General features: G+C 47.0%; 10 protein-coding genes and 1 pseudogene across 20 annotated transcripts; 7 read left to right on the top strand and 4 right to left on the bottom strand.

Moving 5' to 3' along the window:
* The first annotated feature begins 18,816 nt into the window (after nt 1-18,816).
* Nucleotides 18,817-19,253, top strand: LOC137771981 (large ribosomal subunit protein uL24-like; annotated as a pseudogene).
* A 7,866-nt stretch (nt 19,254-27,119) lies between these two features.
* Nucleotides 27,120-32,244, top strand: THY1 (Thy-1 cell surface antigen). Its single transcript, XM_068555718.1, has 4 exons — nt 27,120-27,224; nt 29,297-29,357; nt 29,854-30,189; nt 30,733-32,244. The coding sequence occupies exons 2-4, from the start codon at nt 29,321-29,323 to the stop codon at nt 30,843-30,845; spliced, it is 486 nt and encodes a 161-aa protein (XP_068411819.1). The 5' UTR covers nt 27,120-27,224; nt 29,297-29,320; the 3' UTR covers nt 30,846-32,244.
* Nucleotides 32,245-53,225: 20,981 nt separating this feature from the next.
* Nucleotides 53,226-79,127, top strand: USP2 (ubiquitin specific peptidase 2). Of its 2 annotated transcripts, XM_068555639.1 has the most exons (13): nt 53,226-53,338; nt 61,497-62,305; nt 74,323-74,373; nt 74,868-74,991; nt 75,188-75,299; nt 75,398-75,508; nt 75,667-75,731; nt 75,917-76,020; nt 76,109-76,189; nt 76,324-76,402; nt 76,628-76,735; nt 76,920-77,040; nt 77,260-79,127. In XM_068555639.1, the coding sequence occupies exons 2-13, from the start codon at nt 61,538-61,540 to the stop codon at nt 77,345-77,347; spliced, it is 1,812 nt and encodes a 603-aa protein (XP_068411740.1). In that variant the 5' UTR covers nt 53,226-53,338; nt 61,497-61,537; the 3' UTR covers nt 77,348-79,127. The 2 variants fall into 2 exon arrangements, with proteins under 2 accessions (XP_068411740.1, XP_068411741.1); XM_068555640.1 differs by lacking the exons at nt 53,226-53,338; nt 61,497-62,305 and adding an exon at nt 70,793-71,002.
* A 7,087-nt stretch (nt 79,128-86,214) lies between these two features.
* On the top strand, nt 86,215-90,932 carry MFRP (membrane frizzled-related protein). Its single transcript, XM_068556200.1, has 13 exons — nt 86,215-86,268; nt 86,393-86,495; nt 86,610-86,723; nt 86,812-86,973; nt 87,107-87,320; nt 87,739-87,869; nt 87,997-88,122; nt 88,351-88,427; nt 88,800-88,948; nt 89,477-89,607; nt 89,752-89,883; nt 90,490-90,617; nt 90,708-90,932. The coding sequence occupies exons 1-13, from the start codon at nt 86,215-86,217 to the stop codon at nt 90,930-90,932; spliced, it is 1,746 nt and encodes a 581-aa protein (XP_068412301.1).
* A 732-nt stretch (nt 90,933-91,664) lies between these two features.
* On the top strand, nt 91,665-93,666 carry C1QTNF5 (C1q and TNF related 5). Of its 4 annotated transcripts, none has more exons than XM_068555001.1 (3): nt 91,665-91,746; nt 92,135-92,425; nt 92,731-93,666. In XM_068555001.1, the coding sequence occupies exons 2-3, from the start codon at nt 92,185-92,187 to the stop codon at nt 93,246-93,248; spliced, it is 759 nt and encodes a 252-aa protein (XP_068411102.1). In that variant the 5' UTR covers nt 91,665-91,746; nt 92,135-92,184; the 3' UTR covers nt 93,249-93,666. The 4 variants fall into 4 exon arrangements, with proteins under 4 accessions (XP_068411102.1, XP_068411100.1, XP_068411103.1 ...); XM_068554999.1 differs by having other exon boundaries at nt 91,679-91,839; XM_068555002.1 differs by having other exon boundaries at nt 91,679-91,839; nt 92,135-92,398.
* Nucleotides 93,667-95,284: 1,618 nt separating this feature from the next.
* On the bottom strand, nt 95,285-98,063 carry RNF26 (ring finger protein 26). The gene has a single exon (XM_068556306.1). It carries the CDS (start codon nt 97,495-97,497, stop codon nt 96,196-96,198), a length of 1,302 nt encoding a protein of 433 aa, XP_068412407.1. The 5' UTR covers nt 97,498-98,063; the 3' UTR covers nt 95,285-96,195.
* A 19,116-nt stretch (nt 98,064-117,179) lies between these two features.
* Nucleotides 117,180-125,107, top strand: MCAM (melanoma cell adhesion molecule). Of its 2 annotated transcripts, XM_068556296.1 has the most exons (16): nt 117,180-117,270; nt 119,090-119,214; nt 119,312-119,519; nt 119,605-119,675; nt 119,771-119,858; nt 120,939-121,118; nt 121,207-121,328; nt 121,413-121,575; nt 121,671-121,789; nt 121,876-122,017; nt 122,184-122,305; nt 122,414-122,555; nt 122,652-122,723; nt 122,915-123,062; nt 123,387-123,504; nt 123,987-125,107. In XM_068556296.1, the coding sequence occupies exons 1-16, from the start codon at nt 117,204-117,206 to the stop codon at nt 124,014-124,016; spliced, it is 1,917 nt and encodes a 638-aa protein (XP_068412397.1). In that variant the 5' UTR covers nt 117,180-117,203; the 3' UTR covers nt 124,017-125,107. The 2 variants fall into 2 exon arrangements, with proteins under 2 accessions (XP_068412397.1, XP_068412396.1); XM_068556295.1 differs by lacking the exon at nt 123,387-123,504 and having other exon boundaries at nt 117,191-117,270.
* Nucleotides 125,108-125,654: 547 nt separating this feature from the next.
* Nucleotides 125,655-213,843, bottom strand: CBL (Cbl proto-oncogene). Its single transcript, XM_068554545.1, has 16 exons — nt 213,543-213,843; nt 193,338-193,585; nt 160,495-160,641; nt 158,515-158,671; nt 157,567-157,688; nt 157,092-157,229; nt 155,698-155,785; nt 154,741-154,872; nt 154,325-154,528; nt 148,473-148,604; nt 148,006-148,386; nt 146,191-146,285; nt 136,271-136,411; nt 135,792-135,892; nt 134,891-135,073; nt 125,655-133,907 (listed from the first exon to the last, which is right to left on the bottom strand). Exons 1-16 carry the CDS (start codon nt 213,735-213,737, stop codon nt 133,639-133,641), a joined length of 2,733 nt encoding a protein of 910 aa, XP_068410646.1. The 5' UTR covers nt 213,738-213,843; the 3' UTR covers nt 125,655-133,638.
* Nucleotides 213,844-218,656: 4,813 nt separating this feature from the next.
* DRC12 (dynein regulatory complex subunit 12 homolog) lies at nt 218,657-223,162 on the top strand. The gene is given in 5 exon segments (XM_068556345.1): nt 218,657-218,700; nt 219,001-219,102; nt 219,495-219,565; nt 222,570-222,700; nt 222,966-223,162. Coding segments are annotated over 4 exon segments (363 nt in total). The 5' UTR covers nt 218,657-218,700; nt 219,001-219,070; the 3' UTR covers nt 223,095-223,162.
* A 772-nt stretch (nt 223,163-223,934) lies between these two features.
* On the bottom strand, nt 223,935-228,455 carry NHERF4 (NHERF family PDZ scaffold protein 4). Its single transcript, XM_068556344.1, has 11 exons — nt 228,440-228,455; nt 228,045-228,072; nt 227,822-227,895; nt 227,277-227,488; nt 226,818-227,007; nt 226,591-226,727; nt 226,122-226,326; nt 225,701-225,897; nt 225,382-225,600; nt 225,040-225,240; nt 223,935-224,785 (listed from the first exon to the last, which is right to left on the bottom strand). Exons 1-11 carry the CDS (start codon nt 228,453-228,455, stop codon nt 224,756-224,758), a joined length of 1,509 nt encoding a protein of 502 aa, XP_068412445.1. The 3' UTR covers nt 223,935-224,755.
* Nucleotides 228,456-228,949: 494 nt separating this feature from the next.
* Nucleotides 228,950-242,910, bottom strand: NLRX1 (NLR family member X1). 6 transcript variants are annotated; one of them, XM_068554881.1, is made up of 10 exons: nt 242,553-242,740; nt 240,868-240,995; nt 240,233-240,302; nt 239,674-239,762; nt 238,507-239,126; nt 236,929-237,744; nt 231,511-232,106; nt 231,182-231,268; nt 230,138-230,389; nt 228,950-229,825 (listed from the first exon to the last, which is right to left on the bottom strand). In XM_068554881.1, the coding sequence occupies exons 2-10, from the start codon at nt 240,935-240,937 to the stop codon at nt 229,504-229,506; spliced, it is 2,922 nt and encodes a 973-aa protein (XP_068410982.1). In that variant the 5' UTR covers nt 240,938-240,995; nt 242,553-242,740; the 3' UTR covers nt 228,950-229,503. The 6 variants fall into 6 exon arrangements, with proteins under 6 accessions (XP_068410982.1, XP_068410983.1, XP_068410984.1 ...); XM_068554882.1 differs by having other exon boundaries at nt 242,649-242,738; XM_068554883.1 differs by lacking the exons at nt 240,233-240,302; nt 240,868-240,995 and having other exon boundaries at nt 242,649-242,856.
* Between the last annotated feature and the right edge of the window lie 883 nt (nt 242,911-243,793).

The raw sequence follows: 243,793 nt of genomic DNA on the forward strand, positions 1-243,793 counted from the left end.
TTAAAATAAACAATATTGTACTATAATTATGTAATGTGATAAATATCACTACAACAGCAACCATATTACAATATATAATATATCAAAGTAACAGTTGTACACCTTACGTTTATACAATGCTCTATGTCAAATTTATTCAATTTTTTTTAAAAGTCACAATCAGCAACAACAGCTCTTTCATAATGCAATAGCTCATCTCCATCTGCCTGATACCCTGTCACCCTGTCTTCATATTCATTGTTCCAGGATTTAGGCAAGGAAGAGGGGTGCTATTTAGAGGGTCTCCTTGCACACCCAGCATCTCCCACAAGTGAATCTTAGCCCTTCCCAATGCACATCCCCATCCTGGCTTCTTGCTGTCTCTTTCTACCCCTCTCACCAGTGTTTTGCTTCTCAAAAACCCAGGAACCAAGTTGGCAAAGACAGCCATCTCCACAACGGGCAGATGCGGGAGAAGATCCTCCAAAAAAGACACACGTCTTTAGTGAGCAGAGGGGCAAAGAGGCTGTAACACTCACATCCACAGGGTGATCCACAGATCCAACCCTCATCTCGTTCTTAAAGCCCAGATCCAATCACCTTACCCCCACTTATAACCTTCCGATGTCTCGTAACAAAACCTCTTCCCTCCACTGGGAGAGCTAGTCCTCTTCTCCTTTAAGGCAATCCCGAGTCCCCTCTTCTATAATACTTTCTCTGACTCTTATTGCTGCCAAAATATTGGCTCCCTGTACACCCATGCCGAAATGAGATACGGAGACAGTTTTGGAGGAGAAAGAAAGGGTGGCTTTATTCTTTGCCAGGCAAAGAGGGGAACACAGCAGGCTAGCACCTCAAGAACTGTGCCCCCCTCCCTGGGGAATAGGGAGAGGTCTTGTAGTCAGGGCTGGTGTTCAGGGGTATGTCATAAGGATCAAGGCAGTAACAGTCCTTCATTCTTCTTTCTTCTGCAGAGTTTCAAAAGGGTGGTGTTGCTGACAAGATTAGGGTGTGTGTAGGGTCTCTGGTGGTCTCCTAATCTTGATGAGCTTCTCTGGTCCCTTTAATCCCGCCTCAGGTGGTTTCCTGGCTGCTCCTCCCTTGATTTGCAACTGTTCGAATCTGCCCTTTGGAACTCAGGGAAGGTCATGGAGGCCGGAGTCTTGCCTACAAGAACTGGAGGACAAAAAGGCCTCCATGCCTGGGAACCCCATAGGGCCCTGCTCGGTTTCACCCTGGGCAGAGGGATGTGAGCTCAGGAAGCATATTTAACTAGTTTCTGTCACAATGGTTTAATGCAAGTATTGGCTAATGTGCTTTGATTTTTAAGATTCAATGAAATTGGCTAGAATCCCATTCCCACCTCCATCCCCCGTCCCTCTGGAATTCTAAAGGGCATATACAGCTAATGGAGTCTCTAGTCACCACTGCTTCAGCCGTACTTTGCCTAATTTGTTCAATAAACAGGTGCATTGTCCTCTCGTAATGCTGCCCCCATTCTGCACTAAAATGATCCAGATGTGAAATTCACACACACACAGAGGCCTTTATATATTTAGTAGATTTGACTAAAGGTTTGTGGGAATTACATTACAGAACCCAAATGATTTAAAATGAAATACTAGGCATCCTGTTCGAAGAATTCTATCAAGACACTTTCCACCTCTCCACCTATTACTTGGCCCTCTCTTTTGCCCTCTGTGATGTCCAATTCCTATAGATTTCTTACACAGATTCGTTTGGGTATCACTCTCCTTTCTCAGAATCCAACCAATCCTCACTCCCAGCTCCTTCCCTTCCACCTCCACATGGCTCATCGGAAAACTTTTCTAAATGGACGTAGTTTCCCCCAAAGAGCAATTGCAGTGCAGGTTGTAATTGTAATAATTTTCACTCCACTGTATATGGTCATGTTTGTTATAATTGTGTAACAGGGAAGAGCCAAATCTGACTACATGTTGGATCTGTTTCTTTTACTTTAACCTTTGCTTCCTGTTGCTTTTGTTCACTAAAAGGATACTGTCTATACATAATGGCCTGCCCCGGGAAACCCTGCCCCTCTGCCTGAATGTTAAACCAAAGTGCCTTTTTTCAGGGAAACATCCAGACCCTGTCCGCCTGTGGATGGCTGCAAGAAAGAAGAAATTAACACAACCCCTCCCCCAGGCTGGCCATTCCAGGGGACAATTGCAAAACTTATGGCCTTTTTACTTTATTTCCTCATCTCCTCCCCCTCTCTGTTCTTTAAAAGAAACTGGCATCCAAACCCCAATAAGATGTTTTTTTGGAGACATTAGTCTGCCATCTTCTCAGTCTGCTGACTTCCCAAATAAAGTCGTATTCCTTGCCTCAATACCTCGTCTCCGATTTATTGGCCTGTCATGCGGCCAGCAGAGCGAGCTCGGACTCTCGGTAACAACTGCATGTTTTTAAATATTGTTCTCTAGAAACGGAGAGCATCTGGGAGCAGCTAGAGGGCAGGATCTGCACAGGTCTTCCTGTTCTTCGTGTGGCAGGTAATCTTGAAGATATTTATGATTTCCTCCTTGCCATTTCCGTTTTCCCTTTCCTCTCTCCAATCGACAATTCCTGTTCTTCCTCGCTTCTGGGAGGGCAAAGACTGCTGGTTGTTATTCTTGTTCTTGTAGTATCTGAAGCCCCACATTTTAGCTGTGCTCATAGACATCCAGAGTAAAGACATTTGCCAACTTCCCTCATAATTAGATGTGGCCATGTGACCAAATTCAGTCCATCACGTATGAGCAGAAGTGATGTGCACTTAAAGGGAAGGGGCACTTCCTTGCCTCTCCCTTCTTCCTCTTTCTGCTGGCCAGATGTGGGCCCAGGGACATGATGGGGAGCTCTCGGGGACCGTGAAGATAAGAGCAACATCCCAGAGTGTGACAGAGCAGGAGGTCAGAAGTGTGAATCCCCAGCCCCATGTCAGCCCGGATGCCCACGTTCACACTGGTTCATGAGATAAAAATTAAGTCCCATCATGTTTAAGCCATTCTGGGTTTAACCCATGTTTAACCCATTCTGGGTTCCTTTGTTACAGCAACCAAACACGAATCCTAACTATATTAGTTTCTTAGGGCTGCCATAACAAAATGCCACAGACGGAGTGGCTTAGACAACAGAAATTTACTTTCTCACAGTTCTGGAGGCTGGAAGTCTGAGGTCAAGGTTTCAGCAGGGCTGGTTTCCTCTAAGGCCTCTCTCCTTGGCTTGTAGATGGCCGCCTTCTTCTGGTGTTTTCACATGGTCTCCCTGCTGTGCTTGTCTGTGTCCAAATCTCTTCTCATGAGGACACCAGTCATTTTGGGTTAAGGCTCAACCCGAAGATTTCATTTTTAACATAATTACCTCTTTGAAGCCCTTATCTCCAAATGCTGTTACATTCTGAGACACCAGGAGTTAGGACTTCAACACAGGAATTTTGCGGGGACACAATTAAGCCCATAACACTAATGAATACACTTCTCTTCCTGGCTTCTGTTTTCCCGAGTGGATAGGCTAGATGTCCCTGAGGGAGAAGAGAAATGCTTGGAAGCATAGAAAGAGGGAGTCTCCTGGACTAAAAAGAGATTCCCCTGAGCCAGAGAGGCAAAGAGGAGGTAATGCCAGCAGTGGGGACCACATCCTGCTCCCCGGTAGCTCCCTAGGGGATGACCAGGCACAGGATTCCTGTACCTCAAGCCTGAGCCCCAGGAAGAAGGGGGGCAGTAGAGCAGGCCTGACGGAGCCTCAGCAGCATGGAAAGCAAATACGGCTGCCAACAGGCCGGCCTCCTGGTGCCTGGGCTCCACGTGTGACCTGGAATCTTTGCACTGCCTTGGCTCCCAAGGCACCAAGATGACAAAGTTGCATTTCCCACCAACCCAGCAGAAACGGGGCTTGGAGTCTAATTGAGGTTGTTTTACAGAAAATAAAGAAATGCATTATCTCTTGCGTATCTGATTAATTAACTAAAATCAGTGTGTTGTATCTGCCGGGACCTAACCAAGAATCAGATACAGAATAGCATGCTTGAGGATCCATGGGGGAGGGGAAATGGGAACAAAAGCAGATACACATGCCAGCACCTCTTCCATCTTTATCCAGCTCAGTTTTCCCACCTGGATGTGTTTCCCTCTTCTGAGCTCCAGCAGGCATTTATCTTATCACAAGTACATTGATTTCCTTGGCGTGCTTGTGCTTTTGCCTTAAAATCCCTACACCAGGGGACTTCCCTGGTGGCACAGTGGTTGGAACTCTGCGCTCCCAATGCAGGGGTCCCGGGTTCAATCCCTGGTCAGGGAACTCGATCCCACATGCATGCTGCAACTAAGAGTTTGCATGCAACAACAAAGGAGCCCACGTGCCGTAACTAAGGAGCCCGCCTGCCGCAACTAAGACCCGGCGCAACCAAATAAATAAAAAATTTTTAAACATAAAAAAAATCCTGGGACTTCCCTGGTGGCTCAGTGGTTAAGAATCTGCCTGCCAATGCAGGGGACACGGGTTCAAGCCCTGGTCCGGGAAGATCCCACATGCCACGGAGCAACTAAGCCTGTGCGCCATAACTACTGAGCCTGCACTCTAGAGCCCATGCTCTGCAACAAGAGAAGCCACCACAATGAGAAGCCCACACACCATAACGAGGAGTAGCCCTCGCTCCCCGCAACTAGAGAAAGCCTGCACACAGCAATGAAGACCCAACGCAGCCAAAAATAAATTTATTTATTTATTTATTTATTTATTTATTTATTTATTTATTTAAAAACAAAAAAATCCCTATACCATCCTGCACCCCAGGCAGGGATTCAGCTCATGTTTTTCTTTTTTCTTTTTTTCTTTTTGTTTTTGTTTTTCCTCTTTTTTTCTTCTTTTTTATTTTTGATATTTTTCTAATTGAATGAAATGGGCACTGGGTCAAGACACAAAAACAAGAGGAAACATGGAGTCACTTAGGGTGGAATCACCTGGGGGAAGTTTCCTGAAGGCAGACACTGGGCTGGCTCCACGGAGAGGAGAAGGATGTGGTTTGGAACTGTGGCAGGAGGGATGGGGAAGGCCCGGGAGCCAGGCAGTGCCGCCAGCCCTCTCAGGAGCCTGACACAGGGCTGTCCTCCTCCTGGTCATAATTTATTCAACAGCAGCTGTGACTGAAAATATCCTAGGCAGCTGGTTTACTCTCTGAGGACCCAGCATGTGGGAGAACCCTGAGTGTAGCGCTTAGATACAGACCTGAGCTACACAGGATGCTCAGATGGACAATTACAGGGCACTGGGCAGGGGAAATAGGATTAGAGGATCAAGCCCCTTCTGACACATCTTCTGACACAGATGGGAGCAGCCTGGGCTTTTGGAGTCTTGGGAACTTCACTTTTCCCTTGCGCCATGCCACATAGGCCTTCCCATCCTAATCCATGGCTCCCACCTCATTTTGGTCAGCTTTCTGGCTGACGATTGGACCTCTACAGGAGGTAATTTCGTTTGGGAGAATGAGACCCCTAACCAGGCCATTCTGGCCTGACAATAACTGCTTATCTAATCCAGCCAGGCCAGGCTGCTTATATGAAAGCAGCCTCTTTCCTATAATCCACAAAATACGTGATGAGAGGGGTTACACCTGGAGCTTCAGAAGGCGTTATTTGAGTGTATATGATATGTACACTGTATTTGAGTGTACACAGTATATTTGAGTGTATACAGTGCAGAGTCAGACTGCCTGGGTTCAAACGAGGGTCAGCCATCGTTCATTTCACAGAGGACCACACTGAGGCCAGAGAGATGACAGACTTTGCCCAGGGTCACCCAGGGCCAAGAGTTGCTGGAGGAGAAAATAGAGAGACGAGACTGCCCAAGAGGAAAGATGGCATTTGTCCTCAGTCTGAGTGAGACATATGTGTTGCTATGGTTTAAGCCCCCACCTCCACCCCCTGAGGGCATGCCAAGTGCTGGGTAAGGAAATCCAGGCCTGGCTAGAAGGAAGCAGCTGGATGGAATAGAAGAAAGTCATGTAAGAGCCAAACCTCTGAGGTTCTGTCCTCACCTCTGGCACACTCCAGAGCCAGGAAGCAAAGCTTGACCGTCTGTGCCTCCATGCCCCCATCTCTTAAAGCAGGGCAATAATAGCTCAGCTGTGTTTTTGCTACACAGTCAACATGGTCCGGGGGTTAGAAGAGGTCAGAAGACCTAGGTTCGAATCCCTGCCTCACCCCACGTGACTTAGGCAAGGCTGTGGAACTCTTGGAGGCTCAGTTTCCTCATCTGTAAAATGGGGACACCTTATCGACTTAAAGAGCTGCTGAAAGGAACAAATGTGACGTTGCCTAGGAAATGGAGATGGACACAGATGTGAGCAGCCTGGGCTTTTGGAGTTTTGGGAACTTCACTTTTGCCTTGCGCCATGCCACATAGGCCTTCCCATCCTAATCCATGGCTCCCACACCACTTTGGTCAGCTCAGGCTGCTATAACAAACTATTACAGATTGGGGCGGGGGGTGCTTCAAAAATAGACACTTATTTCTCACAGTTCTAGAGGCTAGAAGTCCAAGATCAAGGCACCGGTAAATCCCATGTCTGGTGAGAGCCTCTCCCTGGTTCACAGACAGCTGTCTTCTCATTGTATCATCACATGGCAGAGAGAGCAAAGAGAGGAAGCAAGCTCTCACGTCTCTTCTTAAAAAGCACTATGAAAAGAAGGCTCCACCACACACCTATGGTCAATTAATCTTCAACAAAGGAGGCAAGAATATACAATGGAAAAATGACAGTCTCTTCAGCAAGTGGTGTTGGGAGAGCTGGACAGTCACATGTAAATCAATGAAGTTAGAACCCTCCTCACACCATATACAAAAATAAACTCAAAATGGCTTAAAGACTTAAATACAAGACATGACACCATATAACTCCTAGAAGAGAACATAGGTAAAACATTCTCTGACATAAATCATACCAATGTTTTCTTAGGTCAGTCTCCCAAGGCAATAGAAACAAAAGCAAAAAATAAGCAAATGGGAGCTAATCAAACTTACAAGCTTTTGTACCGCAAAGGAAACAATAAACAAAACAAAAAGAAAACCTACAGACTGGGAGAAAATGCAAATGATGCAACCAACAAGGGCTTAATTCCCAAAATATACAAACAGCTCATACAATTCAAAAACAAAAAACCAAACAACTCAATCCAAAAATGGGCAGAAGACCTAAATAGACATTTCTCCAAAGAAGACATACAGATGGCCAATAGGCACCTGAAAAGATGCTCAACATCGCTAATTATTAGAGAAGTGCAAATCAAAACTACAATGAGGTACCACCTCACACCGGTCAGAATAGCCATCATTAAAAAGTCTACAAATAACAAATGCTGGAAAGGGTGTGGAGCAAAGGGAACCCTCCGACATTGTTGGTGGGAATGTAAATTGGTGCAGCCACTGTGGAAAACAGTATAGATGTTCCTCAAAAAACTATGATCCAACAATCCCACTCCTGGGCACATAACCAGACAAAACTATAATTCAAAAAGATACATGCACCCCTATGTTCATAGCAGCACTATTCACATTAGCCAAGACATGGAAACAACCTAAATGTCCATCGACAGATGAATGGATAAGATGTGGTACATATATACAACGGAATAATACTCAGCCATAAAAAAAGAATGAAATAATGCCACTTGCAGCAACATGGATGGACCCAGAGATTATCATACTAAGTGAAGTAAGTCAGAAGGAGAGAGACAGGGATTTCCCTGGTGGCGCAGCAGTTAAGAATCTGCCTGGCAATACAGGGGACACGGGTTCGATCCCTGGTCTGGAAAGATCCCACATGCCTGGGAGTGACTAAGCCTGTGCACCACAACTACTGAGCCTGCGCTCTAGAGCCCGCGAGCCACAACTACTGAGTCAGTGCACCACAACCACTGAGCCTGCGCACCACAACTACTGAGCCCACGTGCCACAACTACTGAAGACCATGTGCCTAGGGCCCGTGCTCCGCAACAAGAGAAGCCACCGCACCGCGCACTGCAACGAAGAGTAGCTCCCGCTCACCACAACTAGAGAAAGCCCGCATGCAGAAATGAAGACCCAAAGCAGCCAAAATAAATAAATAAATTTATTTTAAAAATATATATATATATGTATACCAAGAGGACTAGGAGAATCACTACAAGACAAAAAAAAAAAAAGTAAGAGACAAATATATGATATCACTTATATGTGGAACCTAAAATATGACACAAATGAACTTATCTACGAAACAGAAACAGACTCACAGACATAGAGAATAGACCTGTGGTTGCCAAGGGGGTGTGGTGGAATGGATTGGGAGTTTGGGATTATCAGATGCAAACTATTATATATAGAATGGATAAACAACAAGGTTCTACTGTATGGCACAGGGAACTATATTCAATATCCTATGGTAAACCATAATGGAAAAGAATATGAAAAAGAATATAAATGTATGTATAACTGAATCACTTTGCTGTACAGCAGAAATTAACACCACATTGTAAATCAACTATATTTCAGTAAAATAAATAAAACATAAAAAATAAAAATTTTAAAAAGAAAAATTGATAATTTTGCAGTGGAGACACGCAGCAGACTCTACCCTAACCAAGTGATCAAAATTCACTTCACCAATAATGGCACAACCTGACATGAAGTGCCTCCTGAAATGAGGGGCTGAGAGGGACACATCAGTTCTGTAGTATTACTGCCTGAAGTGCATAAACCAAATCTAATTACGAGGAAACACCAGAAAACCCCAAATTGAATGACAGTCTACAAACTAATAGCCCTGTACTCTTAAAAAAAATGAATTGAATAATAGCAGTAGGGATGAAGAGAAAGTAAGCTAATTCATGAAATAATTAGAAAATAAATCTAATGAAGTATTCTCCTGTATGTAGCATTTGCTACGAACTCTGTGGGGGGGGAGAAAGGTACACAATTAGAGACCTGTTTATGCCTAAAATTTCTCTCCATAAATGCTCGAGAAACTGGTAACATTGGTTATCTCTGGAGAAGGGAGGTGGAGAATTGGATTTGGAGACAGCACTGCTTTTCACTATAACCTTTTCATCCTACTTGAATTTTTAAAATCATTTAAGTATATTATTTGTTTAAAGTCTTATATTTTTAAGTTAATCTTAAAAGATCGCTCCCAAACATAATATTAAATGAAGAAAACAAACACAAATGAGTACATATTATATGATTCCATCTATACAGGTTATAAAACTAGGCAAAATTAATCCATGTAATAAAAGTCAGGCTAGGAGACTCACATTTCCCAATTTCAAATCGTACACAAAGCAACAGTAATCAAAACAGAGTGGTAGGGCTTCCCTGGTGGCACAGTGGTTGAGAGTCTGCCTGCCAATGCAGGGGACACGGGTTCGAGCCCTGGTCTGGGAAGATCCCACATGCCGCGGAGCAACCAGGCCCGTGAGCCACAGCTACTGAGACTGCGCGTCTGGAGCCTGTGCTCCGCCACAAAAGAGGCCGCGACAGTGAGAGGCCCGCACACTGCGATGAAGAGTGGCCCCCGCTCACCGCAACTAAAGGAAGCCCTCGCATATAAAACGAAGACCCAACACAGCCAAAAATAAATAAACAAATAAATTAAAAAAAAAAAACAGAGTGGTACTGGCATAAGGACAGACATATAGACCAACAGGATAGAATTGAGAGTCCAGAAATAAACCCATATATCTATGGCTAATTGGGTTTTTTTAAATTTTTATTGGAGTATAGTTCATTTACAATGTTGTGTTAGTTTCAGGTGTACAGCAAAGTGAATCAGTTATATATATTTAAATGTATCCACTCTTTTTTAGATTCTTTTCCCATAGAAGCCATTACAGAGTATTGAGTAGAGTTGCCTGTGCTTGGCCAGTTGGTTTTTAACAAGGGTGCCCAGACTATTCAAGAGGGAAAAAATATTCTCTTCAATATACGGTGGGACAACTAGATATACATGCAGAAGAATGAAGTTGAACCCACATGTCACGCCATATTCAAAAATTAACTCAAAATGAATCAACAACATACATGTAAGGGTTAAAACTATAAAACTTTTAGAAGAAAAGGTAAATCTTCATGAACCTTGGATTTAGCAATGGATTCTTAGGTATGATACCAAAAGTACATGCAACCAAAGGAAAATTAGGTAAATTGGAATTCATCAAAATTTAAAACTTTTGTGCATCAAATGACATCATGCAGAAAGCAAAAAGACAACCTAAAGAATGGGAGAAAGCATTTGCAAATCATGTATCTTTAAAATGTCTAGTATCCAGAATATATAGAGAACTCTTAGAACTCAACAACAGAAAGACTATCCAATTTTAAAATGAGCAAAGGATTTGAATAGACAGTTCTCAAAAGAAAATATACAATCAGTAAACACATAAAAGATATTCAACATCATTAGTTATTAGTGAAATGCAAATCAAAACCATGATAACATACCACTTCACACCCACTGTGATGGCTGTAATTTTTTTTTAAAGGTAAATGGTAGCGAAGACGTGGAGAAACTGGACCTCTTGTGCATCATGGGTAGGAATGTAAAATGATGCAGCCACTGAGGAAAACAGTGTGATGTTCCTTCAAAAAGTGAAACATATAATCATCATATGACCCAGCAATTCTACTTCTAGGTATATATCCAAAAGAATTGAAAACAAGTATTCAAACAAATATTTATTAAAACAAATAGTGTGCACAGAAATGTTCACACTATTCGAAGCACTATTCACAGCAGCCAAAAGGTGGGAACAACTCAGATGTCTATCAATGGATGAGTGAATAAGTGAAATGTGGTCTATCCATACAATGGAATATTATTCACCCACAAAGTGAAATGAAGAAGAGATACCTGCTAAACAGGGATAAACCTTGAAAACATTACATTAAGTGAAAGAAGCCAGAAACAAAAGGTCATGTATTATATGAGTCCTTTTATACAAAATATCCAGAATAGGTAAATCCCTAAAGATAGAAAGCAAATTGGTGGTTGCCGGGGAGAGTGGGGAGGGGGAATCAGAAATGACTGCCTAATGAAGACAGAGCTTTCCTTTGGGGAGACGAAAATGTTTTAGAACTTGATAGAGGTGGTGGTCTCACAGCACTGTGAGTATATAAAATGCCACTGAATTATACACTTTAAAATGGTTAATTGTATGTTGTGTGAATTTCAACTCAAATTTCTTTTGAGGGGGGAAAAATGTCAGGCTAGGGGTTAACCTCATCCTGAGCTACTGTCTGGAAGGGGCACAAGGGTGGCTTCTGGGGGGCTAGTCGGTTTGCTTTCTTGGGCTGGGTTCTGGCTGCACTTGTGTGTGAATTTGTGAAAATTTTCAGCAAGCTCTGTACAGGTGATGTGTGCTGTGTCTTCTATGTATTTTATACTCCAACAAAGGAAGTTTGTTTTGTACTTTTTTATTGTTTTTTGTTTGTTTGTGTGGCCGCAACTTGTGGCTTGCGGGATCTTAGTTCCCTGACCAGGGATTGAACCTGGGTCCCGGCAGTGAAAGCACAGAGCCCTAACCTGGAACTCTGGAACACCGGAACACCAGAGAATTCTCTGTTTTGTACTTTTTTAAAAAGGAAATTCTTCTTGCTACATTTAAGATCCTGACAACAGCCCTTCTCTTGTGACAGGGCCAGGATAAGGGCGATGCAAGCAATGTGAATCGTGCAAGTGTTGACTCAGATCCAGTCTTTGTTTCAAAGGCTGCTATTTTGTTCATCATGGCTTTTTTTGCATTTGTTTTGGTTTTTGAAATATTGCCAATAAAATATTGTTTATCTCTGTCACTGAGGTTTTGGGCATCCTCTGAAATGTTGCACCCCAGACAGTGTCTTACTCACCTCACCCTAGTCCCCTCCCTAAATTTCAACCCAGCACCATTGAGAACTGAAGGAAATGCAGTCTGAATAGTAGGGGGGAGCTCGCCCCAATCTGCCTCTTCCTGTGAGAATAAGGGGCTTCCTGAAGTGCATCCCTCAGCCTCAGGTGGCACAAACAAGACCCCCGCCCTTCTTCCTGACACTCCCCCAAGCCTCCTGACCCCCACAGGTTCCAGGCCCCCAGAGTGAGGCCACATTGCTCAGGAGGCAGGGGCGTGAGGCCCCACGCTACCCAGTAAGGAGCTGGATAAAAGGTAGCTGCCAGAGTTTGTACTGGGGAAACCTCAGGGGGATCCTAATAAATGGGCATGCCCCATTCCCGTAATCCTTAGCAACATTCATTTCTGGAAATGTTGCTTTCCCTTCTGTTTTCTGAGTGGGCAAAAGTAAGTGCAGGCATCTTGAGCGTGTATTTAAGGAGATGAGTTGGAGGGCGTGGCCTGGCTTGTCCAGTTCGCTCTCTTTCTTACACTCCTGGGGGATTTGCTTATGAAATCAGATCCTCCCATCATGAAGAAAAAGTTTAACTGTGTCACTTTCCCTTGAATGAAATAGGAACTTTTTAAATAGATGTCTACAAAGCAGTATGTATTTTTTAAATGCAGCAAAGTAGAGATTTCTCAAAAAAATGTGGTGATCTTTAAATATTTAACAATTTAGAATATCCTCTCTAGTTAATAAAGGTACATTCTATAAAGAGAAAAAAATATATTTTAAATACATATTATAAAAGACAACCTATACCACTTATAGATCTACATCTATACGAACATATATGTGATATATATACTTTATTTTTAAATGGGATCAAATGCTAGAACAATGCAGCCCAACAGACATTTCTGCAATGATGGCAATGTTTTACATCTGCACTGTCCAACATGGTAGCCACTAGCCACAGTTGCTACTGAGCACTTGAAATGGAGCTGGTGTGACTGAGGATCAGAATTTCTAATTTTATTTTATTTTAGATAGTTTAAATTTAAATGTATTTAAATAGCCACATGTGTTACTGTACTGTATTAAGCAGCACAGAGCTGTATAGTATTTTGCAAACATTTAATTCACTTAAAATTGATTGGCAAGGTCTTTCCAGTTCAATAAATATGCTTCTCAAACATCAGTACCTATGTACATGATAACACTAATAAGTTAAAAAGCATAATGTAAAACTAGATCCCAATCATAGCAGCACCAAAAATATATATATTAGGATAATTTTTTTTCAAGACCATACATGGCCCAAATAAAGAAACCTAGAAAATCTCATTAAGGTATTTTTTAAAAGGAAGAGGAAGAAGATTAGAAACAGTGGAAGACGAGGTGGGACAGGACTGAAATATCCAGGGACCAAAAGACAGACTGTCAAGGGTGATGTTGGTGAAGAAGCTGATGCTAGGTAAGGCAAAGAGAAATGCAGAGCCTACACATGCAGTCCCGTATAGGAATTTGAGTTTTGTTCTGAAAGAAAAGAGAAAATATTGAGTCATTGAAGAGTTTTATTTATTTATTTATTTTTAGCAAATGTGGGGGTTTTTTCTAATATTTATTTTTTTAACATCTTTATTGGAGTACAATTGCTTTACAATGGTGTGTTAGTTTCTGCTTTATGACAAAGTGAATCAGCTATACATATACATATATCCCCATCTCTTCCCTTTAATATTTATTTATTTATTTGTTTGTTTGTTTATTTGTTTATCTATTTATTTGGTTGCACCAGGTCTTAGTTGCGGCAGGCGAGCGCCTTAGTTTCGGCTCGCAGCCCCCTTAGTTGTGGCATGTGAATGCTTAGCTGCAGCATGCATGTGGGATCTAGTTCCCTGACCAGGGGTTGAGCCCAGGCCCCCTGCATTGGGAGCACAGAGTCCTATCCACTGCGCCGCCAGGGAAGTCCCCACTGAAGAGTTTTAAAGAGGAGCAGGACATGATCTGCTCCATGTCTAAAAAGAGCACTGATTTGGAAAATGGCCTGTAAGGGGCACAAGGAGGATTAGTTAGGAAATTTAAGGAACAGTTGAAAATAGTATTCAAGAGCTCAGCCTCTTACCTGTTGATGAACTTCTCTGTACCTCAGTTCCTCATTTGTAAAATGGGGTTAAAAATGGTATACCTACCTTGAGGGTTACTTTGAGATTAAAAGGAACTAGTGTTTGTAATACACTTAGACAGTGCCCGGCACATAGCAAGTGCTTTATAAGCCATTTACTCTTATTATGACTGCATTAGTCCAGAGGAAAGATGATGTAAGCTTTGAGTGGTAGCGGTGAAATTATTTTGGCGGAAGACTGCAGCTGTAGGAGGCTGTGGAGTTAAAAGGTTTACTGAAGATGCAAAAGCTTGGAGAGAAGTGGGGAAAAGAGCGCTAAATGGGAGGTAGATGGGAGACATGAGTGGGCGGTATGGGAAATGAAGTAATCATAGATGACTTCAGAGTTTTTGGCTTAAGCAATTGTGCTGATGGGGGCCCCATTTATGCAAAGGAAAAGACTGGAGGTCAATTTAGGACACATCAGATTTGAGATCTCCACGTGGCTATACTAAGTAATAGTTGATCAATGGGTTAGAGCTCAGGGAAGAGTTTGGACTGAAGTTATAAACATGTTCTTCATTTTTGCGAGAGGGCAAATATTTAATAATATAATTTGAATTGGACATTTCGTAATAATATTTAAAGGCACTCAAATCCTAAGAAATTTGATAGATCAAACACATGTAAAATTATATTTGTATAAATCATTCATTGAAGCATTGTTTGTAATAGTATAGTTTGTAAGTCACCTAAATAGCCACTGATAGGGGACTGGTTAAATAGCCTGTAATATGATCATAAATGGAATATTATACCACTGATAAGAGAATTAGTCAAATTCATATGTCCTGATACATCAATTAAATGACGCTCAAGAGACATTGTTCAGTGAAAAAATAAGATGCACAGCGAAATGTATAAAAGACTACATTTGTGTGTGCTCCATACCTCTCCTCTAAAAAACAGATTTGCAATGTTATATTCATGGATTATTTCAGGAAGGATACACAATTGCTAACAACTGTAGCAATGGCTAGAGGACAGGAGTTGATCAAGATTTACTTTTTACTCCATGTTCTTTGGTATCATTGAATTTAGAACCACATACATGCATTACAAACATTTTAAGTATGTAAAAAAAATTTTAAACATGGTTTCGGGGAAAAAAATCACTCTGGCAGCAATGTGGAACAATGTGCAACAGACTGGCAACAGGAGACCAATTAGCAGGCTACTGCAATACTCCAAGTGAGAGAAGATGAGTACTAGGGCTAGGGCTGTGTCAATGAGGGTGGAAAGAAGAGCTGGCTCCAAGAAGCATGTTACAGGTAGAATTCAAACTCAGATGAAAGGCTGGTTATGGGGGTGAAAGCAAGAGAGGATGACTCCCAGGATTTGGGCTAAGAAAGATTTTGTACTCGGAGTCACTCCCCCCAGGTCTACCCATTCCTCCAATAGCTCCTGGAAGGCTGGATGGGCAGAGATCTTCCTGGGAAAGCTGAAGAGAGGGGCTGGGGGGAGTGTCTAGGTGAACAGAGAGCTCCAGCCACCACCACTGCCCCCCACTCCCACACAAACACACAGCATCACATGGACTCCTGGACTGCACCTCATGCTCTCACCAGAGAAGCTGAAACACATGCTTTCCTAATCAGTGCATTTGGAAAAAAGAATACCCATAGACATTCTCCTCCTTTCCTTCCTGCCAGTGAGCAGCAGAAATGCCTCCAACATAAAGAAAAGATTTCTAATTTTTTTCATTTTGCCCGTCTAAGAGTTGAATTTCCCCTCTTAGAGGAAATTCCTCCTACTTTGGATTAGCCTGACCCAGAGTAGCTGCAGGATGCTTCATTTGCATGCCACAATTCTATTGGCTGAAGCCAGCTGGCAAGGGGTGTGGAGTAATTGTCAGCCTCTTCAGAAGGAGTTAACATGTTATGAGCTTGCAAGTCAGGAGGTAACAGCTTGCTTACAAGGCAGCTTTGCCCAAGATGTGTCCTGGCTCTGGAAGGTTAAGGTGGAGGTGGCTTCAGACAGCTGTGGGACCTCTGCCCATATTTTTTTGTTTTCCCCAAAAGCCAGTGAAAAAAAAAAAAGCTAACTCTGCTGACATTCCACAAGGATGAGTCTTGTTTATCCCTAGGCACAGCGGTACCCGCCAAAAAACTGCTAATCCGTTTTCCCTTTACTGGAGAGACTGAGTCAGGACTCAGGGGGGCTATTCTCACCTCTCAGACAGCCCTTTCTGGCCCTCCTCTGACTTTGTGCAGACTGAGAAGAGCTGAGCTCAGCCAAGCCAAAACCCTGAGGTTGAGCCTGAAAAAACCCAGGCAGCCCCACAGCCCATGCTCTCGAGCATCTTTGCCAGGCGCTGCTGCCCAGGAGATAGGCACGAGCAGGATCTCACCAGCGGGCAGGTCCTGACCTTCATGGGAGACTCCAGTCCTTTGCTTTGGACACCAGCAACCCCCCTCACCACCTCTAGCCACCCTCGAGAGAAGAGGAAACCACCAGCAGCCCCTCACATACAAGGTTCACATCCTCAGTCTTTTCCGACTCACTGCCCAACCCACGACTATATTAACCAGGTAGCTTATTTTCTGTATTCTGATGCTTTGACATCTGGGGTGACCGCCCCTCCCAGGGGCGGCCAATTCCTGGAAGTAGTAAACCACTCACCCACCAGTGCACCTTTCAAATGCAAACCAACCAATTCAATCAACCAAACTAATTAACCAATCTAATTCCATTAACCAATCGGATTTGAGGGTGCCCACACCCTCAACCATCTCCTTTATCAGGCGCTCACATTCCGGATCACTAGCCACCTGCCCTAATCATCCCACGGCCAGGTACCAGCCAACTGGAGACACCCTTGTGCCCCAGAGACCACTGAGATTATTCAAACTAGCCAATCCTAAACCTGTTTAACCTGCCTCATCTGTCCCTTCCCACAGAAACCACAATAATGGCTCTTGCCCACAATCTCCCCTTTGCCTCCGCCTCCAACACTAGTGCTTCCCAGTGCGGCCCATCCCCCCGCCACCCCCCATACAGTGGTGTGCATCCCTCTTGAGATCTATGAATATAACCAACTACCTTTTCAGTGGTAGTCATCTCCTCATCCGCTGGCCCTGCCATACCTAAATAATAATAAAACCTATATTTTTAAACAATGACCTCAGACCTCAGCTCCCACCAGCTTCTGAAACTGTCCTCCCCCGGTGACCACCTTGCTGCTAAATCTAATGAATGCGTTTTAGTCTTTACTTGACACCACTGACCACTTGCCCATTTCTGGGGTGTGGCTCTCTCCTGGCTCTCCTATCCCTCTGGCTCTCCTATCCCTCTGGCACTCTTTCTCACACTCCTTTGTGGCTTAAACACCAGTGCTCCTTCAGGTCCTGTCCTGGGTTTCGTTTTCTTCTAGGACTACAATGCCCCCTGGGCGGCTCATTACCACCTATTTGCCGACACCTACTAGATATCTGCCTTCCACTCAGACCTTGCTCCCAGCCCCAACCTGGACCTCTGCACTGCGTGTCCCACAGGACCTCAAACTCAACATGGTTGACATTGAACTCATGATCTTTTGCCCCAAAGCTGCCCCATCTCTTCTCTTCTTTCAGAGCAACCACACCAAAAGCCTGGGAATTCCTGCAAGACCTCACCAAACACACCTATGACGTGCCCATGTGCTGTGAATTCTCCCATGTGGGTCTCTCTCATCTGTCCCACCTCTTCCATCTCCACTGCTCCTGCCCCATTTCAGGCCCTCACCCAGCCACATCTCAGGCACCATCCTTCCCCTCCCCCTGCCCACTCCATGTGTGAACCACACAGAACTTCAGAATGTGCTGTTCCCCAGACACAGTTCACACTTCCATGCCTTTGTTTCTGAGACTCTCTCTGTTGGAAACGCCTTTCTTCTTCTTTCCAGAAAAACAACCACTACTTTCTCCCAAACTCTCCTTGGAATTTTCTCCCTTTTTTGCCTGACAAACAGCACCGACGATACTTGATTGCTCTTATTTCTTTATGTGTTCATTCAAAAATATTTATTAAGAATCTACTTTGTGCTAGGACCTGGAGGCCCTAGAGATACAACAGTAAATAAGGCAGACACAGACCCTGACCTCAAGGAAGTGTCTATCACACTGCCCTGTTCCCCCAGAAGCTGCCTTCTGCCTCTCTACCTCTGCTCTGAACCCACTACAAGACGAAAGGACCAGCTGAGCAGGAGACGCTCCATGTGGCCCTCTGTTAATCCCCTACACTGCCCCAGAGTAATCTTTCGAAGGAATGCATCTCTCTGGCCATTCCGCACCCTTCCGATAAAACTTTGATGACCTCACGTTACCCACATTCCTCAACTGGGTCTTCCCCGTTTTGCCAGTGACCCCTCTCAACATTCATTGCCACAGGCAACCCCAAACCACCTGTATGTTCCCACATCCGCTTTGCTTTGCTTTGTCTCTATGCCTTTGTTCATGCCCTCTCCTTCACCTTAAATGCCCTTCCTTCTCTTCACCTGGTTTATTTGTTATCTACTGCTGTGTAACAAACCACTTGGGCTAGTAACTAAAGGCAACAACCATTCTGTGAGTCAGCAGTTTGGTCAGGGGTCAGCTGGGACGGCTCATCAGTACTCCATATGGACTTACAGGGCTCACCTATGCATTTGTGGTCAGTTGACAGGTGGACGGGGGCTGGACGATCCTAGAACGTCTCACTCAATACCTGGCAATTCGGTGGGGCTGTTAACTGGAGCATTTCAGTTCAGGTCTCTGCATGCGGCTAGCTTGGGCTTCCTCACGTGGCAGCTGGGTTCTAAGAAGCAAGCCCTCTTCCCTTTTACGGCCATCGCTGAAGTGCCAGCGGCCAAAATGAAGTTCAATCCCTTTGTGACTTCTGACTGATGGAAAACCGGAAAAGGAATTTCAGTGCACCTTCCCACATTCACAGGAAGATTATGTCTTCCCCTCTTTCTAAAGAGCTGAGACAGAAGTACAATGTTCGACCCATGCCCATCCGAAAGGACGATGAAGTTCAGGTTGTACGAGGGCACTACAAAGGGCAGCAAATTGGCAAAGTAGTCCAGGTTTACAGGAAGAAATATGTCATCTGCAATGAACAAGTGCAGTGGGAGAAGGCTAATGGCACGACTGTCCGTGTGGGCATTCACTCCAGCAAGATGGCTATCACCAGACTAAAACTGGACAAAGACCGCAAAAAGATCCTCGAATGTAAAGCCAAATTTTGCCAAGCAGGAAAGGAAAAGGGCAAATATAAGGAAGAAACAATTGAGAAGATGCAGGAATAAAGTAATCTTGCATACGACTTTCATTAAAAACTGTTAAAATGAAAACAACAAAAAAGAAGAAGCAAGCCATAACGCACAAGCATTTATGAAGTTTCTGCCTGATCACATTTGCTCAAATCCCATTGGCCAAAGTATGTCATATAGCTGAGCCCAGAATCAATATGGAAGAGGTGTGACTCCCTGGGGAGCCATTAAGGTAACAATCTACCACAGTCTGCCCTCTACCCCTAATGATGCACAGCCTTCCCACATGTGAAATATACACCCCCTACCAAAACACCCAAAGTAGTATCCAATCATGACACCAGGCTCAAAGTCCTTGATCTCATAACATGCAGCAGGTCTGGATGTGGCTGAATCTCCTGGGGTACAACTCCTCGGGTGTGGCTCCTTTTGATCCAGAAGCCTGTGAGCTAACAAGACAAGAAATCTGCCCCCCACATGCCCAGCATACAATGGTATCACGTACAGGATAACCTCAATAGATGCTCCCCTTAAAAGGGGGAGAAACAGGAGGCACGTAGCAATCATGGAATTCAAAGCCATTCTGGAATCCAGCCAGGCACTATTATCAGGACCCCTACTCCAGAGGCAGGGAATGTTACTTGAATAGAGCTCAGTTCCCCTTGGCTTCTAGTTATATCCTCTGGGCTCTTGGTTCTGCCCTCCGAGAGGATTTTCTTTTCCGTAAGAAAAGGCCTGTGTGAATACTGGCCAGCTTACTGCCCATAGACAGTTGGGGGACCCAAGGCGTCTTTTCATTTTTAACTGTGTCATTCCCTTTGAGTCCAAACTGATAGAGTTGTTTGTTTGTTTGTTTGCTTGTTTAATTTTAATCGAGTCCAATTTATTTATTTATTTTTATTATTTTTTTTTTTTTTGGATAGAGTTTTTGCCAATACAATACTCTTTAAAACTTTATGGGTTTTCTGTGAGTATTATTGGGTTCACTTTGTGCACCAAAAGCCACATGCATAATTCGTTTCAAGAAGACTCTATTTCTGCTGTGGGACAGCATCCTTAACTTTCTCAGAAACCCTTTTGTTTAACTGAGGTCTACTAAGCACCATCTCAAATCTTCCTGGGGTCTGAACAACGAACGTTTCGACAATCATATGCTTGATTTAACCTTTACCCTTAGGCTAGTTCTCACTTTGAGAACCTATTGCCTGCTGGAGAGACTGGAAATGAGACCAGTTTTCTTTTCCGTCTCAGCAAACTGGACAGATCCTCATTTAGCTCATCTCTCTTATAATACCTTATCATGCCAGCTAGAAGCACCCAAATGACACTTTCAGCATTCTGTCTCTAGATCCCTTTAGCTAAATCCACAAATTCAGTAGGTGCATTTTCTGTTACCAAAAGCAATGTTTTTGCCAATTGTTTCTCCACCGTGTAACATGAGTCACCCGTGGTCCAGCCTCCAAGCAGTTTCCTTACTGCTTTCCCAGCCTCTCCCACCAGTTCATTCACAGCCCCTCCAGCCTGCACCACAGCCTCCTTGCTGCTTATCATGCAAACCTTTGCCCACCACCCAGTTCCAAAGCCACTGCCCCATGTTTAGGTTTTTTTTTTTTTTTTTTTTAATAATCATTCTAGGAGCACAGGAGGTACTGAGCACTTCTTTTTTTTTTTTTTTTTTAATTTATTTATGAATTTATTTATTTTTGGCTGTGTTGGGTCTTCGTTTCTGTGCGAGGGCTTTCTCTAGTTGCGGCAAGCGGAGGCCACTCTTCATCGCGGTGCGCGGGCCTCTCACTATCGCGGCCTCTCTTGTTGCGGAGCACAGGCTCCAGACGCGCAGGCTCAGTAGTTGTGGCTCACGGGCCTAGTTGCTCCGCGGCATGTGGGATCTTCCCAGACCAGGGCGCGAACCCGTGTCCCCTGCATTAGCAGGCGGATTCTCAACCACTGCGCCACCAGGGAAGCCCCCATGTTTAGGTTTTTAGAGCATGTTTAGGTACCACACTTCTAGGTACCAATTTATGTATCAGGTACCTATCGCTACATAACAAATCAGGTAAAACAACAGCTTCAAACAACCACCGTTTTATTAAGTTCATGGATTCTGTGGGTTAGGAATACAGACTTGTCTCTGTCCCCCAATATCTGGGGCCTCAGCTTGAAAACTCGAACAGTTAGGCGGACAACTCAAACAGCTTGGGGCTGGATTGTCTGGAAGCTTCTTTATCTACATGACTGGAGCCTGGGCTGAAAAGGCTCTGAAAGCTTGGTTCACCTGGGTCTAGAGTGTTTACATGATGCCTCTCCACAGGACGGGGGCTTCAACAGCACAGCCTCAGGGTCGTCAGACATCGCATATGGCGGTTCCAAGAGCAAGTGTCCCAGAAAACAAAGTAAAAGCTATATGGCCTTTCTAAGAGCTAAATTCAAAAGTCTTTTAGCATCACTTCTGCCATATTCTATCAGTGGGAGCAGTCACAAATCCATTAAGACTCAGGTGGGACACAGACTTCACTTCTTGAGAAAGGAAGATCAAAGAATTTCTATCCAGGTTTTAAAACCACCCTTAGTAGGCTTATTGGGGATGGTTCATTTCTGTTCTTGGTGGCATCAGTTAGGATTACACATGTGTTTGTGATCACGTGGCAGGTTAACTGGGGGCTAGCTGATCCCAAATGGTGGTTGATACAACCTGAGGCACCTCAGCTCTCTACGTGGTTGCTCAAACTTTCTCACGTGGCAACTGAATTCCAAGAAGGCAAGTCCCAACGTACAAACACTTATCAAGCTTCTGCTTGCATCTCATTTGCTGACAGCGCATTGGCCAAAGCAAGGCACATGGCCAAGTCCAGAGTCAATGAAGACGGAGATCACATGAGGGCATGGATATCAGGATACATGATTCATTGGAGGTCAGTACTATAACAATCTACTACACCTGGGTAACTCCCATTTTTCTTTAAAGACCCAGTTCATGCCTCCCCTCTTCCAACAAGGCCTCTCTTGACAGACTGGGTCATTAGTTGTCCCTTCTTTGAGCTGCCACAATACTTTACACACATCTCTACCTCTGCACTTACCCTATTGGTTTCTAACTATCTATTTACCATTTTCATCTCCCCCACTGGACAAGCCTTCGAAGGCAGACTGTGCTCTATTGATCTTTGTATTCCCAGGGTCTAGCCCCGTGTCTAGAACATTGTGCCTAACAATAATGTCTTTCAGGACTTCCCTGATGGCACAGTGGTTAAGAATCCGCCTGCCGGGGCTTCCCTGGTGGCGCAGTGGTTGAGAATCCGCCTGCCAATGCAGGGGACACGGGTTCAAGCCCTGGTCCGGGAAGATCCCACATGCCGCGGAGCAACTAAGCCCGTGCGCCACAACTCCTGAGACTGTGCTCTGGAGCCCACGAGCCACAACTACTGAGCCCGCGTGCCACAACTACTGAAGCTCGTGTGCCTAGAGCCCGTGCTCCACAACGAGAGAAGCCACCGCAATGAGAAGCCCGCGCACCGCAACGAAGAGTAGCCCCCTCTCGCCACAACTAGAAAAAGCCCGCGCGCAGCAACGGAGACCCAGTACAGCCAAAAATATATAAATAAAATAAAAAAAAAAAGAATCCGCCTGCCAATGCAGGGGACACGGGTTCGAGCCCTGGTCCGGGAAGATCCCACATGCTGTGGAGCAACTAAGCCCGTGTGCCACAACTACTGAGCCTGCGTGCCACAACTACTGAAGCCCACGCACCTAGAGCCTGTGCTCCACAACGAGAGAAGCCACTGCAATGAGAAGCCCACGCACTGCAACGAAGAGTAGCCCCTGCTCACCACAACTAGAGAAAGCCCACACGCAGCAACGAAGACCCAAAAATAAATAAATAAATAAAGTTTTAAAAATAAAAAATAATGTCTTTTAAACATTTGATTAGTTAAACATTCATGAATAAACCTTCTTAAATAAATGTTGGAAGTGTTATCTCCATTGGTGCTTTGACCTCTCGCCCTCTGCCCTGCATTCTAAAGAGAAACTTCTCTTTTTTGTCATACTCTCCAACCAAACATGCAGTTCTTCGGGGAGTGACCTCACTCAAGGAGTTGACCTCAACTAGAGATTAGGGGAGGCAGCAGAGGGTCAAGCAGTGGTTCCAAGATTTTTCAATTTCATAGACTACTCATATTTCCAAAGAAGTCTGAGGAGCAACAGAAAGTTACCACTTTTCTTTTTGTGCCTAGAAGGGACATTAAAAACACACCATCTACCACCATCAGTTCAAAAAAGTGGAAAGGTATAACCTTAGAATGAAAAAATAGACCATTGCAAGGAAGGGCCGGTGTGTGGCCTCAATTCGCCCAAAATTAGGGCTCAACAGCTGTCTTAACATGTGATCCAATTGGGAGGGTCTCAAGTGGCCTAACCACAAATTCTCCTTCCCAATTATCAGTTTCTGCTGGTAAGTTCTTCTGGTCAATTAACCCTCCTTTTCACAGGGACCAGGCATAATCCCTGCTTATCCCTGAGAATCAGGCTTCCGTTCCCTGCCAGCCCACAGAATTATTCAGACAAGCCAATCATATCCTCCTGCGGGAAATGAGCATTCCACCCTTTGGATACGGCAAAGCCTGCCTCTCACAGCTCCTGCTTTTTCACTGCTCCTGAGTGCAGCTCCTGAGTGGCAGTGCCTGGCATGTGGTGTCTTCCTCCGGGCTGTAAGTACAGGTGACTAATAAACTGCTGTCAATCACATCTGTCCAGTGTCAGGTGTCAGGTGTTCAACCATCTCCAAAACCCTAGGGTGGGAATCTGGGAATCCTCCCTTATCAACAGAGTGAATAGGAGGTGATCAGAACAAAGCAGCAACCTGACAGCTATGTTCAGAGTACCCCACGTTGTCCTTGTTTTTCTCATTTCACCATGCACCAGTGAAGTCAGTCTAGCAGAAGTCTGAAGACCCACCCTGGGAGCAGTGGAGAGCACTGTACATAGAGTCAGGAGATCTGGGATCTAGCTAGTCTTGCCTGTGCTCCAAAATATTTGTCTGACCTCTGACAAATCATTATCCTTTGTGGGCCTCATTTTCCAGCTGTAAAATGATGAGATGGCTTCTGCCACCTCTGTGATTAAAAAGACAATCTGATGAAATAGGGAAATAAAAAGAGTGAATGGCTGGTAGTCCCTTGGTCATCCTAAAGGAATGTGCATTTTTGGTTGTTTTTTATATTTATGTATTTATTTGGTTGTGCCGGGTCTTAGTTGTGGCAGGTGGGCTCCTTAGTTGTGGCACACGAACTCTTAGTTGCGGCATGCATGTGGGATCTAGTTCCCTGACCAGGGATCGGACCCGGGCCCCCTGCACTGGGAGCACAGAGTCTTAACCACTGCGCCACCAGGGAAGTCCCAGAATGTGCATTTTTAGAGGAGTATTTACTCCATGTGTCTCTAGATGGGGCAACTGGAGATGATGGGAGAGGAAAGATCTAAGGGACCAACAGGGCAGCCACAGCCTGCCAGTAAATCTTGCCTTGGGTGGATTCCTCTAAACCCTTCCTGCTTTCAGCGCTCCTATCCTGTGCCATTAGCAAATGGGAGTTTTAAATCTCCTCCCCATCACCACCCTGTGTTCCATCCCAGCCCCTAAATGTCTCATTTGAGCCATTAACTCCATCCAGCCAGAGACCTTGCTCTAGCTGACACACAATTGCCACACCCTCTAGAGTCCACACTCCCCACCCCTTCCTGAAGTGAAGTGCTTGGGGACCCAGAAAATAGGCCAGGTCCTCATAAACTTATCAAAATAGCACAGCTAGGCCTTCCAACCAGCAACACTCAGAGACTGGGCCATAGAGTGGAAAACAGAGCATCCAGGGTCTTGTCCAGACAGAGCCCAGATATCTCCGGTAGTTAAGGGGCCTCTGGGTATCCTCATGTCTTGCCAAAAAAAGTAACCATCTCCAGCCCCATCTGTGTGTGTGTGTGTGTGTGTTCCAGTGGCGGGGGGGGGGGGGGGGGAGGGGGGCGGGGGGGGGGGGAGGGGGGCGGGGGGGCGGGGAACAGTTAGGCTGAAGCTAAAGCAACTAAAGCAACTGTGCTCTGATAGGAAAGATCCCTGGACTGAGAACCAGAAAGCTGTTAAGCAGGAAAGAAGACACTGCGTGGAGTGCCAAGGAGGAGGCTAGCACGTCTGGAATGCAGCAGGAAGATGAAAGGGAAAGATGAGGTGGTGGTAGAGGTCGGCCGCCAGGGGCCAGGACATCCAGGGCCTTAAAAATTACCCTCCAGACAATGAGAAGCCAGGTCACCTGATCTTTGAAGAGGGATGGTCCCAGGCCTGGGAGCTTGTGAAAAGTGCAGACTCAGGCAGCTCTACTGGACTAGGGAGATCCCAGGGGGACAGGGGCAGCTGCATTTCTCATAAAGTGCCCCAGGAGCTTCTGTTTTTTTACCAGAGCCAAGGGCCCCTGGACTGGACCATCTGCAAGGCTTGTTCCAGTTAGAAAATTCCATCACTCTAAGCGTCGGGAGGCCACCTAACCTCCAAGGGAGGGAGAGGGAAGTAAATCTCCCACTTGCAAGCCCAGGGATGGCTTCCAACAGTGCCATTACACTAATGGAAACTGCAGTGAAGGAGCCAGGACCAATGTCTATGAAAAAATAGGAGAATGGGTAGTCAGGGGGGCAGGGCCAGCCCACAGGATGTCCCCACCAGAATTCACAAAGAGGCCACAAGGATGCAAATCAATCAAATAAAACTTTGTTCAAAAAAATTCACCTCACCCGTGGCTGGGAGAGACAAGTCATCAGCACTGGCTGTTAAAAAAAAAAAAAAAAAAAAAAATCCAAGGGCTTCTGATGACTTCAAATTAATGGGGCAAGGACAGGTGCCCCAGGGGATTAAAAGCCGCGGTATTCCTTTCTAGTTGGTCCCGTCTCCTCCCCTTTCCCACAGTTCCACAATTTCCCCTCCCACTGGTCTGGGATGCAGCCATGGAGTGGCTCAGCACTGAGGACTTGGGGCTCCACACCCCAAGTCGACCGGCCAGCTCTCCCACTTACTAATCATGAAGTGGGATGGAGAGTGGGCTGAGATGAACCCAGCAGATTGTGGCCATGGATGTAATGTGCCCAGCAGAACGCTTGATAGAGGGTGGCACCCTTTCCCTTGTCTGAAGACCAAGCAGACAGTACTCAAGGACTTGGGTGGGAGTGGGGGCAGGAGGAGTACATGAAATTGAGAAGAACCTTCTAGCTGTCTGCACCAGGAAGTGCCAGCCCAGGAGCTGAGGGAGACTTAGTGCCCAGGAGCAGAAAGCCTCTGAAGGGCTGGGTGCTCTAGGTTGGGTGAGGGGGTGGAGCAGGGCTGGGGACCAGGAAAGACCAGGTGCTGCCTTGCTTCTGAAGGGCTGCTCCAATGTGGAAAAACATCCTACCATCTTCCTTTGGAGAAAACCTGGAATATTCCAATACCAAAAACCTCTCACTGGCGGCTCCTGTGGAGATGGGCTCCAGCTGAAAAGGAAACGAGGAGGCATGGGCGCTGCCTAAGGGGGGCCCGGTTGCTGGCCTCCATCATCCATCCCTTACCCCTTGGTTTCCCCACAGGCTTGTGAAGCCTAGGTCAGAAGAAAGGATTAAAGCCTTAAAAGGGAAGCGGAAAAAAAAAGGAAACAAAAGGGAAGCGATCTTGGCGGGGCTCTGGGAGGCGGCGAGCGGCCCCACCCTGATCTCCAGGGTTCTGAACCCCTCCATCCCTGGTCAGGTCCGCCAGCCACAGTATGAGGGCCCCCTTTTGCCGCGGACGGCCACTCTCCCACACCAATATCGGACCGCCTCCTCCTCCCTCTGCCACCCTTTTTCCGCTGCCCACTCAGCCTCTGATTGGCCGAGCCCCCGGGCCCTCCCCGCTCCTCCTCTCCCACCCCTGGTGAAAACTGCGGGCGCCGAGCAGGGTGTAGCAACTGGAGGCGGCAGCGCATCTAGAGGAGGCTGCTGAGGCCGAGAACCGGAGCCCAGGTAGGAGCCAGAGGCAGGGCGGGACCCGGGGCGCAGGGATAGCAGGCCTCCTGGCGCCCAGGCAAGCCCTCCCGATCCGAGGCTTCGGAAAACGGTCGGAGGGCGCCCTGGGAAGGAGCCGCTCAGTGCTTGAGGAGGGGCCTGCTTGCCAGGCAGGGGCAGGAGCCGGACGCAACTGCTGCAGGCCGGGGGCCGCGGCGAAACTTTCGCCCGCTGGGGAACGTTCGCCTGGGGCTGGGGTGCTGGAGGAGAACCGGGAGGAAGGGCGCCAAGGAAAGCCTTGTGTTCTGCTCTCCAGCCAGACGTCCCCAAAGCCAGCCCGCGAAGGCGGGACCGGGGGTGGGGGACGGTGAAACTGGGGGAACGGAGGCACCGCAAACTGAAGGGTATCTCTGCCCTGCGACCTCGCTGCGGGCTGGGTGCGGGGCATCCAAGGAACGGGAAACCGCAGTGCCGCGGGCGGGGGCTGGGGCGGGGACTGGGAGGAAGGCAGGCAGACGGGGGAGGCGAGAACTGGAAAAGGATGAGAGAGGGGGAAGGAGGACCTAAACTGGGAAAGGAGAGGATTGGAATAGGGACACGGAATAAGGGTGGGGTTAGTCGAACGCGGGCTGCAGAGGAGGGAGCGCAAAGCTTCTCCGGGTTCTGAGCTGCGGGGACGCAAGGCCGAGGACAGGCAGACAGACTGCACCTCCCCTCCAGCTGTCTACCCCTCCCTTTGGCTCTACATCCCCTTGAGTCCCAGCCCCATTTCTTCCTTTCTAGTTCTAGCCGCTGCTTCCCCCGCTTCCTCTCCTAGATCCCAAGCTCGCCACCCCCTCTGTAACTCAGCGTCTGCTAATCTAAAGCAGATGTCGGCCCCCCTTTCTTCCCCAACGGCACCTCCGGGTCCCTCTGAGCAGGGGTCTATGAGAGGGAACCGACTGCAGCCGCAGGCACCCGGGAGCCCCAGTCTCGCCCCCTTCCCCCTCCCTCACCCCACTGGGCTGAGCGCCGGGGACCCTAGACGCGGCTAGCGGCGCGCCCTGCGCACCAGGGCGCACGCACCAGGGCATGGCCCCGCGCACTCGCAGGCACACGCCCCTGCTGTGGCCTCTCCCTGGCGAGCACTGCTGCAGACGGGCTAGGCTACCCGCTCTGTGTCGCCTTGCCAGGATATAGATTCAGCCTAGGCTGCAAAAAAAAAAGACAGGGCAGAGAGCCTAGGCAGGGAGGCTACCGAAGCTGGACTGGAAAGCCGCAGGCCAAGGAATCCTGCCCAGAGAGCTGGACGGTTGGAAACATGTTGGTTCTGATGCAGAGAACCTATGCAATAGGATGGCACTGTCGCCTTCCCCACACACAGTCGGGAACACCCTTAGCGGTGTGCCAAGTATGGTCCTACCAGGGGCCCCGCACATTCCTGACCACGCTCGTCTAAGAGGCCAAAGACTAACGCTGTGGATCACTTACTCTTCAACAGTGCCAGATGTTTGTCATTTTTCTTAATCCCCATCACAACCCTGTGGGTATCTAAAGCCCAGGTTCATTCAGTATCTTTCGGGCATCTGTTGTATGCCAGGAACTGTTTGGGCACTGGGGATTTTCTTCTGAACGAGAAATAGGTAGGCCCTGAATGAGGAGTTTTTGTTTCATGGGTAGAGAGTTCTGAGTTTGCAAGATGAAAAGGGTTCTGGAGATTGGAGACTGTACACTTAAAAATGGTTAAGATAATAAATTGTGTGTTCTGCAAATTTTACAATTAAAAAATTAGGAAGTCCCTGACTTCCTGAAGGAAGAGGAAACGGTCATGTTAAAGACACTTACTCAAAGCCACCCAGCTAGTAAGTGCTCAGCACGCATACACACCACCGAAGGGTGTGTTCTCCAACCCCACTGCTTTCCCAGATGGGGAAGAGCTGAGTGGCAGTGTCACATTCACTGAGCGGTGGGAGGGGAGAGGGCTGTAGAGAGGGGCTTGGATGCCCACCGTGGCCATTATGGCGTGTCTCCCAGGGGCCCCCAGCCCTGGCAGTAAGTGCGGACACACCTGCCCCACCTCTTGGCTGATTCCCATCCTGTTGCACCCCCAGATCCAGGACTGAGCTCTCGGCACCATGAACCCTACCATCGGCATCACTCTCTTGCTGACAGGTACCGGGCAAGGGGCAGGGCTGGGATTCCAAGCACCCTGGCTGCCTTCCTTTCAGAGAAGCTAGCTTCTTCCTCATGACCTCAGCAAGTAGAGGTGACTGAGGGAGAGAGAGGGCTCCTTTTATCCCTAAGTCAGCTGAGCAACCAAGTTGATCTTCTGACTACCTGGGATGGTTTTTGGAAACACAATTCACTGAGCCTGCCCCGTACTGAGCTGGAAGCTCCAAGTGTGAACCAGGATGTTGCATCAACTGCCCCAAGGTCTCCTGCCCCTGGAACATACTGGTGGGACCCGCGACTAGCGTACGGGGAGGCAGGCTGGGGCCTGCAGTAGGGAAGGTAGACTGGCCCTCAGGGACCTCTGGGCGGGGAGAGGTGCTCAGAGAGCAGATCCTGTGCCCTTCCCTGGCCAGGCCTTTCTCTACTGTTAATGTGGATGGGAGGCCCCCTGCTCTACAGGTCCTCACCAACTTGGAGGGGGCACTGCTGGTGCCAGTCTTACAGGTGGCCCGCGGGCAGAAGGTGACCAGCCTGACAGCCTGCCTGGTGGACCAGAGCCTTCGTCTAGACTGCCGCCATGAGAATACCACCAACCTGCCCATTCAGTACGAGTTCAGCCTGACCCGTGAGACAAAGAAGCACGTGCTCTTTGGCACCATTGGGGTCCCTGAGCATGCATACCGCTCCCGAACCAACTTCTTCAGCAAGTACAATCTCAAGGTCCTCTACCTGTCCGACTTCACCACCAAGGATGAGGGAACCTACACATGCGCACTCCACCTCTCTGGCCAGACTCCCATCGTCTCCAACAGGAATGTCTCTGTGCTCAGAGGTGAGGCAAACCCCCAACAAGACCAAGGAAGCTGGGAGAGGCAGGCTGGGGAGGAACGGGCTGGCTGGGCCACAATAGGGAGTGGCCCCAAAACTTCTCTCCCCTTCCCCCTACTGCTGCCTGTGCCCGGGGGGGGGGGGGGGGGGGGCGGGGGGGGGGGGCGGGAATCGCTACCTTCAGCATGAATGGGGGAAGGGCTAAGGGGACAGTCAGACAGGCAGAGTGGTGTGGCAGACGCTTCCCCCATGACTGCGGGCAAATCACTCGGCCTCCCCAAACCTCCTTCTCCCCACCTGGAAAACAGGATGGGCACTAGCCTCCTCACCCACAGTTTTCTTGTGATGAGATTTGTCCAAGGGCTCAGGAACCGGCAAATGGGAAAGATGGTTGGTTCTGTCAGACCAGGTTGGCCCTGGTTCCAGCCAAGACATCATGGCGCCAGCCTCCCCAAGGGAAAGCAGCCTGGCTCTGGGCCTGGGCCCGCCCGAATCCTGGTCGCTCTCCATTCCCGCCCTGCCTCTCTACCCCGTCCTCTCTCCACAGATAAACTGGTCAAGTGTGGCGGCACAAGCCTGCTGACCCAGAACACCTCGTGGCTGCTGCCGCTCCTGTTCTCCCTGCCGCTCCTGCAGGCCACGGATTTCATCTCCCTGTGACCGGCTGGGCCCACGGAGAACACGGGAAGCCACAAGGCCCAGTCCAGAGACCCTACTTCTCTGAGTCAGTTGACCCCCCTCCCCGCAACCTCTCACACACCTTGGGGAGAAGTGGGGACCCCACCGCCCCTAAGGAATCCCAGTGCTGCATGCCATCATCTCCCATCCCCCACGGCCACCCCCTACCCTCTCCGCACGCCACTGCCTATTTGTATTCTTTGTTCCAGAGCTGCTTCTGTCTGGTTTATTTAGGGCTTATCCTGCCTTTTCTTTGGCAGTTTGCGAAAAGGGAAGCCAGGGTTGGGGACCTGATGGAGAGCGAGGGGAAGGGAGGGGTAGAAGGAGGGGAGGGGTATCAGTCCCTGGGGCCGGTCAGCCTTGCCCACCGGGACTAGAGGCCTGGGAGAGACCTGGGAGAGGAGGGGGAGGGGTGTGTTTGGCCCTAGCACATCCCTCAGCAGTAGGGATGGCGCCTGAAGACCCCGGATGTGAGGGCACTGCCAAGCGTTTGTGGCCCATCCTGTGAGGAGAGAACCGAGCGTCTCCACGAGCACTTTCTGTCACAGAAAAAAGCCGCCTTCTTACCCTGCAGAGGTCCCCAAGGGGCCTTGGGCCCGGGGTCTGGTCCAGTGAAAATGCAGATTCTGCCCGGGAAGCAGTGCTGATGGGTTGGCGAGGCAGGTGGAAGGCAGGGTCCATCATCCCTCCCCCCACCAAGGAAGCTAAAAATGGGAGAATAGTGTCTCTCACTGGCTCGGCCGGCAGTTGGCAGGTGGCAGAGGAGGACAAGCCCCCTCCCAGGCTATCCCAAGCTCCTAGGAGCTTCCAGAACTCAGACCTGGAGGCAGTAAATCAGGCCTGGTGGAGCCCCTGGTTGAGCCACACAGAGTTCGGCCCACACGTTCCCCCAGGAGGCTCTTCCGTCTTCCCCCAGCAGTGCCCGAGCCTTCAGATAGACCCCCGTCCCAGAGGCCTGCCTTCTCAGGGACCTCTCGGGGGCCTGGGACTGGCCGTGGGGTGATACCCATAAGTGGACATGCCTCGAGGGGTGGCTTTTCCCAGCACCCAGCTCTCCGCCTGGCGGCTCTTCCCCGTCCTGTGACCGTGTGTAGTGCCACCACAGCTTATGGCATCTCACTGAGGAAAAAGAATACTGTACAATAAAACCAAGCCTCTGGAATCTGTCCTCCTGTCTGTCTCTGCTTTGCTCCTCTCTCCCCAGGCCCGCCCCCCTCCCTTAGCCTTGAGGGCCAACCCGCCACCTCCTCCTCTCCCCCATCTCTGCCTTCTGCAGCCCTTCTTCTCCCCCCTGCCCCCCAGGGGTGGACCACTGCATGCCCAGCTTTTCAGAACCACTCTAACACGGCACGTTTGCCCAAATAAACAAATGTTCCCTCTCTGTGGACTCACCTGCCCCATGTGTGGGCCAAGCCACATGGCGCTGGTTCCAGAACATGCTAACAGGCACTAAGGCACGGAGTCTGCCTTCTCAGATCTGGATGTTCTCAGAAATGCCCCGTCAGCTTACATCAGCTATAGAGAGGGGCACAGAGAGGAGGCTCGGGAAGCGAGGCGGTCCGTGGGAGCTGCCTTCATCATCAAGGTGTAAGGACAAGCATCTCTTCTTAAATCCAACATGGCCACATAAAGCACTGGGGGTGGGGAGAGAACACTGAGGCCTGTCCCCGGCTCCCTCCCCTAAAAGTCACTGAGTAGAAAGCGCCCCCTGGTAGTAGGGACTAGAACAGCATCACAGGGTGGTTCTGGGTCTCGGTTGCTGCCAGAGTGAGGCAGCCCCCAGACGACCTTCCCTGCTTTGCCAGGGAATCTGGGGGAGGAGAGTAGTGGACTCCCCAGAAGCTGACTCATTTGATATTTAGCGCCGGTGTGGATGGTTTTTCTGAGCATTTACTTAAAGGCCCAGGATCTAAACTCATGCCACTGACTCCCACTCTTGCGACACCTCCCATTGATACCTGAGCTTTGCCAGTGACCCCCGTAGTGGCCAGGCCGGAAGAGGGCAAGGGAAGCCCTCAAGGAAGAGAGGGAGCTGCCCGTGTCACCGACCACGGGGACCCACCCATCCCCACGTGGGCTGTTGGCCACTCAGGACAGTGCAGCCAGCCTGGACACAGGGCCCTTTTGCTCCGCCCTGCTTGCAGCCCAAAAATGAAAAGAGCCTTTGTAGGGGAAGGGAGTTCAAATGCCACCCTCGGGGTAGTAAGAGCTAAAGCTGGAAGCTCTTTCTGGAAGGAACTGGGAAGCCAGGCGTGCAGCCTCAACTGTGAGAAGCCATGAGACCCCGGCACCTGTGTGAGCCTCCTGTGTGGTCTTTGTCACCCTCGCACTGTTTCCTTGAAGAGTTTAGCGGCCCCTCAACAAGGGTCCCTTTGCAGCCATGCCTGTGGGAGGAGAGCCCAAGGCCACGGCGAGTGGGCTTAGCTTCAGAAGACACAGAGGCCTCTGAGGCCCAGGGGCTATAGGAAGGCAGGGACGGAGAAGAAAGGAACAGGCCTGGGGCTGGGAAGGGGCTCGAGGACTTAAAGGCAGGGCCGTCGGGCCTCACAGCACAAGCCAACCCAGAAAGACTGCGGGCCGGGGCTGCGGTGGGCTCCCGGGGCCAGTCCACGACGGCAGCCAGTTCCTCCCCGGTCACGTCAGGAGAGCTGAAAGGGGCTGCGGCACGTCTGCAGGGACTTGGCCAGCTACAAAGAGGGCTGGGGCCGGCCCTGGTTCCTGCACACATGCCCAGAGCCCACCCCACCCAGCCCCTTCCCATTCCTCCTCACCCCTCTCCCACATCCCCCTCGGCCATCTTGGTCCTTACCTTAGGGCGTGGAATCCTTGCTCCGTAGAAAGAGAAAGAAGCCCCTCTCCACACATCCGTCCACTGAGACAGAGGAACATCTGCACACGGCGCAGCGTGAGGGTCTTCCCAACACCTAGGGGCTCCCTCGGGAAGGACAAGGGGGGTCACCGTGGGGAGACGCAGGGACTTTCTCTGGCCAACCAATAAATGTACCCAGCGTCCAGGGGACCCGTGACACACATCCTCCAGCCCCTGCCCCCACCCCCAGCATGATGTCCCTGTCCTCACTGTGTCTGCAGCTCCCGTGGTGTGATGGGCAGGTTTGTCTTTACATGCGAAAGAAGCAAGTCCCAGGTTAGGAGTAAACCACTTCCTCGTCTACCGCTGAGGAATCAGTGGGCCTGGAGTCCTTCAGAGTTCTGGCAAAGCGTGAGGGTCGTCAGCTGCCTCCTGCTAACCCTGAAGCAGGGCTTCAGGACAAAGGTGGGATTGCCTCCTGCCCAGGGCTCTCAGGCCCCGAATGTCTCCCACCCTTCGGGAGTATCATGTCATGTGAAGACTCCCGGGAGGCATCTTTGCCGGGCAAAGGGAAGACCTGGGGGCAGGGAAGCTATGGAAGTGGGCACATGCTGTAGAGGGCAGCGTAGGACCAACGGGAGAGTTCTGCGGAGGCCAAGTGTGGCTCTACAGCGGAAGGGGCCTTTGATGGCTGGAGCTGCCCAGCTGCACAGGCAGGAGTATCTGGCAGTGGGCTTGGTCAGTGGAGGCCACCTGCCCAGCCTGCAGGAAAGCAACTTCCTGAATTCAGTGGGAACCTGGGCTAGATGACCCTAGTCACTTCACCCTTCAGTGCCTCATTTTTCTGATTTCTAAAATAAGATGGGGGAGAGGGGGCGCATCTGGTGCTGCAGTGGTTAAGAACCCGCCTGCCAATGCAGGGGACACGTGTTCAATCCCTGGTCTGGGAAGATCCCACATGCTGCGGAGCAACTAAGCCCGTGCGCCACAGCTACTGAGCCTGCACTCTAGAGCTTGTGCTCCGCAACAATAGACGGCACCGCAACGAGAAGCCCGCGCACCGCAACGAAGAGTAGCCCCCGCTCGCCACAACTAAAGAAAGCCCACATGCAACAACAAAGACCCAACGCAGCCAAAAATAAAATAAATAAATAAAAATAAGATGGGGGAATTCCCTGGCGGTCCAGTGGTTAGGACTCCACACCCCCACTGCAAGGAACTAAGATCCCGAAAGCCGTGCGGTGCAGACAAAAATAAAAATAAAAAATAAAATAAGATAGTAGCGCTGGAATGATTTATTTGTACAACAAACGTTAAGTACCTGGCTGTGCTAAGAGGTAAAAGATATAGTCCCTGGCTGAAGGAATCTACAGCCCAGTAAGAAGTGAGGAATTGATTTCAGTGCAGTGATTGGTGCTAGGAGGCAGAGAAGCTGTGGCAGACACTGCTTGAGGGTTTTCCAACATGTATTCTCTCTTTCTTTCTCAGCAATAGGACCCACAAATTAGAACTAGATTATATGGTCCAGAATAAAGACTACATTTCCCAGCTCCCTTGCAGCAAGATGTGCACATGTGGCTAAATTCTGTCCAACGGAACAGTAGCACAAAATAATGTGTACAATTTTTATGAAGTGCTCTTAAAGGGAGAATGTGTGCTTTTCAACCCCTTTCACCTTCATGCTGGCTGGAATGTGGAGTCAATGGCTGGAACTGGAGCAGCCATCTTGGACTATGAGATAGAAGTTGTATGTTACACATCACAAAGTACAACAGCCTGGATTCCTAGTGATGTTAGAACTGTCAGAGCAGCCATGGAATACCATGTTAGAGCTACTCTTATTTGGAGTTTCTGCACTCACAGCTGAACCTAAATGTACCTTAAAAAGAAGCTGTTATTTAACACAACTAAACCGTACACTTAAAAATGGTTAAGACAGTAAATGTATTTTTTACCACACACAGACACACAGACACACACACACACACAAAGCCAAAAGTCAAATTTAGAGAGACAGAAAGTAGAATGGTGGTTGCCAGGGGCTATGAGGAGGGGACATAGGGAGTTATTATTTAGTGGGTACAGAGTTTCAGTTTTGCAAGATGAAAAGAGTTCTGGAGATGGCTGGTGGTGGTAGTGGCACAACAATGTGAGTGTATTTAATGCCACCAAATGGTTATATGTATTTTACCACAATTTTTTTTTTTTTAAAAAGGAAACAGCCAAGGCACAAGGGAACTTTTTGGTGTGCTTACGCGAGCACTTGTCAAAACTCATCAAACTGTACTCTTAAAATGGGTGAATTTCCTCAAATGTAAATTTTACCTCAGTAAAGTGCTATGAAAATACATATGTAGGGCCCCTAGCCAGGCTAGAGGGCTTCCCAGAGGAGGGGTCATGGTAGGAGTTAGCACAAAAATCAGGCTCTACTATTTCATAAGCTGATTACAAAGAAAGAAATGTTATTTTATTTCTTCTATATCCTGAAAGACTTGGGGAGGGGGAGTAGAAGCCATTGTGGGTTTAGTCCGAGGATAGGCCTCAGCCCCTCTCTCAGGCAACACAACTGCTGGCCGATACAACAGCCCTCAGAGCACGTGGGCCCTTCATCAAGGTCCCTGCCCCAGTCATATCCATTCAAACATTTACTAAGTGTGCACCCCGTGCCAGGGAGTGTAAGTATCTGTGCAGGGTAATGAGAACAGACCTGTGAATGGTACAGACAAGTTCCTTCCCCATAAAACTTATACTGTGGTACAGGAGATGGACCTGAAGCAAGTAAACCAATAAGTAAGTCATTGTATAGACTGGGATTGTTTACACATGGGAGGCAATAAGAGAATGACGGGCTCACTTTAATTGGGATGATCAGGGAGAGCCTAAGGAGGGGGCGTTGAGCTAAGACAGGAAGGGTGAGAAAAGGCCAGACATTTGAAGGGCTGCAGAAGCACAACCAGATGGAGGGAACACGAAGGGTTCAAGGTGTCCAGGCAAGGAGGGGTACAAGATGTCACTGAAGGGGAATTCTCTGGAGATCCAGTGGTTAGGACTTGGCGCTCTCACTGCGGGAGCCCTGGGTTCGATGGTCAGGGAACTAAGTTCCCACAAGCCACGCAGAGCAGCCAAAAAAAAAAAAAAGTCACTGAAGAGGTAGGCACAAGCCAGGTCCCACAGGGCCTTGGAGGTCATGGTGAAGAGTTCGAATTTTATTCTAAGAGCAACAGGGACCCAGACCAGGGCTCGAACCCATGTCCCCTGCATTGGCAGGTGGATTCTTAACCACTGCACCACCAGGGAAGCCCATCAATAATTTTTTTTTTACACTTAAAACCAAATCTTACTGAAGTATAGTTGATTTACAATGTTGTGTTAGTTTCAGGTGTACAGCGAAGTGATTCAGTTATACGTATATATACATACATACACTCTTTTTTAGATTCTTTTCCCATATAGGTCATTAGAGAGTATTGAGTAGAGTTCCCTGTGCTAGACAGTAGGTCCTTATTAGTTATCGATTTTCTACATAGTAGTGTGTATATGTCAATCAAGTTAATAAATTGTTTAAAGCCGCTAAATGTTGGAGCGGTTTGTGATGCAGCAATAGTCACTTTAACAAGAGCAGTTCAGTGGAGCACGGGTAACAGAGGCCAGTTTGGAGGGGGTGAGCGAGTGAATGGGAGGGTGTAGACTTCTCTTCCAGGAAGCTGAGCTGTGACTGGTGTGGGAAGCAGAGTCAAGGGGAGTTGTTTATCTTTAAGACGGGAGAGATTAGAGCATGGTGTACATTGATGGCGATTACTTATGAAGACAGGGAAAGACTGATGAACAAGAGGGAGAAGAAAATGAGGAAGCAGAGTCCTTGGGGAGGTGAGAAAGGAGGGATCTAGGTGAGAAATAAAGGCAAAGGAGATGGGTGTGGAAGAGGGGAGGTTTGTGAACTTGAGGGTAGAAGTTCAGGGGTTTCCACATGAGTAGCAAGGCCATCAGCTAAATAAGAGGGTGAGGAGATGAAGGGAAGATGCAACAGGTTTGAAAAAAGTAGATAATAGAAAATCGGCATATCAAAAAGTAGGAGTGGTTCGATATTTTGTAATAACCTATAATGGAAAAGAATCTGAAAAAGAATAGATACAGACATAGATACATGTGTAACTGAATCACTTTGCTGTACATCTGAAACTAACACAACATTGTGAATCAACTATACGTCAATAAAAAATTTTTTAATTAAAAAAACCCATATGAAAAGATGTAGACATAGAGAATGGACTTGAGGACACGGGGTGGGAGGGGGAAGCTGGGGCGAAGTGAGAGTGGCATCGACATATATACACTACCGAATGTAAAATAGTTGGCTAGCGGGAAGCAGCAGCATAGCACAGGGAGATCAGCTCGGTACTTTGCGATGACCTAGAGGGGTGGGATAGGGAGGGTGGGAGGGAGGCTCAAGAGGGAGGGGATATAGGGACACACGTATGCACATGGCTGATTCGCTTTGTTGTACAACAGAAACTAACACGGTATTGTGAAGCAATTATACTCTAATAAAGATCTATTAAAAAAAAAAAAAGACTAGGGCTTCCCTGGTGGCGCAGTGGTTGAGAATCTGCCTGCCAGCGCAGGGGACACGGGTTCGAGCCCTGGTCTGGAAGATCCCACATGCCGCGGAGCAACTAGGCCCGTGAGCCACAACTACTGAGCCTGCGCGTCTGGAGCCTGTGCTCCGAAACAAGAGAGGTCGCGATAGTGAGAGGCCCGCGCACTGCGATGAAGAGTGGCCCCCGCTCGCCGCAACTAGAGAAAGCCCTCGCACAGAAACAAAGACCCAATACAGCTAAAAATAAATAAATAAATAAATAAATAAATTTTTAAAAAGACTATAAGGGACCTGCAAAGACCAAAATATTTACTAACCATCTCTTTATAGAAAGAGTTCGCCAACCCCATTTTTAGTGGATTCTTTTTATTTCTTTTTATTTTTTATTTATTTATTTTATTTATTATCATTTAGTTTTGGCTGCATTGGGTCTTCGTTGCCGTGCACGGGCTTTCTCTAGTTGCAGCGAGTGGGGGCTACTCTTAGTTGTGGTGCACAGGCTTCTCATTGCGGTGGCTTCTCTTGTTGTGGAGCACGGGCTCTAGGCACGCCGTTTCAGTAGTCGCGGCACACGGGCTCAGCAGTTGTAGCTCGTGGGATCTAGAGCGCAGGCTCAGTAGTTGTGGCACACGGGCTTAGTTGCTCCGCGGCATGTGGGATCTTCCCGGACCAGGGCTCAAACCCGTGTCTCTTGCATTGGCAGGCGGATTCTTAGTCACCGGCACCACCAGGGAAGCCCCAGTGGATTCTTTTTAAAATGCAATATGCACATTTAACCTATCAAATTCTTAAATTAATCAAAACCTTTATCCTCTTTATGGATAAATCAAGGCCCTTAGGATATTATAACTCTACTTACCCCTTCCCACATACATGTTACTGTAGTCAGAAATTTTAATTTTATTTTTTTTAAAACTTTATTTTGAAAGCTACCATATGATCCAGCAATCCCACTCCCAGGCATATATCCAGAGAAAAACATGGTTTGAAAGGATACATGCACCCCAGTGTTCATTGCAGCGCTCTTTACTATAGCCAAGACATGGAAGCAACCTAAATGTCCATCAACAAAGGAATGGATAAAGACGCGGGGTACATGTATACAATGGAATATTACTCAGCCATTAAAAAGAATGAAATAATGCCATTTGCAGCAACATGGATGGACCTGGAGATTATCGTACTAAGTGAAGTAAGTCAGACAGAGAAAGACAAATATCATACGATATCACTTCTATGTGGAATCTAAAAAAAATACTGATACAAATGAACTTATTTACAAAACGGAAACAGACTCACAGACTTAGAGAATGAACTTGTGGTTACCGGGCGGGGAAGGGTTGGGGGAGGGATAGATGGGGAGTTTGGGATTGACATGTACACACTGCTATATTTAAAATAGATAACCAACAAGGAAAAATAATAATAATGTATTATGAATAACTTTATGACAATAAATTTGACCTTAAAAGAAAAAAAAAAAAAAACCCATATGAGATTCAGACTGAAAAAAAAAAAGGTGGGAGTGTAAGCAGAACTCTAAAAATAGCCTCCCAAGATTCGATACCCCTAATCCCTGGAATCTGTGACTGAGATGAGACGTCACCCCCATGACGGTGTTATGTTAAATGGCACAGTTGATCTTAAAAGAGGAATATTGTCCAGGTAGGCCTATGAAATCACGTGAGTCCTTAAAAGCAGAGAACTTTCTCTGGCTAGTGGCAGAAGAGGAAGACAGAGATTTGAAGCACAAGGGTGACTCAACGTGCCATCACTGGCCACGTGAGAAGGACTGTGGGCAGCCTCTAGGAGCAGAAAGCAGAGCCCCACCAGCAGCCAGCAAGGAAACAGGGACCTCACACCCGTAGCCATAAGGAACTGGACTCTGGCAACAACCTAAATGAGCCTGGAAGTGGAATCTTGCCCCGAGCCTCCGCATAACAGCCAGCCTAGCCAGCACCTTGATTTTGGCCTTGTAAGACCCTGACCAGAGAACCAGCTGAGCCCACCAGAACTTCTGGCCTACAGACTGTGAGATAATACATGGCTGTCTTAAGCCATTAGGTTTCTGGTAATGCGTTACACAGCAGTAGAAAACTAATATGGTGGGAAAATAAACATACCATGGAGACATAATAGAAGTGCAGGGCAGTGCCGAGTGTGACCCATCTGAGGTGTGTGGCCATGAATATAAAGGGGACTTAACTGGGTGAACTTCTCCAGGATCATTCACCTGCATGGGTGCAGGCATACCAAGGAAGGGAAGATGGCCTCAGGGAGGGTCCAGGTTTTTCCAGGCACGAGCAGCAGAGGGAAGGAGGGGCAAAGGAACAGAGGAAGTTAGCAAAGGAGTGATTAAAATGATCCATTTTAGGGACTTCCCTGATGGTCCAGTGGTTAAGACTCCTTGCTTCTAATGCAGGGGGCGTGGCTTCAATCCCTGGTTGGGGAACCAAGGTCCCACAAGATGCACGGGGCAGCCAAAAAATAAAAAAGAGTCTTAACTGGGTCAGGATGTGAAGAGGTCAGAGGCTGGGCAGATCACACATAGAGAGAGGAGGTAAAGGGGCCAAAAGCTGACAGGCCAGAGGGCTGCAAGGAGCATCCACATGGCTGTTGAAATCATGGAGGATGATGAAGGAGAAGGGGTAGAAAGGAAGACAGTGAGCCAGGAGACAAGTGACCTGCAGCCAGCATGTGACAGCAGTGAAGAAGGGTGGCAGTAGGGTGGCCAGATGCCTGGAGATCCAGCAGGGTGCTTGAAGGAGAGAGCAAGGGAGGAAGGACACTTACCCGACCTGTTGTGGGTTGAATTGTGGCCCACCCCCCAAAACAAAGATACGTTCAAGTCCCAATCCCCGGTACCTAAGAATGTGACCTTATCTGGAAATAGGGTCTCTGCAGATGTAATCAAGCTAAAATGGAGTCATAGGACTAGAGTGGACCCTAAACCAAAGACTGGCGTCCTCATGAGACAAGGGAAATTTGAACACAGAGAAACAGGAGACACAGAGAGAAGACAGCCACGTGAAGACAGAGGGAAAATTCGAGCGATGCTGCCACCAGCCAAGGATCACCTGGGGCCACCAGAAGCTGGAAGAAGCCAGGAAGGATCCTCCCCTAGAGGCTTCAGAGGGAGCCTGGCCCCAGCAACACCTCGATTTTGGATTTCTGGCCAAAAGTGTACGTGTAAGAAAACAAATTTCTGTTGCTTGAAGCCACCCAGTCATGGCAGCCCTAGGAAACCCAAACCCCACTTCCTGACCCTGAGGTGTGTGAGGGTCAGAGTAAAGGCAGACTCCACTGAAGGAGGCTTCAGGGGAAATGGTGTCCTCAGGGAACAGTGAGTTTCATTTAAGGCCGGAGCTCAAGAGAACCTCTGAAGAAGAGGCTGAGGATGAAGCAGAGCTTGCCCACCCCAGAGCAGTGTCTGGGCACAAGGGGGTTTAGGGGGTGGGGCGGGACCTGGCCCAGGCGAGGAGATGCTACAGGAGAGGTGTGCTGATAATGGATGCGCTGGACTCTCTGGACCTCTGGGGACTGAGCCAGACAGGTAGGACTGGCCTGACGCAGTCACTGGGGGACGGTAGGCAAACAGCTTAACTATGGCCTGATGCCCGGTCCCACCGTCCTGGGCTCCCGGTGTGTCAGCAGCAGGAGGGGCCCACTCTCGGGCAGCCTGAGCCCTGGCACATTCAGTACACTGCCCCCTCCTGCTGCGGGGCCTTCTGGGGCAGCTCCACCCCTCACACAGGGTGACACAGCCTCTTGGAGCCTCCGTGTCCTCTGATGACAACAGCCAGCGTCACAGCTCTGGGCTCAGGCTTCAGGCTTTACAGCTTCATGGTTTCCTGCCATCTAGACCCGAGCTGTCCAATATGGTAGCCACTAGCCACATGTGAGTATTTAGACTTAAACAAATTGCATTGAAGTAAACTAAAATTTCAGTTCCTCAGCCACGCCAGCCACATTTCAAGTGCTCAGTAGCACATGTGGCTGGTGGCGCTCCGTCCCCACAGAAAGTTCTATTGGACAGAGCTAGACCAGACCATGGGCGGGAACCATGGCTGTTCGAACCGCTGAGCTCTCCCACCTCAGGCAAACCCATGAAGGGGAGGCAGGGCAAGGACAGGAGGGTCCTGAAAGGGACACTTCTCAGCCTCACTCCCTGAGGCAAGGGTCAGCTCCAGGAACGCTCTGAGCACTCCAACACCTCAGAGCCCAGAACACAGCGTCGGGAGGCCTGGAGAGGGGAAAGCCTCTCGCCGCGAGTCTAAGGCCCACCACCCCCCGTTCTTTACTTCCTGTCTCAGCACAACTGACAGTGGAAAGTCCACTTCCTTCAGAGGCACAGGCTGGGGTATGCCTCTAACCCTAACAGCCACTCACCCAGACTCACAGCACACGCCAACTCATTTCATTCCCAAATGTCCATGTTAGCCAGCCGTGTGCGCCATGAGTAGGCCTGTAGGACGTCCGCCATCCACCCCACTCCCTCTCACCTTCCATCACCTGCAGCCCTCCGTGCCCCTGTCTCACACCTCAGCCCCTGTACACACCCGCTGGGCCCAGACCCAGCAAGAGCACTCGAAACTCAGAGCCAAGAAACGCTTTCTCCCCACTGCCTTCTAAAAAGCAAGAAGGGCAGAAGACAATTCCCATCCATCAGATCTAACATTCCTCTCAGCTCAGTGCTGGATACTTGCTCTACATCTAGGAAACTAAAAGCCCTTTGTGGTGATTTTCCCAAAGTAAAGAGTCAGCCACAAGGTGAAGTCTCTCCCTCACTAGAAACTGAAAACTTGCAACTTTTAAAGGATGGTTTTGGGCTTCCCTGGTGGCGCAGTGGTTAAGAATCCGCCTGCCAATGCAGGCGACACGGGTTCGAGCCCTGGTCCAGGAAGATCCCACATGCCGCAGAGCAACTAAGCCCGTGTGCCACAACTACTGAGCCCATGCACCACAACTACTGAGGCTGCACTCTAGAGCCCGCAAGCCACAACTACTGAGCCCGCGTGCCACAACTACTGAGCCCGTGCGCCTACAGCCTGTGCTCTGCAACAAGAGAAGCCACTGCAATGAGAAGTCCGTGTAACGCAACGAAGAGTAGCCCTCGCTCGCCGCAACTAGAGAACGCCTGCGCACAGCAACAAAGAAAGCCTGCGCAGTGCAGCCAAAAATAAATAAGTAAAATAAATAAATTAAAAAGAAAAAATTACTACAGGATGGTTTTTCCTGCTCTCCTTACCAAGCTGTCAAAAATCATACGATCCAATCTCAGATAGGCACCCTTTATAGAGGGTTCCCCCAATTGGCTCGAAGACCATGATGGGACCAGTGGGGGCCATAGCATCTGGAAATCCCAAAGCTCAGAAGGCATCACTTGCCTGCAGAAGGTACCTGGTGTGAGAAGAACTAACTACACATCACCTGCATCAAAACAAACTAGATTTACCACTCTCTTGTTGAAACTGCAGGGAAATCCTAAAAAGATGAAATCACCCAGGGATGATAAGTAGAAATTACAATATACATATTACTGCTAACTTCAGATCTGTAAAATGTTACTGATATTTCCTTTACTACGCGTGCTAAATATTAGTGTTGATTTTAGTCAGGATAAAATATTTACTGGGGGGCTTCCCTGGTGGCGCAGTGGTTGGGAGTCTGCCTGCCAATGCAGGGGACACGGGTTCGAGCCCTGGTCCGGGAGGATCCCACATGCCGCGGAGCGGCTAGGCCCGTGAGCCACAATTACTGAGCCTGCGCGTCTGGAGCCTGTGCTCCTCAACAAGAGAGGCCACGACAGTGAGAGGCCCGCGCACCGCGATGAAGAGTGGCCCCCGCTTGCCGCAACTAGAGAAAGCCCTCGCGCAGAAACGAAGACCCAACACAGCCAAAAATAAATAAATGAATAAACCCAAAGTTTAAAAAAATAAAAAAAAATTAAAAAAAAAATATTTACTGGGCATTAAATAAGTCACTCAGTCTTCCTAATCTTATTTTTTATCAGAGGTCTTCAACCGTAAAAACCTCCTACTGTTCCAGCAACTTGACCCTCGGGGTTGGGGAGAAAATTTTGCCAAACCAGGAGATTTATAAGAATGAAACTCTGAACTAAGACAGAAGCAATGGAGAGAGGAGAACCTTAGGGGAACAAAAGAAAGAAAATCAGAAAGCTATGATCCCCGGGGACTTCCCTGGTGGTCCAGTGGTAAAGAATCCGCCTTCCAATGCAGGGTACGCAGGTTCCCACATGCCACGGGGCAACTAAGCCCACGCGCCACAACAACTGAGCTCGCACGCCTCAACTAGAGAAGCTGTGTGCCACAACGAGGAGTCCACGCGCCCTGGAGCCGCGTGCCACAACTAGAGAGAAGCCCACACACCACAACGAAGAGCCCGAAGGTCCCATGTGTGGCAACCAATACCCGACGCAGCCAAGATAAATAAATAAATAAATAAATATTTTTTTTTTTAATAAAAGATATGATCCCCATGAGATGCAGTGAATACGGTGATATTTTTAAATATTATTTTTGTTGGCTTCCCTTTACCCCCGTAGCCCCACTTTAACCAGCCAAGCTTTTGTGTATATGCTTCAGTGGAAGGATGTGACAGCAAAAACCAGGGGAAAAAATGGGAAGCCACTTCTGGCTTTTACATCTCATTTGCCTAGACCCTTAATAAGACAGAAAGGAGCCACAGCCTGGACAGAAGATGTGGAGAAAATATCTTGGGTAGAGCCAGGCCTCCCATTGGCATGCCTACCAGCAGACACCAGCCAGAGGGAAAGCACAGAAACAGCAAAAAACCCAGAGAGGGTTTTGAGATCTGACCACTGTGGGTCCCCACCGCCCCATCCTGGGTAGGTCCTCAGATAGGGGACAGGTCCCCAGAAAGAGGAAATGACTGCAGAGTGCAGCCTATTTTGGACACAGCTGGAACCCTGGACAGCATCACATTTTCTCATGCTACTCTGGGGCCTGGAAGCCGCAGAATAATTCTCAAGTGTCCCAGAATGACCCAGAGGTAGCAGAGACACATCAACCCTAAAGAGGCCACACAAGCAGCTTCCAGGAAGCAGACATCCCAGTGGACACTTGGATGGCCACTTAATAACAAGGGCCACTTCCTCCAGGGCTTTAGCAAATACGTATGGGACACCCCCTGGAGTTCAGGCAATCCCTGGAGAAAGGAGGGGCAATTCCACCAAGTGACTGAAACTCAGTGTCCACCACTGCAGTAGAATAGGGGCTGGCTCCAAATAGAAATGTAGTTATATTACAGAAAAACAATGTTATGTTTCCTGAGTTGGTAGACTAAGAGAATACCTCTGTTTGAGAATTATGGGAGGGGAGAAGCTGGAAACTAGCAAATTTCTGGTAGCAAACTGGATAGATGATGCCGCCATTCATAGACGTGGGGATTAAAGGAAGAGGAACAAATGGTTGGAAAATGATAAGTTTAAGGTTTGGACATGCTGAAATTGAGACACTGATGTGATGTCCAAGGGTATGTCAGGAGGCATTTGGATAATTATGACTGGTACTCAGGAGTGAGGTCCACCTGAAAGTACAGATTTGGGCATCGTCAGCAGCCCATACAAGTAGTAGCTGACGGATGAGTAGCAGATCAGAGCGATCTTAGGCACTCACTACACGCCAGGCACTACTGAGAGCTTTTCATGTATATGAACCCATTTTTTTTTTTTTTGGCCGCTCCACACAGCTTCCAGGATCTTAATTCCTCAACCAGGGATTGAACCCGCGCCCTCGCAGTGAAAGCACAGAGTCCTAACCAATGTGGACCGCCAGGGAATTAGCGAGATTTCCATGCTTTTAAGGGGAAGAATTGGGAGACTTATATGTCAAAGGGAAAGCTGGCAGAAAATGAAAGTTTTAAAGACAGGACTCTACCCAGGGACAGTGGCTGAATGTGACGGGAAAGAACACTGAATGGAGACACTTCCAATCCACGATTTCTAACCTCGGATGGGCCCTTGATGCTGCCTGACAATCCCACTGTATGTCCACAATTCATTCGTTCACTCTCCCGCTCACTGGCGTGCGCGAGCTAGCTCTCAAAGGGCCGACCCCAGGCCATCAGCCTCAGCATCACCCAGAAACGTGCTAGGAATGCACATTCTCAGGCCCACCTCAGACCTCCAGGATCAGAAACTCTGGACGGGGCTTTAACAGACTCTCTAGGTGATTCCGATACACACTCAAAGTTAAGTGCCCCGAGATGACCAGTTTATTAGCGAGCCCCGCCCACACCTCTCTAAATTTCCAGCCCTTCCTCCATCCTCACTCTCAGCTGACCTTGCTTCCTAATTCACTAAGTGAAAAGAGGCCATCCAAGAGAATGTCCACTAGCTCCCACCACATCCATCCACCTCCCTACATCAGTGCCCAAACACTGTGCCTTCTCTCTTCTTACTCTGGACGCATGCTTTGTGCCCTGGCCAAAGCCAAGCCCTCACTTCTGTACTAGATCCCATCCACTCTCACCTCATCAAGGACGTTGCTCCACTGATCTCTCTCCCGCATCGTCTAGTCTGACTCCACTGGCTTTTTCTCATCAACATACAAACGTATAATCTCATCAACTTACAAAATTTTCTTTGTAGCTGAGCAGGACCCTATGGGGCCCTCCCAGGACAGACCTTCCCATGTCCTCTGCCTGCCTCTTGTTCGTAGAAAAACTTTCGCCTCCTAGGGCTTCCCTGAGTTCCAAAGAACAAATTTAATCAGAGAAGTGAGAAAATGCAGAAACAAAGGAAAACAGTCAAACAAGACAAAATAGTAAGAGTTTAGCCATTAAACCAAGTCAAGTACCTTTAGTTCCTCCTCAAGGGCTACAGATAATATTCTGAGCCATGTCCTCTGAGCTGTTTTGCAGATACTGAAACCCCCACCAGGTGGAAGAAGTTAGCTGCATGCTGACCACAAACACTTAGACTCCAGACAGTTGGAACCAGAAGGTTGATGATAGTAACTCCTGATTATCTCACCACCAACCAATCAGAAGAATGTTTACCAGCTGATCACACACCCCCGCAACCCTCTCCCTCACCCCATCTTTAAATCCTTTTCCTGAAAGTCATCAGGAAGTTTGAGTTTTTTTGAGCATTAGCTGCCTATGCCCCTTGTTTGGCGTCTGCAATAAACATTGCACTTTCCTTCACTACAGCCCAGTGTCAGTAGATTGGCTTTACTGTGCGCAGGAGAGCAGACCCCAGGTTGTTCGGGTAACATCTTACCCTCACTTCTCCTTTTAGCTCCCACCCAATCTCTCTCCTTCCTTTACCACAAAATTCCTCCAAAGAGTTGTCTAGGGGACTTCCCTGGTGGTCCAGTGGTTAAGACTCTGCGCTCCCAGTGCAGGGGGCCCAGGTTAGATCCCTGGTCAGGGAACTAGATCCTGCATGCTGCAACGAAGATCCCACACGTGGCAACAAAGATCCCATGTGCAGCAACTAAGACCCGGTGCAGCCAAATAAATGAATAAATATTTTTTAAAAAGAGTTGTCTATACCTTGTCCCTCCCTCTCCTCCCACTCTTTCTTGAACCACCCACAATCCAACTTTCACTCCACCACTACCAAACCATTCTTGTCAAGGTCACCAACAACCTCGTCTCACTTAACCCACATGCAGCATGTGACACAATTGATCTTTCCTCCTTGATAGGTTTTCTTCTCTTGGCTTTCAGCATACCATCACCTCCTGCGGTTTTTTCCCCTACTTCACTGGCCATTCCTTTCATGTCCTTTGATGGTTCCTACTCACTTCTAAAACCATTTAATGTCGGAGAGCTCCAGGATTCAGTCCTTGCACATCTTTTCTTTTCTATTTATATTTGCTCCCTTGGTGATCTCTTCTAATCTCATGGCTTTAAATAACATCCATATGCTGATGACTCTCAGTTTTATATCTCCAACACAGACTTTGCCAAACGTGTATATCCAGCCTCTTTCTTGGCATCTTGACATGCCTAATAGACATCTCAAACTTAATATGTGTTAAATCAAGTTCCTGACCTCCCCGCCACTCCCAAATCTGCTCCTTCCACAGCCTATACATCCTCAGTTAATGTTCAGACCAAAAAATCCTTTTTTCTCACACCACCTAATCCATCAGGAAACTCTGTTGGCTCTACATTCAAAATACATCCAGAATCCAACCACTTCTCACACTTCCTCTCCTGCTACCACATTAACCTGAGCCACCATCACCTCTTACCAGATGATTGCAGTGACCTCCTAAACAGTCTCCTCCTTCTAGTCTGGCTCTCTTCAGGTCTGTCCTCCGTACAGTAGCTAAAGGGACTCTGTTAAAGCAAAAATGACATCCATGTCCCTCTTCTGCTCAAAATCCTCCAATGGCTCCTATCTCAGAGTAAAAGTTAAAGTCATTGAAATGGCCTAGGGCCCTGCAAGGCGAGGTCCCTCCCTTATCTCTTTGACTTCATCTTCCACTCTCTGCACTCCAGCCACACTGACCTTCTTGCTCTTCCTCGAAGGTGGCAAGCGCATGCCTATCTCAGCACATTTGCGTTTACTGTTCCCTCTACTTAGAACATTCTTTGCCCAGATTTCTAGATGGCTCACTCCTTCACCTCTTTCAGGTCATTCAAATGTCACCTTCTCATTGAGACCTCTGATGACACGTTATACACTCTGTATCATCCCCCCTGCTTTATTTGCCTCCATAGCTCTTACTGCCATCCAATACTATATATCTTACTTATTTCCTTATTTGGTTACTGTCTTCTACTTCTACTAGAATGTAAGTCCCTTAACTTACTTTGCCTGTTTTATTCACTGTTATATCCTCAGTTCCTAGAAGACTACCTGGCGTGTCCAGTAGCTGTCCGTAAAATGCAATGGAATGAGGGTCCGAAGGTAAGCAGATGGGGTAGAAGGTCCCTGGAGAAAGAGAACTAGGCACGGCTTTCTTCTTTTTTTTTTTTTTTTTTTTTTAATTTTATTTATTTATTTATTTATTTATTCATGGCTGTGTTGGGTGTTCGTTTCTGTGCGAGGGCTTTCTCTAGTTACGGCGAGCGGGGGCCACTCTTCATCGCGGTGCGCGGGCCTCTCACTATCGCGGCCTCTCTTGTTGCGGTGCACAGGCTCCAGACGCGCAGGCTCAGCAATTGTGGCTCACGGGTCTAGTTGCTCCGCGGCATGTGGGATCTTCCCAGACCAGGGCTCGAACCCGTGTCCCCTGCATTGGCAGGCAGATTCTCAACCACTGCGCCACCAGGGAAGCCCCCAGGCATGGCTTTCTTGACGGAAGAGAAGTCATTTTTGGCCTAAGCTATTTTGTGATCTAAGCCTGGCCACGATGCCAGCCTTTGAACAAGTCCCAGTAATTAATGAGATTAAGGGAAGGGAAGGAATGCAGAAACAAAGGAAAAGCAGTCAAGAAACAATAGTTCAAACAACGAAAAATCAAAAAGAGAAATTAAGGAAACACTCCCATTTACCACTGCAACAAAAAGAATAAAATACCTAGAAATAAACCTACCTAAGGAGGCAAAAGACCTATATGCAGAAAACTATAAGACACTGATGAAAGAAATCAAAGATGACAGAAACAGATGGAGAGATATACCATGTTCTTGGATTGGAAGACTCAACATTGTGAAAATGACTATACTACACAAAGCAATCTACAGATTCAATGCAATCCCTATCAAATTACCAATGGCATTTTTCACAGAACTAGAACAAGAAATTTTACAATTTGTATGGAAACACAAAAGACCCCGAATAGCTAAAGCAACCTTGAGAGAGAAAAACGGAGCTGGAGGAATCAGGCTCCCTGACTTCAGACTATACTACAAAGCTACAGTAATCAAGACAGTATGGTACTGGCACAAAAACAGAAATATAGATCAATGGAACAAGACAGAAAGCCCAGAGATAAACCCACACACATGGTCACCTTATCTTTGACAAAGGAGGCAAGAATATACAGTGGAGAAAAGACAGCCTCTTCAATAAGTGGTGCTGGGAAAACTGGACAGCTACATGTAAATGAATGAAATTAGAACACTCCCTAACACCATACACAAAAATAAACTTAAAATGGATTAAAGACCTAAATGTAAGGCCAGACACTATAAAACTCTTAGAGGAAAACACAGGCAGAACACTCTGTGACATAAATCACAGCAAGATCCTTTTTGACCCACCTCCTAGAGAAATGGAAATAAAAACAAAAATAAACAAATGGGACCTAATGAAACTTCAAAGCTTTTGCACAGCAAAGGAAACCATAAACAAGACGAAAAGACAACCCTCAGAACGGGAGAAAATATTTGCAAACGAAGCAACTGACAAAGGATTAATCTCCGAAATATACGAGCAGCTCATGTAGCTCAATATCAAAAAAACAAACAACCCAATCCAAAAATGGGCGGAAGACCTAAAAGACATTTCTCCGAAGAAGACATACAGATTGCCAACAACACATGAAAAGATGCTTAACATCACTAACCATTAGAGAAATGCAAATCAAAACCACAATGAGGTATCACCTCACACCGGTCAGAATGGCCATCAACAAAAAATCTAGAAACAATAAATGCTGGAGAGGGTGTGGAGAAAAGGGAACCCTCCTGCACTGTTGGTGGGAATGTAAATTGATACAGCCACTATGGAGACCAGTATGGAGGTTCCTTAAAAAACTAAAAGTAGAACTACCATATGACCCAGCAATCCCACTACTGGGCATATACCCTGAGAAAACCATAATTCAAAAAGATACATGTACCACAATGTTCATTGCAGCACTATTTACAATAGCCAGGACATGGAAGCAACCTAAATGATCATCGACAGATGAATGGATAAAGACGTGGCACATATATACAATGGAATGTTGCTCAGCCATAAAAAGGAACGAAACTGAGTTATTTGTTGTGAGGTGGATGGACCTAGAGTCTGTCATACAGAGTGAAGTAAGTCAGAAAGAGAAAAACAAATACCGTATGTTAACGCATATATATGGAATCTAAAAAAAAAATGGTACTGATGAACCTAGTGGCAGGACAGGAATAAAGTCGCAGACATAGAGAAGGACTTGAGGACATGGCGGAAAAAAAGAAACAATAGTCCAGTAAGCAATAGTGAACAATAGTTTAATAAAACAGAGTCCTAGTTCCTCCTCAAGGGATATACATAACAATCTGATGCAAGTCTTTGAGTTGGGCTGGAACTAAGGCCCCCAACCAGGTGGAAGATGGTAACTATCTGCTGAGACCCTAGACTGGTATGAACCTAAGGAATGATGTTGACCTTTTCTGACACTCTAATTTCAATCAGCTAAAGCTCTCTGTTAAACTTTGACCCAATTATATTTTTATTTTTTTTTTAATTTTATTTATTTATTTTTGGCTGCGTTGGGTCTTTGTTGCTGCTTGCAGGCTTTCTCTAGTTGCAGCGAGCGGGCGCTACTCTTTGTTGCGGTGCGCAGCCTTCTCATTGTGGTGGCTTCTCTTGTTGTGGAGCATGGGCTCTAGGCACGCGGGTTTCAGTAGCTGCGGCACGCGGGCTCAGCAGTTGTGGCTCGCGGGCTCTAGAGCTCAGGTTCAGTAGCTGTGGCGCACGGGCTTAGTTGCTCCGCAGCATGTGGGATCTTCCCGGACCAGGGCTCGAACCCGTGTCCCCTGCATTGGCAGGCGGATTCTCAACCACTGCGCCACCAGGGAAGCCCAACTTTGACCCAATTCTATGCTGAATTCCGCTCAAGCCCCGTCACGAATACACAAGCACTCTTAGCTTAAAACTTCCCCAGTTTTGCTGTTCAGGGAGACACTGCTTTAGGAAAGATCCCTTGCATTCTCCGTACTTGCTGCAAGTAAAACATTCTTCCTTCTCCTGATCTTTGGCCTGGTTGTGTCTTTTGGCTCAACACCTACCAAGAGGCGAACCCAGTTTTTGGGTAACATTAAGGAAACAAAAGAGTTGAGATCCAGAAGGGATTTGCCTTGGACAAGAAAGTGGGACACCTCTTTCACTGCCTCTGGAGCAGAGGTAAGAATGGATTCAGCTATGTTTGTACACAGAACTTTAAGTGTTTCCCTCCTGATTGCCTCTAGTTTCTCTAGGAAATAGAAGACTTGAGGGACTTGAGGAGGGTGGTGACGGACAGAAATACCAGCCAAAGAGAAGAGAAGGAGCTAAGGACACTTGGAAGGACTGACGGTCCAGGTGAAATTGAAAACCTGGACTTGCCTTGGCACCAATCTACCTGGCTGTGTGGTTTTCTTCACCACTGTGGAGGATGGGGTAAAGGTTATACACAAAGAATGGGAACCGCAAAAATTTAAGTTTCCTTTCAGCTTTTTCTTGAAAGACAAAAGAGAATCTCTTCCACTGACTCAGTGCCACCGTTTACCCACTCAAGGAGGCACCATCAGTCACTGGTCTCGTGCGAGTAAAACGAGCAGAGAGTAGAGAAAGAGGAGCGAAAAAGAGAAGAGGCAGAAGAACTGGCCCTCTCCCAGCCCGGTGGGAAGGAGCGGGAACATTTAGCCTTCCCTAAAAGCTGAAAGCTGATACATACGCCCTGGGATTCAACTTCTGAGCCTTCTCCCCATGACCCTTCCTCTTTCCCAATACCTTGCAGCTGTCCCGTCGTGTCATATTCAGGTCCACTTCAGGTGCTCCACCCCCTCCAAACTCGCGTGCCTTTCCTCCACGTGGTTCTCTGCATATATCGGTCGCCTGAGAGATCCTGGCCGGGCGGGGCTCTAATGACGCCACAATAGGAACAGGCCAATAGCAGTGACGCGTCTCAGTGACGCGAGACGCGGGCTGTCGCTTTGCCCGCCCCGGCGCAATGAGGCGGCTGCCCGCTGGGTGGCGCCGATTTCCCAGGGAGGTCCTCCCTGGGCCCCCTGCGGAGGTGCGGGAGAGGCGGGCAGGAGCCGAGGCCAGGGAGCCCCCTGCGTCAGCTGCCTCTCACTGCGCTGCTCCGGTACCAGCCGGGACTCACCCGCAGCTCCATGCTTGTGCCCGGCTCGACTCGTCCGTCTTCGGCGAAGAGGCAGGTACGTGCCACCTGTCTGAGACTGAGGAGGGGGGATGCGGAGGGCAGTGTCCTTCGAGGCTCAGAAAGTGAGGTGTCAACGACAGCCTGGGCAGAATGGGCACTAGAAATGTAGGGCGAGCGCCAGCTGCGCTGAGGATATCCAGCAGTGGGTACCAGTTGTATGGGGGCGGGGCCTGCCAGCTGACAGCCTAGGGTGCCGGGAAGAGCCATCTGTGTGCTGATCCGTGTGTTCTAAGGAAACGGTGCTGGGGCAGGACCGGGTCTCTGAGCCCTGTGTGGGATGTGGCTGAGAGTGACGCCTGGACCCTGACAACCCCCTCCCCACGTGTGGGTGGCAGCTCATTTACTCCCTCCTCTCAAAGCTCCTGGGGGCTGTCTCTGGTCAGTTTGCCAAAGAGGGTGGGGTGGGGGGAGGGTAGCAGTCAAGTGGAAGAGGAGATTTTCCACCAATCCCAAACCAGAAAGAGGCATCTTTGAAATTCTCACCAATCCCAAACCAGCAGCAGGCACGCGCTGCTCCAAGGCAAGTAACTTATACTTAACAGTCTAAGGAAGCTCTGGCCAACCCACTCTAGCTAAGGTGTGAACATCTACCTCCTGATCTGGCTGCGCTTCGAATGGGCCTGAGCTGGATCCTGCTGATGCTCACCTCCCCAGGCACAGGCATGAGAAGGTCCCCAAGTCGGAGACGCATAAAGTGGAGGAAAGGAGAGCTGGTTGGGCTGGGGTTGGAGCAGCCACCACTCCTCTGATGCTGTAAATGACGCCAAACTGGAGTCGGAATAAGGACTAGAATGAGGGCCGGGTATGAGGGCGTCCTCTGAAGTGTATCATCATGACCTGAGCTGAGTCAGTAGCCTCTGCTGAGACAGGGTGGAGGCACCATCCCGGGTACTCCCAGTCCTCAGGGAGAGCCATCGAGCAACAGACTGGGAGCAGACAAGAGCACCAAGGCCCAAGAGGTTAAGAATCCAGCACCTTCCTCCTGTGACCCTGCCCAGCCAGCCCCGCTCCGTAGGCTCGGGATCCTGAGCACTCCTACAGGTAGAGTGGACACACCAGAGCAGCCAGCCTTGCTCCTGGTAGCCTGGGGGAATCTGCACTTGCTATATTTTTCTGGGTGGAGGAGGAAGGAGCCCAAGTGGGCCTGGCCCTTCTCTGATGGGTCGACTGGACGTCTGGGAATAGGGCAAGCCTCGTTTGCCTTGCCAGTTATGGGACATGGACCAGCTCAGAAAACCATGGCACTGTTCTCTGGCATTAGAACAGAGCACTCCCACAGGGTGGCCTGGAGGCCCTTTTCTCCCTAGCAAGCTTCACCCGGGAGGTACTACTACTACAAATACTACCACTAATTATAATAGTAAGTAATAATAGTAATAATTATCATTTACTGAACCCTTACTATGTGCCAGGAAATTTACAAATATTATTTAACCCTCACACCTGTGAGGTATAGCATTATTATTGCTCTTGCTTTACAGACTAAATAAGGTCCAGACAGCTTAAGTGACTTGCCCACTGTCTCAGAGCCAATAAAAGGGAAAGACCCAGAATACGAGCCCAGGCCTAGAAGTCCATTATAAAAGAGTTTGGACTGGAAACTGAGAGGGGTCCCTCCTGCCTCTCCCTACCTGTGTGCCCTTGAGCGAGCTGCTGTCTGCCTCTAGGTCTCCTCCATTTCAAAACTAAAGGAGGTGGACTGAGGCTTCCTCCTCTTCTCCAGTTCAGTGACTGACACCTCCTTCTCCATATTTTTGCCTAATCCCACCCCCCTCCCTCTACCCTCTTTCCAGTTGTTTCCCCTTGAATCCTCCTTCTGTTCCATTTCAAAATGCCTCCTTTCAAACAGTCTCGTAGGATCTCCTTGCCTGGCACCGGGCCACGTGGAGGGGAGGGCCTGCCACTGCCCCTTTAATTCTCCCCGGGCTTGGAATGCCAGCGAGTGGAGCTAGCCATCTCCATGAGGTCAGATAAGATACTATATATATCGGAGTCGGTAACCTGAGCTCCGGATTACCCGGCCCGAGTCAGAGTCCTGCCTCTGGGCTGGCCACTGCACTCCCTGCCCTGCTGGGGAAGGAGAAGCCCCCAGATCCTGTCCAGTGTCCCCAGACACAGGTCAGTAACTGCCCCTTTGGTGTCCGAACTTCACAGGGCCGTTGTCCGGAGGGCCCCAGACTGTCTGTTTGGGGGAGCCCTGTCTGTCTGGGGGAGCATGTGAGACGCCGCCCCACTGGGCCTGGTAGGTGCTACGGACAAGACCAAGGGCTCAGAGGCCAGGAGGAAGAACGATGAAGCCCTAGAGGAGAGGGAGGGAGCCTGGGGCTCTCCCCTGGGGTGGGTACCAGGAGAGTGCCTGGAAGGGAGGTGGTTGGAAAAGAGAATCTAAGGGTTCCGATACTGCCCAGGGGGCCCATATCTTTGCCTTTTCTTGGAAGTGTAGAGATGCCCACCCCCTCCCAACCCCAAATCAAGAAGCGCCAGATAGAGACACTGCCCTAAGCCCACCCACCTCTTCTCCTCCAGGCAGGATTCTGGCTCTAATCTCCAGTCTCTTTATCTTACCTCTTCACCCCCTCCCAGCCCTTGGGTAACTACTGGGATCTAGAGAGACTGAGGGGGACCCACTGCCCCTTGGATGACCCCCTGCCAAGGCATATTAGGCACTAAACTGGTGGGTCAGTGGGGTGGGTGCCAGCCCCTGGGAGGCAGAGCCGCTAGTGGCAGGCTGGAGGGAAGTGGGCCTGAGAGGAGTAAACAGAACTCCTGGACTATGAGAGCACAAATATCCCTCACCCTGACCTTCCACTGCACCTGCATCCTCTACTTCGGCCGGGACATTCCTCGCCCTAGGAACTGACGCTTGTGTGTAGGCAGTGCCCCAGCAGCTGGGCGTGCGGCTTGGAAAGCGTAGATGACAGGGCCCCTCTCTCAGCCCACTTTACCCTTCAAGGTCAGCTGTCTCACTGCCTCATTCCAATGTTGTTAGCAAGCGGCTTTGGGAAGCTCTGAGGTCACCACTGTGGAGGTTTCCAAGCACCTAGTGGAACTGGCTGGGATTCCCCACTCACCTGTCCCGGACACCTGAGTAGGAGGGAAGGGACTGAATCCGGCTGAGGCGCACCTCTGAAGCCCAGCTAGGGGCTCTCTATCCAGGCAGTGGCGAGGCCACAGAAGCTGGCACTCCTTCACCCCAGAAAGGAGAGCAGATCTGGGCAGAGAGGGGCCGTGAAGGCTGCTGGGATGTTGGGCATCACCCATCCCCCGAGTGCCTGGGATTCCTGGGGAGCAAGTCCCTCCGCTGGCTGGGCAGGTTAGGGAGCCCTTCACGTGAGCAACAGGAAATGACAGTGGCTGACGTAAAGGGCTGGTGGCCCCAAGAAGATAGGGTTCATTTAACCCCTAACTCACCTAGTCTGGGTACCTCGGGGGGTGGGCTGAGCTGCAGCAAGGGTAGGAGACTGCGGGGCATGTCCATAACCCGGCCTTGGGCCAAGGGCCCTGGCTGGGGCCATATGCTGGTGCCAGGGGACATGCAGGAGCTTGGCATCATGGGTGAAATGGAGGCCTCCTGGACCATGTCTCGGCCGATCAGCATTGTACTGGGGCTCAGGTTGCACCTGGCTTCGCTTTCATTCGCCTGCAGTGGAAACTCGAAGGGCAGCTCCTGTGGGAGTCTGAACCTGCCATGCTGTTGCCTAGACAGTGGATGCCTGGATCCCCCTCAACCCCATGCTGCAGGCCCCCCACCCTGTGCCAGCTCAGGGAGAGGCCAGGGAAGTGAGAAGGGAGGTGGGGGGTTGGCTTCAGGGTCGCTGTCAGCGGACAGAGCCCAGGTAGGTCCCAGTCCCGCTCCGCCACTGCTCCCAGTGTGACCTTGGGGAAATCCACATCACTTCCCCGAACCCTAGTTTCCTCATCTGCAAATAGGCATAATAATAGCACCTGTCGCTTAGGACAGTCGTGAGGATTGAGTTAAGACGCAGAAGTCTTAGTGCAGTTTTAAGCTTTAATAACTTCAGAAATATGAATGCTAAACGCTTCATTTGAATGTTTCATTATTTAAACTTCTTGTCTGTTTTTTTAAATTTTTGAATGAAAATATTTTGAATTTCAACTTAACGTAAAAAAATTAAACCTTCAAATGATGTTGGTAAGCCAGGGGCGCAGGGAAGGCTGTATGAGTGTTGGACTTCGGGCTGCTGAGAAATGAGAGGCTGCCCGAGAAGCACTCAGGGTGATGCCTGGTCCAGGGGTGCTCGGTACCTGCTGGCGGGGCAGTGGCCAGCTAGCTCACTCATCCTTTCAGGAAGAGGGATGCCACCACACCTCCCAAGAGGGGGAAACTGAGCAAAGCGAGAGGGAAGCCTGGCAGAGCAGGGAAAAGCTGAGGGCCCCGGTGGGATGGCACGGAGGAGGAGGCTGGCAGCGGGGCTGCCCCTGCTGTCTGAGGTGGCGGGCACCTGGGGAGGCACTGCCTGGAACCACATGCCTGTACTTGCCAGCTCTGGGTAAACAGTGAAAGGAGTCGGGCAGCAGGGGCCCCATGCTGGGCAGGGAGGGGGACGGGGGATCACAGCCAATCGGCTGGCCTCCCACTGCCCCATGAAAGGGCCATTCAGTTCAGGCCGTTCCTTTGGCAACAAGGAGACTCGTGGCCATGTGAGTGCCCGTCCTGTCCCTGTCTTGCGCAGCAAGGCTATAGCCAGGGCCCCGGCCCACTCTCCCGCCCGGGGTGCGTTCTGCAGCCTCCAGGGACAGCCGTGCCAGGTAATGCAAGGGGCGCCAACCCAAGCTGTCTGCTCACCTGAAAGATGCTGGCACTGTCCTCAAGAGTGAAACTGGGGGTTGGGGGAGGGGATAGGCATGCTCAAGGCCTCAGCCCCTATAGGGACCCTCTCCCCAGACAGGGGAACTGTAAAGCAGCTGCCAGCGCTGAGAGGCACCTTCCAGGGGGCTGTTAGTGATGGCATGACCACCTGAGACTGCAGGGAGGGAGAGGCCTGTCAGTTGCCTGCCAGATTGAAGTAGACAGGAGAGAGGGACTTAGGAGCCCTCCTGCGATTCTGGGGACCGGAAGGTATGGCTCCACCTCCAGACCCCAGCCCTTCCCAGTGTTACTTGTGGGCCATCCCAGGGCCATCTGTCCCCGTCTGCTGCACCCTGTTTGGCCCCAGCACTTCTGCGTCAGCAGGGCCAGGAGAGGTCGCAAGTTTGGGGCACTGCCTGCAGAATACCAATTCCCTGGGAACCTCAGTGTGGGGAGGCTTAGAGAGGCCCGAGGGGAGGAGGTACGAGCTCCTGCCCTGGTGGGGGTGGGGTGGGGTGGGGTCATATCTGATTGGCTGCCAGGTGTCCCAGAGCCCAGCTCCTGAGACCTGGAGTCTCTTTGACTTTGAATTATTGATGGCGCTCTCCAAAGTGAAATCGAGCAGGACTGGTCCCACGCCCCCGCCCCCCCGTGCCTCTTTCTGTCTCTCCCCTTGGCCTCTCTCGGCCTTCATTCTCTTCCTTCTCTGGACCCCAGAAAGCTAAGCAGATGGGAGGGAAGCTTGTGGTTTCCCCTAGCCCTCCTCCAGTTCTCTTTTCCTAGAAAGGGGTGAAAGTCATGCAGGAGGTGGGAACACAGTGGGGAGGGAGAGTACATGAAGGGTAGGGGGCCTGCGGGCCAGGCGGGAAAAGGCTGAACGATAACTTATAAGCCAGGCCTTTCTGATGCCGGCCTAGACTGAAAACGGCTGGAGGTCTCTGGCAGGGCCTAGAAGTTCTCTTCTGGGGCCTACATGGAAGGTGCCACCTGCTCACCTCCCAGCCCTGCACCTATCTCACGCCTTACAGGGACTGAGTTTCTAGAGCTCTCTGCCTGGCCCTCAGCACTTGAGGCTTGGCACCACCTCCTCTCTGCCCTAATGGGCTGGGCTGCGGCCTAGGGCAGGCCGTGGGCTGCCCGAGCCACTGGCTGCCGAACAGCTAGATTCTGCCCACTGCCCGCTCATCTCCCTGGGGGCTGCTGGGAGAAGCCTGGTGCCCGGGGCTGCGGTCAGAGGCCCGACGGGCAGGAGACAGCCAGCCCTGACATTATTACAGGCCTACAAAGGGAGGAGCCGGGCTGCCTGGCGGGGGCTGCGGGGGGGAGATAATAACCACTGTCATTGTTGAGAGCTTTCATGTTATTATCTCATTTATTCCTCGCAACAACCCTGTGAGGTAGGAATCATAATGGTGATTATTATACTGATTTTGCAGGTGAGGAAGTTGGGGCTTGGGAGGTTAAATGACTAGGGCAAAACTGCCCAGCTAGTCAGCCACAGGGCGCGTCAAAACCGGCCCCTAAGCGCGCTCCTCTGAGAGTCCTGGGTGACTCTGCACCCTCACCGCCCCAGGAGCCCCCCCAAGAGCCCCTGCCGACCCTCAAGGAAAGAGGCCCGATCCTACCTGCTCCTCCCTCCAAGCACCTTTGCCCTCCGGCTCCATTATAGATAAAGCCTGCATGTTCACGGTGATGGAGGGACTCTGGGGGCCCCCACATGAGCCTAAATGTGATGGGGGTGCTGAGTCGAGGTGAAGTGGGAAGAGCACAGGGCTGGAAATCTGAGAGACATGGACGCCAGCCCTGGGCCTGCTAGTGCGTGACCTTGGGCAAGTCAGCGGCGCTTTTCCCATTTGTACAACAGAGAACTTAAGATGGATGACCCCTTCATCGAGTGGACACTCTCAGATGCCCAGGAAGGGGTTGATGGTCCTAACCAGTCTTAACTGGCTGGAGCATGCACTGGACACAGCTGACTCCAAGTTCCTGAAAAACAACTTGGGCAAACATCTTACGGTTTAGTCTGAGTAAGATCTGGAGGATGTGCAAGTCTTTTGTAGCAACAACTAAAGCGACCTTAACAGTGAGGGTAGGTAATAGGTGCAGTGCAACTAACTGATAATCACCCTTGTTTCAGTAGTGGGGAAATCTGGGATGGATTCCCAAATCTGATGTCTCTGCGGTGAGACTTGGTTCAGGCTGTTTCGCCTCTGTCTGCTTCAGTGTCCTCTATGTAAAGTGTGGTCATGGCTGCCCACTCCCAGGGACCTTGGGAAGATTCAATTGTATGATGGATGTGGAATTGTCTTCTTTTACTTGTGGTAAAATATATATGACATGAAACTTAAAAAAAAAGATGGATGACCCGTTAGGGATCTCAAAACTCCTCAATTCAGAGGTTCTGTGTTCCTTCAACGGGACCCACCCCTGCTGCAAGGACTGGGGGTAGGGACAGGAGTGCTGCCTGCAGTGCAGGATTTTAGCCTCTAGGGGGCCCCCTTTGCACAAGTCATTATCACCATGAGCAGTCTGTGATGGGTGCTGGTAGGGGAGAACCCCTGGGAGGCCACAGGGCCCTGACTCCACTTGAAACAGAAGTCTTAGATCAGTGAAGACGGTGGGCTCTACCACACGAGGATCCCCCACCGCAGCAGGTGACCATGTCCAGGGAAGAACTCTGGGATTGGGTCGGGAGACCAAGGTCAGGCTCCTGCTCAGCCACTCGTCGCCGCCTCCCCCAAACCGCATGGGCCTCCTTTTCCTCATCAAGGATCTGGCCAAGTGATCCTCTCAGGTCATGCCAGCTCAGACAGTGTAAGATTCGCAGAAGACTCCCGCTCGTCCCATAGGTCAGAAAGCAGGGGAGCAGTCTTAACTCTGGGAACGTCCAGCGTTTCCAATCCAGGGGGTGAGGGCGGTGGCATCCCCCCATCTTGGGAGTATCTGCAGAAGCTGAGGAGAGGAAGCAGATGGGACCTGGGTTGGAATACTATTTGTTGCTTGAAGGGCTGCAGAGGTAGGGCAGTCCCTGCCTCACCCTGGGGTCTTTGAGGGGAGCAATTGGAGTGGCCAGGACGTGCTGAGACTGATCGCCCCGTGTGGTGTATGAAAGCCAGCTCAGCTCTCATGCTTTCCCTGAGGTGTGAATGCATGGTGCGTGGAGACCTGCATGCCTGTGGGCGCACGCACATGCAGAGGTGTGTCTCAGCGGTGGGCCAGCCTCTCGTGGAATTAGACTGTGTGGTCCCTGGTTGAGGTCTGGCCAGCTGGGGATGGAGAGCAGGTACAGTGGGAGCCTGACCCCCCGCGGGGCCCTCTGACAACTGCTTTCCTTGTCTTTCAGCCCATGAGGCTCCCAGTTCCCACTGAGTGCCGCCCTGAAGGATGTCCCAGCTCTCCTCCACCCTGAAGCGCTACACAGAATCGGCCCGCTACACAGATGCCCCTTATGCCAAATCAGGCTATGGCACCTACACTCCCTCCTCCTACGGGGCCAACCTGGCTGCCTCCTTCCTGGAGAAGGAGAAGCTTGGTTTCAAGGCCGGCCCCCCCACCAGCTTCCTCACCCGTCCCCATACGTACGGCTCCCCCTCCATCCTGGACTATGACGGAGGCCGCCCCCTGCTGAGACCCGATGTCGTCGGGGGTGCTAAGCGTGCGGAGAGCCAGACTCGGGGCACCGAGCGGCCTTCAGGGAGTGGACTCAGCGGGGGCAGTGGATTCCCTTATGGAGTGACCACCAGCTCCCTCAGCTACCTGCCCATCAATGCCCGCGACCAGGGGGTAACCCTGACCCAGAAGAAGTTGAACAGTCAATCAGACCTGGCCCGGGATTTCTCCAGCCTCCGGACCTCAGATAGCTACCGGCTAGACCTGGGCCGCAGCCCCATGCTGGCCCGCACGCGCAAGGAGCTGTGTGCCCTGCAGGGGCTCTACCAAGCAGCCAGCCACTCCGAGTACCTGGCCGACTACCTGGAGAACTACGGTCGCAAGGGCAGCACACCGCAGGTGCCCACCCAGGCCCCTCATTCACGAGTCCCTGAAGTCCTCAGCCCCACCTACCGACCGAGTGGCCGTTACACTCTGTGGGAGAAGGGCAAGGGCCAGGCCCCTGTGTCCGGCTGCTCCAGCTCCCCAGGGCGAAACACCATGGTGAGTTTGCCCAAGGGACCCGGTGATGGGCTGGGGAGGCAGCCACTGATGAGGAAAGGACTCCCAACTTGACCGATGATCGAAGGCAGAGGTTTTCCTTCCCAGGCCTCACAGTGGCTTCTCCTGCAGCCCAGGTGGGGAGGAGCCAGGGAAGTTACCTCAGCAAGTCCGGTGCCCTCATGGTTTGATGCCTTGCCCAGGGACTTGCCCACTCTCCCCAGGAAACCCACTTCATGACCTGTGCACTCAACGATGGCCCAGCAGTGATCTTGGAAATGCTCAGCTACCCTCACGTACACTGGGATTCTTATCCTCTACTTTCCCACCCAACATGCCAGGGTCCCCTGCAGGCCCTGCCCCATCCTGGACTGACTGCTGAGGCCCCCAGACCACCAGTGTGCCCCGTGGTAAGAGAGGCCCCCTGGCCCTGATTGCATCTCTCCTCCTGCTCAGGCTTTTACCTCCCAGTCCAGAGACGTGGCTTAACATTGGGACATAAGACATCAGGAGAAGAGGGTCTCTCCTCTGATGGACCCTGCCTGGCTCAGGACAGGGTGTCTGGACAGGAGTTGTTCTCACGTGTCTTTGGAGAAAATGGTGCAGAACATTTTGTCTAGGGCTTTAGACGATCCAATCCCTCTCTACTCCAATAGTGCCTGGGCTTGAATAAGGGAAGAGGCTCTGCTGGAGACGCAGTAAGGGCTGGCATGGCCCCACCCACATCTAATCCCTGAACACACCTCTCTTGGGGCACTGACTACAATTCTGCCTTTTCTGTAGTCATTAGTTTACCCATTAGATGGTGAGCTCTCATAGGATGAGAAAGAAATCAGATCTCTAGATTCCTCACCATGTGCCTAGCTCAGTGTAGAACTCAGCTGACGTGCTTATCATGTGGATGGAGGAATGGATGGATGGATTGGTGAGTGGGTGGGTGGATGGACGGGTGGGTGGATGGATGGATGGTTGGGTGGATGAGTAGGTGCATAGAAGGACAGGCAAGCATATGGGCAGGAGAACTGGGTGTTGTGTTGCCTTCATTGCTCTATGTACCCTCCTCCTACCCTTAGGACACGTGTCTTTTGGAAACAGTAGCTATGCCATAGCAAGAAATGCTGCATAGGGGGCTTGTCCAGAAAAATGGAGCAGGGGTGCAAGATAGGGGTGGAGCTTTGGGGCACGGATCTTGAAGCTTGTCATAACCAAAGGTCTTGAGAGGACAACTTTGATACCATTACTTAGAGAGTCTTGGCCTTGCTGGGCCGTCTGTGAGGTGCCATGGGAGATGCAAAGGCTGGTGCCTCCCAGAGCATTCAGGCCCTGAAAGGGCAGGGCTGGCTATGTCGGAGGGACGAGGAGTGGCACACGACAGAGCTGGCCCGGGAGAGAAAGACATGCTCTCAGGGCACGTGCGCTTGTGGTGGAGCGTGATTTACTTGAACAGGGCTGGTGTTGCTCATCTCAGGGACAGTCAGAAAGCAGCTCTCAGTGGAGGGGCTTGGGTGCTAGAGGCCTCTGAGGGGCGCCCTCCCTTTGCTCAAAAGAGAAGGGCTCTTTTTTTTTTTTTTTTTTTTTTTTTATTTTTGGCTGTGTTGGGTCTTTGTTGCTGTGCGCGGGCTTTCTTTAGTTGCGGTGAGTGGGGGCTACTCTTTGTTGCGGTGCGCAGGCTTCTCATTGTCGTGGCTTCTCTTGTTGTGGAGCACGGGCTCTAGGCATGCAGGCTTCAGTAGTTGTGGCACGTGGGCTCAGTAGTTGTGGCTTGTGGGCTCTAGAGCTCAGGCTCAGTAGTTGTGGCGCACAGGCTTAGTTGCTCCGCGGCATGTGGGATCTTCCCAGGCCAGGGCTCGAACCCGTGTCCCTTGCATTGGCAGGCGGATTCTTAACCACTGCGCCACCAGGGAAGCCCGAGAAGGGCTCTTTACGGGGCTCAGTGTTCCTCAAAGTGGGGTCTGCAGACTGCCTACCTCAGGATCACCTGCACAGCTTAACAATTCAGGGGTCCGGGCCCTAACCAGACCCCCCGAATCAAATTCTCTAGTGAGAGTGCCTGGAAATCTGCCCTTTTCACAAGACTTTCAGGTAATCTTCAAGCACACTGAGGTCCGAAAACCTCCCCTCCACAGACTAAACTGCAGAGCCACTCTCAGGCCCAATCCCAGGAGAGCAGGGCTTCCTCCTTCCCACACAGGCATATTCCAAACCTCCCTGGAGCCTGCTGCCCTCCACCCCTTCCACAGGGACACCCCAGCCCCACCCCCACCCCCAGGGCCAGGGTGAGGGGAATTCTGAGAGAGGACCTCAGAGGAGTGGCAGATTGACCCGGAGCAAACTCAGTCACCCTAACATCCCTCCTCCCGTCCAGAAGCAACCCACAACACAGGGAAATAGCCAGCAGCCCGACAACTGAGCTAGCGTTTCACTGTGAGCTCTCGCTCGAGAAGATGCTATCAACTGGGAAAGGCCCCTCGTGGGCTCAGTGGTGTAAGACCTTGATTTAACCTCACCTTCTCTCTCCTCACCACCCTCACCACGCCTCTGGAGCTGACTACATCTTGCTGGCGTGAGATCATCCCTGTTCGTGGGGCCTGGACCACTTCTTCCTTGAACCAGGTCCAGTTTCTTTTCTGATCTCCATCTGGGGATCTTACCGTCTCATTCATTCATTTACGGTGCTTGGCTTACTAGCAGCATAACCTCAGTTCCTGAACCTAAGGAACCTAAGTTCCTGAACTTCTGAACCTGTTTCCTCTGTAAAACGAGAGCAATCATAGTTCCCACTTCATAGATTGTCGTGAGGAATCAAAGGTTGCGTGTGAAAGGGCCTGGCACGTAGTAGGTGCTCCATACATGTCAGTCCTCCTTACCCCCTTCCAGGTGCTCCAGGAGGCAGGAGAGGTGTGAGCCATGGCCCCTGCCCTCGGGCATATGCACAACTAACTTGGGGAGATAAGTCCCAAAAACAGTTGCAGTAGGAGGCCTCCCTAGGTGTTTTGCAGTGTCATAGGTGATGGGGAAGGGAGAGGTCATCCGAGGCTGGGATGGGCTGCTCTGACCGCTGGAAGAACAGTTTGCCTCTTTAACCTTGGACACCTCTCATCTGAGCTGTTTCCTCACCCATGAAAGGGAATGGTCATGCCTGCCCTGCCCACCTCCCAGCGATGTCATGAGGTTCAAAGCACATAATGGATGTGGAGGAATCTGAAACCAGTAACATGTGATGGGAGAGTCGGTTTAAACTTAAGGGGGGAAAGGAGATGATGGAAAAGAAGGGGCATTTGGCAGCTGACTAGAGTGGGAGAGGGGACCACCACTGGGAGGAACAAAGGTGAGAAGAAAGTGCATCCTGGGGCGGAGCCAGCACGATCTGACTCCTCTGGGGCAGCCGTGGCCCCAGGGCTCTCAGGGTAGCTGACCTGAACTACAGTGGAAGTACAGTAAAGGGAGGTCACAAGCAGGGCCGCCCACCAGGGACTAGAACAGTTCTAACCAGACTCAGTCCCCTTGTTAATAGTAACAGCCCACATGAACTTGGACTGTCACAGACTCAGCTGAGCACGGGTGAAGAACTGGTGTAGGGGGACAAGAGTTCTGAATACCCCCCACCCCACCCCCAGCTTGCTTAAGTACCAACAAAATGCCACTCCACGGAGGGTGCAGCTCAGCCTAGGACAGTGAGGGCTGCCCCAGGTTCCACCTTATGACAGACTGGAAGGGAGGGAGGTGTGTTGGTTCAGAACTGATTAAAAAAAACAAAACAAAACAAAAAACCTTTCACTACCCTCAGTGGGGACTCCAAGCCAGGAAGCCAGGCCAGGTGAGTTGGCCCTGCAGAGAGCCAGGGGCCCAAGCACCCAGCCTGGTCACATCCCCCCTCTGCCCCACCTCTCCTGTTCCCTTGGGCCTATGGAAGGACAAGCTGTTCCCACTGAGCCCTTCCAGGGCTGCGCTTTAACCCCTACAATCCATCCTAATCCTCCTCCGCTCCCCGCCCCCTCCAGCTGCTCCCTCCCCAGCCCTGGCATTCTGCCTGCTGGCCTCAGCCCTGCGCTCACCCTGCCCAGCCCTGCCGAGGCCACCCTCTTCTTTCCCCAAGAAGAGCCGGGGTTGGCCTGGGGCCCTCCAGAGCACAAGCCACGGGCCGGGCACCTGCTGCTCAGATGCAGGGCCTGAGCCGGCCTCTTCCACACCCGTGCCCTCTGTTCTGGGACCTGTTGCTAGGAGCAAACGGCCTGGGCACCTGGAGTACCTGGGTCCTATTTGCCACTGGGGCTGCTGACTCATCGCGCAAAGCCTCGGGTTCCAGCTGTTCAGTGACAGGGAGATTATATAAGCCGAGGTCATGTGATTTTTCTCTCGGGTGGGACTTTGGACTTGACTGCTGCCAAGCAGTGGGGGGAAGGGAGGAGTTTTACTCCAAAGAGAACCACTTGAGGACAGCAGGGGCTGCCCTAGGGCTCCTGGGTGAGAGGTGTCACCTTCCTCTCTGTCCCCTGCCTCCTCACTGTTCACTCAGCCACGCTGAACTGCATGCCTGCCGTCTTATTTGTCCAGCTTGGCAGCCTGAGACCCTGGGGCTTGTCCTCACCCACTCGGCCACCCAGAGGAGGGTGAACTTCCTCGGGGCCTGAATCTGTGCTGACAGCATATGAAGGTCACACAGAGGAGCCGTTAAGCCAGAGGGGTCCCACGGCCAGGACTAGTACTAGCTGCTGAGAAAGAAAGGGCAGTCGGTCTGTAGTCTGTGGTTAGAATGAGCCAGACACTGATGTCTCCAGCCCTTGAAGACCGGCTGTGGGCTATGACCTGGCTGGTGGCCTTGGTGCTGCCTTACCCAGGCTCGTTTTCTCAATCAGTGCCCCGCACTGTGCTCCCTGCCTCCCCCTCCACCCCGCCTCGGGGATGTCTCCATGAGTTAATGTGGCGCAGGGGTGGGCTCAGCAAGGCCGAAGTTAATCCAAGCCTGGCAAAATGTTCCCTGCCCCTGGGAGAGCCGCTCCACTGACCATCGGCTACAGAAATGAACAGCATGTTCAGGGCCCAGAGCTGCACACGTGGCCCCCTGCACCCTCTCACCTCAATGGGTACGTAAAAACTGGTGCCCCACACAGAGGTATAAATGAGAGAGGGAAGTGTGTGGGCCTCTGGAATCCAGCTGGTTCAGGCCAGACTGCCCAGGGGCTCAAAGGAGTACAGAGCTCTTGGCCTCCTGGAGTCTGAGTGATGCAGGGAGGCGGAGCTTCCTACAGACCTAGGTACCGCTGGCTGGCCCTCCCTCCGCAAGGGCAATCGTGGGCTGAAAGCCAAACCTCCTAACAAGGACTCTGAGCCCCTACCCGTTCAGTCAATCAGGCCACCAGTCTGTCCCGTTTGCGGTGGTAACGGCAGGTGCGCGCAGGAGCAGGGCCTAAGCAGTGTTTCCAAATCCAGGACCAAGCTGCCCACTAAGATCTGAGGGAGCAAGGTATTCGCTGTCTTGCCTTCGTAGAGCTAACCCTGACTTTAATTTATTTAAACACCCCATCCGTGCCAGGAAGGATCTGAGGTGAGAAAATACCTACGGGGGAGGCAGGCCAAGCACAGGGTCTGAGAAATGGCCGTCTCGGGCTCCAGGAATGAGCCCTGCAGAGATCAGCTCAGTGTGTCTGAGGCAGAAAGTCACGGAGCCAGAGCCAGATTCAGATCCCAGAAGACTATATGCTTTACCCATCCCACTTCACGAAATGGCACTGAGGAGAAAGGGTCTCACCGGGGCTTGGCTAGTTGAGAAATGACCACGATTCTTCCTCGGCTGTGTCCTGCAGCCGTCAGACCTGCCTGACAAGACTGGACCCTGTGTGAATTCTTTCCGCCCCGGCTTCTCAAAGGGCTCCCATGCAGGAGCTTTCCCCAGCTGGGCCTCCCCTCTCCCAGCAATGCCCCTAACCTCCCGCATCCCAGGAAAGATGGAGAGAGCTGGCAGAAGGTCATGATGTCCCGGGGTGGCTGGCCTACGTCATGGGGAGACAGGCCAAATGCTCCAGGGGGTGAGCACCTGATAGCGCTTCCTGCATCTCACTTACTCAACATGCAAACCCAGACTCGCCCCACCCTCTGAGGCTCCATGGGACTTCCAGGATGCCCAGCGGAGCCTGCTCTGGCCCCCTTTCATGATGAGCTCAACACCTTTATTAAGCACCCACTAAGAGAACCCACAACGCTGCCCTTCAGGAGGTATCAGTGTGATGGTACAATCAACACACAAGCTCAGACCACTTACAGAAGTCTTAGAGACACTTATAACACAAAGATAAACATATTAAGACAAATTCATACAGTAGAAACTGAATGCTAGTAGACTGAGGGTATACAGGGATGGTGTTTAGAGCTAGGTGGAGTTCACTGGAGAAGGCTTTGTGGAAAACATGAGTTTTGAGCAGAATTTACAGGTTGGTAACTGGCAGAGAACAGGAAGGGCATTCCAGAATCTCCTGGTAATTGTTACTAGCATGGGTTTTGCTGTAGGATGGGTCTGGGTTCAAAGCCCCACACTGCCATTTACCAGCTATGTGGTCCTGGAAAGTCATTTGACCTCTCAGGGCTTAAGGTCCTTCATCTAGAAAATAGAGGTGATAGTTGCTATGTCACTGTGTTATTATGCAAGTTAGCTGGGATAATATATATAAAGCACTTAGCAGTGCCTGGCATTTAGTAAGTACTTCATCGGTGGCAGTTTTGTTTTTTAAGCGAGAGAAGGCAAGTGCTTAAGCAGGTTGGTTGGCAGCGGGGATCAGAGAAGAGTGAGGGTGGTGACGGTGGTGTCGTCCGGCCTATGGATGACAGTCTCACAGACAGGGCTACCTGAGGTTTCCAGACTGGATAGAAGAGTCGAGTGTTTCAGGGCAGGGGAGTGATGTGATGAAACGCAAGCCTTGCTGCAGACAGTGTGGGACTGGCTCAAAAGGGTGTGGTTAGGAAGAAGGAAGCATGGAGGAAACGGCTGTTGCATTTTGTCCAGGGTCCAGGTTTGGTCACCCGGCAAGGAGAGTGACGGTGGAGATACCCCTCCTAACATCAAGCCTCACTTATCACGCAGGAGAACGCCCTGCAGCTCCTGCCACCTGCGCAGTCCTCCCACCACCGCTGCTGGAACACACGGGGCAACCGTCTGTGCTCCCCTCTCAATAGCACAAAATTGCTGTTCTGTGGGAGGCCTGGGGTACAAGCCATACATGCGTCCTGGACACACTCCCCATGTGGCTGTGGTCGTGTGTGCCGTGTGCGTGTACATGTGGGGATGACAGGCCAAGGGAAACAGAAGGAGGCCACAGATGAGTAACAGCACACACTGCTGCCTCCCAGAGTATTTTTAAATGCTAAAAATACTGGCTAAAAATAGCCATCAAGCTCCAAACAAGATACTTTCTCCAGGCAGATTCTGTGTGGGTCCCTGATAGGTGAGTGGGGTGGAGCCTCAGAAATCTTCAAGCACTGCTGCCCTTAGGGTCACAGGAGTACACTCACCCCACACCAGCTGAGCACCTATTTCTCCACCGTGGTGGTACTTTCTCCCCATCTCCCAAAAACAAATCAAAATTTGAGATTCTAGGAGAGATGGAGTTGGGTAACTGGGTAGAAGAGGCCAGAAACGGCTCCTTCCTGGGGCCAAAAGTTACGGTGACATACTGTACCATATAAAAATATGGGCATTGCCTCTCTTGGCAGTGGGCCAAAGTAGGGCTGGAGGGAGGAGGGGTGCTCAATGCCGAAGCCGTGGAAATCTACCTTCCTAACCTGGGCCCTGTGACCCTCACGGTCTGTGTCGATGTTGGGCTCCAAGAAAGCCCTGAATGCTGAATCCCCCCTGAATGCTGTGCAAAAGTTTGTGCGTGGGTGCATTTTTCCCTGAAAAAAATGAGTACAGAGCTTTCATCGGGTTCTCAAAATGATCTGCAGCCCCCAAAAAGTTAGGAATCGTTTGCCGCCTTGGGGGAAGCTCACCCGGCTGACACTCGTCCTTGGAGACGTGTCCTCTGCGGGCCTCAAAGACAGTTTCTCGAGTCCCAACCCCGAGGTGGGTCCCGGACTCCGCGCTCCGGTCCTGCCGGCCCCCGGGGGCTGCCAGGTCTCTGCGGCCCGCGGGCTCGGTCGGCGCCAGGGGGCCGGGGGCAGCCAGGCGGTGGGCGGGAAGCGCGGGGTCTGGCGGGGGCTCAGCCTCGCTCGGGTCCGCGTGCTGGTGCCCGGGGGCGGGGCCCAGCAGGGGCGGAGCTGGAGCCCTGGTCCCGCCCCGGTGCTGACGTCACGCGGCCAGCGGCGCCGGTGGGGCCGCCAGTCGGCCGGAGAGAGAGAGAGAGAGAGAGCCGGTGCAGGGGCGGTTGGTGGCGTGCGCCGCGGAGGTCGAGGCGGAGGAGCGCGCGGTCTGCCTGCCGTAGCGGTTGCCGCCGGGCGCCGCGGACGGTGTCCTGTGGCGGCCTCGCCGACCTGGGCGTCCGGGCCGTGGCATCGCGCGGTACTACCCCGCGCCCCCTTGGCCAACGTTAGGCGAGGGGTCGAGCCCGCCGCCCGCCCGTCAGCATGCGCACCTCGTACACCGTGACCCTGCCCGAGGAGCCCCCCGCAGCCCCCTTTCCCGCCCTCGCCAAGGAGCTGCGGCCGCGCTCCCCTCTCTCCCCTTCCCTGCTGCTCTCCACCTTCGTGGGGCTCCTGCTCAACAAAGCCAAGGTACGCGGGGCCCTTTTCCGGGACCCCCAACGCCGAGGGCTGGGGTTCCGCCTCCTCCCCGGGATGCCCTCCCTCCCGCCCCCTGCTGCCGCGCGCCGGGCCCGGGCACGGAGGGTCCCCAGCCCCCACCCCTCCTTTCCCAGGGTCTCCCGGCAAGGAACGCCCCTCCCCGGGTGATCTCACGCTTACTCCGCGGCCCCCTCCCCTTGTTAAGGTCCCAGCCCCTGAGTCCTCCGAACCCCCCTTCCCCCTCCCTCTCGTCGACCCCGGCACCAGGTGGCTCTTGGACTCTTAATTCCTGGCACCTATCAGGACAGGTGCAGGAAAGCGTAACCTTGACTAGTTCTCGGTGTGTGAGGGAACGGGCAGCTCGCTGGACTCCGCGGGCGTGACTCCTCCAAGGCCAAACCCAGCAAGAAAGGCTAGTGGGAAAGGGGCCGCCTCCCCGACACTCAGTCCCAAAAGGCCCTTTCCCAGAGGGTCGGTAACAGGGGTGCTTTGACCCCGTGAAGGGCGGAGGAGTTGCAGACGGGGAAAGAGGTCAACGTCCCTTCCCTTCCCAGCCCTCCCCAGTTCAGCTTAGTGGGCACTGGATCCCTCAAATGACGTAGCCGCCCCAGAGTGATGCTGGGGCTAAAAGCTGGGCCCTGCCTCCTCGGGGAAGAGAGAAGGGGGCAGAGCTTGGCAGGTCTTATGCAGCAGCACCAGCTCCCGTGTTGGCAGTGTGTGCACTGCCCCGTGCCAGGGCCACACCAGGCTCCTCGGCTGCAGCCAGGACTCATGGCTGACCCTCATGGCACAGGTGAAGTAAGCCGGAAAGCCCTTTCCTGGGGTCTCGGGCGTGAAGACACAAACCTCCATCAGCCTTTCTTCTGTGGCCGGTGTTCCCAGATGTTTCCCCCGCGTTAACATAGAGCAGGCTCTTACGAGCCCCCTGCTCCTTCCCTGGGAGGGGAATGCTGTCTGTTTACTGGCCATGCAGGTGGCATCTACCTTCTAGAACAGTGGTTGCTACTGAGTCAAATTAGGTTTGCTGGTGGCTAATTTTAAGGAAGTTCTTGACCCGAACTTTCTCCGCTCTTTGCACTTGAGTTCCAGCATCCCAACTGGAGTCGTTTCCCTGTCTCCTGGTGAGAGGCTGGCTGTGCAGGGTCTCTCCCAACTTCTCCAGTTTTGGCCTCTCCCTGTCGGCCCTGAGGTAGGATTGTTTTTTCCGTAAGAAAGGTCACTCCTGGGACATTTTGTTTCTCTCTGGAATGGAAACTGCTGACTTTCCCTGCAGCTCCTGATTTCCTATTCATGGCAGAAGAATATCTGGCCGGGCAAAGAACAGCCCTGCTCTCCCCTCCACTCCCACCCCCTGACTTCTGTCACCCAGCCGCCTTCTACACAGAGTGCTTAGAAATTGGCAAGTAGTGTTGAGCTCAGGAAATTTTAGACAAAGGCACAACCCAGAACTAAGAGGGCCCCAGCGATGCCTTGAAGGAGCCTCCCCCATCTCTCCACCCGCCAGGCCATAAGCAGGGGTAGATCCTCAAGAATAGTAACCGTAGATCGTGACCTGTTCTTCTTGACCTTCCCTCTGTTGGGTCACAGTTAAAAGTGTCAACACCACAGGAATGCTTCATTAGAGAGATGCCTCCAGTCTCCCACTGCCCCACCCCCACTAGTGCTGCATGACTGCTGCCTCAGCCAAGGGCCCGCTTTGGTAGACAGTGACAGTCACCAGCGGTAGAATGCTTTGCTCCTGTGGCCTGTTTAGACAGATGTTGTCTGAGGCACAGGGGGTAAGAACTAATAAAGCACTGCCGGAAATAGGTGTTAGAGTGGGTGTTCTGGGGAAGAAAGAGCAGGTATTTGGTCGTGGGCAGACTTGAACGTTTAGTTCCGAATGGGCAACACGGAGACGTCAGTATTTTTTTGGGCCCCATGTCTACTTCAAAATGCTGATAAGGTCTTTGTCCAGGGAATCATCTCTGTTGTGGCCCTCTGGAGCGTCAGGGTTTAGATTGTCGTGAAGGTAAGATTTAAATTCTGTGTTTGGGGCCACACACTGCTGTTCTTCAGCGGGTGCTTATATCCCACCTGCTGCCAATAGGCTTTTCTTTCTAGCTGCAGGTGGACAGCAGGTCTCTCTGCTGGTTTAGGTGTTTCCTTCCCTACCTATTAGTGTTAGACCTAATAATTGGCAAGGAGGGATCTTCCCACTTGTGGGATCAGCAAGGCAATACCTGAGAAAAGCCCTCCTTCAGCCTGCCTCTCCCCAGCCCACCCCCTTATGCTGACAGCCTCATGGGCTTTGAGCTGCTGACAGCACACGGCATGAGTAATTTTAGCTGAGTTATTTCAGGCTCCTGTTCTGATCAGGCTTGAGCTGGCCCCACGCATGCCCCAGCCAGTGTTGCTCCAGAGCTGCCTACTCCCAGGTCCCCTCCCTGAGAGAGAGGGTGGAAGGCTCATCTGTAGGCCGATGCTTTAACCCTTTGAGCCTGAAGGTTTTCTCACTCCTTGGAGGTTGGGCCAGGATCAGCCAAGAGACCTGGACAGACAATGCGCAGAGTCCTCAACGGAGCACCTGTTCTCTCTCCCACCCCCTCACCAGCCTCCACAATAGGGACAAGAGCAAGAGTAGCGCCTTCAGCCAGGTGCTTACCTCTGCTTGGCCGCAACCTGCCATCAGAAGGATTCCCAGCCAGTGGCCAGTCAGAGTGTTGAAACCTGAACCAGGCGAGGAGGATTCTCCCAGGCTTTAATCAGCCCTCAGGAGCTGAGCTCAGCTGGAAGGAATTCCACCTGTCTCTGGCGATTCAGAATGGCAGGCCAACTAGAGTTTTTCCCCAGCTGAAGATCTAAACTCAGTTGAGATGTTTTGTCATTGAACTTTTCAAGACCTCCTTGAAGTGCTCATTATGACAGCTGGTTTAGATATCAGACATCTCAGGATACTAATGTAGGTCACTTGAGAGAGTGCCTGGATTTGGGACCTGGAATTTCTTGGAGCCAGGTATATGAACTCCTGGTCTCTGGCTCTAATCTCCAGTCTCCAATCTGGCAGAGAATGAAAAGTAACATAAAGATGGGGGAAAACACGTAGTCGATAAAAGAAAGCAAAGCCTTGAAGAATATTTTTGTTGTGTGTTGAAAATGACAGGCATTCCACACCCCTCTTTCCTACAACGTACGTAGACTGAAGTTGAAGAGAGAATAATGTGTGCGGCTTGATGCCAGTGGCTACAACTGGCAGAAGGTTGCAGAGAAAACCTAACATAGGCCGGGCGTCTTCCTTCAGCCTGAATATGCTGCGTGTTCTTTGCTTACAGAATTCTAAGAGCACCCAGGGTCTGGCTGGTCTTCGAAACCTTGGGAACACGGTGAGTTCTTCCTAGCCCACTTCTTTCCTGAGGCCACTCCCTACCATCCCAACTGGGACCGTCTAACCAGAGTCCCCTCCTGGCTCCAGCTGACTCCCTACCCTCTAGGCCAGCTGGTACCTGCCCTTCCTGGCTGGTGTTTTACGAAGTTGCCGGGCTCTTCCTCGCCCCCGCCCCCAGCAGGAAGCCCTGCTAAAGAGGAGTCGCCCTTTGAACTGGCAGCTTAGCTACTTTCCTGGATCCTTCTCCTCGAGGACAGCCATCACTTCCCACCCACTTCTGTCCAGCTCCCCCACTCCCTTTTGTACACCTCTGTAGTAAATAACCAGTTACATCACCTGTGCCAGCAGTGGGAACTTGCCTCACTTCACCGCTTTACTTACGAAAAGAGGCACTTGAGGCTGTGGGAGGATACATTTCTGGGCCAGATGGACCAGAGGGCTCTAGGTGGGAAGTCTTTGTTCCGCGGCTGACGTGCAGGTGGTCTCTCGCAGTGCTTCATGAACTCCATTCTGCAGTGCCTGAGCAACACCCGGGAGCTGAGGGACTACTGCCTCCAGAGGCTCTACATGCGGGACCTCGGCCACAGCAGCAGTGCACACACAGCGCTCATGGAAGGTGAGGGGCGCGGCCCTGCTCCCCCTCAGGACGCTTTTCCCACTCTGCTGTCGCTGCACTAGTAGTTGTGTGTCATGTGTTCCTCTCCTATTTCTCTTTCTTTGGCTTCTTTTAGTTGGGACTCTAGTTTAAGAATTTCTCAGAGAAAATGGCTCAGCTGTCCTCCACGCCCCTCTCTACCCTCTCCTTCCAATAGAGTTTGCAAAACTAATCCAGACCATATGGACCTCATCCCCCAATGATGTGGTGAGCCCCTCTGAGTTCAAGACCCAGATCCAGAGATACGCACCGCGCTTCGTCGGCTATAAGTAAGGGCCTTGGGGACATGACCTCCCCGGGGTGGGTGGCGGCAGCAGCAGGTTCTAGGGGCCAGAGGTGTCGCTCACTCCCTTTTCTTCGGATTCAGTCAGCAGGACGCTCAGGAGTTTCTTCGCTTCCTTCTGGACGGGCTCCACAATGAGGTGAACCGGGTCACAGCGAGGCCCAAGTCCAACCCCGAAAACCTCGACCATCTTCCGTAAGTAGGAGGAGAGTGCTGGGGGCAGAACTACACGAACTTCTTTGGGGGTAATGATTTGGGGAGAATTTTGGATATTAAGGATTTAGATCCCTAGGCCTTTAAACTTATCATGGTTTGAGCTCTGACCCAATTATCTTCCTCTCTCTGGGTTCTAGTGATGATGAGAAAGGGCGCCAGATGTGGAGGAAATATCTAGAACGGGAAGACAGTCGGATCGGGGGTAAGTGCGGGCACGGGGGGAAATGCCTGCCTTCCCTGCTAAGTGCTTTGCCTGAGCAGAGCATGAGAAGCCCATTCTCCCGGGGACCCCTCCTGCTACCCAGTGCCCAGCACCCAAAGGTCTGAGGCAGGAGCGGTGAGAAAGGAGACACAGTGTTTAAGCATCGCATGTCCGTCTCTCCCCAGATCTCTTTGTCGGGCAGCTGAAGAGCTCCCTGACGTGTACGGATTGTGGTTACTGTTCTACAGTCTTCGATCCCTTCTGGGACCTGTCTCTGCCCATTGCTAAGGTACGCACCCCTGTCCCCCTGCTTCGGAAACTCCCGCTCTTACCCTTTCGTGTCAGCGACCTCTGACCTTCCTTTTTCTCTCTCCCAGCGAGGTTATCCTGAGGTGACGTTAATGGACTGCATGAGGCTCTTCACCAAAGAGGACGTGCTTGATGGCGATGAAAAGCCAGTAAGTCACCCTCCGTGGCAGCGAGAGTGCATCTCCCTGAGCCCTCTCGGGGGCGGACCAGCCTAGGAGTCGCTGGATTCGCCTGTTGGCCTCTCTCGTGAGTCCTTCCCAGCTCTGTCTATCCTGTCTTTCAGACGTGCTGTCGCTGCCGAGCCAGAAAGCGGTGTATCAAGAAGTTCTCCATCCAGAGGTTCCCAAAGATCTTGGTGCTCCGTATCCTTCAGCTCGTCAGGGCAGGGACTTGACATTAGAGAGTGACTGATGACAAGGGCCCAGGTGAGGGCCAACAGAGTAGGAACCTCAGAAAGTCAGGCGGCTTTTCTTCTCCCGCGTGCCCTTCTGCTTCCTGAGAAGCGCAGTCGCCCTCAGGGGCTCTGTCTCCTGTTCTCTGACTCTGTTCTTGCCACCCTGTCTGTCCTTGACTCACACCAATACCAGATCTGAAGCGGTTCTCAGAATCCAGGGTACGAACCAGCAAGCTCACAACATTTGTGAATTTCCCACTAAGAGACCTGGACTTGAGAGAATTTGCCTCAGAAAACACCAGTAAGTATTTTTCGGCTGGAGGCGCAGAACCAAGGCACAAGTGTCTAAGGTGCAGCGGGGAGGCCAAGAGGTGGAGGGACGCTGCTAAGCAGTGAGACGTGGAAACTGGGAGTAGCGGCAGGAGTGGGGGGCCCGGGGGGCAAGGTATGCCTCGGGGGCTTGACGCCTTGTGCTTCCTCCTCAGACCACGCTGTTTACAACCTGTATGCTGTGTCCAATCACTCCGGAACCACCATGGGCGGCCATTACACAGCCTACTGCCGGAGCCCGGTGACAGGCGAATGGCACGCGTTCAATGACTCCAGGTGAGACAGGCCTCGGGCGCGGCTCCCGGCTGCCAGGCACCTGTACCTCACCGGAAAAGGTCAGGGCCGAAAGGGGTGTAGCTGTGCATTTGAAGACCCTCCAGAAGAGGGTGGCCTCGGGTGTCCAGTAGATCAGAGACAGGCCCTCATGCTCCCCCGGCCGCTCTGCCGCGTCATGGGGCCCCGTGGCCGCCAGGCTGACCTGTCTTCTCTCCACAGCGTCTCCCCCATGTCCTCCGGCCAAGTGCGCACCAGCGACGCCTACTTGCTCTTCTACGAGTTGGCCAGTCCGCCCTCCCGCATGTAGCAACGAGGAGCTACATCTCATCCTTCCCCGTGGTGGCCCTACACCCTAAGTTTTTTTAAAAAGGCAAAAAAAACCCCACCTGACTAATAAGCGAAAAATAAAGGAAAGTGAAGCTGCCGAGCAGGAGTTGCTGCAGCCTGGCCGGGGTCTGGAGTGGGGAGCCTGGTGTCCCCGAGCCCCGCCTGGCAGGGAAGATCGGCAGGACACAGACCGAGCCAGCACAGTGTCCCTCGGCTTCTCATGTTTGCATTTGTAAGCTTGTGGTTTCTTCCTGTGTGTGATAAACAACAGCCGTCTGTGGGGAGAAAAGATCCTCATCCACTGGCCCACTGGCCGAGGCTCCAGCCCTGGCCTCCCGGAAAGACAGCGCCCTCTGGAGCCTGCTGGGGAGGATCGCCGCCCGTCTTCACCTGGACCCTGTTCACCGGTCCGGGAGCAAGAAAAACACCCATGAGCCAAGAGCCCTCTTAACGCTGCTAACTCCAGGGGGACAGATGAGGGGACGTCTTTGAAAAAAGCTGTTTTTGGTTTTTAAAAGCCCACCTTTTTTTTTTTTAATTTACCCTAACTAAAGTTTTCAGACTGGAGATGCTCTCTTTCACACCTCTTCACAGCTGGGACGTTGTGCTGGTCATTTTTCTTTTTTTTCCTTAATTCTTCAAAATACAGCTTTTCTCATGCCAGCCCCCAGTGGTGCTAGGTGGGAGTTGGCCAGGCCCCAAGCACAGCCGCAGTAGACTGGGCTCTGACAGGTTTTTTGTTTGTTTTTTTAACGTTTTGGATGGAATCTAGTTGCCTCCAAGAATTGTGCCTTATAGCATTTGGGGACCAGGGGGTAACTGCCCCTCCCTGAAATATCCCTCAGCCTCTTCCCTTTTCCCCAGTGCCATGTTCAGAACCGCGGGGGAGCCTCAGGGTCGTGCCCGTAGCCCCTGGCTTGTTTTGCATTGCAGTGAGGTGAAGAGGAGAGCAGGTAAAAGGAGATTTCTTCTGATAGTGTTATCAAGTTCTTCCCGCCCTCTTCCTCTAACCCAGCCCCGGGCTACTCCCCAGCTGTTGGAAGGATAGCACGAGCCCCTTACCCTCGAGCTTCTCTCACCTTTAATTTATTCCTCCTTAACTTGCTTTTTCTCTCCGACCTTCCTGCCCCACCTCCCCTTCTCAGAGCCTCCTGACGTAGGCCCTTTGGACCGAGTTTCTCAGGGATGCCCATGCCGCCCCCAGCTCCTCTTGGCATCGGTCTACAGTCCACCCTGGGAGCTGGAGCCTGGGTGTTTGGGGACATCTTGCCTCGGTTGTATGGTTCTTTCCCATGGGCTTGATTCTGCCCTAAGTAGTTGGGCAAAACTCTGTGCTGTCCCCTAGAAAGAAGCTGTTCAGCACCAAGGCACGGAGGTCTGTGCTTGGAGCTCTCTGCGCACCCACACAGCTGGGCCCCACTTGTGCCCCTCGGAGCCCAGAACTTTCCAGTGTTCCCAGGAGGCATCAGAAAAAGACACCCTGAGTCTAACTGGCCTGACACCCTTCTCCAGGGAAGACCTGTGAACCTGAGCCAAAGGGCTGGTGTACACTTGTTTACTGTGTAAGCAAGAGTAGAAGAATGTGTGATGTACAGTGGAACCTTGTACAGAATAAATAATAGCTTTGAGAAATAAGTTGGTAAGTGATGGAATCTTGATTTGGGAGAGGTCTGAACCCAGGAAGCGCTCCTAGCCTATCTGTGGAGATATTTTACTGCTTCAATCAGATTGTAGATTCCAAGTTCTGGAAAAAGTTAACTACCCACTTTTTAGCTTAAACTTTTCAATTCTGTAATAAAAAAAAAAAGCTGGACTAGTACACATTTTGAACACTCTATTCCTTATCTGGATTCACTGATATATTAACATTTTGCCACATTTGTTTACGTATACTTTATTCTTTGGGGCAAAACATTTAGGGGCAAGGTGTCCTGTCACCACTTCTAAATACCTCAGTGTGCGTCTCCCACGTAACCACAACCCTGGCTTCACACCTAAGGAAATCAGCATGTCTAACGGACATCACTTTAAATGGACTGTCTGCTTTTTAACTGCTAGTATGGGCACTCTGGTGGTTCTCTGTTGACACACTTGGGTGCCTGTATAGACCTGTGACGAGGTGAGACAGGTCTCTCCAGCAGAGACTGAATACAGCAACGTTTGCTCTTAGAGCAGAGTGGCTATGCCTGGGTGTGGAGTGATCAAGGCTTGGTCCTCAATAAATTAAATGAAAGATCTCAACTTGCCCCACTAATACCTGGAAACAGCAGCCTTTACATTAAAGGTGTTGTTCTCTAAAATGGTGTTTTCAAGACATCACCAGATTTAACTCCTTGAAGGGAGGGCCTCGTTGGGGTCCCCAGGGCCTTGGGTTTTCTCTCTTCTCAGAATTGTTCAGATTTTCCATTTCTTCCACCAATCCCAGAACTTGGGAAACTTAAGTCACCACCAGTTGAGCTTAAAGTGTTTTATGGGGAATTTTCCTAACTGCCATCCGTGCTCCACACACTGAGAAATCAAGGCCTATCTTTCCTTCCCTTGCTTGTCACTCTTCCTCCCAGTGGCACCTGCTGTCACACTCACCTCCTGGGCTGAGACTGGTGGCGGCAATTTGGGGGGGGGGGGCGCATTTCCCAGAAAGGATTGAAAATAACAGTGGCTGAAGCCTGGGGTTTCTCCCCGGCCTGCCCTGGAAGGGGCCTGATGCAAGAAAAATAATTTCCCCCAAACCACAAGTGAACAGGATCACTTTCAAGATGGAAACATTAGGCTTAGAGCAAAATGGATGGCTGAGCCCCAAATCAATGTAAGGTGCTGTACCTCTCTTGTGACTAGTTTTTCAGTGGAGGTAGAAGCCACCTGTGTGCTTTTGTTGTCTTCCACTAGGGAACAGACAGACTATAGCTAACATCGAGGGCAGGGGCTCAGCCCCCTCCACCCTTGCTCCCAGCCCTCCTTTCTGTACTTAACTTGTCGTGCTTTCTCATCCCCATGGCAACAAGTCCTAGTGCTGCACAGATCCCCAAACACAACCTGTCCCCGTGTTTCCTTACCCATCAGCTTTGCCTCCTAGCAACTGGGATTTCTTCCCCCATTCTCTGCTGGCATGCCAGCAGGCCTCTCCCTAGGGGTGGAGCTCTCCCTGCACCTGTTCTTGTGTGACCTTGAGCAAGAACCTCCCTCCCTCCGGGCCTTAGTGTCTCATCTGTGAATTCAGGAGATTGGACTGGAGGATCTTGAAGGTCTCAGCTCAAGTGTTATTCCAAGTCACTTTTTCCCTAAGTACAAGTCCTACGTTAGAGGACTTGCACACCTCTGGTTCCCTGATTCCACTTTAGAGAGTTTATACGTTTTAAAGTGATCAGTGCTCAGAAAATGCATACTACTTTCCATAGGGGTCACCTTGTCCACGTTCTTATCTTGCCAGTGAGGACACGAGCTCTAAAGAAGCCTCGAGGGCTTCCCTGGTGGCGCAGTGGTTGAGAATCTGCCTGCCAATGCAGGGGACACGGGTTCGAGCCCTGGTCTGGGAAGATCCCACATGCCGCGGAGCAACTGGGCCCGTGAGCCACGACTACTGAGCCTGAGCGTCTGGAGCCTCTGCTCCGCAACAAGAGAGGCCACGATAGTGAGAGGCCTGCGCACCGCGATGAAGAGTGGCCCCCACTCGCCGCAACTGGAGAAAGCCCTCACACAGAAACGAAGACCCAACACAGCCAAAAATAAACATAATAAATAAATAATAAATAAAAATTTAAAAAAAAAAAAAAAAAAAAGAAGCCCCGAGTCCATCAGCTCGTCGGTGGCAGGGGCAGGACGGAAACCAGGGATCTTGACTCCCCACCAGATCTCTTTCCATCTGAATACTCTTCCTTTTGGTCGAATAATTGACAGCATTTTGCAGGACATTCTGCAGCAAATTTCCCAATCCCGTGTCTATTAGCAACTGAGCTGAACAGCAATGTAACCAGGGAACTCCCTGATTCTACACATTCACACACCCAAGGGCAAAACCAGCACTATCTGTCACATACCTGGGCCCACACACCTCTGAGGGTCCCATCCTTCACTGTTCTAGGGGCACAAACAAGCACCTGTGTAGGAGGCAGGAGACAGCGGAGTCCAAGCATTCCTAGTCCAAGCAAATTACTTAATCTCTCTGAGCCTGTTTCCGCCTCTGTAACCTGAGCATAACAAGAGCTACTCAGAGTTGTGAGTGTTCGGCACATAGTAGGTACTCAGCGAATGTCTATTTCCCCCACCTCACCTCTATTTCCAGTACTGCACCATCAATGCTCCACTAAGATTCTCTTAGTTGGGTGATCCTCAGCAAATGCTGAGTTCCCCTGGCCTCTCAGGGTGCCTATGACTTTTCAGGAATGCAAAGTAAGTACAGCATCGCCCAAACCACACAGAGTTAGTGAGGCAGAGCCACTGGTTGGGCATTCCAAAGCCAAGGGCTGAGCTTTTCTGATTTCCTGATACTCGGTGTGACCTGCCTCTTGGAGATGGCAGTGGGTTGGCTGGGATGGAGCTGCAGTCATCCGGGCTCCTAGAGACTAAAGATCCAGGAACCAGAGGGTGAGAGTCAAGGCTAGGGGTGGCAATGAACAAGGAGAGGAGAGAGTATTTGACGGATCTGGGGAGGGTGGCGGGGAGTCAAGTCCTAATGCACATCTATAACGCTGGCCCTAGGAGCCAGCAAAAGGAAAGCGTTCAGATCAGAGGACAGGCCTGGACAAAGACAGGTAGGGTGGGTACAGTGTGCCAGGGACAAGGAAGAGGCTGGTCCGGCTGGAGTGGAGGGTTGGAGCTGGAGGGCCAGCAGGAGGGAGAGCTAGTGAGCCAGAGTCTAGAAGGTGATAGCTAACCTCAAGCTGGCCTTGCCGCTCCTGGTTATAAAGGGGCCACAGAGGGCTTCCCTGGTGGCACAATGGTTAAGAACCCGCCTGCCAATGCAGGGGACACAGGTTCGATCCCTGGTCCGGGAAGATCCCACATGCCGCGGAGCAGCTAAGCCTGTGCACCACAACTACTGAGCCTGCGCTCTAGAGCCCACGAGCCACAACTACTGAAGCCCACGTGCCACAACTACTGAAGCCCGCATGCCTACAGCCTGTGTTCTACAAGAGAAGCCGCCACAGTGAGAAGCCCGCGCACTGCAATGAAGATCTAATGCAGCCAAAAATAAATAAATAAAACAAATTTTCTTTAAAAAAGGGGGGGAGCCACAGAGAGCCAGCCAGGCCGAGTTGCAGGGATCCAAGCTTGCAGGAACAAAAGCAAAAGCCCAGTGGAGATTCCGGGGGTCTAGAAATCACTTGAGCAAGAAAAGAGGTAACTTACCTTTGCTTGTTAGTTTTATCCGTAGCCGTCAGCAGGAAAGTCCATGCAAACGTCCCCACGGCAGCAAGAAAAGGGAGGGCTGGAGACACAGTGTCCCTGCAGGCAGTGGGGGAGATGGGGAGACCCCCGGAGAAGGAAGAGGCAAGAAGGCCAAGGCCCCGGGGCCTGCAAAGGAAGAAGAGGAAGCCCAAGAGGCAGCCAAGAATGAAGCAAGCAACCTGGAGCTCAATGGCCGCAGGCCTGAAACCTCCCAGGGCTTCACAGCCCAGGTGTCCTCTGAACACCTAGCCTGCAGGAGTCCTTGCCCACAGGCCCTCTCGCCCCCACTATTCTACATGGTTTATAGAAAGAACATGGAAAATGTAAAAGAAAGGAAAGAAAAAAAAAAGGGAGGGCTTCCCTGGTGGCGCAGTGGTTAAGAATCCACCTGCCAATGCAGGGGACACGGGTTCGAGCCCTGGTCCGGGAAGATCCCACACGCCACGGAGCAAGTAAGCCCGTGCACCACAACTACTGAGCCTGCGCTCTAGAGCCCGCGAGCCACAACTACTGAGCCCGTGTGCCACAACTACTGAAGCCCACACACCTAGAGCCCGTGCTCCACAGCAAGAGAAGCCACCACAATGAGAAGCCCACGCACCGCAACGAAGAGTAGCCCCCGCTCATCACAACCAGAGAAAAGCCTGCATGCAGCAACAAAGACCCAACACAGCCAAAAATAAAATAAATAAAATGAAAGAAAGAAAGAAAGAAAAAGAAAGAAAAAGACCAAAAGCTGAGAATCAGGAATCCAACAGACCCAGCTCTGAAACCTAGCCTGGTAACTGGTGCCTCAGTTACATCTGGAAAATGGGAACAAACACACCTCCCTGACCTTGGCTCCCAGGGCTGTTATGAGGGTCAAATGAGCTGATGAGCTGAGGGGTGTCTGTTCTATTTCTCTCATTGTCCCTTTACTGGTGCCATTCTCCCACCCTGACCTGGCCCCTGGCCTGGCTGACCTCCCCTAGGAACACGTCCATGAAGCAGCCAGTCGCAAGGGCGCCTATGCCGGCAGAGCCAGGGGTGTCGTGGAGGATGGCCATGGGCAACGGCAAAGCCAGAGAGAAGCTTCTGGCCCTCCCAGCCTCCCCCTTGCCTCCTTTCCACCACCTACCCACAAACAGGGGCTGTTCTAAGACCCGGGTCTGACTAAGCCACTCCCTGCTTAAAATGGGTTACAACCCAGCCTCCTTAGGCCCATAGTACTAAGTACCCCCTCCTTTCTGGAATCCCTACCCAACCCCCAAGTTCTACCTATTAAAATCTTTTTCAACTCTCTAACTTTAGACTAAATGCCCACCTCTTCCAAGAAGTCCCCCTGCCTGTTATAGCTATTAACATTTACCGTGTTAAAATCAGAATGGAAAGGAATTAAAATATTTTCTTATTAATTTTTTTTTTAATTATTCGGCCACACCACACAGCATGTGGAATCTTAGTTCCCCGACCAGGGATTAAACCCACACCCCCTGCACTGGGAGCACAGAATCTTAACCACTGGACCGCCAGGGAAGTCCCTTTTCTTAATAATTTTTAAATAAATTTTAAAATAACAGCAAACCTTCTTCATGCTAATATAAATAACATTTTTTTTAATTTTTTTTTTTTTTTTAGGCCGTGCCGCATGGCTTGGCTTGCGAGACCTTAGTTCCCCGACCAGGGATTGAACCAGTGCTCTCTGCAGTGGAAGCGTGGAGTCTTAACCACTGGACCACCAGGGAAGTCTTATTTTTTTTTTAAACTACATTTTCCAAAACAAAAAGAACTTAGTAAGAAGGATAACTTTGTTTTACGTTCTTGCAAATCTCATTAACGCCTGGCTGGATTCTCACCTCCTTCACATCATGCAGCCTCTGGAAACCATGCTGTTCACTCAAGAACAAGGAAAGAAAGCGAGAAGGACAAATAACACCTATGTGTTATTATAGAAATACTTTTGACCTCTCAAAGCCTCTAAAAGCAGTCCACATCTTAGGACCAAGGAAAGGCTTGTCCCCTAGACAAAAGCAGCCCCGGGCCCTCTAGGGGATGAAAGGAGAGGATCTGGGTGTTGAGGGGGACCTCCTGAGTGTGAAGAGAGCTGCCTCGGGGGGGATCGCAGAATCTGTCTCCTTTGTTTCTTCTCTCCCCACTGGGTTCTTCACTTAGTTCCCCTCTGTCACCAGCCTGCCTTAGGCCGGTGTAGAGTGAAAGACGTGTGTCAGAAAAAACGTGCGCTTTGGATTTACCCAGTCCTGGGTTCAACTCTTGTCTCTGTATCTTGGGGAAGCTGATGTGACCTTGGGAAAGTTACTTAACCTCTTGGAGCCTTAGGCCATCATTTGTAAAATGGCTACGCTCCCTCACAGAGTGATTCAAGGAGAGAAACTAAGCGTAGGACCTCTGGCCCAGGGCCTAATACGTAACAGACGTTCTACAAACAGTAGCCAGAAATATTATGCTGCCTCCCCACCTCCTGCCCTGCCCGACTCAGCGTGAGCACGGCTAACACAAAACAGATTAACAATCCCTTTCCCTTCTCCCTGAGGACAGCTGCGCCAGGCTGGGATTTTCCAAGAGAACTTCGCTCGTGGAGAGAGAGAGTCATGGAGTGATGTAGTTTGCAGAGGGCAGGTTTTCTACCCTGCAACAGCAGACGGCACCACCTGCCGGATTCCACAGCCCGTCTGAAGGGCCAGCCCTGACCAACCCGTCCAAGGCCTTGGGCACCTTCACCTCCTCCACTGCCCTTTCTCCTACGGGCTGAGGAAGCCAACCCCTCAAGCTCCCCGACTCACATCAGCACAGACACAAGCAGCCCAGAAAGACTTATCTCCTTGTCCCGGGCACCCAGGTGTTTTAGGGGGACTTCCAAAGACCCGGCTTGGCTAATGCCTCAGTCGCCCTGATGGCAAGGAGCGGTGGGCTGCTGGTCTGTCCAGGACCTTTAGGACTCACAGGCCTTGAAGCTGCCAAACCGTCACACCCGGCTTCGAAGGCTCCCTCGTGCCTGCAAAACTGCCCCGCTGTCTCCCTTCCTCCCCAGCACCCCTCAGCCACTCACTCAGCACCTCAGTGAGGTTAGGAGAGGGGGTGGCCAGCTCCCAGGTCACACCCCCGACAGAGCGCCTAGCTTCCTCCACGGGGTGTTCTCAGCCTGCGCCTTTAAGGACTGCCGTTCTGTGCCAGGGTCTCGACCTCGGCATCCTCAGCTGAGTTGGATTAAGGGACCATTTCATGCCACTGCGAATTCCTTCTGGCTGCTGTCCCTTCCCCCACGCAGAGACAGAATAGCCAGTAGCTGGAACCAGCCTGGAGCCAGTCTGCCCAGGGCAGCAGGAGAGCTGGTCTAGCCTGGCAGCCCTTGTCCTCAGGGAGCAGAGGCTGCCCCTTTGAGAGGGGGCCTGGGGGCAGGGAGCGGGCCCTCTGGGGTCTTGGGCTGTCGCAGGGACTCGAGAAAGCCATGCAGAGCCTAGAGCCATGAAGGACTGCTCAGACATCATCCTCTGCGTGGAGGCGACAGAGCTGAGCAAGGTAAGGGTCATACAGGACCACTCCCGCAAGACCCAGATGCCCACCTAGGGCTGGCAGTGCCCAGTGAACACACCTGCCAGGCAGTGCTGCCACCGGCCCTCAGCCCTCAAGTCTCTCCCTTCAGACTGAATTCTGCAATCCTGCTTTTGAGCCTGAATCAGGGCCACCTTGCCCCCTACCCAGCCTCCAGGAGGACGCCAGCTGCAGCACCCGAGCTCCCTGGCATGGTAACCATCTCAGGGGGTGAGCTGGGGGTAGGACAGAAAGGCCCAGCGGCTAAGGGCTGTGTGAGAGATGCCCAAGGGAAAGGGCTCGCAAAATCCCACCCCACCTTCCCGCAGGTCGGCGTCCCCGAGGGCTGCAGCCTGACTGCCACTTCTCCTGGCTGTGTGTCCTCCTGCTGGCCAGCCTGCTGCTGCTGCTGCTTGGGCTGCTGGTGGCCATCATCCTGGCCCGTAAGTTCCCAAGGCCTCCATGAGTCTCCCATGCCCTGCAAGAGATCCAGCACCTCTGAATCCCACTCCCTCGTCTTCCCGCCTCCAGAATTGCAGGCTACACCTGCGTCCGGGGCCTCCCATCATCCACTGCCTTCCCAAGGCCTCACCACCATTGGCTCCAGCCCCACTCCCATCCCCACCACCTCTCAGGCAACTGGGACCCCTAAAGGGCAACCGGAGGCAGGCATGAGCCCCGCACCCCAGTCGGGTGAGTACTAAGGGGCAGATCTTCCTGGAGAAGGGCCCAAGACGGCAGGGGGGAAGGGAGGCCGGGAAGAGGCATCTTGTAAAAACAAGTCTCTCTCCTTTTGACCTCTGAACTCTAACCTCCGTCCCTGCAGCCTGTGGGGGCCTCCTTCCTGGCCCAAGGGGCTTCTTCAGCAGCCCCGACTACCCAGACTCTTACCCACCCAACGCCCACTGCGTGTGGCATATCCAAGTGGCCACAGACCATGCAATACAGCTCAAGATCGAAGCTCTCAGCGTGGAGAGTGTGGCCTCCTGTCTTTTTGATCGCTTGGAAATCTCCCCCGAGCCTGAAGGCCCCCTCCTCAGGTGGGTCCCTCTGCCCCCAGGAGATCCCACCCCTCTCCTGAACCACTGTCTGGAGGGCAGAACCAGGGAACTGCAGTGGGAAATTCTTGACTGGGAGGAAACGGAGAGACCTGGCCTCTGGGCCCAGCTCTGCCACCATCTTGCTATATGACCTTGGGAAGGTCACTTCCCCTCTCTGACCTTGGTTTCCAAATCTGGAAATTGGAGCTCCCGCACATCTTTCCCATGGATAAATGCCTCAAGGATGGACGTACAGGAGTCAGGGTGGTCAGAGCTCTGCTGAAAATGAAGGGAACCTTTTGGACACATCGTCCCCAGGACGGGGCTTGAGGAAAGAGGACCGCAGGGCCCAGGCAGGCTCCACTCTGGCTGGCCCTGAGCTCTGAGCCTCCGTCACCCCCAATCTGGCTTCTTGCAGAGTGTGTGGGAGGGTGCCTCCCCCCACACTCAACACCAATGCCAGCCACCTCCGTGTGGCCTTCGTCTCTGACAGCAGCGTGGAAGGATCTGGCTTCCATGCCTGGTACCAGGCCGTGGCCCCCGGTCATGGTGAGTGCTTTCCCGCCAGGTCCCCAGCTACCTGTCAACTGTCCGCTTCCCCCCTCTCCAGCCACTCCCAGCCCTGCAAAAGGGGTAGAGATTCTAGGGGTTTCTGAATCCAGATGCCCGCCCCCAGGGAGCTGTGCCCACGATGAGTTCCCCTGCGACCAGCTCGTCTGCCTGCTACCTGACTCGGTGTGCGACGGCTTTGCCAGTTGCGCTGATGGCAGTGACGAGGCCAACTGCAGCGCCAAGTTCTCGGGTATGGGCCCGGCCAGCCTCAGGGCGGGTACTGTCCTCAGGCATCTGATCCAGGTTCAGGCTGGCCTCCCCAGGCCTGGCCCAGCTCCAAACCTGCCTGGTCATTCTTCTGGCCCAGAACTTGTCTCCCCACGGGCACGGCCAAAACTCTTCTCTGCCATCCCTGCTGGCCCTACCGGGCGAAGGCACAGATCCTGGCAAACTCATGAGCCCCTCCTCCTCTCTACAGGGTGTGGGGGGGACCTGACTGGGCTCCAGGGCACTTTCTCTGCTCCCAGCTACCCGCAGCAGTACCCTCACCAACAGGTAAGCCGGCGCTCCATAGGGAGGGTGGTGCAGCCCACGTGGGCACACCTGAGCATCCGGGTTAGTGTGATTGAGAACAGCATGGCAGATACTGCCTTGTACCTGGGAAGGTCAGCGATCAAGCAGGCAGGAAGGGAACATTATTAAGTGCTTACTAGGTATCCATGTTCCCGTGCTGGGTAAACTTACCTCTGAGACCAGATAAGTTAAAGGCCCTTCCGCCACCACCGATGATGAGAGCAGTGTGGGCAGGGCCCACCCACTCCCTACCCCGCTTGCAGCAGGGGGAAGCCCATCTGGAGCTCAGCCTGGAGGCCCCGATTGGGACAGAAGAAGAAACCCATAAATTACTCCACCTGTGCCCTCCCCCAGCTTTGCACCTGGCACATCTCGGTGCCCGCTGGGCATGGCATTGAACTGCTGTTCCACAACTTCAGCCTGGAAGCTCAGGACGAGTGCAAGTTTGACTACGTGGAAGTGTATGAGACCCGCAACTCAGGGGCCCTCAGCCTCCTGGGCAGGTATTGGCAGAGCCAGTGGGAGGAGCTGAGGATAAACCCCACCCTCCAGAGTCCGACGTCAAGGCTTTCTACAAATCGGCCCACGCACGCACTAGCTTCATTGTCTTCTCCTGCGCCAGGCTGGAGGTCTCCTCACTGTCACCCTAAAAAAGGCTTGTCCTTCCTCACCTTCGTACCTGTCCCTCTCACCTTTGCTCCTTACATCACCTCCTCCAGGAGGCTCTCCCCGTCCCAGTTCTCCTACCTGCCCGGTCTATTTATAGCTTCCCCCAGAACCCTCACTGATTTTACCCAGGTTGAAGGGGCTCAAGTGCAAGCAGTTTGTTTCGTTTGTTTAGTACTTTGTCTCCTGAACGTGTGTGTCTTCCTCACCAGTCCCATGAGTCAGTGACTATGCCTCCCATTCCCTCTGGCATCGCCCAGAGCACCCAGCTCTGTGCTGCATCTGCGGGAGGCCTCGTGCACGCTCGATCAGCCGGGGGTGGGGGGGGGGTGGCCCATGCCAGGACTGCTGTCTGCTTTGGGCAGGTTCTGTGGAGCAGAGCCGCCCCCGCGCCTCATCTCCTCACACCACCAGCTGGCTGTGCTCTTTAGGACAGACCATGGCATCAGCATCGGGGGCTTCTCGGCCACCTACCGGGCCCTCAATGCCACAGAGAGTAGGTAGCCTGGGCGAGTGGGTGTGGGCAGTAGAGGCGCCTCCAGGAGAACAGGGAAGGGCTCTGGACCCTGGTCAGGGCACTGTGAAGGCAGTGGGGGTACAGGCATGTCCCAGGGCACTGCCATGCCCCCTGTGCCTGCAGACCCCTGTGGGCCCGGAGAGTTCTCCTGCCGGGATGGAGGGTGTACGAATCTGCAGTGGATGTGTGGCATGTGGAGAGACTGCGCAGAGAGCAGCGATGACAACTGCAGCAGCCCCTTGCTCCCACCCCCCGGTGAGGAGCCTGCCCCAGGGCACCGCAGGCGGGGCTGGCAGGCCTGAGCGGGCTGGGTGCCCATCCCTAGAAACCCACTGGCACGCGTCGTAACAGCTCTCCCTATCTTCCCTGATGGGGTGGGGGGCCCACTAGCCTGACTCTGGACCACTCCACCAAATACTGGAGGGATTCTCCCCCAGGGGTGGCAAGGGTACTTAGTGTCACCCCCGAGGGAAATGGGAATCTGGGAGTTGATGGTTGAGGCTTCAAGAGCCCATCCGGCCTTGTCACACAGAGAGACCCTCTCCAGGGCCCACCTCGGAGATGAGGGGAGAGCGGGGGAGCTCCTTCCAGATGCCCTGGTCCTGCCAATGTTGGTGCCCCTAGCTCCCTGAGATCATAGAGGTGCCTGCATGATGCCCAGGGCTGGCGAATGATCCTTGGAGTAGGCTCTCAAGGAAAACAGGAATCCTCGACATGGATAAAGCATCTCTCTGTGTTATCTCCTTCGATTCTCCCCGTCTGACCCATAGGGTCTGACCCATAGAGCGCTTAGGTGACTTGTCCAGGGTCACACAGCCAGTGAGTATTCCCCAGAGTGACCCTCCCCTCCCACCCCTGCAGAGCTGGCCTGTGAGCCTGTCCGGGTGGAGATGTGCATCGGTCTGAGCTACAACACCACGGCCTTCCCTAACATCTGGGTGGGCATGGCCACCCAGGAGGAGGTGGTGGAGGTCCTCAGAGGTTACAAGGTGCTCCAGGGAGAGATAAGGAGGAACCCCCAGGAAGGGGAGGGAACTGGGGGAGCAGGGTGCCTGAGGGCTGGTCTCCTCCTTCCACAGAGCCTGACAAGCCTGCCCTGCTACCAGAATTTCCGGAGGCTCCTTTGCGGGCTACTTGTGCCCCACTGCACCCCGCTAGGCAGTGTCCTTCCCCCTTGCCGCTCTGTCTGCCAGGAGGCAGAGCGCCAGTGCCAGTCTGGCCTGGCACTACTGGGCACCCCCTGGCCCTTTAACTGCAACAGGCTGCCTGAGGCAGCTGGCCTGGAGGCTTGTGCCCAGCCCTGACCCTGAGGCGGGCCCCTGCCCTCTGCTGCCCATCCTCCTTTGCCTATCAGGGTGGGCAGGCAGGGGAGCAAAGGAAAGGGGCCAGCATGGGACTCTGCCCATCCCCTCTGGGTCCTCCCAGGGAGGGGAAGAGGAGTCCTCAGCGGGGCTAACGGGACCCTCCCACCCTGCCAGATCCTTCCCTATCCTTTCATTTGCCCCAGCTGCTGCAAACAGCAGGCCTGACTCCACACTGTACCAGTGATAATCTAGATTGCTTCCCACCCAAGCCTCTGACCCCAATTTCCTACCTTCTACCTTCCTCATCTCCATCTGCTTTTTCAGGCTCTCTACGACCCGCTTTCTGACTTTTTCATTTATTCAAAAAAAAAGGTATCCAGTGCCTAGTCATGTGGCAGGCCCTATTCTGAGCCCTGGGGATCCAGTTGTCTACTGCTTCTAGAACCTTCCACCCTCGGTTCTCAGCTTCTATTTCTTCTGGACTAGAGTGTTGTCTTTGATCTCCGTCGTGGCACCATCTCTCCTTCCAGCTCCTTGGAGCTGTAGATGCCCTGAGCGTCTGTTTCTCATGGTTCTGCCTCTCTGTGCCCGCCTCAAATCTCTCCCTCCTTTCTCCACCAAACTTTGGCCGGCCGCCGGGCGACACCACGAGTTATTTCCCTGCTATTTCCCGGCCCGGGCTCTTGGCCCCCGAACAACTGGTTTCCTCTTGAAGTCTGGGAGGAGCAGAGCAGAGCCGGCAAGGAACGAACCGGGACCAGGGAGACGCCGAGGGCAGGGGGCGCCTGGCTAGAGAGAAGCGCAGGGAAGGAAGGTAGCAAGCAGGGGTCAACTGGAGGGTCCGGAGTAGCGAGAACCCCGAAGGAGGCCGCAGAGAGAGCGAGCAGCCCCGGGAGCCGGGAGGGGGGTGAGTCTGGTCGCGAGGGGGTGGGGGGGGGGCGGGGAAATGGGGATCGGGGAGGGGACTGTGGGAAAGTCTGGGCGCCGGCCCCGGGTGGTGGTGGGGGGAGGGCCGGCCTCTCCTTCCCCCTGCGCGGTGCTCTCGGGGTTCTTGGGTCTAGGGACGCCCCCTTCTTCGTCCCCTCGCGGCCACTCAGCCTCACTCAGGGACATGGCAGTGGGGTGGGGACCGAGCCGGCTGCGCCGGGGCGGGGACCGAGGCAGGTCCCAGGATTCTGGGTCCCGACTCCTGTCCTGCCCAGCCCACAGACGACGAGAGGCCCGCGGCGCCCGGACTCCGCGTGCCAGCGCCATGAGGCCGCTCCTCGCTCTGCTGCTCCTGGGCTTGGCGGCCGGCTCGCCCCCGCTGGACGACAACAAGATCCCCAGCCTGTGCCCGGGGCACCCCGGCCTTCCCGGCACGCCGGGCCACCATGGCAGCCAGGGCCTGCCCGGCCGCGACGGCCGCGACGGCCGCGACGGCGCGCCCGGGGCTCCGGGAGAGAAAGGCGAGGGCGGGAGGCCGGGTAAGAAGCGCCTCCGCTGGGAGGCGGGTAAGAGTGCGGCCCCGCTCCTGCTCCCGGGGGCCCGGGGCTCGGGGTTGCCGCTAGGGGGTGCCGCTCCCGTCCCCGTCCGACCCGGCCGGAGCCGGGAGAGGAGAGAGTGACTCAGCTGCGGGAGCCAGAACCCCTGGGACCCTCAGATCTGCCCCAAGCCCTGCAGGAAGCGTGGAGGGGGTCCTGGGGCGCAGGGCGGCCCCGGCCGGGAAGGGGCGGCTGGGAGGCTGAGGGAGGATGCTGGAGGCCCGCGGCGGGCGCGCCCTAACTGCTCCGCTTTCCCCCCACCCCCACCCCCGCAGGCCTCCCGGGGCCGCGTGGGGAGCCCGGGCCGCGAGGAGAAGCAGGCCCCGTGGGGGCGGCCGGGCCAGCAGGCGAGTGCTCGGTGCCTCCGCGCTCCGCCTTCAGCGCCAAGCGCTCAGAGAGCCGGGTGCCCCCGCCGTCGGACGCGCCCCTACCCTTCGACCGCGTGCTGGTGAATGAGCAGGGACATTACGACGCCGTCACCGGCAAGTTCACCTGCCAGGTGCCCGGGGTCTACTACTTCGCCGTCCACGCCACCGTCTACCGGGCTAGCCTGCAGTTCGATCTGGTCAAGAATGGAGAGTCCATCGCCTCTTTCTTCCAGTTCTTCGGGGGGTGGCCCAAGCCAGCCTCGCTCTCCGGGGGCGCCATGGTGAGGCTGGAGCCCAAAGACCAGGTGTGGGTACAGGTAGGCGTGGGTGATTATATTGGCATCTACGCCAGCATCAAGACAGACAGCACCTTCTCTGGATTTCTAGTGTATTCTGACTGGCACAACTCCCCTGTCTTCGCTTGATGCCCACTGGAAAGTGAGCGCATGCTCACTCGAAGGGCGGGAGGGCGTGACACTGACAGCCGCGTCATCCAGGAGGGCGGGCCCCCCTGGAATGTTGTGAATGACCGCGGAGGTGGGGTGGGGGCCTCTCCATCCTGCTGCCGGCAGGGGATGGGGACAGAGGCTGAGATCAGGGCTGGCAGCACGGGGCAGTGGCTGGATCTCTGCCCTAGACCAAAGGAGTGCTGGCAGGCAGCGTGCTGGCGGTGTGCTGGCAGGTGTGAGTCCCCGCAGTTGCTCTGGTCCAGGACCCCAAGGTGGGGTGCTCCCTTCCTTGTCCTCTGTTCCTCTGGGCCCTCCCTCATCCCCTGGGCCCTTTTCTCAGAGATCATTCAATAAATCTTACAACAACAACAATAAAAAAAACCCTCTTACTGGCTTCAGCCTTTCTTCTTTACTGGTGGGGATGCCCTGATTCTGAGAATGGGGAGAAGAGGGAGGAGGGTGTTGGGGAGGGTGCTCAGGCAGAAGGCAGGGCTCTTAGGCTGGATGGAGCTATGGGCCAGGAGATACAGGAAGCAGGCCCAGGTGAAGGAGAGGCCGCTCCACAGACCTGCTGCGTAAGCAGTGGAGGTTGTGAACAGGAGCCCCCTGCTGAGGAGGGTGCCCTGGTGTCAGACTTTGGCCACCCACAAGGAGGAGCCCTTTTTCTAACTCAAAGATGTCATATGAACTGGGTGGAACTTCACCACACACATCCCTGCCCTGACCAACAGAAGGGAAGCCAGGATTTTCATTCACGGCTGCTCTGGCTACTTGCCTGGTCTCTAGATGACTGGAAAGCTATTTCTCTGTCCCCCATGCCAGGGGAGTGGAGTGTTCCTGGGTGTCTAGAGATGTCATTTTGGAGATGGCCACGAGGGGGCACCCCAGTTCCAGAATGCAGCAATGACCCCAGGTAGCTGAGCTCCTGACTGCTAGGGTGGCCAGGGGGAGGAAGGGTATTGAGCTCTGCCAGTGGGATTCCAGATGGGGGTAGAGGAAAAGGGGGTCATTGGCTCCCAGCTCAGGAAGTTTATCTTCTCTAATAAAATGTTTATCCTCACATTAAACAGAGACTGGAAGGAACCAAGCCTCCCCTCGCCCAGCTCCCTCTCCAGGATTGGGGGAAGGGGAAAAAAGAGCACTTCCTCAGGCCTCCCGACTCCAAGGTGGATGTGCGCAACACTCAGTCACTGAGCCGGGCCATACCACTCAGTCTGAGGCTAGCCGCAAAACCCCTCCGAGGCGCCTCTCCTTGCCCCACCCCCGACCCGACCCGATGACTAGCAAACCGGGCCTGGCCCGCCCACATCAGCTCAGGCTGTCAACCCAAGAGAAAGTGGAGGGGCCTCTCCTCGGAGTTTCTTCCCATCTACCGCTTTCCCCTCCCCCGCCCCCTTCCAGAAGGCTGTCCCTGGCATCATGCTCCTAGATTTAACATACAATTATGGGGTAGTGTCCCCCCCTCTCTTGCAGGTCATGTGAGGATGGATATGACCAATGGGGACTGGACCCAGTGAGCTAGAGACAGGCCTCCCAGCTGGCCACCACGAGGCCCCACAGCCATACTCCAGCCCATCACAGCGCCACTCTATGCCAAGAGACACAACGACAAGCACCAACTCCTCCAGGGATCTGAGGGTAGGTTGGACTCCAGGCAGCAGGAACCCCAAGTTCCCTCCTGGGAAGAGTGGCACCAGAGGAAAAGCTGGGAGGGCTGACCCAAAGGGGGAGCAAGTTCACACTCCTCTCTCCTAGGGCTAATTCTGCAAAGACAGAAAGGATAAGGAGAGCTTTACCAAAAGCTGTGCACGTGAGAGGGCACAAATCAGACAGGGTGAAAGCCAAGCCAGCCACACCTGGCAGGGGCTCTCCCCAAGGCACCCTATCTTATCTCTCTGCCAGGTCCCCCACCAACCACACTTGTGACTCCGGCAGGACTGAAGGACCCTGCTGCAGCATCCGTCACCCTAACCGACGGCTCGCCCTTGCAAGGATGCACACAGAGGCCGTCAGAGCTGTAACAGAACTTCATTCATTGGATCCTGGGCCAGACAGACCCCTCAGGGAGATGCATGACTCTCGGCCCTGGCCCCTTCTGTATTTGGACCCTAGTGAAATGTGCACAGTCTGCCCTCCCCGATGCCAGGGAGAGACGAACAGAAGGGGAACGCCATTTCACTCTGCGATGTGGGGAGTGAAAGGGATAGGAGTAGAAATCTGGCTATCCCCCCTGCGGTTCCCAGTGGTGCTGGGGTGTCAGAGGGCACATGGTCCCAAAGCCAGGTGCAAACACACACACACCTGGGGGTTAATTCTTATCCCAGCTGTTGGCTCAGGTCAGAAGGGAGCCTCATAAGATCATGACTGGTAGAAGTAGCTCTAAGGGCACCTGAGAGATACTACCCCCAAAGCCTGCCAGAGCACAGGGGCTCCAGCTGAAAGCAAATGTTCAAGATCATTCCAAGGCCCTTGAGTTGCCAAAACACCCAAATGACACTGATGTGTGTGGCTGCAGAAGCGGGGGAGGCAGTGGGAAGGGAGCAGGGAGAGAACCTGCAAATCCCCAACAGAACAACCAGAAGCGGAGAGGGGGAGCCCCAGGCGCGGGCACCTGGGTGGGCCGGGGCAAGCTGGAGGGGAGTCCACAGAGAAGTCTCAGGGCCTCGCAGAGTGACACACTCACTACCCTCGGCATCACAGGCACCCACTGGGTAAGGATAAGCTGTTACCCTGCCCCCAGCCAAGCCACAGTCTTCCAGAGTTTCCCATCTCCATGTCCTGGACGCATGGCTTCGAGGCTCGGCAGGATGGCCACAGGGGCAGGAGGGGCTTCAGGCTGGGACCCAGAGATCAGGTGTGAATGCTGTCCTAGCGCAGGTGGCTGCGTTGAGCGTGGAGGGGTGGGCAGGCGGGGAGGGAGTCTTCAGAGGTAGACGTTGAGGGTCTGCAGGATGCCCCGGCGGCACAGCGGGCAGTTGCGGTGGTGGACGGGGTGGCGCATCAGGATCTCAGTGCAGGCCTGGCAGAGGCACAGGTGCCGACAGGGCAGAAGCAGCACTGTCTTGCTCTGGTCCTGGCAGATGACGCACTTCTTCCGCTCCTCTTGCTCCTTCAGCAATTTCCATGGGTCTTGCCCAGCTACAGACTCCTCCACATTGAGCCTCTCCCGGCCCCGGGCAGCTGTCACTCTGGCCATCCTGACCTCCTCTTCTTCTGCCTCTGATCTGGGCCCAGCTTCAGGAAGAGCGTCCTGTCGCCAGGTCCTGGCTGAGGGCACCCTCCTAGGGTCACCCTGGGGGGCCCCGGGGGCCCCTCCCCGGTTAGGCCAGCTCGCCAGCTGCAGGCTACGGCTCCAGACTCGGCGCCAGGCCTCCAAGCCCAGTGCTAGGCGAGAGAGCCGCACAACATCCTCTCTGAGCCGGTGGTAGGATGGCCGGGCATGGAGCTGACTGAGCGCCCGGGTGGCCAGCCTCAGGGTGAGGTCCGGGTGCAACAGAGTCACTGTCACTGCCAGCACGCAAGCCAGCAGCACCAGGCCAGTGAGATTGACAAGCACAAAGCTGGCCAGGAGGCGGGCAGCGGAGGCCAAGAGCTCCAGTACCAGTTGGCAGGGGGTCCAGAGGAGGATGGACATGGCCACAGCACTGCTGGAAATGTGGGCTAGGAAAGCAGCCACTACATCCGTCATCCTCCACAGCGGTCCCATCACTGCATCCCACAGGGCCAGCACCAGGGAGAAGAGGTTCTGGGTGCCAATGAGGCAGATGTTGACCAGGCTATTGATCACATAGGCCACCAGGCTCATGGTGATGGCACAGATGTCACAGACCTGGCGCAGCAAAGCATGGCCATTGGAGACCATATTGAGGACACCCCGGTGCAGGATTTCCCGACTCCTAAGCGCCCCGTGGGAGGCCAGGTGCCCCAGGAGCTTTAAGCTCTCCAAGCCAGAACAGCAGCTGTATAGTACGGTACACAAGGCCTGAAAGCCCCCAAAGGTGAAGGGAACCACGGCTTCGATGAAAGCCAGCAGTGACAGCAAGACTCCACGGCCCAAGTGCAGAAGACTAGTCAGTACCGTATGTGGCAGGTTGTAGATGAAGGCCAGGAGCCAGGCCAGGGAAGCCAGGAGGGAGGACACCAGCAGGAAGTTGAGGTCCAACACCAAGGTCAGCACATCCAGCAACAGGCCCACCCCATTCACTACCAGGTACACAGCCTCCATGATAGGGCTATGGGGGTTCTGGCTCCCAGTTGAGGCGGGTGTCAGGGCTGTCAATATTTGGGGGAAGGAGGAGGTCGGGGATTAATTTGGAAGGGAAGTGAGCAGTCTCCAATACAGGGAGAATCTAAGGAAGAAGTGGGTTAGAAGGAAGTGGAGTCTCAGGGGAGGGAAAGGGGGCCAGATGCCGGTCCAGGAGTCCCGGTTTTGAAGGCGGGCTCTTTGGGAGGAAAGAGCCCAAACATCTCTAAAGTGGAGGTGATCCCGGGCTGGAGGAGGAACCTCAGCTTTGGAGGCCTGGTGGTGGCATACCACGGCCGGGCAATGGGTCAGACCGAGAGGAGACCGGGAACGGAAGGGATCGGGCCAGGCCGGGGCCGGGTGGGGGCGGCGCAGGCTGGGCGCGGGCTCGCGGTCCAGCTACGCAGGTGCCTCTGTCCCCGCCCGGCCCCCGTCCTCTGGGCTCGCGGCGCTTTGCGCCCAAGGGAGGAGCGGGGAAGGGAACGAGCCTCAGCAAACCCCTGGCGCGGCCTCTACTCCGCTGGGCGCCGCCATCTTGTGTGCTACAGGGTGAGGCAAAAGGCGTGACAAGGAGGGAGGGACGACGAACTCTGACCAATCGGTGAGGCCCAACCGCAGGAAACATCGAGCACTCATTGGTCCGTTTGAACGGCGCCCAAACATATTTAGTACTTTAAGGGGGGGGGGGGGGAAACAGATTGAAATCCCCGCCCCCTTGAGGCGGGGATTGGTCAATTGAAGGGCAGAGGTGAACTTGCCCCCTAGACCCGCCCCCTAAAGGAGCAGGACTTTGGACTGGGATAATGTGGGCGCTGTTCTTTCACTTGGCCTCCAGCCTTGATTTTTTTAGGTGCGGGTTGGCGGTCACTGCCTCTGAGCTGGGCTCTAGGATTGCACCGCCTCCGCAGCCTCAGACTCGGTCGTTCGTCCTCCTCCATTCATCCATTTATTCTATAGTTTATTGAGCCTGCTACAAATGCAAATGAGGATTTGTATTTGTACAAATGAGGATACAAAAAAATGTTTAAGACGTGCCTGCTCACAAGTAGTTCAAGGGGAAACAGATTGTGATAGGGGATTCCCAAGGTGCTATTTCCAAACTGTTTCCTCAAGCTCTATCACGTTTTCTCATCATCCTCAGGAGATTACCTCATTGTCAGTGAGAAAAGGAGGTCACATGCCGGAAATAGCTCACCCTCCTAGCCCAGGCCCTATTAATTTGTTTACTTGAACGCTCTAGTTAGGTATCTGCCTGGGCACCCTTAGTAGGCTCCTCAAAATTTTACCCTTTTCTTTAATACTCAAATAATATTCAAAATATCTAAGATCCTATCCCAAGTATATTGAGAAGCCTGGTGTTCTCTACTAAGGCCAAGGATACTTGGAGGTCTTATCCTTCCCCTGGCCTCCATTGCTTTAATTTCCTGCTTGCATTTGTCGACTGAAAAAAAAAAAAAAAAGCAAAACATGAGAGTCGTGAGTTAAGATTTATTTGGAGTGAAATGAGGACTATAGCCCAGGAGAGAGCCTCTCAGATAGTTCTGAGGAACTACTCTGAAGAGGTAAGGGGGGAGGTGAATATATGTGTAATTTTGGTAAGGGGGGCATACGTGCAATTCAGCACACATTTTGGCAGAAGGTTGCTGCTGGTCACAAGGAGCAGATGTCTCCGTTAATGATTTAAGTGCTTTTCTAGATATGAGAAGATGCAAGAATTTGGGCTCGTAGAATCTTCTCCTGAAAATAACTATCTGAAGGCCTGTTCTGCCAGTTTTTCCCAGAGCACAGAGTGCCTCATTCCTGATCTCTGCCCTGAACTCCTTTCAGGGGATGCTGAAGGTCAGTGTCTATGGTGGCTAGTGACAGTTTTTAGTTAGCACATTGAATTCTTCATCTCCACTCTGGCCTGGACTGCTGAAAGTGTCTGTCTCTGTCACCCTACCCTGAATACTGCCTGAATCCTTTCTTCCCCAAAGCACCACTGATGCATACGAAGGTGAGGGATGCAGCACACCTTTACTGAAATATGGGGCTCCCAGTAGGGGTTACACCATAGTGCAGGGCAAGGACTGCAATTTCTAAAACTCCACTGGTTTTTCCCCAGCCTCTCTCTCACATCTGTCAGGCCCCAACTTAATGTTTTCTCTGAGACATATTTTCCCTTTGTCTTCCTCTTCCTTTTGAGATTTCCCCTCCCTTTCTCTAGCCATCAGACTCCAACTTCCCATTGTTATTTTACATTACAGAACAGTCTATTTCTATCCCCAACCCCATCTATGCTTTAGCCACAAAATGCTAATTTCTCTAAACAAAGGAGAATAATATAAAGGTTTGTTTAACCTCCTGCCCAGATCACAGTCTGTTGTGGTTATTGTTGCTGGGGTTTTTATTTTGCATTTTTCCCCTAATTTCAAATCTTGGAGAAAATGCCCACCTCCTCTTCAAGATACTTGAACCCACCACGCATAACTTGTCCTCTTCAGAAACCTTACCTGTCCAGTGAACACTATTATGTTCTTAACTTACCGTCCTGCAGCACTTGACATCAGTGACCACTTCCTCCACCCTTGGCCTCTGGACCTTACCCTCTCCTGTATTCTTTCTGTCTCCATCATGGCCCCCTCTCCTCTCTACACGATGATTCCCAAATCTGTGTCTTCAGCCTGAATCTCTCTTGTAAAGTTCAGGTTCCACCTGCTTCCTGGACAGCTGCTGGATATCCCACTGGTGCTTCAAACTCAATGTGTCCAAAATCAAACTCAGCAAATTTGCTGTGCCTGCACTGTGTGTAATTAACCAGCCAGCTTTCCAGGCCGAGAAAGACCTTGAAGTTGGCAGGATCCTCTAAGACAGTATTTCCATTAGTCTGGGACCAAGGCCTCCCCTTTGAGTGATCTGAGACACACTTAGCCAAAACCAGCTTAGTTTAGCTTAAACAAGCCACAACCTTTGACTCTGCGGGCTTTCTAGTTGTGGGCAGGCAGAGGTTACCTGTGGCCAAAATTCTTGTGACAAATGAATTACTGCAAGATGCTATCCATTCTTAAGCTAGAAATATAAGAAAGTACCATGTTACCACAAGGCAAAAGAAGTGCTCGGATGACCCCCGCCTTAGAGAAGCCAAGGCGCTTCCCAGTGCTGAGAGGTTGCTAACACTCCCCTTGAGGTGATCATTGTGGTTGGGTTTGGTTTGGACTCAAGCAGGATCTCTACTGACTTGATAATGTTTCTTTCTCCTCTAGGACTGTGTTTCAGATAACAGCTGTTTCAAACCGACTGCTGCCAAAGCAGGGGTCATCCTCTATTTGGAGGCTGGAAGACTGGAGAGTGTTGGTCGAAAGAACTAACACCAACTGATTTTAGGGAGGAAGTTCAAATTGTTTACTAGTGTGAGTTGCAGTGGTTGAGAAGAAAATACGCCAGATCTGGAGAAAACTTAATGCCTGGAGGCGCTATCCCTGCAGAATTGTGTCACAGAAGATGATAGTGGTATGACCTAAAACTCTCAGGCATCTGGCCCAGGGGCCTCCCGGAAAAACAGCTGGTTTCTGCTGTTGTGCTAAGTGCAGGGCTTTTGTGTTGCTAGGTGAGAGATGCTAGCTGGGACAACAGAGGGGGTTTTTGGAGGTTGTTCAGGCTCGAGGATTAAGAGATGGGGTAAAACCGGAAAGAATGTCTAATTCAGGAGTTTTGTTTTGTGGTATTGTGTGTACTATAACCCTCACCTTCATCTCCCCATCAAGCATTCAGTAAAATCCATATTACTGCCATGGTCTTAGAGTTGGATTTTTTCCTTTTTGATTTAATTTGGCTTTTTAATCATGCAAATCATTTACGGGGTCCCAAAGTCAACACTATATAAAAAGGTACATTCCTAAAAGGTTTCCTTTTGGGCTTCCCTGGTGGCGCAGTGGTTAAGAATCCGCCTGCCAATGCAGGGGACACGGGTTCAAGCCCTGGTCCGGGAAGATCCCACGTGCTGCGGAGCAACTAAGCCCGTGCGCCACAACTACGGAGCCTGAGCTCTGGAGCCTGCGATCCACAACTACTGAAGCCCGCGCACCTAGAGCCCATGCTCCGCACCAAGAGAAGCCACCGCAGTGAGAAGCCCGCCCACCGCAATGAAGAGTAGCCCCCGCTCGCCGCAACTAGAGAAAGCCCGCACGCAGCAACGATGACACAACGCAGCCAAAAAAAAAAAAACTAAAAAGTTTGCTTTTATCCTGCCCCCTCCACCCTGTTCCCTCCCAGTACACCCCTAGCCCCACAAATCACAAACATACCAAAAAATATTTTCCTCTTTCAATCAGGATCCGAGGCTTGGCACCGGTACAGGAGAACCCATAACCCAAAACATCAGCTCTGGTAATAACGCTGTTCTGGTCCAGAGAATCACTTCATGTCTCATGATCTGTGTCCTGGAAACATGAGGTGACTGTCCAAAATGCCACAAAGACCTGTGGTTTGTACCAGGGAGGATTTGAGCCATTGAAGCACTTAGGGAAGAAAAGAAATACATTAATTAACTAGTCAAATCCTCTTGCTTTTCTTCCTGTTCCAGTTTGTGGTTCCAGAAGTACTCAGAAATTAATGCGGTATTTGCCATAGTGGCTGAGGAACATTTGTAATATTAATTCATATTTTTAAAAATTTGTCTATATGTGAGTCTGGATGAAACACGTGTGCGTATTTAATTGGTTTTAGCCCTGTTCTGACTTGAGGGAAGGACTGGAAAAAAGCAACTTACAATTTTAGGCATTGATTTAAAAGGATGTTGAGAGCAAGTTCATGATAACGGGACTGACATGGTTTAGTAAAAATAAAGGTGAACAAGGTCATTTTTTTAACGAAAACTCCAGAAGCATTTTTTGCGCCATATGCCCTGTATGGCACATAGCTGAACTTGTTACTAGACCTTACCTTGACTGTGATCATGATGGCTTTCTTTGGAATGTTAAAAAGATTATATACAATACTTTCTGGATCTACCCAAAGTTGAAACATCTTAGGAAGATACATATCACATTTGACCTTCCAACCGTTCTTGGAAGCATGATGAGAATTCTGGCTACATGCTGTTAAAACAAGTAGATATAATTAACACATAATGCTAAAAGAACTTGAAGAGTTAAGCAAAACAACAGAAGATTCTCAAATAAAGAGTAAATCATGGTCACAAGTAGAAAATGAAATTATTCTTGCATATGCACTACCCACAGATATTTGAGATGGACTGTTGCTTACTATTAATAATATTGGCAAAAGTTTAACAAATCTAAATCTAAGCTTGACTATTTTAGTTTCTTTGTTTTTTTTACAATTGATGAGCCAATATTGATACATTATTACTACTAACTGAAGTCCATAGTTTAAATTAGGGTGCACTTTTGGTGTTGTACATCCTATGGGTTTTGACAGATGTATAATGCCGTGTATCTACCATTACAGTATCATACAGAATATTTTCATTGCCCTAAAAATCCCCCGTGCTCCACCTATTCATCCCTTTTCTCCTTCACCCCCAGCCCCAACTCCTGGCCATCACTGATCTTTTTACTATCTCCATCGGTTTGCCTTTTCCAGAATGTCATATCATTGGAATCATGCAGTACATAGCCTTTTCAAATTAGCTTCTTTCACTTAGCAATATGTATTTAGGGTTCCTCCATGTCTTTTTGTGACTTGACAGCTCTTTTTTTTTTTTTTTTTTGCATATGGTCTTTTTTTTTTCCCCCCCATTTAACATCTTTATTGGAGTATAATTGCTTTACAGTGGTGTGTTCGTTTCTGCTATATAACAAAATGAATCAGTTATAAATATACATATATCCCCATATCTCCTCCCTCTTGCATCTCCCTCCCTCCCACCTCCCCCATCCCACCCCTCTAGATGTCACAAAGCACCGAGCTGATCTCCCTGTGCTATGCGGCTGCTTCCCACTAGCTATCTATTTTACATTTGGTAGTGTATATATGTCCATGCCACTCTCTCACTTTGTCCCAACTTACCCTTCCGCCTCCCCATATCCTCAAGTCCATTCTCTAGTAGGTCTGTGTCTTTATTCCCGCCTTGCCCCTAGGTTCTTCATGACCATTTTTTTTTTTCTTAGATTCCAATATATGTGTTAGCATATGGTATTTGTTTTTCTCTTTCTGACTTACTTCACTCTGTATGACAGACTCTAGGTCCATCCACCTCACTACAAATAACTCAATTTCTTTTCTTTTTATGGCTAGATAGCTCACTTTTTTCTAATCCCTGAATAATATTCCATTGTATGGATTACCTTCCAGTTTGTTTATCCATTCCCCTATTAAAGGACATGACGCGGTTGCCTCCAAGTTTTGACAGTTAAGAATAAATCTGCTATAAACATCCGTGTGCAGGTTTTTATGTAGACCTAAGTTTTCAACTCACTTGGGTAAATACCAAGGAGCATGATTACTGGATCGTATGATAAGGGTATGTTTCACTTTATAAGAAATTTCCAAACTATTTTCCAAAGTGGCTGTACCATTTTGCACTCCCACCAGTAATGAATGAGAGTTCCTGTTGCTCCACATCCTCTCCAGCACTTGGTGTTGTCAGTGTTTTTGGACTTTAGCTATTCTAATAGGTGTGCCGTAGCATCTCCTTGTTGTTGGTGGGTTTTTAAAAATATTTATTTATTTATTTGGTTGTGCCAGGTCTTAGTTGTGGCCGGCAGGCTCCTTACTTGTGGCAGGTGTGCTCCTTAGTTGCAGCTTGCTGGCTCCTTAGTTGCGGCACGTGGGCTCCTTAGTTGTGGCATGCAAACTCTTAGTTGCAGCATGCATGTGGGATCTAGTTCCCTGACTTGGGATCAAACCCAGGCCCCCTGCATTGGGAGCCTGGAGTCTTAACCACTGTGCCACCAGGGAAGTCCCTCTCCTTGTTTTAATTTGCAATTCCCCAATGACAAATGACGCTGACATCTTTGGATATTTGCCATCTCTACATCTTCTTTGGTGAGGTGTCTGTTGAGGTCTCTAGCCCATTTTTTTAATTGGGTTTTTTTGTTTTCTTATTGTTGAGTTTTAAGAGCCCTATATAAATATATTTGGGGATTACCAGTTATTTATCAGATATGTGTTTTACAAATATTTTCTCCCAGTCTGTGGCTTGTCTTTTCAGTCTCAACAATGTCTTTCACAGAACTTAAGTTTTTAATTTTAATGAAGCCCAATTTAACAATTTTTTCTTTCACAGAGTATGCCAAAAATTCACTGCCAAACCCAAGATCACTTAGATTTTATCCTGTTATCTAGAAGTTTTATAGTCTTGCATTGAACTTTTAGGTCTATGAGACTGTTAATTTTTGCGAAACATGTAAGATCTGTGACTTTTGCATGTCCAGTAGTTGTTTTATTTTCAAAAGGATTAAATACTTTCTTTTAAATTTCAAAATATTATCTAAAGCTAAAGAGGCTGCATTCTAATAAACTATAAGGAAATGAAGCTTGACAGTACACTCTGTTGGCAAGGCTCTGGAGAAACAGGCACTCTCATACATTGCTGGTAGGAAAGTAAAATGTTCACGCCGGTGGAGAGGAGTTTGGCAATATCTACACAAACATTATTACAAACCTGCCGTAATCAATACAGTGTGGTACTGGCATAAAGACAGACATTCATGGACTTCCCTGGTGGTCCAGTGGTTAAGACTCCACGCTTCCACTGCAGGGGGCGTGGGTTCAATCCCTGGCCCGGGAACTAAGATCCTGCAGGCCTCGTGGCACAAGAACGACAACAAACAACAATAAAAAATAGACATTCATATAGACCAATGAATGGAATAGAGAGCCAGAAATAAACTCTCACATATATAGTCAAATGATCTTCAACAAAGGTGCCAAGACCCCTCAATGGGGAAAGGACAGTCTCTTCAACAAATGGTGTTGGGAAAACTGGATAGCTACATGCAAAAGCATGAATTTAGACACTTAGCTTACACTATATAAACAAGGGAACTCTACTCAATACTCTGTAATGGGCTATATGGAAAAGAACCTAAAGAAGAGTGGATACATCTATATGTACAACTGATTCACTTTGCTGTACCCCTGAAACTAACACAACATTGTAAATCAACTATACTCCAATAAAAATTTTTTTTAAATGAAACAAAGACCTAAACATAAAACCCTCAAACTTTAAAATTCCCAGAAGAAAACATAGAGGGAAACCTTCATGACATTGGACTTGGCAATGATTTCTTGGATATTACACCAAAACGATAAGCACCAAAAGAAAAAATAGACAAATGGGACTACACCAAACTTGGAGGCTTTTGTGCATCAAGGAACACAATCAACAGAGTAGGGAGGACAACCTACAGAGCTGGCGAAAGTATTTGCGGGTCGTGTATCTAATGAAGGTTGGTGTCTGGAATGTGGAAAGAGCTCCTACCACTCTACAACAGGAAATCAAATAGCTTGATTGGGGATGGGCAGAAGATCTGAATGGACATTTCTCCAAGGACGATGTGCATTTGGCCAGCAGGCATATGAGGGGATGCTGGGCACTTCTGGTTCTGACAGAGGTGCTGGTAAAGGATGCCACCTTGTGCCCAATGGGATGGCTGCTATCAAGGAAACAGAAAATAGCAGGTGTCCCCAAGGACATAGAGAGGATAAGCCCTTGTGCACTGTTGGTGGGATTGTGGAGTGGGACAGCTGCTATATAAAACGGTATGGAGGGTCCTCAAAAAACTAAAAATAGAACTACCATATGAGTTAGCAATCCCACTTCTGGGTATATATCCAAGAGAATTGAAAGCAGGGTCTTAAAAAGATATTTCCACACCCATGTTCATAGCAGCACTATCCACAATAGCCAAGAGGTGGAAGCAAGCCAAGTGTCCACTGACAGATAAATGAATAAACAAAATGTGGTCTATTCATACAATGGAATATCATTCACCCGTAAAAGTGGTTGAAATTCCGACACATGCCACAACATGGATGAAACGTGAAAACATCATGCTAAGTGAGAAAAGCCAGTCACAAAAAGATGAATACTATACAATTCCACTTATATGAGGTATCTAAAGTAGTCAGATTCATAGAAACAGAAAGTAGAATGGTGGTTTCTGGGGGTCGGGGGGAAGGGGAAAAGAGGAGTTTTTATTTAATGGGCATAGAGCTTCAGTTTTGCAAGACAGAAAGCTTCTGGACATCTGTTTCACGATAATGTGAATATACTTACCACTGCTGCACTGTATGCTTAAAAAGGGTGGAAAAGTTAAATTTTACTTTATGCGTTTTTTACCACAATTAATGTAACAAAAAAACCTACATATGCATTTACCTTTTGACCCAGATATCCACTTCTAGGACTTTACTGTTAAGACACTTTCAACAAAATGAGAATCTATTGTAGCATTATTTATAATTGCAAAATATTGAAAATTATCTAAAAGTCTGAACAGGAGATTGGTTGACAAAACTCTGGTAGGTAAGTCCAGTGGAGCACAATGCAGTTGGTAAAAAAAAAAAAAAAAAAGGAATAAGGAAGAACTATTTAATATAGGGTAATTTCCAGTTTACACTTTTTTTGTTGTGGTTATAAATTTATTTATTTTATTTATTTATTTTTGGCTGCGTTGGGTCTTTGTTGCTGTGCGAGGGCTTTCTCTAGTTGCAGTGAACAGGGGCTACTCTTTGTTGCGATGCGCGGGCTTCTCTTTGCAGTGGCTTCTCTTGTTGCAGAGCACGGGCTCTAGGCGCATGGGCTTCAGTAGTTGTGGCACGCGGGCACAGTAGTTGTGGCACATGGGCTCTAGAGCACAGGCTCAGTAGTTGTGGCGCATGGGGTTAGTTGCTCTGCAGCATGTGGGATCTTCCCGGACCAGGGCTCGAACCCCTGTTCCCTGCATTGGCAGGTGGGTGCTTAACCACTGCGCCACCAGGGAAGCCCCAGTTTACACTTTTAAGTGAAAAAAGCAAAGTGCAAAATATTATATATCGTATGGTACCTTCTGTGTAAGAGAGACGGCGAAATAAGAAAACATAGGGGGTTCCCTGGTGCTCAGTGGTTAAGAATCCGCCTGCCAATGCAGGGGACACGCGTTTGAGCCCTGGTCTGGGAAGATCCCACATGCCGCGGAGCAACTAAGCCCGTGCACCACAACTACTGAGCCTGCGCTCTAGAGCCCGCGAGCCACAACTACTGAGCCCGTGCGCCTAGAGCCCGTGCTCCGCAACAAGAGAAGCCACCGCAATGAGAAGCCCGCGTACCACAACGAAGAGTAGCCCCCGCTCGCCGCAACTAGAGAAAGCCCACACACAGCAATGAAGACCCAACGCAGCCAAAAATAAAAAAAAATTTAAATAAAATTTTAAAAATAAAATAAAATAAAACCATCATAGTAAAAACTGGTTCAGGCCAGAACCATTAAGGGATGCTAACGTATATATTACTTATGTAGTATTCCAGCCTGGGGTGCATAACCCTAATTTAAGCACAAGATTACACCAGACAAATCCAAATTAACAAATATGAAGCAAAGTCTGAGGAACTGTTGCAGATTAAAGAAAAGTAATGAGACCTGAGGACTAAAGGCAATAGAGAATTCTGTACCAGAGGGGAAAGACAAATGCCACAGTGGACGTTATTGGGACTCTTGTCAAACTGGAATATGGATTATAGACTAGGAATGTTTTGTATCAGTTTAAATCTTCTAAATTTGGTAACTGTTTCATGGTTGTATGGGACAATATCCTTCTTCTCAGGAAATACTGTAGTTTTAAGGGACCTAGGAGCATGACGTACACAACCTACTTTCATGACTCATAAACACAAATTATACATATGTACACACATATCAAATAAAAATTTTTAGTTAAAATTTTTATTAAAAATTTTAATTTAGAGAGGATAAAAAAGCAAAATCTGGGGAATTCCCTGGCGGTCCAGTGGTTAGGACTCCTCGCTTTCACTGCCAAGGGCGTGGGTTCAATCCCTGGTCGGGGAACTAAGATCCCGCAAGCTGCAGGGCACAGCCAAAAAAAGCAAAATCTGTGGCAAAATGTTAATCATCTTTGACACTAGGTAAAGGGTATATACAAAGACTCTATACTATGTTTGCAACTTTTCTGAATGTTTGAAATTATTTCAAAATAGAGTTAAATACGTATACACAGAAACTAAAACAAGGAAATAAAAATGTTTGCATGGGCATAAAGGAAAAGAATCATATGCAAGTAATCCCCAAACTAATTTCTAGAGAGACTAACTTCTGGTCAAGTTCAAATTACAGTTTCAATTGCAGAGAGATTTGAAGAAATGTAGCAAAATACTACTCTTTGGGGTTTTTTTAAATAATAGGTTAGCACTGAATAATTTGAAAAAAGTAAAACTTAAACACCAAATGGAGCTAGATATTGCTTTAAAATATGTTGAAAATTATAATGATAAAGCTTTATAAGATGAAAAATATTTTAATATTTATAATCTGTGACTCCTTTATAATGTTTGAATACGACACATAAAATTTATGATTCAATTCTGATCTAAGTATTGCTTTAAAAATATTAGTAACAATTTCAGTTTGGAGCAAAGTTTCTCTTTATTGAAATTAATTTTTTAAACATCTAAGAACAACAACTCAAGAAAAGTAAGTTAATTTGGCATTACTGGCAACAGAATATGCATTAGGGATTTTAGCAAAATGAAGGCAAGAAAATTTTATTTAATGGAATATTATATAATAACTATGAGTTGCATATGACTTTATTCTCCATCCAAACATTGCTGGCCCATCATGAGGACACCCAGGCATGTGCAATGATAATTAAATTAAATTATCTTGGATATTTTGCTGACTTTGTCATACAAAAACTACAGCTTCACATATTTTTTAATTTTGTCATTAGAAAGGCTATTTGTCAAGGTAAGAGGACAGAGCATATTTAACAGAGTTGGTTAGCCTTCAAATAATTCAAATATTTCAACCTTCATTTGTATCTGACCTGGCCACACAAACATTGGTGGTTTGGGTCCTTTCATTGTTTCTATTTGAAAGTATAAATGTAGATGTAGATCATATAAAATATTCATCCATTCTTACACAAAAGGTAGCATTCCACATGTAGCATTCTATATCAAGCTTTTTAACTTAAAACTATATTCTACATCAACTGTACCTCAATAAAAAATGTCAATGACCCCCAAATAAATAAATAAGTAAAATTACATTCTAGCGATCACTCCATATCAGCGTATAGGGAGTGTCCGTATCCTTTTAACAGCTGCATATACTCCACTGAGTGGAGTTTATTCAAGGATTGTTTATAGGGGACTCAAAAGTGTTGTGTCCCACCTCAAGTTAGATGTGGTAAGGAGAAAAGGCTACCAAGAGGCTGTCAGTCATGGTGGGTGACATAAAGGACAAGGTCCCTCCCATGCTTATCTTTCACTCTAGTGTGGAGCGCTTATGATCAGAGGGATGGATTGGCTTGTTGAAATAAGGCCATAACCCAGGTGTAGCAGCAGCCTCCCCAGAAGCAGCTGGAAGTTTCCAACCTCAGTCACCCAAGGGAGAGGATGAACCTGGGAGGGGAAATGGGACCTTAGAAAGTGGGACCTTTGGTTCTGTCCCTCTGGGGCTGAACTCAGATGGATCTAAACCGATTGGCAGGTGTTCCCCTGCTCAAAACCATTTATACACACCCTGCTGTGCTAGATCATTTACCAGGGTTTACAAATCCTCTGTAATCTGGCCTCATCCCTCACTAAATTCATTCCTCCCTTGCAGGATACTAACCAACCGCTAGTCGTCTCCTGCACAGAGCATGCTGTCACACTCCATTTACCCAGGTACCTACCATTATCCCTTAAGATGAAGCTAGGTGTCAACTCTTCCAGGAAGCCTTCCCTGGTCACCTCAGGCTGAGGTAAGTAACTGTTTCATGTGCATCTTTGCACCCTAGTACTTTGGCACGTTGTATTCTAATTGTTTACTTGTCTGTCCCCCTCACTAGAGTACAGACCTCTCAAGCACATGGACCTTGTCTTAGTTATCATCCCATCCCCCGCCCCCAACTTAGTACCCTACACACGATATCCTAGTTCAGTTACAAGACAGAGAAGGGAGCCACCACAATGCCCTTTTCCTTCAAAGCAAACCCTATCTGTCCACATGTCACCTCTATTTGTACTGCAGTGCTGTCATCGCTCAGGACGAATTGAAATGAGGCCTAAGAGTTTGGTTTCTGCAACTCATCAATCCAGCTTTTCAGTACCCCCATCCTCCCACCTACTCCGTAAGATGAGAGAACAATTCAAACTAGGGGCGCCAGGGGGCGCTCTCAGGCAGAGAAGAAATAAAGAAACCATCATAAATCTGAATTTCAATTTCACCACATCATCTTGCCATTGCTCAAGAACCTGCAGTGGCTCCCCATTGCCTACTCTATCTCAAGATCCAAGTTCCTCTCCCATGACCTAACTTCACCTCATCTGCCCAAGCTCTCACATAGATGCACCCTCTACCCTGTTGAATTTCTATTTAGCCATGTAACAGTTTATTTAGTACCAGCTGTCTGCATAAGGGTGGTACCAACAGGTGGTAGCAGTGGCTGAAGCTCTCCTTAAGACACTCCAAGTAAATATATAATGAAAGTGAAAGCAGTGGGCTTGCTATGCAAATAGCAAGCAAGGTCTCCCAGCCTCCCCCATCAGCCTGATCTTCTTAGCCAGTTGCCTATGCTGAAACTCTTCTTATACAGAAGAAGCAGTTTTCACTGTGCATGCCCCTTTCTTTCTTTCCCACCCCCTCTCATTGCTTGTGCCACTTGCCCTGCCTGGAATGATCTATCCTCACTCTTCCCCTATCTAAACTTGACTTTTCACTGAAGCCGCCACACTTCCAGAAAGGCTTTCCTGGCTAGTGCAGGCAGAGTCCACATGGATTCTCCCTCTTCTGAACCCCTGTTGCATTTCCTGTTTATACCACATAATGCGGTGGCATTCCAATCCGCTGCTTTCATTTCCATGATATGTTTACTTAATTTGGCTATAAATTACGACAGGTATGGGGCCCGGGTTTTGGAGTTAGATCAACCTTGGTTCAAATTTTAGTTCCTTGGAGTGATCAAAAAGTTCTGGAACTAGACAGTGGTGATGGTTGCATAACATTGTGAGTGTACTTAACGCCACTGAATTGTACACTTAAAATGGTTAAAAGGGTAAGTTTTATGTTATGGGTATTCTACCACAGTGAAGAAAATGTAGCTCCATTACTCACAGGCTGCCTGACTTTAGGTCATGTAACTCTTTTCACTTCAGTTTCGTCATTTTTTGTTGCAAAGATCAAGATAAACATTAGTGGTGAAAATGACCCTTAAGTGATGGGCTGAGTTGTAAAGCACTGTGAAAATATTAGCTATGAGTAGCTTCTTCTCTCATTCTGAGCACTGCCATGTCCCCTCTGAACAGTCACTGGTTTGGCCACTTGCCCAAGATTAGCTAATTAAATGGCAGGGTTGTCTCAAAGCCACCAATTCCTTCATGGAGTTTACAGCCGGGTGTTGGAGACCAAAGTTGAACCAGCGCTTTCCAGTGTGATTGGGACACAAAGGGAAGGTGCCAGGGAGAGCACAGCCCCTGGGGCTTTTCTCTGACTCAGAATCCTTCCACTTTTCAAGTCCCCTTGAAGCCCTGGGCCCTGGGGTATGGGTCAGGGAGGCAGGGTTCAGGTCCCCAACTTGCCACCCCTCTTCCCTCCCACCTCTCTCCCCACCTCCAAGATCAGCTGTGGCAACTACAGAGGGGATCGCAGGCCCCTGCAGGGGTGCAGTGGAACAAGGCTCCCCTCCTCCACGGCTCCTCCTGGGTTGTTCAAAGCTCTGTGTGGAAGGGAAAACGCAATGCAGAAGTGGCCTTCAGGGAGGAGACACAGCAGAACCCGGGATCCCTAGGCTTCCTGTAGGCTCCTCTCTGGTAGACTACCTGGGCTTTCCTCAGGGACAACTCAAAGTCAAATTTAAACAGCTCTCTGGGGACATTGCTCCTCCTGGGTGGTGGTATTTTGGGGAGCGGATGTGAACTTCCCTGAGGAGAGGTGTAGGCTCCCAGCATCCTGCCCTGTGCCCTCCCCCTGCCCCCAACTTGCTCCATTCTCCAAATTTAGGATGGCAGGAGGAAGTGGGAAGACGTTTAGGTCCTCCGAGGCCAGAGAGCAGAGACCCAGCACTGGGAGCGAGAGGCTCCATTCTTACAGCTGACAGGAGTGGATCCAGCGGGGCTAGAGGGCGACCCAGAAGCCCGCACCCCTGCCCTGATGCTGAAATCCTCGCTGCGCGGTCCTACTCTCTCCTCGATCAGAGGTCACTGCACCCCCGGGAGGCCGTCCGCAGGGACTCCCCATGCAGCCTGGTTCTCTCCCCAACACCCCAGCCCACCCCTACCCGCAACTCTGCCCCCGCCCCCCTCACTTCCCAAAGCGGAGGCTGAATCACCACTACCAGCCCGCGCTGAGAAAGGCCTGGAGACCGGATTCGGGGCTTCCGGAGAGCCCCAGGGTCCCCTGCCCGAGCCCCTCCCCGGCCCGCCACGGCCTGAGCATTTATGGTAATGTTTGGATTGGTGCGAGAGCGGCCGGATGCCCCGCCTCTCCGCGGCCTCCGCCGGTCAAGACCTGGGGAGCAGGGGCTCCTGGGATCCCCTGGGCTGAGGCCCTGGGTGCTGGAGGGCTGCCCAAGCGGAGAGGCCCCTGGGGTCTGAGAGGACTCGAGGGACAATCCCGGTCTGAAGGATGGCTCAACAGGGCGGGGGCTAGGATGGCAAGGATGTGATCCCCCTCAGTATACCCCACCCACTGCTAACCCCTCCCTCTGGTTTATGGGTCCCTAGTCCCCAGGAAGAGTCCCCATGCACCCACATCCTCTTTCTCTTTCTCTCCCGCACTCCCTGGCAGAGAAGGGGCTGAGAGGAGAGGCCAGTAGCTCCCAGGGGAGTCGCTGGAATGCTGGGAGCCTGGGAACAGACCCCGCAGTCAGTCCCTGGGAAAGCCAGGCTGTGGGAATCCCACCCGCAGACCCCTCCCCAGGAGGCGACACCGGATGCCAGTGACAGACCCCACCTCCCCAAGAGGGGGGCTTTGTGAGAGTGGGAAACCCCCTGTCCAAGCCCCAGCCTGGCTCGAGCCCGGAGTTCAGTAGGCCAGCTGTGACGGAGACGCCCCTCCCCCGCCCTCCTCTCCCCGGCCTGCTCCAGCATAATCCCCGCCATTGTGCCACCACCTCCCTTCCCCCTCCCCTTCTCTGGACCCCTGTACAATGGGGCCTTTGCCTCCTCCAGCACTCAGGGTGGAGATGAACGCACTCACGGTTTTTCCAAGTTTAAAAATAGCCCCTCCCATCCCCCCCCCCCAAGTCCCCCTCCTCCTCTTCCATGGTGTTTCTGGGGCACACCTCAATCCAGGCCACACCTCCTTCTTCCTGCCCCCGGGTCAGGTGCGAAGGACGTGGGTGAGACTGCATCTGGCCAGGATGGGGGCTGCTTCCCCCCATTCAACCTCTTCCCCAGCATCTCCCACCCAGCCCCGCAGTATCCGGTTTCCTGGCCCGCTGATGTCCTCAGCAGCAGCTGCCCCCCAACCCTCCTCCTACCCAGTTTTTCACTCCCTCAGCGCAGTCTTCTCCCAGCTCAGATCCCCACTCTGGAAAAATTCTCCGTCCTCCCCTCCAAAGACTCAGACCGAACCCTGCTTTCCAGCCAGGCCGGGGCGGGGGACGCCCAGCCTTGGTCATGGCCGACCCGCCCCTCCACCCACAGCTCCTTCTCACTGCAGCTGTAAGCTTGTCTTTCTAAGCTTCCTTCCTCCGCCCAACCCGCCCTTCTCATATCCTCCTGGTTAAGGTCCCTCCACCAGAGGGGTGAGTGGGAGACCACTGTACCCACTATGAGAGAGCGAGAGAGGGCTCCTGGGTTTAATCTCACCCCAGCAAGCCCCCAGGGGCAGGCCCAGCCTTGTCTTTTGACCTCCAACTCCACCGGGGTGGGGGGCACAATGAAATGAAAGCCCCCGCTCACCCTGGAGACGGGAGCTGAGGGACCCAGACCGCGGCCACCACCCCACCCAGCCTCAGTTTCTCTACCTGTGGTCAGACCCATGCCCATGAGACACACCGAGGGCATTCTGCACCGCGAATCCCCTCGTGTCTGAGTAGCCTGGGTCTACCATGGGGGTGGAGGAAGGCAGCCTTCCTACCCTTTCCTTCCGGAGAGAAATGAGGCAGGGCATTAGGACTCTGGCCTGGGGCTCTTCTGATCTTGGCCTGCATCTGGGCGAGGCTGCCTCTACCCCAGTCCAGGCGCAAGAGTATCTGCCGACGGAAGGCCCGCCGCGGCCTCCTTGATCTCCCCTTCTGCTGGACCTCCATCCTCTCTCACTGGAAGTTCTTCCCCTGCCACCTTCTCTCTTTCCTGCGATTGCTGAAGCTCTGTCTTCTGGCCTCTTGGAGGAGTTGAAGGGTTGATCCCCTCCACCTCCTTCACCCTGTGCTGCCCGCCGTCACTCCCCTTTCTTCTGTTTCCAGTCCCCTCTGAGTCCTCTCCAAAGTCCTGACCTCTTTCTGGTTTGGAATCCTAGTGTGCCCCCCTGGTGAAGCCGTCCTGGAGTTGTCTGCCCACTGAACTCTGGCAGCCCAGATCGCCCCAAGCTACTGGCTTACTTAAAGGACAGTCTTTGTGCTTCTTTGGTGGGGACGTGCAGGGCACGGATGTCACCCTGGGCTCTAACCTCATTTCCCCTTCACTGCAGAGGCAGCTTCTCCAGCCCCACCTAGATTCACTCGCCTCAGGACGGAAGAAGAATTAAGAACTGACCGTCCTTGGTGGTTAGCTGGCTTTGTTTTCAGGCCAGGGAGAGGAGAATGATTAGTTAATGGTGTTAAGTGAAGGGAAGGGGGTGGGGGCAGGGAAGCAGAGCAGCATGCCCAGCTCTGAGCTCGCCAGGGCAAACAGCATCCTTCAGCCATTCCCACTCCTGCCCCTGCAGACAAACAAACGCATCCATTCCATTCTGGGCCCTGGGCCAGTCCATACCTTCACTCTGGGGGATGGGGAAGCACCATTCTCCTCTTGTTTCTCCCCCCCACCCCACCCCCTCCCCCTCCCCCGCCTCCCCCAGGCTCCAGGCCTCTGGCCTGGCCGGCCTGGCATGGCCTCTGGCTGCAAACTAATGGAGGTGAGGAGGGGGTCAGCAAGGTTCTGAAAGAAGAGGCTGATGTGGTTTGAGAGTCATTTCCGCGTCATCAAAACGCCATCCCAGAGCATCCTCCCAAGTCACCTGCCCATCTCTGGCATTTGCTGCCTCACCCTGCTCCTCCCCCAACCAGCATCAAGGCTGCCCTGCCTGGTGACAGGACTCTACCCCAAATCCAGGCCCCCTTTTGACCCTCCCTGTTGAAGGAGTCCCCGCTGATGTGGACCCCTTTCCCAGGGCCAGGGTGCTTGGGGTCTCTATGAGGCAAGTCCGTCTCACTTGCCAGGGCCTTAGTTCAAGAGGCCAGAAGACCCAGGGTTTGGGAATAAGAGGAGCTGCAGGGTCCCCCTCGCCTCACTGTGTGGCAGATCCCCCTCAAGCAGGGCAGCCTGAAGTCAGTTCTGATTCCTCCTCCAAACCCCTACCCCCAGCTGCTGAGCCCTAAGCCATAGGTGAGCTTAGGGGGCTTGGTGGAGGGGGGCGGAGCCCTGCTGCAGGGGGTCCTTTCAACCCTCAGGAACAGCAACGGGTGCTGGGGGTCAAGCTGGAGACCTTGCACCCGTTAACTCTTTCTTCCCCCTCTTTTCTTCATTCAGGCAAGAGGAAAGTGAGTCCAAGCCGGGCTCAATGAGTGAAGAAGGCAGAAGCAGAATTCTCAAGATCTGGGCTTGGACAAGTGTGACAACCTTGGGCCTATGAATTCAGCCCCTCCCTCCTTCCTCTAGTCCAAGACGGACTTGCAGGAGCTGGGGTTGAAGGGGCAGTCCTTAGAACACCATCTCCACTCCCCAGTACAGGTACCTCTGGGTCTGTGGGCCCCGGCTCAGTGTTCTTCCCTCAAAGCTGCCAGGACCGCCAGGCTTGGGGGCAGTGCCAGGCCGGCGGCAGCTGCAGTGGTGCAATCGTTCTGGGAAGCCTGATTTTCTCTGTGGCAGGGGTCCGAAGGGGTGGAGGAGGAGGCGGGGAGAAGAGCCTAAATGGGAGGGAGGCCCCCATCAGGGACGCCAAGAACCTGCTCGGCGGCTGCCCCGCCGGGAGGTCCCCCAGGGCTACACGGGCTGGCTGGGGCTGAGCAGGAGTGAGCGCGGTGGGGGTCTGACCCGGCGGGACTCCGGGCATCCAGGCCAGCTTCTCCTCGCTGCCGCCTCGGCCAGGCAGTCCGGCCCGGAGACACCTGTCACCGCCCCCTCTCCGCTCCCCAGCTGGGGGCTGGGAGGAAGGCTCCGGCCTACCCCCCCCCCCCCCGCGCCGCGCGGCTCCGCGGCGCAGCTCCGGGCATCTCGGCGCCGGGCCCGCCCCCTAGGGCTGCGGCGCGCGGGGCGGGGGGGTGGGGGGGGTGGGCTGCGCGGGGCGTGGCGGGCCGGCCTCGGCGCTCTGGCCCCCTCCCCCGCCCCCCTGACGTCAGCCCCCGGCAGCTGCGAGCTCCTTCACTTGGCTCTCGCTCTCCGGCCGGGAAGCATGGGACGGTCCGGGCTCATCTGCGCCTTCCTGATCGCCGCCTGCTGCTGCTGTCGCCGCGCCGCGGGTGAGTGAGCTCGCTGCGGGGGTGGGCCCGCGCCCCCAACGGCGCGGCCCGGCAGTCTTCGGCGGAGCGTGCCCGGGAGGAGAGCTGGCATAGCGGCGGGGGCTGGGGCTTTGCGCTGCGTCGTGCGCTCCTCTTCTCCGGGTCCCAGGCACCCGGCGCGTTGCGCGCGTGCAACTCTTCTTTGCAGCCAGTTTGCAGCCTCTATTCCAGACCAGCCCGGGGGCAGAACTGGGGAGGCGGGGAGGGGGCTGCTGCCTGGAGCGGGAAGGGGTGGAGCCGAGTCCCTTGGGCCGCTGGTGAGAGCTTTTCCTCAGGTGCTTTCTCTGAGGGGCCCGTGATTGGAGCCTTGGCGGGAGGCGCCTCTACAGCGCATCCCCAAATCCTGAATCCCGCGCCCGCCTGTTGCTGGGAAAGGGAGCTTTCTTAGCTGGAGGGGTGCGCCGACCCCTCCCTCTCCCGCCTGGGCTTCGAGCCAGGCTGGAGGTGAGCGAGATGGGGAGGAACGGCGGCTCCCGCCCCGGCAGGGCGTTGGCAAAGACTGGAGGGCGGTGTGGGTCGCCTCGCGCCTACCCGGGTGACGGGATCACAGGTGGCAGGGACGAGGGATCGAGGATTCCCAGAGTGGAAGCGCCCCAGACTTGTTACACCTCCCGGAATGGGACCACGTTCAGGTGGCAAATGCGCCCCTGCACCTCGGAGTTTTTCTCTGGAACTGCCTAGGGGCCTGGCGCTCCCGGGTTCACGCTGCCCTTGTATGGCCCGCAACGGTGTCGCTTGTTTCTCTTGGCTCCCTTTCCCGGGCTTCAGCCGCTGCCTGGCTGGCGAAGGGGAGGTCTAGGCAATACCCAACTCGATGGCCTCGTGCCCATGCCGACGGTGTCCCTGGGGTACCCTTGGCTGCTGCCTTCCAATCCCTTCTGGGGAAAGGGCTAAATCGGGCTCCACCCCGCTGCAGAAGGTCCAGCCCCACCCGGCCCTGCTCTTCTAGCTCTGGGGAAACGGAGTCAGGGATATGAAGCTTTTGCTCTGGGTTGAAGACCACTCCATCTGCCCTTGTTATCTGGGAGCCAGCCCAGGGCAACCACCAGGCACCCGAGTCCAGCCAGATGGTATGGAGTGACACCACCCCCTCGCAGGGCGGGCAGCACACTAGCACCACTGACGTCACTCCTGCCCACTGCCTGGCCCTTGCCCTGACCCCTGCCCTGACCCCGGGGAGAGATTCTGGCCCCCTCCATGACTCTGACCCCTCCATACTCACAAGACTCCCAGGATGGGGTCCCCTGAGAGTGTGGGATGTTCACGGCGGTGCTGCTTAAGGAGTATGAAATAAGGGCCTCCTGGCCAGGGCTGCCCTTTGGGTTTTATGGGGGATTTGGGGAGGGGGTTTGGGGGGTCAAAGGGTAGAGATGTCTTCCTCTGGGTGTGGGGACAAAAAGGGCCTGTGTGTGTGCCCCGGCCTGGCACATGCCTTGCATTCCCACACTCTGAGCTCACCCGGAGAGGAGGGAGCCTGGAAGGAAAGGGGGCTTCCTCTTGGCCCACAGCCTGGGTTGCCCCTCTGCCAGCCTCATCTGGGAGGTTCCTGGTGCTCAGGGTCTCTGCTCCAGTGACCAGAAATGTCCATCCCCAACTCCCTTGAACCGGGAGAGGGCTGGCCCAGGGTTGGGGGGTAAAGAGTGGTTGAGGGGTAGGAGAGGACAGTGCCCTTCAGACCCTCGAAGTGGCAGGAAGAGCAGCTGCAGCCAGCGGGTGTGAGTGGAGGGCACGGAGAGCAGCTGGAACTGACACTGCTCCTCCCCCACCCCCTCCCCGCCAGGTGTGCCTGGAGAGGCTGAGCGGCCCCAGCCGGAGCTGGTGGAGGTGGAAGTGGGCGGCACGGCCCTTCTGAAATGTGGCCCCTCCCACTCCCAGGGCAACTTCAGCCACGCGGACTGGTTTTCTGTGAGTGCTTGGGCCCCAGAGAGGGCAGCAGGGGCGGGAGGCTCTGGCCTTCATGTAGCCCCAGGACGCTCACCTCTTCCCTGCCACCTCCCCTTAGGTCCACAAGGAGAAGCCAACACTCATCTTCCGCGTGAGTCAGGGCCAGGGCCAGAGCGAACCTGGGGAGTACCAGAATCGGCTCAGCCTCCAGGACAAAGGGACTACTCTGGCCCTAACAGGCATCACCCCCCACGACGAGCGCATCTTCCTGTGCCAGGGCAAGCGCCCTCGGTCCCAGGGCCACCGCATCCAGCTCCGTGTCTACAGTGAGTGCCCTGTCCGTGCCTTGTGGGCAGCGTGGGGCATCGGAAGTGGTGGTCCCATGCCCCTCCCCATTTCTCTCCCTTGTAGAAGCCCCGGAGGAGCCAGTCATCCAGGTCAATGCCTTGGGCATTTCTGTGAACAGTGAGGAGCCTGAGGAGGTGAGATCTGCCGGGGTGGCCAGCGGGTAGGCAGGAGCTAAGGTGGGCTTGGCGGGGTCGCAGAGGCAGGGAGACTCACACCCTGTCCTCCTTAGGTCGCCACCTGTGTGGGGAGGAATGGGTACCCCCTTCCTCAAGTCACCTGGTACAAGAACAGCCAGTCCCTGAAGGAGGAGAAGAACCGTAAGTCGTCCTCTCTACCCTTAAAAGTCATGCTTGTGGCACAATATGGGGACCACCTTGCATTTTATTTTACTTTTTTTTTTTTGGCTACACCATGCAGCATGCGGGATCTTAGTTCCCCGACCAGGGATCGAACCCGTGCCCCCTGCATTGGGAGCGCAGAGTCTTAACCACTGGACCACCAGGGAAGTCCCTATTTTACTTTTTTTTTAAGTACACAAGTGATCCTTGAAAATATTCTCATAAGAATTCAAACTATGGAAGATCTAGAAGGAAAATTTCCTGCCTGCCCCAGACCCACTCCCAGAAATAGCTCTGCTATCAGTGTGTATGTATTCACACTGATACAAGCGTTGATTTCAAGCCAACTTCTAGGTACTTACTCACACATGTAAATATATCTAGGACTATATAGGCTTTTTTTTTTTTTTATTATCTAAATCAGTGGTTCTCAGCTAGGGGTGATTTTGCTCCCCTCCGGAACACTTGGCAGTGTCTGGAAATATTTTTGGTTGTCGCAAATGGATAGGTGCTACTGGCGTCTAGGGGGTAGGGGCCAGGGATGCTGTAAACATCCTACAGGGCACAGGGCATATCCAGCCCCAAACGTCAGTGGTGCTGAGGTCGAGAAACCCTGATCTGAATGGCACTGTGCGCTACACATTGTTACACAACCTTGTTTCCTTTTGACAACAAGTCTTGGAAATCTTTCCAGGTCACTCTGTTTAGATCTACCTGATCGTTTACCTACTGCCGGCATTTCGCACGGTGTATATAATATAGTCTAGCTAACCATTCATTCCCATTAGTGGATGTCCAGAGTGTTTTCTCATTTCCTTTTTTTAAAATCCCTGCAGCAGTATTTGCACACATCCTTGTATGTGTGCCTATGTGTGTTTGTCTAGGGTAGATTTCGAGCAGGAAACTGCTGGGTTGAAGGGCCGCAGCTGGCATTGGTACCTGGCCCTTTACAGGGGCTCCCCTGCCATTCCCCCGACCCAGGAGATCATAGGGTGGGGTTGGAGGCGGGGCTGAGGCTGAGGCTGAGGCCGAGCCCTTCGCCCCTTCCTCCCTGCCCAGGGGTCCACATCCAGTCATCCCAGATCGTGGAGTCGAGTGGTCTGTACACCTTGAGGAGCGTTCTGAAGGCACAGCTGACCAAGGAGGACAAGGATGCCCAGTTTTACTGCGAGCTCAGCTATCGGCTGCCCAGTGGGAACCACATGAAGGAATCTAGGGAGGTCACTGTCCCTGTTTTCTGTGAGTACCGACCCCTCGCAGCGGGGCTGGGCCTGGCAGAAAGCCCTGCTGGCTCTTGGGCTGAGAGCTGCCCCCTTTGCCTGTGCAGACCCGGCAGAGAGAGTGTGGCTGGAAGTGGAGCCTGAGGGGATGCTGAAGGAGGGGGACCGCGTGGAAATCAGGTGTTTGGCTGATGGCAACCCCCCGCCCCACTTCAGCATCAGCAAGCAGGTGCGGGGGCCTCTGCTCTGGGTGCAGGTGGGCATGCAGGAGTGGCTGGAGGTGCACTCTCATCACGCCTTTGTCCTCTCCCAGAACCTCCGCACCAGGGAGATGGAGGAAGAGAGGACCGATGACAACGGGGTCCTGGTCTTGGAGCCCGCCCAGAAGGAGCATAGCGGCCTCTACGAATGTCAGGGCCTGGACTTGGAAACCACGGCATCGCTGCTGAGCGACCAACAGGAGCTGGTGGTGAACTGTGAGGGGCTGGGGGCCCAGGGCAGGGGGACCAGGCTGGGGTGAGAGGGAATTTGCCCCGCCCTGTCCTGCCTGACACGATTGCTGCGTCCCCAGATGTGTCTGAAGTCCGGGTGAGCCCCGCAGCCCCCGAGAGCCAGGAGGGCAGCAGCCTCACCCTGACCTGTGAGGCAGAGAGTAACCAGGACCTTGAGTTCCAGTGGCTGAGAGAAAAGGTACCCAGGTGGGCTCAGGTCTCCGGGGCAAGGGGCTGTGGGGTGGGCGGGCCTAGGAGTGACCTCTGACCCATCTCTCACCCCAGACAGGCAAGGTGTTGGCAAAGGGGCCTGTGCTCCAATTACGCAACCTGAAACGGGAGGCAGGGGGAGGCTACCGCTGCGTGGCATCCGTGCCCAGCGTTCCCGGCCTGAACCGCACCCAGCTCGTCAACGTGGCCATTTTCGGTGAGGCCCTAGGCAGAGATCAGGCAGCCCCTTGAAGCCACCTTGAGCTGGGTGGTTTCAAGCTCTTCGGGGACCCAAAGCCACCCGCTGCCCTGGGGGGCTCTGGTGGGGAGGGGGTGGCAGGCGGGCAGAGTTTGCTGTCTCACCCTTCCCCGCCCTCCCACAGGGTCCCCGTGGATGGCGCTAAGGGAGAGGAAGATGTGGGTGAAGGAGAACTCAGTGCTGAATCTGTCCTGTGAAGCATCAGGGCATCCTCGGCCCAGCATCGTCTGGAGCGTCGACGGCACGGTGAGCAGGCACACGGCAGCCTCCCAGGCTCTCGTCCATCCCTGCGCGGGCTCTGCTGCCACGACCCGGCGTCCTCCCCACCCCTGAACCGCGTCTCCTTCCTTGTAGGCCAGTGAACAGGACCAAGATCCGCAGAGTGTCCTGAGCGTCCTGAATGTCCTTGTGACCCCAGAGCTGTTGGAGACAGGTGCTGAGTGCGTGGCCTCCAACTCCCTGGGCAGAAACACCACTGTCATTATCCTGGAGCTGGGTAAGGGCTTGGTCCTGCAGAGTGGGGCGGGGGCAAGCCCAAGCAGGGCACGTTCCTATCCCACTCCCCCCATCCGTTTAACCTCTTTCACCCCAGACTCCAACAGAACCACTGGCCTCAGCACCTCCACCGTCAGTCCCTATGCCAGAGCCAACAGCACCTCCACAGGTGAGCCGGGCTGGACCGGGAACAGGGCTGTGCCAGGGCAGCCTCATTCTGCCCTGACCGGGAGCCCAGGGCAGCCCTGTCAAGAAGAGCGATCAGCGGCCCATCTTCCATCAGCCCTGGGCTGGGCGGGGCCGCGACGGTAACATGGCAGCCTGGGGCAGGGAGTGACTCGGGGTGTCTTTTTGGGACAGAGAAAAAGCTGACAGAGCCCGAAAGCAAGGGTGTGGTCATCGTGGCCGTGACCGTGTGTGTCCTGGTCCTGGCTGTGCTGGGCGCTGTCCTCTATTTCTTCTACAAGAAGGGCAAGCTGCCGTGCGGACGGTCAGGCAAACAAGAGATGTAAGCACGGCACCTGGCACCCCACGCCCCACCCCATCTCACGCTGCCAGCTTGTTGCCTCCTCAGGGATGCTCCCCTGCTGGCCCCCTGTGCCCACTCAGCCGTTAGGAGCAGGAGGGGGACCCTGGGTCTGAGCGCTCCCCGCTTCACCGCCACTACCCAGCTTCCATCCACCACACCTCCTCCCTCTTACCCCTGTTGCCCTTCCCTGAGCCGGCCCAGAGCACCTAAGAGCCCTTCAGTACCCAGTCCCCCGTCCCTGCCAACAGCCCCCCTTCCCTTGCCCCCGAGTTGCCAACCTCTTGCCTCCCTCCCTCCTCCCAGCACGCTGCCCCCGTCTCGTAAGGGCGAATTTGTAGTTGAAGTTAAGTCAGATAAGCTCCCAGAAGAGATGGGCCTCCTTCAGGGCAGCAACGGTGACAAGAGGGCTCCAGGAGACCAGGTAGGAGGCAGTTCCTGTGGCCAGAGCCTGACACATCTTCAGGCACTGGGAGCGGCAGGGGCTGGCGGTTGCTGAACACTAACTTTATCCTTCCTCCTTCCCTGTTGGAGATGGGGAGCCGGCCCCATCTTCCCTTCCTAACACCACGCACAGACGGTAGGGCCAGGCAGGTGGCTGAGGGACCCTGAGAGAGGGTAGCTGCCAGGACTGAGAGCAAGACCCCGTCCCATCACCATTTCCTGAACAGCGCTGGCGGCTCACGTCACTAGGTGTGAAGTGTGGCCCAGTGCGATTCGGGGGCCTCATCTCTTATTCCCCGCCTTGCCATCCCCACCCCCTCCCCGGCTTCTTCCCTCCAGGCGGCTGCACCTAGTTCATCAGCTGTGGCTTCGGTCCCGCCTCTCTTTTAGCGCTCACAGCCTAAACCCCCCCGGTCAGTGTCTCCGAACACCCCCCTCACTTCTGCTCTTCACCCACTTTAGGGAGAGAAATACATCGATCTGAGGCACTAGCCCACCGAACCACACGGCGCTCCCTCCCCTGCCTGGAACATTTCCTGTTCCCTGCTCACCTTCCTCCCCAGCACTCAGGATGGTCACCAAAGCCTCTAAAGTGGACTACAGAGAAGATCCCCCTCCAGCTCACCTGCAGACCCCATTTCAGAGGGCACATGGGCTAGGACCAGAGCTGCCCTGAGAAGGACCTCACGTGGCCCTGGAGGCCCCCTCTTCAGGGACCTGTCCACCACTGTCTCAATTTGTTGAGTGATGCTCATGCCCAGGAGGGGGCCTCGGTATCCCAGAAGCGCATAGGAGAGTTTCGTGCAGAACTTGTTTTCTCTTTACACGTATTATGGATGTAAATACCTGTCTTCTACCAGCAGCCGAATTAGGTAGCCTATTTATCTTGAGCTGATTTCCTGCTCCACTGCTCCAGGGCTGGCTTCATAATTCAGCTGTATCACTGAAGTAAGGATGCAGTGAGCCCAGGCCTCTCTCTGCTGGTGAAGTACATTGCTCACACCAGTTCTGGAGAGACCCCAGCAGTGTCTAGAAGCAGTTGCCTGCCTGCCTGCCTGCCTGCCTCTGGAGCCCCTTTTGCGACACTCTTTTCTTTCTCTGGGCAGAAGTCAGGACCTGGTGTCGTTCCTTAAAAGGTATCCTGGGTATATCTCATTGTCCCTGCAGTAAGGAAGCTGGGCGCCGCTTTCCAGAGTTAAGGCGATTGGGCCCGAGCCCCCGCATTCATTTGGCTCCCCTACCCTCTCAAGGAATCACGTAAGACTGAATGCTGGGGGTAGGGGTTGGAGATGAGGTCCAGACTGTCCTTTACCGAGGGTTAAGGCTATAAAGTTATATTAGCACCAGACTTCTACAGCCTGAGCTAATGGGCCTAGACCTTAGAAGAAAGGCCCTAATGGGAGAATGGTACTTGGAGATGAGAAACGGGCCTGGCTAGAGCTTTGGGGTATGCATGTGTCTCTGCGTGTGTCTGTGTGCACGTGTGTGTGTATATATATATATGGTTTTGTTAGGTTGTAAATTTGCAAATTGTTTCCTTTTATATATGTGTATATATATATATGAAAAATAAAGCTTAATTGTCCCAGAAATCTTACACTGTTTTTTATTCATCATGGGTACCACAGCAGCCTGGGGCCTCCAGAATTGGAACTGCACCGAAAGGAACACAAAACCCTTTGCAGTTGGGAGCAGGGACCAGGGGTTACCTCTGCTTCTGAGCAGAGGGCTCCAGCTCTAACTCAGAGGATCATCAACCTACTCAGCAGCAAAGCTGCCCGGCTCTATCTAGGCAGCTTGCAGAGCCTGGTGAGCTGTTGGCAAGGAGCTGTTGCCCCTCTCCTGTCACTGAGACTGCCCTCAAGGTAGCAAAACAGACTTCTGCTGATGAATTGGTACGACTAGGCATCTGGCCCTATAGCTCCCCAATATATCACTCCCTAACCCACAAATGACCAAGAACTCGGGTCTGCTACAACAAAAGAAACTTTATTTAAAAATATTTTTTTACAGACATGGGTGCCTGAAAAAGCTCTTTAGTTAACTGTGTATGGAAATGAAAAAAATTAATAAATAACATTAGTATAACAGAACCTCTAAACATTAATACACTGGCAAAACAAAACGGACTTAAAATGAAAATGAATCTTAAAGCTCTGCTATTCTCTGTAAGAATATTTACCTTCTGTTTTATTCTTTACAGGTGAGAATGATTAAATACTGCTAATATAATTTTTTTATATTAATGACACATTTTTAAAATAGTCCACAAAAATCTCATCTAAGTTTTCATTTTGTTTTATTTTTAACACTGATATACAAATGGGACTCTTCACTCTGGAGAAAGGTATCAAGTTCTCTCCAGCCCCACCCAGGCCAAGAATGTCAAAATCCTGAATAAGGAGGACTTTGAAAAGAATTGTTTCTATCTCCCAATTCTCTATTAGTTAAAGGCAGGGAAGAACTGAGAAAAGGAAAAGAGATAAGTAAAATGTCATCATACAGAAAACTTTTTTTTTTTTTTTTGGTCGAAACCTACAGTGGCCACAATACTGAGGACAGGCTTCTGTTCCGGTACGTGGTCCTTGCTGCCCTTCCCAGGGGAAAACTCGCCCCTGCAGAGGGCACTAGTTGCTTAATGCTCTATGTCTGAAGTTTTCAAATGAAAGGAAAGCCAAGTCTAAGGGAGAGGCAGGAGGTCTAGGCCAGTTCAGGACCCAGCAAAAAGACAAGACAAAACGAACAACCAAACAACCTCCCCTTTTCGGGAGGGTCCACCCTACGCTGTTCCATGAAGTTGGGTCATTAATAGGATCAGGAGGCTGGGTCACTTGAAATGGTCCAGAGTATGCCTGGAAATCGTGGAACGTTCTGTCTCTTCCTGCTGAACACAGAACATTCAACCTGATAACTAAGATTCTGATTGGAACCAACCAAATGATCCCGGGATACAACGCTCATTCCTTCCAACTAAGCACCGTGGCAGGGAGAAGGGACCGCGGACACGCTGCACCTGGGGGCCATCTCCCCAGCCGCACGGAGCACTTCCTCTCCCCTAGACCGGAGGGACTAATGACACTCAAGGTAGAGGAGCTAAGACTCTGGTATTTCCATATTAAGTCCTAAAATGCAGCCTGGGATACAGTGCTGCCTTAGAAAGGCACAAAATGTTTGGCTTTTTTTTTTTTTTTTTTTTTCCAGTGTGCTAAAAATTGTTTTGTTTTGAATAAAGGAAAAAAAAGATATATAAGGTTAAAAATCCCAAGTCACCACAGCCAGGAAGCAGATGTAGGAGGTACCTCATAGCTGCCACACCCCTACCACGCGTTTCAGCAGGAGGTCAAGGCCGAGACGCTAAAGCAATGCTGAGAAGGGCAGGTCAGGAGAGGAGGCATCCACTCTCACGGGCACGGCTCACTCACCCAGGCAGCAGAAGGAAGAAGCCAAGGAAGAGAAAACACGTGGTCTACAGCTTCGTAAGCAGTCCTCTGCCTCTTCGGTTTCCAGACAGCCATAAGCATGGCCACCCTCACCCAGGACAGGGTCAGAGGTAGACAGGGCGGAGGGAACTGACACAGAGGGCACATCAGCGCCCATGTCAGAGTGCCGGGCGTGGGCACACTGCACACCCCACTTCAGGGCTTCAGCAGGAGGCAGCGCAAGGCCTGAGGAGGCTCAGAGAGCGCGTACGGAGCAGTACTCCTCTGGCCTCCCGAACTGGCCCAGCGGCAGAAGGAGAACTGCGGGAGGGCGCCTCGCACATTCACTGTGGGGACTGAATGAGAACATGGGGCCGGGCACTCAGAACTCTGATTTGGTCCGCTGCCAGATCGGTAGGAGGCCCGAGGTTCACTTTCAGCCTCTGCTCTCTACAAACACAGGCAGTGGTCAGCCACATTCTTCCCAAGCACTGAACAAGGGAAGGGGCAGCGAGACCTCCAAACAGCTGTTAGTCAACAGCTGGCCCCCTGGCACCATGCTCTCTAGCCAACTGCGAGGGAGCCTCCAGGCAGGCCTCGCTCTCCCCACCCCGATTTCCCCCGCTTACGCCCGGCTTACTCTCTGGAACCAAGAAAAACTGGTGCTCGCCTTTGAAACCAACCCAGATTTCCTGGAACTCTGTGAAGGCGAGTGGCGCTGCTGTCCCTCTGCCCCTTAATTCTGGCGCCTAGAAGGGAATTTCAAACACACAGGCCCCAGCCTTCATCACGGGCCTCAGTGTGTATCTTTGGATTATTAGGTTACTTCTGTGTACATCAAATGACTCCAGTAGTTTAAAAAAGTTATAAGTAATTATGAAATGCCTTAATAACACAGGACAGGCTCCCGGATGAGATAAGAAAGATCAAAAGATTCAGGCAAGCGGAAGCACAGTTTTAAAAAACCAAAAATTAAAGGCTTTTACTACAGGACGACAAAGGAAGCAACTGGACAGGGAGGGCAAATGCATCCTGCCTAAAGAGCTCTCAGTAAAAAGTCTCTCCAAATCGGAATCTATACCTAATTTATATCCTGGCAACTGTCCCAACTTTGTAAATTCTTACTGGCAAAGTAGTTTCTGAGGTACCTCGGAAGGCCTGCCTAAGAATATTACTGCAGAGCTCCCCTCATAGAGGAAAGACCAGATAAAAGGGTGGGGAGGGGGGCGTGGGGGGAGGCAGGCCACGGGCCCATAGAATGAGCATGTTCTCAGCACTAAAACCTGAAGAGAGCCCAGAAGTCCATGGGTAGGGGCTATAGTGGATTTGTGATCCGCTCTCTAAATGAAATCAAAGAAGGCTAGCAACCTGAGACTGAATGAAGGCTAAGAAATGTCACCTAAGAAAAGACTAGCTCCGGAACAGGAGAAACTTGTCCTAAAGAGGGAGGTAAGAAATCTTGGATGCCAAGACTCATAAAGGGAAGAAAAACAGGAAATAAAGAAACAAAGAAGACAGTAACCTAAATTAACTTTAACCTAAGCATTTCCTCCAAGTCCCAGACATAGTCCCATGCCTGCCTTTCCACTCTCAAAAAAGCAGTATGGTAAGTTTTACTACTAGAGTAAAGCATTTTAGGGTATCTATCGCCTCCTCCCTGAGAACCTCCCCCTGCCCCTACCTCCCATCTGAAGCAGCATGCCGCTGCTGCCCTGTGCGGCAAAGTCGGGGGTCAATACCTGATCAATGTGCTGGGCCAATCATAGTCTTTCTTGAGAATATGAACCAAGAGGCGCTGGGAATCTGTTAAAACGGTGATCCCATTTAATGGTGAGCTGGGGGTCGTGAGGACTGGGGTGCCTATTTTGGGGCCATGCATATCGACAAACAGACTGACGAGCAGGAGAAAGGACTAGCTGCAAAGTTTCTCAGCTCCACGCAGAATCAACTGTACCGCTTATCCTGGGTTGTGGGAAATACCCTGCATCCTTATGATTCCCTCCTTTCTTCTGCTTGAATACTTCTGTTTCTTGCATCCAAAGGACTGCTCAACAGGACGGTCAAAGATACAGCCCTGACCTTCTTCCACTATGCATCCATCTCCATGCATTAAATGGCTACACGCATTTCTAAAGAGAGACTGCTAATGTAGACTGAGATCAAAGTAGTAATAGTAATGCTTTATGCCAACTGAGAATACTTGAGATAGAATTTCTAGGGCCTGAAAGTCTAGGAGGATAATAACGTGTTGACTTTCATACTAAGTTCTACGGTCTCTAAGCTCCGTACCCCTAGAGATACAGGCCGACATTTTTGAGAACTGACTGAGTTCAACCTATGTTACTGCCTGGCTCTTGGGAGACCAAACAACTGGTTGAAGATCAGGACCCAGAAACAGGTGCCCATCCCTCTCGCACACCTTCAGCCCTTCTAAGACATAGGATTAGCTGAAAGGTTGTTGAAGGATTGGAAAACAAGTTCCACATACAATGGGAGATGGTGAGAGGTCCCAGAAGGGTGATAAGAAAACTTCCTTATAAAGGGGATCAGAGGTACAGGCAGCTCAATAAAAAGATCACGGAAGGCACTAGAGTGGAAAGGGGTCTGTAGGCAGATGCTTTACTTAAACATTTAACTGCCCTATTGTGCAACTCTGAGCCAACACGCCAACCTACCACCAAACAGATTCTACTTAAACACATATAAATGGTGGGTATCCATGAGACTTACATGGAGGAATCTCCCAGACATTGTCAAAGCTATAGGAAGACAATAGGGGTTAATGGGAGTGTCTTGAACTGATTTTTAACCAGGACAGCTCTATAAGGAAATGTCTACATAAAAGAGCTGTGAATATAACCTGCACAATCTTATTGGGAACGGCTATTTTAGGGCCAAATACACATGCTAGACAGCCCAAGTACAACCGCTCAACATCAGTAAACCACCATGTGGTGGCAGGGGAGAACACAGAGCTGACGCTTACAGGCTCATGGTAATCACTCATAAACACTTGCTGAATGAACAAACACAACGTTAGAGCCAAGCCAATGGTCAGAACACCGTTATTCCACGGGCAGTGGTCATTGCAGAGTCAGAAAGGCCAACAGCAAGAAGGGGGACTTACAGTTTGGGAAGAGGGCCTATATCCCTCCGCCTTTCATGATGTGAGGTAGGAGAATATTCTGCACTAACACCATGGCTGATCACACACAAAAAGGTCTACATCTTGTTAAAGAGAACATATAGCTGGTCCCTATTTTGCAAGCAAATATACAAAAATTCATGTGTAAGATTGCTGATTGGACCACAAAATATATTTTACCTTTCTATAGAGGAAATAAATATTTTAAGTGTGAGGAATAGCAATCCCCCAATTTTTTTTTTTTAAATCCACAAAACAGCTAAATGATACTAATAGTACCATCCCACACCCTGGGTCCTGGTGTTGAGAGTCTGTATAGGAAGCAAAAGAACAGAAGAATGGCAGAATATGTAGAGTGGCACTGGGGGACAGAGAGAGCTAGTGGAAGAGAATGGCCATCCACAGGTATATATCACTATTTATATAAATATTAACACATAAATGCTGAGACGATAAACTGCCTAATCTATTATTTACCTAAAGGGAGGTATATCATTGAGCCCACAGGGTTTTTCCACTTTGATAACTCCTGACTTTAATGGAAGGAGTACAGCAGGTGCAGCTGATTAAGTACTGCAAAGCAGGCACCCAGCAACAAGGCAGGCTATGTAAAGCAACCCAGGGAGACATGGGGAAGCAGGAGACCAGGTGGAACAGAAAAGCCTAGTGCACTTGAGAAAAAGGAAAACATCAAAGTGGTTTTTACCTTCCTTACCTGACAGGTGACAGAGGAGGAACCATTTGTAATTAAGAGCGGGAAAGGGGATGTGTTTGCCGAAAATGGCGAAATTCAAAGCCCACTTGTGAAAGGGCAATTTTAGTTAAAATCAGAGCAGAGCCAAAGAATTTAAAATTGCCATACAAATGGAGGACGAAGAATGGGTTATTGGTGCCTTAGTCAAAGGAAAATTTAAGAAATTAAAGTTTTGGAAATATCCTTAAAACAAAAGCCATGCAAAAACTTTCCTGAGCCTCACCTGGCAATCTCAGGCATGGACCCAGGCGTGACCTCAGAGCATCCAAAGAGAAAACCCCTCACAGAATGGTCTAAGACCCTGAACACCTGCAGATACATGGCCGACAAGCTAAGAACCAAGCCATGCAATGGTGCACACCTAGTTCAACCTAGATCCCCACGTTCAACACAGGGATCTGGCACCTAGTTTGGGGGCTGACCTGACAAACCTCAAGGGTATTCAGTTATGAAAAGAAAGGATGAATCTGCCTTTAGCCTATGTAAGTAAGGACATAATCTTCAAAGAAGATTTGGGATGCACTCTGAAAAGGCAAAAGATATGCAGAACCAGTGCTTTGTTCTCTTGATAGAGCTTCAGACTATGGGTAGTATCTACAGACAAGGAAAAATTCCAGTGTGGAGAGGTATGCAAACTGCTGCCATTTTCTCTAGTTCTCTGTCTAGGGCTTCAACATCTAAACAAAGTGCAAAACTGAATGCTACCACAAATGAAACACTACGCTGGCTTTGAGAACGAGATGCTAGTTACTGTTTCCTACTCTCTGCCGCTTTCCTCTGCCCTCTCCATCGCGATTCAGGCCTTCCTGCACCCGTTGGGGGCTGTATCACTTTCTGCCATGTAGAGGAGACACTGGGTAACCACAGCAAGTCAGCAAAAAGCCCTGAACTATCTCCTCTGGGAATACACATGGCTCTGAGGCAAGAGGAGAAAATCAAAAGACCTAGGAGTAGCTGAAAGCCAAGAGAAGAGTTAGACAAAGTTTTAGGTCCAAAGACGACAAGATGGGAAAGAAAACAGGCGTAAGGAGAGTCATTTCTCTTTGGATCTCATGACAAAACCATGATTTAGGTTGTGAGGAAGGTAGATTTATCAAAGAGGAGGCTTGCTTCTGACACGGAGGAAGGTTACACCCTGCTAGGGAAGTCAGTAAGAGGCTCTGGCCAGAGAACTAACTGAACTCAAGTGGTGCCTTGGCAGTATCTGCAGGAACGTACCAACGGTACCCCACACAAGACTCTGAGTCTTCTTTACAAACTGGCAATGGCACAAGCTGCAGGGCTTTTCACATGTTGTCTGCCTGCAGTAAAGTCATTTATTACACCCAGTGATGTCTAATTACTGTGGGGAATGCAGTCACTAAAGAGTACATAGGACCTAACGTGAAGAAGAAAGGGGAAGGAAAGGAAGAAGGAAATGCTACATTCCCAAAGCCATAGGCACAAGAGAAAAGCAAGGGTGGCACCAAGGTAGGGTTGGTGCTAATTATCAGCAGAATGCTGTGCTACCATGGGTGGTATTCCCCCCATTCCTTAAAGGGCAAAGAAAAAAATCATCTCTGAAAATACAACCTGGCTCATATTCAAAGGGAGACACCCATATAAGCTGAAATTCACTGGGAAGAAAAACTGAAGAGATAAATCTTTATTGTCTGTTTTGTGCATTTTATGTACAACAAGGTAAAGAGCATGTGAATGTAGCTTCCTAAGAGCTTCATGGTATTTGGGCCAGAAAGCCATGCTGGAAACAAATGTTCTCCCTTCCCATTAAGTAGAAAACCTCGTGACCTACATTAGAACACACACCTGGCACCAAGGCAACTGACTCCCACAGACTATTTTCTGGGGAGGGCGTGGAATGTATCTGAAGGCCTCTATCTCAAATCAGTCTCTACGTAATTAGGATAATTAAAACACCTTTTTGAAAACAGACTCAATGTTCCTATAGAAACAGTGCTTTGGAGTGACCAGTGTTCGCTGCGAGTATCAAACAGGACCATAATGATAGAGCAACAGTACTTTTTTCCCACCTATCTACCAAACAAATCAACACCATCACACACAATAAAGAACATCCTATAGGCTGCTCGGCTTCAGTAAGGCTGGTCATAGCAAGCCCACTGCCAATGACAGACACCAAGGAGGAGGAGGGAGGAGGAGACTGAGGAAAGGACAGAGGGAGGGTGTTCTAAAAATACAAGACTTCAGCTATGCACATGATAATCCAAGCCAAAGGGGAGTGTTGGAGTTGTAATACACACTGGGGTTGGGTATAAAACCACAGTTGATGGAAGTCTTTAAGGTTCCTTCTTAAACCTCTTGTGCTAATTCCCTGCCTGGGATTAACACACACAGCAGGTAAATCTTATAATCACAGGACACACACAACCACAGACAGACAGACAGACAGACAGACAGGACGTACACGACCACATCCTTAACCTAAGAAAGTCTTAAGTCCTCAATTAGGATTTACAGCACAGTGCTTCTCCTACTGCTTTCTGGACCGTTCCCCAGGTAGGCTACCATTTAATAAAAATCCACACTCTCTCCAAGTGGGGAGGGACTGAAGGACACCTTCAAATGCACTCTCAAAACAAATAAAATAATAAAACATCCTAGCTGCTCCATTCTCATTCCACTGCTTTGAAATCTTGGAACCACAGATGTGATATCCCACACAGGGCAAGACCTCATTGTGAAGTCTCCAAAGGAACCTCTCTGCCCTTTTAGGTGCTACTTGAGCAAGAGCTCCCGGCTCCTCGGTCCTCTAAGCTGCGGCACGCAGAGGGTGTGCTAGGTGGCTACATGGGCGGGAGAAGAAATAGAAACAAATTCCCGGAGGATGTTTTTGGCCATTTCAATATTGTTGTGGGCAATGACCAGGGCCTTCTGAATGTCCTGGTAGGAGTACCCCTGACTCATGAGGCTCTCAATCTCGCTGGAGAGCTGCGGTGCGGTGGCGGCGGTGCCTTGCTGACAGCTACCTGCTTTTCGTTCAGAGTTGATTCTCCGAGGGAACGGTTTGGGGGGCCTCTCAGGAACTCGGGAACCCTCAGTGAAGTCTGGAAGAAATAGGAAAGAACGTTTGCAAATCGGGGCGGGGCGGGAATCCTCATCTAAGAACAATGTGCTCATACGAGGCATTATGGACCTACTGTCCGTCAGGTACACGTGCGGTCACAAGGCAGGGTTTTACAGTTCCAAGGGCTTCTGTCTACAGCCTCTTCCCCTCGCAGCACAACAACCTTCTAAAGACACAACGCGCCTGTCCTACCGACACGGACCACGCTGCCCTGCACACAGGACACCTGCACCTGCACCACGCTTTACACTGAGCACCAAGTTTTCACACACATCATTGCCTGAATTAGTTAAAAAACACTTCTGAGGGTCCAGAGAAGACACTAAACTTCTCCCTATACAAATAAGGAAACAGAAATAAGCCTAGGTTGCAGCGAAGAAGCATTAAACAAGGTTGGGTGGGTGGGGATCACCGCCTGTTTGGGCAACTGGATGCCATGTATCTTTTTCACCAGCTGTCCTGAAGGCTGTCTTCCATTTCTAAAGTGACAGCAACTCTGGCTGCTGCCCTCCCAGGCAGCCACAGGTGCAAGAAGAACAGTCCTTAACAGTCAAGGCTCAAATGCGGGCTGGCTCCAGGCCTACTCAGTGTGCTTTCCAGAGCTGGCACACCTCCTTTCCAATGGGACAGGGACAGGGCCCAGGAGTGTGGTCTGAACCATCAAGATGAATTACTGCTGTCATCATGCACGCTCAAAAGAGCCAGAAATCCTATTAATACTTACCCCCAGCACAGGAAGAGCCAGGGTTTAAGGAACAACCTCATTTCTAAGTCTGGCAAAATCCTCAAGAGTCTGAATACAGTTTACCTTCCTAATCTGGGACCCAGGACCAGCTTTCCTCCCACTTTAGTCCACTCCTTCCAGCTACTGACTTACTGTCACCAGGCAGTCATCTCTGTTTCAGTAAAAATAAGAAGCCATACAGCATTTCAGGACAAACCCAAGGTAGCCTGGAGACTCACTTGTTGTGGGATCACCTTCCAGAGACAGCCAGCCGAAGGAGGAGCTGGCGTTGGAGATGTCAGAGAGCGTGCGGCGGGCCAGCACCGCGGGCACAGGTGGCTTGGGGACATCGTACCCGTCGTCTTCATTTTCTGATTCCTCAGGGCCAGTGTTGGCATGGGCTGCAGCCAAATTCCCTTCACCTAGAGAACAGTTTGTGCAGTTATCTTCTTTTTCCAACGTACTTCACCTTCTAACATTTCAGTACGGGGGCATCCGTTCATTCAAGCATATACAGAGCCAAATGGTTACCGAATAACCACTAGGGGCCAAACACCGTGTGGCCCTGTGCATCGAGATAAAAGAAACAGGGAAAATAAGATCTGCACCAATCCTGCAGCTCTACTTTTCTGAACATGTCAAAAGCTACCGTTGCCAAGGTTAACAGTCACTGATGTCCAAGACTCAAGCACCACTTTATAGCATTCATTCAACATTTTCATCTGCATTTCACCTTGGAAGACCAGCCAAAGGGCCCTGTTGTGTGTACTGCCTTCTTGAACTTTCCACTTGGTAAGCTAGTTAGTATGGGAATTGAGTATTCACCACCCACACACACAAGAATTTCATTAGTGTTGAAAAGCAATGGGAATAAGAGGGAGCTAGCCGTCAGCACTGCCGATCCAGGCCATGTAACACAAAGGCCTCCAGGCCCTGGAAGGATGAAAAACACAAAAGGAACTAGCTGTGTAAATGGGAAATAAAACAGAGGAGGTGGTTTTACTGCCATAGATCAAAGATACTTTGCAAAGAAAATTATTTACGAATATTCCGCTTAGGTCAAGTTCTCATTGGCTAAACATTACAGGCTCATTCCTCCGGCACATCAATGATTGTTAAAGTAGCAGAACGACTACTCACCAAAGGTGCCGCTCTCTGTGACAGACGGTGCTGCCTGGGACTGAATATTATACATTGCTTCGTATGTACAGCTATCGATCTGCTGGTCACAATCACAGGCTCTGGACCAGAAGGAAAGTGGCATAATGATCTTCAGAAACAGAACTCTGTTATCTGCAAACTTATTAAGATATACCTATTCACAACTTCTCTAGACCCTGATTCTATCAAGAATCTCCATTCTCCTCTTGCCAGTATCACTAGTAAATATCAAAAGATTGACTCTTGTTACTAGCAGTAGCTGTGTATGTTTTTGAAATTACTGTGAGGTTGAAGAAACATTAAGTGGACTTGCTTACAGCTGCAAGAAGCTTAAAACATTAGAGGTTACACACATCTTTCTGCTTCATTTCTGGCTGGGTAATGCTATGTGCAGGCAGCAAGCCAAGCAGGTGAGTTGGTGTCAACTGAATCCCCAAATAGGATTGTCGTGAACCTACCGTGAACTCTGGGTTGTCTCCAGAGGCCACTTCACTTCTGGCTTTTGAAGTCCCCCAGGCCTGGAGGAAGGAGTCATATACTCTGTGTCCTCCTCACTTTCACACTGCTCCCCAGCTGGCGGCTTTGGCACAGGAAGAGGTCTGGAAGATGAAGAATAAAAAACAGAAACAGAAAACAAAAAGAATGAACTGCTTTGCGATTATCTGAAATAATTTGAAAATCATTGTAGAAGAAATATATAACATCCTACGATGTTCAAGATACTCCTAGTGAAAAACAGCATGTACAGCATGATTCCACACACACAAGACTGACAATGAACATATTACATGTTGCTGATTACTGTCTGACTCTAGGTGGTAAGATTATGGATAACTTATTTCTTTAGCATCACTTATCTGTGTTTTCTAAATATTCTTATAATTAACACATACTATTTTCATAAAGAGAAAAGGATCATTAAAAGGGTAATCCAAAAATTTTAATTCTTTTGGTTGATGATGTTAATAAAAATATACAATTGCATCTCTTACTCATTAAGCATTTTGGCAATACATACTTTAAAACATTCACATTCTTTTGTCACAGTAATTCTACCTTGGCTGCATCTCTGGCTATGTAAAAATATGTTCACTGAAGCAAAGTTATTTCAGTAAAAGCTTTTAAACAAAATAAATATACAACAACAGGGAATGATTAAATATATGATGTTACAGCCACATTACATAATAATATGCAATAATTAAATGTGAGGGGGCTTCCCTGGTGGCGCAGTGGTTGAGAATCTGCCTGCCAATGCAGGGGACACGGGTTCGAGCACTGGTCTGGGAAGATCCCACATGCCGCGGAGCAACTAGGCCCGTGAGCCACAACTACTGAGCCTGCGCGTCTGGAGCCTGTGCTCCGCTACAAGAGAGGCCGTGATAGTGAGAGGCCCGCCCACCGCGATGAAGAGTGGCCCCCGCTTGCCGCAACTAGAGAAAGCCCTCGCACAGAAACGAAGACCCAACACAGCCAAAAATAAAAATAAATAAATAAATTTTTAAAAAAGTGAGGATTTTGGGGACTTCCCTGGTGGCACAGTGGATAAGACTCTGCACTCCCAACACAGGGGGCCCACGTTCGATCCCTGGTCAGAGAATTAGATCCCACACGTATGCCACAACTAAGAGTTCGCATGCCACAACTAAGGAGTCTGTGTGCCACCACTAAGGAGCCCGCGAGCCGCAACTAAGGAGCCCACCCGCCACAACTAAGGAGCCCACGTGCTGCAACTAAGGAGCCCGTGAGCGCCACTAAGGAGCCCGCCTGCTGCAACTAAGACCCCATGCAACCAAATAAATAAATAAATAAATATTAAAAATAAATAAATAAAGTGAGGATTTTGAAGAACTTTTTAACTGATAGGAAGAAATGCCCAAGATATAATGCTAAGTTTAAAAAAAGGGAAAACATAATACTACATCTTGATCTAAAACATATATACATTTTACATGTCTATAGCTATGGCCAAGTAACAAGCACTGTCTAACCGTCTGCCTAGAACAGCTAGCTATAAAAGCAGGAAAATATGCAAAAGAAAGAAGGCATTGGAGAGCAACCAGGCAGCCAAGATTTGAGAGGCCAAGATTCCAGAGGCAAGGAGAATACAGTGCAATAAGCCCCATGTTAGGGGTTCTGAACTTGGGGTTTCAAGGTAGTTTCAAGAGACTGAGGAGAGAGGGATTGGAATTTGGGCCAAGGCACGAGGGGTCAAAAATCCTGGAGAAGGGAACAGTAGAGAAGTAGGTTTGAAATTCTGCCTGTAATTTTCCCCAGAGCTACTGCGAATCCTTAAACCACGTATGAGTGGGACTAGATTCTGAGAAACCAGGCAAAAAGTAGTAGTACTTTGGTTGTCTTGCCAAACTAGAGAGACAAAGTTGGAGGTAACAGACATGGCCTTTAAAATAATTATAATTTATATGTTCCATTAAAACAGAGGATGGAGAATTTTATTAGAAAACTACAGAATAATTTTTTTTAAAAATTCACATGGAAATTCTAGGACCTAAAAACACAGTATCTGTAAATACAATAGATGGATTCTGGGGCAGATTAGAAACTGCAAAACAGAAGATTAGGGAACTGAAATAGAGTAGAAACTATTCAGATTCAAGTAAAGAGAGGAAAAAGAATGGAAAACACGAAATGAGCATAAGAGCTATATGAGGTGTGGTGAAAAGGTCGAACTTTCAGGTAACTGGAGTCACAGAGCAAGAGGAGAAAGAGACTGCACTACTCAGTGTATTTTAAGAAATAGTGTACCCCTGAAACTAACACAACATTGTAAATCAATTATACTCCAATAAAAATTTTTAAAAAAAGAAAAAAGAAATAGTGGCTTAGATTTTCTATGCTGAATTTTTCTTTCTTTTTTCTTCCTTTTCTTTTTTTTGGCCGCGTTGCCCGGCTTGTGGGATTTTACTTCCCGACCAGGGATTGAACCTGGGCCCTCAGCAGTGAGGGTGCAGAGTCCTAGCTACTGGACCGCCATGGAATTCCCAGTGGCTGAGATTTTCTAAAACTGATTAAAAACATCAAATGACAAAATCCATAAACTCTACAAACCTTAGAAGGATAAATATAAAGAAAACTACACAGACGCATTATAGTGAAACTGCTGGGATCCAAAGACAAAAAGGTCTTATAAGTAGTCAGAAAAAGAATCATACCCTTAAAAGAGCAACATTACGCTAATTTTCCAACAGAAACAATGAAAGCCAGAGGGCAGTGGGATGATATTTTTAAAGTGCTGAAAGAAAATAACTCCAGTTCAGAATACAGTTGACCTCTGAACAACATGTGCTTGAACTGCACAGGTCCACTTTTACCCAGATTTTTCCCCATAAATACATACTACAGTACTACACAATCTACAGTTGGCTGAATCTGCAGATGCGAAACTGTGGATACAGAGGGCCCACTGTAGTTATATCTGGATATTCCACTGCGGGGAAGGTCAGCGTCCCTAACCCCCAAGTTGTTCAAGGGTCAAGTGTACTATGTTTAGTGAAAATATCTTTAAAAAAAATGAAAGTGAGGGGCTTCCCTGATGGCGCAGTGGTTGAGAATCTGCCTGCCAATGCAGGCGACGCGGGTTCGAGCCCTGGTCTGGGAAGATCCCACATGCTGCGGAGCAACTAAGCCCGTGAGCCACAGCTGCTGAGCCTGCGCGTCTGGAGCCTGTGCTTCTCAACGGGAGAGGCCGCGACAGTGAGAGGCCCGCGCACCGCGATGAAGAGTGGCCCCCGCTTGCCGCAACTAGAGAAAGCCCTCGCACAGAAACGAAGACCCAACACAGCCAAAAATAAATAAATAAATAAATAAATAAAAATTTAAAAAAAAAAATGTAATGCCCACATTTCAACAAACTGCCTGCTTTTAAAAAAAAAAAAAAAATGAAAGTGAAGTAAAAGATATTTTAAGTCAAGCAAAATTTGAGAGAATCCATTAATAGAAGATACACTAACACCCCCTCGTCTTTCTCTCTTCCCCACACCCCGTCTCTCTAAAGGAAGTTATTTGGCCAGAAGGAAAAAGATTCCAGGTGGAAGTGTGGTAAAGCAGGAAGAAATGAGGAGTGCTACAGTATAAATATGTGGGAAATTTAAATGTCCAGGAAGTGTTAAGAGGGGTTGATTCAAAGTAGACTCTAATGAGTCAAAGGTATATGTTGGAATCCCTAAGATAACTGCTAAAAGAGTATAAGGAGTGAAACAGTATAATAAAAAATACTTTAATCCCAAAGAAAGAAAGTAGAAAAAAATGAACACAGAAAAGATGGGGAAAACGGAGAAAAGAGTAGGAACAAATATTCCAATTATTTTAAAACAAACAAAAAAAATGCTAGACTGGATTTAGGGGGGAAAAAAGCCAACAAGTATATACTACTTATGAGAAACATACCTTCAATGAGGACACAGAAAAGTTGAAAGTAAAAGGATGGAAAAAGATCATGCAAACACTACAAGAGAGCTGATGTGGCCATTTTAATATAAGTAAAAACAGACTAAGGCTGGTTAGAAGCAGAACTAGAGAGTAAATGGAATAATCAAAACAATTATCATTTAGTTGATAATTCTAAATTTCTATGTATCCTAATTACATATACTAAATACATATACAATACAAACGGATAGACCTAAAGGAAAAAAGAGAGACCCACAATTATAGGGGGAGACTTTAACGCACTCCTCTTGGTATTTGACAGAACATGTAGACTTAAAAAAAAAAAAATCAGCAGGAAGATAGTATAGTTGAATACAATTAACAAACAACACATACAGAATGCTGCGCCCAAGAACTGCAGAATATACATTTTTATAAAATGAAGGTAGTAATATGTATGGAATTTACCATAAACTAGTCAATAAAGGTCTCAACAAATAGCACAAATTGAAATCACAGAGTATGGTTACTGACCACACTGGAATGAAACTAGGAAGCAGTAACAGAAGAGTAACCAGAAAATCTTCCAATGTTTGAAAACCAGGCAACACATAAATAACTGATGAGTCAAAGAAGAAATCACAAACGGAAAACCATATATTTTGAAGTGAATGATAATGAAAACAGGACATATCAAAATTTGTGGAATGCAGCTACAGCATCTGTTATGGACTGAATGTTTGTGTCCTCCCCAAAATTACTTTTGAGGCCCTAATCCCCAGTGTGGCTGTCTGTGGACATGGGGCCACATCTGAGGAAGTAATTAAGGTTGGATGAGGTCCTGAGGATGAGCCCCTGACTCAATAGGATTGGTGTCCTTATAAGAAGAGACACCAGAGAGCTTGCTGTCACTCTCTATACCTCTCTGCATGTGCATGTATCAAGGAAAGGCCATGTGAGGACGTAGTGAGAAGGTTACGCAAGCATGTAAGCCAGTAAAGGATTCCTCGCCAGAAACCAAATATGCTGACATCCCGATCTTGGACTTCCAGCCTCCAGAACTATGAGAAAATTAAATTCTGCTGCTTAAGCTGCCCAGTCTGTAGATAGTATTTTGTTATGGCAGCCTGAGCAGATTAATACAGCACGCACCTCATGGAGCTAGAAAAATAACAAATAAAACCTAAAGGAAGTTGGAAGAATAAAATAAAGAGGAGAAAGCAATGAAACAAAAAGCAGATACTCAACGAGGATTCTGGGAAGATGGTAGAGGTTGTCTGATGTAACTATTTTGGAACTCTAGAGTCTGTTGAAGGCTTGTAACTTCCAGGTGAAGACTAAGGAGGCTAAGACTAAGGAGGCTAAATTGCTGTTAATTTCAGCTCTTAGCATAGTAGCAGCTACCCATTCTCAACCCTGCCACATAGCAGGCAGCTGTGCAAATGTTCCTGGAGCAGCCTGCACACAGCTTGCAGGAGCCAGGGTGGCAAAAAGGACTCAGCCCTCCAAATATTGGGAATCTGTGTTCTAATCGCTGATTGCTGCTCCTGTTCACAGAAGGGCTGACAAAGGGGCAGCAACCACTGTTGTTGCACCTCCCAGCATTGTTGTAAGCCCCTCCTGCTCTGGCTGAAGTGACTTCCATGAGATTTTAAAGGAAGATGTGGAGAAAAATCAAGAAAACGATGTGTGAATAAAATGGAAGTATCAACAGAGACAGAAAACCTAAGAAGAAACAAAAAAGAAATTCTGGAACTGAAAAGTACAAGTGAAATGAAAAAAAAAAATCACTAGAGGGATTCAAAGGCAGATTTGAGAAGCGAGAAGAAAGAATCAATGAACTTGAAAGACAGAACAATGGAAGTTACCAAGGCTGAGGAACAAACAGAAAGAAAAAGTACTGAAGAAAACTGAACAGAGCTGTAGGAGCTGTGGGATATAACACCACCAAAGGACCAACATGTACATTGTGGGAGTCCCAGGAGAGAGAGAGAGAAAGGGGCAGAGAATATCTGAAGAAATAAGGGCTAAAAACTTCCCAAAATGATTAATATAAACATCCAAGAAGTTCAACAGACTCCAAGGAAAAGGAACTCAAAGAGACCCACATTTTCAAAAGACAAAGATAAAGAAAGAAGCAAAACATCACGTACGAGGGATACTCAATAAGATTATGAGCAGACTTCTCATCAGAAATTTTAGAGACCTGAAGACAGTGGGCCGATATATTCAAAGCGCTAAAAGAAAAAAAAAGCTGTCAACCAAGAATCCTACACAGGCATACCTTGTTTTACTGCACTTCACAGATGGTGTTTTTTACAAATTGAAGATCTGTGGCAACCCTGTATCAAGCAAGTCTGCTGGCACCATTTTTCCAACAGCATTTGCTCACTTCAAGTCTCTGTGTCACACTTTGATAATTCTCAAAATATTTCAAGTTTTTTCATTATTATATTTGTTACAGTGATCTGTGATCAGTGATCTCTGATTTTACTATTGTAAAAATATTATGACTTGCTGAAGGCTTGGGTGATGGTTAGCATTTTTTAGCAATAAAGTATTTTTAAATTAAGGTATGTACATATATATTTTTAGACATAATGCTACTGCACACTTAAAACCACAATATCTCTGAAGTATGCCTGTATCTGGTAAAACTGTCTTTCAAAAGTGAGGGAGAAATCAAGACATTCCCAGATAAACAAAAGCTGAGGGAGTACGTGACCACTAGACCTGCCCTGAAAGAAATGCTCAAGTGAGTCCTGCAGGGTGAAATGAAGACACTAGACAGTAATTTCTAGCTGTATGGAGAAATAAAGACTTTAATAAGGGTAAGTACATGGACAATTATAAAAGCTAGTACTACTGTAACAATGGTTTGTAACTGTACCTTCTGGTTTTTTCCAAATGATTTAAGACAGCAATACATTTAAAGGGAAAGTGTAAAAGCCACTATTACTGTAACTTTGGTTTGTAACTCCAAATCTCTTTTTTTTCCATAATTTAGGAAACTAATGCATTTAAAAGAACTAGTTCATGAACCCGTTTAAAAGAACTAGGGGCACACAATGTATAAAGATGTAATCTTGTGACCAACAACCAAAATGGGTGTGGTGGAGCTGTAAAGGAGAAGAGTTTTTGTATGCTATTGAAGTTAAGCTGGTATAAATTCAAATTATAGCGTTACAACTTTGGGATGTTAAACGTAATCCCTATGGTAACCACAAGGAAAATATCTATAGAATATACACAAAAGGAAATGAGAAAGGAACTTAAACATTTCACCACAAAAACCCAACTAAACACAGAAGACAGTAATGCAGGAAATAAGCAACAAAAAACTACAGGGCATACAGAAACCAAATAGCACAATGACAGAAGTCTCTCCTTATCAGTAATTGCTTTAAATATAAATGACTTAAGCTCTCCAATCAAAAGACAGAGACTGGCAGATTGGATTAAAACACACGATCCAATTATATGCTGTCTATAAGAGACTCTGATATTATACTAATATCAGACACAATAGACTTTAAATCAGAAAAGGTTACAAGAGACAAAGAACATTATATACACTAGAAGATTTAAAAAGTATAAACATTTATACACCGAATGACAGTAAAATATATGAAGTAAAACCTGACAGAATTAAAGGGAGAAACAGACAGCTCTACAATAACAGCTGGAGATTTCAATACGCCACTCATAATAATGGACAGAACAAGAGGACAGAAGATAAGTAAAGAAACAGAGGACTTAAACAATACAATAAACCAATCAGATGTAACAGACAAATACAAAAAACTCTACCCAACAATAACAGCACACACACTCTTCTCAAGTACACACGGGACACTTTCCAGATAGACAATATGTTAGGCCACAAATTAACTCTCAATAGATCTTAAAATATAGGTATCATACGAAGTATCTTCTCTGATTACAACAGATGAAGTTAGAAAATCAGTAACAAAAGTGACACTGAAAATTCACAAAATTGTGGAAATTAAATGATACACTTCTGAATAACTGTGTGGCTGAAACCACACTGACTCCATTTTGTGAGCTCCATCTTAGGTAGGCCTGCAGTCCCACCCCCTCCCCTCTGTGTGACTGATCTTTAGCCTACTCACAAGGAATACACCCAAGCCAGATAAGTTCCCTACAACTTTTACCTTTGCTTCATCTGATATGAAAACTGGAAGAATGCCTTTTGCTGACACAGATGGTTAATGGTCTGTGAGGAATAATGGCATGAGACCCCTGGGGGTGAGGAAAAACCCCCAGTTCCTATTGCCATGGACATGCTTCTCCTTTAGCACCAGATTCTATCTTTAGCTTTAGCCCCTCTAAATTCCCCTGTACCCGTTTCGGTGAAGTGTAGTACAGCTGCGAATGCCTCTGGATGGCAGTCTGCCTGATACTGCCTGTATATAAGTTACCCACAATAAACTTCATGATTGTACTTTACGGAGTTGCTTGCTTTGTTTTTTGGTCTCCAAGTTTCTTCTCATTTTGGGGGATATTATTCAATATCCCCACCTTCAAACAGTAACCAATGGATCAAAGAAGAAATTACAAGAGATACTAGAAAATATTTAAAGGTGAACGAAAACAAAAACACAACATACCAAAACTTATGGGACACAGCAAAAAGCAGTGCTAAGGGGGGAAATTTATAGCTATAAATGCTTACATTAAAAAATAAGATCTCAAATCAATAATCTAACTTTACAACTTAAGGAACCAGGAAAACAAACCAACCAACCCTAGGCTAGAAAAGAAATAGGAAAGAAATAATATAGATCAGAACAGAGATAAATAAAATAGAGGATAGAAAAATAAGAGAAAATGGTTCTTAAAAAAATCAACAAAACTGACAAACTTTATCTAGATGGACTAAGAAAAAAGAGAGAAGACTCAAATTACTAAAATCGAAATGAAAGTGGGGACATTACTACTGATTATACATAAATAAAAAGGATAAGAGAGTGTTACAAATAATTGTACACCAAAAAATTACATAATCTAGATGAAATAGACAAATTCCTAGAGACACAGACTTACCAAGAATAAATCATGAAGAAATAGAAAATCTGAATAGGGACTTCCCTGGTGGCACAGTGGTTAAGAATCTGCCTGCCAATGCAGGGGACACAGGTTCGACCCCTGGTCTGAGAAGATCCCACATGCCACGGAGCAACTAAGCCTGTGTGCCACAACTACTGAGCCTGCGCCCTAGAGCCCTTGCTCTGCAACAAGAGAAGCCACCACAATGAGAAGCCCGCACACTGCAACGAAGAATAGCCCCTACTCGCCACAACTAGAGAAAGCCAGCAACGAAGACCCAACGCAGCCAAAAATAAATAAATAAAATAAAATAAATTAAAAAAAAAAAGAGTGTGGTGTTGGCATAAAGACAGACATATAGACTGATGGAATAGAGTGGAAAGCCTAGAAGTATCAATAAATCCTCACATATATGGTCAAATGATTGCTGCCGACCTTTTTGTTGTTGTTGTTTTTTGTTTTTGGCCACACCGCGAAAGTGCCCCGGTTGGCTTTTTAAAAAATTTCTTTTAGGGACTTCCCTGGTGGTCCAGTGGTTAAGACTCCATGCTCCCAATGCAGGGGGCCCGGGTTCAATCCCTGGTCAGGGAACTAGAACCCATGTGCCTCAACTAAGACCCGGTGCAGCCAAATAAATAAATATTTAAAAAACAAAAAACAAAAAACAAAACCCAACCAAAACTGCTTCTTTGAAAAGATTAATAAAATTGATGAGCCCCAGCAAGACTGATCTATGTACATATACACAGAGAAAATAATGGAAAGAAACAGGCCGAAACATGATAATTTTTACATAATGGAAATACAGGTCAATTTTAATTTTCTTCTTTATACTCTTCTGGGTTTTCTAAATTTTCTATAAATAAGTTGTTTAAAAGTATCAACTCTACTGTATGAAATATAGTTTTAGTAAACTTACCTGGCAGCCAGAGAATAAATGGCGTTGGCAGATGCAGAAGGTTTGATTTTGGGATGCTCACACTCTGGACCTGCTAATGGGCTGCTATTCATATTCTGGAAAGAAAAGTGTTAAAAAAGAACCTTCTTAATACAGCTAAGTATCTCCTCTTACTTACTTAATCTATTCAAAATAACAAGACCAATCACACAGACACAGACCTCACCCCCAATGCCATGCTTAAGGATTATTATATGTGACAAAAGTATAGTTGAAAGTTCAAATGTAAGGGTTAGGGAGACAGTTCTAAAAAGAGCCAAGGAAATGGGTTTTTTTTGTTTGTTCTAATTCTAGAAAGATTTGAGGAAACTGGCTGTCTGCACAAATACCATTCTAGCTTAAAAAATCTATACATCTTTCTATACTGATGCCACCAGAAAGTCAAACCTAATCCACTCTCACTAATTAGACTGCCTATCACATAAACGCCACTTAAATTGCTAAGTTACCCTCCCCTTTCCCTTTCAACCAAGAAATACATAGTTCATTTAAGGACCACAGCATTTCTCAACTTCACCCTCCAATTCCATCTTTTTCTTGGATTTCTAACTACCTACTGGACAATTCTTCCTTCAATGGCTCATCTCAAATTCAACAGGTCTGTCGCTAGTTAGTCAGGTTCAAAACCTCTGGGGTGTGTGCATGTGTATACGTGTGTGTATGCAATTTTTCATCCTTTTTTCCACCGACTGCTTTCAAGCCTTTCTGGGTCTTTGTTTCATGCTCCCTAAAGTCTCGACCTAAACTGGCTCCCCCTCCTGCTCCTAGACCAGGATTCTTCCCCTTGTTTACCCAGTACCAGCTATATGAGACCCCTTTGTTATTCCTCAAATAGACTCTCCCAAACTCACTTGCTTTTCCCTCATCCCGCGTTGCTCCAGGTCACTCCCCACACTACTCCAGGTCTTTGCTCAGAATTGTACCCCATCCCAACTTTCCCTACACCCTGTTTTTACCCTATTTTTCTCCACAGCATTCGTCGGCATCCACTATCTTACATGTTTTGTAACTTATCTTATTTTCCATCTTTCCTCCAGTGGAATGTTAACTTTGTGAGGGCAAACTTTTTTGCTGAGTGCATAAACAAAACAACAAAAGAAGGAATATACCTCTCCCACCCCCCGTTCTGGACCCATTATCTCATGCTTATCCAATGGACTGCTAACCTCCCTTTTTTCAATCTATTCTCTTTGCAATCCATTCTGCATACTACTCCTAGATTCCTCTCTTTAAACCATCATTTTGGTCACGTCACTCCACTAATTTAATCGTCACGTACTCTTCATTTATACCAAATAAATTCCAATTCTTTTGGAAGGGGGTATACAAAGTGCTCTAATCTAGCAGCAATGCTCCTTTCTAGCCCTTTTTCCTACTCTGATACACAAAATTTCTGTTTCTCTCAAATTAAACTACTTCTTATCCCACAATACATCTTGAGCATCTCTGTCATTGTAGGGCTATTTTAAAACTGTATCCACTTTGGAAAGAATACTTCAAATTCAGATGCCACTCTTTCCATAAGCCCTCATGATTGCTCTATCTAGAAATAATCTCTCCTTTCTTTAAAACTGAAGTGTTTTCTATTTATACTACTCATGGCATACACACACAGAAACACATTTATTGCATTAACATATTAATATATACACTTCTTGAGGGTAGGGATTAATATTATCCCTGAATCCTGTACAAAACATACCACAAAACTGACCCATTCAATGTCATCCACGAATGTTTGTTATTAAGATAAATAATTTCAAAATCAGGACTCACCATGGAGGTATCCAGACTGAATGTGCTTCCGAGCCTAGACACATCGGTTCTGGGTTCCATTTGTGAGGGCAAGGAAAATGGAAGTGAGTGCCGGTTGGTTAATTCTCTCCCTGTCCAGGGGTCACTAGGGTTTGGGGCAACTACTGGTACTTTGGGGATTGGCCGAGGCAGCCATGATGCTTCTCCGGCGCGGCCAGAGGGGACAGGGGGCAGTTTGTCTCTGGACGGACAGTCGCCTGGTGTACAAGGCAAGGGGCGTCTCTGAGGCCGGGCTTCTGCTCCACCAGAATATGGCCGGTCTGGAGGGGGTGGTGGTGGAAGATCTCGAAGAGTGGGAGGTATTGGTAATGGTTTGTCCTTATGAAGGGAGCCAGAAGGAGCCTGTGGAAGCATGATGGAAGCAATCAATCAAACCCCACTAATCCACAACAAAGAATCAGAAAACGTAGAAATGGATAATGCTTTACCTTAGAAGCAGTTCCAAGACCAGAAGCACTTGAAGGAATAGATATTCGCTGTTGTAGAAGGTCAAGCCGTGGTGGCACTGGGGGAAGGGAAGCTTGTGGGGCCATGGAGAATGGAGAAGGAGGTCGTTCCACCTAACACAAAAAAAAGTTCCTAATAGGTTATTCTTGCCTGGAGGAGTGGCATCTCTCAACTCCTCCGAAAGATGTACACAACAAGTACTACATGAACACAGAATATACCAATGAGCCTGACTTTGGCTTAAGGTAGCGCTGCCTGAATTATTTCTATGTCACCAGAAGAGGGCGCTCTCAATCACAGAAATACCATGCAGATGCAAGCTACAGGCAAAATGTAATATCTAGAAAAGGCTGTGCTACATAAAAAGCTTCCTAGCTTATAATTTTAGAAAACTTTACAATTTCCCATATTTTCGTCTTCAGAAAAATAAAAAATATTTTCAAGATTAAAAACAGAAAACCATATTAAAAGAAAGGGGCATACATTAACCTCTCAACAAATCACCTAGGAAAATAATGATTAAGGGGCAGAATGAGGAAAGAAATCAAAGTTAATAAATTCTCCATGGGTTATTACGATTAAAAGAAAAAGAGAGATTTATAGGAGAAAATGATCAATGGTATTACTAAAAAGCATCTTTAGTTCTTCCAAAGAAATGTTATTTCAATTCAGTAATTAAAAGGGATAATTTTTTTTTGTCAATTTGTATTCTAAAAATTGAGGTGCCAAATCAAAAGAAACAAATAAATGTATAACCTTTTCCATTTCCCTGCCTACAGCAGGGTGATGAGTAGCTGATAAGCTTGTCCAAGTAAGCTGTCAAGAGATATACAAGAATTTATACAAAATACTAATTCACATTTGCATTCCCTAAAAGCAAAATAGATGGAAAATAGGCAAATATGTATTACAAGCACTTATGTAAGATGACAGAGAAACAACCATCCCCATACTGAGTCCTATCATTAATGCTGGGAGGTGAATGAGGGAAAAAAAGGCTGCATCACCAGCTACTTGCTTTTACTCATGCTTAAGAAAACGGGCTCCATGTCAATGCAGCATGAGCAGCTAAACACCTCAAGGGTTAAGGAAGTGAAAAGTTATTAGTCAAACTAACTGTCACTTCATCATCAATATCTAGTCACTGTATCATGTTGATTTTTCCATAAAATAATCTCATATCTATATCTTCCTTTTCATTCTACTTACCAACCTCAGACCTGATTTATTAAAACCCCCTTCTAGTGATTCTCCCAACTTCTAGTTTCTTATCTCACCAAATCATTTTGCTCACCATTACCAGCTTAACCATCCTTAAATACTCACTAATGGTTCAAAAACTATCCATCAGTAACTTCCACTTTCCCATGTCACAAAATGTCACTTTCCTGCCTGGCTTTCTCAGGTCTCTCTAATTTGGTCTCCCTAACCAACAGCATTTTCCATAATGCCCTGTGTTGGAATTCCTACCTCCTTAACTTTGTTCAAGCTGTTTCTCAATTTGGAAGGCCCTCTCTGCCTATTTTGATCCCTCCCACCATCCATCCCTCCTTCTCATTCCTAAAGGGCAGAGGACTGAGCTAATCATAGTCTTCAATTCATGTTTCAATATCATAACCGACCCATGAAATGTTCTTTTATCTCAACATACAATAAAGTTCCAGAAAAGGATAAAAGCACATATGGGGAAGAAATTATCAAAGAAATAATACAAGAATATTTCTAAGACCTAAGGGACATAAATATCCATATAGAAAGCGTTCACTGCATAGCTAGCCCAAAGAAAGAAAAGAAAACTAATAACCAATCAACCAACCAACAAAACACTTAAATTTTCAGGGAATCGAGGATAAGGAAAATATCCTAAAGGCTTCTGAGGATGGAGGGAAAGGGGGTACTAAAGAGCAAAAATACACTAGAAACCAGAAGTCACTGAGGCTGTAACAATTCATAGAGCTGAATTTTTTTTTCAACCTAGAATTCTGTACCTAGTCAGTTTGAGGGTTGAATAGAGACATTTCAAGATATCAAACGTCTCAAAAATTTCACCTCTCACCTTTTCACAGAAAGCTATTTTGAGGGCATACTCCACCCAAATAAGGAAGTTAAAGCAAGAAACATAAAAACATGGGAGTTAAGAAACAGGCACTCCAACACAAAGGAGAGGCAATGAAGTCCCACGATGATGGTGAGGGGAGACACCTCAGGGTGACATGGAATGCAGCACACCCAGCGAAAAACCAGTCCAGACTGGAGCCAAAACATGGCAGACTCTCATATATTAGTATACTATATTACATAATATCTACTATATTAATATGTTAATAGAATTTACTCCACAGAAAATCATATCAAGAGGATGTTTGGTAAGACGTGGTAGTGACAGGTACAAACTGAACACTAAGGAAATAAAAGCAAATCAATTATTTCAGAAAAGCAGAAGGTTGTAAAAGAAAGCAAAAGTAATTATCAGCACATTATAGTATATTACTTGATACAATAGGGAGCAAAAATCACTTAAACACTGAATACTGACAGAACCAAAAAACATTCAAATTAACTATAGTCGGAAGATAGGGAGTAGGAAGGAGGGAGATAAGACATTTAAATCCTTTTCTAAACAGATAACTAATATTGCAGAATCAAGAGAAAGCAGTATAGTATATGGTTAAGGAAAAGCTTTAAGAACCGAAAAGTCTGAATGGGACACAGGAGTTAGAGGGGGTAGAAGCAGGGAACTGACATTTCTGTAAGCCTTTTAGCAATTCTTTTAAACTTAAAAAAAAAAAAAAATCCAAGTGCACTGATCACATGGATTTTTTTAAAAAGTAGATTCACTATTTTAAAAACAAATCAAAACGAAACAAACAGCACAAAGCAACAACAAGCTACTAGGATGTGATGAAACAGGCACTCTCATAGTCTCATATACTTTGGGAGTGACTTTAGGACAAAAAATTGGGAACAAATTTTAATGTCTATCCAAAAAAAGTTAAGATATTTTTATTCCAGTATTTTATTCATACAAAGTAGATAATGAACTATAAGGTACAAAGAATAATTAAAGATGAAACACCCACGTAGAACCTAACATTCAGCTAAGAAATGAAACACCATGGCTTTCTGAAATTCCCATGTGCCCCACCACTAGTTATATCCCTCTCCTCTCTCAAAGAGTTTAAATGCACATACTCTAATCTAGCAATTCCACTATTAGAAATTTACCCTACAGAGAGACTTGCAAAAGAATGTCCATATGTGTAAGCCTGGAAACAACAGGAATGTCCATTAAGAAGAGACTAAATGAATTACAGAATAGCCAAGTGCAAAACAATAGATGAAGCTGTTTTTTTTTTCTACTTGAATTTTTACAGTATGCATTTATTACTTTTATTTAAATGAGGAAATTTAATCTCATTTATATATATTAGCTACAGAAAAAACTGTTAATTTTCTTCTTTCCTCTATAGTCCTAAAGCACTTAGACTGTGTACCCAACAATTTAGGATAATGTGCACTGCCTGGCTTGTATTAAATAGTGTTTCACCTGTATATATAGTCTCTTCCCAAATAAAACTACTATCTCCTTTTGGGCCTTTGTCTTAGGTTTCTTATCCCATATAGCACTCAAGAGAGCTACTTAACTAGCACAATAAACAGCTTGCAAAAGTAATATGTGTTAACTGTGAAAAATTCAAACATACCATAAAATGAAAGTCCTCTGATCCTGTAGCCTCAGAAATAATAGTAATGTGATGTGTAGTCATCCAATTTTCCCCCCATGCATGTTAAAATAATTCTTTTGCAACTAAATAATTTTAACAGAAATAAGGTGATATTATATATAATATACAGTTGTTTTTTTAATTTAATACACATTGACAGCTTTCCACTTAAGTATATGTAAACTGAATTCATTCTGCAGAGCATTCTGTTATATGGACTGTAGTAGACAGAATAATGATCATGGTCCCCTCTCCCACAGGAAGATGTTCATGCCCTAAAACCTAGAATCTGCAAATCTGTTATCTTACTTGGCAAAAGGAACTTTGCTGATGTGATTAAGGGTATGTATCTTGAGATAGGGGAATTATCCTGGATTATCCAAGTGGGTCCAATCTAATCACATGAGTCCTTAAAAGTTGAGAACCTTCATGACTGAAGGAGGAGGAAAGGAGTCCAGGAGCCAAAGAATGGAGCTGGCCCCTAAAAAATACTGTTAGCTGACAACCAGCAAGGAAACGGGGATCTTAATTCTATGACTGGCAAGGAACTGAATTCTGCCAAAGCCAAATGAGTAAGGAAGGCCGACTGTATTCATTGCACTGTGCCATTTTATATAAGGGACTTGGGTATCTGCAGATTTTTTTATCTGCTGGGACTCCAGGACCTAATCCCCTGCGGATACTTTTTTTTTGTTTTTTTTTGGCCACGTCACGTGGCATGCAGGATCTTAGTTCCCCAGCAAGGGATCGAACAGGTGCCCCCTGCAGCAGAAGCGCGGAGCCCTAACCACTGGACCGCCAGGGAATTCCCGGGAAATACTTTTAATATAATATTACAAGGTGATAAGTTCTATGGCAGACATATTCATAGCATCCCAGAAACACTTGGCCAGACCTAGATTACTTGTGGGTCTTGGGGGTGAGGGAAACAGGGTAGAGTATGGAAAGGTTTCCTAGGAAATGAAAACTAAGCTAAATTACATAGAAACTATCAAGACAAAAGCATGGAGAAATTTTTAGTGGTTCAGCCTTGCTGGATTACAAAATACAAAGTGGAAAGGATTACCAGGGCAAAGTGCCTAGAAAAGAGAATGGACTTATTAATCCATTAAGTAATGAGAAGTCATTAAAGAGTGTGAGGTAAAGGAATGAGGTAGTCAAGGCATGTGCTGTAGATCAATGACTCTGGAAGCGGGGCGAACAAATGATTGTAAGAGCCTGAAATAAGGCAGTGGCATTGAGGACAGAAAGGAAAAGATACACTGGATACAATCATTTAAGAGATAGAATCCATCCTTTCAATATTTATTGAGCACCTACTATGTGCCAGGCAGTCAGGTGCTGATATAAAAGAAAGCTTCTTTTGTACAAAAAAATGCCTCCTATGAAGTTATAACAGCCCAAACTAGAGAACTGACAGCAAATTAGAACCTCCGTTTGCCCTATATTTATTAAAATCTTCAATGACTGCCTTACTTCTAATTAGTGAATAAATCCCTGTTTTACCCTACCACTGACGTAACAGAACTTGGTCACATCCTTTCTTAGCCTTTATCTTTCCCATCTTTACTAGGACCTTTCTAGTTTGTTTAGTTTCTGTATGGTACCTCCTATCACCCTCCAATCACTGTAGTTGCCATTTATTTGGTTGTTAATGGTGCCTCATTTCTCCCGCCCAAACCTAACTTTCCAATGCCAAGACTCTGTTAGAAAAAAAGACAAGGAGAAAATATTCTATTCACAGTAGCAAAATGGGTCCAATTCTTTTACTCACCCTTCATTTTCTCCACCAAGCAATCTGAATAGAGCCCAGTTCTAGCATACAGACAATAAGAGCATGGGCCTTGAAGCCGGAATGTCTGGCCACGGATTCTGGTTCGACTTACTAGCTGTGTGACCTTCAGCAAATTCCTTAACCTCACTGTGCCTTGGTTTCTCCCACTGCTAAATGAGGATAACAGTAATATCTACTCATAGGGTTACATGAATATGTATCAGTATAGGATTATGAGTTAAAATCCTTGTATTTTGGATGTCATTAAGTGCTCTATTGCTTTAGGACACAACTGATAATGGATTTTGCCACAGTCTCTTAAACTGAAGCTTACCTTGGCACCAGCCAATTCCTTCATCATGAAGAGAGAATCATCAGCTCGTTCATCATCATCATCATCATAATTTGGGGAGGGAGCTCCCTCTGCTCCTTGCCTCAACAGGCTGCCACTTCCTCTAGGATCAAAGGGGTCAACGACAATGGGCTCAGTACCTTTAATTTCACATCGGCAGAAGGGACAGCCCTGGCCTTCTGATTCCTGCAAAGGAAACAGGAGATGGTAACAGACACATCTGAAAGTTCTCAAAATATTCGTCCACTAAAAATACATTTCCTAGAAACGAAAAAAGAATCAAAAGTTTAGAACCTACCCCACAAACCAGGCCATTCTTTATATCCATAAAGGATATATAATCCCCAATTCTTCATTGTCATTACTTAGCTGAGAAAAAGCATGGTTTGGATCCATACCTGCCAGGATGTTAGACAGGATGTGCACATGAGGTGTCCACAGGGTTCAATCTTTACATCTTTATCATTTTCAGCACATATTTTACACAGTTGGAATGTGGAGCCCATCTCACAGTATAATTCATATTGTTCCTTTGATTAAAAAGAAATTAAGAGATTATTCAGCCTATTGCAAATATTTGTTGAATGAATGACTGCAACTGTAAATGCTAAAAACAGGAAAATTGAAAACTGTTACTTTTAATACTAATTTTGCTTGTATAAATGTGTCACAACAGTGTTCAATTAAAACAGAAAGCACCTAGTCTTGGTCCTACTTTTTCTTTTTTTTTTTTTTGGCCGCACCCTGCAGCATGTGGGATCTTAGTTCCCAGACCAGGGATCGAATCTGTGCCCCCTGCAATGGAAGCACGGAGTCTTAACCACTGGACCACCAGAGAAGTCCTTTGGTCCTATTTTAAGAAGCACAGTTTAAAAAGAAACCACACAGGATTTTCCTGGTCTCGCAGTGGTTAAGAATCTGCCTGCCAATGCAGGGGACACAGGTTCAAGCCCTGGTCCGGGAAAATCCCACATGCCGTGGAGCAACTAAGCCCGTGCGCCACAACTACTGAGCCTATGCTCTAGAGCCAGCAAGCCACAACTACTGAAGCCCACGTGCCTAGAGCCCGTGCTCTGCAACCAAGAGAAGCCACTGCAATGAGAAGCCCGCGCACAGCAACGAACAGTAGCCCCCACTCGCTGCAACGAAGACCCAATGCAGCCAAAAAAAATTAAAATAAATAAATTTATTTAAAAAAAGGAAAAGAAACCACACACACGTAAATTCACTAATCTAGCCAACGGTTTAAAATTTAAGTGTTCCAATCACTTAATATAATTCCACTGTCAGTTCTGCAAAGTAATATACAAAAGCTTGGCTCTAGTAATATGGTTATAATTTAAAACAAAGTTCACCTGGGTCACTTTGATGTGGTCTTGGGGAGTTGGTTCACATAAGCCTGTCAGGTCTGGATTCTGATTCCGTCCATCAGGGAACAAATAGCTATAAAAAGAGTAACCAATCTTGGGGTTCTATTGAAGCCAATTTATCACTGCTTACTAATATAGACAAACGTTAATCTAGGAATTCTCTCATTCTAAAAGGGCAATTTTGCATAAGTGCAAAGATAAATTTTACTAGTACTTCAAAAAAATTAAATAACACAGATCAGTTCCAAGAAGATACTCTCCAAACACTGATATTCTTTCTCCAGGGCACAATGCCACTGGCTCTATTTTAATCAAGGGATTGACAAACTTTTTTGTAGAGGACCAGAGAGTAAATATTTCAGGCTGTGCAAGCCGCGTTAAGTCTATGTCACATATTCTTCTTTGGTTGTTTTTTTAACAACACCTTAAAAAGGAAAAACTATCTTAGATGCAGGCTGTACCAAAACACCGAGTCTGTGGGCCGCAGTTTACCAACTCCTATTTTAATCGGTGGATGGCCACAAAGTGTAAATTCTTAATTTAAACGACATTTGCTTTGACCAAAGACCTGAAATACCTTTGTTTACAGATTTAACACTGAGAGACACTAATTTAACCACTGGACCACCAGAGAAGTCTGTTAATTTAAAAGAAATGTAACAAGAAGCAAATTAAGCCACCAAGATCAACTACCAGGAAGCTTCTAGCATCAAACTGCTCTGACATTTGGGGAAGTACCCCTTTCAGCTCCAATGTTACTGTAGAAGATGATGGAAAATGGATTTTCCTAATCACTTTAAAACACAAGTAGCTTTCTGATACCTGGTCAACTGTTAGTATTTTTAGTGCTTACCAACTGATAATCAATTTGAATTCCAAAAGGAATAGCAATTCTGGAATAAATAAGGACTTAGTCATAAATATTAGCAGAGGTTACAAAAGCCCATAGCCTGAAGAAATGCTGCTGAATCAAAACGAAGTTAGGATGAAGGCAGATGAAGGCCACTGAGCCTGCTGCCATCAGGAACATCTAATCATTCTAATGTTGGCTAGTCAAATAACAGGTAACGTCTTCTGCTAATTGGTATATTTTAAAATCTAGTATAGATTTGAAAATAAATTAACATTTAGAAAAAAAGAAAGATAAAATTTACTCAGGGTAACAAGTGAAGTAGTAGAGAAAAATAATTTCACTCAAGCAATCCTTTCAAAATAAAAACAAAAGTCCTACTGAAGCTGAAAATCCAAACAATATAACCTGTCAATATGTGTACTGAATCTTTATCTGTAGAAGAAACCTGGAATAAAGTCATTAATGATGCAGTTTTACAGCCCCTAAGTTCCTAGACTCTAGCAGATGGAAAACAGTATGTACTCACAAGCCTTCCCTGAAGCCATCAATCAGCGCTTGGAAGAGAGGTTTATTGTGAGGGATTGTCTGGAGAATGTTCCCATCAGCAGTGACATACCCAATAGCCCACTGACCCAGACGAGTACAGCTCAGCCGGAAAATGTAACTGAGAACAGAGAGAAACAGAATCTTTAATATACACGCTTGCATTAGGGTGGAAAGACAAGACAGAGACAAAAATCAAAAGGACCATCAATAATAGATTCTTCAATGGCTTCAGACCAAAAGCAAAAGACATATAAGCTCAATTCTTAAGTGGCTTGAAAGCATTTATCAAATCATAGTATCTGAATAAGTCAATTCCTCTGATAAACAGACATCAATCCTGACGCAGAAATGTGGTCACTGGGGAACTAGTAAAAGATCATATTTCCTCTATTTCAGCAAAGGTCACAGGAGAATAAAGTTCAGGTGAATAAACCTCTTTGCTTCATTGCACTGACCTGCCAGGTTTGTGAATGAATTTCTGGAGCCGAGCTTTCACTTCATCATATGTCAGGAAAGCCATGTAACCAGGATGAGTTACAGCAAGACTGTTCCAGTTCCTGAGCAAAGAAGACCAGGGCTAAGGAAACAAGAGATCAATCAGACCATTTGGCTCAAGACATACAACCAGCCTCAGAGCAATGAAGAACAAAAGGAAAAACAACCTGAATTCTCAATTATAAATTCTCCATTTAGTGTCACATATTTTCAATCATGTTGTTACTTTAAGGGAAGACAAACATGTTTGGGAAATAAGAACTCTGAAAAGCTAAGAAGAAAATTACACATGCTTATAGGGAGAAACTTAACTGTACAAAATGAAATTCAGAAAATTTCCAAGCAGCTCTAACCAACAGTAGTGAGGCTAAACAACAAACAAAAACAGAGAAACAGGGCAAGGCCTAGATGTGCAAGAAGTTTCAAATAAAGGTTTATGCAAGGTGGCATATACACCCATTGTTTTTAGAAAAAGAAAGAAATGAGTTCTTTGTGAAGCATCAATACATCTCAATATTAACAATCAAGAATTTCAATAGCATAGGAGAAAAAGCTGGAAACATACATAAAAGTTCAGTAACAGAACTCATTAAATATATTATACCCATCTTTAGGATGTTCTACAACCATTAAAATGATGCAAAGAAGAATATTTAATAATAGAGAAAGATTATACATGTGAGGGGAATAAAGCAGATTATATAGTTATTCTTTTTACAAAAAAAAAATATGTATATATAAAATACAAAGTAGTTTTAACCTTTTTTTTTTTTGGATATAGTTTCTAGAATGAATAAAAATATTTTCATAATAGGCAAAAATCCCAAATGTCCAAATGTTATTTTTTAAAAAGGTTTCTCTTCAGAAAAATAGCAATAAGTAGTTTAGCCAACATTTTAGTATCCTACCTGAAAGAGTCGTGTAAAGATGTCAAATTCAAACACTGAAATATAATCATTGCAGGTCAGATCAATAGTGGATTTCAGAGCCATGGCCTCCAGCCCAGAACTGATGGGATGTACTTCATGAAGGGCCTGTCTGAAGCTCTTCCAAGGTACTATTGTCCTAGGATGGGAGTTGGGGTAGGAGAGAAGGCACAGAGTGAGATAACAGATAATTTCAGGCATTGCTACATTCAAGGAAAAGAGAGCCATATTAAGCTCTCAATATCAATTTCAATTTTCTTAAAGAAGCTCAACTATATTTTACATTGAGAACAGAAAGGGCATAAATGATATATTTCTTAACTTTCTAATGAATAAATTAATAATAGAGACATCTTTTTCTACTTTTCTTTGGCAGAATGCCACAAGTTCATTCCCTTTCTCATCTTTCTTCAGACATTTGTTCTATTAGAGAAGCATTGGAAAAAGAGATAAGATTATCCTTTTTGTATAACAGATGTAACCTGTGTCCAGATCTTTACTAACTGAAAGCTTGTGTTTAACTTCTTAAAAGCACATAAAACACTCTGTGTTCTTTTGAGGAACCCACACTATCAAGGACTTCACTAGAGGAATATAGGCTTAAGGTACAGGAAGAACAGAGTTCTGATAGAGATGAAGAAGAAATTATTTAACATAAGAATGATTAAACCCCAGATATGGCTAGCAAAAGATATTGTGGGATTTCTATTTCTCAAGATCTTAAAAAAAAAGATAAAATCTCATTGCCTTTGAAAAGTTTATGTATTCACCTGCCTGAAAGTAAGAGAACAAGTGGCGTTTCAAGCTCTTTTCTAATGTAGCTAGTTATTAAGTTAAAGGAAAAAGTTAAACTCATTCCCATTCTCTTCAACTAAGTTTTTAAAAATCATTAATTATTCTATATTTAATGTTTAAACATGATTTTTTAAAATAAATCAAGCGTTTAACAAACGTCAAATCAATATGTAGTATACACCTGAAACTAACTTAATAGTGTGCGTCAACTATATTTCAATTAAAAAGAAAGAAAGAAAGCATTTAAAGGGAGATTTACAATAGGATCTGTATATTCAACTGAAAAATTTTATTGTTTTCTACCTTTTCAGTTCTTTGAACCAAAATTTCAGAGGATATTCAAGAATATTTATATTAATACTTAAAAACATAAACTTGTCTCATAAAACTGTCTATATAATGTAAGACTTCTGAATATCAAAAAGATGATATAACAAAGTGGAAAGACAAGCTGTAGACTAGGAGAAAATATCTCTAATGTAAGTGACTAACAAAGAGTTAGTATCTTACAAGAGGAAAAAGACAAACAACTCAATAGGAAAATGGACAAGTCAGGAATAGGAATAGGAAGGTCAGAATAAGAATCTTGATTGGTGACAAATGTGAAAAGGTGCTCAAGCTCCCTTGTCATTTAGGAATATAACGCAAAATATGATACCAATTCATATCATCAGTGTTAGTCAAATTGCAGAGCTACTGGAACATGTGTACACTACTTATAGGAATATAAACTGGTACAACCACTGTGGAAAGCAATTAGGCAATATTTGGCAAAGCAGAAGATGTGAAACCCCCTGACTCAGCAATTCCACTTCTAGGTATGTAACTATTGAGAAACTCTTGCATATGAAGACAAATACAATTTTGCTTTCTGCAGCACTGTTTTGCAATAGCAAATAGTTTGAAATGTAAATGTCCATTAACAGCATAATGGATGAGCAAAGAAAGAGAAGAGCATTCAATCAAAGAGTGTGGGTTTCAACGGAACTGCAAAGGTTTCTTTCTTTTAAAAAAAATAATCAGAGCAAAAAAGGTTGGGAAGTAGGTACACACATATTATTTTTCTGTTTCCCATGTTTTAAATATTCCATCAATAAAAAACTAAACAAAAACCCCAAACACAAGCTTCAGTTCTTCATAGTTCAAATTCATTATTTTGAGTCTTACTTTTCCCCAAAAGCTTTCCTCCAAAATTCTGCAGCATCTGCTTTAGTAATCCGAAATGTGTCTCCCTGAAAGAGTCCACTTGGAAAGATTCCTTTTAGTTCTGCCAGCATGTGGCTGAAGATCAGGGACAGTTTGGTTAGGTTTCGCCTACAAATGATCAGAAGTGCAATGATTAAATGAACACATAAAATTATTTTTATTTTAAATGTGCTGAATTCACTACACCAGGTGTGTAATTATAATGCAAGAAAGACTGCTGCATTCACTAGGTCCACTCCTTTCCCTCTGTTCAATGTTATATGGTAAATAAGAAAAATTAAACAGTAATCTATTTTAAGGCTTTTAATCTTAAATTAATCAGACCTAATAACTGAGCATAAACTTACATGAACAAACTTACTTTTTTAGGATGACAGGTAAAGAGGACTCAACAAATAAGTGTAAGAAGTTGTACACTGCTATAACCATTCACTCACAAAAGAAATGTTAGAAAAGCAAAATATATTATTTCCTGTTTTGCATGAACTAATCTGGATGTTTAAATTACCACAACTCATCTAAATTAAAAATAAAGGCTTCCCTGGTGGCTCAGTGGTTAAGAATCCACCTGCCAATGCAGGGGTTCAAGCCCTGGTCTGGGAAGATCCCACATGCCACGGAGCAACTAAGCCCGTGTGCCACAACTACTGAGCCTACGTGCCACAACTACTGAAGCCCACGCACCTAGAGCCCGTGCTCTGCAACAAAGAGAAGGCACCGCAATGAGAAGCCCGTGCACCACAACGAAGAGTAGCCCCCGCTCACCGCAACTAGAAAAAGCCCGCGCGCGCAGCAGTGAAGACCCAACACAGCCAAAGATAAAATTAATTAATTTTTTAAAAAGTCAATTTTTTGTCATACAAGTGGACTATGAAATTTCAAGTCAATTCATGATCAATTTTATTGCCTAAAAATTCTCTTTAATACAGATAGATTTTTCTCTTTTAATGCTACACTGGAGGGTCACCACTAGTCCCATCTTTGTCTTTCCTGGATAAAATGCTGCACTAAGTCTCTATAGCCCTAACTTTTCTGCAAAACACTGCTGAAATCTTTCTAATCAGCTTTTCAACAAATCAGCTTCAGCTCTTTGATATTTGTCTTCCTGCACTTGTATCAAGTTATATTCTTTCTAGTTTCCTATTTCTGAAAGTACCTACAAAAGTGATAAAATTAATATTCTTTGAAGACAGCCTAAAATAATTCATATGCTAAATAGCTCAAGTAAGATAAAAAATACAAGCACTTATCCAATCCCTAAACTCCATTAACTGTTTTCCTCCTGGTACTTTGAGAGCCTTCAATTATTGCTGGTTAGGACTTTTACTATTTTACCAAAGAGGAAACAAAAATAGAAACTATCGAGAATATATCACAGATAACATGATAGAAAATCTGCAAAGCACAAATTAGTCCCAATGACTTCCCAAAGACTTCTGCAGGACACCAGACTGCACTCAATATTTATATAACATTTTGCCAAATGTTAATCCTTAAAGATAAGCAGGAGAGAGTCCATGATTCCCTTAAGATATGCTAAGCTGTTGAGAACCTACTATGTGTAAAGAGCTATGCTAAACAGTATAGCAGGAAAACATGTATCAGAGAAAATACTGGGTGGGTCAAAAAGTGTCTTCAGTTTTTTAAGTAAAAATAAAAGACACATTTTTCATTTTCACCAAGAACTTTATTGAACAATGTATTCACCCTTTTGTTCCACTACCTTCTGCCATTTTTCAGGCAACTTCATAATTCCATCTTCCCAAAACTTTTTATCTTTTTGAGCAAAGAACTGTTCTAGGTGCCTTTTACAGTCTTTCAGGGAATTGAAATTTTTTCCATTAAGAGAATTTTGTAAAGACCGAAATAAATGGAAATCCGAAGGTGCAATGTCTGGTGAATACGGCGGGTGAATCAGAACTTCCCAGCCAAGCTGTAACAGTTTTTGCCTGGTCATCAAAGAAACATGCGATCTTGCGTTATCCTGATGGAAGATTATGCGCTTTCTGTTGACTAATTCTGGACGCTTTTCGTCGAGTGCCACTTTCAGTTGGTCTAACTGAGAGCAGTACTTGTTGGAATTAATCGTTTGGTTTTCCAGAAGGAGCTCATAATAGAGGACTCCCTTCCAATCCCACCATATACACATCACCTTCTTTGGATGAAGACCAGCCTTTGGTGTGGTTGGTGGTGGTTCATTTCGCTTGCCCCACAATCTCTTCCGTTCCACACTATTGTACAGTATCCACTTTTCATCGCCCGTCACAATTTGTTTTAAAAATGGAATGTTTCATTATGTTTCAGTAGAGAATCGCATGCGGAAATATGGTCAAGAAGGTTTTTTTCGCTTAACTTATTTGGAACCCAAGCATCAAAGCGATTCACATAACCAAGCTAGTGCAAATGATTTTCAACGCTTGATTTGGATATTTTGAGTATGTCGGCTATCTCCAGCGTGGTATAACGTTGATTGTTCTCAATTATTGTTTCGATTTGATAGCTATCAACTTCAACTGGTCTACCCGACTTTGAAGCATCGTCCAGCGAGAAATCTCCAGCATGAAACTTCACAAACCACTTTTGACACGTTCGATCAGTCACAGCACCTTCTCCATACACTGCACAAATCTTTTTGTGCATTTCAGTTGCATTTTTACCTTTCTTGAAATAATAAAGCATAATATGATGAAAATGTTGCTTTTTTTCTTCCATCTTCAATATTAAAATGACCACAAAAATTCACCAATTTTGATAAGTCTTTTTTTAAATGCACACTGATATGACAGCTGTCACATACAATCTAACAAAATTGTTTTGAATGAAGTTAAAGACAACCAAGTTCTACTAGAGCCATCTTACAGAAAAAACTGAACGAACCTTTTGGCCCACACAATACATATATCATACTCCCAAGGTTACAACAGAACTCTTTCTGCAAGAAATAGGTTTGAATCTTACTTCTTCCTGAAAATGTCTTTCCTCAGTTTCTCCAATGTCATCCTCTCTTGGTTCTCCTACTTGCTTTTGTTCTTCCTTTGGCTATTCTTTCTATTCTCCTAACATAACTATTTCCCAAGAATTTGCTCTCCATCATTTTCCTTTCTTTCCCCATGTACTCTCTTGACTCTTCCTTTGCAATCTCAAGGCTTCAGAAACTGCTTTGCAAAAGATTCCCAAATCTTAGGCCTTAGTAGCTTTCCAACTGCCTACTGCATTTCTCCATTCAAATGCTAGCACCACAAAGCAACACATTCAAAATTAAACTAACCTTCCTTGGGGATTGGGCGGGGGGGGGGCGGTAATAACAGATTTTGGGAATTTGGGATTAACAGATACACACTACTACATACAAAATAGATAAACAACAAGGACCTACTGTATAGCACAGGAAACTATATTCATTATCTTGTAATAACCTATAATAGAAAAGAATATGAAAAAGAATATATATATACAACTGAATCACTTTGCTATACACCTGAAACACTGTAAATCAACTATACTTCAATATAAAAAAAGAAAAACAAATTTGTTAATTGGAATTAAATAAATCTTTATACCTCTAAAAAATAAATAAACTAACCTTCTTTCTCAAACCTGCTCTTTCTTCATGTTCTCTATTTTCTGTATTTAATGACAACACCATCTTACTTCCCACAAGTTCAGAACCTTAGAGTCAGTCATCTTAGCTGCCTCCATTTTCTTTATTCTCCATATCTGACTTGTCAATTTGCTAATCGTCTGTTGTCAATCCTACCTTTGAATTTGTATTATTATTCTAATATGCACTCCTTGCTACCTGCGTCTACCTACTCCATAATTCAAACTTCCGTCTTCAGTCTATTCCTATGCACGTTCAATCATACCACATATAACTGCCTTTCAAGGGGGGGGGGGGAACAATTTCTACAGTACCAGTGGGACAAAATCCAAACTCAACTTTGATTTTTAGACTTTCCACTAACCTGGGTCTAACCTACCTTTATAACTAATTTCACTAGTATATTCTACTCAAACTGAACATTTTACCTCTTCTTATACATACTACCCTTATTCACTTTTGCACCTCTGAACCACTGCTTATTTGTTCCTTAGTCTGCAAAAGACCCAGCTTAACTGTCATTTCCTAAGAAGCCAGCTAGAAGTAATAAACCTCTAAAATACCCCCAGTATCTTCACTGAAGTTCTCTTATGTCATCTGAACCCATCTTGTACTACAGTTATTTGTGTACATGAGGGCTGAATTCATTTCTGATATATATTTATATCCCTTTGGCATCTGGCATAATTTCTAACCTTTATTATACCTTTAGAAAACATCTGACTGTATACTGTGTGCTAGGCACTAGGGATGGATACAACAATGCAACAAAACAAAATTCCTAGTTTTATAGCATTCACATTCCCATGGCAGAGTATCAGGTAGTAGGAGAAAAAGGCTTTGAAGAAAAACAAAGCAGGGTATGAGAAGAGAGGCATGTAAGATTGCTGTTTTAGAGGGGGTGGTCTTAAGAACCTCTCTTATTGTTGATTTTTAAGCCAATTCTGAAGTGAAGGCAGGAAGCGAGTCTTTGGATGACTGGGCCATGTCAGCATCTTTGACTCTTTAAATAATTTTCCACTGAGAATCTACCAGGTATCCAGTACTATGCTAGGTCAGAGATAAAATATACATACCAAAATATAATGGACAAAAAGCTTTTTTAATTTGTGAAGTCGGCCACAAAAAGGTGAAAGTTATTGACCGCAAGGATGTAATGACACCAGGTGCCTAAGAGCAATTTGAAGTGCTGACTGAAATAGTTACTGAAAATCAATTTAAGACACTTTCATACTCAAGGATGCATCCCCCAAAAAGCCAGCTTACATTTCTTAAAACCACCAGAGATGTGCACTGTAAGCATCACACTTCCTAAAACGAAAAAAAAAGAATCTACAAAAGCCCATGGGTCAGAGTATTCTGTAACTGGTCTGAGTTTAAATTCTGTTTCAATAACATTTTAAGGCCTTAGGCTTATGGCTCAGTGTCTACAGTGTATAGGGCAGAATTTAATCAGCAAAATCTGTCTAAACATGTAAACTAAGAACAATGAGGCATGATGGATATTTGGGCTCATTACAAGTAAGCAATACATTTCAAAATTCTGTCAGCAGTTACTTCAATTCATACAATATGTTCTAACATTTCTCCAAATATCCACAAAGAAACACAACTGTTCTATTTTTTGTAAATGCCCTGAAGACAAAACTTTTCTTTCTTTGAGTAGCAGCAAGTAGGATCAATACAAGCTTTTCTTTAACTCAGTATTTGAAGAAAGTCATTTTTACTATCTTTCACGCTAACCATTTACATCTAAGTAACTGCAAATTCTGCTCTATAGCTTCCATCTTTCCCTTCTCTTGTCCTCTCACAACTTCCCCATAATCAAATGCTGATTCAGTATGCAGTGTCAATTTTTAAAAAGGTTCAAGACTGGTGTGAGTTCTTTTCCCCCTACCTCAGGTCCTATTCTAAAAGCCAATGTACCTTTGTACCCCAGGCCTAAAGTAATGGTATACATTTTCTTGTGCATAATTTCAGCTAGTAAGGGACTAAGATTTATATGTCACTAATATTTAAGTATATAAAAATTAAATGCACAATTATAGCTCCTGTTTTAGCTTCAAAAGTAGAAAGATAAATACAACCTGATAGAAACCACAATCACCATTTCTATAGATCAAGCAAGACAGTGTGGGAAAGAAGCCTTTATATGAATATGAGATAAACAGAAAACTCCTCAAATGATGCCAACCAATGCATTTTCTATTACACAAAATACTGAAAAACAAGCTGCCTTGTAACTCTTGGCCACAAAGTACGTTGCAGAGAAAGAGGAAATGGAAAAAAGAACATAGTACGGGGAGATATATTAACCCTCTATATTAAAATGTATTTATTAATGTTTAAGACAAGTACGGGGCTTCGCTGGTGGAGCAGTGGTTGAGAATCCGCCTGCCAATGCAGGGGACACAGGTTCAAGCCCTGGTCCGGGAAGATCCCACATGCCGTGGAGCAACTAAGCCTGTGCACCACAACTATGCCCGTGCGCCACAACTACTGAGCTTGCGCTCTAGAGCCCGCAAGCCACAACTACTGAGCCCACATGCCACAACTACTGAAGCTCGCATGCCTTAGAGCCCATGCTCGGCAACAAGAGAAGCCACCGCAATGAGAAGCCTGCACACCCCACGAAGAGCACCCCCTGATCTCTACAATTAGAGAAAGCCTGCGTGCAGCAACGAAGACCAACGTAGCCAAAAATAAATAAATAAATAAATAAATAAATTTATTTAAAAAAAGAGAGAGAGGTTGAGATCTTCTAGAAAAAAATTAAATGATGACTTACAAAACAATCAGTCCAATGTATTCATAAAGATATTCTCACTTATGGTACTTTTTCTGAAACTCCATTTTGACAGAGATAAATTCTATAACTGACAAGCATGCTCTGTTTATTCTTTCTACAAAGGAGTACCTGAAAATATATATAACAGTCAAGACAACTAGAAATCTAAAATGTATTTCCTTGTCTCCCAATAATTTATTGTGTCCTGTGAGGTTATTTAACCTCTCTGGGCCTCCATTGATTCCAATGTAATATAAGGAAGCGGGAACCAATTACTCTTAAAGATATCTTTCCATTTATAAAAATGTATAAATTTATGCTATATCACTGATTTGAAACTGGAAAAGAAACCTTAACTTCAGCAGTTTAATTTCATAAGATTGAAGAAGAAAGACATGAGAGAAAGAAAGCTAGCACTTTATCCTTATGTGACAGAGGACTAGAAATTATGTCAAGAAATAATAATTTTTAGAAGTATATTTTATTTCTGCCTGCAAAGAATTTAAATAAACTTATATCTTATGGAATTTAAATGAACAGTTAATTGTATGAACCATATATGGGGATAAATTAAAATACTGTTATCTACTCGTAACATTAGGGATCTGGCTAAACTCCAGAATCTGTAGTGGATTATTTTACTCAAAGAATTTTATCATTTCTGAAGAAATAACATGGAAACATCAAAAATCATCTCAGCTATATGAAAATACTATCACATGTGAAAATGGTTCAAAGACTCAGAAGTCGTTTGATTTTTAAAAAGAGAAGAAAGTGGAGCTTTCCTTTTGAAAACAATAATTTAGTTAATATGTATACAATTATTATAAAATTCTTACAATTTCTGTTTGACTTTTATAATAAAAAAATTTTATAATAAAACATTGGGGGAAAACCCCAATAATCTATTTTAATAATATCTGTAGACCCAATGATCCTGTACTTCCCAGTGGGTAAATTTCAGAATGATTAACACAATACAATGATTGACAAACAAACTGCACAACATCATACAATACCATTTTGGAGCTGTAAAAGATTTCCCAAATGAGGTCACAATATAACTCACTCTTTGCCATTCAGCCATGGTGTAGGCTGTAAAACCTATATAGATGATGATAAATAATTATACTGCTCAAGAGTGAAGTGAACAATACTTTTAAGTATTTCATTTACTGGTACTATTTCAGTGATAACTGAGCTGCTTTTTCTATTCATTAAACTCCAAAACCTTATATGCAAACACTAGTGTCATCCAAAGAATGATGAGTGAGAACCTACTGAGATGACATTTACAACTCAATAGCAGCATCCTCTGCTCACAGTAATCAGCTTTAAAAATAGATACAACGGAACTTCTTTTAACAAAGCTTCACAGGAAGTCAATGAAGTACTGTTTAAGTCTTATCTGCTTAAGCTGCTAAAAAAAAGGGGGGTGGGGCGAGGCAAAAAGCATCACCTATTCAAAAAAATTCTAAGCCAATATATCTAAAAATATCAATGGCCTTTTTCGCTAAACATATTAAGTATATTTGATAATATACTAATGGTCCTGCTTCTGAGACCCCCAAGTTACATGGTAACAGATTACAACATTATCATTCAGAGCATTTTGAGCTGTTTCATAGAATTTTAAACCTAAAGAAACACTAATCTAATTCACCAGGTAAAAGGGAAGGCAGCAGCCCACATGAGAATCTCCAACATGCCCCTCATTCTTCTATCAGATTAATCTTAAAACACAGACTCAACCTCCTTAATCCTTCTACACCAAAATCCTCAATGACTTCCCAATAACCACTAAAAAAGTTCAAGTTGCTATGCTTGTAAGTCAAAGCACTCACAATATGGTCCTGATTCACCTTTCTAGACATATACTATTAAATATTTCCCAAAACATTCTATACTTTCCAGGCCCCAGGCCTTCAGTGATGGTGTTACATCAGTAATATATGTCCTCTCCTTCTCTAATAGTTAACATTAAGAGCTTACTGTGTATCAGATACTTTGTTAAGCTACATGTATACCTCATTTAATTCTCATAATAATGCTTTGAAATAGAAATTACTAATCCTATTTTACAAGGAGAAACAAAGACTTAGTGACATCAAATAACCTGCCCAAGGTCACAGAGCAAATAAGTGGCAGAGCAGGTCTGTGACTCAAGAGCCCAGGCTTTCTGGTATGATACGTATTTCCTTTCCAATGACTATGGTTACTTAAGTCCTGCCCATTCAAAATTCATTTTAAATGCTATCTTCTTGGTGTGGATGCTGGGGAGAGTGGGGGCGGGGGGCGGGGGCGGGGGGGCGGGGAAGGATTCCCAGTCTTCATTCAATGTCTACTTTCAAACTGAGACACCCCACACCCACATGCCCCACAGCATCTTGCTCACACTCTGTACTGGCTTCATCATGTTCTACTTTGTATCAGTTGTCCTATTCCCCAGCTGGATGACAACTCCTTAAGGGCAGGGACAGTGAAGGTGCCTTACACACTCTATGCCCTGCAGTGGTGAGCACACTGCCTTGCACTTAAGAGACAGTCAATACGTTTATAGACTTGAAAAATATTACCTATTTTTAAAATAAACTTTCTATTTTGGAATTTTAGATTTACAGAAAAGTTGCAAAGATAGTACAAAGCATTCCCATATACCCCTCATTCAGCTCTGGTTTCCCTTAATATTACTGTCGTACATTTGCCAAAACTAAGAAACCAACATCAGTACAGTGCTATTAACTACACCCTAGACCTTATTCAGGTTTCACCAGTTTTTTCCATTAATGTCCTTAACTATCCTGGGATCCAATCTAGGATACTACATTATATTTATTCGTCACATCTCCTTAGTCTCCCCTGGTCTGTAATAGCTTCTTAGTCTTTCCTTGTTTTTCATGACCTTAATAGTTTTGAGGAGTACTGGGGTTAGGTATTTTGTAGAACGTGTCTCAATATGTAAAGCCGATGTTTTTCTCATGCTCTGACTGGGGTTATGAGTTTATGGACACAATATCACAGAAGTGAAGTGCCTATCTCAACACATCATATTGGAGGGTACATGAAGTCCACATGACATCACTGGTGATGTTAACCTTCACCACCTGGTTAAGGCAGTGAGTATTTGCCATGCTTCTCCACTGTAGTCACTACTGGAAAAGATTTATTTTTTCACAGATACATTCCTTCTTTCCTAACTCATGTAAAACAGATCACTTACACCCAAGTTAGTATTTTTAAATGACTAATGTGATACATTCTCATTAAAGCACACACCATAGAGACATAATATTTATAAGTTAATACCTTTGGTTTTAGTGTGGTTGAAAAAAAAGAAAAATAGCTTAAAACTCATTGTGAACATTCAGCAAATGTTCACTAAGTTACATTAACTTATGGTATTCTCATCATTATTTCCTAAAGAGTTCAAGAATATAATCAGACTTCTCTATATTTCAAAACAACCTTTGAATTTACTCAACCCAAGTTCTGAAAGACAGCTATGTAAGTCACATACACTGGAGCATCTGTCTGCAGCTAAAAGCCTATTAGCCCTGAAAACTGATTACTATTTCTCTATACCAGTTCCTTAAAGAACATACAAACACATCAGTAACATAATACAGAAATCTCCAAAACTTCTCATACCCTCCCCCCAACAAATGACAAAAACCACCAAGTACTTCTCAGAAGTTTTATCCTGTGAACTTAAAAAATAAACTTAAAAGTATATAGATACATAGACAGACAAAGCAAATTATATACCGAGCAAGAGACAGCTCTAATACAATCTAATCAAGTATATAGAAAGTATATCTAATTATCATTAATTATTTAACTCCTGAGTATATGACATATCAGACATCCATTTCCATTTAAATATATTGTTTCTCTGAACAAACACAGAGTAGCTACTAAACTTTGCTATTCTCAAAACTTGGGAAAGATAATGAAATTTTCTATATCTATCTGTATCTCCTCTGTTTGGAGGCATCAATACCAGAAAAATCTTCATCACTGCCGTTTTCTTCAATATATTTTCCATGAAAAATAATCCTCCTCAAGTTCAAGATTCTATGTCTCTGTACAACTCTGGTATTAGCATTTTACTTATTTAGTTAGTAGTATTTAGTATTTAATTAGTAGTATTTTTATCAAATTCAACATACTTTTATTAAAAAGCTATAAATAAAGACAATGTCAGATAACACAGGAAAGAAGGTGTTCCTGGCCCTGACTAGTTATCAAAGCAGACTCACATTTAGGCAGACTTTGGTGAGTGCAAGAGTAAAGTATCAATAAAAACGAAGAGTCACAAGAGCATGGGTAGGAGAACCACTAATTAAAACTAGTGTAATTCAGGAGGCTTCTTGGATTTTAAAGAGTAGATGGGATTTCAACAGACAATATGGAAGGGAAAGGGATTCTAAGCCAAGGGAATGACCAAAGCAAAGGCTCAGTAGAAGAAAGTTCAGGGACTCGAAAATAAACGGACATGGCTACAATGTAGAATCATGGTAGCATAGGATAAAACTGAATAACACAGGCAGGACTCAAAATGTACAGATTTAACTACCGGGGTGAGAGATATTACAAACGCAGCAGGAAGTCATTAAGGGTTTGGAACTGGGGAGTGACATCGAATCTGTTTCGAGGTCATAAATGACGGCAAGCAGTATGAAAGATGAAACAGTGAGGAAACGACAAAAGCAGCAAGCTCAATTAGGATGGCACTGCAGTAGAAAGGTAATGGGAGCCCAAACATGGGCAGTAAAATAAGACAGATTTGAGAGATACTGCAGAAGTAAAACCAAGAAGATGAGATGACTGAGTAGGAGGAGATGATGAACCTGAAACTGAGCCTGAGCAGCTGAGAGTAGAGTCTTAAAAATATATATATATATTAATAAAGCTAATACATTTAAAGGGCTTACTATGTGTCAGGCATTTTATATTTTTTATTATTTAATTAATTTTCATTCACAATCCTTTAAGATTGATTCTATTACCCTCACTTTATAGATTAACAAACCTCAGCTGAAAGAAATTAATCCAAGAAGCAATCTCAGTAACTCACACCTGTCACCACTACATAATATTAACTGAGGGAACTCAGAAGAGGAAGTTGGTTTGCTAATGAAGAGGATACATTCAATGTTCAGACATGTCGAGTGTGAGATGTCTGAAAGATATTAATATGGCATGTCTAGCAGGCAACTTGGGAAAGAGGAGCAAGTAGGGAAACAGATTTGTGAAATCATGTATAAAACTGTTGACACAGTTGGGAATGACCTGTCTGTCTGCTAATTCCCTCACACAGGATAATCAAAATGAAATAGAATTTTTATCAAATCAACATGTTGCACACCTTAACCTTAAATAATGCTGTAAGCCAATTATATCTCAATAAAATTTTAAAAATTAAAAAGAAGGACTTCCCTGGAGGTCCAGTGGTTAAGATTCCACTCTCCCAATGCAGGGGGCGCACGTTCGATCCCTGGTCAGGGAACTAAGTCCCGCATGCCACGCTGGGTGGCCAAGAAAAAAGAAAATTAAAAAGAAACTGAAGTACAGTTTTGAAAAGATTTGGAATTTCTCCCTTTGGGAGTAGTGGGGTAGGTAATATGATGGAGTCAGAAAAGGACAGGAGTGGCAGGCTTCTCTTATTTAAAACAAAAACAAAACCATGTGAAAAATATTTGGAAACACTGGGCAATCAATGTTCTAAGTGTGCTATATTCACCTTTATAAGAATATCGTGCTAATTTTTTTAGTTGTTCTCACATGAGGCAGAATTAATGCCATCTCTTTAAGACCCAATCTTTGTTTCTCCGTATCTTCTATGCAGATGAAACACACTGAGTTGATGAAAATGCATTGAGTTTCTTAACACTTCTTCATAGATTCTCAAATGTTAGGGCTTCTAACACCTATTCAGCGGTATTTATCATACTTCCCAGCAGGAAAACTTATATGGAACTTAAGCATTAGAGGCACTATGCAAAAGTAAACAACATTTACTGTGTTTACTAAACTCAGTAAAGTAAAACTCGTGATAAAATTTCAATTATTGTCAGAGGAGCAGAGGTATATTCATGAACGGGGGAAAATAAAGCATAAGAATACATAAAAAATGGAGAAAAATCATAAATGTATCTTGACTTGAATACAAGAAATTTAAAAGCTTCATAAGAGTGCCAAATTAAACCTCTCATGACAAATTGGTAAAAATCTTCAGAATGCACAAACTTTAAATCTAACAAAATTAGAGACATAACTAAAAATGTAAAAGGTAATTTAATAACAGAATACAATGAACTCTATTCCAGTAATTTTCACTAATTTATTTATTTCATAAACATTGAATGCTTACTATATGGCAAGCACCATACTTAAACTTATTTAGGGGAAATGGACTATTCCAAACCCTGAGTAAACCAAAAACCATTAAACAGAGTAGGTATCAAAATCCATTCCCGGGCTTCCCTGGTGGCGCAGTGGTTGAGAATCTGCCTGCCATTGCAGGGAACGCGGGTTCGAGCCCTGGTCTGGGAAAATCCCACATGCCGCGGAGCAACTCGGCCCGTGAGCCACAATTGCTGAGCCTGCGCGTCTGGAGCTTGTGCTCCGCAACGGGAGAGGCCGCGACAGTGAGAGGCCCGCGCACCGCGATGAAGAGTGGCCCCCGCTTGCCATAACTAGAGAAAGCCCTCGCACAGAAACGAAGACCCAACACAGCCATACATACATACATACATACATACATAAAAAGAATGTAAGCAGACAAGAATAGCATTAAAAAAAATAAAATAAAATAAAAAATTTTAAAAAAAAATCCATTCCCTACTCTCACACATAGACACAGTCATACACACATGTGTGTACAAGCATGCATATTAGACCATGATGGTATTACGGAAGAATTTTTGCTATACGTTCCCCATAAAAGCTAACTCTTATTTCTACAAGCTGTTCAAAAATACAGAAAGAGAACTCATTCATTTTGATTACTTCCATAATCAAAGACCATGAGAAAAAAACTATATGCTAATTTCACTTACCAGAATAGATGGGAAAATCCTAAATGATTATTAAATAGAATCCAGTGAAGCATTATACATCACCCTAGATATCTGCCCCAAAGAAATTAAAATATATGCCCACACAAAGATTTGGACATGAATGTTCCTATTAGCTGTATTTGTAATAGCCAAAAACTGGACACAACTAAAATGTACATCAACAGGTGAACAGATAAACAAATTGTGGTACACCCATATAATAAAACTACTTAGCAAACAGAGGAATAAGCTATTCATATGCAATATATATATATATGATTATTTCATAGAGCCAATGACTTTATTTCCACTATAGTTCAGTTACCGCCTTAGTCCAAACCACCATCATCCTACCTGGATTACTGCATTTGACTCCTGACTGGTCAGTCATCTTGTTCTTTCTGGATTGCTTGGCAACGAGCTAAATAGGACCAGGGGCTCCTCCTAACATCTTCCCAAGGGACCTCTGCAGTCTCTAGTTACCAGACAGCTGGTTCTTAGCAACTCCTGTAAATAGGTGGCACCCAAGACTCACACTTTTTACCTCACTTATCACATTGACCCCCATAAAAAGAGAGAGTGCAGGGGTGCACTGGGGTAGGTTGAGTCCCTTTCCTGGAGCCCAGTCTCATGATACAGCCAACTGTGCTCAACTCAAGCACTCCTCTCCACAGCACACCAAGAGAATACGGCGTCTCTATACAGGATCATCCTTCCACCTATGAATTCAAGCCTGATGTTCACGTGGAATGTACTGAGAGCAAGATCTCAAAAGTACTTGCTGAATGAATACTTGCATAAAGAAAACTTCAGTAGCCTGTGAACCATGACATTTCTTTTTTAACAATTATGATAAAATATACATGACATAAAATTTATTACTTCAACTATTTTGAAGTGTATACAACATTTTTCTTAACAATTTGCTCCCTCCCATAATTTTTCAATGAGTATATATCTCTAATTTTTTTTAAAAAAATCAAATACTTTGGTCCTGCTTTTTGTGAACCAGGCATTATTCTAGGTGCTTTCTAACATTAACTTATTCATTATAATACTCACAACAATCCTACAAAAGCACTTTTAATGAGATATCTGAGGCAAAGAGAAGTAACTTGTCTAAGGTCATATACTGAGATAGTAAATGGCAGAGGAGTCCATCTGGCTGATCCAGCTCACACACTTAGCATCTAACGCTACGACTGCTTTAACCTCACTGAGCCATACTACATGTCTACTGACCTGTGTGTGTGCCACTAAGTGAAAGTCACACTGAGAAACTGTGCAATTAGGCAGTACCTTAATCACTCACCTAGTCTATCAAACCTTAATCCAGTGATAAAAAATAAAATAGATAATATTCAGTCATATGCAGGCCTAAAGAGCCCTTCACAAAAGTTCATGTCAAGAGAACTTAGCTCAAGCTCACTGTTAACAGCAATAATGATGAAAGATTTCCTTTCTTAAGTGGCTTTTTTATCATGCTCTTTGAAGTTAGAACAGAAGAATAGAAGAAAAGGGATCACTATAATCTGGTTCAACGTTACAGGGAAAATAAAACACTCAACTAATTATTTTAAATGTAAATAATATAAGAAAAATACTGTAAGAATAAGAATGAAACAAGTTAAGAAATATTAACTCTGAATACTTAAATCATTTAGATATATTTTATTAGACACTAAGCAGGATGAGTGTTTTGCATGGAGGAATGGGGGGAGGGTTTAAACAAAGAGGAAAGAAAAATGCTAACGAACGTTTTTTATTCCATTTCTTTAACAAACTTAATACATAGGATTTAAGCTTTCCGAAGAAAACATATATTTCAGGTTCAATACACAGTAAGTAAAAGTAAAAAAAATACATTGCCAGGATTCAAGTTCATAATGCTTCTAACATTTTCACACTACTAGGTACCTCTAGCAAGCATTTGCTGCTTTGTATAGTACAGCCTGGCAAAAAAAAAAATTCTTGTAGCCAGCTTTTGAGCTTGTTCTTTAAGATGTTCTAATTTAAATGCAGTTGTAGACTTCACAAGTATTATGGTTTTAGAGCAAGTCTTGGTTGGCACTATTAGAGCAACGTGATTAGAAAAGGATTTTGCACATTCTACTTGACATTCACTGCCTACTTCTCTATACTGCTCTGGTTTTATAAAAGTCATCACCGATGCTTTGAGGGGAGGCAAGGGAGAGTACCTTCACATTCTCTCTCTCTCTTTATCTGCATAATCAAGCCTATGCTCTATTAGAAATATTTTGAGTGAAATTCTCTTGCTGCGTGAATACCTAATGCTGTAGTAAATCACAGTATTGATATTTTTTGTGTTCAAATGACATGTCTATTAAAATGTTTTAACTTCCCCAAGTTTATGTAGTTTACCATTTCATATACTACTTGAAATATGGCCTCCATGGGATCATTTCTGCAATGTGAAATGAAATACACAATCATCATTCCTTTATATTCACAAACAAAGAAAACCAAAGTAATTGGTAATAAACACGTGGGAGATAAGCTTAAAAAAAAAAAAAAAAAAAGGCCCTGGCACTTACTAGCTGTATGTACTTGGGTAACCTATTCTAACTTTCCAAGCCTCGGTTTCCACATTTATAAAGTGTAAAATACATAAAGGCAAAGGCCATGTTCATTTTGTTCAACATAAAAGAGAGTGCCCAATTAATATGTGTGGCGAGGTAGGGAGCGAGTAAAGACTAGACCACATTTGAACTTTTCAGGCATATAGCAAGCACGTAATATTAATGGCATCTGAATTTGCAAAAATCCCGAATTAAATTTTAGACCGAGACTCCTGCTTTCAGCCAAGAGGGAACTGCAGGGACTGGATTTACCCTCCTTGAAAGAACTGAAAAATTGGACAAAACATATGAAATAATGGTTTCCAGACAGTAGACATCATGCAGCAGAGGACTGTGATCCCTAAGAGAGGGGAAACAAATGGAAGTGAACTCTATGACTGACTGAACTTACTGCCTGGAGTTTCTAGGCCTCAACACTGGGAGGGGGAACTCAGGCAGAGCCTGATAGTCTCCTGAGTTGAGGAGACAGAATTGTGAGTCTGGGGAAACCATGGCAGTTGGAGTCCTCAGTACAGAATACAAGAGAGGAGAGAGCTGCATAGAGAGAGGAAGCTTAGGAGATCTGTAGCTGAGCACTGATGAACACAGGGAAAGAACCACCTGAAAGGAGTGCAGCAAACACTCCCCAGTTCTCACAAAGGAGAAGGAGTGGGGTGGAAATCTGTAGATGGGTAGAGCACGGGTAGAATCTAGCATGTGGCTAGATTAAAAGCTATTCATATATCCAGAGAAAACTCTAATTTGCGAAGATACATGCACCCTAATGTTCACAGCAGCACTATTCACAATAGCCAAGACATGAAAGCAACCTAAATGTCCATCAACAGATGTATGGATAAAGAAGATAAAGAAGATATGTATACACATACATATACACACATAATGGAATATTACTCAGCCATAAAAAGGAATGAAATAATGCCATTTGCACCAACATGATGGACCTAGAGATTATCATACTAAGTGAAGTAAGACAGAGAAAAACAAATACCATATGATATCACTTATATGTAGAATCTAAAAAAATGATACAAATGAATTTATTTACAAAACAGAAATAGACTCACAGACATACAAAAAAAACTCATGGTTACCAAAGGGGATAAGGGGCGGGGGGAGATAAATTAGAAGTTCGGAATTAACATATACACACTGTTATATATAAAATAAACAACAAGGACCTACTGTATAGCACAGGGAACTGTATTCAATATCTACAATGGAAAAGAATCTGATAAAGAATATATATACACACATACATATAGAGAGAGAATTACTGCTGTACACCTGAAAATAACATGACATTGTATTACAAAATTAACTATACTTCAATTAAAAAAAGGTTAATTAAAAAAAACAAAAGCTTTTCTGGCCTTGCCTAACAAAGTTTAAAAGGATCAAACTATTCAGCTGTATCCCAGAACACAGCTCAAGAATATTTATAAGAATACAAAGTATCCAGTACCTACCACAGTAAAATTAACAATGTCTAGCATCCAATCAAAAATTAGCAAACATGCAATGAAGCAAGAAAATATGACTTAGTGAGGATAAAAACAAATCAATAGAATTAAATCCATGAGTGACACAGATGACAGAATTAACAGACAAGGATATCAAAAGTTATTATAACTATATTCTATTTATACAAAAAGGTGGAGAAACTCTTGTACATGTTAAGACATGGAAAACATAAAAAAGATCTAAATCCAACTTCTAGAGATGAAAACTAAAATGAAAGGGACTCGCAGCAAATTAACTATTGCAGAAGAAAAGATTAACTGACTCAAAAACACAGTGATAGAAACTCCCCAAAATAAAACACTGGAAAAAAAGTGAGCAGAGCACCAGTGGCCTGTGGGACAATATCAAGTGGCCAAATATATATATAAATGGAGTCCCCTGAAGGAGAGTAGAAGGAAGGGAACAGAAGAATTTTTTTCTGAAGAAATTATAAGATAAAAATTTTCCAAAACTATAAATTTTGGATTAAAATAGTACAAAGAGCAAATTATGACATTGTCATATCTCTTTCCCAAGTCCAAGGAAGACATTTCTATTCCACCCAGGAACCCTTATCCACTGAACCCCTCAAGACAACAATCTAAGCAGCTACAACCTATCCACAGCACCAGCAATTATTAAAATCTATTTACCAGCCTTGATATTCTGTTCCCTTGAAATGTACAATGGTTCAAACATAAAAAGGGGTAAGATTAGCCTGCCTCGCGCCAGAGTTATAAAGCAGTATTGGAACAGTATAACAAGTCTACTCTTTAAGAGATTAGAAGGAACTGTACCAAAATGACAGCAGCATTAATCACTTTCAAAAATGGCTATAGCATTTTTGAAATGTGGACATCAATATAGCAGTTCTTAAAGTGTGTTATGCAATCCCTAGGAGTCCTTGAGACCCTTTCAGAGGGTCTGCAATGTTAAAATTATTTCCATAATAATATTAAGACACCACCATGATTCATCTTTTCCACTGTATTGATACTTGCATTGAAGGCACAAAGTTGGGTTGAGTCCGCTGGTGCCTTAGCTGAATCAAGGCAGGAGCACTGAACTGTACATGTAGGCACTGTACTCTTCACCATGACTTGCAGTAAAAACAAAAACAAAATGCTAGTTGCACTTAAGAATGTCCTTGATGAAGCAGGAAAGACCATTAATTTTATTAAATTTTGAATATTGAGGACATTTTTAAAAGCATTGTGTGTGACAAAATAAGAAGTACACGAAAAGCACTCCTGTTGTAATAACAGTTGTCCTCAGGAAATGCATTTGTACAATGTCTTTTTTTTTTAACTATACTATTCCTTTTTTTTTTCTTTTTTTAAAATTAATTAATTTATTTATTTTTATTTTTGGCTATGTTGGGTCTTCGTTTCTGTGTGAGGCCTTTCTCTAGTTGCGGCAAGCGGGGGCCACTCTTCATCGCGGTGCGCGGACCTCTCACTATCGCGGCCTCTCTTGTTGCGGAGCACAGGCTCCAGATGCGCAGGCTCAGTAGTTGTGGCTCACGGGCCTAGTTGCTCCGTGGCATGTAGGATCTTCCCAGACCAGGGCTCGAACCCGTGTCCCCTGCATTAGCAGGCAGATTCTCAACCACTGTGCCACCAGGGAAGCCCCAATGTCTTTTTTTTGTTGTTGTTTTTAAAAAAAATTTTTATTGGAGCATAGTTGATTTACATGTGCAATGTTTAAATAGTTCAAGTAGTCACTCTTTTAGTGGAATACCTTTTTTTGTAAACCACTTAAACCATTTTTTAGTGTACAATTCAGTAGCACTAAGTACATCCACACGTTGTATAATCATCACCTCTATCCATATCCAGAATTTTTCATCATACCAAACAGAAATGTTAGCAGTAACTACCTACCCTCTCCTGACCCAGCCTCCTGGTAACCTCATTTCTAACTTTCTGTCTCTATGAATTTGCCTAGATACCTCATATAAGTGTAATCATACAATATTTGTCTCTTTGTGTCTGATTTATTGCACTTAGCACAATGCTTTTAAGGTTCAGCCATGTTGTAGCATGTATCAGAACTTCATTTCTTTTTATAGCTGGATAATATTCCATTGTATGTATACATCACATATTGCTTGTCCATTCATCTATTGAGGGACACTTGGGTTGTTCCTACCTTTTGGCTACCATAAAATGCTGCTATGAACACGGGTGTACAAATATCTATTCAAGTCCCTACTTTTGATTCTTTGGGGGTAAATACCTAGAAGAATCACTGGATCATATGGTAATTCCATTTTCAACTTTTTGAGGAATCACTAAACTTTTTAAACAGTGGTTGCACTATTTTATATCTCCACTAGCAAAGGATGAGGGTTCCAGTGTCTCTTCGCCAACTTTTGTCAGTTTCCCTTTTTTCATAATAGACGTTCTAATGGGTGTGAAGTGGTATCTCGTGGTTTTGATTTGCATTTCCCTAATGACATTGAGCTTCATTTCATGCACTTATTGGCCAACTGTATAACTTCTTGGAAGAAGTGTCTATTCAAATCTTCTGCTCGTTTTTGAATTGGGTTTTTTTTGTTGTTTGTTTTTAAGGAACCATTTTGAGATATGTCAGAGCACACAGTTCTTTTATTTTATTTTATTTTATTTATTTATGGCTGTGTTGGGTCTTCGTTTCTGTGCGAGGACTTTCTCTAGTTGTGGCAAGCGGGGGCCACTCTTCATCGCGGTGCGCGGGCCTCTCACTATCGCGGCCTCTCTTGTTGCAGAGCACAGGCTCCAGACGCGCAGGCTCAGTAGTTGTGGCTCATGGGCCCAGTTGCTCCGCGGCATGTGGGATCTTCCCAGACCAGGGCTCGAACCCGTGTCCCCTGCATTGGCAGGCAGATTCTCAACCACTGCGCCACCAGGGAAGCCCTGAATTGGGTTTTTGTGTGTGTTTTTCTGTTGAGTTGTAAGAGTTCTTTACATACTCTGGATTTAAATCCCTTACCAAATATACGTTTTGCAAAAATTTTCTCCCAATTTGTGGGTTGTCTTTTCACTCTCTTGTTAGTGTCCTTTGATGGATAAAGTTTTAAATTTTGAAGAAGTTCAACTGATCAATTTTTTCTTTTATTGTCTATGCTTTTGGTGTCATAACTCAAGAAATCATTGCCCAATCCAAGATCATGAAGATTTTCTAAGGGTTTTTATTTAGCTCTTAAATTTAGGTCTTTGATCACTTAAACTTAATTTTTGTATATAAGGTAAAAGTCCAACTTCATCCTTTTGATTGTGGTTATCCAGTTTTCCCAGCACAATTTGTTGAAAAGACTTGGCATCCCTGTTGAAAATTAATTGACCATATGTGTGAAGGTGTATTTCTGGGCTATTTTATTCCATTGGTCTATATGTCTGTCCTTATGCCAGTACCACACCATCTTGATTACTGTAGCTTTGTAGTAAAGCTTTGAAATCAGGAAGTGTGAGTCTTCCAATTTTGTCGTTTTTCTAAATTGTTTTGTTTTTTTGAGGTCCCTTGAGATTTTTTTTTTTGGCTGCATTGGGTCTTTGTTGCTGCGTGCAGCCTTGCTCTAGTTGCGGCAAGTGGGGGCTACTCTTCATTGCGGTGCATGGGCTTCTTATTGCGGTGGCTTCTCGTTGTGGAGCACAGGCTCTAAGCGCGCGGGCTTCAGTAGTTGTGGCACATGGGCTCAGCAGTTGTGACTTGCGGGCTCTAGAGAGCCGGCTCAGTAGTTGTGGCACGCGGGCTTAGTTGCTCCACAGCATGTGGGATCTTCCTGGACCAGGGATCGAACCCATGTCCCCTGCATTGGCAGGCAGATTCTTAACCACTGTGCCACCAGGGAAGTCCCACTGAGATTCTTAATTAATTTTAAGATTAGCCTGTCAATTTCTACCAAAAGGGCAGCTAGAATTCTAATAGGAATTGCACTGGACCTCTAGATCAATGTGGGGAGTACGGCCATCTTAACAATACTAAATCTCCCCAATCTATGACATGGAATGTCTTTCCATTTATTTGGTTCTTTTTTAACTTCTTTCAGCAGCATTTTATTGTTTTCAGTGTACAAGTCTTTAGCCTCCTTGGTTAAATTTATTCCTAAATATTTTATTCTCTTTGATGCTATTATAAATGGAATTGTTTTCTTAATTTCATTTTTGGATTGTTCATTGCTGGTGTGTAGAAAGAATACAATTGAGTTTTGTAAAGTTTTGCATTTGATCTTGTATCCTGCAACTTTGCAGAACTCAACTACTGGTTCTAGTAGTAGTGGTTTTTTTAGTGGATTCCTTAGGATTTTCTACAAACAAGATCATGTCATGTACAAATAGAGATAGTTTTACTTCTTCCTTTTCCTTGTGGGTGCTTTTTACTTCTTTTTCTTGCCTAATCACTCTGGCTAGAACCTCATATGTTGAATAGAACCTATGTTGAATAGAAGTGGTGAGAGCAGGGCTTCCCTGGTGGCGCAGTGGTTGAGAGTCTGCCTGCCGATGCAGGGGACACGGGTTCGAGCCCTGGTCTGGGAAGATCCCACATGTCGCGGAGCGACTGGGCCCGTGAGCCACAATTGTGAAGCCTGCGCGTCTGGAGTCTGTGCTCCGCAACGGGAGAGGCCGTGATAGTGAGAGGCCCGCGCACCGCGATGAAGAGTGGCCCCCGCTTGCCACAACTGGAGAGGGCCCTCTCACAGAAACGAGGACCCAACACAGCCATAAATAAATAAATAAATAAATAAATAAATAAATAAATAAATAAAAATAAATAAATAAATAAATAAGAAGAAGAAGTGGTGAGAGCAGACACCCTTGTCTTATTCCTGATGTTAGGTGGAAAGCTTTCAGTCTTTCACCATTGAGTATAATGTTAGCTGTGGGATTTTCATACACGGCATGGAATACCATTTCTACTTAAAAGAATGACTAATAGACAAAGTATGGCTACTCAGACTCGAATATTTGGCAGACAGTTTCTCCAAAATAAACAAAGTGACCTGTCACCTCAAGGAAAACAACTGATAGTTTTTGTTGTCAATAATAAAACTCAAGCTTTTAAGTAAAAATCAGAATTTTTAAAAAAGCCTATCCTCCACTATGAACTTAACAGTTTCCAAATAAAAGTTTTCTAATGATATTTAATTAATGAATGTGATTGTAGAATGATGTGTCAACACTTGAAAATCTACATAACCTAGTGAACCAATATTTTCCAAGTGACCAAGGTATGATGCTACAAAATCGTGCATGGGTAAAAGATTCATTCCAAATGCAAGATAGACCAATGAATGTTAATGTAACAAGGTATAAAATGTTCATTGAGGCAGTTTAAGAGATTTACAAAAATGTAAAACTACTTATTTTTTAAAATATTTTCCAGGGAGTTCCCTAGTGGCCTAGTGGTTAGGATTCCAGGCTTTCACTGCCGTGGCCCGGGTTCAATCCCTCCTCGGGGAACTAAGATCCTGCAAGCTGTGCGGCGTGGCCAAAAGGAAAAAAAAAGAATTGAAAAAAATTTTTTTCCATTAAAATGTCTTCACTTTTAAAAAAATGTTTTTATGTCAACATGTAATGGACTTGTTACTGTTATTATTAAATGTTAATAGTTATTTTAAATATTTAAATATTTTTCAATTTCTCAGTTTTAATATTGAATATAGTAAATATTGATAGATATAACCCACATACATGAAAGTTCTTTGAGGTCCTCAATGATTTACAGAGTGTAAAAGGGTCCTGAAACCAAAAAGTTTGAGGAAAAAACTGTATTAATTAACAAAAGCTCTACACAGCAAAGTAGATATTTGGTTTAAAGCAAACAAACAGTACTTTAGGCACTCATTCAGCCAACCCCTACATTAGAATTTCAGCCAACCCCTACATTAGAATTTCTTAAGATCTTATTATCACATATTAACAAACCATAGTAACTTATGATTGACCGGTTTGCAAGCACTGTCATATTAGAGTTGTACAGGATGGTTTTGAGAACTAAATGTGACTTCTTCACTGTCATGAAACTTCACCTTCTCCATTATAGCCCAGTTTTCTAGCCTCTTAAGCTGGGAACTTAGGACTGTCTGACTAGGTTCACTGAACTCAATTGAATCTACCAATCATGTTACTACAAGAAATGGGAAGTTTTCCAGGATTGTCCTTGTGAATCCAAGCTGTCACCTAAGAGGTATCACATCTTTTTCTTCGTTTAAAAAATAATTTGGTTGATTAAATATTAATTATAGAAAATTTAGAAAATATATAAACAGAAAGAAAATTTAAATTACCTCTAATTCCAGTACCCAGAAATAAGTACTGTTGATATTTTGGTATCATTCCTTCCAGGTTTTTTTCTATATTTCTTAAATACTTTTTATAAAAATGAGATCTTATTAGTTATACATACAATTCTGTGGTCTCTTTTCTTCTCCTTTATAGGAATATTATAGTCATCATGCTGTACATTATATCCCCAGGACTTACTCATCTTATAACTGGAAATTTGTACCTTTTGACACCTTCACCTATTTCTTTAATACATTGTTTGCCTATCATTAATCTTTATTGACAAAAACTTTTTAGTGTCTACATTGTACACCATATCTCCTCTTGTTTATGTAATTCATCTTATGTTGGACATTTAGGTTGTTTCTAGGTTTTGCCTTTCATATACAGCATCTAAATGAATGGCTTTGTAATTGTATTTTAACCCAAATCCCTTTTCTGTTCTTTCTGATAAATTTCTAAAAGTGGAACTATTGAGCAAAATTCTAAATCTTTCTATATAAATCACCCTCCAGACAGAAAGGCTAAACCAGTTTCATTCTACCACAACCAGGTATGAGAGTACTCACATTCCTATACCCTCCTTTTAAACACTAATTATAAGTAGATTTTTCCTTTTGTTGTGTTTGATTTTTCCCTTTTTTTGCCAATTTTGCAGGTCAAAAGAAAATTATTTTATGACTAACAAATTGGACTGTTCTTTAATATTCATATTTGGTCTTTTACGCTTCTTCTTTCATGGATTATTTATTTCCTTTGCTAATTTTCTATTTAGACAGAATTTGGAGGGGGGAAGGGAGGATACTTATTTATTTTTCTTTCCTTTTTTTTAAATTGAAGTGTAGTTGATGTACAATGTTGTGTTAATTTCTGCTGTACAGCAGAGATTCAGTTATACATATATATACATTCTTTTTTATATTCTTTTCCATTATGGTTTATCACAGGATATTGAATATAGTTCCCTGTGTTATACAGTAGGACCTTGTTGTTTATCCATTCTACATATACTAGTTTGCATCTGCTAACCTCAAATTCCCACTCCATCCCTCCTCCACCCCCCTTCCCTTTGGCAACCACAGGTATGTTCTTTAAGTCTGTGAGTCTGTTTCTGTTTTGTAAATAAGTTCATTTGTATCATTTTTCTTAGATTCCGCATATCAGTGATATCATATGATATTTGTCTTTCTCTGACTTACTTCACTCAGTATGATTATCTCTAGGTCCATCCATGTTGCTGCAAATGGCATTATTTCATTCTTTTTTTATGGCTGAGTACTATTCAATTGTATATATATACACACACCCACACACCACATCTTCTTTATCCATTCATATGTCAGTGGACATTTAGGTTGCTTCCATGTCTTGGCCTTTGTGAATAGTGCTGCTATGAACATAGGGGTGTGTGTATCTTTTTGAATTACAGTTTTGTCCAGATATATGCCCAGGAGTCGGATTGCTATTATCATATGGCAACTCTATTTTTAGTTTTTTGAGGAACCTCCATACTGTTTTCCATAGTGGCTGCACCAACTTACATTTCCACCAACAGTACAGGAGGTTTTCCTTTTAGAGAGAATTTTTTGTTTTTGTTTTTTTATTCTTTGCCTACTACTTTAATCTATTCTCTCCTTTCTTCCTTTGTTGTGCCTCCTTTTAAATCTCCTTTGCTGACTTCTCTCCCCTGCCAGATGATTTTGCCCACTCTCATGGCTTTAAATACTATTCTTGAACATCACCAAATTTCTATCTCTATTCCAGATCTCTCCTTCTGAACTCCAAACTCTAATATAGCCAACCAATTGCCTGCTTGACATATCACCTTAGATGGCTCATGAGAATATCTCAAACTTAAAGTTGTCCAAAATGGAACTCTTAATTCCCCTCTCTCAATGTACTTCTCCCCACATTTGTACTCTGAATTCCCCATTTTAGTAACTGCCACCACCAACTGGCAGAGTTAATGACCACAAACCTACATCCTTGATTCTTCCCTGTCATCTTTTCTCACCCTCCTCTTGTCCAATCCACCACCAATTCTTATTGAGTCTAGCTCCAGTCCACCTCTTATTGGTCCATTTTTCTTCCTTTCAACTTTTTCATCCTTAGTCTATACTATCTCATCTCTTATCTGGTATACAGCAGTAACCTTTTAACCTGTCCCTCTACTTCCATCATTGCTACTTCCACAAGCCTAATCCATTTCCCACACAACAGCCAATACTATCACTGTAGAAGAAAAATCAGATCATGACTTTCCCCTGTTTTATACCTTTCCATGGCTTCCCATTACACCATCTATACACTGGCTCAAACCAGAAACCTATGCAATCCATTAGCAAATCATGTTATGCTAGCTTTAAAACACAGCAAGTTCTGTCCATTTCTTTCCATCTCTACTACCACCACTTTGTTTCAAGCCATCATCATCTCTCTCCTGAACCAAAAAGATACAGGAGCATGGTGCTGCCCCCTTCCCAGTTGTAAGAAAGGCATTCCTAATGTAAGTGGGAATCTTTTCTCACCAAGCCCAAACTCCTCAACAAAAAGTTCTAAGCCACCATTATCTACCAATAGGATTTGGCACACTTGTTGAAACCTATTTTCAGGGTGCTAGGGAAAAACTATAGCAGTATGAATACTACTGTTAGCTTGTGAATCACCACTCTTCCACTGGAGGATAATCTGGAAACCAAAAGAATATTAGTTCAGTGGTTATAGCTTGGAAACTAATAGAAAACGAGAAAACATAAGGTTATAAGCATCATGAGAGCTGTTTACTGCTCTATCACTGTTCTTAGAGCAGTGCCTACCACAGAGAAAATACTCATTACTATTTTTTCTTTAATGAATGGTTAGCACATAAGCTTTTAGTTATTTCTGAATTATTCCTGGCTAAATACAACAAAACCAAATTTTGACAATTTCAGTTTATAACTACCTCTAAAAAGACAACATAGTTACAACAGAAAAGTTTAATCTTACTTCCAAAATGGATACAATAAGACAATGACAATTTAAAATTAACTGCACTGTATAACCCCATTCAGCTTCTACTATAACATCCTGCGCTCTAACGAAAACAGGCACAAAAACGAGAGTTAAAGATAAAAGGCAAGAAAGCAGCTTATGGTTTTGCTGAATTAATTTTTTATAAAGTCTAAGAAGAATGAGGGCAAATATTTTTAGAGTAGTTAATTTACCTAATATCCTCTCTAAAACAAAAACAGGAAGCAACTATATTATATACCGATAGATACACTTATGTACACTCTTCTAGAGAATATTTAAGGGATTAGCTCCTCAACATCCAGTCTGGCAACAAATTCCCTCATGTACATGGCTTTGGGGGAACAGATATGTTCCCCAAGCCATAGCAGGTTTGTTTAGAGATGACACCTTGCCCACGCTGGACTAATCACAGCACTTAGCTTTTCTTTCCAGAGTTGATTGGTCCAGAGATAATCAATTGATCTATACCAAGCCTAAGTCAAAACTGGAACCAAGAGGTAGATGCTCTGTTACCATAAGAAACCTGTAAGATGTAAATCTTGGGTGTAGCAGAGGCCAGATTTCCCCACAATTCAGACATTAATCTGCATTGAGAGAATGCAGATAGTGTCCTGGTAGCATTTTCAACCGTGGTTTCAGTTATTCCTGAGGCTTGCTTGCATTCTTGCCCTTAGTGCAACTCAAGATATTCACTTTTTCTAAAATATTACAAGTCTACAAATTTTCCTCTCCCAAGAAGAAAAAGCAGGAACAAAGCATAAAAGGCCTATAACATTCTTTTGTGATAAAAAACAAAAACAAAAACATTGAGTAAAAAAGAAATAGAAACTTTCTCAACCTGATAAAGGGCATCTATGAAAATCCCACAGTTAACATCATACTCAATGGTGAAAGACTGAAAGTTTTCCTCCTTACATCAGGAACAAGACAAGGATGTCTGCTCTCACTACTTCTATTCAACATAGGTTCTATTCAACATATGAGGTTCTAGCCAGAGCGATTAGGCAAGAAAAAAAGCATCCACAAAGGAAAGGAAGAAGTAAAACTATCATCATTTGCATACAAATAGAGATCATGCAAGATCATGCAAACATGATCTTATTTACATAATATTCTAGGGAATCCACTAAAAAAACGACTACTACTAGAACCAATAGATGAGTTCTGCAAAGTTGCAGGATACAAGGTCAAATACAAAACTTCACAAAACTCAACTGTATTCTTCCCACACACCAGCAATGAACAATCCAAAAATGAAATTAAGAAAACAATTCCATTTATAATAGCATCAGAAAGAATAAAATATTCAGGAATAAATTTAACCAAAGAGGCGAAAGACTTATACACTGAAAACAATAAAATGCTGCTGAAAGAATTTTAAAAAGAACCAAATAAATGGAAAGATATTCCATGTCATAGATTGGGGAGATTTAGTATTGTTAAGATGGCAGTACTCCCCACATTGATCTAGAGGTCGATTGCAATTCCTATTAGAATTCCAGCTGCCCTTTTTGTAGAAATTTTCAGGCTAATCCTAAAATTCATTAAGAATCTCAAGGGACCTCAAAAAGCCAAAACAATTTAGAAAAAGGACAAAATTGGAAGACTCACACTTTCTGATTTCAAAGCTTTACTACAAAGCTACAGTAATCAAGATGGTGTGGTACTGGCATAAGGACAGACATATAGACCAGTGGAATAAAATAGAGAGCCCAGAAATACACCTTTACACATACGATCAATTAATTTTCAACATGGATGCCAACTCCATTCAATGAGGAAAGGACAGTCTTTTCAACAAATGGTGCTGGGAAAACTGGATGACCACAATCAAAAGAATGAAGTTGGGGCTTCCCTGGTGGCGCAGTGGTTGAGAATCTGCCTGCCAATGCAGGGGACACGGGTTCGAGCCCTGGTCTGGGAAGATCCCACATGCCGCGGAGCAACTGGGCCCGTGAGCCACAACTACTGAGCCTGCGCGTCTGGAGCCTGTGCTCCACAACAAGAGAGGCCGCGACAGTGAGAGGCCCGCGACCACGATGAAGAGCAGCCCCCGCTCGCCACAACCAAAGAAAGCCCTCACACAGAGACGAAGACCCAACACAGCCAAAAATAAATAAATTAATTAATTAATTTAAAAAAAAAAAAAAAGAATGAAGTTGGACCCTACCTTACACCATAAACAAAAACTAACTCAAAATGATCAGAAGTGTAATCTTCATGACCTTGGATTAGGCAATGGTTTCTTACCTATGAAATCAAAAGCACAAGTACCCAAAGAAAAAATACGGGACTTCATCAAAATTAAAAACTTTTGTGCTTCAAATGATACTATCAAGAAAGTGAAAAGACAACCCACAGAATGGGAATAAAGTTTTATGAATCGTGTCTGATAAGAATCTAGTACCCAGAATATGTAAAGAACTCTTACAACTCAACAATAAAAAGACAAGTAAGGACTTCCCTGGTGGCGCAGTGGTTAAGAATCTTCCTGCCAATGCAGGGGACACGGGTTCGGGCCCTGGTCCGGGAAGATCCTACATGCTGCAGAGCAACTAAGCCTGTGTGCCACAACTACTGAGACTGCTCTACAGCCCACGAGCCACAACTACTAAAGCCCGCGCACCTAGAGCCCGTGCTCCGTGGCAAGAGAAGCCACTGCAATGAGAATCCCGCGCACCGCAACAAAGAGTAGCCCCCACTCACCACAACTAGAGCAAGCCCGCGTACAGCAACAAAGACCCAAAGCAGCCAAAAATAAAATAAATAAATTTATTTAAAAAAAAAGACAAGTAACCCAGTTCAAAAAATGAGCAGAGGATTCAAACAGACATTTCTCCAAAGAACATATACAAATGGACAATAAACATGTAAAAAGAAGGCTCATTATGTTACTCATTAGGGAAATGAAAATCAAAACCACAAAGAGATATCTACTTCATACCCAGTAAGATGGCTATAACCAAAATAATAATAATAATAATAAGTATTGGTGAGAAGTTGGAACCCCCATACATTGCTCGGGGAATGTAAAATGGTGCAGCTGCAGTGGAAACAGTTTGGTGGTTCCTCAAAATGTTAAACATAGAATTACCATATGACTCAGTAATTCCAGTCCTAGGTATATACCCAATAGAACTGAAAACATAGAGCTTCACAAAAAATTGTACATAAATGTTCATAGTAGCATTATTAATAATAGTCAAAAGTGGAAACAACCCAAATGTCCATAATCAAAATGTCAATACAATAAAATATTATTTAGCCATAAAAAAGAAAGAAGTACTATTCTATGCTACAACATGGATGAACGTGAAAACATGCTAAGTGAAAGAAGCCAGACAAAAAAGGCCACATGTTATATGATTCCACTTAAATGAAATGTCTAGAACAGGCAAATCCGCAGAGACGGAAAGTAAATATTAGTGATCACCAAAGGCTGGAGGGAAGCAGGAGTGGGGAAAGGGGAGTGACTGCTAATGAACATGGGGTTTCTTTTTGGGGTGACAGAAATGTTCTAGAATTATATAGTAGTGATGGTTGCACAACTTTGTGAACACACTAAAAACCACTGAATTATACACTTTACAAGGTAAATTTTATAGTATATGAATTATATCTCAATTTTTTAAACTGAATACAAAAAAAGCCTCCAAACAACCAAAATACAGATCACAAAGATGGTACAGTATAGCCATATATTTTCCTTTACTGGAAAAAAAAAATGTATTCTCACCTCAAATTTATTTATTCTCACTTTATATATAATTTGTACAAACCTGGTTGTATGGTCAAAGCATATAGTGGATTAAAAGCTTCATATTAGGGGAAATGAAATTGATACGGACAGACATACTGACAGTAAGGTTTTGTTAAAAAGGTAAAAGAACTTACAAGCACTGTGTGAAGCCATTTAGTAAGGGCAAATTGGTCTACGCATTTCATTAGGTTCTGGCAGTACCAATGATAAACAGCCTGATACAACAATCTATACTTATAGTAATGAAAATAATGAAGATGATTAACATAATAAGAGCTAACCCACTTATCACTTTCAATGTGCCAATCACTGTTGTAAGTACCGAACATTTAGTTACTTATTAAACTCCCAACAATCCTACAAGGAAAGTAATACTATTATCTCATTTTACAGATGAAGAAACCGAAGAATCACACAGCTAAGTTAAGTGGAAAAGTTAAGATTCAAACTAAGGCAGTTGGCTTCAGAGTCCCTCCTCTTCTTAACCAGTAGACTATTCTGCCTCTCAGTGACGAACTGTCAGTCATTAAAAAAAAAAAAAAAAAAAAACAAAGTCAAACAATGTTCAGTGTGCTCTAAGAAGACTGAAAAATCTACAATTTTTATTCCACTATTTAAAAAAAAAAAAAAAAAAACCTGTTCTACGGCAGCCTGTTATCTATAGGAGAAAGTCTTGAGGTCAAAAAACAGCTCTTTACAATCTGACTCCAACCCATATTTCCAGCTTATCTATCTCCCCTAATTCTAGCCAAACCAGACCGCTCACGTTCCTTAAACAAACAGAGCCTGCATTTTCATGCCACTGTGTTAAAGGCCTTTTCTTCACTTCTCTGCCTAGAAAATTCCTACTTACCCTTCAAAATCTAGCTCAAATAACACTTCCTCTGTGCCACCTTCCCCGATGCCACTAGGTAAAACTGTGTTCATACAGCATTTTGTACACATCTCTATTAAAGTATTTATCACATGACATCAGAATTGAATACTTAACTCTCCTTTTCACCTCCTAGAATTAGAACCTAGTACACTGTGGATAATGAATAAAAATTTTAAGTTTTGGTACGTAATAAAGTCCAAAATTATTTTTTAATTCAGCAATACAAAATGACAAAAGTCATGAAATTTAAATAATTAAAATGGACAAAGTTCATTTTCACATAAATGAGATGTTACAAAGGTCCCTACAGATTGAATTCAGTTACCAGAAACCTTTTTAAGAAGAAAATACTAATACTCTGGACCAAACCTGAGTAATCTGTCACAGTAAAGGTAACACGAATAATGATGTGGGTAAAATTTTAAGTGAGAGATGAAGGTTCCCAGAATCTAAGCCAACAGAGTCAAACGCTACAAGGATAACCATTTAGTAAGTTACTGCTCGGCATGCTAACTGAATGCCCTCAGAAATTACTGTCCCTCCCAATTCAAGTCACTTCTCAAGAGTAAGTTATTCCCTAAAAATTATAATAGAATTTACATTTATTACTTGTTCCAGATGAGTTAATATTTCATTCCAATTAGACAAAACCAAACACAACTATACCATGCATACAATCAACCTGTTTCTCTCCCAGTGCATAATATATGACAACCAAGCCAATAACATATGGGACAGTCAGTATAGTTTTTAGTATTTAATAAGTACAAAGGAATACCTATTGGTCCTTCAAATGTTTATTGAATTAACTGCATTTTGCCAATTCTATTTGAAAAGTATTCTATTCTATCCTATTTGAAAAGTCACTTTACTTATAAGGAAATGTCATTTTACTTGGCTTCATTAAAAAAAAGTTATCCAAACTACTGGCTAATTTTTTTCCTATTATCCCATACTTATAACCTACTTAATATGCTACCAGCTTGGGCAAAATCCTCTTACTGTTTACTGCCAACCCCAACTTCTTTCTTTCAAACTCTCACCTATCCACAAACTTTCATGATCTTCAGGGCCTCTGAAAGACCTACTGCCTCCAACTCATCTTCATGACTGCAAGTCACTGACTTTTCAGAGGTAAACAAATAATCAGAGCTAGGGATGGATCAATACCCTCCAAGGTAACCTTTTATACAAAACACAGCTTTAAGTCAAATGTCAACTTTGCATTCTATTCTTATTGACATAAAATTAAAACCAACTCAACTATTTCTATGTGTTACCTATTCGGGCAGTCACAGACCTGAATAAATATTTGTGTAGTATTCTCCATTACCTAGGCTGAGAATTCTCCTCATACATTCTTTCTTTCCCCTCCTTGAAGAGGCTTATGGTCTGCTTAGTTTTCTTCATCAAATTCTCCATGAACACCCTAAAATACTCATTTTCTCCAAGGGTCTCCATCTTCCCCTCATATCTTGACAAGATAGTGCGGAGATGCTGGTAGGTGTCTGGCAGCAGGTCTAAGATATAAGGTGGGCTATTCTTTAGCGCCAGCTTTGGGTTCTGACACAACCGCACCACCTGCAACAAATGGAAAAGAAGGGCTATTACTTGGAGGATCTTAAGGGCAATTTCCATTTTTAAGTTTAGAAAGTTATAAAATATGTCCTCTTTTGTGGAAATACGAAAAATGCACAAGAATATAAGAAATGATCCATAACCCACACACACACCCACAGGCAATCACTTTACATTTTTAGTAGTCTCCCTAGAGGGTGGGTTCTCAAAACCATATCTAACAGTTCAGACAACACATAGAAGACTAAACAATTGGGGTGGGGAAGACATCCACATACATGCCTAAAAAATGCTAGATGAAGCATGGCGAATTCCTCTGAAATGCATGGCTCACGCCACAGCAGAATAAAGAAAATTTCCAGGGGCAGAAATAAAGAACGTGGCTGCCCTGGGAGGTAAACCTGGTAACGTAGGAGCCTAGAGCTTTAACAACCACTAGGGGACAGGAGCACAGAGGCCTTGGACCCAGCAAAGAGTTGAACTGAGACACCATTCCTTCCCCTATAAATGCCGAACTCTCAGAATTTGCCTGGTTAATTCATTTTACCTTCTTTTACTTTCAACTTTTCTCAGTTCTTAGTTTTAAGTAGGTCTCTTTTAAAGAACATATAGTTAGACTTTTTTAATCCAATGTAACAATCTTTGTTTTTAAACTGGTGAGTTTATATTTGTTGTAATGACTAATAATTTGTATTTATTCCTACCATCTTATTTAGTACTTTCCATTTACGTGGATTTTTGTGTGTCTGGAAGATACATAAATTAGTGGGACAGAAATAGACCCACACATATATAGACCCTTGACATCACAAAGGAGTGATCTTTCCCAAAAACAGTAGTGGAACAATCCATATAGGAAAAAAAGAAAATCAAACTAAACCCTTACCTTACACTATGCAAAAAACAAAACAAAACAAAAAACCTAGATGGGCTCTAGACCTAAATGTGAAAGGCAAATAAAGCTTTAGAAGATAAGAAAACTATCTTTCATTACTTCATGATGGAGAAAAAATTCTTAAACAGGACCATAAAAAACATTAATAGAGGAAAATATTAATTAAATTCTACTATACTCTGAAAGAACTTCTAAGATACCACAAAAGAGTAAAAACATATGTACAAAATCAGAGAAGATATTTACAATATGTATATATCCAGACATACATATCCAGAATATATAAAGAACATCTACAAATCAGTAGGATAGGGACGATCTTTTTTTTTTGGCTACACCGCGCAGCACACGGGATCTTAGTTCCCCGACCAGAGATCAAACCCGTGCCCCCTGCAGTGGAAGCATGGAGTCCTAACCACTGGACCACCAGGGAATTCTCAAAAATGGACAAAAGACTTGAATAAAAACTTGACAAAAGAAGATATCCAAACAACCAATAAACATGAAATGGTGCTTAATCTCATTAATCATTTTAATTTCATTAAAATGACAATTGTAAGCTCTCAATTAGATACTATCACTACACACAACAAATTGGCAATGCCAACCACTGGCAAGGAGCAAGGACCTTCAAATACTGCTGGTGGGAATCTAAACTAATAAAACCACCTTGGAAGATAGTTCAGCACTGTATTGTCAGGCTAAAGACTTATATGCCCTACAAACCTGCAGCTCTCCGCCTGGAAAGGTATACTGGGATACACATACAAAAATGTGTAACAACTAACAACTGCAAACAACCCAGATGTCCATCAACAGTAGAGTGGATAAACTGTAGTATATTTACTAGCAACAGTACACTACCACATGGATGCTCCTCTCAAACAAAGTAGATCTAAAGAAACCAGAAACAAAATATATATATTACAATTACATGTATATGACTACATTACTATTACAAAGATATCCCTCTAAACTATATTGATGCAATATGCATACATAGGTGGTAAAAATATAAGTAACAGAAAGAAAATAATTTTACTTTACTTGTAGCTGATATAACTGTCCATGAATAAAATGAAAGAGAATTGACAAAACATTAGAAACAAAACAATTTAATAGGTTGCTGGATTCAAAATTGATATACCAAAACGGCATTCATAAAAATTTTATAAATAATTTTAAAATATAATTTTAATTGTTGCCATTTTGAATGGCATAAATAAAAATTTAAGGCTCCTAGGAATATATCTAACAAAAAATGTGTAAGACTCTTATGAAGAAAACTATAAAACTTCACTGACGAACATAAAAATAGAAATTAATGAAGAACCCTATCATGTTTAAGGAGATGTCAGTTCTCCCCCAAATTAGTATATAAATGCAGTGCAATTCCTATCAAAATTCCAAAAAGCTTTTTCATGGAACTTAACAAGTTGATCCCAAAACCCACATGGAAGAAAAAGAGACGAAAACCAGCCAAGCCTATTTTGAAAAGTCACAAAGTAGGTGGTATTTACCCAATGAGTTATCAAGACTTTTTAAAATCTTATAATTAAAATAGTGTGATGTTGACCAAAGACAGATAAATGGCCAAATGGAAAAGAAGAGAGCCCAAACAGAGACACACATGTATGGAAATTCAGCATCAGAAGTGGCATTACAAATCAGTTCAAGAGGAATTCCCTGGAGGACCAGTGGTCAGGACTAGGTGGTTTCATTGCAGAGGGCACGGGTTCGATCCCTGGTAGAGGAACTAAGATCCCTCATGCCATTCAGTGTGGCCAAAAAAAGAAAAAAAAAAAAACACACACACACACACAAATCAGTTCAAGAGAAAAACTACTGGAAAACTGGTTATCCATATGGGAAAAAAAATTACATCCCTTACACGTTACATGAAAAGTAAATTTCAGATGAATTAAAGATCTTGTGTGGAGAAAAAACTTTAAAGCTTTTAGAAAAAAATTTGGAAAATATTTGTTGAACTTTATGATCTCAGAGAGGAAGCATTTCTTAAGACACAAAAGCAAATCATAACCATAAACAAAACAAAATGACAACCCACAGAATAGGAGAAAATATTTGCAAACAAAGCGACCGACAAGGGATTAATCTCCAAAATATACAAACAGCTCATACAGCTCAATATCAAAAAAACAAATGACCCAATCAAAAAATGAGCAGAAGATCTAAATAGACATTTCTCCAAAGACATATAAATGGCCAAAAAGCACATGAAAAGATGCTCAACATCACTATTAGAGAAATGCAAATCAAAACTACAAAGAGGTATCACCTCACACTGGTCAGAATGGCCATCATCAAAAAATCTACAAATAATAAATGCTGGAGAGGGTGTGGAGAAAAGGGAATCTTTCCACACTGTTGGTGGGAATGTAAATTGGTACAACCATTATGGAGAACAGTATGGAGGTTCCTTAAAAAACTAAACACAGAACTACCATATGATCCAGCAATCCCACTCCTGGGCATATATCTGGAGAAAAACATAATTTGAAAAGATACATGCACCCCAATGTTCACTGCAGCACTATTTACAATAGCCAAGACATGGAAGCAACCTAAATGTCCATTGACAGAAGAGTGGATAAAGAAGATGTGGTACACATATACAATGGAATATTACTCAGCCATAAAAAAAGAACAAAATGATGCCATTTGCAGCAACATGGGTGCACCTAGAGATTGTCATACTGAGTGAAGTAAGTCAAACAGAGAAAGACAAATATCATATGATATCACTTTATGTGGAATCTAAAAAAATGGTGCAAATGAACTTATTTACAAAACAGAAATAGAGTCACAGATGCAGAAAACAAACTTATGGTTACCAGTGGGGGAAAGGGGAGAGAGGGATAAATTGGGAGATTGGGACTGACATATACACACTACTATATATAAAATAGATAACTAACAAGGACCTATAGCACAGGGAACTCTACTCAATACTCTATAATGACCTATATGGGAAAAGAATCTAAAAAAGAGTGGATATATGTATACGTATAACTGATTCACTTTGCTGCACACCTGAAACTAACACAACATTGTAAATCAACTATACTCCAATAAAAAAAATTTTTTTAAATCATAAATGCAAAGACTGATTAGTTTGACAACACTAACATTTTAGTAATGATAAATCATAAGAACTACTGAACTTTTCCCTTTTTTCCATTTGTTTAAAAAAAATCAATGCAATTGTGATACTGTATTATTTTTTTCAACATCCTTTTTATTTTCTTCTTGGTAAACTGCACTTTCATCAACGAAATATCCTTCTTTAGAAACACTTCTTGCCTTAAAGTCCCCTTTAATGTATCTAATATAGCTAAACCAACTTTCCTGGGTTGGTGTTTGCATGGTGTATCTTTTTCCATTCTTCTACCTTCAAACTTTCTGTATTCTTAAATTTAATGCATGACTTCGTCATGCAGAATATAGCTGGTTTCCTTTTAATTCTGATAATCTTAGATTTTAACCAATTTGACCTGTTTACACTTCAACTATGAAACTGCTATTATTGTAGGTCAAATACTGGCAATTTCATATGGTTCACTTAATAAGTACTGATCCTATAATAAATAATAAAATAATTTACTATTTGTTTCCTATGTATCTCTCCTGTTTCATCTTCCTTTACCTCCCCTTTCTTGCCCTCTTCCGGTTTAAGCATTTTTTTATTGTCCCAATTTTCTCCCCCATCAGCTTGCCAAATATATATTCTTTTACTACTCTTTAAATGAATACCTTAGTAATTATAAAATGCATCTCTGACTCATTAAATCTTATATAAAGTAGTACTTTTACCACTTCCCAGACAACGCAAGGAACTTGGGACACTAACTCCATTTACTCTTTTCAAGTTATGTGCTATTACTATCACACATTTTAATTCCATATATCATATAAAGTCCACAAGTCATTATTATTACTATTACTTCTGTTATTATTTTATATGGCCAATATTCATTCACATTTACCCACACAACCCCTCTTCCCAATGCTCTTCATTGCATCTGAAATAATTTTCCTTCAGCCTAAAGAACATCCTTTAGTATTTCCTTTAGGGAATGGGCTGCTGGCTACAAATTCTCCTCAGTTTTTGTTTATCTGAAAACATCTTTATTTTATAACCACTTTTAAAGGCTATTTTCCCTGGATAAGGATTCGCAGTTATTTTCTGTCGTCACTTTATAGCTACAGGCATACCTCGGAGATATAGCAGTTTCGGTACCAAACCACTGCAATAAAGGGAGTATGGCAATAAAGCAAGAATTGCAATAGAGCAACTCACACAAAATTTTTGGTTCCCCAGTGCATATAAAAGTTATGTTTACACTATACTATAGTCTATCAAGTGTGCAAGACATAGTATTATTAAAAAACAATGTACATATCTTAATTTAAAAATGCTTTATTACTAAAAAATGCTAATCATCAACTGACAACACAGGATTGCCACAAACCTTCAATTTATAAAAAAATGCATTATCTGTTAAGTGCAATAAAATGAAGTGCAATAAAATGAGGAATGCCTTCTAGATGCCACTGTCACTGTTGAAAAGTCAGGCTGTTAGTCTCACTGTTGCTCCTTTGAAGATAAAATGTCTTATTCTGTGGTTGCTTTTAAGATTTCTCTTTGCCTCGGGTTTTCAACAGTTTTACTACGATGTGCCTAGGTGTAGTTTACTCTGGATTTTTCCTGGTGTTTATAGAGCTTCTTTAATTTGGAACTTGATAATTTCTGTCAGTTTTGGAAAATTCTCAGCCAATTTCTCATCAAATATTGCTTTTGCCCCATTCTCTTTCCTCTCTCCTTCTGAACTTCAAGTACTTGTACATAAGACCTTTACTCAATATTCCATATGCCTCTCATACTCTTTTCTGTATTCTCCATCCTTTTGTCTCTCAATGCTTCAGTCTGGATTTTTTTTTTTCTGACTTACCTTCTACCTCACTAATTTTTCCTTCAGCTTTATGCTATTAAACCCACCCACTGAGTTAACAATCAGTTCTTGTGTTTTTCAGTTCTAGAATTACTATTTCATTATTTACCACTTCAGATCTCTGACAAAATTATCTATTTTTCCAATGTTTTTTTGCAATTATAAATAGCTGACAATTTCTGTATGATAAATTCTTAAAAGTAAGGAGTTCTCTTACACATTTTCAACAATTTCTCTGGGTAGCTCAGTGAGTCTATTGTTTCATTCTCCTGACAAACTCAGTTTTTTTTTGTTTTTGTTTTTGTTTTCACACACACACACTGTATTTTATTTTTACAAGAGATAAATAGACTGACACCAAGCATTGTACATGGATGACCACAACAAAAGCAACAATGATTGCAATTACCAAACATGAAACACACTCATACTATGTCATAATATTGACATTCAGTCCAGTAATCCTCCATTGTAACAGCTCCTTTACTTTGCAGTGAAAATTGATTTGTATATTCTTTGCCTCTGAGTCCTTATGGGATTTTTTTTTTAATTCAAACAAAAAACATTGGAAATTTATTTATTGCCCAACAGTAAGGGAATGCTTAAATAAATTTTGATATACTCAAAAAAAAATTATCTATTTTATCTTTAGTTCTTCTAACACATTAATCATAGATATAAGTCCATGACTGATATCTCAAATATCTGTATCCCCCGTAAGTATGTATCTTTTATCAATCTTTCCTGTTGGTTTTCAGTTGTAGTTTGTTTTTTCATAAGCCTAATTATTTTTTATTGAGTGCTGAACACTGTATATAAAAAATTATAGAGACCATCTGAGGCTACAGATGATGTTATTCAGAAAGGATTTACTTTTGCTTCTAGCAGACAGATTTGGCTAGGGACACTAGGAATTCCAGGTCATCTTAATCTAACCCAAAAGTGAGAAGATTAAAAAGCTGGGCTTCAGTCTTCAGTGCCCTGTAAAGACTGGTTTACTTCTGTTTCACCCTTACTCCTACAATTCAGGCCCTCAGGGACCCAACCCCAAAACCTAGAGTGTTTCCGGAGGCCCTCAACCTTGGCAGGCCCTAATTCCAATTTTTTGTCCTCCTTGACATGAGCATTTTGAAAACTCTATTCAGCCTCTCAGCTATCACTTCCAGAATCAGCAATGACCTCATGGAAAAGGCGGCCTCAAAAATAAGGCTTACCTCTCAGAGCTTTCCTTATCTTCCAGAACCTGGCCTCTAATTCCTCACTGCCTTTGTAGCTCTTCAACATCTTCTAGCTTTTGTAGTTGCCAGCAGTATTATTTGGTTTGAAACAACCTACTCTAACAATGGTAGAAGCAGAAGTCTGACTTCTTACTCTTTATTTAATATTTTAAAATGCCTATTTTCTTGCATCACCAAAAGCTCATTATAAACTTTTTAAAGATGTCTAAATGGTTCCACTCTATAGACATACCATATCTTAAACCATCCCCTCCACTTTAACATTTATACTGTTTTTAAGTCTTCGCTATTACAAGTATCACTGTGATGAACATCTTTGGGCATTTTATTCTTCTAAACATCAGATTATTTCCTTAGGATAGATCTCCCAGAAGTGGGATCACTAGGTCCACCTGGAACAATTGCAAAATTCCAATTTAATTACTAATGTCTCTTCAAATGATGTAAGACAATATTAAAATTTTTAAACTAAATATTTTATCCTCTGTACATCATTTCCTGTACTCTTGAAAAAGAGCCCTATATAAGCCTGGCAAATAAAGACAAGCTGAATCAACAAAAATATCTGATTTATGAATATTTTAACAGTGTTTTAGGAAGCTGCTCATCCTATCAAGGGTTTCAAGCCAAAAGGGAACAACACAGCCAAGAAAAAAAGACTCTACCTCAGAAGACAGCTATATTCTAAATGCAACAGAGTTAAGAACTCATACTAATTAAAATAAATAGTACCCAATTTATAAGCATTACATTCCAAAACCTCATTTGGAACACAGGTATTTATGATTCAGAATATATTTTTACAGAATATATATTTATAATAAAAATATTAAAATGGTAGGTTCTTAAATTAGTCCATGGAGGGAGTTAGGGGAGACTGACATTGAGACTAAGATATCAAGATTCAGCAAAGACTACAAGAGGTATATGATCGAAGGTTTTTATCTTCAGAGAATACTGAGCATATTTTATATGGAGAAAGAACCAGAAGAGAAAAAGATAAATTAAAAGAAAATGGAAAACGGGATCTACAACACAGCTAGAACACTAAACACCCAATACCATTAAAAGAAGGGACACCTCCTTCCTTTAAAACAGGAAGAAAGGGAATGAGGACAGGTTTAGACAGACACAAATTCAGAGATATGAAGGCAGTGCGTTTAAGAAGATTGCACCTGGTTTTGATTTTTCTCAACATATCCATTCAACAAATATACGTCAGGCACTGGGATACAGAAGTAGAAATACCATACCCCTGAATCTGAGAGGAATCAGGCAATAAACAACAAAAAGGAAATCAACAAGAAAAATATCAGGTTCTATGCAGACAATTGAAATAGAATAATAAGAAAATGCTGGATGACTACTTTAGCACAGTGAGTAGGGAAAGCTTCTCTGAGGTGAATTTAGGCTAAGAGTTAAAATTACAGGAAGGAGCCCATCATGTAGAATCAGCAGAAGAGTAGCCCAAACAGAGGGAACAACTAATCCAACAGCCCTAAAGTGAGAATAGGTTTGGATGTGAGGAATAGAAAGGTCAGTGAGACTACAGTGTAGAGAGCAAGGTGAAGAGGGTCATTAAGGGAGAGATGTGGAGTATCAGGGAATTAACAAGGAGACAGTATGATGAAGACTAAAATATAAGCTTTTATGTGTTGAATTAAAATTAAAGTGTTTTAGTATCTTGACAAGATTACACCAAATAGCCACATCAGAATGTCCTGTTTCAGTCATTTACCTTCAGTAAATTTCTTAACCTCTGAGCCTCAGTTCTTTTACCTGTAAGACAGCGGTAATACCCACCTCATAATAAATGTTTATTAAAGGACTGTACAGTTTCCAATAAAGTAGACATTCAATGCTAGTTCCCTCCCCATTTCCATACAACTCGACCAGGTTTATCTGCAGGTTAGGCAGGAATTATCTATTGAAGACAGAATGTTAGACCTCACATCACCCTTTGTTGACTCCCAGAAACTGACACCCTTATTCCTACCATCTGGCCATGACACAGCTACCCTTCCAAACCTGCACGGTCTCTGACTACTTGGTAACCAAGGAATAGAGAAAAGGCAGCAGGCCACCCAAGAACAGGGTGACCAACAATCTGCAAACACTACAGTAACCACTCCTTCAAAGGTCCAAACCAAGCAGAGCTCCCCCCAAATTATTTACATTTATATCCAGAGCTACACATGCCAACCCATAATATATTCTCCCTATTTAAAGGCAAATGCATTAACATTAAGAATTCAGGTTAAAATGCATTATTTGCCTAATACCTCTGGAAAAAAAGGTATACTTCCTTTCAACAACAACAAAACTAAACTAAAATTGCTCTGCCCAACCTATAGTAAGCAATTAATAAACGCTGATTAATGACAATGACCTGAAAAAACATATTACCCCTCATAACAGATTTAAAATATCATGAGTTTTTAAATGTCTCCCAAACACTTGATTAGTTCGCATTTTCAAACTACTATCATGTACGTTCCACAAATGTTATCAGTCCCTCCGTAGAATGTGACCTTGTAAAGATCAATTGTAGATTAAGTATCTGCTTTTCTCAAGATCTTTCAAAGATAAATCAATCACATGACCAGGGAAATCAGCACTCCTTAACACTAACACAGACCATAAAGTAGGTATATAGGTAGAGCAACTCTTTTGACATTAAAATCTTCTGTAAAGAAAAAAAAAAAAAATTCCCTAAATATTTATAACCTCCAGGGAAAAAGTTTCCAAAAGGCTTTGTGAATAATTCAAGTCAATAGTTAACAAACATCAAAAGCCAAAAGAACCTGCCTTTATTAGTGAATGTTAAATTGGCAGTTTTAGTTAACCTCTAAAGCACAAATGTGCATTCTGAGCTTAAAAAATTCACCGAAAAATTTCCGAAAGATATTTTCCTGCTTAGTCTGTTCTCAACTTTATTTTGCTTTCAAAGTCTTACAATAGCAAAAATGTCTTCCTTTTGTTTACTTCTGCCTGTACATTTACAGCATCACTCAGAACAATGTCAAAAAGAAACATGCTTAGCTCTGGGAAACCAACAGTATCCTTGTACAGCTGCCATATACTCCATTCATAATAGCTTCCTCACTGGCCTAGCTCCTCCCTTTGCTTCTGCCAAGGGCTCAATGGTCAATAGAAGAAATTTGGAAAGTGCTATGATTACAATAAAGGGGAATAAAATTATGTTTGGAAATTGCTAAATTTTTAAAAACAGAAACGTTACAGAGAACAGTGCCTATGCCTAATTCTGTTCTGAACACAGAATCTTTCCTAACACTAAGGAACTGTATTTCTAACTAGGCAGAAAACTATAAGCATATATGATTATGAATGACTAAGTATTTTTATCTCTGTAGACCTTAACTTATCCATAGAAGCATTTTTCATTTCAAACTTTTTCATATGTTAAAAAGCATGATTAAAATAAGCACTAAGCTTCAAAAGCAAGTATTCAGTATGGTGAGCTATACATAAAACACATAAAATTTGATTACAGTTTTAAAAGAATCAGTTGCTCAAGAGAACAGGAGGTACAGCAGAAAGGACACCAGGGTAGGAGTCCAGAGACCTGGGTCTTAGTCTGGTGACTGACATTAACTGGCTATGTGACCCTGGGCAAGTTACTCATCTCTCTGGGTCTCTCTCCCTCTATAAATTAAGAGTTAGATCAATTAATTTCTTTTCTTAAAGCTTCAAGTTTTAGAAGCTAATCAACTCAGAAACTTGAAGAGATTTAACAGTTCTCCAAGTGTAACTACACAGTGAAGCTTTTAAATGAAAACTTATGACTGTTTTTCAAAGAGAAATCAGAAACCCATACTTTTTTTAAAAGAAACATATCATCACTAGATAATGGCCCCAAGAAAAAAAAGTCTTTTACTTCTTATTACTCTTCTCCATTACTGATTTATCAAAACCCATTCAGGGACTTGAACTGTAATTACTACCCAACACTTCTCAAATACCTCCCAACACTATTTATTAAAAGCACTATGTCACTTACAACTAATTACCAATCTCATTACTTTCATTTATCACATTAATTGCAGAAAAAAAAAAAATACAGCCCGTACAACGTAGGAAATTAAATAACCGACATGTGCTAACAGCTTAACCATGCAGTTTTTATACAGGGATTCTGTTTTTAAAAGGAAAATATAATTCTCTTCTCAGACTTATCAGTGCAACTTCAGACCAATACTTAGCATGAACTAGAGATTAAATGATTTTACCATCATTTTTGGATGTCAGACCCTAATTAAGGCACAACTGTGAATTAGGATATTGTGGAGTTCTCTGCTTGGTCTAGTCCCTCCCCAGTCCCAATCCTTTTTCTGGTCTCAAGGATTAAGTAAAGATTTGCCTAATGATTCCCGCAGGGGGTTCCCTGATCCCTTTGAACACCTTCAGTTATATCCCCAGTTTGCAAGTATGAGGACTGAGTCATCCTTAACTCCCTAGCACCCAGCAAAAAGTTCATGTTCACTGAAAATGTGATGGTGGAAAAGGTGCCAACGTAATTTTCACCTGAAGTAACTAGGAATCAGCTACCATATTTAAAATCAACAAACTAGACAAGGATTGTGGATGAAAGCAGACTTTTTGGAAGCCAATGTGCCAATATATACTTTTCAAACTTTAATGTATGATTGCTTTGACCCAGTACATTTCATTTCTAGAAGTTTATTCTAAAGAATGTTTAGCAACTGCGTAATAGATAGTCACTGCAGCATTGTTTCTAGTATTAAAAATCAGAAATAACCTAGAAGACTATCAATATGAATTTGTTAAATAATCATATATATCCATATTATAAAATCTTATACACCCCTTAAAAAAAGAATTCAGGACTTCCCTAGTGGCGCAATGCTTAAGAATCCACCTGCCAATGCAGGGGACATGGGTTCCAGCCCTGGTCTGGGAAGATCCCACATGCCGCAGAGCAACTGAGCCCATGCGCCACAACTACTGAGCCTGTGCTCTAGAGCCCGAGAGCCACAACTACTGAGCCTGCGTGCCACAACTACTGAAGCCCGCCTGCCTAGAGCCCATGCTCCGCAACAAGAGAAGCCACCGCAATGAGAGAAGCCCACGCACCGCGACGAAGAGTAGCCCCTGCTCACTGCAACTACAGAAAGCCCGCGCACAGCAACAAAGACCCAATGCAGCCATAAATAAATAAATAAACAAACAAACAAACCTATAAAAAATAATTATTCAGGGAGACCTACATGTAGTATTAACATGGATAATCTCCATAATGTAGCAAAAAATTTTTTTAATTCTAGAAGCATTTTTGTTTAAAAATCCCACTTTTGCTTAAAAATGTGTAATTTTATAAGTATGCATTACTTTCCAAATTTAAGAACATAATAATTAATACCTTAAACATAAATAAGATACTCTACTGTCATTTCTTTTTTTTTAAATAAAATCTGTCACGCTTATCTATAAAATAAAAGCAACTGTGGTATGGGGCCTTGCTACTTGAAGTGTGATCCCTGTCAGCAACACAGGATCTCAGGCCCTACACCAGATCTACTCAGACTCTATGTTTTAACAAGATCCCCAGATGATCTGAATTCATGTTCAAGTCTGAGAAGCACTGGCTTATAAGAATCACTTAGAGGGACTTCCCTGGTGGCACAGTGGTTAAGAATCCACCTTCCAACGCAGGGGACACGGGTTCGGGCCCTGGTCCGGGGAGATCCCACATGCCGCGGAGCAACTAAGCCCGTGCGCCACAACTACTGAGGCTGCGCTCTAGAGCCCACGAGCCACAAGTACTGAGCCCGCGTGCCAAAACTACTGAAGCCCGCGCGACTAGAGCCCATGCTCCGCAACAAGAGAAGCCACCACAATGAGAAGCCTGCGCACTGCAAAGAAGAGTAGCCCCTGCTCATCGCAACTAGAGAAAGCCCGCGTGCAGCAACGAAGACCCAAAGCAGCCCAAAATAAATAAATAAATAAATTTTTTAAAAAAGAAAAAAGAATCACTTAGAGTCTGAACAGCAGTTCAAGATCCACATAAAAAAACAAAAGTATTAGTTGGGTGGCTTAGGTTACTTAAACTCTATGAATCTGTTTTCTTTCTCATAAGACACATTATTTTGAAATTTTTGCTGTATCAGCAGATGTGAAATTGTAAACTGCTCAGCAATATAAGGCATTATTAGAACTCAGTTATCAGTCTTAGTGAGTAAATGCTAAAAAGGCAACAACTTGCTCAAGTCATAAATCTTTCAAGGGCAATGCTATCCACCCGGCCTTCTCAGAGCTGCTTAGAACAAGGGACTGGAGGGATGGACCCCTAGCAGTAGACAGTGGTTACCTCTGGAGAGGGTAGTCATTTTGCAGCATGAGAGTAAAAGGAGACCTTTACATTTTGTTCTGCATATTTTATGGTTCATAAACTGTTTTTCACAAAGAGTGCTACACCTGTGTACTGCTATTCAAAGTAGCTCTAAGAAAGAAGGAGGCAGGAATTAGTATCCCATCCCCCTCAATGAAGTAGCAGTGAGTTGGCCTCATTTTAAGATTTCTTGTGGTTGATCCCAGAGCAAGAGGGAAGGTCAGTGGTGGCTGTAAGAAGGCGCCCAAGGCAGAGGAGTCTGCTAAGCAAGACTCGCCATCCATCCCAAAAGTTGCAGAGGGGAGACCCAGGGTCATTGCTGATTTAGGAGTTTCTATGGCAGTGACATTCCATCTCCTAGGACTTGAATCCCCAGTGAGTGTGTACCACCAATACCATCACTGCACCCCTTTCCCCTCCTCCTTTTGGAAGCTGCTGCAGGAAGGAACATTGTGGGGACAGAGCTGAGGCTGGCTTCCAGTGCTCCTGGTTGACTACTCCCACCTATTTCCTTCCAGCACAAAATGTGCTAATCATGAAAACATTTCACAATGACTTGCTTGTTATAATCCCCCTCTTCCAACAAACCTAATGATCAGAATTAATTCTAAGATCAGAATTAACAACTTCATTGGAAAATGTGATTGAAATTTAGGCTCAGTTTTCAAACTAATGCTTAGTCCATTTTTCTTTTAATGCCCTAGGTTAGTCATTAGGGGGGTGATTTTCATAGTATAAACATTATCCGTATGTTTGACTATAACATGAACTCCACTGAAAGTGAAGACCTGGGGACCAATCTGCCCATGTGTATACAGCCAACAAACAACAGATTAAAAACGGGTTGTACTACAGCAAGGGTCACCAAAAACTTCAACCAAAGCCACGAAATGAACAGAGCAGATTATGTTCTTCCCTGGCCTAACCCTACTTTTATCCCATATACCCTTCAAAATTTCTATCATGAATCACATGAAATGCTCAGTGAGCTCACGATTCATACGGAACTAGGGAGAATTTTACATCCCTTGGGGGAATTCTTAATAGGCATGAAAACAACACAACCTTTTTGTTTACAATGACTGTATATTACCCTTATAACCAAAAAAGGTAAAACTACTTTTAGTAAATGTTACTTTAATTCAACACTCAAAAAAAAAAAAAGATTCCCTACCTGATCCTCCTAATTAATCACATAGAAAATGAGGGAACATGTTTTGATCCCATTTTACTTTGTTAAAATGTTTGCACTTCATTCAGCAAGTACTATGTGTTAGGCACAGGAACTGATGTTAAGACAAAGCCTTGGGACTTCCCTGGTGGCGCAGTGGTTAAGAATCCGCCTGCCAATGCAGGGGACACGCGTTTGAGCCCTGGTCCAGGAAGATCCCACATGTCATGGAGCAACTAAGCCCGTGCGCCACAACTACTGAGTCTGCGCTCTACAGCCCACGAGCCACAACTGCTGAGCCCTCACGCCTAGAGTCCGTGCTCCGCAACAAAGAGAAGCCACCGCAACGAGAAGCCCGCGCACCACAACGAAGAGTAGCACCCGCTCGCCACAACTAGAGAAAGCCAGTGCACAGCAACGAAGAACCAGTGCAGCCAAAAAGAAATTTTAAAAAAAGACAAAGCCTTGATCCTAAAGAGCTCTAGTGGAGGGAGAGACAGATGAAATAAAAAGTGGTAAATGCTATCACTTTTTTTTTTTTAATGAATCCCAATACCTTTATTTTGAATCACAAATTCCTGGGTGACTAAAATTCCTAGAGTTAAAATTAAATTGGGAAGGGGCTGACTACCAGAAAATAAACACCTACTTTATTAATACAATAGCAACAGAAAGGGTTTCCAATTTTTAGAAGAAAAATAACATGAACCAGCACCACCTGGTGGGTGCTACAAGATGAAATGCCCACATTTATTGTTTTGAGAGCCCCCCACGGCACTGCAGATGTTTCATCAAGGACAGCTGCCATCAGAGCTGAATGGCATGAATTAAGTGCAATGGGAGAATAATGTGTACAAACCTCCATGATAACCATGCAAAGTAACCAGTCCACATAATTTGAAGAGACACAAACCCTTAACTTAAAAGAAGATATTTCTTTTAATAGTATAGCTAAACACCACATTAACATCATTCAAGAGAACATCTACTTTGCCTGAGTGTGTGAATGGCGGGTGTGAGAGTGTGTGTGTGCGTGTGTGAGAATTGCTGTCGTATACCTACACAGGTCACTTTCCAAAAAATGACTTTTGTTATCGAGACTTTGTTGTATACCTGAGAAGTTACTGTATGGAGGAAATAACTAAGCCTTAGGAGTTGCGTAATGCTGGATTCCAAGTCAAGCTCCCTTATTAACTAAGTTACATAACCTCTCTGAGGCTAAGTATCCATAAAATAGGGATGATACCGCCAAAAAACTACTGAAAGAAATAAGTAAGTTTAATGTAATTAAAAATGATTCCCACCCCCATACCTTTTCCTTTCAGAATTCCTTTGGGGCACACAAAGCAGTTTAATTTAACAAATATTTACAACGCACTTACTATTGTGTAAGGCCTTGTGACTGGACACTGCAGGAGATAAAGAGATTATAGCTGCTGTCCTCGTGGAGTTTACAATCTTCAGAGGTTAAGATAGAGAAGAAATATGTACATGATGTTTAAACTTAAGAGATCCCATATCACTTTGAACATACAGTCACTTATTACTATAATGTAATCTCCTGGAATGTAAGAATTTACACCTAGCACTACTGTGCTCCTGATTTAGTGAGCATGCAAGCATAGGAAGAAAGGTAAGAAGAAAGGGAGAAAAGAGTTCAATGAACTATACTGATTCATAAATTCTATTAAGTGCATCTTACTTCCAAAATACAGGAAGTTACTTAAGGTGCTTTTTTGAGGGCAAGCAGGAGAAGGTAGGTAGCAGAAGGATTATCTTTTTTAAATGCTTTTTTAAACCCATGCTTTAAAGGAAAGCATTTTTCCAATAAACTATAGCCCATTAAATAAATGAACACCTTAAGGTTTTACTAACATAAGCTAATTTAAAATAAAAACATAGCATGGACCTAAAATACTGCCAGCATGATGCTCTATTTCAGAGGTGGACAAACTACAGCCTGCAGCCTTTTTTGTACACCTGCAAGATAAGAATGGCTTTTACATTTTTAAAGAGTTGTAAAAACAACAATAGGAAGAATATAGTGGGCTTCCCTGGTGGCGCAGTGGTTAAGAATCTGCCTGCCAATGCAGGGGACAAGGGTTCGAGCCCTGGTCCAGGAAGATCCCACATGCCGCGGAGCAACTAAGCCTGTGCACCACAACTACTAAGCCTGTGCTCTAGAGCCCGTGAGCCACAACTACTGAGCCCGCGTGCCGCAACTATTGAAGCCCACGTGCCTAGAGCCCGTGCTCCACAACGAGAGAAGCCACCGCAATGAGAAGCCCGCGCACTGCAACAATGAGTAGCCCCTGCTCGCCGCAACTAGAGAAAGCCCGCGTGCAGCAACGAAAACCCAACACAGCCAAAAATAAATAAATAAAATAAATTTATTAAAAAAAAAAAAAAAAAGAATATAGGACTGCATATGTGGCCAGTAATGCCTAAAGTATTTACTATCTGTCCTGTGACAGAAAGTTTGCCAACTCCCACTCTACTTCATAACAGAATTTTGAGTCTCTCACTAAATTAAGTACCTTGATACTTCTATATTTACATTCAAGGCAATTTATATGATTGCTCTCTCCACTCCCCTGCCCTGCTGTCTCTCTACTTACTAGCCACTTTCTTCACATACAAGTATCTTCACAAATATTAATTACAATATACCGGGGTGGCAAAAAAAAAACCTAGAGGCTGACCACGTCTTCTGTTTAATAACAAGCATTCTAGCACAAGCATTTTTCCAAGAATGAGTTTAGGTTCTGCAGTGGAATAGTAAATTGGGCCTATGTTGACCAGAACCCATGACTTATGCCAACTTCTCCATCCGTATACATCCAATATTGGAGAAGAGGAGACAGTTCCCAGGGCTAAACCAATAAACTGATTAATAATAGGCTGGGATAATAATATTCACCTAGCTTCAACGACAAGGTTAAAACAGATATGAGATGGTGACTTAGAGCTAAATTCAATAAATGTGTGGGACATCTATAGATTTGACACTAAGTTCTTCTCCACTTATATCATATGGCATAAAGTCAAGAAGGGTTAGTGATACATTTAAGACTTTCAACAATAAAAATAAAGTGAAAAAAGAGAACATCTATGCTCTAAACAGCAAGAGTAAAATAGACAGTGCAATCTAACAACACTACAGAATTAGTCAGAAAATCTGGAAAGCAGTACGAACCTACTGGACTAATACATCAGAAAGAACTATTTTCATTTCAGCACAACCAGTAATATGTGATATGGGGCAAAAAGTACTAAAAATCATTTTCCAAAACAAGCAACACAAGAATAAAACATTCCTTTCCCAACGCTAGAACGGAAAAGCCAGAAGCCTACTTTCCTTGAAACTACCGAAACCTGAAAAGCATTGACTCAAAACTGAGAGGTCTTTATACTTCCCCAATAATTAAACATTCTGCAAAAGAAATCATAATTTAACACACACTCTTTAAAGAGATGAATGAGAAAGACTTAAGGGGAAATCTTATTTTAAGGACTACGTTACACAGACTCAAAAGTTTGATAAAAAGTTTATTATTTTTAAGGAGAGGTCTCTAATCAATACGATTTTGATACATCGCATGTTGATACAATGAGAAACTAACTAGAAATGCAAATGTTTTTTCATTCCAGGAGAAACTTTTTAAGTCATTAACTCTAACTCCCTAAAATGCAAACCTACAATCTTCGGATTTTGAATATATTCCATATATATTTTCAAGGTGTCAATGCATTTAAAATTTCCTTTATGCCTAACTTTCTTTAATGGTTTTATTACAATTTCTAATAATGAAATTAGCATTATAACACCAATATAATCAACATACAAATACTTGTTTATTCATTACCATACCAATTACTTAACATGAGAAGAACCAGCAGTGAAAAAGTAGCTTCTGAAACCACTGGTATGCACTACAGGAGCGCTAACACATACACAGGACTTATTAAGCATTTATATAGCACATTTATATTTGCCAAGTGCTTCATAGTCACTTTTATTAGCTGTTTCTAGTCCAAAACAATCCATGAAGAACTTTACAGAAGAGGAACCTAGGCCCAGAGAGGAACCAAAGAAAATTTTACTCTGGAGGAAATAACACCATTCTCTTACAATACACGCCTGATCCTTCAAGTCACCTTTCATCTGTAGAATGAATTTTGCAAAAATAAGTTATTAATAAATGTGAAAAATAGCAAGGAAATATTGAATTCTCTGGAACAAACCGTTAGACTGTTTAAACACTCTTAAATACTTGGGACTAACTACTATGTTTCATTATACAGACACAACTATAAGGAAGTAAAATTCTCTCAAATGCCAAACTTAAAGTGGGGTTATTTTTCATACTTGCTAAAAAAAAAAAAAAAAAAGTAACCAAAGCAGCTCATCTAACAAGTTTAAAGTCAGGTTCTGTAATAAGGAGTCAGGTTCTGTTACCAAAAAAAGTAGAACCCAACGAAAAGCAGTGTGTGTAAGGAGGAAGTTCTGGAAGAAGTCAGAATCTACTGCCTAACCCGCTCAGTCAATATATCTCTCCTAAAATAATGGTTATGACCAGAACTTGTGGTTTAATCACTGCATATCTATCTCAGCACCAGCAATGGATCCCATTCAATGTTTTGGAGGAGAAAAACTTGAGCCAGCGCTAGATGTGGAGGAAAGTTCCTTCCTTGGCCCATTTAAACACCCCCCCCCCATTTATTTTCTCTCGGTGTTGCATCTTAATGAGAAGAAAAAACAGAAACAAAAACTATACGCTCACCTAGAGCGCAGTTTGCCTGCGGAGTTGTCAGGACCCCAGGTCTCTCAATCAGAGCCCGTAAACCTAATTCCCTAGTCAGAGCTCATCCAGCTAACAGTCCCAGCCGGTAAATCAAGCGCTCTTCCTCACCCCCTCCCTCCTATCTCCCGGGGCCAACTCCGTGACCCACATCCCTACACCCTGCACAGAGCCGCAAACTCTGCACCCCCATTATACTTCCTCCCTGGTGGCTCCCCAGTTACCCTTCACCCCAGCCGCCACCCCATCTTTGTCTCGCAACCCCAAACACACACCTCAACGTTCCCTCACTCCCAACCGCAGCCCTTCCCCCACCGCCGACCCCCATCCTCCCGGTCTCCTCCCCACCCCCATATTCCCCACCCCTGCGCCCCGTCACCCCAGCTCCTCGCCTCCCCAGCCTCGCATGACCCGTCCCCTCCCCCAGCTTCCTCTGTCCCTTCCTTCCCGTCCCTCGGCCCCTCCGCCCACGCCCACCCCTACTCCCGCGGGTCCTCTGCAGGCCTTTCACCTTGTCCATGAGCTTCCAGCACTTCTCCACCATCTTCTTGTCCACGGTCCCCGGAGGGTGGGGGCTGAGGTGGTGGTGGTGGTGGTGGTGCGGCTGGAAGGCGTCCTTCATGAGCCCAATCAGGCCGCCCGAGCCCGAACCCCCGGAGCCGCCGCCGCCCCCGGCCCCAGAGCTCTTTTTCACATTGCCGGCCATAGCCCGGGGAGGGTTAGGGGCCCAGCCGCGTCCGCCGGCTCCGCTTGGCTGCGAGTGAGGGAAAGAAGGAGGGCGTGAAGGAGGGGCCTCTCCCGGCCGCCGCCGTCACAGCCGCCGGCCGTCCGGGCGGAGGGAGGGGCGGTCGCGGGGAGGGGAGTGGGCGGCGCCGGGAGCGTGGGTCCGCGCGGGCGCGCCCCTTCAGAGAGCGCGATCCCGGGGGCGGGAGGAGCGCGCGGAGCGGGCGGCCGCGTCCGGACTGGGGAGCGACCCCTCCTGTGCCACCCCCTCCCAAGCCACAGCTCCCGGAAAGCTGCGGCCAAGTTTCCGCGCCGTCTCCCCCGCCCCTACCGTGAGTGGCGGGAGGGGCGGTGGGGGGGGGGGGGGGGAGTGCTGCCCAGGCGGAACCTTCGCGCTGCGCCCCCTGCTGGAGGAGCGGGGAAAGGGCGGGGCGGGGTCTAACGTGGAGCCTGCGCACTAGGCAGAAGCCGAGCCCTCCGTGTTCCTTGTGGGTTGTGGGATGACCTTCCTGGAGGCGGTCATTGGGCTATTTAAATTAAGACAGGTGGCCGTAGAAAGAATCTGAACTTCAAGTCTTTACCCCACACCTGACAAATGAGGAAATTGAACTTAAAGTTGTTTGCTTCTTAACACTGTGGGAGAAAAAGGGAAATTTTTTCCCCACTCCCTAGTGTTTTAAACTCCTAGTTAAGTCAGGACCAAGGACAGGAATGTGAATGCTGCAGATTGTTGCATCCTGATTAGATCCCAGAAAGGCTTGAGACACTTAGGCCTCGAGCTCTTCTTCCAGGCCCTTTGACCCTTCTGAAAACAAAACACTTCCCCCTTTTTTTGCTTTGAACACAAGTTCCTTTTCTGGAAATTGAATATGTACTTAAGATTCCCCTGCTCAGCGCACTGCACTACAGGTGGGCACCACCAGCATCGAGCCCTGACCACAGAAACCTTGAGCTTCAAGCCCTGGCCTGAGGAGTCCTCGCTCCTCCCAGGGAAGAGCAATGCGGGTCCCAGTCATTTCCACTTTTCTAGTCTCAAAGTTCCGCTGGAAGAACTTTGAAAAAAAGAACCTCTCTCCCAAAGAAGGAAGTGCCCTGCCCTAATTTGCTAATTCTGAGCCTCAGCTTTGGGAGCATGCAGGCCCTGGTGTCTCAATAAGTACTCACTTCCGCCTTAGATACCCCACCTGGCTCTTCTCCAAACTCTTGACTGATTAGGGAATTAAGCTTATCAAACAGTCCTGTAAGAGGGGAAAAAATATCCTTGTCTGCAATTCAATGGCCTGTATCTAAGATTGATTGCGGAGTCAAAATTATCATTTCCTATCAGTAGAATTTCCATTCGTCAATTCCTACCTAGAAAGAGTTAAAATGTCTAAAGAAAACATATAGACAAAGCTCTTAGATAATTGTCAAAACTTCCCATCCTTAGTGCGTCCACCCTTAGTTGCAGGCTCTCCTTTCCTCTCCCTTGGTCTATTGAAACCTTTTCCTCACTGATTTCCCTGCCACCTACTGCCACCAGACCAGTGTTCCTAAAGTATAGGTCTGACAGCATAAAGCAAAACAAAACAAAACAAAAAACTTTAAATGCTCCCCATTGCCTCCTGAATGAAATTAACAGTTATGATCTAACTCCAAACTACCTTGCAGTTTTATACTATTCCAGTACATATATCCTATGCTGGGTGACTCACCAACTCACAAAATACCACAATTCTTTCTTTTTTCATCACTATTACTCAGAGCATTCCCTCTGCCTAAAGAGTGCTACTAAAGTCCAATCCATTTTTTTATACTCAACTCAAATATTGTCCTCCTTACCAGACAGTCCTCCTCTAAATTTCCGTAATCATCTATTTCTCACCTGCCACACATTAATTTATGCTATATTGTCTTATCGACTTTGGTCTTCCACAGTACTTAGCACACTGTAGACATGCAAGGGTACTTTTTCCCCTCGTAGTCAAATCCTAGATTTTATGGAGTACAGGTTAAGAAATTAACCCTTGGAGCTGTGTATGAACCTGTAGGTCATCTTCACAATGTACATCATCATTGTACATCTCTGGCTTGGTTTAAGGCTTCCAATTTGCATTATGTTCAGTATGGTCTGTATAGAATGGAATTGTAAAATTGGCACTCTGTTTCTGCTGCAGTAAGCCATATTTCTTTTTTTTATTATTATTATTTATTTATTTATTTACTTACTTATTTTTGGCTGCGTTGGGTCTTTGTTGTTGCGCACGGACTTTAGATGCGGCGAGCAGGGGCTACTCTTCGTTGTGGTGTGCGGGCTTCTCATTGCAGTGGCTTCTCTTGTTGCGGAGCACAGGCTCTAGGCGCGTAGGCTTCAGTAGTTGTGGCACGTGGGCTCAGTAGTTGTGACTCGCGGGCACTAGAGCGCAGGCTCAGTAGTTGTGGCACACTGACTTAGTTGCTCCGCAGCATGTGGGATCTTCCCGGACCAGGGCTTGAACCCGTGTCCCCTGCTTTGGCAGGCAGATTCTTAACCACTGCACCACCAGGGAAGTCCCCATATTTCTTTTAATATATGATGACCTATATTTGTCTCACATTTGAATGAAGTAGAGAGGGTGACGCTTCTCTCCTCTGTATCTCTTTAAAACCCCCAGAAGGGATCCTATTCAAAGGAAGACAGAGTTCTGCTGAAATGATCGTTCCTGTTTTCATTTAGGAACTGAGGTTAATGAAGAAAGAAAGAAAGATTGACCTTTCTTTCACAATTTTCACTTGGCTTGTTTTCAAAATGTGCTGGAGATTGAATTGTTGATCACAATGTCATTCTCATTCCTGGATTATTCTAGAGCTGGCTCAGTTTGTATCACATCATGTGACCTGTGGCAATTTTCTTATTCCATTTCACCTTCGCCCCAAACCACATCCTCTCTGCACCTGAAAGTCGGTTGACTGAATATATTTGAAAAGTAAATGCTCTTCTGAGACACGATATGTTGTTTATACTCTGTAATTTCTGTCCTCAATATGGGACTCCGTGCATCAGCACAACAGAGACACTAATTATTCTATTCAAAAGTCCTCAAACAGGCTTCTGGATGAAGGGAGGGACCAGGACAAGAACCCCTACTGCATTCCTACTCAGGGAGAGAGGGTTCTGGGGGGAGGGGGAGGGGAATAAATGAAAAACATGCTTCAAGATTAGAAGAAAAATCTCCAATTTGGGAGATGTGCACAAGGTTATCTGACACTGAGGTACAAGAAGAGTAAGCAACAGGAAGGACAAGGCCAGTTCTTCTCTTTACTCTGTAAAATGTCCCCCGGGTCAGAGAGGTACCCTGCAGCCACGAAGGTGACAAATACATATCGTCAGCCTCTGCCTGAATCTGTCTGCTCCCTAGAGGAAGGATTTTTTCCCCCAGATCTCATGGCTGTTTCTTCAGATCTGTTCCTGACAACAGGCAATTGACCAAAAATGACCAAAAAATGTTGAGGAAGACAGAGATAGAAATATCTAAAGAAAGAGTCAGCAGTTCCCTTAATCCGCAGGGGGAAAAGCCCTGAAGTTTCTGCTGTTTTCATTCTAGCCAGTATGGTGTCCAGAGATCCCAGTGACAGACAGACAACAAGGCTCCCAATAGCACAGGGCTGGAGAGAAGGGGTGGGGGACGAGGGCTGCTGACCAGGGCAAACCACTCGTCATTGTCCCTTCCCCAGATTTATTTTTCCAACTCTTCATGACTCCAGCAAGAAGCATCCCTAAGGGGGGGTACCCCCCCCCCCCCGCAACATTGCTCAGTAAATAATTTAAATAGAAAAACGCAGGACTCAGTAGAAGGTCAAGTAAGTCCGCTAGAGGGAGCCCCAACCAACTCAGTACGGCAGGGAGCCAAGCAAGGTATTTTCTCAGCACCTGTCTGCAAGTCAACCACAGACCGGAATACAGGAAAAGAGGCAATACATTAAGTCACAATGAGAGAAGACAGTCCTGTAAATACCCAGGGAAAATCGAGGCCTTTCAAGATTTACAAAATCAAAGATTTCTTTTTTATTTTTTGGCCGCACGCTGTGGCTTGCAGGATCTTATTTCCCCAACCAAGGATCGAACCCGTGCCCCTTGCAGTGGAAGAGCAGAGTTCTAACCACTGGACAGCCAGGGAATTCCCCAAAATCAAAGATTTAAAGACCAGGAAACTGAGGCTGAGCAAGTTTAAATGGCTTGCTCAAGTTTACATATCCGGACGGAGCGGATAAGAACTCACAGCTCCTATCTCTAACCAGTGCCCTTTCTTCTCCATTTGCATCTCTCTATGTCAACACCCTGGGGTCCTGGGTCTACCTCTCCTTTGCGTCTCATTTCTCTGAAAGGGGAAACTCTCTCAACCACCTTCTTCTGCACTTCTTTCCTTCATACACCACAGAGTGCCTTCCTGAAGGAGAGCTTCAATTTTAAACCTAATAATGTCATTTTGTTGATGAGACCTTGGGATGTGTAAATTGCCCAAAATGGCTACTGTCAGTCCTTTTCCTCTGTATCAGCACAACAGCATTATTTCAGATGTGTAAATCTGTAATTTGTAAGTCTCCAAATTGCAGGCTGTGCTACAGAGAAGTGAATCATAGATGATCGGCTCCAAAGCCCTTTCTCCTCAAACTAAGGATTTGGGGATAAGGAGAGTATTGGCCCTCTGAGACCTTGGTATTTTAAGCTTTGTATTTAGTCCCTTCTACCTTCCTATGAACACCATGTTTCCCAGTTGCCCGGACAACATGCAGCCTCCAGAAACCCAACCTTCCAGTTCTCAGTCCCGCCCCCGACGGAAATTTGCCACTCTGGATTGGTTCCCAGAACCCAGTCTCCTCCTCTGGCTCCTAGATCATTGGGCCTTTTCTCTGCCCCTCCTCGTGAGTGGGTCACACCACAGGAAGACACAACAGAGGCAAGAGAAGGTCTTGCAGGAAGAGGCAGGGTAAGGATGATGGGAAGAGGAAAGGGACCAGGTACTGAGCTTTGTTTTCTCTGAAAGAGGATTGAGAGGAATGATTTCTGTACTTAGAACCTGACCGGTAGAGAGAAACAACTCCATCCTTCCCAGTGGCCTCAGCCTTGCCTAAGTTTCCAAGGAAACCAAGAAAAGAAGCTTCTGAAAAGTATAAGAAACAGAGTTGGAGACTAGAACACTAATTCTCCTGGGACTCCTGGTTCAGTCTAGGGGTCAGGAAAGCAGCTCCATGTCCAGACCTAAATACGAGTCCCCTCTCTCCCCCAGGACAGCAAGGAAATATGACCTAAGACCACAGAAAAAGGGACAAAAGCTGGGACACAGAAGAAGAAAAGGAATGCAGCTGTTGGTGAGTCAGGCTGGGTGGAGGTGAGTGCCCCCTGCCTCTCCACGTTCTGGCTCAGAGACCGAGCAGAGGTCCTCCAGAGAGAATTCAGCCCTCTGCATGATAAGACGGAGCTGTCTTGACCCTCCTCCTTCATATCTGCATCCAGGTTCCATGGAGCTGGGGAAGTGGGGAAATCAACACCCATGCCCATCTGAACCCCCTCTGGCTCTGTGCCTTCCTTATGTATTCATTACACATCTTTTGAGTACCTGCCATGTGCTGGGCAGTGAACTCATTAGACTTTGCCATCAGAGATCCCTCATTTAGTGGTCCTGAGATCTGCAAAAAAAAAAGTCCAGGATGTGGGATGAGGATGGGAGGGGAGTAGGTAAGGCTGAGATCCTGACAAGCTGAGGCTCTGCCATCTTGCCAGGGCAGATGTGGAGACTGAATCCATGCACAGGCTGGCACTGCTGGAAAAGGAGCTGCTCCAAGACCACTTGGGTAAGAAGGGTGGAAGTTCTGGGGGCAATAGAGGTGGGACAATGGGCATTTCTGTATCCCTGGGAGCTTGAAGGGTTGGAGCTATGGTGGAGGGCTGAGCTGATCTCTAACCATCCCCTAGTGGAAAAAGATTGTCAAGAGTTGGGGTTGTGAGGAAACGGTGGGCAGTAAGGGTTGATAAAGGCAGCTATTTTTTTCTTAATTTTTTGTCCACACCACGCGGAATGACGGTTCCCTGACCAGGGATCGAACCCTCACCCCCTGCGGTAGAAGCACGGAGTTCCAATCGCTGGACTGCCAGGGAAGTCCCAAGGCAGCTATTTTTCATAGCCAGAACACAGAGGGAGTTTGCGCTTCTTAATAACGAAGAGCCTGTAGGATTCTAGGGGGGAAATAAAACAAACACCGGAATGACAATGAGAGGCTGGCAGCCTGCTGCCGGGTTTCCAAAGGTGGGCAGAGTCCATCAAGGCCATGGGGGCTGATTTAGTGGGGTCCGCAGCCAGTCCTGAGGGCTGCTCTGGGACTGTTCACAGCTCTGTGGAGGGATGAGGCCCGCTGAGCCAAGGCTTCTGAAGACCAGCTGAAGCAGAGGATACAAGAACTGGAGGCTGAACTGGAGGGGGCCCGGAGTGAAGGGAAGGCCATATATGCAGGTGTGCAGTTGATGAAGCAGGTGGGCAGGAGACAGAGGCCTGGAAGAGGACACCCAAGGGGGCCAGAGGATGCTGGGTAGGGAGACAAGGAGGACTCCCATCTGCCATGCCTAGTCTCAGCCTTCCCAGCACACACAAGAATCCTGAAGGAACCAAACAAAGGCCTCTGGGATCTTGGGCAGGGACCTTCCACGATGGCCCATGCCACGCGCTTGATGCTGTGTGGGTTACAAAACGCAGCCACAGCCTTTATCTCATTCATCCCGTGGGACTGAGTGGGGAGAAGGGCCTGAATCCCCATCCTGAGTGGCAGGGGGAAGGGGACCTTGTTTCCTAGCTCCTTCCCCAGCTTCTCAGAATCACCACAAGAAGAACCAAAAGGCCTTTATGCACCTGCCCCACTGGACCAAGCAGAGCCCTCCCCACTCACAACTTCCCATCCTTTCTCCATCGCTCTGTCCCCACCTGGGTCCCTGGCCACCCACCGTCCCCACCACAGAGATGAGTCTTCAGTGCTGCACCCTGCAGGAGGCGATGGAGACCCACAGCAGGCAGCTGGCGGAGGAAGTGAGGGGCCTTCGGGAGCAGTTAGGTCGGCTTCCCCACCCTCGAAGCCCTTTCTCTCGGAGGATCACTGCTGCTGTCCAGACTGAAGAGGTGGATTTAGGATGGTTCTTCTCTAGAAGACTGCAATCTAAGCTCTCATACTGCTTTCCCCACTGACTTTCCCACCATTGAGAATTGCAGCAGACGGTTCAGGACGGCAAAAAAAAAAAAAAAAATCTTAAGTTATAAGAAGAAGACCTAAGTCTCTCACCCCATTTCCCTCTCTCAATGGTGTCTCCAAATCCAGTTCTAACTCCCAACCACCGCCATGTCTCCCATAAGCAAAACATATTCCCGGGCTTCCCGGTGGCGCAGTGGTTGAGAATCTGCCTGCCAATGCATGGGACACGGGTTCGAGCCCTGGTCTGGGAAGATCCCACATGCCGCGGAGCAACTAGGCCCATGAGCCACAACTACTGAGCCTGCGTGTCTGGAGCCTGTGCTCCGCAACAAGAGAGGCCCGCACATCGCGATGAAGAGTGGCCCCCGCTTGCCGCAACTAGAGAAAGCCCTTGCACAGAAACAAAGACCCAACACAGCCAAAAATAAAATAATAAATAAATAATAAATTAATTTTTTTAAAAAAACAGTACAAATAATTTTTTTTTTTTTAAAGCTTGATGGTATTCACATTGCTTAATTTGTGTCATGCTTTATTTATTTATTTTATTTCTTTATTTATGGCTGTGTTGGGTCTTCGTTTCTGTGCTAGGGCTTTCTCTAGCTGCGGCAAGCGGGGGCCACTCTTCATCGCGGTGCGCAGGCCTCTCGCTGTCGTGGCCTCTCTTGTCGCGGAGCACAGGCTCCAGACGCGCATGCTCAGTAATTGTGGCTCACGGGCCCAGCCGCTCCGCGGCATGTGGGACCTTCCCAGACCAGGGCCCGAACCCGTATCCCCTGCATTGGCAGGCAGACCCCCAACCACCGCGCCACCAGGGAAGCCCCCAAATAATTTTTTTAAAAGAACAAAACATATTCCCGCTTAGTTTGGCTGATTTTTATAATGAAACCAAGCTTAAATGAAACTGTTTAACTTACTTATTTCCTTATCTTCAAGGCCTAATGCATGGTAGGTCCTAAATAACTATTTGCTAACAAATGAGTGAGCTTCTAAATAAGCATATACATGTATGTGTGTATATATATATATATATATGGTTTTGCTCTCTTCCCTCTTGGTAACAGGATACAGTTGAAAAATTTTAGCATGGTGCACAGATTTTCCACAATTTTGGCCTCAAATTTTCTTATCCTAAAATAGCTTTAGTTTAGCTATAGATATCCAAGAGCTGCTTATCTGCCATGCAGGCCCTGAGCCCCTTTCCTAATCTTTGCCTTATCTCAAATTTAAATGCAGTCAGCATTTATGAAGCACTTCCTGCATACTAGGTGCTTTCCCATACATTATCACATTTAACTCTCACGGCAAGCCTGTGAAGTATGGGTCATTTTCTGTATAAAGATGAAGAAACTGAGTCTCAGAGAGAGATATGTCAGACATTACACAAGTAGTAAATGACAACCAGATTTGGGACCCAGATCTCTTGTCCCAAGCCCACTCTCTCTACTCTACCTTAATGGTATATTTCAGCTCTTTATAGGAACTATGGGAACGTTGATGGCTCTGGGGAAGTCTGGAATGATCCCACTCAAGTTCTGCTCTTTGGGTACCTTTGGAGACTCTGTTCAAGGGTAGAGTGTCACCACCCTGTCCTCTTTCATCCTTCTGCCCCCGTCCCCAGAGATGTGCCACAGGGAGGCTGCGGCTACACAGAGAGAGGCCGTGCAGGCCCTTGGAGAGTGGGACTGAACTCTGGCTCAGCTTCGGGCCCACGTGGCAGACATGGAGGCCAAATATGAGGAAATCTTACATGTAAGCCCTACCCTCTGAAGGCCAGCCATCCCGATGCCCAGCACCCCCCCAAAATCCCAGCTAGTGTGACAATGACAGACCAGGGGGAAAGGAAAAGAAACATCTCCACAGGGGACTCTGCTCTATCTTAAGGGGATACAACCATGCCTGCCCACTAAGAATAAGAGCTCTGAGAAAACACTGGCTAGGAAAGCTTACAGACCAACCTGGGACACCCCTCCTCCAGCCCTCTCCCTTCCTGAGATCTGAAGCTTGGTGTCTGCAGGACAGCCTGGACTGGCTCTCGGCCAAACTGAGAGCCGTCAAGCCTCAGTGGGATGGGGCTGTGCTGAGACTCCACGCCCGGCACAAGGAGCAGCTCCGCCAGTTTGGACTCAACCCCCTGGATCTTTGACTGTGAGCCTCTAGTCTCTGGGGCCCTCTGAGGCCCCAGCAATAAAGCTGTCTGGATGTAGAACTCAACAGGACTGTGGGCTGTGATTTTTGGCAGAGATGAGTGCCCCTCATGTGAACATCTCAGTTCTGGGCTGACCCATTACCCTGAAGACTGAATAAGAAGAGAGAAATTTGACAAGGTCTCAACTTCTCTCCTAGAGAAACTGGGTCCCACCCCTTGAGCCTGAGGCCCTTTTGGTCACCCTACCTCCACCAACACCAACAAAGGCAGCCAGATTTGTGGGGAAAGGCCATTTCTACAATAGACCAACAGTGTGACCAGGCACCAGCTCCCACAATCCTAAGGTGCCCACAGAGGGAAGGTGCAGCCGGTCTCCAAATTCCTGCAATATACCCAACAGTCCTGGAGTCATGCTTAGGGCAAATTCCAGGTGGCTTCAATCCTAGCCGGCCCCACAGCCCACCGGGAAAGGGAAAGCTCTCTGTTTCTCCTCTATTTTACTACAACGTTCTCAGTTCTACTTCATTTCTGGTGAAACGTGGAGGAGGGAGGTTTCCCACACCAAGTAATTCTCCGTAGACACAATTTAACTTTTGTGTTACAATTTAACTCAATTCCGACACTTTCTACTTGGAGGTACCATCAGATCCCGCAGGTTAAGGGCTCTGTCCCACAGACTGCCCTCGACCTCAAATACCAATCTCGAGTCCAGGTTGTCACTTGTGCCTCTGACCTACTAGCTATCACTCAGAGGTTCCCACAACCCCCTCCTTGGGTTCAAACATTTGCTAGAGCGATTGAACTCAGGGAAACAGTTTACTTACTAGATTACCAGTTTATTATAAAGAACACAACTCAGGAACAGCCAGAGGGAAGAGATACACCGGCGAGGTATGAGCATGGAAGCTGCATGCCCTCTCCAGGTGCGCCACCCTCCCAGCACCTCCACGTGTTCAGCAATGCGGAAAGCTCTCTGAAACTGTCCTTTTGGGTTTCTATGGAGGCTTCATTATGTAGGCATGATCCATCGATCCATTGAACACTGGTGATTAACTCAACCTCCAGCCCCTCTCCCCTCCCAGGAGGTTGAGGGTAGGGGTGGGGGGTGGGCACTGAAAGTTCCAACCCTCTAATCACATGACTGGTTGCCCTGGAAACCTGTGCCCCATTCTCAGGTGCTTGTCAAGAGTCATCTCATTAACAAAACTAGGTGTAGTTGAAAGGGGCTTATTGTCAAAAACAGAAGACAGCTTTATCCGTCTTACTACTTAGGAAATTCCAAGGATTTTAGGAGCTCTGTGCCAGGAAAGGGTATGAAGGCCAAACATATATTTCTTGTTATAAATCACAAAATCATACCACTCATCTCAGGCAGATCATCATCCTTGGCACACAGCTCCCAAAGATCCCACATGACTTCCTTTGGAATCAAAGGGGAGGCTCCCTCGTGGGCCCACCTGAGGCCTCTGGCCACACCCTCTTCCAGGAGGTGGGCCCATGGGAAGGGATGGAGGCCAAGGACTATCCTGTGATTGGAGGTAACCGGAGTCCTAGAGCTGCAGCTTCTAGTTTAAAGAGAGCATCTCAGCTCCCACCACCTCAGGCTGGAGAGTGGAGACAGGAAAGCTTGGGCAGATCTGTGCCAGGCATAGGGGGTGCTACAGTAGATCTGAGGCTACAGCCCAGTCCTAAGCAGAGAAAGAAGGGAAGAGGTCATTCAGAGACGAGAAGAGTTCCCTTTCCCTGCGCCCTCCCCCCTCACTGGGATGCCCAGGAACGGGGCTTCTTCCCTGGGTCCTTCTGTCCCCACCTACCATGGCCTAAAGTCCCAACCTGAGTGGCCCACACTGCTCCACGCTGCAGCCTCCCTCTCTGCCCTCTTCTCTGGCTACCCTCTGTCCTCTTCTGGCAGCTCACAATCCATCCGCCTCTCCTTCCTCACCTCTCCAGACCCTGGGGGAATCCAGGCTTCCAAGCCCTGCTGAGATCTGGCCGCCAGCTTCAGGCATAGGGGTGGCTCTGCCTCAGCCAGCTGCTGAAGTCTTTCCAGGTCATTCTCTCCGCCCATGGGATACCCGTTCACCTCCAGAATCACATCTCCCATTTGCAGTCCTGCCCGGGCAGCTGAGCCTCCTAGGGTCACCTGGTGGAATGGGGGGATGTAGAGCTTGGAACACCACGGAGAAGTCTGCTGGGTATACTGAGGCTCTGGGAGGGAAGCAGAGGAAGACTTGTCAAGAGGCAAATGATTGAGAAGATCCAAGGTCCCTGGGGCATCAGTCACCTGAGAGATGAAGAGATGAGGCCCACTGGCCACACAGCTGAGTCGGAAGCCATAGCCACCGCCAGGCCCAGGGTACAGGAAGCACTGGCGGAAGCCGCAGGGGACAGTTGTGTCTTCAACTGGTGGGTCCTTGGTCTCAACCAGAGAGGCTGAGCCGGTATCCTGGGGAGAGTCGGGAGCCTCTGTGCTCTCCAAGAAGAGAAGTGGGGACAAGCGAACCTGGAAAAGAGGAAGATAGGACAAACCCTGCTGCTTCTCCCCCCACCCAAGCCCTGCTCTCTTCCTGCCCCCTCTCCAGCCCCCGCCCCTCAGCTCGCACCATGTTGAAGAAGCGGTCAGCCTCAGGGTCAACGACAATGAGCGAGACGCAGGAGCCCTGCGCCCGGATCTTGGACACTGTCTCTTCATGGCCCAGCCCTTCCACGCTCTCCCCAGCCACAGCCACCAGCCGGTCCCCAGCTTGCATCCCGGCCTTCTCCGCTGGCAGTCCTGGGTCCACCTCCCACAGGAACTGACCTGGGATGCAGACATCCTCACTGCTCCTTCCCACTGACCCCCAGTGCCGGCCCAGGCCACTGTATGCACACCGGGGGGGCTGACCCGGGGCTGCACAGGAGGAGGAGGCCCGGGATGGGGTTCAGCCAGGGCCACCAGTTGTGTGCACTGAGAGGTGTATATATACACTTGTGTGCCCACCCCAAGGCCCACCTTCCAGCCCCGCCCCCAGGGCTCCCACTCACCGAGCCGACCGTCAAGGCCCTTCTCCTCTCGGAGCATGAACCCGAAGCCCTGGGGCCCTTTCTCTAGATGCAGACAGCGGGGCTTGGTGGGCAGTGCCCAGCCCTCTGCCAGGGGTGCAGCCAGGGGCATTCCCAGCTGGCGACACTGTTCCTCCACCTCTGGCCCTGCCACCAGCAGGGTCACCTGCTTGCCACTCTGACAAAGCTGTGGGGACACAGCAGGGCATCGGCATCAACCTCTTGGGTAGGGAGGGCAGAGGCAGGCACCTCCTCACAGCCCCTCTTCCCAGGCCCAGGAATGAGGCACTAGGGAAGGGAGGGGAGGGCCTAGCACAGAGTGCAAAGGGAAGGATGGTGACAGAGGTACAAGATCGGATCAGGCGATTAGGCGCGTCGAGGAGTCGTCCGCTTCCCGAGGCAGGGACCAGGCCCAGAGGGGTGAGGACGGATGGGAAACAGGCAGTCGTACCTTCTTGCTGAGTTGGTTATGCGTGAACTTCTCCACGCTGACCCCATTCACTTCTAGCAGTCGGGCCCCAGGGGGCACTCCTGCCCGCTCAGCTGCTCCTCCAGTGCTCAGCACTAACCAGAAAGGACCCCGATGTCCTGGAAGCCCAAACAGCAAGATTCTGCCTGCTGTCTGCCCAGAACAGGGCTGAGATCCCCCTCCTGACCCCTCCCGAGCTCTAAGCTCACCTTGGGTGATACTGAAGCCAAAGCCACCCTCGTCTTTCACTACGTGGCACAGCCGAGGCCGGACCCCTCGGCCGAGAGTGGGACAGAGGTGGGCATCGTTCCCCCGCTGAGCTAGGGCCACCTCATGCACGTGCTGCGCCAAAACCGTCAGCAATACCCGAGGACCGCTGGCCCGGATGCGGCGTATCACCTGAACGGTGGGCACACGGAGCGGGCTTGGGCTGGCCCCTCTTGCCAGCTTCCCCTCCCTGGAAGCTACACTTTTCACCATGGGAACCAGCTCTCTGGAGGGTTTCACGCAACCATTTGGACCTGGGCATCCCTAAATTCTGGGAGATGGGGGAGGTTGAGGCTTGGGTCCTGCCCCCATATACCCAGGGAGGTGACCAACCGGCTTCTGTCTCCCTGAGGTGCTATAGAATGTTCTCCTGTAACACAGGGGTCCCAGCCCAACCTCACCACTGAATAGTCTTCACATTCCACGACATGGTTGTTCACCCCCAGGATCCGATCTCCTTCCCGAAGACCCTGGCGCTGGGCAGAGGCGCCTGGCTCCACCCTGCACACCACATGCCCAGCCCTGCCCCGCTGCTGCTGCAAGTGGAAGCCAAAACTCCTGCCCTCCTCTCTGTTCAGCAGATAGAAGCGAGGTCGTTCCAGGCTCCAGAGATCTGGAAGGGGAGGTGGGCAGCAGAAAAGGGGGAGAAGAGGGGACATGACCCAAGTACCAGTCACCTTGTGTCTGGCAGACCCTGCCCCTGTGATAGAACACCAGACAGGCTTCTGCCCAGTTTGGTATTGGGGAGCGGGGCTGAACACGGCCCAGGCAGAGTGGGGGGGACAGAAGGAAATGCCTGGCCCCCTTCCACCTCCACGCGGTTACTCCCGCCAAGGCTGTTATCAGAGGGAGACAGAGTGAGTGGTTACCAAGGAGACGGGAAGCTGTGTGGAGCCCTGGTGGCTCTGGGGAAAGGAAACGGTTGCCCCAAGTGGTGGGGGGTTACCAGAGGGCTCGTGGTCTTCAGCCAGGGAGAGCACAGGATTATCAATGCCCAGTTTGGGGTTAAACTCAAACTTCCTGCAAGGAAGCAAGTCAAGCAGGTAGGAGAAAACTGACATCCCGACTTGGGTCCCAGGCTCGCCTTGAGGTGCTAATGGCAGCTGAAGAGCTTCCCCACCTTCAATCCCTCCTCCCTTTGCCCCAATCCTTCACAGCACGGCACTTACGGGGCCAAGGAAGCTGTGTCCTGAAGATCTGCTGGGAAAAGAAGGGGTGAGGGGAGGAGAGGCATATTCTGCCCCCCGAGACTCCTCTTCCACGGTCATTAACTGAAAGGACTTCGGGGAACCCCCAAATTCAGGACTTGCTCCAAAAGGGTCTTCCCTTCCCCTTCCTTCCCCTCCCCGGCCAAGGCCTGATATGCGCAGAAATCTGAGCGTATCAGTACAGGGCGTGGACCAGGAAGGCAGACACATCCACCCACTCACCTCTCCCCTCCTGACTTCCAGTCTATTTGCCTCAGGGCTCCAAGCCCCAGTACCAAGTGTGTCCTGGTCCCAAAGCCTTCCAATCTGCCCTCTGCCCTAAAGTCCCCCCCAGAGGATTTCTCCTGGCCTCTTACCTGCAGCTGCCTCCATGGTTGGATCAGCGAGCCAGGCTCAGTGTAGGGACAAGGTCCATCGAAACCAGCTGACCCTCCCACCTACCCTGCCACGTCCCGCCTCCTCCAAGACGCTGCCTTGGAAGCAGTCGGTAATGGTTAACGGGAGGAGAGTCTTGTCCTCTGGGGAAGTGTGTATGTCCCTCCTGCCCTATTCTTGAGCCCCGACTTCCTCAGGAGACTCTGCTGCCGTCCCAGTTCCCCCTCTGCACAGAGAAAGGTCACTGTAATTGCTGGGCACTGTAATTCCAAGCCTGGGATAAGTGTATGAGAAGGGTGACAGGAGCCCTATGGCCCAACATGGCCTACCCCCACGCTGACATCTTGTTCTTGCGCCACCCTCACCACAGTCCTCAGGGCCTCTGAAACTAGTGCCCAAGAAACATTTGCAACAGAACGTGGTCAGTGGTTTAACAGAATGACCAAGAACAGTACCCTTTCTTGAAAGCAACAGTCAAAAAAGACTCCACGGTAGTTGGAAGACACAGCTCTTTAATAGCAGCAAGTCAGCACCCATGCCCCTAGGGGCCACCGAGGTTGGGTACCATTGTGGTGAAGGGGAAACAAGGGTGAGGACACAGCACCAGTGAGAGAGGAAGGTGGCTGCTGGCATCCTGGGGGTCCCTGGGGGTCCCAGGGGGTCCCAAGAAAGCATAAAGGCAGGACGCGGAGGCCCTCCAACACATCTGGATGGCAAAGCCCCTGGCAAGGCCGACGAAAGAAGTGTGCCCCCTGGTGGCACAATCCAAGAGGAGATTGGTGGTGGTGCTACAGGACAATGTGGCCACCAAAACGCCACATCTTTCAGTCCTTCTAGCCGAAGGGAGGGGAAGCATGTTCCGTGACCCTGAAAACTCCAGACTTGGAAGCACTGGTTGGACATGCCCCAGGAGAGCAACTGGCACAGCTGTGCCCATTCCTTTGCCTCCAGCCCTGAAGGGATCTTTCTGGAAGTGGTAGTGCAAGCTAGGAGGCCACAGACAGAAGCGGCTTGGGGCCAGGGGACACACACTGCTGCTACTGTCTCAGCTTCCAGGGCCTCCCAGCTGCTCCAGGAGGGCCCTGACCTCGCCCTCCACTCGAAGCAGCTGGGCTTTGCGCCAAGGATTAAGGGTGCCTCCTCGGTTATCTTCCAGATCCCGCAGCAGAAGCTCCAGGTGGCGCCGGACCCGGCCCCGATCCCAGCTGTTGAGGTTCCGCTGGACTTCACCCAGGATCACTGACCAGTACTCAGACACTGCTGTCCCCTCTGTCAGTGACACCACGACCTGGGCACTGCCCTCAGTGGTGCTCCCCAAGTCCCGCAGGGCCTGGCGGCACTCTGAGCTCAGCTCGTTGAAGTAGAGGCTAGCAGGAGAGAGAAGAGTAGATGCCGTTCAGCTCTGAGAAGAAGGGGCAGAGGGTGGGTGCACAGAGAGTAAGGGGTCTCATAACTGTTCCCCTGGCTGTGAAATGCAATGGGGTAAGTGTTTGCAATAAGCCAGAGATGGAGGGTGGTGGCCACTGGGAGGCAGGGATGACGCTAGAATTCAGTGGGACCAGGGTCAATAGAAATGGGGCCACTAGGACCCTAGGAGAAATGGTGGTGGAGAATCAGGGCAGGGGAAGGGCCAATCACCAAGGGTGGGTGGGGAGATGGGAGTGGAGGGCAAGACTCACTGCAGCAGCTCCAGGGAAGGGTGCTCCCGGGCAGCCTTGGCTAAGGCCAGGGCCGCTGTGTCGCCAGCGCCGTTGTAGGCCACATTCAGCTCCTGTAGCTGCTGGTTACGGTCTAGCTGGGCAGCCAGCAGCTCCAGGCCCTCGTCCCCAAGGCCCGTGTGCAGCAGAGACAGGTGTTTCAGCGAGGTGTTTCCCGCCAGCCCCTCCACCAGCAGGGCCACACCCGCTGCCGTCAGCGGGTTGTTGGACAGCCTAGGGCCACAAGCACCCCAAGGTTATGAGGGCCCCTAGCAGATGCCCTGTGCTAAGCACTGGGACTTGGGCCAAAACGGTGCACCGGTTGGGGCAGAGACCAGCCTGGACGCAGAGAAATGCAGTCCCAGGAAAAGAGGATGGAGAAACGGGGGTGAGGCTCACTGTAGAGGAGGGAGAGTGGGGTGGAAGCCGGCTTCTCCCTCCCCTCCTCCCGCCTTCCATTCTCCTTTGAGACGCCCCTCTTCCCTCTCCCCTTCCTCGTTACCATGTTCCTTCTTGCTCCTTTTTTCACCCCCTTCCAGCCCCTGCTTCACCCTCCCTTCCTGTTTCCCCATCCCCCTCTCCCTCCCTCCTCATTCATCTCCCCTTACTCCAATCCAAAATCAGGAACCCAGGCGTCTGGGTTGCTAGTAAATCAGTCAACACTTTAGGAGCATCTATTGAGTGCCCAGCGTCAGGGTCATCCTTGTGAGGCGACAGGGAAAATCCTGGGAGGGAATCAGTGGCGTTGTTACCAGGTAACCAGCCTGGGTGTTATTCCACCCCCCACCCCAGGCTGATTTTAGCCACGCAAGAGGCTTTCTTAGCACCTATTTATTGCTGGTGGCATCTTTTCCCCTGCCTGGCTGCTTGTACTAGACGTCATGGGGTGGGGAGCAGGTCAAGGTCTACACTCCCGTCTTCTTTACTACAGCATGGGTGTGCCTGTTCCAGGCATGTTGGGAGGTGGGGAGCTCACCCTTGACCTTAGCTGGCCAGCAGGATGGAGCCCCCTCCTAGGGCACTCACCGCAGGGTGGTAACTTGGCACTGGTCATGCAGCAGCAGGTCTCGGAGGTCCCTGCAGGCCTCGGGGCCCAGGCTGTTGAGTTGCAAGCTGGAGCAGAAGGTGGGCAGAGAGCAGGTGAGAAACCAAGGAAGGAGTTCGGCATGGAGCCTGCCCACCCACCGGGCCCCTCCCTCACCATCCTGCCTCTCGTAGTCCACAGCTGTGTCCCCTTCTGTAGCTCTTGTCACCTCCACCCGTACCAGATTTCACCCCACCCCCTCATCCTTCCTCACTCCCTTTGCTTTCCCAAGAACCTTCTCTTCCACCCGTGCACGAGGACAGGGCCTCACCCCAGCTTCTGGGCACGCAGGAAGACAGGCCTGAGCGTGCGCAGCCCGGCAGGGTCCAGTTGGCAGGAGGCCAAGTTCACCTCGTCCAGGGCATGCCTTCCACTGCCCAGTACAGCTGCCACCACCGTGCACTTGAGGGGCGTCATGCGCACGCCCGCCAGGTTGAGCTGGCGCAGGGAGCCGAGCACCTCGGCGGAGAAGCGCTGATTCTGGAACTCATAGTGGAAGAAGAGGTGGTCAAGGAGCTCCGAGGGGGGCAGCACCTGCCGGCCCAGCTTGCCCAGCTTCCTCTTGATGGCCTGGGCATTCTCCAGGGCATCCAGGGTCTTGATGGGGCAGCCGAGCTGAGCCAGCACTACCCGGTTATGGGCAGAGAGTAGGCCGCCCATGAACATGGGGAAAAGCTCAAAGACCTCATCCTCTGTGGGCTCGTCCAGGTGGCACCGCGGGCCCTCCACACCCAGGATACTGGCACCCATCTGGTCCAGGACGTCGTCGTTGTAGTAGTCCTCCTCTCGGAACATCTCCAGCACCATGGCCTGGGCCACTGCCTCGCGGCTCTTACCTACCACACGCCAGAACACACGTGGAACCACCTGGAAGGGAAGAAGGGAGAGGGCGCTGCAGCCTACTGTGTGCTGTTTAGCCTTCTGGCCTAAGCTTAAGGTGCAGTCTTCCTGACTGTTCCAGCCTGGTGATCTCCCTTAAACTCGAGCACGATTTGTCTGATCATACTACTCCCCCTGCTGCAGCACCTTCCGTGGCTCCCCACTGCCCATGTGGAATATAAAACTTTGCATAATTTGGCCCCAATTTGACCTTTCCGGAGTCACCTCTCAACACTCGTCTCATGTACTCCAGACACTGGGAAATTCTTTCTTTTTCCCAGACACCCCGTACATTTTCAAGCCCAAGCATGGTGGGAAGGAGTTAGCATATATTATGCATTCAGCTTGGTACCGGGCTAGGTGGTATAAATACATCATCATCTTCAACATCATCACCGTCATCCCAGCAGCGATGACGGGTGTTGCTCCTACTGCTTCAGACCCTGCACGATTTGGCCTCGTGAAATAAAATTCATATTTTAAGGAAAGACAAGAAAAATTTAAACATAAAATTTTTCTCTGCCCATTTGGGCCTCCTCCCTCCCCTCCAGTGCGCATTGTGCATCTGCATTATGCATTTAACTAGACCTCCCCAATGGCAGAAGTACCCGCTCAATCATAAAGATCAATTTTTCTCCTTCTGGCGCCAGCCATGTAACTCCTTAGAAGATAACATTCCTTTCTCAATCCTGTAAGGGGTCACAATGACCCACCACTCGCCTTGTATATGCAGACATCTTTGGTGAACTTTATGTACAATGCCAATATATCATTTTCCTTAAAGACAGAGATTGGTGCAAAACAGACTGCTGAGAGACCTGAGGAGATACTGGGCCTCACCTTGTGGAAGATCTTAGTTTCAATACTTACTTATGATCCTATTAATACTACTAGCTATATTACTTGTATTTGCCTATTTTATAAGATTGTTGTTTCTTGCATCACCAAATGTGTGACTGAGCCTCAGATAAAATTAATGATGATTAGGTGACTTGAAACAATTGATCAAATATATAGTTCTGTAAGATGAATGATTGTAATAGTGTAACTCTGGATAAGGGAAGAAACAACAAGAGGGAACCGTTCCTTGGATCATAACGGACTAGTAAGACAGGGGGTCCAGAGGATTTTGGCTACTGTTACTAGGGTCTAGTCCACTAATAGCACATTGAGTGACCTATCAATGAAATCCTGGCCTGACCTGGGAATGAGCATTCCTAGTGCTGTGGAACAAATTGGTCACGAAATGCCTCCCAAACCTTGGTTGAAACTAAGACTGAAAGGGAAGGGATTGTAAAATAAAGAATGTTGCCCACCACCCAATTCTACAAAGTCAAGCCATTAGCCACGGCAGTCACTGGATACAATAACCTCGAAAGGAATTCAGGGCAAAGATCAGGATAAGGCACTTTGTGCTTTGAGAAAACTGACAGAACTGGTCCTTAGATATTTCAGGAGAAATTTTTGTGAACCCGGATTCTTGCATCTTTCCATACTTAGAAAAGCACTAAAACCATTAACTGAGATGTCTGTCCCTCGTAACCGGGTACAATCTTCTACTGCGATGTATGTTTGATTACACATACCCCCGTTGCCAAAATCACATATATTGAATACGTTGGCCTCCCTCTTAATCTCTTTGGAATAGTTATCAGAGCTCTCTGAGAGACTGTCTCCTGGGTTATAATCCTCAGATTGGCTTGAATTAAAATTTCTATTTCTTTCTTAGATGTGTTAGGGAACCGTTGACTAAAACCACCCGCCTTGGCCAGGCACGATGATGACCACTTGCATGAGTTGTCTCATAACAGGAGGTCCCGATAAGGAACATGGTGCTGCCGTCAAAAACTAGAGAATTCAGGAGGGGCCAAAAAGAGGGAGGAGACGCCAGCCCCATAATATTGTCCTCTCAACCTCCCAGAATCCTTGGCGCTGGAATCCATCTTGGCTGAGACATGCGTGCCACCAGGAAGGACCTTGAGTCAGACTAAATATGGGCCAAGCAAGATGACTGGCCAGAGACAGCCCAGAAACTAACCCCATTACCATAAAACCTGAGACTACAAGCCATGTGGCAGAGCAGTTCTCCTAGGTTCCCTTACCCCACTGTTCTCTGCTCGGGCAGCCCTTCCCAATAAAGTCTTTTGCTTTGTCAGTACGTGTGTCTCCTCAGACAATTGATTTCCGAGTGTTAGACAAGCGCTCGCTCTCAGGGACTTCCCTGGTGGTGCAGTGGTTAAGAATCCGCCTGCCAATGCAGGGGACATGGGTTCGAGCCCTGGTCCGGGGAGATCCCACATGCTGCAGAGCAACTAAGCCCGTGCACCACAACTACTGAGCCCACGTGCCACTACTACTGAGCCCATGTGCCACAACTACTGAAGCCTGTGCGCCTAGAGCCCGTGCTCTGCAACAAGAGAAGCCACTGCAATGAGAAGCCCACGCACCGCAATGAAGAGTAGCCCCTGCTCACTGCAACTAGAGAAAGCCTGCGTGCAGCAACAAAGACCCAACGCAGCCAAAATAAATAAATAAATAAATAAATAAATAAATAAATTTATTTATTTAAAAAAAAAAAAGAGCTCGCTCTCAGGCCCTGGAAGGGGTCCCCCTTCCAGGAACAGATGGACTATTGATCAATTTTTCACTGACAGGCCCCTGTCAACCACGGCGCCTTCATGACAGCCTCTCACCCTCGCTCGCTCTGCTCCTGTCCTCTCGGCTTCTCTCTCTCTCTTTTCCGTTTTTTGTTTTTTGACGGTGCCAAGATTGTTCCTCCTTCAAAGCTGTGCCCTCTTCCCGGAGTGTTCCCCCCACCACACCCAGTTCTTCTCCTGGCTAATCCTCCAGGGATCAGATTAAAAGCCCTTCCTGCAGAGAGGCTTTACTTATCCCCCCAAACCAGGTCCCCCCCTCCCCCCTTACATACTTCCATAGCTCCTGGAACTTTGCTTTCCAGGCACTTCCCAGAATTTTTAATCACATGGTTATGTTGACATGTTTATGTTGAGACCATATGATCAGAAAAGGCAGAAACCTGGGGTTCTGTTGCTTTTTCCTCCGAATCTAACACATTGCCTGGCACACAGCAGGCACTCAGATAGTTATTGAAGAACTGAATGTTTGGGAGGTTGGTGACATCAGCTGCCATCCTTGCAATGGTTCTGAAAGGAAAGGAGAGGTCCATTCCTCTGCCAAGAGCCACCAGGTTGTCTTGTGGCACCTCCTCTCATGTGTTTTCTTCACTTTTTACAGGCGAGGTTCCCACCATGGAGGTTATAGTGCCCCTCCCCCAACAAGCATCTGGAGACAAGACACACAAACTGTCACTCTGGGAAAATGAATCAATAGGCTCATGAAGAAACAGATGGTACCCATCCTCTGCTAGGCAACCTTCCCTCCGAGAGGGCTTGTGGGTGTGGTGCCCCCTTAAGTAACTGAGTGGCTTTCTGAACCCTGTCAGGAGATCACAGCCTCTCACTGCAATCCAGATGAGGCAAGCACATCCTCAAAGGGGTGGGTGGCCTCAGCAATGGCCATTACCTCCCTGCCTGAGGCAGTGGTGTAAGAAGCGATGGGCTGCCTGAGACTGTTTTTGTGTTTAACAAACAATTAAATAGCGCTTACTATGTGCCAGGTCCTGCAGATGAAGACATTTAATCCTAATATTGGGCCAATGATATAGATTCTATTATTATCTATTATTATTCATTTAACAGATAAGGACCTTGGGACACAGAGAGATTAAGTAACTTGTACAAGGTCACATAGCTAGTAAGTGGCAGAGCCTGTATGTGAACCAGGTAGCTGCGTTACAGAATCCCTGTTTTTAATCCTGAGGCTTTGCTGCCTATAAAAAGGAAAACTTGTTAAAATGTTGTCAGCTCACCAGGGCTCTGCTTCCCCAAGACCGATTACTGAAACATTGCTATAGCGGACCAGGGTTACCTAGCAAGGCGCCATAGCTTCCTAGAAATATCCATAGTACATCAATAAAGTTTGGCGGAAAGAGCACAGGATCCAGAACCATAAAACCTGCACTCAGACCCCAGTTATTCTCCTTACTATCTGAGTGACCTTAGTCAAGTTACTTAGCGTCTGTGAGCTCCAGTTTCCTCATCTATAAAAGGGATCATAATTATATTTCATTTACAAGGCACCCGGGCAGACATCAGCCGAGAGTGGCTACTTCTTCCCATCAAAAACTTAGTACATCCGCCCTGCTCACAGCACAGTCCTCAGGCCTGTAATTTGGTTTCCGGAGCAGACCTGCACCCAAGACGGACTGTCCTAAGCCAATTACCAATGCCATTTATCCTCCTGGTATAAATGAATAAAATGGCATCTGCTTTATAAACCTGTCTCTGGTGATTAAGTTAGGATGAGACATCACTCCCAGAGTCTAATCACCTCTGAGGAACAGATACAATTGGGTTTCTGGACCTGCAAAGCACAGGACAGACCCTGGACAGTAGTGACCCCTGCCACCCAGCAACAAAGACTAGGAGGAGAGAGGCAAAAAACAAAAAAAACAAAAACAAACAAACAAACAAAAACCTATCATTAGAGTTATGGGATTGTTATGAAAGTCCCTGCACCCTCAGATTCCCCTCCAAGCCTTCCCCAGCCTGTGGCTTCTCTCTCCCTCTTCCTTATGCCCCATTCCCACTAAAAGCCAGATTACCCAAATCTGAAACAGAGCCAAGAAGAGGATTCACAGTCATGCAGGAAGAAGCAGTTTCCTTCTGGGGAGGAGCAAGGGTGAACGAGGAGGATGGGGGCCGGCAGCCTGGGATCCTAGGGCTGTTACCTTGAGCAGGTTGAAGAGCAGGGGCAGGGCCCGCAGGGGCAGCAGTTTGGCCATGATGCCCAGGACCAGGCTGATGTCCTCCCCGACACGGCCCACGAGCTCGGCCACTTCCTTGCTCACTCGCTGCAGAGTCGTCTTCCGCAAACCCAGCACAATGTAGAGGGCAGCCAGGTATTCCTGCATGGCGGGCACAGTGAACACGAAGGTACCCAGGTGCCCTGGCTCCACGCATGGGGCCAGAAAAAACCTCAGGGCATCCCGGCGGAACACATGCAGCAGCTGAAACTCCTCTTCCGTCTGGATGCCAGCTTCCAGGCAGCCACGGACATCCTCTTCAGAGAAGTACGTCTTGCGGGAGGACACCCCCTCGTAGGCCAACTTGCCCATGGTTCGGGCTGCATAGGCCATCAGGGACAACTTGGAGGGGTCAGTGCTGTCCAGCATCTCCCCACTGAAGTTTAGATGCAGGAAGCTGGTGTAGATGCTCGTGAGGGTCTGGCCGGCTGGTGTGGGAGCATGCAGGAAGTGCAGGGTGGCACAGACAAGCCAGCAATACGAGGGCAGGAAGCAGGCAGCAGCGATCTGGTGGTGCCCCTCCAGGTTCCGGGAGAGCATCTGCACCAGGTGGTCACGCTGAGCCGGCGTGGCTGAGACCCCCCCAGCTCCGTGCCTGCAGTCTGGCTGGTTGAGGCGGAGCTGGAAGTAGAGCTTCTGTAGGTTGGTATCAGAGAAGCCACAGATCTTGCCATAGCGGCCCACATACTTGCTGGGGATGCGGCCGATGGCAGAGGGCCGGGTGGTCACCAGAATGCTGGCCTGGGAAGAGCATGGTTGAGAGTTAAGAAAGACACTTGTGGGCTTCCCTAGTGGCACAGTGGTTAAGAATCCGCCTGCCAATGCAGGGGACACGGGTTCGATCCCTGGTCTGGGAAGATCCCACATGTCATGGAGCAAGTAAGCCCGTGAGTCACAACTACTGAACCTGCGCTCTAGAGCCCACGAGCCACAACTACTGAGCCTGCACGCCGCAACTACTGAATCCCACGCGCCTAGAGCCTGTGCTCCGCAACAAGAGAAGTCACCTCAATGAGAAGCCCGCGCACCGCAATGAAGAGTAGCCCCCGCTCGCCGCAACTTGAGAAACCCGTGCACAGCAACGAAGACCCAACACTGCCAAAAATAAATAAGATAAACAAATTTATAAAAGAAAAAAAAAAGACCCTTGTGTCCTGATTGGCTAACTTGCCAGGGAGTCCCTGAAGACTGAGTGTTCAAGGATGAAGATAATGACGACCACAGTAATATAACTCACACTTACTGAGCACCCACTATGATACAGGACACTGTGCTAAGCACTTCATATGCAGTATCTCATTTGTTCAGTACAACTCAAGGAGAGAAGGAAACAGAAGCCTGGAGAAGTTACTGACTTGCTCAGTCCCACGGCTTGGAAGTGGAGAGGCAGGATTTGAACTAACCCAGAGCCTACGTTCCTACCCATTAAACATGCGGACTCAGGACACGAAAATCCTGAGGGGGCAAATTGAGGACAGTGGAGGCAGAGCAGGGTGCACTCACCTCGGGCAACATGTATTTGCGTAGCAGGTTGACGATGATGGCAGCTGGCGCCTCTGACTCCTCCGGGTCACTGCAAAGCCCTGTGCCCGCCAACCGGAAATCAAGGTTGAGGTGCTCCAAGCCGTGGAACACAAAGAGCAGGCGGGAACCTGCAGCGGCCATCAGAGGCAGAGTCTCCTTCAGGGTTGTGTAGCGCTGGGCCACAAGTTGGCACAAGGAGGCCGGCGCAGGGCCCAGGGATGACAGGTCCTCGCAGAAGAAGGGGATGAGCAGCTTGAAGGCTGGCAGCCGCCCGTGACACCAGTCCAGGACCATCTTGCGCACCAGCGTGCTCTTGCCTGTGCCCACTGTCCCGTAGAGCACCACCGTCTGCACCCGGCGCCCACTGGCATCTGGGTCAAAGAGCTGAGACAGGGCCAGTGGAGGGAGCCCAGCAGAGGGCGGCTGATGCTCCAGGGCCAGCTCAGCCAGTGGGCGAAGCAGCTCATCAGGGCTGCTCTCGCGGATCACAGGGTCTACATGCACCGTGTCTAGTGCAAAGGTTGGGCCGAACTGGCGCTCTTCCCTGGGCAGCCGGCTGAACCACTCGGCCAGGTTCTGGCGGTGCCGCTGGATAGCTTCTGGATGGGAAGGCAAAGGGAATGTGTCAGGGAGAGGGGCTGAGAAATGCAGGAGCTTAAGGAGGTGGTAGGGTCAGGCTGCGGAGTCAAGACACAACACCAGGAGATGCCAGGACCCAGAATGGTGCTGGACACACAGGACTCCCTCAGACTGTCCAGAAAGTTTGGACCCCTGTGGCAGAAAGTGGGAAGCCATGGAACGAGTGAGGGTGAGTCTGGGCTGACTGGCTGCATGATTATCTGTGTGTGATCTTCACCTGACAGCTAGAGGCAGTGTGTTGAAGGTAGGGGTATTATATCCCTCCCAGTGCTTTGTACATCGTAAGTGTGCACTGCATGAATGTTGCAGGAAGGGACACATGGACAGATGGATAATGGGGCCAGGGAGAGTGGGTCCACTGATGGCTGACTGTAATGGATCCTCTATACCTCCTTCCTGCTTGTTTCTCTCTCCAAGCCCTTCTTCCCCACGCTCCCTGAACCCACCCCCGCACTGGGAGCCCAGCAGCCCCTCTCCTCAGGCTGACTGAGGAGCCAGTCCCTTTACCAGCTGCAGCGATGCCCTGGAACAACTGTCCGTGCCTCCCTGATGGGGGACCACTGCCCGCTGAGCTTCCATGATGGCGTATAAAGGCCCTGTGAGCAAGGAAAAGGGATGAGCTGGGGCTTGGTTATTGGGCTCAGGCTCTGCACAGGCTCAGAGTCCAGGCCTGCCTGGACTGATGAACTTCTGGCTTCCTGAGATCCAGGCCTGACTCTGGACACCCAAGTCCAGAGCCTCATCTGACTCTCATACCCTTCCCAGGGCCTGAGGTCTTGCCCCTACCTCTCCAGCCCCCCACTGCTGACTGCCTGCCTGGAACTCAGACTGACCACTGCCAGATTCCACCCACTTCCCACCGGTCCTCCCTCTGGCTGACCACTGTGACTTGTACTATGGATGATATAAGCTAACTTCCTCTTAGGCCTGGTAGTTGAGTCTGTACCCTCTCCAGCCCCGGAAGACCAACTCTCCCCAGGAGATCAAGCTCTCTCCAAGTCCTGACCCTTCCCAGGCTACTCTGCTGTGCCCAGATGTGTCCTAAGGTATGACACTGAGGCCTCACCTAGGGGGCCCAAGGGGGCGCTCCCCTTTAAGGGGCCAACTCCAGTGGATCAGGAAGGGGATACATTCATCTACAGAGAGAAAGCAGAAGGAAGAAACAGCATCCAGAATTCACCCACATTAGCTCAACAATACACAGATCCCACATCTACATCAAATCCCCATCATTTGCTCTCATAGCATCATGTACTGCCCCTTTGTAGCAGTTATTATGAAACTTTATATTTCATTATGTAATTATTTGATTAACATTCATTCACACACTCACCCCCATTCCTCCATGAGAGCAGGGATCACATCTGTTTTGGTTCACAAGTACCTACTTAGAACTTAGCACGGGGTCTGGCACATAGCAGGCACTCAATAAATATTCGTTGAATGCAAAATGAAATCAGACAAGTGTTCCTGGACTTATGTAGCTACAGGGACACTCAAAGATCATCTAATCTGACTCCCTTAGTTTAGGATGGGAAAAAGGAAGCTCAGGGAGGTGCGGTGACTTGCCCAAGGCCAACAGCTAGTAAATCACAGAGCTGGGACTGGCATGCCTGGTGTCTGGATCCCTTCTCTCTTGGAGGTGCCATCTGGACTCTGGAAAGGGAGAAGTGGCAACAGAAACCCCTACTTCCTGCTCACCTGCTGGCTGGAGTACTCTTCCCAGACCAGGGCCCCAAGAGGCCCTGGGCAAATGGCAGCCCCACCTCATGGCAGGAGAGAAGGTCAGGGCCTGGGGGACTGAGCACACCACCTTCTATCCTGTTCCGCTGCAGGAAGAATGGTGTGAATGGACCCCACACACCCCCACTTTCCCACTCCACCTCTCATGCAGGCCAAGGGAGGCCCTTCCTCCTCAGGAGAACATCAGCCTTTCCTTAAATGCCAGCATCACCAAAGCCCTGGCTTGGCTTTCAGACCTCTCTCCTCTACATTCCCCACCTGAGTGATCCTACCACCCACTGGTTCTCCCGAGGCTTCACGATCGCCTCTCTCCCGAATTCCAGCCTAGTGAACTGTTTTATTTAGGTGTCCTTTTTTTTGCTTGGCTGCCAGCAAGCTCCTATGAGTCCTGTGTTCATTTTCAGTGGCTTTTCTGAGCCAACATTTTCCAGTAACAATCATCCACTCTCCTCTGAAGTTTTTCCTTAGCTATCAGGTCCTTTTAGCTGAGTTTTAATGGTTTGATCATTTTATCTTCTCTGTGACTTTTATGTAACCTGCCTTTGAGGCTGGCATAAATAATAGATAAATGAATGAATGACTTCCTATTTGATATCTCCATATGGACATCCTGCCAATGCTTCGAGCCGCATGCTCGCAGAACTGAACTCAGCATCCCTCCTCCCCTTCCAGTTACTTTATTGCAAATCTTCCCCATCACATGATTTCTACTTGAAATCTGACCTCTTTGTCTTCAAATCCTTCCCCCCTCCTTCACACAGTGGAAACAGCCCTGCCGGTTCCTCAACCCAGTACTTTGCCAGCCTGTTCCTATTGCATAATCCCTACCACCGTGTGCTAACTTAGACCCTCCTCCTCCTTACTGGCCTCTGCCTTCAGTCTCATTCCATTCCCATCCCTCATCCCAGCCACCAATCGCCTCCCTAAAATCCTAGGTTATATAGCGTCCAAACACCTGGCCCACACCAGCTATTTTCCTGAGTTTCCCCCTGACCCATACCTCACCCGCCAGGCTCACTGAATTCTTGCTCCCACTTTCCTAACTTTGTTCATACTCTTTCATCAGCTTGGAATGACCTTTCTCCCCTGTCAGAAGTCCTACCCAATCTTTTAAGAACCTGCTCAAAGGTCCTCTCTCCTGGGAAGTCTTTCCTGATCCCTCTGAGCTCCCTTAAATGAAGCATACAGCTATCTGGCACCTGGTCTCCACTGAGATGTGACTCCTTAAGGGCAGGGCACCCTTAGGGAGAATTGGGTGCATTGGGCCCTATTGCCAGCAGGGCCAACCAGTGGAGGCGCAGCCTGGGGCTCAGACCAGGAGTCCCGGGGTCGGGGTCGGGGAAGAAGGGTTAAGAGACGGCCCTGGAAGGCTGGAAAAGCTTGGGGAAACTAGCTCAGTGGGATAAAATCAATTGGAGGGCCTCTGACTCAAGATGCGACTGGCGGTGGGGATGGGGGTAGGGAGGTCAATTGTCGGAAGATCACCGCTGGTCCCCAGGGAAGTGAGAAAAGGAGAGGGCACAGCAGGAAAGGTACGGGGCCTGCTCGCACAGGTCCAGAGCTCCTCCTCTTAAACTGGGTCCCAGCTTTCCTAGTTCTACTTGGTTTCAGAGCCCAAGAGTAAAGCCCGCCTGAATGCCCACCTCTCAGAGCACCGGCTGCGTCCCACGCGTCCCCAGCCGCTAGCTCCTAGTGGCACCAGCCCAGCACCGCCCCGCCCCTGCTACTTAGACCTTTACCGCCGCTGCCCGGGCCCGGGAGCCGATGCCGCCGGAGTCTCCCGCTTGCTCCCAGAGGCCCCGGCGCGGCGCACCGCTTCCTGCACGCCCCGCCCGCCTGCGCGGAGCCCTGCCAGCCCTGGCATCCGGCCCGGCAGCGGGCAAGCGCCAGCACGAGCCCAGGCGCTCCGGGCCGCCGGGTCCTGGGAGGAGGGAGATGGCGAGAGGGGCTAGTGTCCCGGAGAGCAGGCCCGGGGCGGGGACTTCTTCCCCATCTGTCTCTCCTCCCCCCACCCTCAGTGGTACAGCCCTCCATCCAGGCGGGCCCTGCCGCTGGGACTGCCCTCTGCAGGTCACTAAGCGCCAATTCCATCCCATTACTCACCACCTCCCAGGCAGGGCTTCTTGTTATGCCCATTTTACAGATGCAGGAACTGCAGCTCAGAAGGGTGAAATGACTTGCGCAGGTTGACCCAACTAGGAAGGGGAAGAGCCAGAACAAGAATCCGGGGCCTGGGTCTTCCTACCTCACCCCTGGACCTTCCCGAGGCGACCCCCATCCCCCATCCCCCGTCCCCCATTCCCAGGGCATTCTTCCCTCTGTGCCTCTTCACCGCTTCAGCCTGCCTCCTAACAGAGATCTAAGTCAAGGTCTTCTTGGGTCCTCCCTCTGTACCTGGCTCTCTTCAGACCCCAGACCCCTGTGTATGGCTTCTGGTCATTTGGGTCAAGGCAGGCAGAAGAATGGGGCTGAGGGACAGCTCCCACCTCAACCTGCTCCTCTTGTCTGGCACCCAACCATAGCCTGGCCCTGGGGCTTCCTGGTCCTCAAAGCCCCCAGCCTCATCCCTGTGCTTCCATACCGGGCACACCCAGGACCCACGTAACCGATGGAGGAGCCACCCACCACCCACAGCCAGGGCATGCCTCCACATGCAAACACAGCTTGCACTGAACGGAGGTGTGCAGTCGGGAACTGGTAGAGAGGCGCCTTGGGCAGGGCTGAGAAGAGGGCTTTATGATTTCTACCCTCCGTCCAGACTGAGGACAGTGTGGATATTTCACTTATACATGTAAACATCTGTTCTTTCAATGAACACGTGGTATTGGGCTAGTATCGAGCAACCAGAACAAGGTGAACAGGGACCAGACCATAGCAGTTCCCC

This window comes from Eschrichtius robustus, chromosome 11, assembly GCF_028021215.1.
Source record: "Eschrichtius robustus isolate mEscRob2 chromosome 11, mEscRob2.pri, whole genome shotgun sequence".
In the NCBI taxonomy this organism is placed as follows: Eukaryota; Metazoa; Chordata; class Mammalia; order Artiodactyla; family Eschrichtiidae; genus Eschrichtius; species Eschrichtius robustus.

Excerpts from the sequence above, each read along its gene's own strand:
- THY1 (XM_068555718.1), top strand. The coding sequence starts at position 29,321 with ATGAACCCTACCATCGGCATCACTCTCTTGCTGACAG. Across the intron at positions 29,358-29,853 it reads CATCACTCTCTTGCTGACAG|TCTTACAGGTGGCCCGCGGG; the intron begins GTACCGGGCAAG and ends TGCTGGTGCCAG. Across the intron at positions 30,190-30,732 it reads GAATGTCTCTGTGCTCAGAG|ATAAACTGGTCAAGTGTGGC; the intron begins GTGAGGCAAACC and ends CTCTCTCCACAG.
- USP2 (XM_068555639.1), top strand. The coding sequence starts at position 61,538 with ATGTCCCAGCTCTCCTCCACCCTGAAGCGCTACACAGAATCGGCCCGC. Across the intron at positions 75,732-75,916 it reads GGAAGACAGTCGGATCGGGG|ATCTCTTTGTCGGGCAGCTG; the intron begins GTAAGTGCGGGC and ends GTCTCTCCCCAG. Across the intron at positions 76,736-76,919 it reads ATTTGCCTCAGAAAACACCA|ACCACGCTGTTTACAACCTG; the intron begins GTAAGTATTTTT and ends CTTCCTCCTCAG.
- MFRP (XM_068556200.1), top strand. The coding sequence starts at position 86,215 with ATGAAGGACTGCTCAGACATCATCCTCTGCGTGGAGGCGACAGAGCTG. Across the intron at positions 88,123-88,350 it reads CTGCAGCGCCAAGTTCTCGG|GGTGTGGGGGGGACCTGACT; the intron begins GTATGGGCCCGG and ends TCCTCTCTACAG. Across the intron at positions 89,608-89,751 it reads GGCCCTCAATGCCACAGAGA|ACCCCTGTGGGCCCGGAGAG; the intron begins GTAGGTAGCCTG and ends CTGTGCCTGCAG.
- C1QTNF5 (XM_068554998.1), top strand. The coding sequence starts at position 92,044 with ATGGCAGTGGGGTGGGGACCGAGCCGGCTGCGCCGGGGCGGGGACCGA. Across the intron at positions 92,426-92,730 it reads GCGCCTCCGCTGGGAGGCGG|GCCTCCCGGGGCCGCGTGGG; the intron begins GTAAGAGTGCGG and ends CCACCCCCGCAG.
- RNF26 (XM_068556306.1), bottom strand. The coding sequence starts at position 97,497 with ATGGAGGCTGTGTACCTGGTAGTGAATGGGGTGGGCCTGTTGCTGGAT.
- MCAM (XM_068556296.1), top strand. The coding sequence starts at position 117,204 with ATGGGACGGTCCGGGCTCATCTGCGCCTTCCTGATCGCCGCCTGCTGC. Across the intron at positions 119,676-119,770 it reads ACAGTGAGGAGCCTGAGGAG|GTCGCCACCTGTGTGGGGAG; the intron begins GTGAGATCTGCC and ends TGTCCTCCTTAG. Across the intron at positions 122,018-122,183 it reads CGTCAACGTGGCCATTTTCG|GGTCCCCGTGGATGGCGCTA; the intron begins GTGAGGCCCTAG and ends GCCCTCCCACAG.
- CBL (XM_068554545.1), bottom strand. The coding sequence starts at position 213,737 with ATGGCCGGCAATGTGAAAAAGAGCTCTGGGGCCGGGGGCGGCGGCGGC. Across the intron at positions 158,672-160,494 it reads AGGAAAGCTTTTGGGGAAAA|GACAATAGTACCTTGGAAGA; the intron begins GTAAGACTCAAA and ends CTCCCATCCTAG. Across the intron at positions 135,074-135,791 it reads CACAGAGAGCGGCACCTTTG|GTGAAGGGAATTTGGCTGCA; the intron begins GTGAGTAGTCGT and ends ACTGTTCTCTAG.
- NHERF4 (XM_068556344.1), bottom strand. Across the intron at positions 226,728-226,817 it reads TGGCTTCAGTATCACCCAAG|GACATCGGGGTCCTTTCTGG; the intron begins GTGAGCTTAGAG and ends TTGGGCTTCCAG. Across the intron at positions 225,241-225,381 it reads CTCATCTCTTCATCTCTCAG|GTGACCCTAGGAGGCTCAGC; the intron begins GTGACTGATGCC and ends CCATTCCACCAG.
- NLRX1 (XM_068554881.1), bottom strand. The coding sequence starts at position 240,937 with ATGAGGTGGGGCTGCCATTTGCCCAGGGCCTCTTGGGGCCCTGGTCTG. Across the intron at positions 232,107-236,928 it reads TGCTCTTCAACCTGCTCAAG|GTGGTTCCACGTGTGTTCTG; the intron begins GTAACAGCCCTA and ends CTTCCCTTCCAG. Across the intron at positions 231,269-231,510 it reads CTGCGTGCCCAGAAGCTGGG|CTTGCAACTCAACAGCCTGG; the intron begins GTGAGGCCCTGT and ends CTTCTGCTCCAG.